The sequence below is a fragment of the Lathamus discolor genome, chromosome Z (genome assembly GCF_037157495.1).
Source record: "Lathamus discolor isolate bLatDis1 chromosome Z, bLatDis1.hap1, whole genome shotgun sequence".
NCBI lineage: Eukaryota > Metazoa > Chordata > Aves > Psittaciformes > Psittacidae > Lathamus > Lathamus discolor.
In genome coordinates this window covers 8,542,452-8,830,809 of record NC_088909.1, presented here as the reverse complement: position 1 = coordinate 8,830,809, position 288,358 = coordinate 8,542,452, and positions in this window count along the sequence as shown.

Below are 288,358 nucleotides of genomic sequence, written 5' to 3'. Positions count from 1 at the left end.
CCATGCTGTCCAGCTCTCACAGCAAGAGTCACAGGAGCAAGACTCAGTGCCTTGAAGGATGAGAAACTGATGCCAGAATTACATTTTTTTTTTTTCCTTACCCAGTCCTTTGACTCAGTGGGTGGATTGGGTGATTATGCACCACTGGACAAAATGCAGAGTACAGGTAGACTGGACTTTCTGTTGGAAAAGTTATAGCTTTATTTAGGTTTGATATATATGTCCCTAGTATTACATAGGCAGACTCAGTGAGCAGTAGTTACGATGTGCACAGTAAGTTAAGATACACACTATCAGACTGAAGCTTCTGGGAAGAAGCTTATTGCCCAAGCAAAAACTCATTGCCTTTGCATAGCACAGCCAGATTGTTTGTGCAAGTGAAATTTTTGAGATGCATGAGATTTAGTGTGTGCACATGAATAGACTCTTACAGCCTGGGTGCACAATTGCAGTTTCTAGATAAAAATGAGAGTTTCTGCAGCCATACTGTATATTTCAATTATGCACAATCGCACTAAATCGGTCTGATGCACTTCTGAAGTATATGACCTACTTTACAAGTGCATACCACTATATAGCAAATGCATGGCAGTCCAACACACTTTGGACTAAGTGAATCAGACCATAGATCTGATTTATGAATGAGCTGGAGAAATGCTGAACCAAATGCTTGTTATGAATACAGGGTTATGAGTAGATCTGTTTAAAAACAATTCTCTTTGGTTCTGAAGGGCTAAATCCTTCCTTCATATACAGAATTCATATTCCCCATAGGAATAAAACAAGTAAGCAAATTCAGGTTTTCACTTCCTGGGTACAGAGATATTAATTAAAATAGATTAATTTAATTAACAAGAGACGGACCTTCCTTGGGAGAATTTGCGAATCACTGAAACATGTTTGGCAAGTAAAAAGAATGAATTGCAGTGATAGATATTAAAAAGTGAAAAAAGAGCTTGTAATAAAAAAGAGAATTATTTGCACTTAAGCCCATCTGTTTCTTGTGCTCATGTAGTTTAGATTAAAGTACTTTATTTCTGTCTGCTAATTAGGACTATTTATTACTGACAGATATTTATACAAGAGCTGGAATTACAATTCTTGCAATACTTATTTTAACACGTTATCAACACAACTAAAGGATGACTCTTGAGAATTTCTGGAAAACACTGAATAATATCAAACCGTAATGAAACTGGTGGCAGTTATCATGCTTGGGAGAGATTCTCAGCAAGTTGTAGAGTCAGTCTGTGTAAGCTGAATTCTTGTTTCTCAGAAAACTCCTAAGCACAGTGCACTGGGGATAGCCAATGTAGCTAATCACGAAATCATAAGTGGGAGATCAGCTGAAAAGGAAATCTGAAAATTCTCGTAAAGTTTGTTCCAAAAGTATTAACAACAATTGTAGAAATATCTGTCCCTGAAATCTAATTAGAAATTAACAATTCAGCTAAAGACTATGTAGAAGTGAAAAAGATGATAAAATATTCACCAAATTGCTACACTGAGGTTTGGGACACAGCAATAACTGAAAAGTGTTTTCTTACGGTTGTTTTCAAAACCACAACAATTTACGGGTAGAAAGAAGAGAGGAAGGCAAATATTTAACTGGCATAAATCTTTTGGCAGCATTACTGGTATTTCAGCTATGTCTGCATTGTGTTGCTGCTTGTAATTGTGGCACACTAATTGACGTATAAGTATTGTAATCTTAAATTACGCTTTTATTAGGAGACTTGATACAGCCAGATAGATGGAATTGGCAACACCAGATGTAAGTCTACAAACAGAAGAGTAATCAGGTAATTCCAGGTCTTTTAAGTAATTGTTCACAACTCTTTATGATTCCTGATGCACAACAAAAAGTATCTAGGCTCATCTAAGGAGGCAGACAAGGGTAGACATAAGACGCAGTTTTCAAACCAGAGCACGACCCCTAGCCTAAGAAGAGGTGCTGAGAGGTGTTGAGATGCAAGAAATCATGCACAACAAAGTACCTCAGAAGAAAGATATTTGTGAAGTGCTATTTATAATACAATGTATTATGTCCTGTGACTAGTACTAATTGCTCAGCCTCTAAATGAGGACCACAGTGTCTAATACTTGTTAGGTTTTAGGTGAAGAAAAACCTTTAAGCTTTTAGAAATAAGCAAAGGAGCAGTAAATAATGCCGATTAGGAGATGCTGACTGTTAACATTTTTGTCAATATGTATGTGTTTGGTAAAAATTCTAGTTCTGTCCTTTTGGCCCATTTCCATATGGGACTTTAATGAGCCATTTACTATTTTGTATTAAGTTATTAGCATCATCCTAATCATTCTCATCTAATTCTCTAAGGATTATTTTTTTTTCCTCCAGAGCCATTGCAAGTCTTATTTCACCAAGTGGAAATACTTTAAAAAGAATCAGGATAGACTGTTACCCTACAACCCTCCAAATAACTCTTGCATCATTTCTTCCTTAATTAGGCTTAACTTGAACAAATATCCTTGTTATCAAAATAGATGCCCACAACCTAACACAACCCACTACAAATTACTAAAGAAGATCTTATTAGAGGCACAGTTCCAGTCATTAAAATAAACAGCTATTTTCTGTGGTGTCCTTCAAGGAGAGAGCTTGGGGCATTTGCCATAAAACCTGTACAGCTTCAAAAGTATGTGTTAATCTTTGGTTTTCATCTTAAATAGAACCAGTAATTTTTATGTATTAATCCCAATGTTGTAAAGCATGTGTCTGCAATGTAAACAATACACAGATTGACAGGAAAACGCATTTGGCCAGATGGCAAGTATGTGAAAGCACTGGAGTTGTTGTGTTACTCAGTTTTCGTTACCACTTGTTTAATAAGAAATCATAACTGGCCATGCAGGGTGGACATCAGCATTTACACATGTGGGAAAATCCCACAGAAGTCTGGGGAGTGAAGAAACCTTGGAAGCACAGTTGATTAGATCAGAACTGAAAGGAATCTCAGAGCTAAGGAAAATTTAGATCTGAAAGTTAACTTTTAAAGGGTCCCTTTAGAAACTGTGACATCAGTCATGGGAGACATTCACACATAAGGACTTCATATAATTCCATCTTACTTACCTTGCCTCGAGAGTGGTTTTAAGATCCCTGAAGAAACCAAGGCATTTCAGATGTAGACTGTAGCAATCCTTTGCAAAGGTGTCATGAAACACCAAAATGAGCTTCCTAATACAAAACTTCTGCACCTATTGTTTCAAGCAGTAATACCAGATGTGCCTTCACTGAGCAAGGCAGGCACCAGGAGAGCTGGCAGTGCAGGGTTTCATATATAACTGATATCTTCAGCTGAAAAGCATTAGCCAGTTGCTCCCTGTTAGCAAAGTAGTAGGGAGAAAGTGCGTGAGCTTTTATGGTAAAAAACCTATTCATAACCATACCCAAGTTTTATTCAGGGACAGACTAACATGAAAAACATTCTTCTACAATTTCCACACTGTGCTAGCTAGTTTAACTAAAAGCTATTAGAATGACTTCAGTGTAAGTTAAGTCAACCAAAATTAACTTTATGAACACCAAAGCATTCACTCTAGCGTACCTTCAGAATACTTTTTCTGGTTTAAGCTGTGAGCCATGTTACTTTGAAGATGAGGCACAATAAGAAGTTAAAATGAAAAAGAATTGACCAGCTTTAGTAAGAGCCCTATATGCCTTCAAAAAGCTTCTCAACATAGTGACCAGTTTCTCTCTCTTGAAAGCTGCTGAAGCTCTCATGAGAAGGCAGCCTTTTCCGATTGTGACCCTGAAAATTCATTTAAACCTAGTGTGTGTAAATCATGGAAGTGAGGATGTGAGTTTTCTGACTGCAGCTTGGCATGGTCTCCATATTGAATTTCTCCAAAATACTTCCTAACTATGAAAATAGCAATCCCTTCTCTCCTGACATCCTACCAAACATCTATTTTCAAGTCTAGACAGAGATGATCAAATTCCATTTCATTGTTTCCTTTGAGGCTGTTCTTGTCCGGACTCTCCACACGAGATGAATAACCTTCATTCAACCACTTCAGCTATGAAACACATGGCAGAGACCACTTTGATTTCACAGTATATCTGAAAATTTCTATGGTATGGATAAGAGGCCTTGAATTTATAGTGTAATCTTCTTGCCTCAGGAAGATCTTGTTCTGCCATGGTTTTGACTATGAGACAAGTCCTGTTACTAGACAAGACAGATTTCCCAGGCAGTTGCTGCGTAAGGACCACAGGCAGCACCCTCATGGTTAACTTGAGTGATTTGGTACTTGTCCCATGCTCACACTGCAAAAAAGGGTTAGTATGCACAATCCTCTGCAAGTCTGCACCTGACAGCACTTTTGTCCAATGCTTTAGATAGTCTGTGCCCATGAGCTGATGTGGCAAAGTGCAGGAAGTGTTTTAAAACAGATGTGTGTAAGCACAAACAGGGGCTTAGACTCCTCTCCCAGACAGCAACAAAACTTTCAGTTCATTCATGAATTAACTTGCCAAAGATGATACAATGATTCAGCTGCAGAACCTGCTAGAACAGCAAAGCCAATCTTTATCCTCTGCTAGAATTGTAATGAGTACGTAACTGTCTTGAAAGCAAAGAACCAGCCCATCTGCATGCTAAATACAAAAATTGATATACCCAGAGAAGACATAGAGGGAGGCTCCTTATAATTAAAATCCAAGATACATATTAATCACTCATTAGTCTTTAAATCTATCACCTCATACTTCTTCAATGATTTTTTTTTTCCCCTCGAATATGACATTCAAGAAAACAGTACAAATATACTGTCAATGTTTGCATAAAGACAAGTCTGAATCAAACTGCTGCTGTAAATACTATAACAGAAGAATGAAAAGACATACAAATCTTTGGGACAAAGCGATACATTTTCTCATATGCAGGCAGGTGTACTGCATGTCCCACTTTTTTGTGGCCAGGAGTAGTTTTAACACCAGCCTTGTCTCTGCTGCAAAATGCAAAGTCATTTCAGATAGGTTGCAAGCAGCACTTCAAGATCATTTGTTTCCTAGGAATATAGCAGTAGCTATACTGGGCCAAAAGTATATCTAACTCAGGATTCCAGCTTTGACGGGTATGCAGGAAAAGCAAATAGTTATATTCATCCAGCTATCAGGAAATTATAACTTGTATTAATAGTCCTAAACAGATCTTTCACGAAGGATTTTGTCTTGATGCTCTTTTAACCTACTTACAGTTCTGATCTCTACACTATCTTACAGCAATGAGTTCCAGAGTTTAATTAGCCTGCTTTTGTGCCTTTTGTTTGTTTGTTTGTTTTTATTATTCCTAACGCTGGATAATTCCATTTGATGTTGCCTTATTAATGAGAAAACAAATACCAGCTTCCTGTTCGCTCTTGACGTCACTCACAGTTTTATCACAGTCTTTTTTTACATTCTTGTGTCAAGCGTGTTTTTTCTGTGCTGAAAATACTAACTTATTCCATCTCTCCTTGGACACAAGACATTCTGTGCTTTGTCACCCATCTCTGTACCTGTAGTTCTATTTCAGCCTTTCTGAGATGGGTAAACAGTCCTACAAAGCGCACTGAAGGTGGAAACACAATTTTCCTTTTTTTTCTTAACTGAAAACTTGTAAAGCTAGAATGGAAGTAAATCTGGTCGTTTCATTTAAATACCTTGAAAGGGATGGATTTGATCAACGCTTTGAAAACATGTTTCCTAAGCTTTGAGGAAACTGCTATGAACTCCTGAACTACATTACCTAGAGGAAAATCCAGCATCTCACAGGATCAGGCTGTAAAATGTTATCTACATCCAGTTCCAGTGACCCTTTTATTACACTGCCATTATATTTAGTGGAAAACAAAACAGAACCCTGGAGAGTTTATATTTTCAAAATCAGCCCTAGTTGAAGACAATCAGTGCAGCTTTTGATAAAACTGATCAAAAGGCAATTCTTGACAGCTTGGAAACATGAAATGCTGTTACTTGCCCTCTTTTAGTTTTGCTCTTTCTTCTCAGAAGACCAGTGTTTGTTTTGCATAGTAGTGAACATTCCTGTATTGTTTAACTTTCGCACATGAGACCTCATTTCATTACACCAGAGTAAAAGTAGTGTGAGATTAGCAGTAGGCTCTTTGTCTTCTGCTACATTAAAACCTTTTTTCCAATTTATCTCTACTTTCTTTTTTCGTATTTTACCTCTTGGCCACAATTTACACATCAGCACCTTCTGCTGTTGTCTCTGTATTGGATGAGAGTCCACTTGAAACACCCCCATAGAGTTGCTATTTCTCCTCTTTTCATTACTTCAAATTGAAAGTCCTTAAGACAATGTGTTTGGCATCAGACTTACAGGAAAATTAAAAAAAAAAAGGCATGGGGTGCCTTGCTATGATTGCCTCTTGGGGCACCAAGGCCAGGGGAAGAGGGCAAATTCATGATCCCTTTTAAACTGTGCTACTAATTAAGGGATATATAGATCCCCCACTTACAAGTAACTAGGAGCACCTTAACACTGCTTTCCTTTAGGCTTAGTACAAAAGCCGCAGGCCACATAACTCCATGCCCTCTAACACGAGAGCATATGTCATTTGGTCATTTAACCCTTTGGAAAGGCCCACAGGATTTTAATCTCTCTTTCATAATCTTTAATTAGTCACCTCTCTCAGCACCTTCACAGTTTTCTTTCATGCCATTTGAAACCAGGACACTCCGCAGATACTGGAGTACAGATTAAACCAAGCATTTAGTCAGTAGCAGTCCACAGCCAGTATAAAAAGCTTTTAGGGCACAGTTTCTGCTCGCTTACACTGGTGGAAAACTACAGGAAGTCTAAAGATCTCAGTGTCAAATCTTCCTCTGTATTCAAGAATGCTGAGGCTGTAAAGCACAATTCAGTCCTTGTAATTCCTTTGAACCAGACATTGACATAACCAATACAGAAATGCTTAACCGAGGGACCAGCTAACAGAGATAATTTCTGCGCTATCAGATCCTTGTATTAGTTATCACCCTCAGTTAAGTTTAGAATTGCTTTTTAAGCTTCTCTATTTAAGCTAGTGGCTTTAAAAAGGAAGTCTGCATTCTCAATTCATTGCTGCTTATTGAGCATTTTGGGCATAAAGAACAAGTGTTTCCTCCTTATTTTAGTTTAGGATAGGGAGCAAAAAAGCCTTGTAGATTCAGCATAGATATTCACAATGAGAACCTGAAAAATCCACAAAGACTGTTTTGCTGCTGAGTTTCCCCTTTCTTTGTTGTTTCCCCCATTTCATTGTTGAAAGTTTTACCTTACTTACCTCGGATACTGTGTATAAACCAACTGGTGTTTGGGAGGGGGGTTGAAGAGGAAAAATATTTTCCAAATGGCAAACATAATCATTCACAAATATTAATTCCCTGGTCAGCACATCTATGAAAGTTCTTTAAGTAACACCCTGTCTCTGAACACAGTAACAGGGGACCCGGGTGAACACATTCACTATACTAATGCTGTTTATTTAGTTTTGTCACGTAGATGTTTCAGCTTACACTCCAAATAGATATAAGTCACAGTTCTGACTGACTGGGGCAAAACCAACCAGTGTCAGTGGCATACCTGAGAAAGAAGTCCTCCCTTTCATAGGAAAAGGGCAAGTCTACCGAGGAGACAGTGTGTTCTCCACAGTGCCAAGGATCTGGATAACTGTGCAAGACTTCCTTTTAATTTTTCATTTTAACTTTTCTTAAAAACTGAAACAAAAGAAGAAACTCTTCCAATGTTTTTAAATGATTGATTTTTTTCTAATGGAACAGGTATTTTTTATTAAAAATGCTTTTTGGCAGCACTGTATCTTTCAGTTGGAAATCTTTCCACATGAAAAATGTCAGACAACATAACAAATGGTGTAACGGTATCTTTCACGTAATACACAGGCAATGTCATGAGTAACAGTGGAGGGAGCTCAGTTTTCTAATGACAGTGTATTCAAGTTGCTGTAGACCCTAAAAGTACTTGAATTGAAATATATGACAGTACGTCCTGGTTCTGCGCCCTCGTGCTGGACATTTCCACAAATTCCTTCACATAAAGCCTGTAAAGTCACTGAAGAACTTCCCGCTGAAGTTGGTAGTACCTGGATGTGACTCTGAGCATCATTCATTTTTGAGGAGGTTGTAATTTTTAAAGTAATTAATTTCCAAAATGAATGGACTTAGATGTAATTTCCCTCTTTTCCGCCTCCCTCTTAAAACCTATGCACCTATATGTTTTTATTTCCTACCAGAACCACCGCAAAGGATTAAACTCTATTTACCTTCTACTGTAGATGGCATTTGAACAAATCCCATCTAAATTCCTTTCTTACTTTAATAGTGGCTTTGGCAATTAGATTTATAGGCCATCTTTGTTCTGGCATTTAAAGTCCCTTAATATGAAAAAAACAGAACTCCTTAGGAACAAATCTCTCTTCCTACTTCTCCTTTATCATTCAATAACCTTAACGACATAATGCAGAAATGCTTATCTGAAAAGTAACATTTCTTTCTGCAGAAACTGAGTAAAACAGAGGTAGTGAGAAAGCAATTTAATTACAAAGAACTCAACATACTTCTAGTGCTGTGCTTAAAAACTCGTCGTATCTTAATTTTTCATGCACATATTTATACATACTGTAGGCTATACATTATTATAATTATTCTGTTTACTACAAACACTGCCTATACATCACATTGGATTCTCCAGTGTCTAAGCTTAGGAAGCAAGAACTTAAATTTACTTGTTAGAATTTTCAGAGAGGCTAAAGATATTTTCAATTTATCTTTATGAACAAATAGTTCTTCCATTTCTCTCTCCCCTCCCCTCAACATCCTTTTAACAGTATCTCTGTCTTACCATCTGTCATCCTCATTCCAAACTCTTCATATGTAGCAGTTTGTCTTTCTGGTGTAAACCCTCCAAGCCTCCTCCCCAGCTTTCCTAGCGTTGCTGCCCTTTAGCACCAGTCCTCTTCATGCTTGGTCCTTTCTGCCCTTCCTTCAACCTCCATGATTTAAAAGTCTATTTCTAAATGGAAGTGCCATGTTAGTGTAATCACTGGTTTAATCCTTTTAAGAGCCTGTGATTTCTTCACTGGATAGGTATTGAACTTCTCCTTGAAAAAGTGGGATTTTTAGATCCACTTTCACTCTCTAATCTATAGCTGTTAAAGACATTTGCTCTTTGCTTTTTAGCCTCATGCTTTTCTCGGCCCAGAAATTGACAGAGTTGGCCTATTCTATTTTTACTTCTTTTGAGCATTGACTTTTTCTGATAATGTCAACTCTTCTCACTATAGCAGGAGGTTGCATATTCCTGTTTCCCAGGTAAAGCCTAATCCTTCCCTTTTTGTTCAGCCCAGACAACTAGATTTTTTAGCGAAAGTAAACCCACGTAGTTCCATTGAAGGTGAGTCTATGCACTGCGGAGGTGTCTGCTTCACTATTGTCAAGAGGAATTTGGGCAAAACTGGAGAAAGAGGATCATACAGAACGTCTTTTAGGTGTTTTAGTACTCAAGCAAAACGTTCACTTGCTGAAATGTTTGTGATAGGAAGTGGGAGGTGCTGAGACTGACTTTCAGAGGTCATTTTTGTCTCAACTATGTTTATTGGGTTTTTGGACTCACCTTCAATGAACACCCCACGTGCATGATCTTTATGTAATACCAGTACTAAGAGAATGTGATATTAAGTTAAAATATTCACATTCCCCCCCAGCAAAACCTAGGCTGCATGTCTGATCACAGTATATACAATACTAGATGATTTGTCAAATCACTGGTTTAGAAGCAGAACTTGCACCCTATGCTTAATGTAATCCAACCACATTGTGTGGTTGTACTGACATTAAATTCTGTTCTAAACTGCCAGAACTATTTATTTCAGTGGAACATTTGCATAACATGATATTACGCCCAGTAAATAACAGCAGTACCTCATGAGGTAGAGCTATTCAGCTTTGCCAGAAAAATTTCCTTGTTGAGAGGAGCCAGTGCCATTTTCTGCCGGGGTCGTGGGCTGTGATGGCTCACTAAAGTATTAGAAAAACCCCAAAGTCAGAGCAAGACTAATCAATTTAGTAACAGCCACCTGGTAAATTGGTATATTGACTTTGATGAAGTTGTTTTAGCTGTCTTGCCTCTCAATTTCCTTCTCTGTTTAATATTAGTGACCACCTAGTGAATCACATGAGTCATCTAAAGCCCTATAAAAACTTGCTTGCCAATGTAACCCAATGATGTCTTTGTTCACTGTTATGAATTCAAAGACTTTAACATTAAGTTAGTTCCAATACGGGTCCTTGAGACTAAAATCAGATTAGAAGTATATAATTAATCAATCTTTTATAGATCTGGTTTCAGATACTCACAACAAGCTATTTATAGATAGAGAAGAACAAAATATGCTGAAAATAACATTGGCATGTCTATGGGTGCTCATAGATATGTCAAACAAAATAGAGGCATAAATGATTATGCTCAGTGACTTATCTGATAGCTAATTTTTGTTCAATTCCTCTAATAAATCATAAAGACTTTGCTGGACAATTTTGGTAAGGAGAATGATTTACTCGCATGACATAGTCCTTCCATGACATTTGCTAATACACTTCTCTGTCAAACTGTGAAGTTAAGTGTTTTCATTGTTGACATAAAGAGGCTTAACATTAAAAACTTATGGAAATGGCTTTAATACTGAGATTTACTTCTAGAATACTTTTGAAATGCAATATCCTCAGGTATTATATAAAAAAGCTAGACTCCCTTTTCAATAGCTTTGCTGAGTTTTTATCTGTATTCATAGTCCAGAATGTGCCGTTATAAATAATTAATCAATCAGTATCTGCTATGCTCACAAAACAGTTATATCTCAAAACTGACTGTTCTCAAAATTCTGCAGTTCTGAGTGGCTGAGAACTTTGCTTCTAGCTTCTATCAGAAGAGGATAAAGCACATAGCATCAATCCCCGTCAAAGCCTTCAGGTGTACATGTACAGTTACATACATAAATAGTGGAATCACTATGTTAGCCAGTACCTAAATGAAAATGTCAGTTTAAAAGGTATACTTTTAAGCTGTGTATGCCACTTGCAGAAGTACAAATATAAATACTGGGGAAATGGGTTGAGTATTCAACCATGCGAAGTGCAAGGGCCTACACCTGGGTTGGAGCAATCCCAGGCACAGCTACAGACCGGGCAAAGAAGAGATTCAGAGCAGCCCTGCAGAGAAGGACTTGGGGGTGCTGGTCTATGAGAAAATGAACATGAGCCGGCAGTGTGCGCTTGCAGCCCAGAAAGCCAACTGTATCCGGGGCTGCATCAAAAGGAGCGTGACCAACAGGTCGAAGGAGGTGATCCTGCCCCTCTACTCTGCTCTTGTGAGACCTCACCTGGAGTATTGTGTGCAGTTCTGGTGTCCTCAACATAAAAAGGACATGGAACTGCTGGAACAAGTCCAGAGGAGGGCCACGAGGATGATCAGGGGACTGGAGCACCTCCCATATGAAGACAGGCTGAGGAAGTTGGGGTTGTTCAGCCTGGAGAAGAGAAGGCTGCGTGGGGACCTCATAGCAGCCTTCCAGTACCTGAAGGGGGCCTATAGGGATGCTGGGGAGGGACTCTTCATCAGGGACTGTAGTGACAGGACAAGGGGTAACGTGTTAAAACTTAAACAGGGGAAGTTTAAATTGGATCTAAGGAGGAAATTCTTTCCTGTTAGGGTGGTGAGGCACTGGAATTGGTTGCCCAGGGAGGTTGTGAGTGCTCCATCCCTGGCGGTGTTCAAGGCCAGGTTGGATGAAGCCTTGTGTGGGATGGTTTAGTGTGAGGTGTCCCTGCCCATGGCAGGGGGGTTGGAACTGGATGATCTTGAGGTCCTTTCCAACCCTAACTATTCTATGATTCTATGATTCTATTTCAGATTAATCTCAGTTTGAGGGACCTTATGTTATGATTTCAAGCTGTTCTTCCCCAGTCTTTGGCACACGGGGGGCAACACAATATTATCCATGTGGTACTGTTAACATTCAGCTTGACAGGGATGGTATCCATATACTCAACCCTTTATTGAGGACCATCATGCCCAGGGTGAACACTCATCACACATCTGCTTTGCCCTGACCCATTCACCATTGATGTAATGCAGCTGAAGATAGCAAAGCACATCTATCTAAATTACCATGAGCCAATAAACACTAATAAAATGTCCTTTATCAAACCTCACTGCTTTCAAATCCATCTTTGATGCCTTTTCAGCCTCATACATTCATTTAGACATTCTGTCTTTACATTCCAAGTGAAGTTAAACATCCTCTAAAACACAGATGGTTATTACAGTCTGTTGTGAAAAAAAAAAAAAAAAAAAGAAAAGAAAAGAAAAGAACCACAAAAGAAAGGAAAATCTACTGGAAATCCTGAATGCATTTGATTAGCTGATACACTATAAAGTAGCACTGCTTTTGGATAAGCCAGCTACCCTGAATATGTAAAATACAGAAGAAAGCAATGTTTGCACTAGTTTACCTTCAAAACTGCTGCACATGTTTGTGTAACAGTGTATACAGTAAGCAGGCACCAAAGATGGCACAAGGCCCTTAGCTCTTCACTCTGCAGTGAGCTCTCTGTTATCAGGCCTCTGTGCCTAAACCAATCTTGAAAAGGTTTTCTGTGGAGGTTACAAAAGCTGAAAAAACAAAGCAGCCAGCAGCTAGTTTATTGCCATTTAACCCACAGTTATGCAGTTTTCTTAAACAAGGTTTTGCCACCTTTCAATGGTCTTCCAACCCATCCCTACCATATCTTCATCACTCTGATTCAAACTTTTTTACCTGTTTTTGCAAAATTCATGCTGTTTCTTTTCAAGCCAACAGTAGCATGGCATTGACTTGGTTATAAGATGCATTATGTCCTGGTGATCCATAAAAGATCATCTGTCAGGAGTCTTTAATACGGAATATTTAAAAGGAAGCCTAAGATTTTTGATAGAAGATGTTTGGTAGGCTGAAGACACTGTGGCCAGTTTTCCATACATAAGTAAAAAAAAAAAAAAAATTCCTTTTTTAACTGCTTATATAATACAGATAAGATTAAGAAAGCAAAGCTAGCCAGCATGCAAGTCTCTTTCTCTTTCTTTTTGTCACCTGCCAAAGTCTTTTTCTCAGCTACATTAGGAACTAATACTTAGATTTGATTCACATTTACTTTATCACTATATAACCTTTCCACTTCTCTACTGTTCATTATTGTCCAAAAATCTTAGACAGTGAACACAAGGAATCCTATTTTTTAAATGGTCTCACATTCAAAAAAACCTGCTACTTTGATCACTTAGTCGGCAACAGCTGATACACAAATATGGAATTTATATAGGCAAGTGCACTGAAACTAAAACTACTGCATAGGCATTACACATTTCTTATAGTTATGCCCCTCATTTTGCTAGTTAGTCACATATTTAATGGCAGCAGGGATCTCTTCAGAATTGGCTTTGCTTATTTTGCTTTGTGCTAGATACTGCATGATCATTATTCAGGGTTGTAAATAATTCCTAATTACATCTCAAGGGGTCCATTTTGCCTACCTAATTCTTGAAGAAACTACTCTCTTCTGTTTATACAAGCTCTGGCCATATATTTAAGCTGTGATGGTAAAAACATTTACCTGCACAGGAATACTTCATAGCAGGACTGCTCTTATTTTGCATGACTCACCTGCACAAGAATACAGGTAATGATGGTATGGGCATGAGGGCTTCTATCCTTTACAAAAAGAAACGAGTCAAAATGGTTTTGCCTTCAGCATGTAATAGTCACAACCAAGAACATGTGGTTAATGAACAAAAGCCTTTTACTTTTTCCCTTTAACTCAGGCTGTCACTGTTTTCATGTTTATTTGCCAGATGCATCCCAGCTGCTAATTAAGCTTGAACAAATTAAGGTGAATTGAATTTTGCCTGAGCATCTGCTGTTCTATTATCATGGCAGGCAATGAAAGGAAGATGATGCTACATCTTTAAAAGGCAATTTATACTTAGAATTACTTCTTGCAGTACACTAATACAGATTTTTTTTTTTCTCATAACAAATACCGTGTAAGTAACAATAAAATGTATTGTTGAATATGTCATTGAGTCAACCTGTGTTATAATTCTAGTAGTTTTCTTGGTAGATTCTCATGATGTGGAGTATTAGGACTAAAGTTTCAAATGATATTCAGAGATGAAGAGCAAGCCAGGTATCTGTATCTATAGGGATGCTGGGGAGGGACTCTTCATTAGGAACTGTAGTGACAGGACAAGGGGTAATGGGTTAAAACTTAAACAGGGGAAGTTTAGATTGGATATGAGGAGGAAGTTCTTTCCTGTTAGGGTGGTAAGGCATTGGAATAGGCTGCCCAGGGAGGTTGTGAATGCTCCATCCCTGACAGTGTTCAAGGCCAGGTTGGACGAAGCCTTGTGTGAGATGGTTTAGTGTGAGGTGTCCCTGCCCATGGCAGGGGGGTTGGAACTAGATGATCTTAAAGTCGTTCCCAACCCTAACTATTCTATGATTCTATGATCTAACAATCTGGAAGTTGAATGACTTGATCAGGAATGACAAAGGTGTAGATACAATTCATCTGGTTTTGGCAAATTTCCTAGCAAATAAAAAATACAAGGTAGTGCCTGGCTTATCACAGTTCTTTGGGCCTTCTTTCCTACAGAAAAGAAATGGCTTTTGTGGTGTGTATGTCATAACAGTCCCTAGTTAAAACTGTGTGAACCTTAAAATGAGATATAGAACGAGATGTTTGACTAGGTCTACCCTTGCCAAATACACAGTTACTCTTTAAGGAGCTTGAGAGTCTTGGTTCCTGTAAAACTGCAGTTAATATAGTATTAAAAAAGACATAATATTAAAAATAGTTATGAAAGGGAAGCAAAAAGTAAGTCATTTTGATTCTGAAGACACTTTTAAGTTATTTTAGATGCAAAGAAAATCTCTTCATAAAAGAAATATAAAAATGATTAAAACTCTGTGCCTTGAGAAGGTGCAGAGTTTGCTTTTACACAATTTTCAGTAAGTCTTTAAAGTGATAAAATCTTGAATATTAGATGTGCATTCCTTAGGGCTTTCATTTCATTTTTATACTGAAAAAAAGGCTAATACAAGTTCATAGTAATCAGAAATGATGATAATTGCCACTACTAAAATTCTCTGTAAAAAGTTTGCTCTGTCTTACAGAAAAGTAAGTGAAAATTAACCAAAGTTAATAAATCTACTTATTGCACAAGACATAGCTAGAAAGCAAAGTTTATAAATGTAAACGTCTTCTTTCGTAAAGAGGTTAGCAATGCAGTTCCTTAGCTGTAACCATGACACATTTAAGTTCTGAAAGTAGTGTATTGTGGCAATTAAAACTAAAGATGCACAATGGTAAAACTGCTGAAATAATGTTTCTAGCTATATGACTTCCCATAGAGATATGCTGTTGAAGGAAAATCTTAGAGACTTTGCATCCAGTAATGAATGTTCTTTTGCTTAATGACAAATGAGAATCATAGTACCATTTCCTGACTAAAGATGATTAAGTATTAATGCCCATTGAGCTAAAGAACAAAACAAGAGCTATTGATCCAAAATTGGACAAATGTATTTGCTTTATTAAACTTAACAGAATTTTGCCAGCACCATGAGAGGAGTAGTTAATGATAAGACTCTGGAGGTCTTAATGATGCTTGGCTTGTAGTATTACCTGAAACACATTTAAATTAGTCTTCATCACTAAATTCTGTCTGTGCAAATAGACCAGGGAAATAGCTGTAATGCACAGTGAGGGGATTTTAAATATAGACTGCAGGACTTAAATATTTCACTTGGAAATCACTGGAAGAAAATCTGAAGATTTCATCAAATCTGAATCTTCCATTTTTTTTACAGATAAAATACATTAAATAGCCAATTGTTTTTCCTCTTCTATGAACATATCCTGAATCTAAATAAGCATGAAAAAAGAATAGCAAGTGGAAAATTATTCTCATTTTTTGTCAAGTCAGCGTTCATAAACTCCTTTTCATAATTTATTTTAAAAGTGTATCCAGAACGAATCTGACCCTCTTCAACTAAGCCATGCAGCATTCCTGAAGAAGCCTTCAGGGTCCTTTCTTGGGATTATTTGTGTTGAACCACACAAATGACAAAGCCAAGAGCAGCAAGATATTAGTGTGACAATCAGGAGACAAACAATAGTACAGAATCAAGAGAACTGCTCGCAAATGAGCAACACAGAATGCATTTTGGATGTTAAATTTCAATTTTTAAGCTATTCATTAATTTATGAATAATTCATAATTCACACTTCATAACTATGATGAATAATAATTACACATAAAATGGAAAGTGCAGGAAAAGATATAACAATTGATATTGAAGAGATAACAATTGATATTGAGTTGATGAGACATGAGAAATATTCAACATCTTCCTTATTGAGCAGCTAATCTTTAAATTATAACTTTTTAATGGCTTTCTCAAAAACAAAGCACATTTTCTTCTTACACTTCAACGTTTTGATAAGAAGACATGGACTTTTCATACCCGCCTTCTTCACAGGCCAGTCCTGGTTAAAAGAAAGTGTCATTTGTATGTGAAATCAAAGCCGGAAAAGAAAGAATTTAAATTCACAACAGAATAAGAGACGTTACTGAGGAAGCTTTATTGTCAGATGAAAGAAAGAAGACAGGACAGTGTAGGAAAGGAAAAAACTTGTGCAGCTAAAGATATATATAGATATATACATACATATATATATATATTTATGTATGTATGGAATGGTATCAGGGCAAAGATACCTGGAAGATTTGTACAATGGAGTTCTACAGAGAAATCTTAATGAGACTTCAGTAAGTGAAGAATAATTTGCCGTACACTTTTTAAGAGTGATAGAATATAAAAGGGAATGTCTTAGTCCCTTACAAAGGTAAAGCTAGACTGAAGCTGTGCCTAATTTGTCTAACTTGCTTTAACAGTCAGCAGGAATGCACGTTTCACCACCTCAGCCAGTTCCAGTGCTTAACCACCCTTATCATATACCTAACTAAAGTTTTACTCTTTACTGAAATTTATAGTAGTATTTTCTTATTTTTCTACTCTAAACACAGAGAATAGTTTAGAATGATCTTTTGCGAGCATTTAGAAAGGAAACATCAGAGGAAGCCCACCTGAAATCAAATGTTTGGAGAAAAAAATTTGCTAGAAAATTATACCAAAAGTAAAAACTGGTGACTCCAGGGAATTAATTTAGTAACAGAGAACTCAGCCAGGCTCAAACATTTGTGTGTGTGCCTTTCTGACTGCAGGTAAAGATGGGGTCTTCAGAGCTATGAAAATATCTTGGAGGCCTTCAGGCAGAGTTCTGAGCCTCAGAGAAGAGATCTGGGCATGACAGCAGACCATATGAATGACATAGTGGCAATTATTTCCTACCACTTTCTATACGTATCATGACAAGCTCAAGAAAGGACACAACATAGAATTAAAGAATTAAAGATTTAAAGATGCTATTTTAAGCAGAATAAACTTCAGAATAATTTGTGAAGTGTTGAGAGAAATTTAACAGGATACAGAGAGAGATGGAGATGAGAAATTCAGAAACTAAAGGCAAGCGTTCACAGTCAATTTACCCCCAAGAGTTATATATATCACCTCAGAAAAAATATATAAGGGGTTAACTATGACATCCAAAAAAGACTATCTATGGAGTTATAAAGGGCAGCCAATATGGATGACTAAGGACATGCAGAAAGTAATCCTGGGAAAGAAGTACACAAGATCCCTTGACATATGCTATCCTTCATACCAATTACAACAGGCTTGTGGCCTCTCTGGCTTTCCCTGTAGCAATTAATTTGAAAATAAAGATACAGCTCTTTATTGTTATTTCTCCATGGCCTTATTTGTATCTTACTCTTAAATTCTCTGTCAGTTTTGATCAAGTGTATTTAGCAGTTCAAGCCTTGTATCCAACTGTTTTATTCTTTTTGCCTAGGTTTTAATGTTCTACAAAATGAGCAAACAAATACAATAAGTAATGTGAAGTGAGGTAGTGTTAAGACCAGCACTAACTTCAAGGAACAAAAACCTGTTTATTCTGCCATGATTTTTTTTTATTCCAATACTGTGAAAATGTATATTTCTATAATCAGAGATGAATAAGATTTTGGCCTTACACACTCAGTGTCTGAGTCTGTCACTGATTAATTCATGACTGTGGAGCAACTACTTACAGTCATCTATGAAACAGGAAAATAATGTTCCTTAGCATCTTTTGAGGCCTAATATAATTTTGTAAAGCATTTTGATACCCTTCAATGAAGGATGACATATTAAGGTGATGAATGACTGTTAAATACCATCAGTGATTCCAAGACTCTAATCAGCTCTTTATTCCCATCAGTCATATGCACAGCAATGGGATTTTATTATGTCCACTTCTTGGTTAACTCCAGAGAAAGTCTACTTGGCACTACTGTTGCCACTATGTTGGAGAACTTGGTCAGAGCCCCTTCATCACTTGTGACAGCTGGACTGGCAAGGTTCTGACTCCTTTGGCAAACCCTGATTATGCTACTAAACGAAGGACTAACATGAACCTCCCAGACTTTCTCCCAGTGGCATCACAGACAGCCCAGTTGTCAAATATTGTAATTTCTGGAACTATCAATCTTTGTTTGACAAAAGACACAGAAGGCAACTAAAGAGGGAAAAGAATAATTTGATTGGCTCTCCTTCCAATTTATGGCCTGTCAGATTGTGCTTGAGGGTAAGTAAAGACAGTAAGAAGCAGGCATGTCTTTCCTTCCATTTTTACATTGCATTCCACAACTGCTATTTAATTTAGTTTACCTGAGAATTCTTTTCTCCTTACTTTCCCTAAAGGCTGAGCCCTAAGTAGTCTTGTGTTTGTTTTTCCTTGAAACTGACCTTAAGTGTAGTCAAAGCTGCAGTTTAGTCTGAGATATATGTGTGTGGCTTTTATTCTTCACTACCATTGTCAAGGACTTCTTTGTAGTGGTTTAATTAGGCCTAAAGGCATTCTTTTCAATACCATCTGTGTTGCTCAGGTCTAAAGAGTTAATACCAATATGCTCCATCTCAGGAGTTTCCTAACCTGACGCTAGCTACTGGCCATAATTGAATATCTAGCAGATTGTAAAATGGCTGCTGTGATAGAAGTGTCAGTGAGGAGGAGGTATTAGTTATAAACATGATTTCCCATAGGCATCATACAATGATAGATATTCTATTGTTAGCTTGTATTCTGCTCTAAAATGTGAATTTTGCAGATGAGTGAAAAAACAAAGGAAGCATAGCATTCACAGAGCAATTTGCTCAGTAGTTTTGTAGGAAAAATTTTTAATTGAGAGCTTTACAAATAGGTTAATGTAAAAAATTAAGGTGCATGAATTTTGCTACTTAACTAATAATAACATCTTGGAAAACAATTAAGCAGTCATGTCCAAGTCATACAATCAACTACATTTTATTCTGCCATTCAGTAAATGAAATGTTATTGATTTCTATATTAGTAAACAACTGAAAGACAATAACAACCAAAAATATATATGAGCATGAATAGGAATTTTACTTAGACATGAGTTTTTATTTCATTTTTTCTAGTTAAATTTTAACGTATCTGTGAATATGTCAAGATGACAGAATCTCATTTAAAAGCTGTGAAGACAGCTGACAGAAAGTGCATTAAAAATTAGATTTTGAATTCAAAGAATGAAAGCTTTAAATCACTACAGGCATGTCTGTAGGACAAGATTGATACCAGATGCTATTTAGTACATGTTATTAACAAACCATTCAAGCCTTGAAGGGACCTTGTCACTACATAACTTCTGTCTATGTAAATAAGATTGAAGCAAGGATTTATATTGCTAGCGATATTGAGCATCCTGTACATTAAAGAAACAGGACAGAAAGTACTGCTCACGCTAAGGAAAGTACAAGAGAATACTAAAATCTATGACTTTCTCCTGACTTTGCTTACACACATAAATCACTCTACAATGCCACACAAAATCTATCTGATGAAAGCACTGGCTTGCAGAACAAGAACAAACACAATTGTCTCTGCTCCAAGAACAAAGTATTGAGTAAACCAGATATTGTTGTATTATTATAAAGCAGCATATTAATGCAGATTAAGTTTTAAACGGAAAATATATATACACTGCAGAACCAGTAAAAATCCCTCTTTTCTCACTCTGTTTCAAAGGTCTTCCTGTTCTTGTTGTGTTATTCACTAATAAGCAGCAACATTGTGGTTTCGAATACTTAAGTGTTTTGGGGAATTGCTGTGATAGCAGTCTAAGCAGTTAAATTCTAGTCTTCCCTGAACTTATGATCCATAACCTCCACTGACATATTCATTCAGTGTTAATTGGACACTCCTGCCTTTTCCTGTGATCTCCTTAATTTGCCAAAACCAGTTCTCCCTGTCTACTTTAGTCATTGTATACATACTTATACACAAGTCACTTCAAAGGGATTGCATATCTTACCAAAAGGCAATAATATTTTATACCAATTCTACAAATATTTTCTCAGATTTCACAATTTTTGAGACTGAAGAAACAAACAGGAGATCCGTCTGACCTTCTGTCTCAACAGTTCTGGTTGAACTAAGAACATTTTCAGAAACACGTAGTCTGGATTTTAACTTAGTGAAAGAGAACATACCATATCTCTACAGAATTTTCTGAACACTATTATCCATCTTATGGCTGTTTTTTTCCTTGTTTTCTTGGCTTGATTTGTCTGACATAAAATTTAAACACTAAATAAATAACTATATAGAATCATAAAATCATCAAATAGTTAGGGTTGGAAAGGACCTTAAGATCATTTAGTTCCAGCCCCCCTGCCATGGGCAGGGACACCTCACACTAAACCATGCCACACAAGGCTCTGTCCAACCTGGCCTTGAACACCACTAGGTATGGAGCATTCACAACTTCTTTGGGCAACCCATTCCAGTGCCTCACCACCCTCACAGTAAAGAACTTCTTCCTTATCTCTAATCTGAACTTCCCGCGTTTTAGTTTAAACCAGTTACCCCTTGTCCTATCACTACAGTCCCCAATGAAGAGTCCCTCCCCAGCATCCCTATAGGCCCCCTTCAGATACTGGAAGGCTGCTATGAGGTCTCCACGCAGCCTTCTCTTCTCCGGGCTGAACAGCCCCAACTTTCTCAGCCTGTCTTCATAATGGAAGTGCTCTAGCCCCCTGATCATCTTTGTGGCCCTCCTCTGGACTTATCCAACAGTTCCATGTCCTTTTTGTATACATTAAAACTTGAGGAATCCTGGTCATCATAACATTTGAAAGTAGAGTTTTAATAGGTTGGGATTTGATCTTTAAGGCCCTATGAGATTTCTGTTTTTGGTCTCAGATATTGCTTTCCTCATGGTGTCCTACAGCCATGGTAACTGCAGTAAAATACGTGAGCTGCAATCCCATTTCTACAAGATGAAATGACAGCTGGCAGCTCATTCTCTGTATAAGAAAATTCTGTAATTTACTTGTTCAGAAAAATCCTGATGTTCATCTTCATTCATTATCAGGATACCTTAGTGGGGTTGTCTGTATTCTCTAAGTAGAATTGCGACAGGAAAATTATACATTTTGGAGCCCATGAAACTGATGGAAATCTATGAAAACAGATATGTCTCCAGGCTACACTGCCTTTTCCAGATGACTTTTCACATGGCGATTCTCTATCAGTAATCAAGATGAGAAAATGAACATGAGCCGGCAGTGTGCGCTCGCAGCCCAGAAAGCCAACCGTATCCTGGGCTGCATCAAAAGGAGCGTGACCAGCAGGTCGAAGGAGGTGACCCTGCCCCTCTACTCTGCTCTTGTGAGACCTCACCTGGAGCATTGTGTGCAGTTCTGGTGTCCTCAACATAAAAAGGACATGGAACTGTTGGAACAAGTCCAGAGAAGGGCCACGAGGATGATCAGGGGACTGGAGCACCTCCCGTATGAAGACAGGCTGAGGAAGTTGGGGCTGTTCAGCCTGGAGAAGAGAAGGCTGCATGGAGACCTCATAGCAGCCTTCCAGTATCTGAAGGGGCCTATAGGGATGCTGGGGAGGGACTCTTTGTCAGGGACTGTAGTGACAGGACAAGGGGTAATGGGTTAAAACTTAAACAGGGGAAGTTTAGATTGGATATAAGAGGAAATTCTTTCCTGTTAGGGTGGTGAGGCACTGGAATCGGTTGCCCAGGGAAGTTGTGAGTGCTCCATCCCTGGCGGTGTTTAAGGCCAGGTTGGATGAAGCCTTGTGTGGGATGGTTTAGTGTTAGGTGTCCCTGCCCATGGCAGGGGGGGTTGGAACTAGATGATCTTGAGGTCCTTTCCAACCCTAACTATTCTATGATTCTATGATTCTATGAGATACACTGAAGTCGTCCTGACTGAACAAGTGGGAGCCTGTTTTGGCAAGAGCTGCAACAGAAAGACATGGATCATCTGCAGGATTTTTTTATTTCATGGCCAGGCTCAAGAGTCCAATCTTGATTTCTGGTGGAAGGATTAGAAGGAAGTCTGCAAAGAGATCCTCACTGACACTTACTCCTCCAAGCTCCACATGATTTTTTAATGAGGTTATCTGGCCTATGTTAATTATTGCTGGAAATAGTCAACATTTATCTGCCTCTCCACATGACAAATAAGGATAGTGTTCTTTCATTGAAACTCAAAACTGCCAGAAACTCTGCATGCTATCTCTTTGATGAATCCAGGCCTGAGACTTTACCTTAACATAATGCCTACAACCTGGATTTGGTGCAGTTCCACAATGTCTCCCTTTCAAAATTATTATTACTATTATTTTATTTCATCCTCCTACTGATCTGTCAATTTGGAATTACAATGTTACTGGATTTACACATATTATTAAAATACAGGGATTTATTCAGTGCTGTGTTAGTAAAGGTGTCAAAACACATGAAACTAACTTTATGCTGTAGATGTGCATATATATACATGATGTGTCGTTTTCTGGTTGCTTTTTAAACTGATCATCTTCTCTTCGTAAGTCTATTTATTGTAACATCATCCCCTAATGTGAATATTACAGTCTCATCCCAGGCTTTGCTGAAATCTGTATAAATGCCCTTGATTTGAACAACATACCGCAGATTTAAATTCTGCAATAAATTTCAAATGGCAGAATTAGCACTTCAAGTTCTTGTGAATTACTGAGACTGCAAAGCACAACTGTATTTGATTAGTCAGCCCACAGGCCATATTCTTAGAGACTGTTGATAACTGCATTGAGGGGTGTTGTGGTTCAAGCCCCCCCGGTAACTCAGAACCAGTCCCCTCCTTCTTCCTCCCCCGGGGCTCCCAGAGGGATGGGAAGGAGAATCGAAAGAATGTAACTCCCATGGGTTGGGATAAGAACAGTCAAGTAACTAAGGTATAACACAAATCACTGCTGCTACCACCAATGATAATAATGATGAAGGAAATAACAAGGGAAGAGAATACAACCGCTCACCACCCACCAACCGATACCCAGCCTGACTCGAGCAACGATTTGTGCCTTTCGGGTAACTGCCCCCAGTTTTACATTCTGGGCATGATGTGCTGTGGTATGGAATACCTCTTTGGTCAGTTTGGGTCAGGTGCCCTGCATCTGCTTCCTCCTGGCTTCCTCTCCTTCCTTGCAGAGCATCAGACTCACAAAGTCCTCAGTCAGAGTAAGTATTACCTAGCAACAACTAAAAACATGGGTGTTATCAGCGCTGTTCTCAGGCTAAAGTTGAAAACACAGCACTGCACCATCTACTAAGAACGAGAAAAATGACTGCTACAGCTGAATTTAGGACAAGGGGTTTTCTAAGTTTTCCTGTTCTATTCATTTTCCAAGTACTGAAAATAATTAACTTTACTTTAATACAGAAAGAGAGCTTTGGTTTGATTTTTAGGACTGTTACAAGACTAAGATGATCTTTCTAGGATCATTGTGTTCTGTAAAACATTAACCTCTGAGTGCTTATGCAGAAGTGCTTACTCCTCCCTGCCCTAGTTATAAAATGGTTATACGGTTGTATGTCTGTTTTAAAAAACACTAAGAGTGCTCTCTAGCATTTTCCAGTTGCTAGCAGGACCATGCTAGCATAAAGTGCCTTCTGGACACACTGGCTTAATAAGAACCTGGCAATTTGTATAATTTTGTGGATTTCTGATCAGTACACAGATGAATTAGTGTTGCAGCCAACACTGAATTTAAAGCATCAACTTAAAGCTCAGGAGCTTAAGTTATCTCTTATGATTCAGGCAAATATTTGAAACAACAGTGAAATGAAAATATATAAACCCAGACCTCCACCCTTCATTGACTATTGTTAAGCAGAGATTTGTAACCAAAGCCCAATCATGTTAAGATTGGATGAACTTTTCAAACAACAAATACTTCAGCCATTAAATGGTATGTTTTACAACATATTGAAAGATTGCTCTAACATGATGGTAATATATATTTCACCGAAAAATAATAATTTTCTTTTTCACAGGAAAAGTAAATTCCAACCTGCTGCAACGGAAGTATGATCTCTGAATATTGTGATTGTGTTTATTGATGGGAGGTTCTTTGATAAGATATTATGGTCATTATTATTTTCTATAAAATACTTTAAAAACTTTAAAAACAAAGTTGAATTTAAATTATGTGACATCACCTTGAAATTGGCACCCAGCTTTTTCTATATGAGAGGGGACAATTAAATCAGGGATAATGGAAGGAATAAAGTAATCCAAGCACAAATCACTAGAGAAATTACTGAAGAAATGTAGCATACCAAAACAGGTGAGAATGAGCAAATAAATATTATAACGTCAATTAAAAAATAGAGTATTTAATGGACTGGAAAGGGATGTGGGAATTAACATTGGCTGATATATTCCAAACCACTGAAATAAATCCATAATATCTGTTTATGTTGTTATATTTTAATGTCTGTGGTTGTCTGGAAGTCATCTAGGAAACAACAAAAAAAGAGATATGTGTCAGTATGACTAAAATAGTGCTATTTTCTGCCACAAAAATCTAATTGGAACCATTCTGTGCAGCCACACGTCAGGAAGAGCACTTATGCTTTTAGAACAATAATACTGGTTAAAAATCATGCTGATCTTGGGAACAAAGCTGTTACACTATGGACTTTTCACATGGGGAGGAATAAAGAGGCTCCGAAAAATTCACAGGTTCCTCCAGCAGAGGTTGCAGCTCAAAATGGAGGTGCTGGAAAGAGCTGCTAAAGAACCCAGATGAATTTGTGAGGTGTCTTCACTAACACAAAGGACCCTGTGCGTGGACCTGCTGTTTGTAGAAGATGGCTGCAGTGTGCATTAGAGTGATCTGGCTTTCTGAGCTAGCAGTTCTTTTCTTGAAATTATTTCAACAACGAAATCTCTTTTTATCTAAACAAAAACATCCACAGAAACATTTGACTAGCAAAGAGATTTGATTTTGTATCAAATTGATAGAAAATATTCACTGTTGAATATCAGGCACTGGCATGCTGCCTCACAGGTGGAGAAGCAACACAGTATTTATTTTATATCATTTACTGAGATTGCTAAAATATTCCCCAGGTGCACATCTTATGCACTGGGTGCCTTTTCCACTGTTTAAAGTAAAAACACACAGCAATACAGCAGATATGACTGTACCTCCTGTCTTTAGGGTATCATTGAACAATGTTAATTTCCTCTCCCCCCGAGAATATATTACTGAGCCCAGTGGAGAGAAATAACAAACACTGAGTTGTTGAATTACATCATGTGAACCTAAATTTCATATTTCAAATGCATTTTGTAGCTTTCTAGTCTGCTGGTATTTGATGGTTACAAATACTGCTTTTGTTTAAAATAGATTTACAGTATTCTTTCTGAGGGTTTCATACACTGGTAGAATGGCCACAAATCTATTTTCAGTGCCTCCATGTATTGTGCATTGCTGATAATTTGAAGCTTTCTTTTTCTCATTTTTGAGGATCTCACTGACCTTGCTGATTGGTCGTGAATGTTCAGGGTACAGAAGCATTCAGCATGTGTTTAACATGATGGAATGCACTCTGTGGATAATGAGGAATTTTGATATTATTTGAATACCACTTCCTCCTCCTTAAGGCACCTAGTAAATATAGAACAAACCTACTCAAAAAGAAAACAAACCCATTCAAGAAAAGATCATTTAGAACCACATTTGCTCTGGTTGTCTACTTTAGTAAAAAGGAAAAAAACCCAAATTGTCACCTCTCACCAAGGCAAGACTTTGTAGCACACCAGGTTTCCTTAGATTAATGTTATACTTATACTGATTAGCAAGCCTGGAAAATATATATTGCCTTGCATGTTCAGCACACTTCATATTTTCACTGATAAGTACCCTTTTTTCCTCCCTTATTCTTTTAAGACTTGCTTGCTGAAGTCAAACAATGTCTTCTTGTGCTGCCTTTTGGTATTTTAACTGATCTTGAAAAAAACACCAGTTGAGTAAAACTTAAATATTCGCTTTCCAAAGCTTGACCAAATTATATTGCACTTTCAATTTCTTCTACCTTCCAAAATAAGCAAATTGAATGTGATGTTCTGTGAGAGCAATAAGCTCAGCACTTTTATAAACTTCAATATTTTTCTGTTCCCAACCACCAACTTGTTAATTAGAGAATGATTGAATCTTATGGACTAGAGCAGTGCAGAGAAGCTCAGCTATTTGTACAGGACCTGGTCTGGAATTAAAATTGCAGCAGGGGAAAATGAACTAAAGGGAAAGGACATATTTTACACTTTTATATACGCATACATATATATATATATATACAAACACATGCATACATATATTCTTGGAAAAGCCACAGCACAAGATTTTGTTTCAATTTTGTAGGAAGGAGATTCATAGAATCAGAGAATACCTTGAGGAAAGGATCTCAAGGATCATCTGGTCCACCTCTCCTTTGACAAAGCATCACTTAGGCTAAATGACCTAGCACCCTGTCCAGCCACATCTGAGAAGTGTCCAACAATAGGAAATCCACCCCTTCCCTGAGGAGGTTATTCCAATGGCTTTTCTTATTGTGAAAACATTTCCTTTTTGTCAAACTGGAATCTCCCCAGCAGTAACTTGTGCCATTAGCTCTCATCTTTTCCATGTAACTCCTTGTAAAAAGTCAGTCTCCATCTTTTTTGTAGCCAGTCTTTAAATACCGGGACATGGTGATAAGTTCTTACCTGATCTTTGTTTTCTCCAGGCTGAAAAAGCCCAGTTTCTCTGCCCTTCCTCATACGGCTTCCCAGTCCTTCGATCATCATTGTGGCTCTTCTCTGGACCCTCTCCTGCCTGCGCATATCTTTTTTTTGTATAACAGGGATGAAAACTGATCACAGTATTCCAGGTGTGGCCTGACAAGTCCTGAGTAGAGTTGGAGCTCATGAGAGTGTTTCATTTTTTAGTTTATTGTTGACAGCAAAGTTGCAGAATGCTTTTTGTGGCATTGTGCTTGAGAGTCCTTACACCTTTGAACAAACAGCATGACATCGGTGTTCAAATTGAATTTCAGCTTGTGTGACTGGAATACGACTGCTCAACCAACCACCTGAAATCTCAGCACCTATCCATAAATGTGACATATTTGAAAAGATATATTTAAGGGGTATTCTGCTGTAGATGTACCTACCTACCTTAGGCGCTTATTTGACCCCTATTACTGTACTATCAAAGCACCTCACAATCTTACTGGCTTTATCCTGACAAACCCCCTGTGAGGGTTTGCTATTATCTCTGCACTCATGCTGACACTTTATGTTTCAAGAAAGTACAAAATCAAACTGATTCAAATGTAATACTTTCCCTTTGGCCTTGGAGGCCCAAGGCAGCTCTTTCTAAACATGGTTTCAATCATGCTTCACAGATTATATGAATTATTCAGGTCTGTAAATCTACATTTTGCAGAAGATTTTTCTCAGCTATAAGATCGAGTTATAAAAAGTCATCATTTCTTTAAACTGCCTCTTAATAGTACAGTTTTGATAGAAAATCAGGTAGGAAGTATACGTATTTTTAAATACATGGCAGTTTTACAATAATGGGTAAAACTGGTTTTCTTGTGTTCTTTAGGGAAAAAAAAAAATCACTTCCAAGAAGGACAATCTGTTATTATAATTGAAAGGGAAGGCCTAATTCAAACATCTGATGGCAATAATGAGGTTACAGGTAGGATTTCTTATTCTCAGTTTTTCATACTTCTTTTATGGATTAATCTTATCCAGAGTCTGAGTGGACACCACATACAGTCCTTGGTAAACTTGAAAAGAATCTAATATTCTAGAACAAGAAAGAGAAAAGCAGAGCAGAGGAGAGACTTGATTAAAGGGTTAAATTGCAGTAAATTATTCTTTCTGTTGCTTTGTTTTCCAAATAAACTGTCGTTTACAGTTTTCCCTTTTATTGTGCTAGATGAAAAAGCAGGAAAGTATGAAGAAGTGATTTTGGTATCAGAGATAGGAATGCGGGGAGACATCAATTCTTTCAAAAGGCACTGGAATGAGTGAAGGAGATGTCATGTGGTTTTTTTCATTGGATAGGTGCATTTTCAATGATGAAAAGGGTAAACCAATACTCAATGTGCAAAACGACAGAGAAGTTGAATAACAAATCAAGTAGAGAAGGCTCTAAATTTAAACTCAACAATGGCTGCTGTATTACCCTTTCCAGGATGAAGATTGATGAACATTTTTCTCAAGGGAAGGGCTGGCTTCGCCTGTCCCTGGCCTTCCCTCTTCTCTTTCTACATTGCTTCCTGGCCCCGTGCTGTGCCCTCAGCTCAGCTAGAACAACTGTTTTGGGACTAAATGTATAATTGGATCAGGGATATGACAAGGCCAATAATAGCAATAATAATTGTCATTGTTATAGTTCCCCATTTCACTTTACTACTCAGTCTCAAACTCTTTATGTGCACTCAAAAAAAAGGCTTAGTTAGCCAAGGGAGAAAAGACACCAAAACGGGTGGCTGTATTTGCTTGTAGAGGGTCCTCAGGGCAGCTGTAAAGGAAGGAAGTATACCTTTCAACCATGTGAGCCTGCTCGGAGACCAAGTCATGTACCAACAAGACAATGGGGGTGCGAGACACCAGCAGCCCTGGAGGAAGGTTCGGCATCTTCAGCTGGAAGTGGCATGATGTTACTGACAGCAGCACCACAGAGAATCTGTCACTAGGAAGATTATTTGACAGGGGAACATTCTTCAGGGGGAAACTGAAAGTATTTCCTATTCTGACCTGTCATCACCTGTGAGGGCTGCTGCTTGGATCTCAAGAATTGTATCAAATCATGACCTTGGTTCTGATAAACAGCTTCTTGATGAGTGGCTTAGTCCCCAGTTTACAGCAATCGGCTAGCTAATGGTTTCAGCAGTCATTTTAAATAGCTTGATTTGGAAACATCTTTTAACTGACAACTGAGCAACACAACCTGTCAGCTAACAGTTCTACTTGCTGTTTGGTGTTCAGCTACTGGTAGAAAAGAAAGAAGAAAATAAACATTTCCTGGCCATTTTTAGTTGTAAAAACTGCTTTTAAGGATACTTCTTATTTACTGTCTTACTAAATAGATACTGATGGGATAATTCTTTACCTGTAAGACTTGTAACAGGGCATATGTTAAGCAGGAGCAGGCAAACACTGCTTCCTGTTATTTCTTACTACATAGGAGGAATAAGAATTGCTTATTGTCTGAAGTGTCTGCTCTCGCCACTCAGTTTGTCACTTCCTATTTCACTGCGCTTTAGCTACAAAATGCCTCAAGTTACAATTTTTCCATGGGTGAATTTAATTTAAATATATTGGAAGAAAAATACTGTAGGTACAATCCTGAGTAAATTATTTAATAGTATGCCTGTTACTTTTAGCTCTGTTAATGTGCAATATTGTTACCACTTATCCTAAAAGGCAATTAAAGTATTTGTTTTAAATTACAGTCACAAATGTGACTTATTTTTAGGTAGTAACTTCATTACTGACCTGTCAATCCTGATTAATATTAAGCAAACTGTTCATTTCATCTGCTCATTATTTCTCATGTACTCCAGCACTGGTCACCAAAGGAACTGGGATATTGCTGCTGCTCCCTGAGTGGAGATCTGAAAGTTTTCAAATGTGATACCATCCAATAATTGACACTAATTGCCAAATTAATTATAACGGATGTCACACAAATATTAGGATTTGGGAACATTTTCATAAACATGCAGTATTTATCTAGGCACTCCTGAGTAGCACAGGCATGTTAATTACAGTAGGCCAAACACTGCCTTGTACTCATTCAGCAATTCATGTCAATTGTCTAGCATTTTGTTAATTCTGCTTCTTCAAAAATCCAAACAGTTCTGCTCTGTTCTTTGTATTGAAACCCTTGTATTGTAGTCTGATGGACACTCTATTTGGGATCCTTTTCATTATTGCACTGCAAAGTAGTCACACAGTACATTTGAGTGACCTTCTTTTCAATATTTTTTATGCTTCATTTTTAGAAGTTATTTTTTGCTCTACAAATAACAACTTTTTTTTTTTTTAATTAATAAAACATGAAAAATGTATTTACCTGAATAAAACTGAAAACTTGAAATATTCCCTTTGGAGATCCTGATTTTTAAAGAAGTTTGCTATACACATGCGCATGGTATTGTGTTCCACACATGGCTGTAACACAAGTCTATTAACAACCTCTTGCTCAGAGGAGGTATTTTGGACCCAAATGCCCACAATCAGTTGACTATGAAACTGCCCAATTTCTATGTGTAATCAAAGTAACTGCGTACACATTTGGCATATAATTAAGTTTCTAAATTGATTAAAATCCAGCCCTGAAATGATTGCAAGCTAAGGCTTGGCTCCAATGATTAGTTCTTAAAACTTCTTTCACAAGCTTAAGCAAATAACACATTTGCCAAAAAAATGCTGCCAACTGTGAAAGTTAATTATGATAAATGTAACACAGTTCTCTCATCACCAATGTACAGAGAAAGGCTTTTGCCTCTTCTAACTTTATTGTCCATCAAGACTAAGATGGCGCTTCAAGATTTTTTTTCTTTAACAAGGACAGATATGCCCATGAGTGACAGTTAAATTTGTTGGAGGTATTAAATTGCAAATGCTAATGCATTTTACAATCTTCTGAACTGATTTAATATATTAGACTGTCACTCAAAGTCTTAATAAACAATTCCACACTCCTAGTTTAAAATCATCCTGTCAGATCTGGAGGTTTTCTCAATTGGCCTTCATTGTTAGTGTGATTGCAGTTTACAAACAAATGGGTTTTTTTTTTCTTCAGGTTGTATCTTACAAGACTTTAATGGGTATTTCTCTTGTTTCTCTATTTTATTTATCATAAAACAGCTGTGCCAGAGCTTAATGGTGTGGATTTGTGCTGTAAAGCACCTGTTCTTATAGCTAGACTTTCCTCTTGCAAATAATCTCTCACTTACTCATATTTGAATAGATCTTTCTTCTCATTTTTGGGATATTGCAAACTCAGCCTTGTGCAACTTAATACACTTTTGAAGAATGATTTCATTATGTTTATTCTAATATAGTGTAATTCCTCCATGGTGCGCCACTTTTGCTTCAGAGACCCATCAGAAGCTCAACAAGTAGCAAAGTTTTGTGTTTGCAGATGTGAAAAACAGAGGTGCTCATTATGGCTAATAGACTTTGACAGGAAAGTCATTAAAAATAAAATATTTTTCCTAATTTTGTAAGGGAAAAAAAAAAAGAAATGAGGAATTAATTTTTCCGAGGTGCATTTATGGGGAAAACAACCTGGATATTTTAATTCTGAGGCTCTTAAATATAACAGCAGCACTAGCATCAAAGGGTTTAGATTATTGTTTGGATAAGCATTCAGATTATGGCACTTCATCTGTCTCAGCATTAAATCAGTGTATCAGATTGCTGTCAATGAAAAACATGAAGCGAATTCTACCTGAAACTGGTATTAATAAAGCCTCCTTATGTTTTGTTTAGTTTCCCTTATCTGTGTGATGGTGGTAGACTCCTTCTGTGAACAGCTGCATAACTTATTAGTAGTAGGATCTAAAATCACTGCAACAGACAAATACAAATTGGTCTGACAGCTCATTCCATAATGTGTTGCTACTCATTTAAGAAAGCTTCATCTCTGACTCTCCCAATTTTCATTATAGACTTTCTTTACTTAGTTATCCTGAGAATTAGATAAGTATTCCCTAAGGCAGAAATCTCTTTCTTCATAGATAGCTTTCAGGATTAAGACAAAGGCTGTGAATGAATCATAGAAGAAATAAGAGTAGTCAAGACTACTAAGGTTAAGACTAATGAAGTATCAGTACGCTAGCTACCTGAGGTTGTGCGTTTTCATTTTACAGACATGAAGAGACCTCCATTTTTGTTATACGTATAATTAATCCAAATGTCCAAATGTGAAAAATTATCAGGTCATTTAATCAAGGGAGTGAAACTGTAATATTTAAACTGAGTTTCTTCCTGACCTAGAATCATTCAAGTTGCCAGGGCTTTCCTACATCCTGCCTTACAAGGTTTTTGTTGATATCAGAAAACAGCTTAACGCAATTTGGTGATTTACAGTTCAGTATCAAAAGTAATCTCCATTTGTATTATTATTTATTTGTTTACAAACCCAGTAAAATCAATATTAGAAACATTAAACAGAAGAAAAAGTGAAGATATTGAGCTGGTTTAGTCTTTTGTTGTGATAATTCTCCATGACTTTATGTGCAGTACAATGTTTTTTCTTGTCTAATAAAAAATATTGTATCAAAAAATTGCCATCCCTTCCTGAAACCTTGTTTTTCTTCCATCTTAAGACCATCATGGCTATAAAAATGTGTAGAAATATTTGGACCCCTAGATCAATGGACATTGAAAATTGAGAACTGACTCTTTAGTTGTGTTAGAGAGACAGCATCACTGGTGCTACATCTGAGTTTGCAAACTGAAGATCTGTTTGCTGTTATGTCTGTCTGTCTATATCTATCTATCTATCTATCTATCAATCATCTATCTTTCTACTTTTCTACCTTTCTATTTGTATATTGAGTATGCTTCTCCAAAAAAATGAGCTGGAAACTTATATTTGGGTGTTGTAGTTTAAACAAAGTCAGCCATAAACCACACAGCCCTTCCACTCACTCCCCCCATTCTTGCCCTCCCCCTACTCCAGGAGGGACGGAGAGGAGAATCGAAAAGAACGCAGCTCCCATGGGTTAAGATAAGAACACTTAGTAACTAAGGTATAACACAAATCACTACTGCTACCACCAATAATAATAATGATAAAAGAAATAACAAGAGGAAAGAATACAACACCTCACCGCCAGCTGACCAATAACTCCTCCACCCCACCCTGACCGAACACTGACCGATACCTCATCCAACCCTGCAGTCCTCTAGCCCTTCCGGGTAAAGCTCCGTTACATCCTGGGCATGACGTGCTGTGGTATGGAATACCTCTTTGGCTAGCTTAGGTCAGGTGTCCTGTCTCTGCTTCCTCCCAGCCTCCCCTCCTCCCTGGCAGAGCATGAGGTTCAGAAAGTCCTTGGCCAGACCAAACATTTGAGCAGCAACTAAAAACATCGGCGTTATCAGCACTGTTCCCAGTTCAAAAAAGCAAAACACCGCACTGCACTAGCTACTAAGAAGGAGAAAAATAACTGCTACTGCTGAACTCAGGACATTGGGGTATAGAGATTCTGAGAAAATATTAACGTAACATAGCCGGCCCTTTTTGTAACAGTGCAAGAACCAATTACGAAAAATATTTTCTAAGGGTTCTAAGTTGCTTTTTCGTTCCTATGTTAACATATCTCAGCATAGAATCATAGAATCATAGAATAGTTAGGGTTGGAAAGGACCTTAAGATCATCTTGTTCCAACCCCCCTGCCATGGCCAGGGACACCTAACACTAAACCATGGCACCCAATGCTCTGTCCAACCTGGCCTTGAACACCACCAGGGATGGAGCATTCACAACCCGCTTGGGCAGCCCATTCCTGTGTCTCACCACCCTAACAGGAAAGAACTTCCTCCTTATATCCAATCTAGTCTTCCCCTGTTTAAGTTTTAACTCATTACCCTTTGTCGTACCACTACAGTCCCTGACGAAGAGTCCCTCCCCAGCATCCCTATAGGCTCCCTTCAAATAATGGAAGGCTGCTATGAGGTCTCCACGCAGCCTTCTCTTCTCCAGGCTGAACAGCCCCAACTTTCTCAGCCTGTCTTCATACAGGAGGTGCTTCAGTCACCTGATTGTCCCTGTGGCCCTCCTCTGGACTTATTCCAACAGTTCCATGTCCTTTTTATGTTGAGAACATCAGAATTGCACACAATACTCTAAGTGAGCTCTCACAAGAGCAGAGTACAGAGGCAGGATTCACCTCCTTCGACCTGCTGGTCATGCTCCTTTTAATGCAGCCCAGGATACGGTTGGCTTTCTGGGCTGTGAGCGCACACTGAAGCCGGCTCATGCTGAGTTTCTCATTGACCAACACCCCAAAGTCCTTCTCTGCAGGGCTGCTCTGAATCTCTTCTTTGCCCAACCTATAGCTGTGCCTGGGATTGCTCCGACCCAGGTGTAGGACCTTGCACTTGGCATGGTTGAACTTCATAAGGTTGGCATCAGCCCACCTCACAAGCATGTCAAGGTCCCTCTGGATGGCATTCTTTCCCTCTAGCGTATCAACCGAACCACATAGCTTGGTGTCATCGGCAAACTTGCTGAGTGTGCACTCAATCTCACTGTCCATGTCACCGACAAAAATGTTGAACAAGATCTGTCCCAACACTGATCCCTGAGGGACACCACTCATTGCTGGTCTCCAGCCAGACACTGAGCCATTGACCACAACTCTTTGTGCGCGGCCATCCAGCCAGTTCTTTATCCACTGAGTGGTCCATCCATCAAATTGATATCTCTTTAATTTAGAGAGAAGGATGTTGTGTGGGACAGTGTCAAACGCTTTGCACAAGTCCAGATAGATGACGTCAACTGCTTTACCTTTGTCCACCAGTTCCGTAACCCTGTCATAGAAGGCCACCAAATTGGTCAGGCAGGATTTCCCCTTAGTGAAGCCATGCTGGCTGTCACCAAGCACCTTGTTGTTTTTCATGTGCCTTAGCATGCCTTCCAGGAGAATGTGCTCCAAGGTTTTGCCAGGCACAGAGGTGAGACTGACTGGTCTGTAATTCCCCGGGTCTTCCATTTTCCCCTTCTTGAAAATGGGGGTTATATTTCCCTTTTTCCAGTCACCGGGAACTTCACCTGACTGCCATGATTTTTCAAATATGATGGCCAGTGGCTTAGCACCTTCATTTGCCAGCTCCTTCAGGACCTGCTGGATGGATTTCATCAGGTCCCATGGACTTGTGCATGTTCAGGTTCTTAAGATGGTCTCAAACCAGATCTTCTCCTACAGTGGGCCTAGGGTCTTCATTCTCACAGTCCCTGCATCTGCCTTCCAGGACATGGGTAGTAAGGTCAGAGCATTTGCCAGTGAATACTGAGGCAAAGAAGTCATTCAGAACCTCAGCCTTCTCCAAATCCAGGGTGGCCAGTTCTGATAGCTTCCAGAGAGGGCCCACATTGTCCTTCGTCTTTTATTTACAATGTACCTATAGAATCCCTTTGTGTTATCTTTCGCATCCCTAGCCAAGTTTAATTCTAACATGTCGTTCCAAATTTTGAGTTTTCACATCTGGTTTAATTAGTCACATCATTTTATATTACCTGATAAAGTGAAACATAGCATTACTGATTTTACTAGACAAGATACTTCTGGAGGTGATGTGTTTCTGGAATTTTGTGGGATTTTAAGGAAAGGTACTGGTCCATGGGTATCTGACCTCTTCTAATTGTACACTTTTGGATGAAGGAATATGTGGTTTGGACAAGCAGACCAGTTTTTGACATTTGTTGATTACCTAACATGTAGAGGAATCTTTTATATATTTTGATAGTTATATTCCAGCCTATTTGCTCCAGATGAATATTTAAGCGCTTAATTTCTTCTTGAAAAGGCATACTTAAGATTCCTGCCTTTCCAAGGGTCAGTAAGGTTTTCTTTGAGAGACTGACAAGATTTAGTTAGGACTGATTTTTGACTTTACCATCATATACTCTGTTTCAGACATCTGAGCAGCTGTGAGTGATTTCTAACCACTGTCTGTCATCAGTGTGATTATATCCAGTGCACCTGCTGTGGCCAAAGATCAATTCTTACACTAGCCTGCTCCATGACAAGCTGACAATTCTTAAGTCTAGGTAGAAAACGTGAGAGATCTTACATGCTATGGAGATCAAGATAATGATGTGTTGAAAGATGCAATACTATAATAGTACTTTAGAAAACTCAGGAACCTAATACTAAGAATCTATTTTTGATGAAATGGGTATTGGTCTAATGAATATATTTCAAAGAGCAGTTACAGAAAAGATAGCACTGTGACAGGCACAAATGTGAGAAATAGGCAAAAGCAAGCTGAGACAGAATGGAAAAATTCAATCAAGATACTACCTCTCCATTTCTTTAGTGCTGGTCTCCATTCTCTCGGTTCCCATTTTCTTCATTTCAGCATTACAAATAGATTGAATTTTTATTTTTTAAAGAGGATGCCAAGTACTTCTTTTGTTAGATTTGCAATTCTATGAACTCTGCACAGCGTCTGTAGTAATAAAAGATAATAATTATGAACTGGTATAATTTTCATTACACGGTTGATCTTGCATAAATTTCAATCTGTAACAGCACTGGTCTCCCATTAGTGTGGGGTGTGGGAGGAGCTGCTGAAAATGAACTCCCAAAACAATAGGTTTGATGGGATACTAGCTATAACAGCTTTCTTAGTTGCCTCATTCCTTGTGGGAACCATTCTGCAGCCACACTACTTGCAGAACTCCCACAGAAGTCCTTGAACAAGTGCATAATTGGGCCCTAGTGCACACTTTTAACACATTTGTTTTCATTACTATGTTTACTATCTATGTTGTGGAGGTGTCAGTTACACCGTGCTCCATGGCTCTAAAACTGCAATGCGATGGCAATAATTTATATTTCTTTTTGAAACAATAATTTAGCAATTATTTTTTCCCTTATGTGTATGTTTTTAGAAAGTACCTCTGTGTGTTCCAGAACAGTATGTGAAGTCAGCACTTTCCTGCAGCATTTTGAGCCTCTCATACCTGTAAACCTGATGAAGTGGTAAAAATTGAATTCTTCTTTCAGTCTTTGCAGGCAGTTGAAAATAACAAACACAGCTTTTCACAAAGAAGTCTCTTTCTTACACAAAATCTATTTTGCTAAATTGACTAGAATTCATGGTTAGCATTTGAGTAGACTTTTATGTTTTTAAACATGACAACTTCTATCTTGTTTTTTCCTTTAAAGAAAGTGGATACTAAAAATTACATATTGCAGTTCTTCATATGCATTCCGTGTGAACTCTTAAAATAGAGTCCTTGAAAATCTCACCACTGAGTGTTAAAGGGAAAGGATTTATCCCATATCTTTCCTTCACTGAAGAATAACTAATGTATTATTATTTTGAATGAATCAGTGGTTAATGAGAAATATTTGCAGACTGCACACAGCAAATCAATATCTTTGTTTCTTCTGCTAATCTTCACTCAACAGATAATCATCTTTTTGAGGACTGAGAATTTGGGACTATTAGAAGATAAGGATGAAGTTTTGACAGCTTACTCATTTCCTCATGCAAAAATATGTTAGGTCATTTTTTGCATGTGAAATATGATACGGTTATATCATTGGCATCTGATAAATAGAGAGGTTTTAAAAAATTGCATCTGAAATACTTGACATTCAGCACAGTTTTTGAAAATGATAAAATCATAATTGTAAAAAAGACCTGCAGTATTGCCAATCAGATTCTTGCTGTTATGTGCACTCTGGCACATATATCTTACTGTCCCCCTGCAGAAGAAGGAATGAGCATAAAGAAAAGAGCAATTTTCCTGCCGTAAATTGGAAAGTCTGCCAACCAGCTAACTGATTTACCATCAATCAGTGTTAAATTCTCCTTAGCTGCAGAAAACTAACTATTACTGAGAGATTTCACACAGTGACTAATGGTATATGACAAACACATTTAAAATCTGCATAGACCAGCATCAGTTTAAAATATAACACAAATAATAAACAGTTCTAAAAGATATCCTGGTGTGCAAAATAAGATATAATCTCCTCAGACATGTATTGTACATAGCAGATTACCTATTCTAGAAATACATTCAATATCAATACAGAACAAAATCAAGTATACAGTATGACTTTATTTGAAATAGCATCTTTCATACAATACATGCCACAATGTTGCATGTATTCCAGCAAGACTTTACAGCAAGATGGCTAAGTTATAGTATAAAGATGATAGCTGAATAAAACACTGGGCAGAATATACAATTACTTTACTCACATGAGGAACCCCATTAAGTAATATTGAAATCTTGAGGTGAGGAAGGTCTTCTCCTCCACCATGTCATTACTGAAGCCACAACTAATGCATCTGTTCCAGATGGCAAGCATACAAATGAATGTGAGACAGTGTTGTTGCTTGCATACTAAACTGGCCATTTCTCAGTGCAAAGATTCCACTCATGTCTGTTTAGTTTTCCCTTAAAAACATATTCATGCATAATATGGAAAAAACATTGTAAGAAATGAATATATTAGCTATTAAAAGCTGTCTGCACTTCTAGCTGAAGAACACTGCATAAAGCTGGAGACATTTGTCCTAGATTTGCATTTTCAAGCATACAGAGCTTTTAATTTATTTCCATTCATTTCTCAGGTTTATATTTTTTATTTTGATTATAAAGTCCATCATTTTGACAATCCTCTTTCTAGCCACAATGGGCTTTTTTTTTTTTTTTTTTTTACATTGTCTCTGACAGAAGCGTGTTGCCACAAAAGTCAGAAGGAGAATAATTTTTTATTTTATTGGGAGTACAATCTCTTACTTTGGACTTTGTCAAGCTATGAAGAACCATAACAATTTAGGGCAAAGGTATCTTCATTTTGGATAGACACATGCTCTGAAAGAAATTTGTAAATCAAAACACCCAGGGCAAGGAATGCTATAATGAGAATACGAGCAGTTGTATCGTCAAATCGCCAAAGAGATGAAAAAACCTGAATAAACGTAACTACACCAAACAGCTTCAGGCTGAAGTACAGATTCCTCCATTCCCTGCAGAAATAAGAGAACCAAAAGGGAAGCATAACCAAATAATTTAAATGTATTTAGGCACAATGTTTGTAAGTCATGGTGTGATCTCTCAAATATTTGTCTGACAGTTTGTCTCCTCATCCATCTTTCTGCTTCATCAAATAGAAGTATTCACAGCTAGCTTGCTTAAAGTCTTGAAATGCTGAGGCTATCCACTTCTGAACTGTGACTTTCTGAACCAGTCAGGGATCAGTTTATCTAATTTTGTCTCCTCTGAGCTCAGATATCTCATATTTAAGTGTGATAAAGTGCTAAATATGTTAAATGCAGAGCCATGAAAACACAAGTTGAGATGTCTATTCCAATGAAAACCACAGGTAACAGAATAAACAGAGCTATATCTTGAACTTGAGGTGTTGCTATATTAACAAAAGCATAATGTTCCTTGACTTTAATTCTGCAAGAGAAAATATTTTCTACATAGTTCTCGGAAAGCAGAGTCTAGGTCAGTCAGAACACGAATACTTAAATAATCATCCCATTAACTGAATTATAGTAATGACTCAGCGATTTGACTTTACTATGTAGCATCAATCCCGTTTACAGAATTGCTAATGAGAAATTAGAAATAGGGTAAAAAGGAATATGCATGTTACGCATGATATTTGGTGCCATTCTGACTAACTCCATGCATGTGTATACCTATTTGGGATGGATGGAAGATACAAGGAAAAGGTAGTTTGGAAATGTTATTAGTAGAAAAGATTACAGGTCTGCTGAATGCTATCAAAGACCTGCCCATGTTACGCCAGCACCTTCAGTAACTGATCTGAAAGCCATGGAACTTCTTTTAGTGAAAGTGGGGACAAGTTTATAAAAGATATAGCCAAAATCCATGTATGATAGCACACAAGCTCCATGAAAGAGCCCATGAAGTTTATCAGATAAATTGTATTTCCAATTATTGACTTCTCCCAAAGAAAAAAACCCTGCATTTTTAAAAAGTCAAAACTAAAGTGGGAGTATAGTAGGCCAGATAACTAGGGAGAAGGATATTTGCCATCTCTCCTTAGTGCTCTCCTCTACTGTTAGCAAAAGTCTCTGATGTATTATCATCGTATTATCTTCCATTGTTTCTAATGGGTTTTTTTATGAGTAAGGAATTTATGGCTGTATGCAAATATTCTGTGAAGCTAGCAGTAAAAGAAAGTGCTATTTACACAGAAATTCATGTACTAACTAAAAAACACTAACAACAGCAATTAACAACAATGGAGATTGTGCTGTTTCCATCTGTATTTTGCAATATACAGCAAATGATAGTCACTCAGCAATACATTAATTTGTTAATGTTCTTCAGTTAAAATATAGAAGTTGTTCTATTTATTTTAAAGCACTTTTATCAAAGTATTCCAAATCCCCAAATCTTGTCTGCTAAATAATTAGAAATCGTTAAGGATATGAGAATTCACTCCCAGCCCCAAGCAAAGTATTATTTCCCTAGGAGGAGTTTCAAAAGGACTCAAGATTTCTGTTATTCCAGATGGGATGGAAAGGAGCAGTCTTCTGCATCAAGGCCATCAGGAGATTTGAGTAGTGTTCTCACATGCTGTCCAGATGTATGAATGGTATCCACTGCCTGCATGGTGCTTTTTCTGTAGAACAATGGGAAAGAAAAATACAGAGATAAGGAGAAAGAAGCGAGAAGGTTTTAAAGTTGGGGGGAGGAAGAGAGATACAGAGTCAGAGAGAGAAGTTTCACCTCCCATCCTCTTTTTTACCTAACCACAAGAAAGAAGTGTGTGGAGGAAAGTCTTACGTGTCTTTTCTCTCCAGCTGAAATAACCATACTCATCAGCTGAACACACAGTTCAGAAATAGTGAAAATCTGCATTCTCAAATTTCTAGAAAATATTACAATATATAAACATATTTTACTCATTTTTAAATCCTGAATTTTAAGGAAAATTTCTCTGGTTCTATAGAACAGACTTAGCTATAAATCTTTGAGAATCATGACAGGTCTCTCTTCAACAGTTTATGTATCTGCTTCTTTACCTATAGAGCAGCATCCAGGTGGATAATAGTGTCTTCATATCCTTCCCAAGTGACCTTGCAGATACCATTAACCTAAATGAGATAAGTCACTGGAGCTGTGCACACTTGTTTTTAGCAGATGCAGCCATAGCAGCAGCACTTATCAATAAAAGAAGCTTGTTGAAGAGAAAGAGCCTGGATTCGGAAGTCTTGAAAATGATCATAAGGACATATGGCATCTGAATTTCTGAATACGCCAGATACAGCCTGGCATAAGGACGCATATCAAGAAACTGAAAAGCCTCTGTGAAGAATGCACATTTTCATGTTCATTTTTATAATACACTGCAAGAGTTTACACAGAAGACTCTCATTCATGAAAGTGAAGTTTATTACTATCAATCACAGAAACAGCAAACAAAAATGCTGAGATTTTATGTACAGTGCTTCATTCTGAGGGTTTTAACACTTCTATAGGCAGCAGTAGTTATTTCACTGGCAAATGGTGTCTGAGGGAATACGTTGATCATCTGGCTAACACGTAACATTCATAAAATATCAGCAGCCCAGCTGAAAAACAGCTATACCAACACAATGGGGCAGGTCTCCCTTTGTACATATTTAAATATTTATGATGAGGTACTCGTTACTGCTGTACAGTATCTTGCAGAACAGGAAAATCATCCATGAATGAAGTTCCAAGGTTAATGTTTATGTATAATCAAACTGAAGAAGGTATTGTGGACACAACTGTAATCTGTGCACTTGGAATGAATTTGAGAAAATCTGAATGCAAGCTTATACTCATATCATATTAAAATATATTGCAAAAGACAACAGTTACCCAAATCTCTCATACAGGCCGTGAAGACATACTTTCAGAAAGCAGTGGAACTGTCTGCGACCTGAATCATGCTTTGACGATGTCTGTCTTGTTCCACTGTGTACAAGAAGAGTTTCTGTAAATTGTTACTTAAACAACTGCAGCAGTTATAGAAGGTTTAGACTAATCTAGAACTTTGTTCTTGAAATAACTTCAAGAGCAAGATCTTCTCAGGGTGCGAATTAATCTGGTAGCTAGCAGTCTAGGGTTTAAAGCATCACCTGCAAGTGAAAATTCTGGATCAAAGGCCTTTCTATAAACAGAACAGTAGGCACAAGTAGCTGTGGTAACAGCATATATCAGAAGGCACTAATTGCTGGGCTGCAGGGTAATATGCACTCTTGTTCTTTTTTTTCTATGGTTTACAGAGTATTTAATTATTCTGCATGGAGTGAAATAGCTTCAACAGAGTGGAGAGTAGGATGAAAATCAATCCTGTAAGTCCTTAATGGTAGCGTAAGTTCAAATGTTGTCAGGCAGAGGGTCAAAATGAAAATAGAACTGCTAGAAACAGATTGGTTATCTGATAAGTTATGTAGAGTGAAGCCCTTTTCTGAAAATACCTATAAGATCACTTCAAAGAAGGGGAGATCATTTTTCTTTGTTTACCCAAATACATTTTGGGTTTCCTTTTAACTATGGAAAATCATGTTAGAAATATCCTTTAAGATCCCTACAAGTTTGCAAACACACAAAAAAGAAGTGCCACACAGTGTCATACTCCAAATAACTGATGTCTAAAATAGATTCATTTATCTCTGATGTCAGTGCTTGTTCTGCCAAATGTTTAGTAAGTACCAATGATTTTCCAGTTTGTGCTGTTGAGCTATGCATGTTAGTATTCAACACCACAGGTATCCAAGAGGAAGTTACATTGTGTGCTTGCCCAAGCAGGTAACGGCTGTTTGGGGCTGTATCTACCAAACCCCATAACAGCATATTCAGTCCTTTCTTAATTTGTGGATATTTCCACGTAGGTATAACTAGACAAAAGAAGAGCAGACATCTCTCAGCTGCCAGCATGATAGCTGTCTGTGCTGTCTGTACTCTTGGTCCTTTCTCGCAGTTCTGAAAGGTGTCTGCTGGCATTGCTGTGGAGGTATCTACTTCCCCATTTATCTGACAGGTGGTTAGCTATTAACATAAATAAAAGTTGTGACCTGTCTGCCACTTTCAATAACTCAAGGGCTGTATTTCCAATCTGTCATGTCCTTGGCAGTCCTTTAGTTTATTAGTAAATGCATTATTCATTAGGAAAATTTGTTAGGAAAATGTGCATTAATTTTCATCATTTTAACTGTACTCCACTATTATCCCTTTAATAACATTTTTCCCTGCTGTACTTCATCTGTTTCAAGAACTAGATGGTGACTTGGCTGATACACTACTATGTGGGAATATGAGGGAAGATGGCACTTTGTTGCTGTCTTGTGGAAGTTCTTCAAGATGTCTACAGATAAAAAAGCTTGTACAGCTAACTGCTTTCACAACACTGAAGTGGGTGTGTGGAAAAAGCTGGGAAAAGGATACAGAAAACTGCACTTGCCATCCACTACAGCCAAATTAATCCGGCATGTTTAAATCTGAAGTGAAAATAATACCTCTGGGAGCTTAGAGAGGCGCTGTAACTCACACATGGTTATCTTCACGGGGCTGCTTACTCATTGTTCCTTATTCAGAATGGAGCCTTCTCCCTTCTTCCTCTCTCTATTGCAAAAATTGATTTATCTCTAACAAGGAATAAGGACTTTTAGTGTTTCACAGAACCAAACAAAACCTGTGTTCATACTGTAGTCATTGTATAGAATTTAGTCTTAGACTCAGTAAAGACAAACTAAAGGCACTGGTCCTTTCAGCAACAGTACCAGATGCTAACCCTTCATCCCTTCTGGAAGAAATAAAAGGTCCTAAAGAATTATATTGAGCATAGATTGAGTTTCCAATTTGGTTAACATTGGGGTAGCCATTCTGGCCTCATGTTAGCTTGGAAATTTCTTATGTAAATTGTATTGTAATGCTTATAACACCTGTTATTATGACAGGATTTATTCATGTCAATGAAAGGTAGGGTCACTAACAAGATATCATGCTATAATGTCAAAAAAGGAAATTACCATTATGAAATTTCATCAAATGGATGTGACAGAAATTAGGAATGAGAAGAAATGGATGAGAATAAATTAGGTGGGAAGATAAACAAGGATATGCATGCATCAGACCGATCCTGATGTGCATGAGATCAGATGAGGCATAACAGATTGCCAGTTGAAGTTATTGTAACCAAAGTTTCCTTCCCAACCAGCTATCTGTTTTCCATGGAGTTTAGATCGCATTATTATAACTGCAAAGTCCACCCTTTAGATTGATAAGTCTGGCTACCTGAGGATTTTGGAAGGTGAGTAATTTGTTTTAACCATGTCCCAGACAGCTTGTGAAATAGCATTTGCTACTGCTGAACTCTGTACGCTGTGCATTTTTCACTCCTGTGTTGTCCATTTGTTTGCTCCCTTTCTGATAGCTAGCTTGGCTTTGCAAGGAGAATGTCAGAGACTAATGGCAAAACTGCTTGCTAATTATTATTAAAACTCCCATGTCTGAAGTCAATTAAGGCACACAAAACTTGTGGGACATGAATCAAATTACCAGGCAAATATGCCAGATCTTAATCAAGGGGATTTTTTTTTTTCTTTCCTTGTAGGCTTTTCTGTAGGCTGTGTCTTTAGATGAATTTCTAGTTGCTGTGCAAACTGTCACACTGAGAAAGATCATCTGTTGCGCTCCAGTCTGCTGCTCCACAGAATAGCAGCTTATTTTTTGTGATTGCAGCTTTGTGTTAGATGCACCAGTGAGATGCCTTCCTGACACATTAGTCAGGGAGATGCTGCTGGACAGGTGCTTAAGGAATTTTGAGGTTAAATTCAGAGTTAAAAGAAGAAAGAGAGTCAGAAACTTTCTCCTACCAATTGTATAAAGAAACTAAAATCTCATCTGGCATTAGATGAATGGGAAAAAATGGAAATTAAAAGGATGTAGGATAGAAATGAGGTTCTCAAGTATTGTTCCTGCTCAGTTTAAGCATTTTATAAATGCATGTCAATTGTCAATTAACCTTGCCTGTTTAAATACACAGATGGGCAGATGACTATTCTTTAATTTTTGCTTTTTTCTTGTTCCATTTCAGAAGCTGATTTTCAGTGTATGAACATAATAGGAACTGCATTGGCACAAGCCAAAGCTCCTTCTGAGGCAGTGTCCCATCTCTAAGAGCAGCTGACACAGAGCAAGAAGACAGCAATACCTTCCCAGATATTCTTCAGTCTCAAATCGTTTTAGCTCACAAGTGTTCTGAGATAGGGATCAACTGCATTTCATAAACTTCCATAAATTTTTCTTCCATGTTTTTTTCTCTATTGTCTTAAACATCCATGCAAATGATAAGCTTTCCTCTCTGAATGTTGCCATTTCCCACCCAGTACTATTGACTGGGACAGTTTTCTGGCAAGGTGAAAGCAAGGGCACTGCTTCAACTTCACCTTTTTGATGGGAGCAGGGAATTTCTGCAGACGTAAACTGTTCTCTGGGGATGTGAAAGAAGGTTCAGAAAGATGTTTCTCTATGGGGGAGCCAGTTGCATCTTTTCTGTGAATCAGACTACACTACATTTCAATAAACTAGCATGTAACAGAATGACAAAAGAAGAGAGACAGTGAAAAGGTGACTATTTGCTGTTAGACTGAAGATTAAGTTACCTGTACAGAGTAAACAAAGAATTATTAAGCAACAGAAATGCGTGAGGGAAATTGCCTCAAAAGTTACCAGATGGCAACTGCTGTAACTTACTTTTCAGCAGTCCTGCCAAGAACTGAACTGAATACAACATAGTACAATATCATTTGTAGAAAAACACAAAACCAGAGAATTCCTACCGTAATTGTTCCATGATTCAGCAATTCAGCAGCTAACTGTTCCCAGTCACACATAAACTCAAATAAATTTGAGAAGACTCACATACATGCCATATGTTAGGATGAATGTAAAACCCCAAGGATATCATTGGGAAGCTCATAATGCCTATGCAGAACTGAAGAAGGAAAAGAGTGAGTACAAATTTGCAGTATCTGTTTTTAAGAGGAAGGGCATGGGGAGTAGGTTTTTTAAGTTCACAATTAACTTGCAGCAGGCAAATGCATAGCTGTTCTTTCCCAGGACTACAATAAAGTCAGTGGAGCAGCTGCCTAATCCATGGGCAGAGACAAAATAGCAAACTTTGAAAACAAGACACGTTAATACTTCAAATTTGCATAACGAAATACCTGGGGGTTCCCTCTGCTACAGTCATTCAGGGGGAACACTTTCTTCCTCACCACATACTACTTCTACAGTTGGTTGTGATGTAACTTGTAGAACCTAAGGCCAGATTCAAGTCTGAGTTACGCTTTGTGAAATTAGGATTCACCAATTTCAGTTCCTTTGAATCACTCTTAATTTACAGTGGCATAACAGTTTAGGGTCTGGCCCCTCGAGTTTTGATACCTACTTAGATTTAGACAGTAAGAGACCTTTAGCTTAAGACAAGAGCTATTAATTTGCTCATCTTTATTCATACATAGAGGCTGATGCGTGTCTTTATGCATTTATGTGCAAGATAATGCAGCTAAAAAGAACTCAGAATGTGCATAAAAGTGCGGGAATGGATAGCAGATGATTTTAAATTCCTTTTTAAAAATTGTAATTAAGCATAAAACTGTATTATGATATATAGTGTATTATTTCTCTGTTTTTCTCTTTCTTCAGTTATTTAAAAAAGCTTAAGGGGATAACTTTCTTCTGGTGATGTACTAAACATTACCAGCAGTTTGGGTTTGGACTATTTGTTCCCTGCAGAGTATTCAACACCAGATTTAAAAAAAAAAAAAAATAAAATAATTATAAATTACCCATGTAATTAAGTTCATTATTCTCTGTTTTAGTCCACTGTTAGCCATCTTGCTTCTTGTATTTCAGGTTCTGAATTTTAGTTACATTCTTAGATTTTTCTCTCAGAGGACAGCATAGAATAAAAGATGAAGAAAATACTCATAGTTATCTACTAGTTTTGGAGGAAACCCTTTTAACTGCAAACTTCTGATGGAAATTCACACTTTCGTATAGTGGGTGCAAGTCCTCCTAAGAATACAATTTGGGCTTTTTTATTCTCCTTTTCTCATCCCTTTATAAGTGGCCCTCAGACTCACAGAGAAGATGGACCAACATCATGAAAATCACTGTTAATTCAAAGCTCTGTTCTTGGGTTTTTTTGGAGGGCTCGCTATTTTTACTATTTTTTTCATGACCCGAGATCTTGTTGCATCCTTAATTTCACTAACAAATAAAAAGGGAATATTCATTATTGTGTTTGAAGTAATAACATTTTTAAAGCTCTCTTGGACATATAATAACTGTTTCTTATTAATAACTAAATTCAGCTGTGAAATAAGTATAAGGAAGAATGTTCTGACTTAAAAATTGCTAACCATGAACCTCTCTCAGCAGGAATTTTAGCAAAGATACACACAATGAAGCTGAGAAAAGTAACAGGTGCTATATAATGAGAGCACTTTCATTGGCCTTCAGATGGCAAGGTAAGACACTGTACTTTTAGCCATTTAGGAGCGATTAACCTTTCATGAATATTGCAGTTGGTAAGACCCTATTCTTCTCATGTTGCATACAGCTCCTAGAAGCAGAGAAGACTGGGCAATGACCAGTCTTAAACAGTTCCTGGTCTATAATTAAACCTCTTCAAGTATTATTCCTCACCCTTTGCCTAGGTTTTCTTTTGCCAGAAATGGTGATGTACAAAGATGTGGGACAGGGTTTCCAACCATCACAAGAGGGCCTCATTTGTGAGAAACAGCAAGAGGTCAGAAAAGAGACTCAGCCTGCTAGGGCCAGATCTCTGATTCATTTAAATTAATCCCTTGTGCTATTATGACCTAATGCTACTCAGCATCTGCCAGGAAAAAAAAAAAAAAAAAAAAAAAAGAAAAGAAAAAAAACCCCAGGAAATAAGCCAAACTGGAAAAGGAAATAATCAAAAAGACCAAAAGACTATGCACAATTTGATACCACTATCGTTATTTTTACCAGAACTTAACTTTTACACCATGCTCTGCACCTATCTAACTGCCACTCACCAATTTACTGGTGTTTTTTTTTTGTGTTTTGAATTCCCTACGTATAGGAAATCATGTAAGCTGGAAAAAGACTGGACCATGGAGAAACAAAATAAGAAAGATTTGGGCTTTCATTCAGAGAGCTACAGCTAGGCAAATAACCAGCCAAAGGTGTGATCCAATTCTGACATTGTCATCCTGCCAAAAAGTAAGAGAAGCTAGAGGGCAAAATATGGAGCCAGAGATTACTGCTAAACTGATATTTTCCCAAACTAAAATGGTTTAATTTTTTTAATCAAAAGAAATATTATTGCAGTACTACTGACAGAAAATATAACTCAAATTAGGCAGAGATTCTGGAATTCCAAAATTTCAGGACTGCTTGACCCAAATTTCAAGAGGAAGTTTGAAACCATATTTGTGGAAATGTAGGCCATTTATTAAACCACAAAGTGATATTCTGATATGAGTAATATATCACTAGTTATATCTAGCAGCCACTATCTTGTCAGCCTCTCCACTTTCAGTCATAGTTTGAGTATTTGTCAGGTATCGAAATATTATCTGTATCTGAAAACAAAAGAAAATGAGGGACTATTTATACTTCTAAAGACCCTAAGAGACAAGGAAAAAATCTTTCACTGACATTTATGGGCATCATTAAGCACAAGCATTTTACCATCAATACTGAACAGGCCATCACTGACTAGACAAAATCAGTCTGTCTTTCTACCTGTTGAAGAACATTGTCATAATGATCAGGGCACAAATGAATTCCCTTTATCTGTATGCTTGGAAAGTTGCCTGGGGGCAGGTTTTATGATAAATGCAGCCTATATTGTTCCACGCACACAGAGCTATATCATGTTATGTGACAGGTTGAATGACTATTAATCCGAGTGCTGCGCGGTATCTTACACCCTTCAAAAGAAAAGCTCTTCTTGACAACATATATCCATCCCATAGGCTTACTTTTAAGATGGAAAGAACAGTTAGATGGAAAATATGAAAGAAAGACATAGAAATAATTTCATGCATGCTTCTCATGGATATTCTATTCCTTGGCTGATTGGTAACATGAGTTCTCAGAAACCATGAGAGCAACTGGATGATGTTTCAAGCAATAATTTATTTTGGTTTTTATTTACTTCCCTCTTGGAATGTTTGGGTCCACTAAAGGCTGGAATCTCAGGGTCAGATATATTGGATGTGGGCAGAACCAATGTATCTAAATGTAAAATTTGAAGACAGGAATTTTTTGTTACCTAATCCTGGAAATGCCTGATTTCTCCAGGTGCAACTCTTTCTAAACTTTCCTTTCTTTTGAATGACTAGAAATTCTGTGATTTGATTCTACAACTAAATCCAATATATTACTCCCATTAAAATAAGAAACCAGGATTTTTACTTTTTGGCAAAATCCCACAGAGGATTCAAAATTCAGAAGCACCTCTAGAACTCACTCAAAGAAGCCAACAGAGACTATTTTCTTCCAAAACGTGGCCATAAGTATGGCATGTCCATGTTTTATGTTGGTAAGGGTACCACCAGTCTGGAGTTCCTAGGAAGCAGCTTTTGTAAAAAAACTGCACTGTGGAGAGTTTTACAGCATCCTGAGGGGACATCCTGTTCTCCCAGGGTATTAACTAGAAAGACAAAGTGTAGGTCTGTGGTTTTGCTTGCAGTCAGGGACTTAAATTCTTACCTAGTTCTAGCCTTCTCATTTGCCCTTTTTTATTTAAGAAAACTTAATCAGAAAGAATAGCCTCAAAGTTTACAGTAGAGTTGAAACTGACATTTTGTAAAGTTATATCCTATTAATCTATCACATATATGAATATACCAAAAATTGAATAAAGTACTTGCAGGAACTCTTCAGATTTATAGATCTCTTGTTGTAACTGCCTTGTACATTCTCCCTTATGTTCTTTTTCTGATTGAAAAGCAGGGGAATGATGCCACCTGCACGGTGGAGGAATGCACCTCTATCAGTAAATGCCAGTTATCAAAAAAAAATTTTCAAGGAACTGAGATGACAGTGACATTCCAAAAGAAAATAATTGAAATGGCTTCTTACAATCAGAACAAAATATTTATGTTTTAAATTTTTAGAATAAAGTTAATTGTTGAAACATTTGTATTCAGCATAACTGAAACAAATGGATTGCCCTTGCAAAATACAGTATCTCGATGACCTGGAATAAAATGCTTCCACATGTTTCTTTTGCAAACAATATTATTTATGTTTTGATGTCATTCAAAATAAAACTAGATTTTCAGTATCAGTCATTCTTATTAGCTGGTCCTAAAAGAAATGTAAAAATGTTCTAATTTTTAGAAATGCCTTTAATATGTATTGGTGGAAAGATTTTATTACAGCAAATATGATTTGAATGTCTTAGACACTTCTAATGATGAGCTCTTTAGATCAAAAGATTGACTGTGGCTGCTGTAGATTACTCCTGCACAACATTAATACCTCCTCCCTCTCCTCCTTTCCTGAATTCTCCACACACCCATCCATCTTTCGCTAGCAAGGGAACATTATACTAATTACACTTCTCAGAGCATTAAGAAGACAGAGATAGATTTATCGAGTGAACAAACCAAAGGAAAAAAACTGTTGGGAATGCCTCACATTCGTCAATTTTTTTCCCAATTATCAAGACAGCCTGATCAATTTGTTTCTCAGAATGTGCATGTTAGCATCCTCCAAAGTATTTTATAGGACACTGCAATGTTGTTGTCATAATACAAAAGTGATGTAAACAAAAAACTAAATTAAAATGCCTTTTAAAATGTAAATACAACCCAGTGTCACAACCTAAATAAAAAAAAAAATGTGACAATAAAAAAGCAATGTCATAATAAAAAAATTTATAGCACATGTGACTGCCTTCAGACAAGCACAAATGCAGATAAAATGGAATTTCCTATCTCAGTTATAGTGATATATAATTTGATTTATTACGTATGCCCACTGAACAGAAAAACTTCATTAATTTATTCATCACTATGTTGGTGTTTGTAATACTTGGACCAAAACATACAAGTCCTATAAGCTTCCTAAAAAATCCTTATAAGGATACATCTTTCCAGAGATTAAGTCATTATTCTCTCAGAAAAAAAAAAACAAAACCTTTTTGTGATAATAAGATGACTTATTATATCATGAGTATGTGAATTAGGTGATTATTTTATGCATTGCAGGAAAATTATCTTCAGAAGTAGAAAAATACTTTAAAAACTATGTCAGTACCAGAGACTTCTTTAATTCTACTTAAGGTACCCAAGGTTGCACTGTTTGTTCTGTAAGCCTGAACACCCAGGATGAGGAGCTGAGGTGACTAGAAAAGAAAAATCTGCTAAATTTAGGAGTAAAATGTGATGTTAAATAAAAAAAAACATTTTAAATTAAAAGACTTCATCCTTCTCCAAAAGCAAATCAAATCAAGCTACAATCACAAATGTAATTAAATATCCATATGTTTACAAATAGTAATATCTAGGTATCTGAATAAGGTTCATTCACTTTAGCATTAATGAGTTCACCTGAGTTTTATGTAAAAAACAAAATAGAAAAAGGCTTCTGTATCTATTAGTGCTATTTGCAATCATACCAACACATCAGAAATATAATCTTAATTCAGGGTTATTTGAAATCTGCATCCAGTTTGATCACTTTATATTAATTTTCATTATTTGCTGTTTTATTGCCTAAAGTTGAACATGTCACTTGCCTACTAAAGTCACCAGAAACAAGTAATACTTAGGAATATTAAAGTATCCCAGTGCACATCTCTAATTGAATATTTTTTCTTATGTTCATGAATGATTAATGGTTGGCCCCTAGCCACTTATTGCTGAATCATAGATTTCTAAAAGAAGAAGAGGTTATGTTATCACTATTTACATGATCAAGTTGCATGGTAATCAAAATTTTATCTAAGAAAGGGTCATTCTCTAGAGACATGCTGTTTAACATCAATAATAGGCTGATTAATGGTCTGACTGGGCAGCAAAATCACTCAAAAAAACCCAAACCAACAACCAAAGCAAAACATGGCATTCCTGACACAAGAAAGCAAATCTGAATGCTGTTAAGAGGGGTGTTTTACACTGTCAGTATAAAAACACTTCAATCTACTAAGATTAGGATAAATGATGAAAATTCAAGGGAATCTTCAATACAAAGGCATCAGCTTGAGCCTAACAAAAGACATCACAAATAAAATACTGTGTAGCCTTCATGTATTTTGACACCTCATTTCGTCTCTGTCTAATCCTCCCTTTGGGAGGGACAGCTGATGTGACCTTAAGGTTTCTTCATCACTTTGACTGTACTAATTTCCTGACTTCCGATGACAAAATATGGACTTACTCAATGGAGATTTTCAGTATGACACAGAAAAGACTCACAGTTAAATGTCACTCACAGTTAAAAGACACTTTCTAGTACAACACAAACATGGAAATACTGTGGCTGGCATAAATCTCTTTGGGCCTTAATATATATTCTTCTTTTCCTTGCACATTTATAGCCTCATTTATAAGCTACTGAATAGGATGGTAAAGAAGGCATCAGAGCTAGATATTATGTATTCTGGACTCAGCAATTTACAACGTTAATTGTGTTCTTCAAAGAATAAGCCTTTAGTACTCCTACTCTGGAATGTCAGGTAGGACATTTTTATCCTTCCTGTCATCCCTTCCTACAAAACAGATTAAAAGAAAGACTGTCCTGCAAAAAGCAATGAATAGAAAAGGACATGTAGAATGGGAATACTTAGATGTGCATAAAGGGTGATACTAATATCTCATAAATTCACTTTAGAAATCAGTGAAAATGAAAGTTGTCGTTCATTTTAAGGCAAGAGTTCATGGAGGCACTTTAGAAATATTCACAAATGATATCATTATAGAAATCTTTGATTAAACTGAAAGTCAAGACAGCAAGAAACTTTCAAAATGGCCAGACTTTACAAATAGTTTGGTACTGATGATTTTTTTTTCTTGTTTTGTTTTGTTTTGTTTTGTTTTGTTTTATTTTGTTTCTTTTTGGTTTTGTGGGGGGTTTTTTGCTAGGCTCTGGTGCTTTCCATTCTCTACAAGTCCAAGTCCATTTTGCTGACAGAGTTTAAGTGAAAGGAGTTTACTTTTCATTTATGTAATTTTGAAATTCCCCAGGAAAATGCTGAGCAAACAAATCACAATAAATGAAGCTGGGGAACCCTCTAGGGCTGACAGGAAATTCCCAGAAATGTTGTGGAAGAAGTTTAGTCCTTGTAAGATGAACCCAAACGCTGTTTCTACATTCCCATCATTTTTCATACCCATCCTCTTGAAAAGGTACAACAGGTATGTTTGGAATTATAATTCTACAAGCAATCCTGTTATTTTTAAGCCTGAAAAGCACTTTAAACAAACCTAGTTTGAACAATATTAGATGTGTGTGGTATCAAATTCTAAACACAAATCTCTTCTAAAGATCCATCCTGCTGTGGCAGTGACTTAAAGGCGTCAGATTGGAAAAAAAAAAAAAAAAGGCTTTGTTAAAGTATTTTAAATTCTTATTTTAAACTAGATGCCTGTTTGTTCCATTTCCTTAATTTTGATCTAGGCTAGAATTGTCACATAAATACAATAAAATCTGCATTTCATCTTGTTATGATCAGGGAACATCTGTGTGTAAGGGAGACACAGAAAGAATGGCCTTGATCCCCTTAAGCTAAAGTACATACCGCGGCCCTAACATTTATTAGGCCTTTATAATATACTTTGCTGGATTTATTATCTCCACCTCCATCTACTTCTGCTTGAAGAGAACAGTCCTAAAATTGCCCTTAAAAGAAGACAATCATGATTCTTAAAATAGAGCATCCTTTCACAACGAATCAAAAGTGGAGAACAATGGTGAAGGGGCTGTCTTTCCAACCTTACTGTGTGAAGTTTTCCTGCTGGAAACTTTAAATGAAATAAAAATCAGCTTTTACAATGAGCCTTTGCAGATAATAGCATTGGACAAGGACTTTGTTGGGTTGCTTCCTTTTAACTTGTCTCTTACCAGATTAAATGAAGAGATAGCCTGATTGGGGAAGAACTAGCTTTATCCAGGTTACAAGACAGAGATCCACATCTAACAGTCTTAGCAGAAGAAGACAGTGACATGTAACCTGAATTATTTTCTTAGCTCTCCATGTGGTCTTCTCTGCCTAAAGTGAATGCATTCCTTTCTTGCATCCTTGTTTAACTGAGACAACTAGCCAGGGAAAGAAGCATGGGTCACTTTGTAAGTTGCTCATTCTCATTACTGTTTTTCTGTCCTCCAAAATTTCTAAAGGTTTAGCTGAATATTCTAGAATTCAGTAATGAAGTGGTGAACACGTGATGACAATCTTCTGTTTGCGCTGGTTCAGCTGCAGTCAATGAGCATAGTTTGCATGACCAGATGCTTATGTTCACTTGCTTATTGTCCCACTCTCCATGAATGGTTTAGAGTTCAGACATACAAAGAATTTCAGACCTAATTGGCGGTTTATTGCTCCCACAGACAAATTGTCAGCAAGTGCCATCTTCAAATTAATTTGTCTACCTCCACTTATAAACTACCTCTGCCCCTACCTCTTCTAACAGAGAGCTGTCTTTTAAATTACATCTCATTCTTACTCATGGCCAGTGTATAACATACTGCAATGTCTTTGGATTTAGGCAGCTATTTTTACTCTGATCATCCTTCCCTCAAATGATGAACTTATATATGATACATCGTTTGCTTAAAAAATAAACAAACACAGGTCTTTAAGTATCAGGGGAGTGGAGGGGCCCTGACTAACTCAGCATCTTCGTCAAAGCTCAACAGAATAATCATACGCTGAACTGTTATTAAAACTGGCTTGTAACATTTTTAGCAAAAGATTCAAGAAATAAAATGACCTTTTGAAGTTAAGGCCTGATCCTCTCTGCCTAAACTGAGCAACTAAAGAGTCCACAGTAAGAATAAGAAGCAAGTCACGATGAAGTCAGGGAATGAGCATGTGTGTCTAATACACAGTGGTAGCCACATGAAATAAGTTACTGATCCATTCTACATGGCACAGTGTCGTGGTTTAAGCCCAGCTGGCAACTCAGCCAAGCAGCCCTCACTGACTTCCCCACCTTCCTCCCCCCACTCCTGGAGGGATGAGGAGGAGAATCAAAAGAATGTAACCCCACAGGTTGGGATAAGAACAGTCCAGTAACTAAGGTATAACACAAGCCACTGCTGCTGCCACCAATAATAATCATGATAAGGGAAATAACAAGGGAAAAGAATACAACCGCTCACCACCCACAGACTGATATCCAGCCCGATCCAAGCAGTGATCCAGCCCTTCCAGGCAACTGCCCCCCAGTTCTACATCCTGGGCATGAAGTACTGTGGTATGGAATACCTCTTTGTTCACTTTGGGTCAAGTGCCCTGTCTCTGCTTGTCTATGGCTTCCACTCCTCCCTGGCAGAGCATGAGACTCACAAAGTCCTTGGTCAGAGTAAACATTACTGAGCAACAACTGAAAGCATCGGTGTTATCAGCGCTGTTCCCAGGCTGAAAGTCAAAACCACAGCACTGCACCAGCTACTAAGAAGGAGAAAAATGACTGCTACTGCTGAACCCAGGACACACAGTTACCTACGTCCAGCAGCACAGTAATAGACAGACTGCAAACCAACATCCTAGCAGTTACACAGTATTATTCAGGAAACCTGTTTCATTTTTAGGCACAAATGTGTTTGGAATGGGTAACTGCCATTGAGCCTTGACTAGCATATTGAAAACATACTAGGGTACTCTTGGGAGTTTTGCGAGTTATGCACAGTTAGGTTAAATGATGTCTAGAGTCCCAACAAGCTGGTTCATAGTGATTCAAATGTCGGCAAACTGTTCCCCCTAGAATTAGTTGCAGAAGCTCCAGAATTTACAGTCACTACAGATAAACAGAAAAACTGAAAACTGTTTTCTTCTCTCATGATTCATCCCCAGAAATTCAGATTCTTAGGAGAAGGTGAGACTAGCAGCAGTATGGGAAGTTTACTTGTGTGTCACATTCCTGGTGACAAATTCAAAGATGGGAAAGTAGAAGTTAACAATGGAGACAAAGATTCATACATTTAGGGAATCAGTACAAGGACAGAAATCCTGGCTGTTACAGGAGCCAATGTAAATTTAATAATTGATTCCAAATTACGTGGCTTTATCCAAAATCTGTACCCCACCTTATTCTCAGATAAACGCTCAAAGGGAATTAAATGCTTCATAAACCTCATAGTCTGTCTCAGAACAGGAAATTCCTTTAGAAAGGAACATGTCTTGGTGCCTGGTGGCAGACGTGGCAGAGGACTGTTTTGTTTCTAGAGCTTTACTACTTTCCTTCTCTACAGCACATAACTTTCAATTCCATATGATGACCAAATTTGCATCCAAACAAGTTTGAATATTCTTGAGTTTTCTACTCTGTCTTCAGTGTTACTGTATTCAACTGAGGTCTCATCTTGCACTATGACACATTTATTACCAGATGATAATTGAAAAATAGAAGAAATGGCTTGGAGAGTAAATGGAAGAGAGGCAGATAATTTTAGGATTCAATTTTCTCTGCATTTTTTACTGGTAGGCATAGCATAATACTGCAGTAGAATCCAATCAGAAGTTCTCTTCTGTACTTGTCACATTTCAGTGAGCTAACAGTGGCATGTCAAAACAGCTACAAATCTGGAAGACTTGTTTTTGCTGGAATTAACAATAGGACAACTAAAACTATGAAGAACAATATAAAGGGAATGCAAAAAGTAATTGTTAAACAAGTAAAGGTTTTCAATTATGTTTATTGCCACCTTAATTGGCTTTTCTTCCTGTGTAGCACGATCTTTAATATCATATTATATACAATTAATTCAACTTCTGTAATGAAATTAAATACATTTATATAATTTGTATGTTGGCAGAAAACAGTAGCACTAATACGGCCTATCATTTTGCAAACTGATAATAAAGCCCAAATCTAGTTAAGGAAACTCAATAAAGTCTTTATATGAGAACACTGACATATACGAGTAAAACGCTATTTGCCTGGACCACAGTGAACTTAGTGGAGCATGGTACAAACAAACAGATCCCCAACAAAGTATATGTGAGGTTATCTTACAATTCCCCAAAGAGAACACATTAAGAAATCCATCAAGATTTCCTTAATTCTATCACAGTGAATTTCATAGCAAGCTTCATTTCACTTTTGTTCAGATTTAAAAATAAATTTGCCTTAGCTTTGCATGCTAGGCTAGAAGAATCTGTGCTTAGAGTGCAACTTGCAACCCTGGAGGAAAGGAGACTTTAAGTTAGAATTTATCTTCAGAAGCCTGGGCTGCTCTGGGAGCTGAAGAGCATTCTGAATAAATCAGACCGTATACAACAATTCTCTGTAAAACCCTTTGCACCATATGGCTGCCCAAAATCATAACTGTGGGATGGGATGCTAACCATGTCCTTCCCATTCTCTGCTCTGTGCTCAGCATATCCTTACTCTGTTCTAGTACTCTATGTGTCATGCCTCTATCATAGCAAGAGTCTAGACTTTTAGGATTTCTTTATATAGCTGCAATTTTATGAATCACAGTGGAGGCACCGAAAAATTACATCCACTTTCATTTTTGATGTTATGTATTTCACTATGCATTTCCTCTTTTTATACAGAAACAAGATACAGGCACTTTGATCATGCGATCATGTGGCCTAGAAATGCAAAAGTATTATGATTTCAAGAAAGAAAAGGTCATAATCTAGAAATCCAGCTGGGATGCTTGCCAGCCATGTCTTACACCAGCATTCCCTAGGCTCATCTATTGTTCATTTTCCTTGCTTATAATTCTACCTATGATCTCTCTTGTAAACATTTATGAGCAGACATTTCAGATGCTTCATATTTTCTTTAACAAACGGTTTATATCATCTTTGTGAAGAGTACTACATAACGATGCAACATCATACATTAATATTTAAAACTGAATGAAATAACACCTCAACAAGGATAATTTTTTCTCAGTTTGCTAGCTGTCTTAAATTCATTTGTGGAATGAGTTAGAGCAAGGAAATCACAGAGGTAGATTTTCCTAGCATTTTCATGAATAGACAGCAAATTCATTTTTAGAAGAAATATTTACATAAATGTAACTGGTTTTCCTTCAGAATGGGCACCAGTTTTAACAAATTATAAATTTGAAGTGCATTAGATGATTGAATGTTTGGAAATATGATTTATAGAACACATCTCCCTATCAAGAAAGAAAAACATCACTATATGAAATATTTTTTTTTAATAGAACTAAGCAGAACTGTAAAACACAGAAACTGAATATTCTATAATTGCTGTTATGAGCAAACACCACTTTCAAAGGCAGCATTACAGAATCACACTATAAGAAGCAGTGAATAAAAATAGATTTCATAAATGGTACAAAATGCAGATTGAGGACTAAAAGAGATGCAGAGTCCAAATCCTGTAACAAGCAATGGTAAGGCATGTATCACACAGGCTCTGTTAGCATGTTGCTGGAAATGCCTTACTTTGGATTCCCTTCTGAAGCCAGAAGGATTGTTCATTCAAGAGTTCTAGGAGACCTTCTCTTGGCCAGCCAAGCCAGAACAATATGTTGCATCATAGTGCTACCTGCATTTTTGCATTCCTCCTGCTGAGTTAATAGAAACTTGCAACTTTTGAAAGTGGTTGTATCTGTATTTGCTTTTGTTCCATATCCAGAAAAAGGGGCATGCTTGTGGTTTGCGTTCTGCTGCCTTTTAATTCCACTGCATCCAGTTTTCTTGTTTTCCTGTCACAGCTCCCACTGTTACAGGACCTTTTCCAGGAAAGGTCCGATACTGTTTTGCAGAGGCATTGGGAATGCTTATAGTGATGGACATTTATTTTGAGAATGCTGACCTTCCAGAAATTTCTCATCACCTTGTTATCACTAACCCATTCCCTTAAACTATTTGTATTTTTTTCCCCTCTGATTACTTTTACACCAGTTTTTCTTTTCATTTCCCTTAGGTTCCAGCAGGATCACTAAACCACAATTTACAGTTTCTGCAAACCCTAGGCACTTTCTTCCACTCTCACTTAGCTGCTTTGGGACTTGCAACTTATTGCCTCTTTTTTTTTATTTTCTTACAAAAAGCAATGTGTCCCTTAGATGACGGCCTACATAAAACATTTTTTATAGACCTGGGGTCAGCATACAGCTCTTTAGAAGGCATTAAAATTTGGCTTGGAAACTGAAATACTTGTATGCTTGGGTTTTAAAGAAGGAAAAAACATCAGTCCTTATTTTGAGAAGAAAATCAGCTCAAATCAACAGAGTACAGCCTTGGAAGTTCAGACAGCTTTGTGCCAGAAAAATAAAATCTCACCTAACTTTTTACTTTTGAAGAACTGAGCAAATATCCTGCATAGAAGTTGACAAGATATGTATGGATTGGAGAGTATCAAAGTCTATATATATACTTTTATAGTGTTCCTTGTTCGTACCCATACAATAGTATATTCTAGAAGTCTCAGCTACAGTTCTTGCCATTATAAAAACCCAAGGGAAAGTCCCTGTCCCTTTTCAGCTACAATCTAACTGGATGAGACAAGTAAATTACAGAAAGGAATATACAACATAAAAGTGATGAAATGGCTTCTATAATATCATGCAGTAAGACAATGGTAGAATCAAAAACAAAACTGAAATTACCTGAATCCCACATGAGTCAGTGGTCTGTTTAGTGGACAATCCTTTCTTTAGAATTTGCCCAGCCCCACTGGGTTTACCACTACTCTATACACAGTTGTAATACACAACTACCATGCTCACTCCTCAATGATAAAGCTAAAAAAAAGGAGGTATTTTTATCTCAACATCATTTTTATTAAGAGTTACACTTTAATAGGTCTGATATTAAGTGCCAAATGACAGCAATATGATATGACAAGTATATTTTGAGTCCAAACTGCAAGACTGTTCCATATGTCATCTGCATTATTGTTATGCATAAGGATGCAAATCGCTGCTGACACTAGGTAACACATGGGTGATACTTAGTAAAATCATGTCAAGGTACACTTGATTAAGTGAGAATGACATAACCTGATTTACGGATTCCATTGACACAGTATTTCTTTCCTGGCAGTGGAAATAACATTATTTATTTCTGTTGAATATAACTTTCCACATTTATCATATTCTGACTCTTGTATTAAGTGGTCTTGATTATAGTATTATTTATATGACATTAGAGCCTAGAAGGTCCAACTGTGTCTTCTCTGTGACATACATAGTAAAATACTTCTGCTGAGAAGTGTTTGATGCTGAAATACTCATGTGAGGCAATAGGGGTTAAAACAAATGGATTTTCATGTTTTACAGTCAAAGACACATTGACATCTTCATGCATGATTTCTTCATCTGCTCAAATAACTCTAGAAGACTTTTTCATCATGAGTGATATGCAAGGTTCAATCTGTAACTGGTCTTGGGTTCTTTATTTTCCCACCCTTTGTATCAGCACTGATTTATCTGTCTTTCAGCCTCATCATGTTTCCTCTACAGAGTGCAGCACAGCAAGACACTAATGCATGCCTTAGATTTGCAAAACCACAACTGGGCATGTTTCCTTGTTACCAAATGAACTTCCTTCTGGATTCTATTCCACTATATTTTTTTTTATTAGACCAAGGCATGATGCAATGTATCTTATGTTTAAAACTAAAAGTATGGGAATAAATACTTAGTATTGAAAAGAAATATTGGACAGAGAAATGGAAGAATTTCATTTGAAAGGGAATTTGGAGGTCTCTAATACAGCCTCCCTCTCAAAGCAGGGCCAAATAAGTCATGTTGCTCAGGTCATTGCACAGTCAAGTTTTGAATATCTCCAACAATAAGTATTCCTCACTTGCTCTGACAGTTTGAACCTATGGGTTTGACCCATGTCTCATTACCCTCATGACAATAAAATTTTATCATCTATAACTGGGGTGTTCTGTACTGCATCTTGTGTCCACTGCTTGTGTATCAATGAAAGGAGAAAAAACCCTGAAATGACAGCTTCATCTGATTAGAAGCCTATATCATAAAGCACAACTTGGAAAACACAGAGAAATGGGGATAAAAAGCGTTGTAACAGTGAAGAGATGAAACAGATTTCAAAGTTCTAGAATAAAAAAACCTTTAATTAAAGAAGAGGAAAATGAAGAGGACTGAGTGACTCACTTTGCTGTGTCAGCATTCAGATAGTTAAAAATAAGAAATTCCATCATTTGCAAAAAAATTCTTACAGCAAGATTTATTCCATACAGCAATAACAAAAAATTAATCAAAACAAGTTTTACCCTTTTTAATATGGCATGGGGTGAACTAGTAATTTGTGTAGATAGAATCATAGAATCATTAAGGTTGGAAAAGACCTATAAGATCATTGAGTCCAATCATGTACCTGGCACTGTCAAGTCCATCCCTAGGTGCCACATTTCACAGAATCACAGAATCACAGAATCCCAAGGGTTGGAAGGGACCTCAAAAGATCATCTAGTCCAACCCCCCTGCAAGAGCAGGGTAACCTACAGTACATCACACAGGAACTTGTCCAGGCGGGCCTTGAATATCTCCAGTGTAGGAGACTCCACAACCCCCCTGGGCAACCTGTTCCAGTGCTCTGTCACTCTTACAGTAAAGAAGTTCTTCCTGATGTTAACGTGGAACTTCCTATGCTCTAGTTTACACCCATTGCCCCTTGTCCTATCACTGGATATCACTGAAAAAAGCCTAGCTCCATCATCCTGACACCTACCCTTTACATATTTGTAAACATTGATGAGGTCACCCCTCAGTCTCCTCTTCTCCAAGCTAAAGAGACCCAGCTCCCTCAGCCTCTCCTCATAAGGGAGATGTTCCACTCCCTTAATCATCTTTGTGGCTCTGCGCTGGCCTCCTTCAAGCAATTCCCTGTCCTTCTTGAACAGAGGGGCCCAGAACTGGACGCAATATTCTAGATGCGGCCTCACCAAGGCTGAGTAGAGGGGGAGGAGAACCTCTCTTGACCTACTAACCACTCCCTTTCTAATGCACCCTAAGATGCCATTTGCCTTCTTGGCCACAAGAGCACATTGCTGGCTCATGGTCATCCTCCTATCCACAAGGACCCCCAGGTCCCTTTCCCCTTCACTACTTTCCAGCAGGTCAACCCCCAACCTGTACTGGTACATGGGGTTGTTCTTCCCCAGATGCAAGACTCTACACTTGCCCTTGTTAAATTTCATCAAGTTTCTCCCCGCCCAACTCTCCAGCCTGTCCAGGTCTCGCTGAATGGCAGCACAGTCCTCTGGTGTGTCAGCCACTCCTCCCAGTTTTGTGTCATCAGCAAACGTGCTGATGGTGCACTCAGTTCCCTCATCCAGGTCATTGATGAAAATATTAAACAGCACCGGTCCCAGCACCGACCCCTGAGGAACTCCACTAGTCACAGACCTCCAGCTAGATTCTGCACCAGTGACCACAACTCTCTGCCTTCTTCCTTTCAACCAGTTCTCGATCCACCTCACTACTTGATCGTCAAGCCCACACTTCTTTAGCTTATCTATGAGGATGCTGTGGGAGACAGTATCAAATGCCTTACTGAAATCAAGAAAAACTACATCTACCGCTCTACCATCATCCCTCCACCTAGTCACTTCCTCATAGAAGGCTATAAGGTTGGTCATACATGACTTCCCCCTCATAAAACCATGTTGGCTGTTCTTAATGACCCCCTCATCCTTGATATGCCTAGTGATGGAGTCAAGAATAAGTTGTTCCATCACCTTTCCAGGGATGGAGGTAAGGCTGACCGGTCTATAATTACCTGGGTCCTCCTTCTTGCCCTTCTTATAGATTGGTGTGACCTTTGCCATCCGCCAATCCTCAGGCACCTCGCCCGTTTCCCACGACTTACCAAAGACGATGGAAAGTGGCCTAGCAATGACCTCCGCCAGCTCCCTCAGCACCCGTGGGTGCATTCCATCCGGACCCATCGATTTACAGATGTCCAGTTTGCATAGCTGATCCCTAACCCAATCCTCATCTACCAAAGCAAACTCCTCCTTTGTCCTGACTCCTTCTGGGGCTATAGAAATCCGGGGCCCTCGGGGAGAGTCTGCAGGAGTAAAGACAGAGGCAAAGAAGGCATTCAGCACCTCTGCCTTCTCTATATCCTCTGTCTCCAGGGTACCCACTTCGTTCAGCAGTGGGCCTATATTGCCTCTTGTGTTAGCTTTATTTGCTATGTATTTGAAGAAGCCCTTTCTATTGTCTTTAACCCGACTAGCAAGATTGAGTTCCAAGGAGGCCTTAGCTGTCCTAATTGCCTCCCTACATCCTCTAACAACTGTCCTATATTCCTCCCAAGCGGCCAGCCCCTCCTTCCATAATCCATAGATTCTCCTTTTCCACTTGAGTTTGCCCAGCAGCTCCTTGTTTAACCACGCCGGTCTCCTAGATCCCTTACTTGACTTCCTACTCATTGGGACGCTCCGATCCTGAGCTTGGAAGAAGCGGTCCTTGAATGCTAACCAACTATCTTGAGCCCCTTTACCGCCTAGTACACTTTCCCATGAGACTTCCCTTAGCAGTTGACTGAAGAGGCCAAAGTTGGCCCTTCTGAAATCCAGAACTGTGGCTTTGCTAGGTATTCTATTCCTCCCACACAGGATCCTAAACTCCACCATCTCATGGTCACTGCAGCCAAGGCTGCCATTGACCATCACCACTTCGACCAAACCCTCCTTGTTGGCGAGTACTAAATCTAGCAGCGCTGCTCTCCTAGTTGGTACGTCCACCATTTGCATTAAGAAATTATCATCAATGCACTCAAGGAACCTCCTAGACTGTGAATGACTGGCTGTGTGAGTCTTCCAGCAAATATCGGGGTAGTTAAAGTCCCCCACGACGACTAAGGCATGTAAGTCGCGAGGCTACTTCCAGTTGCCTGTAGAAAGCCTCATCAACTCCTTCGTCCTGATCAGGAGGTCTGTAATAGACCCCCACAACTGTATCACCCGTGCCAGTCAGCCCCTTGATTCGTACCCACAGGCATTCCACTTGCTCCTCATCCGACCCCGGACAGAACTCAATACATTCTAGTTGCTCTCTCACGTAAAGAGCAACTCCACCACCTCGCTTTGCCGACCTATCTTTCCTAAAAAGGACATAGCCATCCATGACCACATTCCAGTCATGTGAACTGTCCCACCATGTCTCTGTAATTGCCACTAGATCATAACCTTTAGCCCGCACACAGACTTCTAACTCCTCCTGTTTATTCCCCATGCTGCGTGCATTGGTGTACAGGCATTTCAGGGAGCCAGTCCTAGTACCCTTTTTGCCCTGCGGGACAGGGTCTAAAAAGCTATCCTTTCCCACAAGTGAAACAAGAGATTGATAGTCCTCCTTAGCCCGCCATCCTTCAATCCCTAGCATGTTCCTCTTGGGCTTGTCCCCAACAGGCTTGTCCCCAACAGGCCCAGTTAAATCCCCTCCCCCCTTCATAACTAGTTTAAAGCCCTTTTAAATATCCAAGCCTGTTCCAGTGTTTGACAGCCCTTTCAGTGAAGGAGTCTTTCTTAAAATCTAATCTAAACATCTCCTGGTGCAACTTGAGCCCATTTCCTCTTTTCAGATAGTTCACAGAGGTCCCCCTTGAGCTTTGTCGAACATCATGCAATTCCCCTGGGTCCATTGATAATCCTAGCCAGATTCCTCTGTTGAGCCTGTAGAGATGGTGCAGTCTGTAAGTAGGTTAGTTCTTTTCAGGAGGCTGAAATAATGCTTGGCATCTTGAGATGGTGCACACCCTAAAATAAGGAAGAGTGCCCTGCCTTGGGTGGAAGTTGACAGCAGAGAATAGGCCAGAATAGGATGTTGTCTCCATCCAGGCCATGTTCCAAAGAACGACATGCCTAAGAGAAGTAACTTAGCACACTCTAGCAACTGCTTCCGCTTCCTTTCAAAAAGTGCGGTAGGGTTCAGGTAATGATCACTACCAAGAACCTCCATGAAAAAGTTACAGATGCCTTATGTTCTTGTGACATCCTGTGAGTGACACACAGGGAGCAAAGAGGAACAGCAAATCTGTCCCATCACATTCACTGTAGACCTCTGACCTTTTAAAAATAATACATTTGGCAGGAAAAGCTGGCCACTGCTGGTGTGCTAGCTGTCAATATATTCTTAATAGAAATGACTAAACCAGCAGCTGAGCCCAACCCTACTACCACAGAGAACTATGCAACACACCAGCAACAAAAAGCTACTGTAAAAAATAAGTGTATTTGGCAATACATATTGTAAATACAAGGTTTAGTGGCAGCTGCCAGATTATCTCTGTTTTAGAGTTGCTCCTTTAAATTTACATCACCGCAATCACAAAAACTGTAATTAAAAGCCATGTAAATCACTGTTTCCATTTCCAATGTAACAACAATTTTAAAACAACGTATCAATATGGAGAACAAAGAAATTGGCTGTTTTCAAAACCATGGAGAAGAGATTTTATTCTATGATACATATGTGTTTCCCAGCATGATTTTTCTTTTAATGATGCCTCATAGCAAAATAGTCCACTCTACTTACTGATCATGTTAAGCTGTTGCCATGGAAATATGAAGACCCTACTATACTCAGATGTTAACTCTTAAAGCACAGCTTTATACTTCTTTAACACGAATTTTTGTTTAAAAGGAGAGCTCTTGGCAGAGCAGAACACAGTTACTCTTTCAGCTGTCTAGCATAATAATTTCATAAGGAAGACAATGATTATGGCTTGTTTCAGGGGTGTTGCAAAGAGAGTAACAGCCACCCATATGAAAATACGACACACATACTCCATATCCCTGTGAAAGAGAGGATTATGAGAAAATTGACAAACAGCTCCACAGACAATATAAGCAGTACTTAATTAGTCAAGTTCATTAAGAAAGAGCAGAAATGGAGAGATCACTAAATACTGCTACAGCTTTGCCTAGCACCTAATTCCTAGGGCAAAGAAGATGATTATAGTTCTTCCTTTCCCCTCTACCTCTGTAGTTTCTTTGAGAAACAAAAATCAAAGATGTCAGGAAAAAAACATGTTAAAACCACTGCTTTTATTTTATTTTTATTTTTATATTTTTATTTTTCCTTTTTTTTTTTTTTTTTTTTCCAGGAAGTTTATGGTCATCAAGGTATTGAAACAAGAGCAGTGAATTCAAGAAACATGTACAGATCAGCTTCAAATGTCTGTCTTCAAGTTAGGGCAATCAAAGACAACCAAGCTGTGATTCTAATCACTCCATTTGTTCACTACAGATATGGGTATCTCTGGCCCAGCTGACCACTACAATCAAGATGGATATTTGGTCTTGAGTTAGCACTGCAAAGGATTCTGTATGGTAGCTAAAGAAATGCCCCAATTCAGACAACTTTTTTATTTAAATGACCAAGACAGTCTATTTTATCTATTTCTGTACCTCTGCTTATACCCAGGAGAATATTTCTGAAGAAATAATTCTTGCACACGCAAATGCAACTAAAATGGGTTGTGAGGAAATTCATTCAAGATGCCCAATTGCAGTCAGCCAGAGAACCATGTGATTCTCAAATACAGCCTTATAAAGGTAGAGCAAATGTATTCAGTTCTTGGTAAGGTATCCTGATCTATACAGGTAATATTATTATGAACAATACTTCAGCAGGCAGGGGCTTACTTTCTAAACATTGGCAACATAAGAAAAATGGCATTGTAATCCTGGTATCTTTAATCATTTTTAATGCTTTTTTTTTGCCTGTGGTTCTTTCTTGCCTTTCAAAAAGTAAACACATGCTCATATCATTTAATTTAAACTTGCACTAACCAAATACCCAGATAATTCTGAAAATATGCATCAGCCATGTGATTTATAAGTGAATTACATACATACTGTATGTAGCAGGTATAAATCAACATAGTAGGTCTCCTGATGCTCAGGAAATTTGTTTTACAATCTCTATCTTACTAAAGCTAAAGAAGTTGATTTAGATGGCTCTAAAAGCTTAAATGAAATACAGCCTAGGCAAGTAGTTTCTAATAACATACATCAACTCTTTATACATGGGAAGAAGCCTAAATCTTAAGTCTGTGCTTTTTTTCCTGTGATAAATGCATTGCATTTTTCTTCAGCAGTGACAGGAGGCAGGCTAGACCTCTTTCTTCCTGCAAAGAAGCTCAAGTACTTGTGACTTGGCATTGGCTATCTTTAAAGAACAACAATACATAGGGGAGTTGACAACTGTGCCTTCACTATGATTGATGTCATCAATAGTCTAAACACAGTACTGGGGGACAGGAATCCTCCAATGGGCTGTAAACCTGGATTTGCCACTAATGCTCATTGAGGCCAGAGGGAAGTGATGTGTATGACTTTACAGCCTCCTGAGTAAGGCAAGAGTCAATTATCTTGCACAAGTACATAGATGTTTGAGGAATAAATAGTTATCCCAATAAAGGTCAAATTTCCTTATACAATATCCCTACTTAGTGTATATCGGATGAAGGTGACAAGCTCTAAAGTCACTCCCTGAAAAGATGCCTAAATACATCAAAGATTGTTGGCCCTATTCAAGCCCAGTTCAAAATCTGGTGATTGCTTTTCTGTATTTATATTACCTGGTTTATTCCTTTACTACTACTATCTTTCAGATGTATACTCCTTCCCCTCCTCAAGACAGAAAAATGCTATTGCATCCATTAAAGGTGAGTGACAGAAGCTCAGAAGGCCAAATTACTTGTGCAAAGTCATTATGAAGTCAGCCAAATCAGAGGCAGGAACTCAAATATTTTGAAATTTAGCCCCACTTATCAACTAATTGTTAGATGTCACTCCTGTCATATGCTGTCATCTCCTGAAATCACTGCTGGAGTACTCGATAAACATAGGAAGGCTACTATAGGAAGGATCAGACTGCAGCTTTAACAGTCATGTTTACATACAACTGATACCCACTGGAGCTATGTATCAGAGCAATATTAAGAACTGGAAGATGCAGATAACTTTCTCAGCTGCTTTGCAGCATTGTCAAGACTCACAGATTTAGCTTCTTAAACATGCCTCTGAAAAACAGTCTGACTTCTGTGCTGTGAGCTTTTATGGTCACTTAAAATAAATCCAAATCACCTGACAGACCACTAAATAGGAACATAAATTTATCTGAAAATCCCATCCTACATAATTAGATTTTATTTTAGCATTTAGCCCAGGGATGTCCAGCTCTGTGGTGAATGACTGGATATTTGGCTACATGTCTGCTACTACTGCTTCACCCAGGAGAGCTCTGTCCCTTCCCTTTCACTAGGACAAACGCCAAAGGCAGGATGTAGCTGGGCAAAGATATACTCCATCAGCTGCAGCCTTTCTAAAACTCTGGGGCCCACATGGTAGATACAGACAGCCATATGAATCAACTGCATCAGACACATGCAGCTGCAGTGTTGGGAGGTTAGCCATAGCTCCCCACCTGCACAGCAGAAAAGCCCAGAAGTGGCAGGAGATAGTGACCAAGCAATGATAAGGTGGGGCGATGATATTAAGGCTGATCCTTAATGAAATAAGGTTTTAATAGAAGTAAAAATCAATTACGTAAGAGAGAACCTTGACTAGAAAACTGCAAACCATGTTCAGCTTTGTCCTTAAATATTATTAAAGCATTAGGATCCCAAATGATAACCATATGACTTGATTTTCTTGGGGGGGGGGGACACACAAAAGTAATGCAAAACTAAGGATTTATCAGATTCCTATATAATCTTACAAGAACAGTTATTTGTGGCAGAGAATCCATATTTAGTAGAACATTTTAGTAGTAGCACATTTTAGTAGAAGCCATTGAAAATTTTGTTTATATGAACAAAAAGATAACATAAATCCTTTTAAATATATTTCATTAGCAAAAAATAACCTAACCCCAAATCTCATTTTGAAAAGACATCCTGCAGCAACTCTAGCATACAAATCAATTACAACATATATTCCTTAAGCGTTAGTTTAGATGCCAACTGAAAATCAATGTGATTATTTGACTTTATTATAAGACAACAACAGCTTTATGAAAGTGCGTAATAAAATGTGTTCAAGTGAAATTCTGACATTACTTTCAAACTCAAAATAGCAAAACCAATTTATTTCAATAGGATCCCATTATCAAAGAGTTAAAGAAAACTCAATGCAAGTAAGTGAAATTAAGGATACATAGTGTCACATAATCATAGAATAATATACCTTGGAAAGGACCTCAGGTAGTGTAAATGAAAGCTCACTGCATTATTTTCTAACTGCATAACTGAAACATGAACAAAATCTTTATGGAAAAGTATAAAAATTTACCAGAATGACTAGATAGTGCACTTCTTAACACATGAGGACAAGACTTTGCATAATCTTGAGGTCTAGAGGTGTTTTCATTGAGAAGAAAAAACGTTGCATTTTCAGTTGCGTTTTCAGAATAAACACAGGTCTCTGGAGGTGGAGGCCTGGAGAAATATTTAGGGTACTTTTTTAAGGAAGAAGTAATAGAATACACTGCCAAGGAATATTAAAACTGAGGATTTTGTGGAAAGAATATAATTAAGCACAGTAGCAATAAGGTAATGTGGACTGAAAAGCAGAAAGGTTCATGTATCTGTAGGATTTTCCAACAAAGTAAAATGTATTCAAGATGTAATGCAAGTGAATGATGCAGACATGCCTTTATCTTCACCTGCACTTATCAGCTGCCAACATTTCAAATTGCATTGCTCTTGCTGGAGTGAAACTTCCCCTGTTCTTATACTGACTGTAGCTTATCTACAACATGGAGACACAATGGGTCTATTTTAAAGATGCAGATCCTCCTTTAACGTTTCTTAATTCTGTTGGATTTAAGTCAAACCCTTAGGGTATCTTAAACTCCTGGGGTGAGCACCTGTTTTTAACAGGCTCATTAAGGATAAAATGCACCCCTTCAGCATCAGCAGCCTGATATATGAACTGTGCAAAAGGCTGATATTGCTGCAGTATGTTTAAGCAAAGAAGCTGAATTTCCAAATGGCTTTTAGGAAGAATTGACCATGGCAGCTGTCTTCTGAATGTAGGGTGAATGTGCTCGGCACATTAACAGAACTCCATGCAATCCTGAGGCTACCAGCATCTCAGTCAAAAGTGAAGGGGAAATTAACTGGAGAAGTGCATGAGTGGCCTTGTCTTCAGCAGGAGATCCACTCCAAAGCCCTCTCCCATTAAACATCCTTCTGGGCCAGAAGAGCAAGGAGGAGGTTAAGAACCAGCCCCCTGTTGCCTGAACTGTACTTTACCAGGATGCTGCTTTTACAGTTTTTCATGCTGTGATTATTGAGAGGCAGTCTGACATGGCAATGCCTGTGCTTAAAAATCTAGCTATTTTTTGTGATGTCCAGGCTGCATCCTGCAGGCAAGTCCACAGGGGACATAAACTGCAGAAGCACTCATCCTATCGCAAAGAGGTGAGTAGCAATCTGGATAACCCCAGGAAAGGAATCAGATACTCTCTGTCATTTGTATGTGGAACTACTGAAAGCAATTTGAATATGTAGCTTGGGCTACATATTCTTATGCATTTCTTACTCGGCTTACACACAGCTTACAAAGTGCCGCAGGGCTTAGTTAGCTCAGCATTGCCTCATCTCATTGGCATCTGGAAAATGCAAACACAGGCATGTACCTCTTTGGCAATGACCCCTAAGCTGTCATCTTAAATGTACTTGAAGTAAACTTCGAAGACCTGATATCATATTACAGCAAGTAATATCTCTGCCATGTAGTTGCCTCACAGAGAGGTAAAAGCTGGGCTAACTGTTTTCAAAGCACTTTGACACGCTGGATAAAAGAACCTCCATAATTACAAATTGGAATTATTTAAAGATATGAAATACAATAGATTTTACTGGCTGCTGCTTTAATTTAGGCATACAGCCTTTACTCTGCTTGCTCACTACAGCATGTCAGCTAGAGCTGCATACCACCAGAATTGAGCACAGCAGTTCAGCATAGGAAAACAGCTAAACTGTCTCAAATAACAAAAGTATAAGTAATTGCCTGTTTTATATGGCAAATCGATAATGGGTATTATGGCCCACCTTATTCCCTCCTTTCAACTTGGGCAAGAACTGTATCTGCAGAATAAACTGACATTTATCATGTACTTGCCTTTTTGCCCTGTTAATTTGATTGATGTAACGAATCCTTTTCTTTCCTTCTGTTGCAGAAAAATACCACAAGACTACATCAAGGCTGATGCACTCTCAGTCAATCAGAGCAGATTTCTGCATATAACCTTCCTGACAATACTGTGTTTGCAGTCTCTGCAAACTTGTAGTGTTGGCACTGACAAATTAAAGTTTAATTATTCACTCAATCTATTAGGATGAAATTCAGCTTAGTGCAGAGGATGTGCACAAGAATGGCTGTGCCCATTTCAGTACCACAAAAATGTGGCTTTACATATAAGAGGTAAATTTGACCAGACAAAACTACCCTGTACAGAGCTTTTCTTCACAACAAGAGCTACAACTGTTTTACCTGCATCTCTAATGGCTAAAGAGTATGCCATTACGGTACAGATAATCTAGTACACAAAATGGAGCATCAGTGATCAGAAGGTCTAGGCCTGAACACTCCACGTAAGTCTAAGTTCAAAAGCTCATCACACTGTTGGGAACTCAGGCTGCTCATATGAAATATCTGTCCCCGCATATTCCTCCTCCTTCCCTCAAACATACTCTGCTTTCTTCCACATTCCCTTAAAGGCAATTTCCATAACCTCTTTCTCAAGCACTGAGTTCTGTCAGACTTGATTTCACAACTAATATCATGATTCCAACAAAACCAGCAAAAAACCTCAGAGGTTTAGATAAAGACAGACATGTTTCTTCTGCTTAAGTTTCTACTAATCTCTAGCTGGTCTTTTGGAAACCTACTCTTTCCTCATATCTGATTTTTAATAGCATATTCTGTTATAGCTGTCAGCTACAGGATGGTGCTGCAGAAGGCGTGGATGGCTGCTACCAGCCTGCTAAGAACAGCAACATTTCCCAAGTGACGTTGATGTCCAAAACAGTTAGCAGATAACATAACAGTGGATTGAGCACTGTCTGTATGACTTCAGGCCTGATGGCCATTTTATTTCATGGGTCTTAAACTGTTGTATTTCTCTGCTAGTCAATGGAATTACACTGGCATCAAACTAGTGTAATGGAGTGGTGAATTGGTCCCTTAGAGTTCAATTCAATATGGAAAAACTAAGTGAAGCTTCATAAGAGATGCAGAGTGACTATGACAACTCCTAACACTCTTGTAAGACTGCCTGAACACTAACATTTATTATTTCTCAGACTTTGTCATCTCCCCTCAGATACATTTGCCATGATATTCCCTAAAGCTATTGACCAAATGTTACAGTATTAGATTCTACAAAAACAATGTGGTAAGAATAGAGGTAGTATTTGTGCGATAAGATAGATAAGCTGTTACAGTTTACTGGATGGAGCAAGCAGATGTTTCTAACATGATGCACAGAGGTTTAATCTTAGTATTTTATGAATCTACACTCATCCACACTAATTAATAAGTTTTACACTTGAGTAGCAAAGCACCTTTGTTACAGCAAAGCCAAATATGCATCAATAAAATATATAAGAAATGTTTTAATTAGAAATTATGAACACTAGCCCTCAGTAATCTATTTCTATCTTTACGCAATGCAATGACTGCAGTACAAGGGCAATGGGAAAGACAGTAAAAATGGTACTGCGGATTTCAAATAACATGCTGTAGCTACTATTTCAGAGCACTACAGTTGAAAAAATATTTTGAAATGAAATATAGTTCATGATTGACCTTTTATTCTTTTAATTGGCTTTGTTTTGACATATTTTGTACGTCATTGGTCTTTCTCATATAGTATTTCCAGATTTTTGTTTTATTATGGAATTTTTATGTGTGGTTGTATATACAACATCAATTATTTTGTGGCAAATGGTAATATTAAAGCACAGAACTAAGAATCACTTTAGTCCTATCCCCATCTGCAGCAATTCTTAGAGAATTCTTAGAGACATAAAATAGCAGGCATGTTTTGCCCAAGTACTGAACACTAAGTTGGGCTTAACAGAAATTGTTTCTGGCCTTGATGTTTGACCACATCAGAGTGACTTTTAAGTTAACATGCAAAACAGGAAAGATGCAATATGTTCAGCACAGAAATATATGAATTCTTTACCAAGGAAATGCGTTTCTTGGGTGTCCAGTAGCTGGTTGGCCTGCCCTTACCTTTGTGAAATTGTAAAAATCGTTAAGGGCTAAATCTGAAAAGTACCCACTAAACCTTGTTCACTATCTTGGAGGTCTGAATCATCCAACACACTGATAGGCTGACTCATGTGTTCCTGAAGATTAAAAAAGTTAAGGGTCTCGAGTTGAGCATCCAGAAATAACAATCCTCAACCTGACACAGGCGCTGGAAACTGTTTGCCTCCTGGATTCATAAGACCTCTGCATGATAAATATGAAAATTGCATCAAGGCTTCATACACAAGTCTTCAGAAAACGCTAGGGCATTTCTATCAGTAAGCAATAAACTTGTACAATGTAATTTCAGAGGCACAGCAGGATGCCTTGTATCGTTTCCTGCTAATAGTACTCCTTTCCTTTCAAAATAAGCAGCAAACAAATATAAAAGTGTTGAATAAACATTAAAACAAAGATTAATTTTAACATTCTTTGACTTTCTGTCAAAACTATATTCATATATATTCAAATATCATCTGATAAATAACTTAACTGGAAATTAACAAAAACAAAAAACAAAAGAAACAGGCAAAATAAAGATACCTGGAAAGTTTTCAACAAAGATCTAACTCTTGGAGTCTTTCCAAGCAGAAGCCTTGATTTTTATTAATATTATAATACAGCCTGCTAAAACAGCACCTCATAAATATCCATGAAGCGGTTTATTAGAGATGGTTGTAAATACTTAAAATCTTGTCTTGCAACCCATCAGATTTCAGAAAAAAAGCAGCTGAGAACATCAAAAGGTGAAAATAAGAAGAATTGTTAGAAGACATTTTCTTCTTCTTAAATGTTACAATATATCGGTCCAAAAAAATTATTCTAGGGAGTGGGAATACTATAGGAAAATGTGTGGGTTGCTTTAAGCACAACTAGCAGAGATTTTGAGAGGGAGAAAGATTGCTGGAGGAAAAACAAAAACAAAAACAAAAACAAAAAAAGCAAAAAAACCAGAAACAACACCCAAACCACAAAAACTGAGATGAGGGATGGGGAATACATGAAAATTACTCTTACTACAACTTTCTATTTTCTTATTTAAAAATCAAAGCAAAATAACTACTTGTAAGAAAATGAAGTGGGTACGCATGTCTGTATGTTTGTCTAACTTCGGGTTAGTCATGGAAAAAAGAGAGTGGAAACTTGCTGAGAAAGGAAACAATGAAATATTGGGGCGTAAATAATTTACTTCCACAGTCTCTCCATCTTGTGAGTCTCTTTTTACTCATCAACAACTTATGATTGTAGAACTTGTGATTATAACTTTTTGAGACTGTTGAAATAAATGTTTACCTTGTGCTCCACCATTTTTCATACTACACTTTTTCATCCAGATTAATTTAAGCTTTGTTATATTTGAAGTTTTAGTCATTCATGCTCCATGTTCTTGTCTTACATCAAGTATTTATGTGTTCACAGACAAGGGTAGCACTTTTACTGTTTTTCTACATTTTCTGTCACTTACAATGTATTTTAGCTCATCATGTCTGTAAGACAGAAAGCTGAAATCACACATTTACCAAGAGATGGTGAGCAAAAGGCAGGAGAACAACATTCTAAAATGTGGTACTAATGATAAGACATAGCCCTTTGGAGGCACCGTTGGCTTGCTCCATTCTTCATCTGCTCTGGGAAGGATGACAGTGGGGACACTCATGATAGAGCTATCCTACAGGAAATGAGTTATGAACACAGACTGAAACACGTGTCTTGAGGGAATTGTTATAAATGGGAAACGGTACAAGTCATGACTGACCACAGACAAGCTACCTATAGGGAGGCCAAGCTGTGATTGCTCTTCAAGGTCAGCTCCTGCCTGAGTTGTTCCCTGTGGATGGAATGGGTTGAAGTCACAGAGCACATTCAGTAGTCAGCCCAACAGTATACCCTCAATTCCCACTCTCTTTGCTGTGATAAGAATTTCACATGTAACCAGCCCAGTGCTACAAGTCCTCTGTTTCCCTGACTATGTGTGGCAGATACAGGCCCCCAGACAGTGCATGGCTCTCCTGCCTGCAGCCATGAGATATAAAAACATGATGTGACACGATGGGGTATGTTCATCCCCCTGAATCAAAACTGGGGCTGCATATGCCCCAGGGAAGGAGTGAAATAAAATAATGCTAAAGGAAAATGATAGTGTGCTTACTCTGCCTTCCTGTTCACTTTCTAGCTTAGCAAGTCCCTAAGAAACCATTCGTCATATGTTACTAACTCTGTGCTGCCAAGGTAGAGCTGTTGTTATGCAGTAAAGCTTGCACAAAGAAGGATACTTTCTCCTCACACAGAAAGTTTTGACTTGGAAACAATGCCAATTTTGATGATGGTATTGCAGCTCAGAAGCCAGATGCTATCATTCTTCACTGTCATTCTTCACTCTTTGCGCTATGCATTGCACAACACACTTCCATCTCCCATCCATGTAGGAGCCCGTAGCATTTTGGAGGACATTTTTCTGCTTGGTTATCATTTGAAATATGTTAGTTTCCAACATTCAGCTTTAAAGGCAAAATGGACAAATTTATAAGATATCATTCTGAAAAATGAGAATTTTGGTGAGCTCTAGGAGGCAGGCCAGTCATGGAAAGCAAAAAGGTAAACACAAACAACTGACAGGAAGATTAAACAAAGACACAGAGGTGATAGGAAAAGGAATAGCACACACTACCATAAAACCAGTTTATTCTTTAGAAATATTATAAACTGTAGTAACATTCTCATTTCTGGGTTAACACTGGAACCACCGATGCTCCTGAAGGTGACTTTCTGCTTACTAAATTTCTGAAATCAATGTTAGACATAGCTTTTGTGTGAAAGCACTAATAAGTCATAGTGTACTTGTGCCTCAACTTCATAGACATATTAGCTCCAACTATAAGCTTTATCTTTGACTTCCAAGACATATAGTCTTCAGACCCAAAGATGCCTAGAAATCCAGATCTAGCTCCTTGGAAATCCAGATCTCTTAGTTTCTAGTTGCTGTGCATCACCTTGACCATGCTCCGTCTCATAGCATAGATGATCATGAACTGAAAGAACATTATTTACTTGCTTTCAGATTCCATGGTTACAAATATATTAATAGGCTACTTACAGTATGATTCCCAGTGCGAGAGTAATAAATATATTTGTACTTAACTAATTAATTATGTGTCATAATTACATTGGTTTCCATTTATGTCATGGTAACCTTTTGAGACTATTGAAATAAATGTTTACATTCTGCTCCACCCTTTTCTTTAATACTATACTTTTTCATCTAGACAAAAATCTAAGTATTTTTTCCAACTTATCAAATTTCAGGCTACTCCATTTTCAGGTGAAGTCTCCTTCATTACAAATAAAAATCCCTTGGGGAGATAAGCAGTAGCTGAACACACCAGCTAAAGAGAAATGATGAACTACAAAAATATACTTGCTCAGTGTGGATGTGGAAGGAAATCATATGTTACTTTTCTGTTTCCATACAAACATTACTTTCTATTGAATTGTATGTTGCAGCTCTCCCCCACCCTACATTCTTCTCCCAAGAGTAGTCATTCATTTTCAGCAGCATGGCTATTTCGATTGAGGAGTTTTTTCCTGCTCCTCACTGAATGTGCTTCATATAGTTTGATATGCTCTCTTAAAAAATCAAAACAGGGAAGAGGCAATTTCTTACCTTGATAGCTGACGTACTTCTAACAGAATATTTAATACAGGAACACAACATGAACAGTCATTTATAATAGAAAGAGAACCCAAAAGAATAAATTCTAAGCAACCACAGTAACTATCTGAAATTAAAGGACCAAAGCTGTGGAAATGATTCTATAAACTCATCTTGATGGGCCCAATCCTACACATGTTACAAAGACCTAGTAAGTGCCATTTCACTGAACTCAAGACATTAAAATTTTCAAAGATGTAACTAGGGCTGGTATGAACTGTATTTTGGCAGTCTCAGAAGCCCTGTGATATTCTGAGCATTTCACTGATGAATTACTTTGAAGATACTGGGGTTGTGAGACGTCAGCACCTGTAAAACCCTGGCCACTTACTTGATTTTTGAATAAGAACATTGTTAACTGAATTCTTGAGGCACTAAAGCTTGACAGTTCTGTCCTGGAAAACAGAAGTCAATTAAAGCTTATCCTTAAGGTCAAGAAATTCAGACACTAAGGCAGCAGGCTGGGAAACGGCTTCTAAAGCTATGAGTCCCCTTGGGAAAGTGTTCAGCTACTTCCTGTTTAACTTGGAGATTGCAAATTCAAGCCCTTTCATTCATAAACCTGCAGTACAGTTACAAAGAAAAAGGATTTTTCTCCAGTAGCCCATATGAGTCAGAAATACATTGCTATGGTTTAGATCTTGGTATCTGGCTTGGAAAGCATTTGTGGCTCTGTAGTGGGAAAACCTGAATAATGTGGAGATGTTTTTCTCACCTCTATCTCTTAAAATAGGGACTGGAAAGGTAAGAAGGTCCTATTTCAATGTACATAGCCATGTTTATACTTACCCGAAGCATGCAGCATTCCTTCAGCATAGGTAAGAATCTCTCAGAATTTCTATGGTAAAATACACGGTACTGTATGTGATTAATGAAAATAAAACCTAGCTAAAAGCCAGTCTAGCATTCCACCTCAAAAAAGTTGTCACCACCCACAAACATGTCTTATTCATGGGTTGACAAGTTTGTGGAAGAATTATTTAGATATTACTTAATATAAAACCCAGTAATAGTCTGTTGTGATGGAAATCAGCTCCTACATCCATTGTGCTTCAGTAGTTGCACAGAAGTCAAGAGCAGGATTTCCACTTGCTGTTATGGTTTGTGTACCTAAATAAAGCTTTGTGAGAATGTCTAAGTATCCGGTATTTACACACGGTTTATACATCATTCTGCGTTTTAGTGATCAACAGCTTCTGTGTTTTACTTTGTTTAATTGAGAAATTTGTACCTTTTAGAACCATAGAAGAGTAGATGTTTGCAAGCTGACACAAATGCATGTATTTAAAATAAATCTACTTACAAGAGATTCTGGAGTTTGTGCCAAGTATATGAATATAAGGACTGCAACCATGTAAGGCTTATTACATAAAACAGAAGTCTTAATATTGTGCAGAAACATTTTAATCTCTCTATGCAGTAATATAGCCTGGCCTTCATAACATACAACTCCATCTGCTCTGGCAGTTTTGCAGTAAGTACATATGAAACACAACAGCCTTTCCCTTACTCAATCAAGGCAAACTAAAACTGCTCACAACTGCAGAACTATGCTTTTGAGAAGAGAGAAGGGCAAGGGCACGTCCTCCTTTCCATGTAGGACTATCCTGTTTACTAGAAACAGGATTAAAAGTTTTTTATCATGTTTAGATTGGTCCCAAGCTGGTAAGGCCTATTCCGCCTATAATGATGATATTTTCAGTGGAAGACCATTTGAGGAGCATGGTTAAATTTTCAGCACCATTGCTATGTGTCCTGGAGGTACGGCAAGAACCGCTGTTTTACATGTGGTTATTTGTTATTCATTTCAAGGAATTAAAATTAGAACTGGCATCATAGTTGAAAATATGTCTGCTTTTGTTGAGGAATAATATTCAAGGAAAGAATTTTGTACATGGCAGCTTGTTTCTCAGGACATGAGGGAACACTTCAGAAAAGCATCTTCATTGGAGAACAGAAATTCCTCAGCAAAACATGGTATGGGAAGAGTTAACTCATGATTTTAGGGCATTGTAATCTAAAAGACTGTTAAACAGTGAGAGAGAATTAAGTGACCTGAAAATGGCATAACTAATTGCAGAGTCTTGAAAAAATAACGGTAACGTGGAGGTTCATGAAATGTGTATGAACTGTATCACATATTCATGCCCTATTACTGTGAATTCTGAAGTGTCTTACTGTTCAAGATAATAGACCTTGATTCAATTCAGTGTGATGTAGGATGAATTTCATGTGCTAATTAGTAAAGCATTTCTTAATGATTAAGAAAAAGTAGATAAGATCTGATTGAAAACCTAACTGTCAGAGATAAAACAACGGTACAACTCAGGGTGGAAGGAATGCCAGTCAGGCTGAATTCAGGTGTCTTAATTATGATAATTAATGATTGTATTCCCTATATAAATGAACTCAACCAACATGAAAAGCATATTGTAATTAAAGTGCTTTTGAAAAGCAACATTTAAACAAATGCAATTGGCAATATTAATTACTTTTCGCATTTTCCATTTCACATTTGATTGCATTGGTTCACTAAAGAGCTAATACGGAAAGACTTTGAACTACTACAGTTTCTAATGAAATAAGAACTTGGTATTACACAGAAAGAGAGCTTAAGAGACCCCGCAGACCCTGCATCTTTACCACTGCACATAATCAGTGATTTTTCTTTCACACAATGAACTCTCCATTAACAAACTGCTGCATCATGTTTTCCACCTTCACTGTACTGTATTAATGGATTTTCTCCTGGCCAAAAGCCAAACTACAAGTGAATGTGACTTTGGAGAGACCAGAAGAAATAGCAGCTGAAATAAAATGCTTTTGAGGCATGAACTTCTTCAGGAAATGGATTTCATATCCTAAAAGGGTCAAGCATTTTGTTTCTTTTCTTTTTTAGCTATTAAGTTGCTTGCACTAAAATGAAACAAGAGTTAATGATTTGATTTGGTTTGGTTTGGCTGTTTTTTATTGAAGAACCAACATCTTGCCCGAGAAAGCTTGGTTTTATTCAGAATAATGCAAGAGGTCTTTTAAAAACAAACTCAGCCATTTATGGTTTGGGTGCCCTAGGCTAATTTGCAGTCAGCTCTATGAAAATAGCTACCTGTCCACAGGATTCTTGCTGCTCTAAAACACATGGTGCATTTAGACATCCCTGTTTAATGCCTATACTGATCTTATCATGCAGAGACTCTGTCAAATCTGCAGATGACAACATATATGCACATATCAAAGTCATTTTTTAAGATACGTAAGAGGTATATCAATATTATCTTGTCATCTACATTCGTTATACTGGGAAAAATGCTTAGTGACAGAGTTTCTCAAAGTAGTGTAAAGTCAGCGTATTAAGGGTAATTTAGCCTGATAATAATATGGTGAGTGCAGAACAGCTCCCCTGGAAGCCAATCCTGTACTGATTACAATTCTACATAGGAGATAAAACGTAAGTTAGCAAAAGTTTCACAGCTGCAGACCAAAGTGACAAAATAGAAGAACAAAGAGATCAGTGATAATGGGTAAAATTCTGGCCTCAGTATGGTCAAGAGCAAACTCCCATTGATTTTAATGATGCTTGATACTTCTAATTCTTTACCTTTGAAGTGACAAATATACAAACACCAGTCAGTACAGAGAAGTGGCCTGCTAAATCACACCTCCACAAATGTGGGGGGCTTTGCTGTGTGTAGTCAGCCACCTGGAAAATTTGTCAGCAGGCTTTGAATGTATACTTTGAAGTGATTCAATTCCATTAAAGTGTAGCTTGCTCATTTCATATTTCTGAGCTTCTTAGAAAAGCCATCTGTAGTTATTCTTCCAGTCAGAATAACCATTTCCAGTAATGGAAAAATGAATTATCTAGGGAAAACTGGAAATGTCCGCGTTACGGATAAATAGTATGTGTTACTTTCCCCTTCCACTTCTCTCTAGTGCTCTTCACCATTCTCTTTTTTAAAGCCTGCTTCAGTAGCTAGACCTCTCCTTATTTTCACTTTAACACTGAGCCATGAGAAGCCCATAAGCTGCTATCACCAGAAAGGGTAGCATGACAGGCAGCTTTTACTCTCTTTGAGGTAATGGCTCTCCATTAACCCATATGTTTTCAGAAAAGGAGTAATCAAAAGGAGCAGTGTGTTCTACAACATGAGACAACAGCTTAAAATGTCCCATTCTTGTCTATCAGGGTCTCTGTCCTATATTACTCAAAATTCTGTGCAGCTTCTCCTAAGCTTACTTGCACTGTTTGCATTACTGCTGTTATCCAGAGCACTGCTTCTAACTCGTCTTCCACTGTTTTTCTGGAATAACGAATGAAAATTCAATTCCATTAACAGCAAGGCTAGCATTTCTGTCAACTTCCACAAGGCTGAAATTTTGCTTAACAGGCACACCCAGAGAATGAGTCTTTCCTGGCACTAATTATGCTGCAATTTCAGGTAAAGAACCCACACAGCTTTGAGATGTGAGAATCTCCAAGGACTCATTTGCCTTCTGGCCACAAGCTGAAACTCTGACAAACTGGAGTAACACACTATCACGTGTGATAAGATGACCACTACAATGCATACTCCCTTCGTGCTCAGAGACATCTGAGACACCACATAATCATGTTGTCACAAATCAGATCCTCTGTGCTGTGCTTCTTGCTCTCACAAATCGTATCACTGGAGTGGTCAAAAAACCCCAAAGCAGACCACAAAATCTCCCATCTGGTTTACAAGTGGGTTTGAACCCATTTCAAAGAAATTGCTTTCTATGTAGGAATTTTGATTTTTTTGCTTCTTTGATTCAATCTTGGGTTTTTTTTTCCTCCTACACTCATTTGTGCAAAGAGTTACACAAAGATTTAAATGAAGGCAACTGAGGGCAAACTAAACAGATACTCACAGCAGCATGAAACAGGTTGTGAACTCTTAAATCAGATCTGCTACCAATGGTATAGAAACTTTTAACCACGACCTGAGGCCTCAGTGTTGTCCTAGTTGCTTCCACTGCAGCGAATACCTTTCCTCACCTCAGTTTTGAGGAGACTCATGCGACTCTTTTTATATTTAGCTCAAACGTACCCTAAGTTTTACATGAGAACATTACACAGCTTGCAACAGCAGCGCAGGCAAGAAATCCCACTTCTAACAGAGAAAGATTAATTTTTAATTTCTAGCTTTGTACCAATGAAGTAATTTTCTCCTTTTCCTTTGAACAGGCTGCTGCTGCCCACATATCGAGTGCTCATTGAGCTTATTAGCATTCATTGTTTACAGCCTGTATCCCATTTGTATTGTACAAACTATTGTTAAGTCTATTTCCTAATCCAATGGTTACCAATTAAATGCCACCCAAGAATCAACATGTAATCAACCTTTGCTTTTTTTTTCATTTATATCCTATAAAATAATTCAAGTTCATTGATTATTTGCATTTTATAAGTGTTTCAGTGCCTACAAAGGCACATACTTTTCTTATTGCTCCCACTAACTTCCAGGATTCAAAAACAACTGAACAGACAATTAACCATGTTGGATGCATTAAAAAGAAAAAGAAAAAAATAGAAAGAAAGAAAGAGACAAAGGAAGGAAGAAAGTGAGGGAGGGGGGAAAGAAGGAATGAAGGAAAAAAGGAAGGAAAGAAGGAAGGGAGTGAGTGAGTGAGTGAGGGAGGGATGAGCTGGAGGAGCTTTTGCAGTTTATTATCTTTATTTATAGATTTAGTATGCTCTGTCTTTGAAAGTTGAACGTCGTCTACCTTCTTCTTGTACCCTTTCCCTAGGTGAATCATTTTGAGAAAGGAGCAGATTCCAGAATTGGAAAGGTCAGAAAAGAATCTGAATTCTTGTCTGCAATTCAGACTACCTCTGTATACACCTTCTTTCCTGCTTTATACAAAATTTGAAATAAATCACTTGATTTTTCTTTTTTATTTGTAAACAGAAGAAGGTGCTCGTAATATATATGAGTTATACACACAGACTAATACCAGTACGGAGGTAGTTTCTGAAAGGCAGTCTTCACCACCAAAGGCATGATGTTGTGAAGAGCTTATCTCTCACAATGGCTATTGCACTTTTTGAAAGTGTGCAGTTTGTAAGATAACTCCATCATATTTTAATACTTCAAAGTGATCAGTTCCGCTTCCATTTAAGCGTCCATTTTATATGACGGACTCCATGCACTCTGTCCTTAGTGCACCTGGAACCCCATACCGCATCTTTGTGACCCCGTGAATAGCTCCCTGACCCAGAGTGGTACATCCTTGTTTCTGCCAACAGTCAGTTTTTAACTCAGCTGCCGGTGTCTACACTGTTCAAAGCAGCATTGATACCCTTTGTCTGCATTCCCATCTGTTGTGGCAGCTGAAGCCTGGGCTTTTTCAGAGAGAGCCACAGTGGTGGCTTGTCACCTATAGGAGGGTGCCATGACAACAGACTGAATATGGAGTATCTTTTCCAGCACCCACATGATCAGACATAAATTTGGGTCCATGCAGACAGTCACGATGGACAGAAGCTCTTTCCTGCCCTTCAGACACATATTTAGGTTTTGCTGAAGGGCATATTTCAGTACAATCTTTTTCATCTATGTAACAGAGATACACAGTGAGGATGAGTCCACAGATTTGACACTGAAGAGTAACAGCTTGCCTTTACTACTGAATACACTGTTCCAGCTGAGTACTCTTTCTGAATATGAGCTTATTGAGGGATTACTTCATGTGCTTCAGTAAACTGCCTATAGAAAGATGGGCTTTTATACACTACTGTGTTAAAAGATGATTTGTGTATTTAGGAAATATATGCATTCATTAAAAGACAGGCAGAGTGGAGAACTGATTGAAATGAACTAAGATACCTAACATTCCTTTTAAAAAAAGCCCTTATTTGTGAGAGTATGAAATACTCCTTTTTTTTTCATATTTCACTCTAATAAGAAAAAATGCAACAAGCCTTTAAATCGAAATCAAAGATACATAGGCACACAACTTCAAAAATAGTTAAGCCTGAAAGGACTATAGTATACATGGTCTTAAGCAGATGTTCTCTATTTTTAATATCTCTTTTCTAAGGCCAACATAAGATTAGTTACTGATTGGTACACAAAGAAAGCAGAGGATGAAATTACAGTGATAAACTTTAATTTCTGAGATAATATCTTCATTGTAACGAAGAGCTTGCTTTAAAGCAATTATGACAGACTGACTAGTATGTGTTAGAAGACCTCTCTGAGCAGCCTTTGGGATCCCACGTAAAAAAAAATAAAAAAAATATTAAAGCTAAAATATTTCAAGTGAAATCATGGTCATTTCTAAATTACTGCTGTGAATGCCTTGAATACACAGAATTCAATTGCCCAAGGTAATCTTCAGAATGTCAAAGATATACTCAGAAAGATAACTTGGATTTAACAAGCACTATCAATCAGCTCCTAACAGGTGAAAACCCTGTTGATATTAGAAAGTTGTCAAGGAGATGTTAACAAAGATATGGATTTTATTTGGCTTGCAAGGCTATTTTCTTTTATTAATTTAACACAAGTCTTTTTGTTCAAAAACATTTTTGCAAAAAATGTAACTATGATCCTAGACTACACGATACTTGTTATATGAAATTGCGCAGGAATTTAATGACCACGACTTCTATGATCCTCACAGACTCCTATTCATCTCAGGGAAATGGTTTTCTTTCTTTCTTTGTTATTTAAATTTTTATTTGTTTGGGGATTTATTTTTTGTTCTTTTTTTGTTTTTTTAACACTATGACTTTACTTGCTATAGAAATGTTTTCAGCTACTATGTTTTATAATTAAAAAATGTGTGTATGTGTGTTATAATCCCACTACAGCCTTTGATAATAGGACACAGGAGTTGAAAATGGCCCATCCACTACTTCAATTGCGCTGAATAGGAGAGCAGGGCCAAACTGCACAGCAAGAGGGAAATTACTTTGTTGTTTATGTTTGCAATCTAAGGCCCTGATCCTGCAGACACTTAGGCAGTTGAGCAATTTTACACAAGTGAATAATCTGATTTAGTTCAAAGGGACTACTCAGATATGTTAAATGTCTTACCTGCCTACATGTTTATAAGCTGGAGGCCTACATTACAACCAAGCTGTCACTTCTGGTATAGGCAACTTTACTGGATGAAAACACTTTTTTTTTTCATTTTCTCTTAATTGTTGCCAAAGGAACAGTATTGCATTCCCTGATCTACTTTTATGAAATACAAAACAAGAGTTTGCATTGCTAGAGTGCACATGAAGCTAAATTGAAAATGGTAGTTGGGCTTAAACTTCAGGAGAAGGCAACAGGGCTATAAAACAAGTTAGGATAGTTAGGACACAACAAAGTATTTTCTGTTACACAGTGCACACATTCTGCTTATATTGGCTTTGCTAGTATCTGAAGATACTATAGCAGTGGGAGGTAGTTTATATTTCCTACAGAAATGACACTGAAAAGGAAGGTTTCAACAGCAAAACCTCTCCCTGGTATTTACTATATTTGTTATTTATTAATATAATACATATATATGCTGTTATAGAAAAAAGTACCACAATCAGCTATGATAACAGACAAAACTCTTTGTCATAATCAGGAAATATTAAGGGAAGGCACGAGATATCTGTCTGCATTCAAAAGGCAGACAAAAGTCTGCCTTCTAGAGCTCACTTCTGAATTCTTGATATTAATATTTTGTTCAGGCATTTAACACTTCAGTGAGAATGCTCCATAAATATAGATACAAATCCACTGTCTTCTAATATTAATAAAAAAACCCTACAGCAATACTTTTTTCAAATTTTAATATGCCACTGTTACAGTACTTCAATAACAAACATGTTTTCATCTTCAGACAGTATCATGATAAGGTCCTCTGATATGACCAAAACCAAACCATCATCATCTTGATGTTACCCTTTTAAAACACAGCAAGGGGTATTATTTTTCCCTTCTGTTACAATTAACATTCTCTGCACTATGGGAACAACCTTATTTGTTAGCTGCGATCTCCCAGACTCAATGAACCCTCTTCAAAGACAGACAACATTTTGTCAAAAGAGCGTCAGACTTTATACTCTAGCCAGACATCACTGAAAAACTGCTGGTCAAATAGAATGGCACCAATAAAGCCCATGTCTCCTTATGTTCCAGTGACATAAAATAGGAGTGAGCCTGAGATGAGCTTAAGCAAAGAAAACCCATATACTAATCATAGGGAATAATTAAATATGGTTAAGGAAATATTGAACAGAATACAGTCTGAAATAAAGGCCAGTATTCTTAAAGTCTTAATGCTTATTAAAATAATAAGTATTTTGTAAAAATTTTAAAATATTTTCATTTGCATTAATGCTAATTGATATGTAAAAGAGTTATTCAGGATGAAAGCTGTTTCCCCCAAAAAAAACCGTGATGCCTTTTGTTGAGACATGTTGGCTAAAGGGTTGATATTCTGTTCTGACATTCAGCCTATAAAGCAATTTTGTCCACTTCTATAACCATTTATCTCTGTGCCAACTAGATATAGAATTACAGAATCATAGAATCATTTAGGTGGGAAAAGACCTTTAAAGTCCAACTGTTAACCTGACACTGCCGAGGTCACTGCTTAACCATGTTCCTAAGCACCACCACATCTACACATCTTTTTAAATACCTCCAGGGACAGTGACTCAGCCACTTCCCTGGGAAGCCTGTTCCGGTGCTTGACAACCCTTTCAGTGGTAGATCCCATCTGGCCTCATATACTTGCGTATGTCTAAACAGTAAGGCAGGTTACTAGCCATTTCCCCTTGGATTATGAGTGCTCCATTCTGCCCCATGACCCTGTCTTCCAGCTCAGGGGCACCCACCTGAGGAAGAATGCTGACAGACAAAGCACCGCCATACTAATTTCATAATGATTTAAACTCAGATTGCATGAGCATAAATGACTGCACAAAGACAGCAAGCGGGGAGATTTAGGCCATGGCTGAGAAGATTATGGCCAAATGAGGTGGTAACATCTCCTGCTGCCCTTTATTAGGAACAGATACTTCCACACATGGAACCTTCTGGATAATTTACTGAAAAGAAACAGATCAACTGAGTAAAGGTCTAATTTTATAATATAGAGAGGAAACTAATAATCTACCTTTCAATATTGTACAAGCAGCTTATTTTACAACATATTTGTGCAGGTTACTCTCATTCAAATAGAGTTCTTATATGTGTGGAATGTTGAGAATGAATGCTTTCTCATCACTCCTGCTGTCATCAGTATGTCAGCTCTAATTATTGAGTGGGGCTGTTGCTTAAGAACTCTCTACCTTCACAATGGGTTAGTTTTCATTCAGGCTATGGGAAACATGGGAGAAGGGGGAGGCTGAGTGGCCAGAACAGGACTGCTCTTTTCAGTAACAGCTCTCCAGCCAGACGAGAGTAAGCAGATCATGAAACTGAGCCTTGGGGTAGACAGCATCAAATTCTGCCAAAAGAAACTATATATTTTCTCCCAATAGAGCCATCCTGCATTTTATAATGTGTCTATCAAGATTTCCCAAAGTTAATACTTGAACCATGCAGGCTTTTCAAGAAGCAGTCTCCTCAGATCATTAGGTTTTCAACAAAATCTGAATCTTAATTGCAAGGCTAAGTAAAAAATTAAAATAAATGCATTAAATTAATATTAAGGTCATAGTCTTCTTGCCCTTAGAAATACCATTCATTTTCATATATCTCTCATGATTTTTTTCCTTATAACACAATTATTTCTTAAGGAGATATACATTTGTTTGGGGTTGCTGTTTTACAGCATTTTTTGTTAAGCCAATGTAGCACCTTTAAAAGTAATACACATATGTGTAGCATAATATATTTAAAAAAAATGTTACTGATCAATAATTTTGGACTTGAATAAGTAACAAATACTTCCTTCCCAGAAAAGACAAAATCCTTTTCTTTACCTCCCTTCTTCTTTACTTCGGTATTTGCAGACATTATTCACAAAATGAAATTTTAGTTCGAACAGTTCTCGCTATACTTTGAAAAATTCAGATTAGGATCCAAATCCAAATGTTAGGTGTCCAGCTCAGGCCATACCCGTTTGTTTTGTATTATCTGGGACATATCTTCAAATGGAAGTCTGAAATGTACGAAAGAATGTTCTTGACATTTTTTTTTTCCTTTTATCTTAATAAAAAGGAATTTTCTACCTAGCAGTAGGTTTCTCAATGCTAGAGCTATACCCAGGACACATTCCCTTATTCCTTTCATATACAAGCAATAAAATACTTTTTCTAATTATATATCCAATGTATGGTTTGGAATACTGATGATCTTCTCAAACCCAGATCTTTCTTTTCTTTTAAATGAAAGCCTTCCATAGGTGGTTTTCTTCTGTACTTAAAATTTCTCCAAGATTTTGAAATCCAGATACTACATTTTCAATTTCCAGGATGAGGTGTTTATAAGAGGCATATGAAGCCTATAAAGAGGCCTACATTCACACCCAGTTGTCCAGCTGCTGCATGTAGCTAACCTCTTCTTTCCAGATGATTTGTAAGTCAGAGTTCTAATGTGAATGCTTGACCCTCTAATATCATACACTATTTCAGTTTAAGCAGTAAGCCCCTTTTTCATCAAAATTTCAAACATTATTAAGAACTAAACCAATAAACAAAATCCTCTTCCAGGCTATATGAAGAGGAATTGTCAACACTGTTTTCTCCTATACTACTATTAAGAAATCAAGGAATGTGAGCAGGTGCATACTAAAGTTATTTTTAAAGGGGATTATGAAGCTTAAGGGACTGATTTAATATGCTTGGTTACTGAGTTTAATCTAAACAAAAACAACATCAACAAGTGATTTTCTGTATCAAACTTACTTCTGGAATTCAATCTGCAGGAAAACGTGGTAAAAAAAAATACAGGATCTTCAACTATTTTGCTAATTACACATGCAAAGTATATGATTTTTAGTGGTAGGACGGACTACACTTCAAATAGGAGTTTTCTTGTTCCCACATTTTTTATCAGTAACCCATAAATATGCACATTCCTGAAAATTCAAAGGCTGATTCACTATTCAGTCTCAGAAGCATCTGTGATTACAAACAAATGATGTTTGTTCTTAAACTCAGCCAAAGCTGAGCACAGAATGAAATTATGCTTTATAGTGAAAACACAAAAGTAAATTTCACCTACAGGGAGATGTGTGAAAGAACAGAAACACAGAATATAGAATCAAGATCATAGAATGGCTTGGGTTGGAAAGGACCTTAAGATAACCCTGTTCCAATCCCCCTGCCATGGGTAGGAGCACCTCATACTAAACCATGCCACCGAAGGCTCTATCCAACCTGGCCTTGAACACCACCAGGGATGGAGCACTCACAGATTCCCTGGGCAGCCCATTCCAGTGCCTCACCACCCTAACAGGAAAGAATTTCCTCTTATATCCAATCTAAACTTCCCCTGTTTTAGTTTAAGCCCATCATCTCTCATCCTATTGCTACAGTTCCTGCTGAAAAGTCCCTCCCCAGCATCCCTATAGGCCCCCTTCAGATACTGGAAGGCTGCTATGAGGTCTCCACACAGCCTTCTCTTCTCCAGGCTGAACAGCCCCAACTTTCTCAGCCTATCTTCATACGGGAGGTGCTCCAGTCCCCTGATCATCCTCATTGCCCTCCTCTGCACTTGTTCCCGCAGTTCCATGTCCTCTTTATATTGAGGACACCAGAACTGCACACAATACTCCAAGTGAGGTCTCACAAGAGCAGAGTACAGAGGCAGGATCACCTCCTTTGACTGGCTAGCCATGCCGCTTTTGATACAGCCCAGGATACAGTTGGCTTTTTGGGCTGCGAGCTCATGCTGAAGTCGGCTGATGTTCAGTTTCTTGTCAACCAACACCCCCAAGTCCTTCTCTGCAGGGCCGCTCTGAATCTCTTCTCTGCCTAACCTGTAGCTGTGCCTGGGATTGCTCTGACCCAGGTGTAGGACCTTGCACTTGGCATGGTTGAACTTCATGAGGTTGGCATCAGCCCACCTCACAAGCATGTCAAGGTCCCTCTGGGTGGCATCCCTTCCCTCCAGCGTATCAACCGAACCACACAGCTTGGTGTCATCGGCAAACTTGCTGAGTGTGCACTCAATCTCACTCTCCATGTCACCGACAAAAATGTTGAACAAGATCTGTCCCAACACTGATCCCTGAGGGACACCACTCATTGCTGGTCTCCAGCCAGACACTGAGCCATTGATCACAACTCTTTGCATACAGCCATCCAGCCAGTTCTTTATCCACCAACTGGTCCACCTATCAAATTGATGTCTCTCCAATTTAGAGACAAGGTTGTCTTGTGGGACTGTGTCGAATGCTTTGCACAAGTCCAGGTAGATGACATCAACTGCTCTACCCTTGTCCATCAGTTCCGTAGCCCCATCATAGAAGGCCACCAAATTGGTCAGGCAGGATTTCCCCTTAGTGAAGCCATGCTGGCTGTCACCAACCACCTTGTTGTTTTTCATGTGCCTTAGCATGTGTTCCAGGAGAATGTGCTCCAAGATTTTGCCACGCACAGAGGTAAGACTGACTGGTCTGTAATTCCCCGGGTCTTCCATTTTCCCCTTCTTGAAAATGGGGGTTATATTTCCCTTTTTCCAGTTGTCAGGAACTTCACCTGACTGCCATGATTTTTCAAATATGATGGCCAGCGGCTTAGCAACTTCATTTGCCAGCTCCTTCAGGACCCGCGGATGGATTTCATCAGGTCCCATGGACTTGTGTACTTGTACTTGTGTATATTCAGGTTGAAGGATCACCTCCTTCAACCTGCTGGACACACTCCTTTTGATGCAGCCTAGGATGTGGGTGGTTTCTGGGCTGTGAGCACACACTGAAGCTGGCTCCTGTTCATTTTCTTATCAACCAAAACCCCGAAGCCCTTTTCTGCAGGGCTGCTCTGAATCTCCTCTCTGCCCAACTTGTAGCTGTGCCTCGGAAATATATTCCTGGTTTAATACATACGTCTTCAGTTTAAAAAAAGTAGTATTTTAAAAAGTCACATTTAGAAAGATACAATTACTATGCTACATTTACAAGTTTCGGTAAGCAGCTGCTGTACTACCTCTGTACACAAATAGGCTTAAAAGAATAAACAGTAATAAAAAGCCCACACAAGTAAGTTTTTTGTTGGCTGTTGTTTTGTGAGTCTGTTTTGCCTCTGAAAAGACTATGCTGTATATGTCAGAAGAATTTCCATTTCTATCACACCCATTATAATCAGGTCTGATCTAACTGAGAATTCTCACCCTTGACCTCTTCTGTCTGATAGAAAGCCTCACTGCTCTCAGGCTAACAGAAAACTCAAACTCACTTCCTAAAACCTTATACCAGCTTTAGGCTTCTCCCTTTTCTGGAGTTCATTAGCTCTCCGTTTTTTGCCTCCAGGTCCATCACTTCGCATTACACTGAAAACTGAAAACCAGGAAACTCATAACCCATCTCCTTCTGCCACAAAGACAGTCAAACAAGTAGTCTAGCATGGCATAGCATATTTCCCCTGTCTGTCATTCACTGCTTCCTTAAATTCTTTTCTAATGTCTCCTTTGCAAAGCTACAACCTATAGTGACCCACTAATGCTGTTCTGACTAGGCCAGAATCTTTTATAACTTATAGTTTTTAACAGATTCTTGATTAGAGCTGGGAGGGGAAAGGAAGAACTTCATTAATACTGTTCTGATTTCTATCTTTATTGTTATTTCTGTTTCTATTTCTATTTCCATTTCCATTTCCGCGTTCTTTTTACTAAATAGGGTGCACAGCTGGAGAGTGTTTAAAAAGACTTGTGACCTGTGTTAAGATATTCCAAGTTTGTAATATTAAGGGGTACCTTTAAAGTTACTACTTGACTGTCATGGCAGAGTCAGCTGGGAATATCCTCAGATAAAGCTGGGGGGTATCTGTCTTGCTTTGTCCCCTATATCTTGACTTACATAAGCCAAAAGATGCCGTCAGAGATTGAAATGTTAGCAAAGAAACCCCCTTTCTAATCTGTCTAATCTGTCGCCGTTTAAACCGATCCACACAGTTCGTCCACTCACCACCCCCCCGACCCTCCCCGCTCCCAGAGGGATGGGGAGGAGAGTCAGGAGAATGTAACTCCCACGGGTTGAGATAAGAACAGCCCAGTAACTAAGGTATAACACAAATCACTGCTGCTACCACCAATAATAATAATGATAAGAGAAAATAACAAGAGAATACAATACCACCGCCAAACGAGTTCAACCCCCCCGAAGAGAGAAAGTGCCCTTCCAGGTAACTCCCAGCTACCTCCCTGGGTATGACGTGCCGTGGTATGGAATACCTCCTTGGCCAGCCTGGGTCAGGTGTCCTGTCTCTGCTTCCTCCCGGCCTCCCCTCGTCCCCAGCAGAGCATGAGACTCACAAAGTCCTTGGCCAGAACAAACATTACTTAGCAACAATTAAAAACAGTCGATGTTATCAGCTCTCTGCCCAGGCTGTAAGTCGAAACACAGAGCTTGCACCAGCTACTAAGAAGGGGCAAAACGGCTCCTGATAAACCCAGGACATAGTCTGTGAATTGGGACAGTGAATAAAGATATGGACAAAGATACAAGTTGTGGCTCACAACAAGGAATAGCAATGTCTTGAATATGGGTCTTCTGTGTTGCCTGAGAGTATCCTTAACTCTAGACTATCTGAATGCTTTTTATTGTATTTTTAATTAACTCTTGAAATACACCTCAGTTTTCTCTTTAAGCAGAATATAAGCATGCTTGAATTTTCAGATACATCTTACAGGGTGTAAAATCTACTTCATACCAACACTATGTTTATTATTGCTGAGCTATGTATACTGTAAAGGTATGAACATCAGGTCACCATTAGGAGCTGTCTCTTTACCTTTGTCATGCTAGCAAGTGCATTGTATGGCAATTACTGATTTCAAATACAGATATAACTTCTACATGTATTACATGCCCCTGTCTACTCAGGCTGCTTTTCTTAGCTATCAAATGAATTCAAGTTAAACTGATTTCAGTTTCTCAAATTATGAATTCAAGACTGAATGCATTCAAGATCAGCTAGAGCTGCAATAATAGGTGACTATATATCTGAAACCTTTGTACATGTTCCCATGACTTGCCTTGAAGCTTACTCTGTGATAGGAAGAGGTTTCTGGTCAGTTCTCATAACTCATGACCTGCTCTCAAACACACACTTATCTTCTTTCTTTTACAAAGGATGGTAAAGATATTAAATACCCCTATGCTCTATTTACAAAACATTCTATTTCCAGAAAGTTATTTATATTGTTTTACTGTTTGATTCCCTCCCAGTCCCACCCTCCCCCCGCCCCGCGCCAAAGAATGTCATACCTGTGTTCACAGAGAATAATGAATTGAGGTTCTTAGTTTTTGGTGGTAGTTTTACACTTATACAAACACATACACACATATATATTTATATTTAATATTAACACTTCTGTTGCTTCTTAGCTACATAAATTAACTTGAAGTAATAGTTCAATGTGGAAAACAGCAAAATGAACTAACCTTTCATTGTTTCTGTTTCTGCTTTCTCATTTCTCTGGGTCCCAGACTAAATCGTAAAACTTCTGAATGTCCCAATTCCATAGTGCCATTTCATCTAGAGAAAATGCTCTGAGAACAGGGGTCAGTGGAAACACAGGAATCTACTTTTTCCTTGGAAAGCCTTGAGGTGTAACGATCTTCTTGCTGACCCAGTACCTTGCTTCCACATTTGGCTGAAACTCCACTCAGCACTGTGAGACGAATCCTGAAACCACAGGTGTCAACCTCAACTCTTTACAATATTTTTTTCTTTAACTGCGATGAAAGACTCCCTTTTCGCACCTAAATTTATATTTACAACTCTTAGTATGAGAACAGTGTCACACAAAGAACATTTTTTGGAAGCTTGGTCATTGACAAAACTGATTTCTTTTTAGACAGTTTATCTGTCTACTGGAGATGATTTTTAAGTGGAAAACTGATTAAAAAAAACAAAAAAACAAAACAAGCCAGAGAATGGCTGACAATAAAAAATAATCAGCTGCAGATGAAAACAGTGATTTTATTCCCTCTGATACATTGCTTCTTGTATGAAAACATTCCAATTTTACAAGGGAAAAAAACCAACCAAACAAACCCCCAAAAAAAACCAGCCACAAAAAACCACCAAAACCTTGGGGAAAAACTACCCACATGTTATTTCTGATTAAAAAGACTGTGCACATAACATGTTTCAGAAATCCTGAAGGTTAAAGGAGTCCAGGAGGGCTGGACTTTCTTCAAGAAGGAAATCTTAAAGACTCAGGAGCAGGCCATCCCATGTGCCAAAAGGTGAGATGGTGGGGAAAAAGGCTGGCCTGGCTGAACAGAGTGCTTCATCTGGAACTCAGGATAAAATCAGAGAGTTTATGACCTTTGCAAGATGGGGCAGACAATTCAGGAGGACTACAAGGATGTCATGAGGTTATGCTGACAGAAAATTATGGCCAAAGCCCAAGTAAAACTTAATCTAGTTATAGCCATAAAAGACAATAAGAAATGTTTTTACAAATACACTAGCAACAAAAGTGGGGCTAAGAAGAATCGCATCCTTTACCGAAAAAATAAAGGGGGATACATAGTGACAAAGGATGAGGAAAAGGCTGATGTACTTAATGCCTTCATTGCCTCAGTCTTTAACAGCAATAGCAGTTGTCCGAGTAACCAGACCCCTGAGCTAGAAAACAGGGATGGGGAGCAGAATGAAGCTCCCATAATCCAAGGGGAAATAGCCAGCAACCTGCTACACCTGCTACACCACTTAGACACACACAAGTCTGTGGGGCTGGATAGGATCTGCCAAGGGTCTGACTTGTATCAGAAATTTTGTGGTTAGCAGGAATGAGGCAGTGATTAATTTTCCCCTTGTACTCGGCACTGGTGAGGCCACACCTTGAATACTGTGTTCAGATTTGGGCTCCTCAGAAGGACAATGAACCTGGTGAAGGGTCTGGAGCATAAGTCTTATGGGGAGAAGCTGAGGGAACTGGGGTGGTTTAGCCTGGAGAAAAAGGAGGCTCAGGGAGACCTTATCACTCTCTGCAACTACCTGAAAGAAGGTTGTAGTGAGCTGGGGTCCATCTCTTCTCCCAAGAACCAAGCAATAGGACAAGAGGAAAAGGCTTTAAGTTGCAGAAGCGGAGACTTAGACTGGATATTTGGAAAAATTTCTCTGTGAAAAAGGTTGTCAAGCACTGGAACAGGCTGCCCAGGGAAGTGGCGGAGTCACCATAGCTGGAGGTACTTAAAAGATGTGTAGGTGTGCTGCTTAGGGACGTGGTGGACTTGCCAGTGTTCAATGATTGGATATTATAATCTTAAGGGTCTTTTCCAACCTAAATGATGCTACAATTGTGTGATTCTCTGTTTCACGTCTGTTAGCATGCCTTGCTTCCAGAATTATTGGTATTAATATTCACAGCCCAGGATTGAGGTTTTTCAGTATCCAGTGGAAATTTAGGTTTTCACTGTTTTCAACATTGCTCTCCACTTGGATTAACACTTCTGAGTAGGTTCCTTTCCCTGCAGCTACATGCAATGAGAACTACTTCTTAGTTTATGTCACATTTTCAATTCAAAATGAAATTCCTCTTTATCAAATATAAGCCCTAGCAGAGGATGACTGACAATAATTTACTACAGGAAAAATGCAAAGAAAATTCAAAAGAAAGGCCTTTTGGCATAAAGAAATTGCTGCATGTATAGTAAGACAATGATAAAAAAAATTTATCTATCTGGAGTAAGACAATGATAAAAAAAATGTATCTGGAATATAGAGTCTGTTTTCAGTATATAATGTCGACATACTGGAAACACTGGGGGTATGTGTAAACAACTTAGCAGGCTGGCATAGGAGAAGAGAAATGCTGTTGAGATTCTTACTTTCACTTGTCTTTACACGTACAAGAAAGAATCATGGCATAGCACAGCTGGCACTGGTGCTAGCATAAGCAATGTAACACAAGACCACTAGAGCTGAGGCTGCCTTTCCTATTCTTCAGAATCTGTCTCCTGGGCCTTAGTAAGCTGTGGACCCTGGTGCAATTACACTTGATAAGTTTGCCCTGCTTATGTATATCTTTGATCTTTATATAAACAGTCCCTGGACACTTGTTGAGTAGTACTTTGATCCATGAATAAAATCACTCAAAAGGTTCTAGTGCAGCAAGGTAGGGCTCAAAATTTATAAAAGTAAAATCTTGACATAAACTCTTTTCACAAACATATGTTCCTTTGGGACAACAGTCAAGCCTTGATTGTTGTTTTTCTGGAAATCTGTTTTGAGTTAGAATAGAATTGAAATAGCAACTGTAATGGAACAAAAGGAGAGGAAGAACAATACAGTTCATTTTCCAAGTAAAAATATTACAGACAAACAATGAACTAATTTTGCACAGAATCCTTGCCCTTTCATTTCTTTACCTAATTATTTGCTTTAAAGACACCTGGCTTTGAACTAATCTAATATCAAAAGGACCATCATCTTGCAAATAATTTCTAATATGTTGTATGCTTTTGAGAACAGGGGGAGGTTAAGTGGAAGATGCCTCAATCTGAATTCTGCATATGCTATAAAATATGGTCTAAATTAATGTAATGCAATTCAGAATAGTAGAGATCTTCCCAGTATCTTCTGTTGATGCTATACTTTCCTTTTTAACTCCTTTAAGAATATTCACACAATGAAAATGAGATGTTTTTAAACTTCCAAATGCAAGCAGTTTCTTATGGGCTTTCTCATTTTACAGGCTAGGTGACATAGCTGTGTTAAACAAAGGCTGTAAATGCATATCTAATTCTAGATTAAGTGTAGCAGAGTCCAGAAGGAACGTGGATTTTGTACAATAATATGATTTTAATCTCATGCTTCACCTATAAGAACAGATAACTTTGGATAAAAGTAATGTAAATGTTATAGAAAAAGTGTGAAAGTTAGTGGGAAAGTACTGGTAAAAGATTATACCTTTTTTGTTTGTTTTGTTTCATAGTGGTGCCTTATTTTTTCACAAGTTTTTTGTTAATGGTGAGCTAGCCACAAGAGTCATGAGTTCTGAATGCTTGTTTCCCTTTATATTAGGATACAGTATATATATTTTCCTATATTTGCTCAAAAATTGCTCTCATAAAACAAGGCTCAAAGAAGACCAGAAGTGATTGTCATTAACATTCTATACTCAGAAAAGTTTTTCAAAGTTACCAGATTAATTAGTTATTTCTTCGTTTCTCCGGCATTTGATTATGCTTCTACTTATCATTTCACAAATGCATTTTAAATGAATCTAATGTAAATGGAGGTGCTGCTTAAGAACCTCTCTGTCTCTTTCACTACTTAAAAGCCTTTCACTACTTAAACCAGACTTTTAGCAATATGTTGGGTATTTAAGTTTAGTTTGTAGCGAATGCATTATGGAAAAAGAAATACCATCCATTTTCAGGATACAAAATATATTTGGGTATTGTTAAAAGAAGGCTGAGAAAGTTGGGTGGGGTTGCTTAGACTGGAGAAAAGGAAGCTGTGTGACCTCATAGCAGCCTTCCGGTATCAAGGGAGACTTACAAGGATGCCAGAGAGGGACTCTTCATCAAGGACTGAGGTGATTGGACAAGAGTTAATGGGTTTAAACTAAACAGGAGAAGTTCAGGTTAGATATAAGGAAGAAGTTCTTCATTGTGAGAGCGGTGAGGCACTGAGACAGGCTGCCCAAGGTAGCTGTGGCTGCCCCATCCGTGGCAATGTTCAAAGCTGGGCTGGGTAGGGCTTGGTGCAACCTGCTCTACTGGGAGGTGTCCCTGCCCATGGCAGTAGGGTTGGAACTAGGTGACCTTAAGGTCCTTTCCAACCCAAAACCAGTCTATGATTCTATGATTTTAAAGTTCTCTTTGGTCTCCCACATTCAATATTTTTCTCATCTTGTGCTATGAACAAATTTTCCTTCATTCAAAATTATATTAATTCTTTGGTTTTAGTTTTAAAAGTTAGTCTTGTTTCTACCTAGTCAGTCGTTTCTGACAGAGAGCTAACCTCCCACCTCATGTGAAATGTCATGTTATTTCACCAAACAAGTAAATTGCATGCAGGTATTACAAGAATTCCTACAATGCAGAAAAATATTAGCAGACCTTATTAAACTTAAAGAAGTAGCAAAGAGTTCAAGCCTTCTGAATTCTGTCAGATTTTCAAAATGTCTTGTGCAATGTTTAAGATATATAGAAATTTATTTGTAGTCAAATACACTTAAATCGTATCAGTCAAATGACAATTTGATGAAATTACTACGTGTCACAAAGAAATGTTTTCTACTAATGTCATAAAAATGGTTTGCTGAATGAGTATATTAAAGAGCTGCCACTTGAACCACAGCAGAACTAGAAGTTTGAGAATCAAATAGCTAAGAATAACACTGCTCCATTTTCAACATACTAAAAGCTTTTTACTCAGTGGGAAACTAAGTTATTAGAAAGGGCAGTCTAAAAATGTACTGCTAGGAGATTTGGGAGTAGTAGTCCTTGAAGTGAAGATTTAGTATTGTAGATTTTACAATTTATCCATTTTTGGTGGTTGTGATGTATGAGTCACAGGGGTAATAAACTTCAAATAGGTTGAAGTAAAGTTAAGTACTTCCCAGTATCTTCTATTAATTATCTCTGGAATAGAAAAGAAATTAATGCAGAGACATAAGCTCATCTTGGAACAAAAGGGGAATACATTCTTATTGTGATTGTTCTACTGAGCCTTTTTCAGAGAAGGCTGAGTGATCAAGAAATATTTAATGTCTATAGATTACTTAAAATACTTCAAATTTTTGTCATTTTTTAATTTAAATGAGGAATGTAATAAAAAATGAAGGATGGCAGACCAAGAATACCGTAAACAGAACTATTGAAAGCCCTGTGCTCTTCTCTAGGCAAAACCTGCAGGTCAGTCCTAGCTAGCAGACTTACCCACAGGAGTTGTTTCAAGACTGTTTTGTGCTTTTTGTTCTTTTAAACACAGAGTTCTTTTGAGAAGACCGTAAAGTGAAAGAAAATTTGTCATGTATATGATGGCTCTATGATTTAGCAGGCAGTTGATATGCCATTGCTCAAGGATATGTCTAAACCTTTCTCTTGGCTGTTCCAAAGCTAGCTGACCAAGATGATCTGTGTTTACAGTTTGATATGGAAAAGAAAAAACAAACTCTCCACTCCCCACACATCCAAACATACTTCTTAACTCTTCAAGTCAAAGACTGATTTCTTCATTTCCCAATGATTTGGTACTCTGAAGATTGCCAGCACAAGCAGAGGATTCTTTCCCTAAAGAAAGAAAGAGTTTTCTATGTGGACAGCACAAGGAACAGATTAAAAATTCAAGGGAGTAACTGCTGACATCAGGTGACTTGATAGATGGAAACAAAGCCATATTCAATTTTACAGGCCTCAAATACCTCCAAGTGCAACATTCACATTTAGGTGAACCGAAAACAACCACCGAAAATTTAATTCTCATGAAAAAAAAAAAAAAAAAAAGGTGATTGTTTACACAAGTGTTGCCCGTGAGTACTTAAGGTCAGCTCAAAGTCTGGCTTTGTAGCTTCTTATTCTTTAACTCATCAGCTTAGCTAAACATCCATACCTGCACCCCTTTGATCATTTCATACTTGGACACTCTCTTACACGTTAACTTTCATCTAAAGCTTACAGCTTCTTGGCAATAATAGCACTGTTTACTTGAACCTTGCACAGGCTTCAAGAACAGATGATAAGACAGCATGTTTTTATATTTTCTTTCCTTGGAAACAGTAAAATCCTTTTCTTTTTGCACACTGTATGAGGATCCTGTATTAGGATTCTCATGTTAATATCCTTCATATAGTAGCAAGAATCAATGCATTTAGTAAGCAAACATACAAAGGAAAACTGACACCACTGTTCTTTTCTCACCTCTGGAGAAAACACCAAGCATGACACTGGTTTTGCAGCTAGAAAATGTCTTTGATGAGTATTAATTATAGACAAAAATAATCAATCCACTATTTCAGGTTCTGTGTGTGTACTACATATTTTAAATATTATCCAAGCTTGCCATAAAATGAATACAATAAGTTTTAATCTATTTCAGTGAAAGCAGAGATATTTCTTAAACTAGTTCCTTGAATGAATCCTAGATTGAGCAGTTAAAGTAGAAATGTCCATTTCTAAGGTTTGCAAAACTATTTTTGCTCATGCTTTTTTCCCCAACAACTCCAATCTGAATGTCAGTCTGAAACCTTATATGAATACCATCAACACAACATACTCTGTAATTTCATACAGAGTTAAGGTTCAACTAAGTATGCAGTCTAGTTTGCACTCCTGTTGCATTTTCTAGATCAGTCTTCCACATCCATAGGTGATTATCAGCATCATCTCTATAGATAATCTTGTCACATGATGACTGTGTCAGAAGATAATCTTTTTAGGGGATAATCTTACCACAGGATCATCTTGTTTCAAGATAATTACATTACAAGACTCTAAGCATCTATTCCTCCCAAGAGTGTGGCACATTTTCAGAAGCAGTAATATATACTCTTAAGTTCAAAAGACATACTAAGCTACATATATGATACTATTCATCACAGCAGTGGAAACCAATGTAGGGTGTTTCTATGTCTCTGCAAAACATCTTATGCAAAAGTGCTTATGAAAGAGAGCTCTCAACGAATATGTTTGATAGTATACTATATTACAGAGAAATAGTTTTCTCTCATTATAGATTTTAGTACTTAGCATTAAAAGGTTTTAGATGAGAGTCCACTGCATTAGCAGTTTCTACCACTTAATATTGCACAAGACTGTAACAAATCATAAGCCTCACAGCATTGTTCTTAAGCAAGAATAGAGAATCCTGCATTTTTAGGGCTGGATTAAGACTCAAATAATGCACCACTAATCGCTCACAGTGAATCCTACAAAAGCTTCTTCAGATGTAATAAAGATCTAGTAATTTTCAATGTCTTTATCAGTCTGTCAGACTGTCACAGCTAATGAAACAGCAGTAGTGATGGAATTAGAATTTAGGAATTTTGATCCTAAGGCCCTGTCCATTTTGATACACTCCAAAGCACAGAGCCAACAAGATCATACTAGAAACATTCCTTTTTCTAGACAAAGCCTTATTAATTTAGCATTCTTTCCTGACTCTGGACATGTCACTGCTGTTCTTACTATACATTCCATATGCTCACTGTCCATTCATTTATCAAGAGTTATCATAGGACCATAGAATGGTTTGGGTCGGAAGGGACCTTAAAGATTACCTAGTTAGAAACCCCTAGCTACTTGGAAAAAAACACTGAGAATAGCTTTTTTTCCTTCTACTTTGACAATGAGACTTTACATGAGTTAACAGCTAATTTGTGGAACAAGTACAACAGAGTTAGAAATGGCAGTATTCATTTGTATTAAAACAAAATGATCCTACTCAAAAGCTACATGTTCAGATTACACAGCATTACTTTGCAAGTATCTACCAAAATCAATTGGAATTATGACACCACTCTGTTAATCCCATCTGTATTTGCTGAGATGTTGTTATTCTGGCAAGTTGTTCAGTATTAGTTCCCTCTTACTAGGCAAAAATGTCAGATATCAAATGTGCACCTTCACATCGGCCCTGAGCCTAGCTTTTAACTTTTTTTTTTCTGTTTTTCTAGTTTCATTTAGCAACACTGTATTGACTGCACTTACATTTATGTTCATGTGTGCTTTGAAAATCAGTCTTATCCTTCTTTTTTTTGTAAACAGCTTTCTGTTTCCTAACTTTTACTTCCACTAGCCAGAAGCATGCATGTTGTGGTGTGCTTTTACTAATGGATACTCTCAGTTTCTACCACAACTTTCACCTGTTCTATGCCAGCTACCTACTTTCAATTTATTGAAGTATTCTTTATTCTTTTTCCTCCTGACACTCATGACCCTATTTGAGCTACCACAAAAAGGAGCAAGATTGTCTAATACCCGTGAATCACCTCAAGCTGATATTTTCAGGGAGTACAATGTTTAAAATCTCAACTGGCAATACTCAGCCTTCACAATTCACAATATGTTTCTTCTGTCTCTCTCCTGACATAGAGAAAACACCATTTTACTATACCACCAGTTTTCATAACTGATATAATGAAGTGTCATGTATTACACAGTACACTTCTGTACAATATCATAACATTTTATCAAAACTTCCAACTTTTATTCTGTCACCCCAAACAGGTTTTAAAATTAATCTGGGAAAAACCAAAAACCAGTACCACCTGTATCTTATACTATTGTAATCAGAAATCTTAAAGGTACTAATGACTCTGCTGGACAGTCTCCTTTTTTGTCATGCTCCCTTTCAGACAGATAGGTTTCCACAGGTATCTGTTCCCTGTTTTCATGCTACGATACTTTTTTCTCATTAGTCAAAATTCCCTTTCATGCATCTGTGAGTGCTATATTAGATTACAGGTAATTCCTAGGGGTATTCCTACTAGTAACAAGAGACAGTATTGGCTAATTTTCCGTAGGCCAATAGTAATGCATAACTTATATTTACATGAAATGAAACACACTTATATTTCAGTTCACACTTTTGTATGTTGTTCCTGTATGTACACAGCTGAAAATGCTTCTGATGAGAACATATTTTCTCTAAGGAAAAAAAAAAAGATTTTTCTGATGTTGTCAGGTATGGCCTGAGTGCTTTCAAATTATACCCCTTCAATATGAAAGCAGGAGCTCTGCAATCGCATTTCTTTAGTAGAAAAATATAATATTAATGAATTTCCTACGGCTTTACTGTCTTTTCCAAACTTAACCCAGAGTTCATTCTGCATGCTTTGCCAGTTTCTATGTATGTTAACCAATTTAAATAAGAGGTCATGAAAGGCAGGAAATATTAATAGTGGGAAATATTAGAAGTTTGTTATGACAACTCGTGACACACTGAACACCTGAAGAATTAAAGTGTTAAAACTCATGGTACTTGGAGCTATTTAGCAACTTTCAAGATCTACAACTCTTCTTTACAGAATCTTGAAGGGTTTATTAATTAAGTAGATTCATAGAATTTCTTTGATCACATCTTTTACAATAAAGCTTTTGCAAAGCATGCATCCTAATTGTTTATTTACACAATATTAATATTCAGGCAGAAGGATCATGGAAGCACAGTTAATTAAATATAAATTAATGTGGTGGAATATTTAATTATCTATTCTACACCTCACAACTAATGATTATGTAAATGCCTTGCATTTAATCTTGTTCCCAGGAAATTAACTTAATGGCCTTCAACAAATGAACATTTTGTATGCATTGCAGGACATTTTATCTAAATTTTAACAGTGTGGAATTAGTTTCAGATAATAACATGATTACACAATTTAAAATGTAAATACATACAATACTTTTGTTTTCTTGATTTTACTTTGGAATTTAAAGTGGAATGTGAAACTATTTATATGACTGTAGCTCTAAAGTTCTGTGGCCTATGTGTTTACCAACATCTATTTTTTCAATTTTGCTTTCAGCATATTTGCAAAGCTCTCTTTTACACAGACACACAGACTGCTCCTAGACTGGAATATTGGCATGCTGGCTTTACCAGCTACATAACAAGAGAGATACAAAAGCTACATGAAAATAACTTAATCCTGCTAAACTAGGCAAACCCAGGTCCAGTAATGATTACTGGAAGTTATTCATTGCAGAGGTTTTGCTCTGCTGACTGTAGAAAAATTTGTACCTTCCTGTAAATAAGGAGAGTATTTAAGTATGTTTCCAGTAGGTAGTTAAAGCAGTATTAGCGTAGAAAATCATCCATAAAAGAAACCACTTTAATAGTTACACATAGAAAATGTGAGCAGTGCAAGGCAGTCTTTTCATCCTCCAATTTTTTAACTTTTAAATATTAGGCACTGCTGCATGCTTTAGCCTTGGAATCCAGAATAATTTTGACTGATCTAGAATGAGATTTTGTAATTACAACAACTGATCATAACCATCGCTGAAGTACATACTGCATATACATTTAATGCGCTTGAGAAAAAAAAATTTCTTGTGACTTAACCAATATAACTAATATGCACTCACTCCAATTTAAGATTAATTTGCAAGAGCTAAGCTTATAAAATGGACAAGAGAGTTATTTGGGTCTTATGCGCAATCAGAAATGTACTGATGATTAATACTTATTTGTCTCTAGGCCTAGAGGTACCTGTGCAGACTGTCAAACACTGCTTATTCCTATTATTCACTCTTTTTCTTTTGCAGAGCAATTACAGCCAGCAAAAGCTGAAGTCACATTCAAAGTCAGTGGAAGGCAATGGGAAATGATCTGAAATCAAAACAAATGAATAACAATGAGACCTCATGTTACATTTTATAGCTTCAGAACATTTTACATATTTTACAAAAGCAATACAACATTAAGTTATACAGCTGGGTAAATTTACAAAATAGTGGTACAAGGATTTTAGGAAAAAAAAAAAAATATCCAAAGAAGAGTTTCAGCCAAAAATATAAAATCAAAGATTTCAAAGCTTATGTCGTTTTGATATTATTTAAGAAGCACTTCATTTGTGAAATAAGGAAGAGCAAGAAGGCTTAAGAAGATAGAATCTCTGTTTCATTTATAAAGAATGAGAGAAAAAGAAATCCCTAGCTCTGACCAGGTACGTTCGTATGAATTATACATTTGCTTATCCATAGTTCTACATTTGTTAATTATCAATGTAATTTCACTCACAAAAAAGTGCAGGGAAATTTTACAGGAAAAAAAAATCTTTACCCATCCTGAGTTCAAGGAGAATAGATTCCAATTTTAAGAGATTCATCTTAAAAAAACAGTAATAGGATGCTCCATTTTAAAAAAGAAATTCTACCCAAAGTCTTTTGTTCTGGATTTCTAACTTGGGATTTATATGTTCAGTAAGTCTTTGGGATTGCCTTCATGGTATGTCTGAGAAGACTAATTTGGCAGCCCATACTTTACTTCAGAATGAAGTCTCACAAGGTCAGGAGTAGCAGAACTGACATATGATAAATAAAAATGTACTTCTAAATGGAACCTGGTAGCAGTTGCCTTCATTACATTGCAACATAGAGGCAAAGAGCAGCCATTATAGTACCACAAAATACACCTGAAAATGTAGAATGAGTGAAATTTAGCAGTATTTGGAGGGACATACACCACAGAGTTTCACCTAGCCAGCCCATTCACATACTGAAGATAGCTAAAGGTATCTTGTCCTGGGTTCAGCAGTAGCAGTCATTTTGTCTCCTTCTTAGTAGCTAGTGCAGTGCTATGTTTTCATTTTTTGGCCTGGGAAAAAAAATGACTGCTACTGCCGCACAGCCTCCCTGCACCCAGCACTCAGACCGGTATCAACCCTTCGGAGGGCTGGAGCCCTCCTGGTGTGCCCAACCACAAAAAATGACTGCTACTGCTGCAGTGCCAGCCCTGACCCATCACAGCTTGGGGTGCCCGAGTGCCATGGAAGGGGCAGGTGCCAGCTCTGGGGAGCTGTGGGGCACAGAGCCTGGAGGAGGCCACGTGTGGCTTCAGGCATCACTTGGGAAAAGCCGCCAGCGATAATGAAGGGAATAGTTTGTGCTTGGGCACGTGAGAGATGAGAATGCGTGCGAATGGGTCAGGGAGGCCTTGGCGCCCAACGTGGGGCCCAAGGGTTGATACCGGTGTGAGTGCTGGGTGCAGGGAGGATGTGCAGCAGTAGCAGTCATTTTTTCTCCTTCTTAGTAGCTAGTGCAGGCACTGAAATAATTATGCAGGTGATCCTGAAAAAGTGCCAATAAAACCTTTATCTCAAAAAGAAAAAAAAAAATGGTACTAAAATTCTTTTACAGAATTCTATATAACCTGGGTAAAATATTTCTTTTGTAAAATAAGATAAAGGTTTTATTGGCACTTTTTCAGGATCACCTGCATAATTATTTCAGTGCCTGCACTAGCTACTAAGAAGGAGAAAAAAATGACTGCTACTGCTGAACCCAGGACATATCTTCATGGTCCTTCTATATTTTCTTCATGATTCTGGAACCTGCTGCTTTATTTCTCACTTTCATGTGTATAACTTTAAGGTCCCTTGAGAGCACAAGGAAAGGAAGCAAAAGAAGAAAAGGAAACAAAAAAAAAATAAAATTAAAAGGAAAGAACTATAATTACCTACAAGTATACAGCTATGTAACATGTAAGAAACTTGATAACTCTGCACAAATATCTGCACAAGTTCTTTGAACTCTAAGACACATTGTATACACATTCTTGGATGTTCAAGGTATCTTTCCAATTATTAAAGAACACTACCTGCTAAAACCTTTTGTGCTTTAGATTCCTAAGTACATATTCATTATCATTCACTCATCAGAACTGTCATCCAAAAATTTGTTGAATAATTACAGTGAATACACCAATAAAAGTGAGTTTATAAAATTATAATTAATTATTTGACATTGCACTCTTTGTTTAGTGTGATCTTTTACAGTCATCTTCTGCAGGGCTATCTTCATATCTCTCAAATGTCTTTTTTGCCAGCCAAAGGAAATGAGTGTTGTTACACTTGGTATGTAAAGTTCAGAATATGACATGGGGGGTTTGTATCTCTCATTTATCTTGCTGGTTACTACCTAATTCATCTACCTTTCACTGCATAAACTCCTGTGGTTAATGTTTCTTTTCCTGTTTCTTTTTGTTTTAATTGTCTGTTATTAACATTTAGCTTATTCTTTTTGAGAGTGAGATGCAGGCAAACCAGGGATTTAAGGCTCCAAAGAGAAGGAAAATTCTTGAAGGAGCTTAGCATATTGAGCAGCAGCTGATTACACTCAATAATTACACAGAATACTCAATACCTTCTAGGATCAATTAGTTGAGAAAGAAGGTGTATGACAGAGAGTGGAAATAGTCATTGTTGCATATTATTTCAAAAAGCCTAATTCAACTCTCATTTAAGTCGATGTGAGATTTTCCACTAAGTTTAATGGAAGACAGAGAAAACTCTTAACATTTCACACCCTTAAAAATTATGCCAGTTAAACATCAGCTTATCCAAAACTACAAGAAACAAAGCCAAATGAGGTTTCCAAAAACTACCCTGTAGTCTAACACTTGTCTCTGACAGCAGTGTGTTAACAGCAGACTATACTGAGTGAGGAGTTCAGAGCTGGAAATAAAGGAGTTGATCTAAAACTTGAAGCAGTATATTTTAACACAGCTCTGTATACAGCAATAGGATTTTACATTGATATATCGGCACCTTTACCATGTGCAGAAACCAAAAGCACAACCAAAGAATATAAGCCTCTATGTTCCATAGAATACACATTAAACTGTAGCTGAATCATAATTCCGAAATTGAAACAGGCTTTATAAACTTTCCGTGTCTCTAGCTATTAGACTAACACATTCTTCAGACCACCCATTTAAGTTTAACATTCCTTTCCTCTTCCTTCTTCCTTCATCTCTGCTGTCTTCCGCTAAAAAATCTTCTTGATCTCTTTTCCCAGACCTTCACTCTGCCCTTCTTTTTATACTTATTCAGTGGGAAAAAACTGAGAACTAAGAAAGTAGCAGCAGCTATAAAGTTTTTTGGGAAGGTATGTGGAGATGGAGTTCTCAGGGTAGAGTGCTGGGAGTTAATTAAGGCTCTGAGGCCCCTTTCCTGCTGCCAAGCTCCCTCTGAATTGAGATGACTCTTTGCATTAATACATTTAGGAGAAATTAATTTCGTCTAACTAAGAGGACATAAGAGAATGATCCAGTTACCATCATATGTGGTTATCTTTGACATCAGACCAAATTGATCTGGCTATTTTCAGTTAAATCATCTAAGGACAGACTTCAGCATCAAATCAGAACTCACACTGTGACATCCACACTGAGACACATTAATAGCTCTACCTTTAGGTAGAGTGGGCACTTTTCTTCCTTTGAACTAACATAGGTTTATATTCTGTCATCTCTCCAGGTTACCATACTTATAGCCGGGGCTCTCCCTTCTTGGCATCAAATATCTACAGAAACCAGATTAAATAGGATTTAGCCCAGAATCACCAGCATCACCTCTTCAGATAGGTAGGCTTCACAGTCATAAAATAGCAACTACTCCTTGGATTAGGGCAGCACATTCTTGAGCCCATGTAAAATTAAACCATACATTGCACGGCTCTAATTTTCAGTGACTGTCAGACAACTGTTTACATTTATAGGTGTGATGACATTTAAGATGTCCTGTAAAGACTTTTACACTGATTTGGACAGAACAGCTCCCAATTTAAATAAAAACCCTAAGCATATGAAAAATCATTAGAACATGTCCCCACGTAATATTCAGATAGGATACAAACGTAATTCTGTATTACCTATAGCCTTTTGCATTTTTGGACATAAGATGAAACCCAGACTTTTCAAAAGTGTTCAGCTTTTGTGTGACTCTAGTCCTGTTGAAGACATTGGTAAATACCAAGAGATTTTCAAAGCAGCAGAATTAGGTCAGTGCTGAGCACTTTTGAAAATCTCTATTATATCAGTAGCTCAGCCTCTACATAGAATCTCAGGAACTCAGTATCAGCTTTCAAAGCTGAAGTCCTTTCTATCCCTGGTGGCTTTTTTTTTACTGTTTAGGAAAGGGTTGTATAAAGAAACGACTGCTGAAGTGGAAAAAAATTAGTTCAGTACTTGTGCACTTTTTCTGTCACTGGGTTTCCCTTTTCATTTCTTTATTAGTTGGGAAATAATTGTAATACTTCAGCAGTCAGAGAGTTCACTTTATTAACAGTTCAAACATAATGTGAAGCCAATGCATTTAATGTTAGTCATTAACCTCCTGTAAATTTAAGTTGCATTTTGCTCATTTAATTAGGTAAACTACATTGTTTTTCTCTTACTGGTGTCTCTTTAATATGAAAGCAATAAAAGCACCATAGGGTACACTGTACTTTAAAAAATGCATTAGAGTATATATTTTCCTATGAATTCAAAATTGTTTAGAAACATTTTTCACCTTCACCATTCTTACTCAAGATTTCTTCACTATAAAGTATGTGATCCCTAATGCAACCTTTTCAAAAAGTGACTATACCCAATCTGTAACTAATTAATTATCAACATAACCTGTTCTAGTGACAGTTATTATTTAACAAAGCTTTATAATGCAAATCATGGCATTTACATTTCTATTCAAGTGATGTCTACATTTAAAATCTCACATAGGTTATTGCCTTAGAATCAATTCATGACATTCTCTTTTTTTTTTTTTTCACCTTCTACTCTCTCCTTTACAGTTCCCATTTTCTTTTGAAATAGAACAAAACACTGTTAATTTGGCTAAAGAAATTCTCGTCTTCATGGCATTTTCCTCCGTTTAGTCTCAGTACAGACTGACTAGATCAAGCTATTGAATGTAAAGCTAGAGAGCATTTCACTATACATGAAATGAAGTAAGATCATGCTGGGACAGTCACCTTCAACATCATGCATTCAGTCTAAATTTACAGTAATAGACTCATACTCAGAGAATGCTTGCTGTGTTTGTTTGCAAACTAGTATGCAGTACTTACAAGTCTGTGGTTTTATTGACATATTCCTTTCCTTTCCTGTGGTTTTTAATTGAAACCCCCACTGCTCAGCGTAGCTCCTGGAAGTCAGAGAACAGAAGTTTTGTGTTTAGTTTAGCATTTAGACAAGATGAACACATGCAGTAGAGTTCTGCTGGTTGATTATGAAATACATAGTTCAAGGTTGATGGGGGTTTTGTTTTGATTAATAAGACTCATGTATGGAATTGGCACTATGAAATTAAATGAATGATGAAGAAAATGTCTTAATGTGAAGATTAGCATGTGAATAAAACAGCTATTTTAATATTACTGAGTTAGTTAGAAAAATATCTGCAAGAAGGTATTTGCTTCCTGCTGCTGCATACACACTGCTGACTGCAGGTCTGTCCTGAGTATTCACAGCCCTTTGAGCTATGATGTATTAGCATGCTTGGTCAGCCAAGGCTAAGTTGTCATTCTGGTGGCTATCTGGTTGAGCTAAGAGTGAGCCAGGAGTAGTCCTGTGTATCATAAGTATGATTCGTTTAAAATCATACAGTGTTATTCACCAACATTGACATAATACTGCTTATTAAGAGAGTAATAAAATGCAGACACAAAACTAACGTGAACTGATAAATAAAAGAAATGTGAAATGAAAATTGCATTTCTAGGGCTAGACATATCCACCTGAGCTGGAATTCTGATTACTTGTGTCTTTGTCTTATGACAGGAGTCAAAAAACATTGAAAGCATTGTTTACCAGTACAGCTTTTATTAAAAAAAAAAAAAAAAAAAAAAGTGTAAAGCATATATTATTATTGTCTTGCTGTAGAAGCAATTAACTCCTTCTGTTGCTATTATATATACAGCTTCACTTATGATTCTAACAACGTCAACCTTGATAAGCTTTAGTGAGTTTCTTAGTGCTCTGAATAATTAAACCAATGACTCTGTGACTTATATGGTGATCAAGACTACCTCTTTCTATCCATTCAGTAGACTACCTGGTCCTGAGCTAAAATATGTCTCATTTCTTCTTATGATTAAATGAAAGGATTTGCTTCATTGTATTCAAATATGGATTCAACCCACTTGCTTTGGATGCAGATGGGAAACAGACACTTTCAAGTGCTCCTCCTGTTGCATTAGCACCCTTCAACCAAGTAGCCAACAGAGTCTTTGCAGCACAGAAGTTTTACATGAAAAAAAAACAACAGCCAACAGCATTTGTCAAATAAATGTCTGTTAGCGAATAGCATAAAAAAGCCCATGTTCCTCAGTTGTAAATAAGAGAACACAGAAGTGTGAAAAGAACTCTGCTAAAGAAACAATGAAATATTAATAAACTTGTATAGGGAGCTTTGCTGGATGAGGAATTAAACAAATAGTCACTTCCTTTCTTTATCCTCCCACAGGACCATGCCTATGTAATGTGATATTCACCTGAGGTAAGAAATACACACCAGAAAAGATGTATGACAAACAATTCATTTCAGAGTCCAGTTCATGCCAAAGACCACTCCACAATAAAGTGATAGTGAAATACCTCCTATTTGATGTGTAAGTAGACTGCAAATCATGTCTAATCATGTCTTCCCTGTGCTGATAGACCTTAACATTTCTTTCTTTTCTGCTCATAGTTTAAATCATAACTGAAAGACTGACATGAGCAGACATGTCCAGAAATAAGTGATTATATTAAAATTGTCAAAAGATTAGCCAAATATCTGGACTTCTTAACAAGCATATTGGTAAATTACTGATTTTTAATATATTTATTGCATATGTGCTGTAGTGTGCATAGGTACACTGAATCCTTTTCCTGAGCCAAGTATTGAAATATCTGAAAAGTCATTATGATTCTTTGGTAAAATACATCTTTCTTAAGAGAACTGGTCACTGAAGCCTGAAGGGTTAGGCCCGCTGTTCACTTCTTACTGGTAAATAGTAACTTCTCAAAAGAGATCACAAAGATAAGAAGGTTACTTTTGGTTTTCTACATATCAAGGCTGGAATATGTAAAATTACTATCTTGTTTGAAGCTCTTTCAAACTGGTGATAATCTACAAGTTTTACCAGTGAGATGCCAGAATATGTAAGAATTTCAAATATCCCTGTCAATGTTGTTCATTATGCAAGAAACAACTATTATTAAATGACACTGTAAGACAGTGTGCCACTCCTTTGAGGGATAAGTAGGAAACAGTTGCCAGGAGTCCATTGAAATTCCAGTGTGCGAGGAACTGCCAGCTGGCTGCCCACAACAAAATAAGTCAAAAAAGTTGTATTTTCTGACTATCACTATAAGAGCAGCCATTTGGCTTAAGCCCATTCAAAACCAAATGTCCAGTTTAGATCCATTTCCCATATGCCCGTTGAAGGGTTAACTCATGCAAAAGCTAAAACAACTATTAGGTTATTGTGGCAGCAACAAACTTCTTCAACTGCAGAGTAGCAGGAGTAAAATCTCTTATTGAAAAGCAAATAGGCACCTAGTAGGCAGGTATGTACTGGCCAATAGGATCTGAAAGAGGGTAAATGGAATAAAGAACCATTTTTCAGACTCCAGTGCTGGCGTTCTGGTGCATTTCCTGTACTGTTGCTCAATTACACAGACAAAAGCTTATTGTTAGCTACATACTGTCCCAATTAACCCATATCTGTTTTAAAGGCATAATTTTTCCACTTTGTTTTCCATTACATCCGCAATCAGTTTGTAACAGGGGAGTTAAGATCATCCTCCTTCAAATGAGCTTTCAGTAGGGAGCAATGGGTAAAATATCTGAACCCAGAGACTCTTGGCTGACAAGGCACCATAAGTTAGCATGGCAGATGTGCTCTATGCCACATATTCAGGAATGTCAAGAGTTACCTCACCACCTGCAGTTACGGGGCATCGATTTCTTAGCCTTTGAAACACTAAAGGCTTTCTGTCTTCAATTCTGGTAGTGTAACTTGCAGCTCCGTAATCTTTCAAGTGTGTGGCAGTGTTTTCCCAGAGACTCCTTGGGAGTATTTTTGTCTTCTGATTCTTGTACTTGCACTATTATTCTCATGGCCTTGCACCTGCAAACCCCAGTACTGATATTACTGCAAGTTCTCACAGGAAGTTGTCGCTGACATGAAAGTCACATTTTCTCTCCCCTCCATTGTAGCTTTTGGTTTATTTTAAGTGACCCAATAATGCATATGCATGACTCGTAACAACCTATCACCACACAACATATACCCCTGGCCACAGTGTTCTCCAGCCAGACTAACAGCATCATGAACAGGAACGACCAGTAAGGAGTTTACATGGCTCCTGGCAAAAAAACATATAGTCACTATAGGAAAACTGTCACAGTGGGACTGTCACTACACAGGGAGATGTCCAGGGAAGCATGTTTGTTTGGCAAGTCCATTGCTTCTTCTTTGTACCAGATAGAGAGGGTTTTTAATTTTCTTTTCCACTTTCTCTCATCCTGTTTTTATTTTTTTCCCAAATTTAACTTTCATTTTTGGAGTCCATGTACACCATTAGCTACAGCCCACACCAGTAAATCTTTGTGCATCTTATCCTGTATCAACATCCTTTCTACAACAAGACTTTGAGGTGGTACTGCTAGCTTTAAATGGGATGAGAGAAATTTGGATTTGAGACATTATACAGAAAAGGAGGCCAGCGTCAAGGCAGGAAAAAAGAAGGATCTTCCGTGAACTTTCACTACAGAGAGCATCAACTTTTACTTATGGATTTGAAAATACTTTACTGTCAGGAAAATATACCACCTTGACTTTGAGCTTTATTTAAACATCAGTTGTAGAGTGCTTCTGAGCTGCAGGAAATGAGAGGAAATCTCATCTATAAATGTCTTCATATTAAATTGTTATTGATACAGCAATGGAGGTTGATACTTCAATGAGGAAAAGGGGATAATGCAAGCCGAGTTCTGGCCATACCTAGAACATGCTGGCTTCACAGCTGGCAGAAAACTACAGCGAGAAAGAATTTCATAAACACAGAGAGGTAGCTGTGTGTTCGAAAAGGTAGAAATATAGCCCTGGATTAAGATGTTTTCCATCTTTTAATTGAAGTTTGAGTGAAGAAATTTAACCCATGATTCATGACTCATACTTTGGCATTAGCTCAAATCAGCTTTTTGAAAATAAATGACAGCTTAATAAATAACTGATGAAAAACTTTAGGCTTGTGTTTACTCTTATTGTTCTGTAATGATGGTTTCACCCTTCCTGTTTATTTATGATAATTTAAATGTTCTACCTGCCTGCTCTATAGTGCACTTATTATGTTGTCTCATTATTGTGAAAAAGATCCCTACAAGAAAAAACAAAACAAAAAACAAAAAAAAAAAAACAAAACAAAACAAAACAAAAAACCACAAACCAAACCCAAAAAACTTCCAAAAAAAAAACCCCAACAGTATTTAAGTCAAAATACAAACTAGGATAAAAATATCTATGCTGATGACCTACATTGAAGGGGATATTATGTTTCCTTCTCCTATATGTTAACAGGATTGGAATATCTGGTTTATTCTTTATTTAGAATTCCAAATAGATAGTCTTATTTACAAAGTAAAGACAAAACTTTCTTTTCTCAAGAACCGGGAGGTGCCTTATCTGTGGCTACACTAGCAACAGAAGCATATTCAAACCCAGCAGAGGCCATGCCGTGAGCAAAAGCTCTGAATTTGTCTGAATTTGTCAGCACTCCTTCAAGGTATTTGTGCTGCAGTACAGCCTCTGTACAGCTCTTTTAGCAATTAGGACAGATCTTATCCTAAAAGTAAGGGCACCCTCTTCAATCTTTATGGAAGCTGTTGCACAATGATATAAACATCACCAAGTCTTGATTTTAAAATGTTAATTTATCTTCCCAAATTACCACACTCACATATGGCTCATAATTGCAGTATCATGGAATGTCAATTGAGCAAAACAGATGTATTTTTCAAAAAAATGTGGCACTGTTTGCAAAAGCACTATTCTCCATGGGTGCACATGCTGCTTCTACCTTCTGCTTCAGTACCTACATACCGATACTGCTGAACTAAATGCAGATTTTCTGCTTCAAGTATATACAACATTAACATTCAGGCCAACAAATCACTTAATTCTGAGAGTGTTTAGATGTGAAGAATGCTGAATAAACTGGTTAAACCAAATGCCTGGGCATGAACAGACCAGCATTTCCTACAGAACCCACAAGAAACCTACAAAAGGATATTCTGATATGCTAGATTAATCATAAATTAGGATAAAAAACCACCAATGAAGTATAAAATAGCTCCAGGTATAGTAGTTAGGAATGACAGCTTTAGTAAATTAGTAACTTGTCCTATTAGTCTTTAAAATTGTGACTTCAAAGGGATCTGAACATCTCTGGTAGCAAGTATGAAGTCAATCTGAAACTACTTCATTGACCTTAATGAGCTTTAAATTTGCTCACAGTAAGGTCCCTGCCTACAGTATATTCTCATGCATAGCCATATGTGAAAGGTGCTGTTTGTCACTTCTTAATTAAATCATACTGGATACCTAATCCTACCTCTCCCTTTGGAAAAGACTCTTCCATACATTATCTGTTGGACATCATTTTGGTACTGCTGCTTCAACTAAGATTTGCTTGGCTAAAATCTTATTACTGTGTGAATACCATTTTACCATAGGAAAGCTAGAAGGAATTCAGTTATTTGGTGCATTTAAACTCACAGAACAGGAATTCTATTTTGTTTTTTTTTGTTTTTTTTTTTTTTTTTTGTGGAATATGTTTCATTAATTCTTAAATTTTGCAGAGCTCTTGCCTTCCAGATTCACACTGGTCTTAGCTGAATATGTCATTGGTTTCCAAACCGCTTTCTCATTGTCTTCTTGCTTTTTTTGAAGAAAGAATCAGGGCTTATCCATCTTTCAAGAAGTGTAAACACATTTACTTATCCTTTTTCGTTTTTGTTTTTTTTTTTCCTAAACAGTAATGGCATCCTCCTGAACTGTTTTTAATATTACCTTTAAAAAAAAGCGTGTTTGTAATTTGTATTTTTAAAGAAATCGAATCCTGGATAGTTTTAACTATGTGGTGTGGAAAAAAAAAAATACTTTCAAAAATTTCAGGAAAAAAAACCCAAACCAAAATCCATTGTAAATACTGTTATCTTAAACTAATTTCTCTCAGATATCATTCTTAATTGCTTGCTGTAAAACTAGTCATAGTGTTCAGTTAATCAAAAGCAGTCTCACGCAGTTAGCTTTTGATCTTTATAAAGTTTAGCTCTCCAGTAGTTAGAAAGAGTTTTCCATTGCATTTCTGTCTATCTTCATGTATTTTCTTGCAGCAGAATTTACAGCTGTGTCTTCTTCATATAAAGAAGAAATCTCGAGGTGATAGATGCAGAAGTACTTCTGAAACAGTGTGATATAGTGCCGTTATCTTTTAGCTCTTTTGTATATAGTGCTTTGATGGGACTTAGATGAAGTGAGAATGGGGACTGAACCCTGATGTACAAGTTAGAAACTCCTCGCAGATACAGGCAGAAACAATGAAAAATAATAATCATACATAGAAAAACAACCATAATAATTTTATTTTTATTATATTACTCATAAACACTAATATTTAAAATATACAGCAGTAGTTTTCCTATTTAACATATTTTTACCTTTTGGCTTTTTCGACACATTTTTAATTGGGCTTCCTCTTAGTCAAAGGAACTTAAATTTAATTCCAAGAGAATAGGACAAAAGCATAGTTCAGTTCCCTCCCAAAGTCACATAGCACTTTATAGAATTGGGTTTATTGTCTCTGCACCAACCCAGAAAACTTCTGCCTTGCTATGAAAGCTGACAGAGCAATATATTGAGACACTGGAGACTGCTGTTGTGCTGCTGGATCTGTTTAGGTATGTTTATACTCTTCTTGGGGCCTGTTTTTCTGTAATGTTGGGATGATAATACCAGCTTGCTTTCTAAAACATTTGCAAAAATACAATATAGTGTAGGTAATATTATTCTAACCTCATTATTTCACTTGAAACAGCTGTAACATATATTTAACTCCTTTCAACTTAAAAAAGAGTACCAAATCATACATGGAGCCAATAATTCATAGTTTATAAAGATACCATAGTGGACACCCCACCACTGACAAAAACAAGGTTCTGCTTCACTTCAGAACAGAACATCACTGTGACCGACAGTCTGATTTTCCATGTTGAAATATGAGCATTGCAGATAAGAATCTATACTGTCTTCTTTTATAGTTTATATCACTAAAGAGATCTAGGACAAAATTACAGATTTTTGTCTTCCCTGTCCTACCAAATATGAAATTGTAAACCTTCTCAAAATGCCACCATTGGAAACAAAAGGCAAAAAGGATTTTTTTACTGTGTAATGTGCTACTATCCACTGTGTGGCTCAATTCAATTTTTACAAGGCTTCTTTATGAGGCGCAGGAATCTGATTTATGAGCCCACATTAAAGCCTCCTTCACTTTCAAGTTTTTAGTTAAATATTATATGATATGACACAAGTATATTGAAAAATAGAGTTTCAGTTTCTTATTATGGGCTTTTGCTTGCTACCCTTGCAGCACGTTCATTTCAGATTGTGCAGGATGTGCTACATTTCTATTTTTTATGTATCTCTGGTAAATGTGAAAGTTCAGTTTGATATACTGCAATATATTCTCTCTCAAACAAAAGTTACCAGATCAGATACTGAGAAAAGTCTTCATCTTCTGGAAATGCCTATTGTATTACTGTGGGCAAGTAGAAATTAATATTTTATCACATGCTATTACTATAGATAAAACTTTGATTCTGGATGTCTTTCTATGGAAGGGAAATATGTGATACCATATTCCAGACAGATTCGGTATTACATAGCTACAGTGAGATTTACACATGATTACTTGGATCAGTATGCCAAAATCTGTCTGTATAGCAGAAAACCTTGTTTTATTTTTGCTTCACAGTGTTTCTAAACAGCACAGACTCTTCCAGCCCTTCCACGGCCACAAAAATATATCATAACATCTGTTCAAATTGGGTTTCTGACTCTAGAAAGGTTTTGAGAGAAAGCACACATCATTTAGCCACTACTATTTGGAAGTAAATCAACTGGTGCTGAACCTGAAGAAAAGGTGTAGAGAGGACATGGAATGTGACAAACCTAAGTTCTACCATTCCTTAACATCAATCAGACTAAGTAAGTGTGAGAGCAGTGATGTGGTCAAGAAAGTGGGCTACATGAGGAAAATAAGTGACGCAAGTTTGAGAATGGTCTGTACCTAGAGCTCATCCACACATGACATAGCAATGTATTGGATCAAACTTTAATTAAAAAAAGCACGAAGTTCACATTCCAGAGTGATCTCCCAAAGAATACGTAAAGATACACCTACAAGGAAGCCACCTTCTGCAATGTATGCCAATTTTAGAATGGTCTAAATCTCTCCTACAAGTAGATTAAACAGCAACTCTGCATACAACAGCCATCAAAAAGACATCTAGGCTTTTGGAAATTATTAGTAAAGGATCCAGTGCCTGGGCACTGAACAGTATTATACCACTGTTCATATGGTGTGTTCACATCTTCTTTATTACATGAAATTTTCATATCTCAGAATAAGATAAAATAGACCTAGGAAAGATAGGTAGTGTTTTCAGAGATACAGAACAGCTATTCTGTTAGAGAAACTGAGCAAACCAGGATTCAGAACCATGGAAAAGTTGATGAATTGCAAAAAAGAAGGGAAGTAAGGACTATTAACTATTTCTTACAACAAAAAGTGATGAGACATGAGGCTTAAAAGAAAGAAATATCTTTTTTGACACATAAAATCCACATTGTGCGACAAAGGTACTTTTCATGCAAATACTTAAATGGCTTTAAAGAGCAGATGTCCAAGTGGCATGTAATAATATGTTTAAATGTAGCTACTGGTATTATGATCATGATTCAATTTTTGTCTCAGAATGTCTCTAAATGTATTTGTCCAGAAGCTGGGAGCTTGTGTGCAGGAAAATAGTAATATAAACTTGTTTACTCCTTCACTATGCCACAGTGTTGGAAGACATGTCCTTTCTCTCTGAGTCAGGCTTGCCATTCTTCTCTTCACCACTACTGCATGAATGTTCACAGTATTAGTGACTGGTTTCTTATATTTCTCATTTTTTTAGCTCTCATAATCTTTTTGTCATAGTCAATTGCAAACCCATTCATTGCATGTTAGAGTTAAATCACAAGTGTTCTTAATTTGAAAATTATTAGCATACTACATAATTAATTAGACTGTTACACTTCAGTGAGTTTTCGTTCCCCAAAGAAAATTGAGCATAGAGAATACAATTTGATTTAACTTTTTGCCAAGGTTTAATCTACCTGAAACGTTGTTATATTTCAGGGGAAGTATAAACTACTTTGATCTTGTCAGAATTTCCTTAGCGGCAATAACAATTTTTTATATAAATGTTAAAATAAAACAAAGTAATTTTAAAAGAATGCTTTATCCCTTGTCAATTTATATATATATATATATGTGTGTGTGTGTATGCGCAAGCATCGAATACATTCAGACTATCCAAGGAATATACAGTTGTTAGTATACGGAAACTTGTGACAGAAGTGATAATTTTAAACACTTAAAACATTAAAAAGAATAGGTGAAAGGAATGAAGAATATAAATGCTAAGTAGGTTAAGAGGACTTAGACCTGTTAAGAATATTTAACACTGGTCTTTAAGGAGTCTGTGCAGCTGACAATGCTTCCTATTTAAATGGTCAGTGAGAAGAGCTAATAGCAAAATTCTCCTCCAGTCTTTGATATTACAAAAGCTAAGTAGCTATAGTGAGCTTTCCGTTAATCAGGATAACCAGAGACTGAGAAACCCAGATGACTCAAAAATTCTCATCCTATTCTGCTTCTCGATTTGACATGCCTCTAAAACGCTTCTCTGAATTGCTCTCCCAACTATTCTCACTTTCAAATGCAATTATGTAGACAACATCACAGACATGCACAGGAATATTCCAGAACATAAAGAAATTTACCCATGTTCATGTTATGCTGAGACTGAACTGATTAAGTTCTCTCTAACGTAGATACACTAGGTAGAGTAGTGCAGAAACACTTGAAAGGTTCCCTGATGAGCAATCTCTGGCTGTAAGAGTGAGTGCTGGCCCTAAGCTAATGAGCCCTATGAGACACACTCCCAGTCTGTGCAGAATTGTTTTGGGTGTCCTTGCTCTGCTCTTTTAGTATCAGCGACACTATCCTGATCCGGCCTTCTGCACGATGTGGTTAGGCCATTAACTGTTACTGCTCTTCAACATGACTGAACATCCTTGTTTATAAAACTGGGACTTAACACTTCCTTTTCTCTAAAGAGTTTAAAGGCAAAGAGCATCAGGTAAGTGAAAGCCTGATTTTCTAATATCCCACGATCTCCAATACCAAATAGGCTGTCCAACTTGATAAAATGAATGGATAGATGGATTCAAAATTCTCATATTGTGAACACTGAATACCAGGTAAGATACGGCGAAACACTGGAAGCTGGTAGATGCTCTGTCCCTGAAAACATTCAAGGTCAGGCTGGAGAGGGCTCTGAGCAACCTGGTCTAGGTGAAGATTGCCCTGCTCACTGCAGGGAGGGCTGAACTAGATGACTTTTAAAAGTCTCTTCCAACCCAAACTATTCTACGATGAAAAGTATTACACAAGAACAGAGGTATACGGATCACAGCCATCCAGTAAGCACATACATTATAACTCACGAAGAAAGCAGAGATCATGCTCCCTGCCCCAACTAGCACAAGTGTTGACTATTCATCTTTGGCAGAAGCACAGCTTTTGTGCCTTTTCTGATTTTGTTCCCTTCTTATTTCTTTGCTACTACCACTTTTTTCCCCACTGCAATGAGACTCAGAGCACTTTAAGAGTGTGTGCATTTGACATAGACTGCTTCTAATATAAATAGAGATAAAGGCTAAAAATAATACTAAAAAATTTCCAGTGTTTGATGCTGCAAAGACTGAGGAGCAGAACATTAGCCCAAAATATGCTGGATGGCATAAACTATTCATTTTGAGAATGTGAAGGCAATTCACAGGCCTCATCTAGGGCTATTAAATCTGAGAAAAAAAATCTATAATTATTAGTTCAATGAAAGGTATTTTTTTAAATGACTGTCGAGTAAATTTTTTTTTTTCACAACTGCAACAAATGAATAAAAATATTCCTGTGTTATAATATAATTTATAACCATTATGCTTCTGGAAGACCACTCATTCCAAATTAACTGTTTGTTGTTAATTCTCAGTTTTATATCCTGCCATAAGGAAGCTTAAGAAGAGAGAAATATTTTATATTCTTAAATGTGTGGACAAAGTATTGTCTTCTGCCATGTCCGTAACTACCTGCAGTCCAGTTTGTATTAACTAGACTGGAAAAGGAAATCCTAGAGGAGGAACCAAATATATAATTTGAATAGACATTACTGAACAGCAAAAAAATGAAAAAATCTTTTTTTCTGTCTTTGAAATAATAATATTTTTGAAATGTTGTTCAACAACCTTTCCACACAAAACATGCAGAACTGGCTTCTGTAACAGTGACCAGGAAAACAGCATTTATTTTAGCGGATAAAAACTAACCCACAGAGCCAAAGTTAATTCTCTGCTTCTTCCATTCCCAACCTCCATTTCTTTTTTTATTTATTGGTGCGCTTTTTTACACAATAGAACATCTTCAATAAAGTGGGTGATGAGTGCCCCCTTCTCCTGCTTCGTCTTTCCCCATACAGTAGTTTGAGAACTCCTGGACTATGAGAGGTGTTGTATAAAACTATTGGTGTAGAAAAGGAGCAAAATACCACTGATACCTCTTCAAAATACTTAAAAAGCCTGTCACACAAAGCATGCTCCAAGACTTTAAAAGGCGGCAACAGAACAAGAAAATCTGCTTTGAGCAAGATACACAAGCTCTAAGCTCAGCTTAGATATCTCATATTCTAGGTTGGCATCCAATTCTCAGCATATATACTTTCTTTAATAAAATCAATGCAGACTGTCTATTGCCATTGCCCTATTCTTGGCCAAGCCAGCCAAAATGTTGTTAAAGAACAATTACACATTTAAGCAGAAAGCTAGATAGGACTTAATTTGGCCTATTTTCAGTGACAGGCTGCAGCAGATATTGTAGTAGTAGTAGTAGTATAATGTTGTTTCAGGTCATGATGGCTTTGAAATCATTTATTGATCATAAAAACACTACGAAAAGTTGCCAGTCTGTGTTCTTGGCAGGCATTTTAGAACATTAACATCTTTGCTCTGCCAAAGCCCTTGTATAAAATACTGAAGATGATACTGTCTACATGACTGACTAAATCCTACAAAATTTACTCATTTTACATTAGATGAAGCTGGTATAAAATCAGCAAGATAGTGTTTCTCCTTTTTTTTATCACACTCAATAGTTTGGCTATTTAGCTCCATTTTAAAATGAGTTTTCAGTCAGCATGTCAAGCAGCATACTGAAGGTCAGCAATAGTTATTATCAAAGAATTGTGGAACACAAAACATGTAGGTTTATCTTGGTAAACCTGATGCGTGAGGGATGACATTTGCCAACATCAGGATGCCATTACATCCAGAATGCCAGGCCTGAACAAAATGGATAGAAAAGAAATGAATTGTTTTAAAAGGTTTTAATCTTTATACGTGCGACATACTCCCTTGGACATCTCATGAAGCTGTAAAGTTTACTAAAGAGAGAGAAATTCTTTTATGACTTGGCTCTTCTTTTGTGTGTTTAAAAAATCATCTCCAGCCTAAGAAAGGCTAGCTTACTATAGCTTATTTTATCACAAAGCACTTTAAGGATCAGCAGCTTAATTAGAGATCTACCAGAAGAATCACAAAAGCTAGAAGTGGGAAAGGCTTGGTATACCATTTAGATTCGTTAATGCAGGCATTTCTCTAGAGCATTTTTACTCTTCATCAACTTCTTTGGTCACCTATGTGCATAGATTGGTTTCACTAAAGTAGAAGTTCCTCTGGAGCACATTTATTCCCCATCTGTTTCTCAGGTCCATCTTAGAATGGGTATAGACGGTTATATAAATGCATTAACTTTGATGGTGCAGAAACATGCGTATCAGGGGACTTTCTCTGCTTCTTCTGAAATATATTTTCAGTTTTAGGTTATTTTGCTACACATATCTATACACCCTCGATGTACTTCCTTTTAATTTATATCTTTAGAGTGTAAAGGCTTTATACACTACTGTAAGTTATGTTTTTCCTCTATATTTTTAGTAGCTTTCATGTGTTTGAAGATGGTTATAACATTTTTCTTAGTGAACTAATTTTTGTTAATTAATAAACAGATTAAAATAATTATTCAAAACTGTTCAAAAAAACCTTATAAGCAGAGATGCACAAAACTCAACAGTATGAGCAGGTATGGGATAAGCTACTATTGAAAACAAGTAAGAGTTCTGAATTCTGCCCTAAGTGTGTTTATGTGTTTATTGATCACTTCAGTCTATTGGTTTTTCAGAGAAACATTAGTATGTCAAATGATTTTATAATGACAAATGAGATTAAAGATGGTCTAATCAAGAAGTAAGTTTTTAAACGAGCATGGAATAGGCAAGCAGTGTGTGAACTAATTTTAATAGACACTAGGTGTCTGGATTGGGTTATTTCTTTTCTTTTGGTTGCAAGGTTGTTCTACCAAAATGATTTTCCAGGGGGCTGGTGACAGTCTCATTTTTCACTATCAAGTAAGTCTACATTATCAATTACATTCTATCTTACTACAAAATTGTCTGTTCCAACACTCTGCTATGATCTTATTAGGGGGAAAATAACATCATAGGATATTTTCAGCAATGAAAGATTCACTTCTTTAATAATATTCCTATAAATATATTTTCAGAACGCAGTATGTCAAAGGCAAATAATATTGAATAATAAAAGCTGATATACCTAACAGTGTGGGGGACAGATAAAAACATAGATGTAATAAGCCAGTCTTCAGCTCCTTGCTAGCCACTCTGACTCCAGTATCCAGAAAAACTGGAGTAAATGATTCTTAGGGAACATAGAACCTGTCATTTTTTGGCAGTCTCTGAATAACAAAATGGACCTTGAGGTTGCTCCCGTTTATACCTGCTCTTAGCCATACTCTGACCTTGATTTACTTCAATCTTGAGGTCTAATGTCAGAGTCTGAGAGACCAAATATGACACAGATAAAGCAAGTCTAATGCTAATGATCTTCGTGATTCTTAATTTAAATGTACAATTCGTGTGCACAGTACTTCCTGGGCTACGTCCAATCATCTTCCTATGCTATGGCTTTCATGTTTCTTCAATAAAAAAAAAAAAAAGAAAAAAGAAAAAAAAAAAAGAAATTAACTCTTTAACGAGAGAGCTGTTACTGCTTTCTCATTTATCTGTGTCTAGAAGTCGATTCCATTCCACGAATACTGATTTTCAGCTCACTTCAAAGATTGTATTTTCATCTGCACTTGTTTGGCAGCAGTTTTAGCTGGCAAACAGCCAGAAGCATAACCTGAACCACAGTTTATTCAGTAGGCCCAGAGTATGAGGAGTTAAGAAAGGAAAATTGGTTGATGTTGTGCGGTTGTTGACAAATAAATCTGCATGATTTTTTAAAGTACTGGCACCAAATATCAATTCAGACAATCTCTTTTTCATCAAAATCTTTTATATCAAAGAACATTGCTAACATTTTTAGACCTACTACATTCTAGAAGTGCAGCCCATCTAGCCAGTACAATCTAGCTCATGGAATGCTTCCACGTGATTCTTTAGTGCTGTATCAAATCAGATCTTGTTCTTTGAAATACATGGTTTCATTTTTTTATGAGGTATTGACATTTTCTGAAGAAACAACCAATTTTTTGTGACTAATTTCATTTCTCCAGAAACATAAACCCACGAAACTGTCTAAAACCAGTTTAAAACAAAAGCTTTCAACTAGACACATTATAGCATTGATGTTACGTATTTGGAACATTTTTCATCTTTAAACGATTTGTTAGCGTGCTGTTTTCAGAAAGACTTTTGTTTCTCTAACCATTACTGCACTGTGCTAAGGGACTATGTTTAGCGTATTGTGGCCAGCTTTAGTAGAAATTAGAGAGATTTCCTTATAAACACTGATAGCATTGATGAAAGAATATGAATTTTACAAGTCAATGAATGTTTTCATCTGTGTGACTCCCATTAATGTTAGTGAGAACTCCTCAGAATTGTAGCCCTGAGACTTAAATTAGATTCTCACACATTTCAGTATTCCTGATTATGTATCCTATACAACATATGCTATGACATTAACAAGTCCCGTAATTGCAAACATCCAAAGTGGACGGAAAAAACATGATTTGCATCAAACAAATATAAGGCACATTGCTATATATACAGTGCAGGACCTACAATACTCCTTACACATGAAAAAACTTGTGCCCCTGAGAAGATGAAAGGGGTCAAAACAACCTCTTGCTGAAAGACTGTAGCTCCTACATTTATCATTGTAAAATGCACATATGTGTTAACTTGGCAGATCAAGTTATCTTTCAACTTAAAACTCAACTAACAAGAATGCAAAGGGAAAAATTGTATTTACTAAAATGCTGTTTTTAAATTATACTGTCTGTCAAAATGCATAAAACAACACAGTGTGATAGAAAAAATCCCTTACACATAGTGGATAGAGGTTGAGCAAGCTGGTTGCAGTATTGTATCAAGTAGGCAATATCCAGCTTCTTAGAGTATCTGTATATGTGCAGTTATCTGATAATAAGCTGAAAACCTCAAAATTTTCTAAATACATTTCTGCAACAAAGAAAGTCAATGTGGGTCTCACTAGTACTTATTTTATACACCCATTTTCATACAGCATCCATTAAGGTAACCTGTGTACCTGGAGACATATTTACTGATGAGAAGACTAGTGGAATGAAATCAATGGAAACAACAGGTACTGGATCTCTTGGTAAACATGCAAGATTAAATACTTCAAATGGAAAGCTGCGGGTCTGTGACAAAGAATGTAGGCCATGCTTACAGAAGAGGACATTTTCTCCTAGGAAACAATGATCCTTTAAGATCATGGCAATCCTGATGATTAGATGAATGTGAGTTTGTAGTGCAGTAGTAAGCACCAAATGGATTTATATGATCCTGAGATTCAATGAGCAAGAATGCATCAAATAGGAAGAAACAAGACACATTTTCTCAGTACTAGCAACTCAATAAACCAATCTGGAACACTGTGCCTGCTTCTTGTATCTGCAGAAGTAAATCAAAGTACTGGACACACTTAAAACCACAGCATTATTCTAATATTATAACATTATAATAACATTATAATATTATAATTATTATTATTATATTAGCTAAGATAAAAACTCTAATTACACAACAGCTATTGAACTCAAAGCAATAGTTCAAGGGAATCCTACGGCCCGTGCTACCCCCGACCCAAGAAGGAAAGATTGAAAGACTATCTCCTACTTTTGGAATTTTCTAAAAGCTGCTTTTATTACTACATAGCAGTAGAAAAACATCTAGTTAGACTGAGGCAAAGTGTTGAAAATACATAACCATCAAAAAATTACTCTGTGATCTGCAAGAAATAAGGCTGTTTTCCTATTCAGTTTTTAAAAGGAAAACACACACAGAGTACAAAAACTGGATTATTGCTTCCTTTTCAGTATCCCTCATTGTGATGATTATCAGTTCTTTCTGATGCAGGTGCACAGAATGATGGCGAACTTTATTGTCCAAATGAAGATACATCTAACAGATTAAGGACATTCTAAAAAAGATCTCTTCTAGTGACTAATCTTGCCTATGCTAAAGTCAGTTTTTCTAATAACATTAGTCTGAGAAGAATCCTCAGACAAACTAAATTTTACAGAATAAATGGTTTCATCTCCTCCAAGGAGCTTCTGTGAAGAAAGCTGGAGGTCTTCTTTTTCCTGAAAAAAACTTCAGTTGTTTTAGTAAGAATGTTACTGCCTAAAAAATATCCAATTAAAAAAAAAAGGGGGGTGGGGGGGGAGGGATGCAAAGTAAAATTCTCCTCAGTATGAGCTTCAAAACCAGAAAAGAATCTATTTCCAAAGTTCTCAGGGATGCTCTTTGATACACAGACTTTAACAAGATTAACATTTTCTTTTTGTAGAAAGAAAATCAGCTTGCCAATTTGTAAAGTTTGGGATTCTCTGGATATCTTTCCTTTAATCCTCAACAATTCTTCTCCCACATCACTGATACTAGCTGCAGTCTTGCAAAGTCCCTGAAGCACCACACCTGGAACTTAGTTCTATTCTTCTTCACCCAATCTCCCATCTTATGAACTATAATGATTCCCAGTGTCATTGATGTAAGACCTGAAAAGTTTTTTCTAAATAAAAATTTTTGGGTTTGATCATTCAAATATATATTTTAAGCCCTATATTGTGTTCAATACCTTTTCATTATTGTAGTTAAAATATGAGTATAGGAAATAACTAAAGATTTTCTTATTCTTAAATCTAAATATTTTCTGCTGGCTGGTACAATGCAGTTTGAGGTAGGTATATATATATATAACCTGTAAAAAAAGCAGCACGATTTGGAAAATGTAAAGTATTAAAAGTAAATTAAACATTAACTCAAAATCAAGTATGTTATTCCTGATAAAAATGTTTCTCTCGCTGAAGAATATGTAAGGAGTTCTACATATTACTTACAATGCACAACATGTTTGCTCTGCAGGTTTTTACTGAGAGAAATTGTGAAGATCGTGGAGATAAAAGAAATATAAAAAAATCATAGAAATGAAAGCCTGATATCACTGAGGTTAATAGCAAAACTTTTTTGTGTCAAATTAGATTAACTTGCATGTTTATTATACAATGATATTCTTTCTTTCTTGTTTCCTCTGCTACCTAAAGATTTGAGAACAGCACATTTTTCTTCAACAATTGTTCTGAGATAGTTCCACTGGAAAGTTATGCATAAAACCAGCCTTTTTATTTTCAACTCAGTATACAAAAGGACTTTGTATATAGCCACCAAAATACTTTCTAAGTCACTGGTCACCACTGATTTTGTAGTTCAACTTGTCTAAGAATTAACTTCCCTTCTTTGTAGTGATAGGTTGATAGCAATATAGAAAATTCAACACTTTCCTCTTGGACTGCCACTATCTTTAGCTACAAGAACTGTTGGATATTCATTTTTTGATTCAAATGGTGGAATTCTCAACCTCATCTTTATTCAGGTCCCAGAAGTGAAAGACCCTTTATATCTTTAAAGTGAATACGAGAGAAGTGAATTACTGATATAGGAAGAAGTTGAAGGCTTTGAAGAAAGAAAGAAAGAAAAAAAAACTTAAATGAAATTCACATAGAACTTACATTTTCTTTATATGAAATAACATTTCTATATTAAATTTCCCTGAGATTTACCGTATGTGAGTAGTCCCTGAAGCTCTGAAAATATCTGAAGGAGATTAGTCTCAAACACAATTATACCCAAACAACAATAATTAAAAACAAAACAAAACAAAAAAAAGTAACAGACTGGACACTGTTAAAATTATCAGAGATAACTTTAAATTATTAATTCCATAATGAACCATTAATAATGAATGCAGGAAGTATTACAAAAGCTATCACAGCATGATACCGTCCAAATTTTACTTACCAGTTGTGTTTTATTGATTTCCAGAATTGATAACTCAGATGTTCTAAGGGAGGTATATTGGGGAAACCATGCATACATAAATAAATAATTGCATGTGGAATGAGCAATGCTGCTGAAAAAATCTTTGTGCACCATAAGAATTCTAATTCCTCTTCTGAAGCATGTAGACTTAGGGAGGAGGCATGAAGAAATATGATAGAGATTTTATTGGGCTTGTGATTTTGTAGACACTCGGTTCTATTTCAGGCACCCATCTCAGGAGGAATAGTTTATATAGACATTCCAAGTGGCTCAATTTACACTTCAGTAATTTTATTAACTATTAAGGCTACTGTACTCACCTAAATCCATCGAGGGATTTATCTAAGTGACCTAATTTTCAAATTACTAGTTTGTTTTATAGATCTTGTTACAATCAAAGTTAGCTTAGTTACACAAGATTTCTATGGACATAACACTGCAGCTAGAAATATGGTCCAGTTTTTACTACAGTTAAGCTCAAATGTACTTATTATACTTTTGCATGAGGGAATCACACATAGCTCAACCCTGTAAAGCTTTTTTGGCTTGAAGACACAGCAACTGCATCAGTTGAGGATCTAATGTTGATAGTTTCTTAGACAGAGGATATCTCATCCAGTATTTTACAAAAATCATTTAGATATCAAAAAATAAGAAAACTTAGACAGGCAAAAGTCTAAAAACCTGATCCTGTCAGGTGTTCACTGTTACTAATTTCCTTTTACCTTCTCCCCGCATATCCCCAGATACCAGCAGAACATAATCCATCAGCCTAAACTGCATGAAACAGCATCCAATATATTGTAGGTCAGATAGTGAGGGTTCCCAAAAATTACTAAGAAATTTGCTGCCTGGAACTGAACTATGTTTTGTCTCATCAGTATTCAATAACACTGTTTTGTCATAAAGAAGATTAAAAATGGAACAAAACCACAAGAACAAGTGAGTAGAGACAAATATTCAGAAGACATTAAGATTTTTTTAGCCCAGACAGCTTGGATTTTCTCTGTGATTACTGAATTTCCTTCTTAGTCAAGAAACTGTTATATAATTCATTTTGCAAATTTAAGTATGACTGTTATATGTGGCATACAAGAAAAGCTTGTGCTTGAAAGCCAGCTAACTAGCAACCACACCATGTGCACACACATTTTAGAAAAGAAGGTCAGTCATTACACAGAAGTGAGATATGTGTAAATACCCCCCGACACTAGCAACAGTTACACCCCTTCATACAACCTGATTCACTCAGAGTACTCTTGTTTGTCCCTCTAACTGTCAGATTCCGCTTTTGTATTTTTCTTCATTAATGAAAACTAGATTGTTTGGAACTGAGTAATGCTGGGAAGAGTAGCAATACCTGCTGTGATGCTTACTATTCTCATTATTCTTTACACAAATGCTACAGGAGCCATTATATTTGCCTTCTGTAGTTGGTTTATTAAATCATGCAGGAATAAAGGGCTACAGATCCTCATCCTATTCATAAGAGTCTAGGAAGTAGAAAAGTAAAAAAGAAATACAGGGGTACTGAAACAAAGTATTTCGCAGGAGGTTCACGTTCATACCTCAAGCTCACACTCATAGCTCTTGAGAGCAGGGAGGCTGTATGATCCTGAGGGAAAATTGCAACATGTTTCCTCTGAATTTCATTTTCACAGACTGCCTGGGAAATATGAGCCATCTTATTTCAAATTATGATGTCTTTAGATGGGCATTCAAAGAGCTATGATGGATTCCTAGACCTCTCCTAACACTACTCCTCCCTTAAGAAAACATCAAAGAAGGTGGGGAAATGAAATATTTGTGTTTAAAATGCATCTTTCATATTTCCTCTCTCTTTCTTTTAGCTGATGACCCCCCTGAAAATCAACTGGCAAGAGCCTGGAAGGCACTGACTTATCCGCCTTGTGCAAAATCTATCAGTTATTTTTTTATTTTTCTTTTTTTTTTTTAAAAACCTATATTTTATCTAAAGAGGAAGAAATTTTGTGGTAGAGTTACACTATCTCATCCCAGAAGTCTTTACAAGGGTGTTGGTGATGGTATGTGTTTAGTGGAGCAGTGTAGAGAACAGTTCAATAATGTGACCTTTTTTCACTTATCTGTTTGGCAGCCTTGTTCTCTTTCCTGTCATGTGTCTGCCATTGTAGAGGTGGTGTTCAGGGACAGTGGTTTAGTGGTGGAGCTGGCAGCATTAGGTTTACAGTTGGTATGATTGTATGACTCTAAGCTAAGTAGATATAAATCCCTTTTTTTTCTCTTGACAATAATTTAATAACTGCATGTCAAGGATATCCAAATATTTCTAATCTATATTTTTAAGTGTATATTTCTATAAGATGGCTTACTTCACCTAGTTATTAGCTCATTAGCAGAGTGAGCATTTGCCGTGGGTTGTGAAAGAAGTAATATACCAGTACTCTTCCTTTTTCACAACAGAATACGAGGAGGAAAAAGGTAGGTACTTCTTTCTGTTGCACTGATATGTAAAGAAGGAAAGGTATGACTAGGAATCAATATCCCTCTTTAAACACAGAAATGAGGTGGAAAAACCAGTTATGGAAGGAATTCAACTGCAGTAACCCAAAAAGTGGTGGAGGAATGGAGATCCCTACAAACTAGCTACAGAACATATGTGTCAGTATCAGTAATATTTACAGTTGAAGCTTTATGTAGAGCAAGAAGGGGCACAGACATTCACATTCTTACAGATTGTGTTGAAATGGCTTAAAGAGATGCTTTCAGTTTAGGCTAACATGTTTTAATTTGTATTGAAAGAGACTGTAAGTGTCAACAAGGTCATTTACCACATCCTAGCAATTGAGAAGGGAAGCTCCACTTTATCATCATAAATTCTTGAACCTTTCTTACACAGTTTGCAAAAGCCTGTCTTTGTCCAGACTGCACAATACTAACACCTGGCATGATTAGCACAATTACACAATATATACCAACACTAAGGATTCCCTACTCCTACCTTCATTTGCAATCCAAGTTAGTTAGGACAACAGGCTTCCAAGGAACTTTCTGCTTACGGATATATCTGAAGCTTGGCAATGGGGGAAAAAGGCTATGTGGATGGGACACTTAAAGCTGATTCTTCGTACTTTCTTTTAGATGGTGACCAGGACAGGGAGCCCAGATGAGTATAGCAATTACTCTGTAAGCTCAGCAGCAGTCTCCAAACCTGCACTGTTTCTGCTAAGGAGAAGTAGCTTGGGTGGCCCTTCGCATTGTGTCAGTCCCTAACACAACTGGAGTGACACAAGTTAACCTTGTATTCAAAGAACAAAGCCATTTTGGACCCAGACTGCAAACCTTTCAAATCTCTCGCAAATGCCCAAAAGCCGAGGAGGCAGCCCTGCAGTGACCCATTTGCATGGGCTGTGATGCTTTTTGGACTGTTTTTCCCATGCTAATGCAGAGACCTTTGGAAAACAACCATGGAAGTATCTCCCCATTTCTGTGGAATGTCAGAAATTGTAACACGTGGACTTTAAGAACTGCAGACACTTTCAGTCCTATTTATATACACGTCAGATCTTGTCATGTGCTTGCTGTGTAGAAATAAAAAGTACACACAAAGGACTGGAACAGTTTGAAAAACAGACAGAATATAGCTTTTTCTGTCTGCCTTTTATTAGTCAGCACTGTTTCACTCTTTTGGGAAGGACACTGTCTTTGTTAACCTGGCTTCTTAGGCACACTCAAACTCTGTTATTTATTTTAAAGAATCACTTTTAAGGCAAAGGAAGATGGCTAATCCTGAGAGTAGAATAATCTGGACTGTAAACCCACTAAACTATTATTGAAGAAATATCTTCACACCCATTCCAATGCTTGGTCATGATTAAGAAGTCTTTTGGCTTTGGTATTTGAAATTTGGTTATTATTATTTGAAGCTGACAAAACACTGGAATTCATCTATACTGCCACAGGAAAACAGATTACAGGACAAGAAAAAAAGAACGTGACTGGTAGATAAATACAGACAAATGCATCACTATGAAATTTTTGCCATTATCACCTCAGCCATAAAAGGTTGGCATGGATAAAGATGCACGATGAGCTTTAAAAATATACTTCAGTTACAGATTGTTCAATTGTATTTTATCATAAATATCTTAACAATTATTTCAATATACATTATTCTTTTTCCGTTTAAGTACATGCTATGTGTGAATGCTGTTGTCTGTAAGAGCAATAAATTCAGTCTTAGCAGTAAAGTGTAATAAGAGCATTTTTCTGTGACAGAATTGATTTGGGGTAGGTACATTAAAGTAATTTGTAAAAAATAGACTCTGAAGATGAGCAACTAAAATTTTTACAAGATCAAGTTTTCAAATAGAGATTTCTCCTCATTTATGGGAGATTAACTTTTGAAGATGTACTGAAACATTAAGGAGTCAATGAATAGTAAGCTAAAGTGATGGAAATGCAGTTGGTTTTTTCATGAGTGGAGAAAGGGGAAGGAGACAAAGATTTTTAGACTGTCATCAGTCAGCATTAATTTCCCATCATGGCTATGAATCTATTTCAGTCAAGGGTGGCAGAACAACAGTAGAGATAGGTGAGTCAGGAACCATACTTGCAATTTTAGTGTCCTACTTTGCAACTTCATTTGAGGTACAAGGCCACACGTGGATCATCATTTATTTTACTTCATAACATGTAACTAATGGCCATGTTTCAGTGTTGTTGTTGACAGTGTAACATAACTCTAGAGCTGTGTTAAGGTCTGCTTCCAAGGTAGCACAGGCACTTTTTGTCACACAAGCTATCAACACATTTTCAAATGAGTTCCACAAGAAAAGGTCTTCAATTGCGCTGCATCCATAACCACAGTGGGTTGTCTGAAAGGATCTGCTTCTACTTTGTTGTGTATATAAGGAATTGATATAAAAAAATACACTTGAAGTCCAAACCTTTATTTAAAATATTTCAATATATTTTTGTTGTGTTTATGCAAAACTAAAACATTTCACAGTATAGGAATACCCTTTTTAAAAACTTATTTCTCTTTCTTTGAAAAGTAATGGTTTAATATGAAGAAAAAAATTATTTAAAAGAAGCTCAAAGAAAAGCTTAATTAATTAAATGTTAAAAAAATAATTAATTAATTAAATGTTAAAAAAGCAGTGTTTTCAGTATCTACTGTAAAGTGATCTAGTTTACCCCATGCAATTTTTTTCTATAAAAAGTAGAAACTACAGCATTACCATATTTGAAAAGAAAACGTGAACCATTTTCTCTTAATTTCTCCTTTAACATTGTAATCTCTTATAATTTTGCCTACACAGGATTATTGTGTCAGATTAAAAGAGGTTCCTTTAGTGTCATTTCCCCAAATCCATCTATTATATTCTGCTCTATATGCATTTTCAAACTCTGTCAATTCCTGTTGTATGCCTCATCCAGCAGCACATTCAGCAATGTGACTAATACCTGCTGAGGCATTGTTTATTGTTTCATCCCTTCTCTAGGAAGATGTGTGTGTGCAGTGTTGTTTTTTTTAACAGTGTTTTTCTTTGGTTTGCTTTAGTAGTTTCATTGGCTTTGCTTCCTTTGTCGCCTTTTTTTAAAGAAATGTGGTATTTTCAACTTAGAGAAGACAAGGTCAAAAAAATGTTCCCAGTGTATGGAGCATTAGAGGGAGAAATGGTGATGACCTGCTGTTAAACTGAGGGCAATTATTCCATACTGTCTCCTGTACAAGTAAAATTTTGCCCTGTAGAGATTTCCATGGGAATGAAAGGTGAAGTCTTCTTCCACAGGCTTTATCTTTAAACATCTAGGGTGAATGAAGAGATGCATTTCAGGATTTTTTGTACTACCTAATTTCCTAAGCAGACCAAGATTCACATCCTGATATATCCTACTGCATAATCTACACAAGAAGTGATAAATGTATGGGTAATCATATCATACTATAATTTTTATTCTGGTATATAGACTTCCAAACACAGCAGAGCATGATTGAACTAAACACTGTTGATACTGCTACAGCAACGCTTAGCAACAGTGAAAAGTGAAGATGGACTAATTGTCCAAAAGCGATTTCTATTCTTCTAGATATTTTCATTGTTGACCATCCTCATCTGTTCTTTAGGTTCATTTTAAGTTAATCTCTGCTTATTTAACTTACATCAACAACTGCACCAAAGTGCTGTAGGTAGTGGCATTTTATAGCTGAGTGAGAGTTACTACATTACTATGTGACATACCAAAGGTTACTCTAAATCTTTTTTTTAAGTGCATCCATCTAAATTCTTGCGTGCTATTTCTAACCATCAAAACAAACATATTTTTAACATTAACACTGGAAAGAAAGCCAAAAAAGGATTCAGTCACAAAGGAGTTGGCATCAATGGGACATTCATGCCATTAATTTCAGCATAAATTCAGGCCTGATTATTGCATATTGACCCAAGTACTCCAAAGGTACAATTGATAAAAGCTGGAAATTTTTAAACTATGAGTACAGTAGCCAAGAAACAATTCCAGACTTGGACGCTGCCCACGTTTGTAACTGACAGACTGAAACAGGAAAGTTTACCAGAACTACTGAAGGTTAGTAGTAACATAAATTACTGAACATAAAGTTTAACTTTTTAAAGAGTCACACAAAATTTGTCTGGTATTGTAACAACAGAAAACTCTTAAATCTTTTGCCAGTGAGTAGTACTTACAACCTGAATAACCAGCACAACTGAAAGATCTAATCCCCCCACTGCAAATAGCTGCTCTATAAAAGACAGGAGACCAGTCAGACCAAAAGGTCATTTTAAACTGAAATGCCTGGACATGCCACCCAGTGCAAGCTGTGGTGTAATTAAGTAGCAGAGGATGGTATTTCAAACTGTTTCCTGGACCAGACAAATAATTCACCCCTTTAGAAATAGAAACTAGGTAACTACTATAAATAATGAAAAAGTCATTAGACTATAGCTCAGTAGTCATTATGATGGATACTGATTCTGCCATCCTGTACAAAAATTGAGATAGCTAAAAGATACCTCCTGATATTTGCATTCTTCGTCTACTATGACTGTTATGTTTGGATGGGCAAAAACTCTGCTGTATTTGCTATTTTTAAGTCCGTTTCTTCCACTTGCAAAAGTATGAAGAATAATTACACATTCCTCAGTTACATTTGTTTACAAAACATATTTACTTTCTTTTTTTTTTTTTTTTTTGTGGTACCGTTCATGCTTTCATTCACTAACATACACACATATTTAGCTGTTTTAACCCCAGCTCCAGTCTGTAAGGAGCTTGGTGTCTACAAAACCTCAAAGAATAATACCTATTCACCAAGCACAGTAAATGAAACTTGTTTAGGTGAAAACTCTATTCACTGCTGTCTCTGAATCAATAAAGGAAATTGCACATGTAACAGACAGCTAACTTGGCACCACAAAAATATAAATGGATTGGCAAAGGTATTTAAAAATTTGGGGGGTTTTAGCACGGGCAGAAAATGTGGTAGTGGTGGGGAATAGGAAGACAATCATGACACAGGAAAAGCATAAGAGAGGCAGAGTATTGAATAAGCATCTCAGCTGTATAAAAGATGAAAAGAGACTTCAAGTATGTATGTGTAGGTAGACTAGATTAAGGATCTGTAGAGAGCTTTTGGCATCTGTTGAATTAGCTCTGTGAAATATAACTAACATATCAGCCTATCAAAAGGAAAAGTATTCATCCACATGCATTGTGATTTCAGGACAGGATTTGTTATTCCATTCTTAATACTCTGTTTAATAATGACACCACAACCTCTATTCATGTTACATATTATACAACTATTGGTCTTAGTTCATGTTCAGAAGCCTGAGAAAATAATACTTTGCATTTGTTACAGTGAAGTTCTTTTTCTTCTCAGTTCCAGGACCTTCATAACCTGCACTGTACTATTTCAGTTACCATTTCAGCACTGGTGTTACTGTTGCTCACGGAAATTGTTTCCTGAAAGTTTTCATGAATGATATTGAACAAAGACTGGTACAGATCGATCACAGAAAATCATAAACATAAGTCACATCTGGCAAAATAGAACAAAGCCTGCAGTTACAGAGATCACTACTCTACTGTGGATAAGTGGCCAGTCCCACCTCACAGCATCAAATCTTTTATTGGTTCTCTGTGCAACAGAATCACTGACACTGTTAAATATGACATGAGAATCTAAGCTACTCTATGTCTGAATATCCTTCTTTTACTTTTACTTACTGCTATGGTTCTTGCAGTAAAAGACACATTTTGGGGAATTCCAAATACACTTAATCTTCAAATCACAGGAAAGCAAGATTTCTAACAGAAGGGGAGCATACTAGTATGATATCCCTGCGAAGGTGCTGGCTCTTTGAATTAGAGATTTCCAAGTCAGTTAAAGTGTTAGTATTTCAGGATGAGCCCACTACTTCAGCTGCTGTCGAGTGAAGGAATTATGCTTCCCAATTACTTCAGCGTGTGATTAAGGCAGAACTCCTGAGGAAAAATGGGTAGCTAGAAGGGATTGATTCTGATGCAGATTATTACTTTGGAAAACTTGAAGATACCTTGGCAGATGCATGCTTCAGTTTAGGAAGTTTGTGAGATTTAAATCCCTAAGTCGGGGGAGAATACTAAAGGTGTTCAACCGCAAAAATAGATTTTGGAAAACAGGAATTATTTGTTTGGTCTAAAGAGAAACAAAAGGCAAACTAAGGTAAGATGGACAATGCCTGAAACATGACATGATAAACCTCAATATTAGCATTCTTAATTCATAAACTGAAATGCTGTCCCACATACCATTGGTAGTCAAAACTCGGTAACGCTACTTCTGTGCTTCTGCACCTTACCTTATCAAAATTAAGAGTGGGTACTTTGATTAGTAAATAACACCATACAGCAAAAGCCAGTGTGTGAAGGGCATTGAGGCTAAACTCATAACAGGCGGGTGGAGAGGCAAAGTATATTAAAGCAAAGGAAGGAAGCTCCAGAGATTAAGCATAGGCTTGCTAAATGAATGCAAAGAGGAAAAAAATGTGACCTTTTTCATCAAGAAAAGGGCCAGATGTGGCACATGGGAGGGAAAGAGTGAAGCAATTTGTTAGTGGAACACTTGTGCAGTCAGCCAACGTTATTGCAAAAGCTATAGAGATGCCTACTGAAGCCTCTGGATAGTATATGCTTTCCCTTGACTCGCATCCTCCCAGGTGCCTCTGAAAGAAACCTTGATGGAAAGGAATGGACTAATGCAGATTAGTCACATTGTTCAATACTCCATGCTGAGACACTCGAAGGGAGTAACAAAAGAGCTGACACACATCCTTGCATAAGGTATCTGTACAGGTCTGCATCAATTTGCTTCTCTTGTTGTTTTTTCCTTGTCCATATGCACTCTTTGACATATAAGGAAAAGCAGTATGAAAGAAGAGGCACAGGTCTGAGAAGCAGTTTGGTATCACTGAACAGCAAACCTGGGTTTGATTCAGAAAAACAGAAAGATTTTAGAGACCCTGCTTAATGGAGTTTGAATATTTCTTAACAGAGCTAAACGCAAACCCCAGGATACAGGAGATCATTTTATTAGAAGACCTGAGTAAAAACAATAGCTCAGATATTCAGTACTGCTTGAGATTCTTAAAACCAATATATCCAATTCCTTAAGGATTCTTATCTTCAAAAGGCTCTGCATTACCCTCTTCTCTCCCTGAATTGAGGGCTTGACCAGAGCTGACCTCTCAGTCACAGGGTTAAACATTAGACTAGCCTTGACTGGCATATTGTGCTAGTAAAGATTTTAATCAAGAGTATTTAAAGTGTCTGGAAGCTGATCAGCAAAACCAGCTAATCTGGATGAGGATAACTGGGGTCATAATTAAAGCAATTTTGAAAAACACCGTGGTTATGCTACGAATGAGTCTGCCATACAAAAAAAATATGCTTTCCGTAAAGCTATTAAAAGATGGGATTTTGCTGGCTAGTTCACCCTGACAACAGTTTCATTTTAAACTAATCGAACCATTAACCTTCAGAATTCTAGGGAGCTAAGAATCTGAACATTGGCTCAAATTGATATTGTGACATACAGTAAACTTTGGTATTTTGTATGACTTAGTGTAAAATTGTTTTAAATGTTCAGTTCTTCCTTTTTTTTTTTTTTTTTTTTGAGAGAGACTTTCAGATATACTGGATGTGCAGCTACTATGATTATACAGATAGTTGTGTGACAAGTTATCATAAGCTGTCATTTCAATGTACACTTACCCAGCTGGTACACATAAGGGAAGTAATTGTAGTCACAAATTAGTCCCATAATCACATGCTTAAAGAGTTCTAAAATCTGGTTCTGACTGTCCAAGTGTATGTAACCACTTGTTTCCAAGAGAAAAAAAGTATGATTCTACCTGTGTCAGTCTTGTGCCTCTATTTTCAAACGACCAAAAGCAATAAAAACCTTCACTTGAACTTGCAGGTAGGCTCTGACCACTTTGCAGCAGTCCAGTAACGGAAAGAGGCCTTAAAGCTAAGAGCAGTTGACGGTTCCTCTGGTGACAAGAGCAATACAGAAATACTGCAGCTTTGTATCTGACCTGTTATGCTTATGGCTGCTGCTGTGATTCACAGTGTTGATATATTATTCACATGAAACATTAGGGCCTGATTCTTCACTCAGAGACATTCAGGTTGGAACTTAATCTACTGAAATTGCTGTGGTTTAAAAAATCAGTACAAGTCTGTGAAAAGAGAATTCAGCTCTAAAGGCACCATCCAGCACAGTGGAGTGATGAATTATATAACATTAACAAATCTTATAACTCTTTGGTAAATGAGAATTTGATGAGAAAGCCTCAGTAGGCTTGGCAACTCAGCAAAGTGCCACAAAGTCAGCTTGTTTATCTGCAGATTATCTGAATTATTCAGACCTCTTGGGTTTTCAAAATTGAGCTAGAAGCCTTGCACAGACAGACAATGCCAATTGTGTGTACATTAACAAGGAAAAAAATATTCCCAGGGAAATTTCCTGTGACTAAATATCCCTGGTAACAACAACATTTTTTTTTTTTTTCACCACATGAAGTGATCTTGTCAATCAACTAGGACTATGGTGAAAATGCTCCTGAAATAGCTATTTATAATCCAGAAGGCAGCCAATGGTCTTTGTTCATAAGTGAAAAATACACGCTTACAATCGAAGATGCCGTCCACTTTTCACTATACAGATTCACAACAAACCACCCTGATCTGGAGAGGGCTAGCACAAGAACTGCAAAGATACTGAAGAGCTGCACTCCTCCTCTCTACCTGCACGTTTACAGCCTGACCCAAAGCCCACTGACGATGTTGACAGCACACTTTATATAGGACCTCATTGGATTTTGAGCTTTGTGTTATGACACTACATGGTTGATCCCTAAATAATCTACTGAATCCTGCTCAGAGCAGAACAAATTATGACAGCTAACACATATGGATGACTAAAATGAACACTTTTGAGTCTAAGATTTCAAGAATATGAAGATGATTCCTGCCAGCAAAGGACATTTTATGATGCCTATGAGAGAAAATGCCCATCAAAATACCCCAAAAGCCTATTCCCATATTTTCTATCACTTTGAATCTTGATTGCCTTTAATAGGAAGAATAAGGTGCAAAATCTTGCTCAAAAATACTCCTTTGTCCCTTTTGTCAAGCTGATATTGGGGCAACTGCTTTTCCTTGCACCTGTTTAGTACTTGAGTCACTTACTTAAAACTTGGTTTTCTCCTCACCTTCAATCTACAGCCCCTTTTTGATGAGATATTGGCAAAAAAGGAAATCTTCCTTTTTTTCTAGTCCTTTAAAAGCATTTGTATTGGCAGAGGAAGAGGGAAGCAGGGGAGGAAGAGAAAGAGAAATCAACCTGCATTAGTATTATAGACCTTTCTCTTGGAGGTGGGAGGGCGGGATGGTATATTAACAACATAAAAGTAACAGTTCTAAATTTCAAATCCTTGCAACAACAAAAATAAATCTATGCAAAAGTAATGTGGGATTCACAGTGCAAAGCTCTCAGAAGAGTTTTTCTATGTACACAGAGCAGCTTGCTCCCTTCTCCCACTTCTGAAAAAATAATTATTTCTACTTCAAAACTGTAAAATGGAATTGCACATTCTTTAACCTATAGCCATTGTGCTGAAGAGTGACAAAGAATATTCAGTTATAACTTCTGTTTCTTATGATATTCTTTAGAATTAGCATAGGAGAGCCTGCTGTAGGGAGCAGGAAGCAGCCAGCCACACTGCTGAGGCTGGAGGAACTACTTGGGGATTAGATGACTTAATTTAATTTGAAACTCAAAGTAGGGGACTGTGTGCAAGAATAGGGATGAAAAGGTCTGAATAAAACACCTTTAGTTTCTGCTCTGTCTTGTTTAGTACCTTTTCTCTGTGCAAAATACGAATTATGCTGTCCTAATTCTGTGGTAAGCTCATGGTAAGAGAAAGCCTGGGCACAGTCACCTCAAAGACCTGGGGAACTGTCATCCTGTAGTCCTTCACCTAGACTAGCTCTTAGAATCATAGCATCATAGAATAGTTAGGGTTGCAAATGACCTTAAGATCATCAAGTTCCAACCCCCCTGCCATGGGCAGGGACACCTCACACTAAACCATGCCACCCAAGGCTCTGTCTGACCTGGCCTTGAACACCACTAGGGATGGAGTATTCACAGCTTCCCTGGGCAGCCTATTCCAGTGCCTCACCACCCTCACAGTAAAGAACTTCTTCCTTATATCCGATATAAACTTCTGCTGTTTAAGTTTTAACCCGCTAAACTCGTCCTATCGCTACCGTCCCTAATGAAGAGTTCCTCCCCAGCTTCCTTATAGCCCCCCCCCCTTCCTCCTTCCCGTTCAAATTCTCTTTAACAATGAGTCTGAAAAAGCAAGGCTTCAAAGGCCAGAGTAAAGAACAGGTGGAGTGTATGCATAAATGGAAATTAGCAGTTGTTCAATTTGCTTCAAATAGAATCAATAAACTAACTCCACTTAGAACATTTCCTTCAGATTCCTAATGAGAACTCTAGAAATTACAATGAAATGGACTATGAGAAAGAAAAGGAAAAGAAAAAAAAACACAAAAAAACCAAAAAAAAACCCAACAAATAGCGAAGTGTCACTGACAGAAAATTTTTTAACAACATGAGATGTGCTCTTTTTGTTTTTCCCCAACACACATTTTGCAGTCTACAAGCGCTAGGTGTTTTGTTTGTTTGTTGGTTTTTGTTTTGTTTTGTTTTTTTGTTGTTGTTGCTAGTTGGTTGGTTTTGTTAAAAGAGTAGGATTGGAGGTGATGGAATTGCTGAGGTGAGCAGCTCGAGAGAGAACGCCTTCAACACCGGAGCGGGGGAGAGATCAGCGTCCAGAAGCCTCAACTCAGAGCGGCCAGAGCCACCGAGGGAGCCTCCACTCCCTCGACAGGCCCTGCCCAGGAGCCGGCAGAACCGCGGACGCGAGCCGGGACTCACAGGGGGCGGAGCCAGGAAGGGCGGCACCAGCCCTGAGTGGGTAAAAACCTGCCCCAGGGAGCGCGGCGGACAGAGGCAGTTCGCGCGGGCAGGCGAGCCCCCGCTGTATGGGCAGGGCCCGGGCTGCGAGCTCTGCTCTGGCTGCCCCGGCGGTGCCCAGCGTAGGCACCCAGACAGAGCCGGTGAGAGGGGAGGCTGCAGGGCAGAGCTCGGAGGGTAGAGAGTGCCTGCACTGGGCTTGTGAGGGAAAGGAGCACGATGGGCAGGGCTGCACCCGGTGCTCCCTGGGGGAGGCCCTCCTGCAGCAGGGGCTGAGCTGCGTAATGCTATTAGCGGGCTTCAAGATGTCAGGGTAGCTGAGAGGAAGCGGGGCTGCTTGCTCCAGCCCCATACTGTGCAGGGGCCACAAGCTTCCCCTCCAACTCATGAAGGAAAGAAGGAGGCCGCCAACCTGGGAAGCTGGGAATTAGTGACAAAGAAAAATAACAAAAGAAGGAGGAAAAGGACAATTGAAAGCAAGGAGCTTCCTCCTAAATCTGTTGTCCCCAAGCAGAACCGCTTTGCTGTCCTGCAGGAGGCTAACGAGGAAACGCACTTGCACCACAAACAACTGGATGATGCACAGGTAAAGATCTCTACTGGAGCTACCAAGAAAAAGTGGCAGGTCGTAGTAATAGGGGACTCTACTTTGAAAGAGACAGAAGCACTCGTCTGTCGGCCTGACTCTGTCTCGAGGGAGGTGTGCTGCCTACCAGGGGCACAGATCACGGATGTTACAGCTCAGGAGTGCTGTATCCCAACTAGAAGGAAGTGCGGCAGGAGGGCCAGGAGACCTCCTTGGATTCATAAGGAGCTGCTGAGGAAAATTCAAAGAAAAAAAGAGGCTTGTAAAAAGTGGAAGCAAGGACAGGCGGCCTGCGTAGAGTACAGGGATGTTGTTTGGGAAGCTAGGGACCAGGTTAGGAAGGCTGAGGCCCAGTTAGAATTAAACTTGGCCAGGGATATTAAGGATAACAGGAAGGGATTCTACAGGTACGTAGCACACAAAAAACAGACTAGGGACAACATAGGCCCCCTGAGGAATCTCTCGGGTGATCTGGCTACACAGGATTTGGAGAAGGCTGAGGTTCTGAATGACTTCTTTGCCTTGGTCTTCACTGGCAAAGGCTCTGACTGCACCACCTAGTGCTTAGAAGGTAGACGCAGGGACTGTGAGAATGAAGACCTTGGGCCCACTGTAGGAGAGGATCTGGTTCGAGACCATCTTCAAAATCTGAACATGCACAAGTCAATGCGACCTGCTGAAATCCATCCACGGGTCCTGAAGGAGCTGGCGACTGAAGTTGCTAAGCCACTGGCCATCGTATTTGAAAAATCATGGCAGTCAGGTGAAGTTCCCGATGACTGGAAAAAGGGAAATATAACCCCCATTTTCAAGAAGGGGAAAATGGAAGACCTGGGGAATTACAGACCAGTCAGTCTCACCTCTGTGCCTGGCAAAATCTTGGAGCACATTCTCCTGGACAGCATGCTAAGGCACATGAATAACAACAAGGTGGTTGGTGACAGCCAGCATGGCTTCACTAAGGGGAAATCCTGCCTGACCAATTTGGTGGCCTTCTATGATGGGGCTACGGAACTGATGGACAAGGGTAGAGCAGTTGATGTCATCTACCTGGACTTGTGCAAAGCGTTTGACACTGTCCCACAAGACATCCTTGTCTCTAAATTGAAGAGATATCAATTTGATGGATGGACCACTCGGTGGATAAAGAACTGGCTGGATGGCTGCACACAAAGAGTTGTGGTCAATGGCTCAATGTTCACCTGGAGACCGGTAACGAGTGGTATCCCTCAGGGATCGGTGTTGGGACTGATCTTGTTTAACGTCTTCGTCACTGACATGGACAGTGGGATTGAGTGCGCCCTCAGCAAGTTTGCCGATGACACCAAGCTGTGTGGTCTGGTTGATACGCTGGAGGGAAGGGATGCCATCCAGAGGGACCTTGACACGCTTGTGAGGTGGGCTGATGCCAACCTTATGAAGTTCAGCCGCGCTAAGTGCAAGGTCCTACACCTGGGTCTGAGCAATCCCAGGCATGGCTACAGGTTGGGCAAAGAAGAGATACAGAGTGGCCCTGCAGAGAAGGACTTGGGGGTGCTGGTCGATGAGAAAATGAACATGAGCCGGCAGTGTGCGTTCGCAGCCCAGAAAGCCAACCGTATCCGGGGCTGCATCAAAAGGAACGTGACCAACAGGTCGAAGGAGGTGATCCTGCCCCTCTACTCTGCTCTTGTGAGACCTCACCTGGAGTATTGTGTGCAGTTCTGGTGTCCTCAACATAAAGAGGACATGGAACTGTTGGAACAGGTCCAGAGGAGGGCCACGAGGATGATCAGGGACTGGAGCACTTCCTGTATGAAGACAGGCTGAGGAAGTTGGGGCTTTTCAGCCTGGAGAAGAGAAGGCTGCGTGAAGACCTCATAGCAGCCTTCCAGTACCTGAAGGGGGCTTATAGGGATGCTGGGGAGGGTCTCTTCGTCAGGGACTGTAGTGACAGGACAAGGGGTAACGGGTTTAAACTTAAACAGGGGAAGTTTAGATTGGATATAAGGAGGAAATTGTTTCCTGTTAGGGTGGTGAGGCACTGGAATGGGTTGCCCAGGGGGGTTGTGAGTCTTCCATCCCTGACAGTGTTCAAGGCCAGGTTGGATGAAGCCTTGTGTGGGATGGTTTAGTGTTAGGTGTCCCTGCCCATGGCAGGGGGGGTTGGAACTAGATGATCTTGAGGTCCTTCCAACCCTAACTATTCTATGATTCTATTCTATAATTCTAATTGTTGATCTGAATAAAAGCTTACCTGGATAGCTGAGGGCTGATAGTAACAGGTATCTATAATACACTTCTTACTATAGACAAACCGCCAAAAATAATTTGCTAATAAAGGAAAATTGTTGCTGTTTGTTAGGAGCTAAAAGAGATTAACAGTCCTGCTTTAGGTCATAAATCATAACTTTTACTGACACTCAGCTATAATCTAGGTTTTAGGTTACAAGACCAAGGGGTCTGACCTTCAATAGTCGTTTCTTTGATTTCAGGAGTTCCTGAATTTGAGCGACCATTGTGCTGCACTCTAAGTTGGAACACAGAGAAAGGAATGGAGGCTGAATGCAGAAAACACAGTGAAAGGAATAATAACTGTCATTCTTTGTTCAAGAAGGTAAATATTAGTTGTAATAAACTATTCTAGGAAGGTCTCATTTTTTTCCAGCAAACTAAAATTATATTTTCCATACCGCTTAAAGAGGTAACTTTATTTAATTTTGAAACACTTGTTTGAGTGGAAACAAAACTATGAATCTAATTCTTAATGTTGTGTGGAGGTCTTACCACTGACCTCCATGTATACAGAACCAAGACTGAGTACCTGATGGATCATGGTGCATTTCAATTTTCAATAAAATCATAGAAATAGGTCACTAAAGTACATGGACAAAATAATTTTTAGACATACTAAAGACAAGAATGATTGTTTTCATAAAAGAAGAGTTTCTCAAGCAATAAGACTTGTGATAAAAAAATAGTACTAATCAATGTGTTGTATCCAAAGGGGTCCAAAAATGAATTTCAGTTACATTTAAACTACAGCATTCCTCGCTTATTGTTCAGCATGAACTGCAGCTTATGAACCTACTAATCCAATAGAAATAATCAAGTGTCTTCAATAAAATAAGATGAATAGGATCCTGGGGCTTTATGAAACTTCATTGATGCAACATGCATGCTTATTTTCTGACAGTAGTTCACATTACTGCAGACTTTCAAATACCTTCTTATAGTATAGAGGCCAGTTATAACAGAATTAATAAGCTTTCCATCATTTAAAAACTCTACAGTGAGGAATTAATCACAAATACTTCTCCATTCCCAAAGGTTCTGTGAATAGTACTTGGATCCGAACCCCTTACATTTCTAGCGCACTATGTTTACCTTGTTTGCAACTGGTTGCTGAATTCACGTATCTTTAGACTTAGTCTTATAAAAAGCACCTTATATTAGGCATTAATCAGGTATTTTATATGCTGATTCATATTAATTTTATTTCTAGATGAATAAAAAATTTACTTGATAATTCTTGCTACTTACACTGTAAGATATTCCTCTAGCAGTTTTTTTTTTTAATTAAAAAGTCTCAAACCTGCTGAAGTACATAGCAAAATTTCCACTGTCACTAGCATCATGGAATTAATTCAATCACTGATGACATCAGCGTAGAGATCTTCCTCTTAATTAGAATCATAGCATCGTAGACTCATAGAATCATAGAACAGTTAGGGTTGGAAAGGACCTTAAGATCATCAAGTTCCAACCCCCCTGCCGTGGGCAGGGACACCTCACACTAAACCATGTCACCCAAGGATCTGTCCAGCCTGGGCTTGAACACTGCCAGGGATGGAGCGTTCACAGATTCCCTGGGCAACCGATTCCAGTGCCTCACCACCCTTACAGTAAAGAACTTCCTCCTTATATCCAATCTACACTTCCCCTGTGTAGTTTTTAACCCGTTACCCCTTTTCCTATCACTTCAATCCCTGGTGAAGAATCCCTTCAGATACTGGAAGGCTGCTTTGAGTTCTGATTCAAGTAGTAGGTGGGTTAGCTACTTGTAAGAAACATGTCACTCACTAGTGTCCCACTCGTCTCCTCATGCTTCTCATAATATATGAAGAATGTCTTACTTGAGAAACCTTCATGTGAACTTCAAATCATGTTGTAGCTATGTAGCAAGGAGCAGTCTTAACCTGATAATATGTTACTTAAAAGTCAATAGAGCTTTCAAGAATATCATGAAAGGTGAGTCACAAAACTAATGAGCTGTGCTATTAAACTTCAGCATTTGTGAAAATAAGATTTAGCTAATGCTTTTTACTTCATTCGTTTGGGAAAGAACCTTTCTCCTCAGCACTGGAATGTTGATATAAAGAATTTATACTGAAATGAATAATCTCCTAAAATATTTGTATGTCATCTCAAGTTTCAAAAAAAAAAAAAAATTGTAAGCCGTAAAACATGTTGGATGTTGGATGTCAGACATGTTGGATGTTAATCTTTGTACTAATGGGATCAACAATATATTAAGTTCATCACAAAACTGCTATGGAAAAAGGATGTGATTATTTGTAGTCAGCACTAATATTTTCAGTAATGAAGGAGAAGTATTCCATAAAATTCATTATTCGTTTTTTTTTTTTCCCACATGCACCTGAAAATTAAATGGTTCACTTTGCCTTAGGAATTTTTGAAGTAGTGTGTTATCTTGTTCTTAACCTTCTTGCTAATTGTACAGTCAATTGTATAGCACCTTCTCTTGGTGGATAACATATTTTCTTTAAACATGTCATTTTCCCCCTTCTTTTTCAGATTTCCATTATTCCTACCAAACAAACTTTTTCTCTGCAGATTAATTTTTCAGATGGAGTCTAAATTTCTGTTAATCATACCTCTTTATCGGTAGTTTTGTGACTGAAGGAAATTTGGTATTCAACAAATGGATACATACGTTTCTGATAAAATAATCAGCATGGGTTGTGAAACAGCATCAGGAGGCAATGTCCAGGTATGGAATGCACACTTACAGTAATAGCATTAAATACCTATCCTTATACTCAGAATTGAGCTTTATTATTAATTGAAATTCCGCAGTCATCTACTCTGCTCTCTTGAGACCTCACTTGGGAGTATTGTGTACAGTTCTGTTGTCCTCAACATAAAAAGAACATTGAACTGTTGGAACAAATCCAGAGAAGGGACACAAGGCTATCAGGGGACTGGAGCACCTCCCGTTTGAAAATAGGCTGAGAAAGTTGGGGCTGTTCAGCCTGGAGAAGAGATGGCTGCATGGAGACCTCATAGCAGCCTTCCAGTATCTGAAGGGGGCCTATAGGGATGCTGGGGATGGAGTCTTCATCAGGGACTGTAGTGACAGGACAAAGGGTAACTTCCCCTTTTTCAAAACTTGAAAAGGGGAAGTTTAGATTGAATTTAAGGAAGAAGTTCTTTACTGTAAGGGTGGTGAGGCACTGGAATGGGTTGCCCAGGGAAGCTATGAATGCTCCATCTCTGGCAGTGTTCAAGGCCAGGTTGGACAGAGCCTTGGGCAACGTGGTTTAGTCTGAGGTGTCCCTGCTCATGGCAGGGGGGTTGGAACTTGATCTTAAGGTCCTTTCCAACCCTAACTATTCTATGATTCTATTACATGGTGTGCTTTCTATGAATGACTAAAAATGGGGCAGTGAATTAGTCTTCTGCATCAAACAATGATTACATAAATAAAATTCTAGTGCATTCTTATTTGTTAATAAATGCGATTGCAGAAATTTTAAGGATGGAGCTGCATGAACTTACACTTACTCAGGAGTGTCAACTTATGCAGCCCCATCCTTAAAATTTATATTTACACTTATGTGTAAGTATACACTTATACAAAAGGACTCTTTTAATAATTGCCATCCTCAGCAGTAACTTCTTATAAGCAGAGCCTGAATTTTGTAAATACTTTTAAGCTGATTAGATTTTTTTTTTTTCCCCAAATATTTAAAAACTGGTACTTGGGGCTAGCTAATTTTTTATTTTTTTTTTTTTTAACTTCAGACAAAGAGCAATCAGTCCTGGAGGAAGCTCATTGTCCCAGGCAAAATATACACAGGATTTTGTATTTATATATACTTTATATAGATACTATATACATGATGCAGCATGCAGGACATGGTTACAGAAGCACTAGCAGGGCTTTCACATACATACTCCACCTGGGAAAAGAATAAATTGCGGTGAGGGGATCAGGTCAACATTGTTGTCAGTATGTTTTGACATATCTCTTGATGAATCCCATAATCTCAACTGCTTATCCTTTTAAATCAACAGCTTCCAGATGCTTTTTATTGTACTATTGCAACTGAAAGCTTTCAGTTTAATGTTCAGTGGAAGTAAGGACAAATGTTTCTGAGGAGTACCAGAAGAGAGGCTTATAGAAACATACATACCTGTTTAACTACTTTACCATGCTGAAAACAGTCTGAAATAAGCTGATTACAGCTTTTCCAGATCACTGTTTTTAGCTATCCTAATAAAATTACAGAGCTAGAAAAGGCTTCAGCCCAAAACAAATAAATAAATTAAACACCAAAAGACTTGTGGGGGTTTTTCTCTTTGAGTCATTACTCGACAGCCAACACTATAGCACTGTAATCCCGACCCTTGCAAGAATTTGCTCTTAAAAGACAGGATAGTAGCCACAGATCTCACGTACTTTAATTTAAAAGAGCAACTTCAACAAAATGCTGTACTTGAGCAACTGTCAAGATACAGAGAATGGGAGTGAATCAGAAGACCCTGGTGTCAGATGTTTCAGGCTGATGTGGGAACAGAGCTTTTAAATGCAACAGGCCTGCCTTCCTGCTGTCCTTGTGAGGTCGTTTCGTATAGTGTGCAAGTAAGTGAAATCAGAACTGGAAAATAGCGGGTTTCACTGTAGGGACACAAGTTGCTATATAGACTATAAGGCAAAAAAGAGACTGTTGCAAGCAGCCATATGGAACAGGAAACAAAGAACTACTAGCAGCTTCCGTATAGAGGATTTGCTTCAGACTTGCAAATCAAGAGGTGATTTGACACCACATTTTGTGGGTTAGACCCCCTGCACCATTCTTGAGAAAAAGAAAATGTTTTCATTAAATCATATGGTATCACCTAGGATTTTCTCATCTTTTAATAACTGTTAGCCTCACCAAAGCATAAACGCCTCCCATTACCCACTTCTCATTCACTGTGAAACAACTTTTATAGCAACAACAATAAGGAACATCAGGATACGATAAAGATATGCAGCTCATCACTAGTTCTTGAATGAGACCACACAGTATGGTAATCAGTTTGCATGATTGATTCTTCATCAATCTTTTACCTAAAGATGCTGTAAGGCAAGAACAAAGATGATAGGCAGGAACTGTTCTATCCTAATGACAGGTACAAACAAATACGAAATTGCTCATTAAACATGTGCTGATCATGGCTCTTCTTGACTCTTGACTTTACATGGATCTTCTAACCATAGCTGCTAGTCACATTATAGTAATACCAATTTTGGGGGGTGAGGGGGAAACAAAAAACAAACATAAAAAACAACACAACAAAACCCCAAACCTGCTGTGGTGGAGGAACATGAGAAGAAAAATGGCAGCTTAGGTATGCTATTAGTAGTTGACAGAAGAAGAAAATGTCAGCTACCAAGTTCTGATGAGAAAAGGCTTACATGATTGAGACTTTAATGTCAAATAGCATGCATACATTATCTCACACATACACAAGATTAATTATTAACTATATAGTTAACAAGTTCTGATAGCAATTTTAAAAGTCTCTGGAACAAATCTAAATTCTATCCTATAAACACCATCTATTCCACTCATGGCTCTGTCTACAACCCACAATTGCAGGTTAGCTCTGTTTTCTGCAGAACCTTGCTGAGCATTGGTGCTAAACTTGAGCTGTGGCACCCACTAGTTCAGGTCTTGCTTTTTGGAAAATGCCTGAACTTAAGAAAGTTTTGTCAGAACAAATAAAACCACATCTTTGTCAGAAAAGCTGGTGAAAATGTCAAGGCAAATAATGTTGAAAAGGGATGAAATTTCAGTCACATTACACAAAGCCTAAAAAACCCCACCCCAAAACACAAAAAAGGAACTGAAGAAAGAAAAAAAAACCACTTTCTATACCAGTCAAGTTACTGATCAACTAGTTTTCATAGCCCCTATGAAAATTATGAGTTCTAAACAAACAAAATAAAAAATCTGCTTAATAACCTGAGTCACTTTCTTACTTAGGTAACAGTCCCAGTGTATGACCTTGTAGCCTTACCAAGTGAGACAGACAATCTGTTTTATCTGAGTGGCTTTTTCTTTCTGCTAACTTCCCCTGTTTCCACCCACATAATTTATTTTTTTAACACAAGAAAATAATTTCCATATAAAAATTATCATACTTGTTTTTCACACGACCCATTTTTCACACGTTAGCATTTCTAAATCAGAACCACAGCTCTCTGCATCTCAGAAAATAACTGACTGCTTTCTCTCAGGTAAGATTCTGATTCCTTTTTTCCTTTTCTTACAGATTATTTAACCATTTTGCTGGCCCGATGCTGGTTTCTTCAGTAATTCAACATCATTACTCTAGCTCCTTCCAGTGGTAAATCATAATGTGCAACAAGAAAAGAATAGGGCTTTCAATATACCTCTTATTTTGCTCTGCAGAAGCCAAATCACTATCTATGAAAGCAAGTCTTTATGCTTTTCATAGTTGCATCAAAGGTAAAGGTTAATTAAGCTGCAAGTCATAGCTCAGCCTCATTCACAGTTCTAGCACATTTTGGTTAAGTGCATATAATATATATATAAGTATATACGATATATAATAACATTGCCATTTCATCTGCATTGTGGTTTGTCTGCTGTAACACTGTGAGGGTAAGAGCACAAACAGGATAACAGGAAATCTGTTTCAGTCTATAGTTTGTCTAACTCAAAAGGGATGGAGCAATTTGAAATAAATTAATGGTTCTAAGAATAAGGTGCTTTTTGAAATATTGCTACCAAACAAATTAATAGAAAGGCAATCAAGATTTAAGTTAGAATTAAAAATATATATTAATAGTACCTAATTTTAGATTAATACATATTTGAGAAACACTGCATGAATTGAAAGATGAACTCTGAACTCCTCTGTGACAACGTAGAAGCGAAACCACACAAAATTCCCAAATGCAGCATACATACTACAAATGCTGAAAACAGTCTTATCAAGTGAACTCTGTGACATCATGGGAGAAATTTAGAGTACTGTTGATTACAGCTCTGAAAAATATTAACGTAAAGTTGTTAAAGATGTAAGTAAGAAACTGAAGAAACAATTTGTTACAGAACTCTAGGTGCCCTAACAATATTCAGCAATTCTGCAATCACATCCATAAACTGTCAGCAGAGAATATATGTGATCATTTATTTGATTATAAAGTACGTAAGAGTGTTCAGCAGGTCAGATTTTTCAGCTGGCTGAGTTTTGTAATAGCTCTTCTCAATCAGGGGATTGTGCTGCACAGTGGAACACTGAGCACAGATATGAGGATGATGGAGGTCACTGACCCATCTATTTAAATGAAAAGGGACTGTCCACAGCAGCTCTACAAATGCTGTTTCCTAAAGGTTCCTGTTCAAAATCTTTGCTTTTGCTGTTAATATATAAATTCAGGCCCTTGTCATTAGATGCCGTGGAGCAATACACAGGAGTTGAACAAATACATAGGGAATCATAAGTCTGAACAGTAATTTGACCTCTGCATGATTCAGACCGCCATTTTTCATAAGACTACGCAAGTGCTTAAATCTACCTATGTGTAAAATGCTATTACAATTAATCACCAGGTGGAGTTGTTTGAGGGAATCAGTGAAAGAACATTTACTCCATGTCTCATAATTGGTTGAATCTGTTTCTTACTAATCAAACCCTATTTAGCACTTCAGTATTAGTTATGCTTAAATTAAAAAGCTGTCTGCTTGTTTTGTTTCACAATTCACATTACTCTTCCACAAGGAAAATTGTTCTCCTTTAACTCCCTGGTCTCTCTAAGGAGACGTTATGATCAAAATAAACAATATAACCAAGGGAATTATGAATCTCTTTTTGTACCATAGTGCCTTAGTCAAAGGCTTAGAGTCAAAGAAAGAAAGATGCAGACTTGTAAATGTGACACAAGCACCTGAATGTCCCATGAGTCCAAAATCATGGTCTCGAAAACTTGCTCTCCTGGTCCTAAAGAGCAATGAAATCCAAAATTCCTACAGCTTCATTTTAAATTTAAAGTTGCACCTTAACATGGAGCAAGTCTGGGTAGGACTGAGTAAAACAGCATTTACCATTAAACCATGTCTGAACATAGACTGGAAAGATCATAAGCCCCCAATTAACAGATAATGTTGTAGGCAGTGTTATATTATGGAGTTTGCTCAAATCTACAATGGCCATCACTGAGGACAGGAGCCTAGTTAGGATGCATTTTTCTACTTTCCTCAATAAATCTAAATAATTCTTCCTAAACTAACGTGGTGAGGAAGAAAGATGGGCCCAGCCCCTACACCCTAGTAGGGCAGACACTTCAAAAAATACTCTGGCTGCTCATTTACAGACTCATAGAATCATAAAATAGTTAGGGTTGGAAAGGACCTTCAGATGGCTTAGTTCCTATTAGGTTAATTGCAAAAAATTGTACAGATATTATTCTCTAACCCTCTACACGTCTCTCTCGTTAGTATTTCCACTTTCTGATGCTGTTAATACTGCATGACACAGCTTCGACAGACAACACCTGTGGGTAATGGCACTATAGGCCGCCTCAGGGAAGGGACGGAAGTGGGTGCGTGCATGAGGGAGACGTCATTTTGTGAGCGAGTGGAAACTGTCGCTGTTACTTTAAGGAAATGCCTCACACCAGCAGATTTCTGCTTTTCTTTCGTAGAATCATAGAATCCCAGACTGGTTTGGGTTGAAGCGATCTTAAAGCTCATCAGGTTCCAAATCCCTGACATGAACAGGGACACCTTCCACTGAGCAGGATGCTCCAAGCCCCGTCCAGGCTGGCTTTGAACACTGCCAGGGATGGGGCAGCCACAGCTTTTCTGGGCAGCCTATGCCAGCTCCTCAGCACCCTCACAGGGGTGAACTTCTTCCTAATGTCTAATTTAAATCTACCCTCTGTCAGTTTAAAGCCATTCCTCCTTGTCCCATCCCTTCAGGTCCTTGTAAAAAATCCCTCTCGGATTTCTTGTAGGCAAGATATTTGCACATTTCTCCCTAAAGACAGAGTGAGGCATTGCCTTCAGAGTAGGAAGAGACGTTGAGCAAGGTGAGACTCGCTGGATTGTTTAGATGAATGGCTTTGGTTGAATGTTTGTGTTCTCATGGTTTGCTGAGGTGGGTGAGGCTGAGGGAAGATTAGGTGGTTCTGGCTTGTCCTGTTCTGAAGTGGTGGGAAGAGTGTGGCTGCCTCCTTGGATGCAGTTGACAAGCAGGATGCCTGCTGTGGCTAGTGGTGACAGGAGCAGCCTCTGAGGAGGGAGGAATGGTGGCATTTTCAGAGCTTTTTATTTAATGGAGTTCTGGGGTTTGGTTTTCCTGAGTTTATTCCTCAGGTTTTAACAAAATGTAACTGCAGAGATAGGCAGTCTGATATACCAATTTCGGGAAAGGTGTCGCTTTGGCTGACGTGGGTTTCCACTTCCCACTGATCAGCTCAAAGCAGCTCCCCCACTCATCATAATAGCAATGTTTTATAGAACAGCAAACTGTCAAAGTCTCTTTATGCCAAACAGAGACCACAACTGTAGAGGCTGCCCCATATGAGGTTCTCAATTTAACTCTCAAGGTAAAGAGCTTAATGTTCAATGGATCTAGGTCTAATAAACTGAACCTTCCAAGAGCTTTCTGTATACACAATTCTGGAGATGTACGATTGCCATCTTTGAAAGCTTAAAAACTGTTGAGGAGGTAAAATCATTTTGTGAAAAAACAGAAGCCACCAGTTTCCATCTGGTTCCTTACCCTTCTCTCATCTGAAAAATCTGGTAATAATGTGTGAGGAGAGGGTGCTGAACAGCTTGAAAGGTTACAGTGTGATTAATGGGTTGATGTGTGGATACCACGTGGTAATCCCCCTACACACTATCCAATTCAATTTGGCCAGTATCGTTGTTGTAGAAAAGACTTAAACAGTCTTTCAAGGCCAGAAGAATAACATTATCACAGTCCTCTATTCCTCCTCAATATGATTCTCTCAGAACTAAGTTTAGCATAACGAAATAGCTTCAATAACAAATAGAAATCAGTTAAAAGGCTCCACCACCCCAATGAACAACTCACCAGGAGAATTGTTTATTTGTGAGTTATGCTATTACTTGCAGTCAGAAAGTTCTAGTAAGGCAAGTTGAAATTTAGGAATTTTGTAATGCTAAAATACAAGCTGTTAACAATTGGTTTCCTTAATAAATGAACTCACAGAGGAAACTGCAAAGAGAACTCTACCTCTATAATATTGTGAAAAACCATAACTAATCAGTGTTTTTTAGAATAAGTTGGTCATGCAAAAAAAAGGATTTGAAGAGCTTAATGAGGAACAAGTTAACATTTCCAAGTGTGTGCATGTGTGTGTGTGTGTGTGCGCGTGTGTGTGAAAGTTTGCATCTAGGTACTATTTTTTTTTTGTTTTTAAGCCACAAACTGTTTTTCTTCTGATCTTGTTCTATTTATGAACTTTCTTGTTGATCAGAATGTCAGTAGTGGCTGGACCCTTGCGTACGCATTTTGAAGAAAATAGCAAGACTGTGTTTGGCCACTTAGTAATCACATAACAGACCAGAAGTAATTTACCTGAAGAAACATCCTGTTCATCTGTGGCTGTGTATATCAGACCTTTTTTCTTTTTTATATAATAGTGTTATACATTATGATTATTTTTTTTTTTCTGAAATCATTCATAGAAAATAAAACATGTTTTCATGGATGTATCTTGTCATAGAATCATAGAATAGTTTGGTTGGAAAGGACCCTAAGGTCGTCTAGTTCCAACACCCTTGCCATGGGTAGGGACACCTCACACTAAACCAGGTCACCCAAGGCTCTGTCTAACCTGGCCTTGAACACCGTCAGGGATGGAGCATTCACAGCTTCCTTGGGCAACCGATTCCAGTACCTCACCACCCTCAGAGTAAAGAACTTCTTTATGTCTAACCTAAACTTCCCCTAAGTTTGAACCCATTACCCCTTGTCTTATCACTACAATCCCTGGTGAAGTGTCCCTCTCTGGCACCCTTGTAGTCCCCCTTCAGACAGTGGAAGACTGCTGTGAGATTTCCATGCAGCCTTCTCCAGGCTGAACAGCCCCTGCTCCAAGGAGATGTTGAATACTGGTGAATTCATTGCAGTAAGTAGTCCAGCAATACATGAAAGAAAAAGAAGACTAGGTGGAAAAAGAGCTAAAGAATCTCTTCACAGGCTTAGTAAAGTTTTCTTTGTTAAAAAGTCCCAATGAAATCGTGAGGCTTACTTAGCCTTGAACTCACAGATGTGGTTAAGTGATTTTTTGATCCAGATTTCAGATAAGATGTATTTCTTCATTATGAACAAAACTAATTGCTGCTGTACATTAAATAGACATTTTGAAGTATAATGAAAAAAGTGGCAATTTCTCAGTTCCTCTGAAGTCAAATTTTCCTTATTTCTTTTAACTCTGTTTTGCATCTTCCCTCATTATCCAATCACCTTTCAATTCATGACCTACAGAGAATGTGAGAAGAACTTTCCAACATTCAACTGTCTGGCTAATGAGACTCCCTGAGATGTGGAGATTCACTTATTTTAGTGTTTGTTCACTTTCGTTAGTTGTACTTCATTATTTTGTATTCTGTATGTATGCTTTACGTGCATACTTCTTTTAAAGCCTTATCTCTCCCATGTAAAATGCACAGATAGCAGCATAAACCAGTCATCCTCACCTTTCTCATTCTGTTTTGTAGAGTTAGATCTGGCAGTGGCAAATGGCAGACAATGTATTCTAAGAACTACTGAACCAGTCTGACCCCTTTCTACCTTTACAAAATATAAATCTGCTTACTGTCTTCATGTGGATTTTGGCTTGTAAAATGGGCACAACTGCTCCAGAGAGTGTTCTGGTGAATATGCCACCAGTACAACCTTTTAAATAGTTTAACTATAGATTTGTTTTCATTATTTTTTCTATGCAGTTAGTTTTAAAGATCCTCAATGTTATTTAATGCGTAACTGCAAACTCTTAATTCTTTGCCCAAAGTATAAATAAGATTTACATATTTGCATTACGTATCAATATGGATCAATTCTTTATTTGGATTTGTTAGTGATTCTTAAAAAAGCCTACGTATGTAATTTTTAACAAAAATATAAAATGCATATATACACACAGAAATACTCTGCAGATTATATATCCAGAGCTAGTTGTTGCAATGGTGAATTTCCATATGTCACAACTTTGTGTTAGAGTACTGTTATACACTTGCCAATTTGTGTGTGCACTGTCTGTTTGTAGCGAGGATTGAATTTGAAGGCAATATTCTCCCATTTTCAGCTCTGCAAGAAAAGCAGTGGGAACAAAGAAGGGAAAAGGTCCTTGGGAAACGACATGGGGAAACAGGAAGGTAGATGGTATTTTTTAAAAGATCACAGTGTTGTTGCTGTATGTGTGCCTCAGAGACATCACCGAATAAATAGATGTGCACCAGCAAGAAGGACAGGATTTCCTAAATATTTATGAACCAGAATCAGTAATCTAATTTGTGTGTATGACATACAAGGAGGCATTATAAGCTTTTACATATTCTGATCATTGAGACTCTTTACCTGAATGCTGCAAAAACTGGTTCTGCATCTGAATGTCTTTTAATTGTTACCAAATTAACTGTTACCTGCTCTCTGATTAGCAGGCTGCCAGTTCTTGTTTCCAGAATAGATAGCATGAACTGGCATGTAGTCCTTCAGCATTCACAAAATATGCTAATCTGACCTAGTCAGAATGCCATGTTATGATTATGGCAAAGCTTCAGTTAAAATAGGGAGAAACTGCATGTCCCCTTCATAACAAGACTGCGTGCTGAGAGTACTCAAATTCATGTCTGGGTTATGTGTGCATTAGTGAGGGTTAAGCTTCTACAAAAAATTCACCTCACTGAAAGGAACAATTAGCAAGCCAGCATCTATTTCGCTAGTAGTTCTGCACTGAAATAGGGAGGCAACATTATCTGGGTTTATATGTCTCTTTGATATGTGTCATGCTTCTTTTAATGATTTGTTTGTTTCTGCTGTAATGCTGCTACAGTCATGTTCTTTAGACTTATAGATTCCTGATCTTTGCTATGAACCATTTATATAAATCTCATTCTTAAAGCTCATAGAACAAAAATGTTGTATCCACATGAAAAAAATACTAGGCTAGAATTTTCTGTTCTAAAAAAAACCATTTTTTCAGTATTTCCTACCAAATAACATAAAATGTTGGGTTCAGTGAAATCGTGAATATGATAAAAATATTAAAACTTAATCATTTTAATTGTAAAATATTTCAGGCATAAATAAGCATGCCTTTAAGTAGTATCAGTGAAATAAAAACCGTAAATTAGCTAAGAGCTCAGGGAATAAATACACTAAGAGAATAAGAAATAAGTACAGCTAATTTGCATTTTTAAAGGCAGTTTCTGAATCAGCCTTCTAAAATACATGCACTTACGTGTAACTCAGTGTTTTGTGTTTTGTGTTGTTTTGTTGGGAGTTTTTTGTCATGGTAATGGCTAAAAAAAGCTCTGTGGTATAACACTTTTTCTTCAGTTTGTTGGAGTCATTATTTGGAGTCAGTAAATAAGTAAATAACATTACTAATTTCTTCCCACTAGGTATAGTAGAAACCTGGTGTGGAACTAACCTGTGCTTAATATCATGTCTGATTTTTATAATACAGACAGGTGAATTACTGAGCAAGAGATTTTAATTCCATTTACAATTAATTGATTCTATTTAGGAACTGATAGGATTGTGTGTTTGTAACAGAACACCTCATTCATTTTGTATGAATATTGCAAAGAAGTTAGTGATGACGAATTGGCTCTACTGAACTGTTTGCTTTTTGACATAAAGTTTTATAAACTGACTGGTATCAACCTGCAGATGGCAACTAATGGAGGAAGTAAAAATATTTATGCAATAAACAGATGGTGAAAAATAATTTGCATTGCAGTATACTTCCCTTGACATATTAGGTTTTTGTCACATGGTTAGAAGTGATCAGTTGCATAGCTTTATCTAACACCAGCTTCCTAACTAACATGCAGTGTCTTAAGTAGTAGCTGTTATTGATATTATATCTGGTGACTATGGCCTTGTTTGCAGCCTGGTATTTGCCATTTGTAGGTAGTTCTCCTTCTCAGTTGCATAGGTGAGTTGCTCTACATCCTTCAGGTTCTCTACCAGAATGACTCCTCCTGAAGCAATTCTGGGAAATGGTCACAGTGTTAATTAAAAGCTCAGTCCCAGAAGTATATCTATCAAAACCAATGCAATGTTAATGTGAAAGGCAGTTACCAGCCTAATAGTTTAGGTAGATAGCAACAATATATGCAGACTTATGAACATCTTGTATTCAGGGGATCATTCTTTGCTACGTTTAGCCATCTTGGGAAAGAACTTGGTTTGCAAAAGAAAACATAGCATTATTTTGGGGGTTTTGTTTCATTGCAGAGCTGGATGTTGGTTAAACAATTCTACGTATCACTAATCACATTTCCATGAAAATCTACACAAAGCATTTCATTTTAAATTGAGTATCAGAATAATACTAAATCCTTTCATACTTTCCAGTAAGCTCCACTGTGATCAGCACCAGGAGTAACAAAGTGGCACCAGGAGCTTCTCAGACTCTTCCTGGGAAACATGAGGCTTTGATTCAGCTCACTGCTTTAAACTGGTCATTTTTCCCATCCCCTCTCTGCTCATGAAGATATTTTATGAAAGCCAGCCAGTTTATCTTTAGTCTTACAGAGATTAGGTGAAGAATACAGAGGCATTGGCCCTAAAAGGCAATTAGAGTTAAAGACTGCAAATGCCGTTAGTCCATCTTTTTGGCAGCCTTTAAAAAGAAGAATGAAATGCAGGTTAATAGAGTCATACATTTCTTGATGATGATGTTTTGATTTCAACAGAGTAATTTTCATGCTATAAACAGGTTACTAAATAATATTTCTGAAAATAATACATTGAGATTTTTAAAAATAAATTTTTTTGCTTGCAAGTTTCTCATTGCCATAAACTAACTCTAAACATACATAAAAACTATCAATGTAATGCTAAGGTCTTTTTTTTTTTTTTTTTTTTTTTTTGTCATAGGTGTCGTTTAGTGAGTTTTGATAGGTATAATTTTCTGATTAAAATAAAGCTGATTAAAAAGTAAATTAAAAGTAAACTCTCAATGATTGTTTTATATTGTAATGTTTTTAATAACAGAAGTCGTATCAGCTAGGTATATGTTTGCATTACACTATCGTGCCTGCTATGATGCTGGTGTGTTTCTGATTGCATACCCCACTGAGGCCCTCAGCTGGCCTGCAGAACTGCTGAAGTTGGATTATGATAATTAAATTCACACATGAGCATTATTAAAAACACAGTCTGCTTCAAATTATAGTTTTTAATTTTTGTTCTGGGAAATCAGTATTCCTTATCAGCAGGGTTCCAGGTACTTTCATTGTTCTTTGATTTCAGAGAATGATATCAAAGTTGTTGTTGTTTAATATATTTTAAAACCTTAGATTTGAAGAAGGTAAATTACCTTTAATCTCTATAGACTGTCACTTAAGGCATATAATTTGTTTGTCTTTTTTTAACTGTAAAGAAGGCAACTGAAACAGCTGCACTCCTATTCATGGTTCTGTATTCTCCAAATCACAATCAATAATTTAAAAGAGCCCACACACTGTGAGAAAACCTTGCATGTCAGAATTAATTGTTCCTGTGCCAGTCACTGTGAGTTAGAGAGCTGCTTCTTGTACAGCAGGATGCATTTGCCTATAACGTATGACTGTGAACACTGGAATCATGTTAAGCATTGTTCTGACCAAGCTAAACTTGTGTCAGAAAGTGTGCAAATGCATGCATGCAGTCATGAGGAGCTGGTAGGAATCCATATACTTCTGACAGCTAGTCACTGTTTGTCTTCCTGTAATTCGATGATACCTCCATGGATGCAGCTAGCTTCCCAGCTGGGGTCTTAAGTCATTTTAGTTCTTCTTATCTTCACTGAAGCAATGTCTCACCCCCAAAACATCTGCTTATTCAGCAGTTAAGATTTGTTGGAAGACAGAGCTGAACTAGATTGTGTATTTTAAAGCAACTTTTCTCTAAATAAGCACTTGAACTTACCTTAGGTTTACCAGAGCAAGCAAACAAAAAATATCACACTATCTAGTGTGGAATAAAAATCAAACTCCTTTTAGGTCTACTAGACAATAGTTCAATGTAACATCAGAGTGGCTGGTACAATCACCTTGTTCTGCTTGTCTAGATCTCAGTTTGATTTCTGTAGCACAACAGGTTCCTCCGTATCTTTATCTCCTGTGGCAATGTGTCTGTCAGTGCTGGGACAGACAATGAGGCCACACAGATCTTGAAAGAGCATTGAGGAAATACGAAAAAGCTGCTTTTGAATTCTTGTTATGCAGTTACCAAAAGGTAGACCCTGCTTCCTCTCTTCTAGAAAAACCTTTGTCTGAAAGGATAAAAATATTTTCCTTCCCTTATCTGCTGCCTGCCCTAGGCAGGCTATGGTGGGACTGCAAGGAATACTCTGTGCACCTGACTGCTAAAGCTGGCTTAGCAGACCAGATCTTTCTTTTCAGAGTTCTTAGAATTTTCCTTTACCATCAAAGCAAATATTACAGTGTGTATCAAATTGTGTATTTGTGGTGTAACATAGCAAGTCCTAAAGACACTCTCTCCTTCCCTGGCTTATAATCAATGTAATCCCTAAATTAAAAAAGGAATACATTCCTGGATCAATCATGCAGACATTTTCTAACATACTGGCACATTCTGTAAAACTCTTGTTTTTCACAGAAGACTTTAGCAAGTGTGTTTTATGGTGGAGGTTAAGAATAATGGACATTTTTCAAAATGTAGCTAGATATATATGTATTTACAGCTGCTATGTTATGTTTTGGTTAAAGAAGCAGGAGAAAAAGAAGGGGAGCACTGGGTGGATGCTTTTTTTCTCTATGAACTTCACTCTACTAACACAGCAGAGAAAATCAACAGCAGTGTGTCTGGTAGTGGTAATCTTGCATGTTGAGCTCAGCCAGTGACCCAGGAGCCAGAGTGAGTGAGGCTCAGCTTACTTTATGGCAATTTCTGTTTTTCATTGTGTTTGACATTTCTGAGGCTGAGGTTTGTTAGAGTCTAGAAGTTTACAGCAGAGGGCTGGAGAGATGAAATCTTACAGCAATAAGAAAAAGAGGTTCTGAAGGAAATGAGTGAGGAATTGAAACAGTCAGGTTTTGGGAGCTTTTTGTTAGGTAGTTGCAATAAATTATTCTTTTGTGATACAGTCAAATGAAATATGTAAACAGAATTCTTAGAACTTCCAAATATAAACAAATAATTATACTTTACTGTAACTTAATATGAAAAAGCTGTCAGAATAGCTTTTGATGAGTACTATTTCACTGTGCAACTACTGAAGACACTACTGAAGTTTCATACACATTTTTACCTTATTTTACTAATCTGGAGTTTTGACTTCTCTATCACTTCATGATAAATGAAAGTATTAAAAATAGGCTATGGCTTTCTTACAGCTTTTGGTTTTATTTTTTTGTAAAGGAACTGTATTATCTTTGTGAATAACCTTTTTAGTACAGGAAATATTCTCAGTGTTCAAAAGTAACAAAGAGAGTGTCATTCCAGTAATTATGTGCTGTTTGCTACAATTATAGCCTTCAACCTGTAATTCAATCTGTGGGCAGACCATACGTCCATGTGAAACTCCATTGACTTAATGGGTTTTATGTTGGTATAAAAATCAATTTGCATGTCTTAGATTATAAAGTCAGACTAATGTGCATATTCCATAAGCATTTAAGGACAGATTCCTAAACTATGACAAACATAGGAATTGCAATAAATGAGAATAAATCTGTGTTTATCAGCTGCACATTTGCTCAACAATATTGACCTTGTAGAACTCATTGCCACAGGTTGCTGTGGAGGCAGAGAGTACAGAATCATAGAATCATAGAACGGTTTGAGTTGGAAAGGATTTTAAGATCATCTCATGTTCTGTTTCTCACTGACCAACACCCACAAGTCCTTCTTCGCAGGGCTTTTCTGAATTTCTTCTCCACTCAACTTGCAGCTGTACCTGGGATTGCCCTGAGCCAAGTGTAAGACCTTGCACTTGGCATGGTTGAACTTGGCATTGGCCACCTCTCAGGCATGTCAAAGTCCCTCTGGATGGCATCCCTTCCCTCCAGCGTATCAACCAAACCACACAGCTTGGTGTCATTGGCAAACTTGCTGAGGGTGCATTCAATCCCACTGTCCATGTCACCAACAAAGATGTTGAGCAAGACCGGTCCCAACACCGGGACACCACTTGTTACTGGTCTCCAGCTGGACATTGAGCCATTGACCACAACTCTGTGTGTGGCCATGCAGCCAGTTCTTTATCCACTGAGTGGTCCATCCATCAAATTGATGTCTCTCCAGTTTAGAGACAAGGATGTTGTGTGGGACAGTGTCAAACACTTTGCACAAGTCCAGGTAGATGACATCAACTACTTTGGCCTTATCCATCTGTGTTACACAATTTCATAGAGAAGTCCATCAGGGCTACACAGGCTCTGAATGAGGCTTTATAGGAAGCCCACTAACTGCTGATATTTGCAGGCTGGGAAGATATATCTATATTATATATAATCTATGATTATTTTGGGTTTGTCCTCTTTCTGAAGTCCACTGTGGGTCTCACGGGATACTATGAAGTTTCAACTGTTGTGAAAGGAAAATTAGCAGCCTTTCGGAAGAACATAGGGGTATAGAAACCGAAAACATCTTGTCTAAGGAAGAGGAACAAGACATGAAAAAAGAAGCTGGGTAAAGTTCAAAGGATCTAAAATTTTAAATGAAGAACCAGAAGGGAGTGCAGTAGAACTACAGGATTGGACATAGTGTTGATCTTGTCTCCTATGATGTTTCATTGAAAGAGTGCAAGCAGAGAAATGTGAGAAGGACTCACTATATTAAGCTAACTCTACATCTGATTTGCAAAATTACTGTTTTCAGAGGTCTTAAATTCCTCACATTTTCTTGAAGTACAGTTAAGAGCTTATCACCTGAGAAGAAAATAAGAGTCTATAACTTAGTGAGTACTTCAGTCATATTTTTGAGCAGCACTTTGAATCAAAAGAGATGCTATGTATTATTTGTAGTAGTATTTGTACTTTACTAGCTGCTTGGAAGCTTTAATCACAGATATGTGGTAGGTAAACAGAGTTTGTGTACTTACATTTTATATCCCCAAAAGCTAAGGTACATCTATAATAATGGAAAAAAGTCTTTAAAATGCAAAGAAGGAGTTGCTAAAATATTTAGCCTTTATTTGAATAATAACGTGTTATAAAGTAAAATTTGAATGCCATCAGCCAAAACAGTCATTACAAAGCATAGAGTCTCGGTTCTGAACAGTTGAGGGATTGCGCACACCCATCAACAGCTTCCTAGAAACTGACTGCAGAGTCTATAATTATCTGAGGCTGAAATTCTAAATCTATCATGCCTTATCATTTAGCATTTGCTATCACACGAAACAGGTGACTTGTATATTACTTGTTAAAGTAACTGAGTCACTTGATTGCTGCAGCAGTCGTGTATCTATAGGTCTGTCCAACAAATAAATAATGGCAGTGTATTGCAGTGTGTAACTGCATCCTGATACCACAAGTACCATAGCTCACTGCTCACATTTTTGCGTTCTAAGATGCTTTGTGAGTTGCCTGAGTTTGCCTTATTGGTGAAGCAGGAAGGAAAATGGAAAAATTGTATTTGAAAATGAGTAGAAGATTAGTAGCTGGAAATAGAACCTTAGAACTCTGAATCAAAGTCAGGTACTCTAAGGACTTGAATGTACTTTCATCCAAACCAAAGCCTAAGACAAAGTTGGAATTGAAAAAGCTTTCCATTGGTTTCAGAACTTAGAGTTTAAATATTTTTTTAATTCTTGGGTTTTTTTAATCTTTTTTTCTGTTCCTTTTTTCTTTATCTATTCATACTTTTCTGAAAAATGTAACAATTTCTCAGAGAAATCTACAAGTTTTTTTAATCATATTCTGTTTTTAACAAAAGTAAAAAATGACCCAATTTTCTATTTTCCAGGATTAATAACTACCTTCTTTTGATTATATTTAAAGTATTATCTCTGGCACTTAATGGAGTACTAGACATAGGTATGGAATGACTTAGATTAGATTCTTCCACTTCCTGCCCCCCCACTGTTGATACTGATATTAATGATTTTGGAAACAACAAAACAGGAAATACTCAATGCTAGCATGAAAAACAATATACTTTCAAAACCTAAGAATAATTTTTTAAGCAGAAGATTTTTGAAGTCTCATTGTAATTAATTTTGTTAAACATGTCAGAAATACTTCCTCTGCATGGTATCATGAAACGGCTTGATTTCCTTTTACTAATTTTTTATGTCACTTTGGGAAAATAGGTTAGCTGTGGGATGCCTACACTGAAGTGCATAAGTGATCTTTAGTCACATGATTATGTTTTTATGTTCAAATTGGTAGCAAGTAACTTAAACTGTGCCATGAAGAAAATATAATAGATTGGTTTTGTGTGTCTGCTTTTTTTTTTTTTTCTTAATATAGTCTGCTTTTCAGAATCATTTTTTGATGTAGAAGGTTCTATTATGTACAGCTCATTAAAACATTTACACCTTCCCTAAACTCTTTCATATTCAAAATAATCACCTTGATGAAATGTAAGCACTTTTCATGGCAATCTTTGGCAAAAACAAAAAAATGCACATCCATGAATATATGAAAGTAACATTATGGTTGCAGTAATAATGCATCATTTCAGCCATTGTAAAGACACAGCACATACAGCTAAGGACTATACTTTCAGGTTCTTAATCCAGCAGGTCAATGACCAGCTTGAGGCTGAAGCAGAGCAGTGGTAATGGTGATCTTGCAGAACACTTGTGTAGCAAAAAACTCGTATCTTGCCCATCCAGGATGAGGCAGAATATGGCACAAGTAAAACAGGAAGTCTCTAAGGGGTAATGGAAAAAAAAGACAAGTTGAAGTCTGAATGCACCTAGAAGTCATGATCTTAATGTGTGGTTTACGGTCTAAGCTGCACCCCCCAATTAGCATAACATAGTGTTTGGGAACCAAAATGTAAGGATTAGTTTTTTATTCTGTTGTTATATTTATACCCTATAATAACAGTACCTGATGTTAGACCCACTCATTTTTACACAGATGTACCTAAAACGGGCAAAACTGTAAATCAACTCAGTCTCTTCCCGAAGGAGATGATGGTCTAAAACACAACCAGGCACAGAAGTGCAGGAGAATGGAGTGGTTTCCTAAACCACTCGACAAAGAGAGCACACGTAGAACCCAGGCTCCCTGGCTCCCACATTAGTTAACACACCTATAGCTGGTCCTTCTGTAGGAAGCCCTAGCAAGACTGATGAAACAGCATGCAAATGGGAAATGATATTTCATTGTCATTTATTTTAAAGCAAAAAAAAAAAAAAAAAAAAAAACAAAAGGAAAAAGGAGGGTGGTACACTTGTATCTCTCTATCAGCAGCTGATTTCAAGCTCCATTGAGGCCAAAGAAAGAACAAAGCTGTTTCAAACAGCTGCTTTTCAAACAACTAAATTCATTTCATGATCACAGCTGAATTTTAAAGTTCTTAAAACATCAAATTCCATCTGAAAATGAGGTTAGGAGCAGCCAAGAAATTAAAAGATTTACTACCAGACCATTTTATTAGCAATATGCCTCCCCACTAGCAATGCTAGCAATGCAACTTACGAGCCTGAAGCAATTCACTTTTATTCTGTAATAGGTTCTTTCCATGACCTTAGCTCAGAACAGCCAAAAGCAACAGAGGGAGCTTGTGCCTGACCTTTACTCCTAATAGGAAAGAGACAAAGCTATAGCAGTAGTTTCTTGCAGCAGTTTTACAACATACTGCAACAGCTTATTACATATGGCAGGCTGACCTATATATCGAATAGGTCAGTGTTTCAGGCAACTTGTCTTCAGCCTTCCAAAATGTCCCATCAACCTCTCCTTGTCATCTCTTGTTCTGCTTTGATTCTTATGTTGCTGTGTGTTTTGCATACCGTGGCATTCTCATGTGAACAAATTTCTGTGTCTTTTAGGCCTGCTATGCTGTGTTGTCACCCCAGATTCTCTCCCTTTTCTGGTTTCACTGTAACACCAGTTAGTAAAGATGTTCTTCCCATTCTCAGAGGGGCAGAACCACTTCTACAACAGTACTGCTACTGCAATGGCTGCAGTTCCATTCTAGAGAGAAAGGAAAGGATCTGCCTATGAAGCAAAGATCATACATTCATTCGGCTCATTCATTTGTGGTAATGTGCAATAGGGGACGAAAAGGGAAAGAGGTGAGAGGAAGCATTTTTCAATATCAGATTGAAACCAATTTTTTATCTGAAAATTTTCACATGACTTGGTGACAGTCTTACTTCACAAGCAGAGATTTGGTGAAATTACTACTGCATGTTTTTCACAAAAGCAGAGTATCTGCTGGAAAAGCATGACGGAATGAAGGTAGTACTGGGAAATTTGCAATAGTATCTCTAGACTTGTCTGCTGATGGACTGAGTAAGGAAGCTTACTTTTTTTCCTCAGCTACATTGCTTAAATCTCAGGACTAAGATTTGGGGTTGACTCTTGAAAGCTGAGGCTTTGTCTATAGATTAAAACACCTCCTCAGGTTCTTGTCAAGTGCACAAGGGGTCTTTCTTCTGGAATAGTGTCTCTTAGTACAGTAAGAACTGGCATCAGAATAGTAAAGTAAGGATTTTCACAATCTTTTAATGAAATATTTGCTATTCCTTCAGAAAGAGAAAGGACGACTTAAAGAACACAAGTCATCAGTCCTTGATGTATGTGGGAGTGAAGCAGGAAAGGGGAGAAGAAAGTATGATCAGTTTCATGAGAAACTCCTCTTTTTTGTCTCTTCTAGGGCACCTCAGAGCTGCATTCTTTGGAATGTTTTGGGATTTATTTAGAAAATTATTGCAGTGCAGCTTGTGCATCCTGACTTTTACCATTAAGGATTTGCTTCTTGTCTGAAGCCAAAATTAGACTATGAGATATATTACATCAGTGTGTCTGAAACTTCTGTGATATCATAGTTACTAATCTTTAGACACATGCTAGCAGAGAGTTATCATGCTACACTGCTTTCTTTTTAAACAGGCCTAGTAGAAAATTGTCTCCAGCCAGCAAGTACAAGTTAAGCACAGATGGGAACTTGTCCTGCAGCCATTTTATTGACCTGAAAGGAAGGTGCTTTTCAAAGCTTAACTGTAATAGTTTAAAGAGCAAAGCTGTATACAAGAAGCAACCTTCTTTCCCCTGCCCTCCTTCTTTCCCCCACTAAAAAATCAAGGCAGTCCAATGCCCGAAGCTGTTAATGCTAAAGTAAGAGGTAAAATAGAAATATCGGGAGCTTTGAGATTGTATGACCAAACTTATATTCACATTTACAGCATTCCCTGTCTTTGTTTTCTGATCAAATATATAAATATAAACACAGAGCTGACAAAAGAAAGATCTCTAGCAAGTCTGTCACATAAGCATTTCACTCACTGCATCAAAGCTATAAGCAGTTATGCAGCTGCTTGGCAGGTCTTTTCTGTACTTCTCTGCTATGGAGATGAGTATATAAGCAGCGGCTGAAGTGGTCAGGAGCTAGAAGTGAAGGAGACCATCAGGGCAGGTGGCTCCAAGGCAGAAATCTCCAATATCTCCTATAGCTGTCTTCATTCCAAGTCACTTTTGACCAAATCCTGAGGTAACTCTCATTTATTCTCTATCTCTTAATAACTCCACCTCAAGGCAGATTACTTCCAAAATACTCATATTCGTCCATGCTTTAGACAGATTTGCATTGCAGAAGATATACTTACAATACAGAATCTTGATACTGAGGTGACACCAAGAGCTGTCATAAAATGTGTTACAACATACCTCTGAAACTTTTACATTGTCAGTGTTATATTTCCTGCTTCCAGACTTTTGGCTATGTGTTGTATGCAATCTTTAAGCTTTTACAATCTGAGAGAGGTGCCCAGGGATGCTTAGTGTTTTCCCAATGACAAAAATACCAGCATATTCTCCCAGTATTTTTCCAAGACACCTTGGATTATTTTTTCTTAACTCTCTCAGGCTGTAGGAGATCATACAGCTTCATAGCCAGTCCTGGACACACAGCATTGGGCATAGCAAGTGATATTTGTTTATTGATAAAGCCTTTGTGCTGCCATAAACAATGACTTTTTGTAGAAATGGAAAATGTTTTCTGTATTTATAATGCAGAAAGTCTAAAAATATGAAATAGTAGGAAGAGTAGAAATGCAGTGACTCAGTGACTCACTTGACGCTGAATGTGAACTGGAAAATAAAATGTTTAAGTGTTCCTGCAGTAAGATAATGTATGACAAATACAAAGACAGTATTTCTGCTTAGTTACTTCCCTAAATATAACATAGCATGTATGAAGTGCAAGCTGATTTGCTAGTTTAGTTTTCATCTGGTCTGTGTTAACCCATTTAAGAAGCTGCACAGATCCAGAAAGAAAACCAGCAGTTAACACCTGAAGCACCATACATTGTGTATAGTCAGACTACAGGGCCATTTTTTTTCCCCAACTATTTAAATATAAACATGTGTTTCTAATAATTACAGGGATTATGGTCAAAAAAGTGGCTGATTAGTATAAACAAAGAAAGGTAGTTTGTCTTCATAACTCAGTGTTAAAGCCAGCACATGAAAACAGCTGTTTTGACTAGGAGATTGTGAGCTGGGGGCCTACATATCCATCTCCTGAAATTTCATGGAGGCCTATTACTACTGACAGTTGGGAAGAGGCAGGACTTAGGCTATGGCAGACTTTTGACTGGCTGAGTTGGAAAAAAGGCAGGTTTGCACATTCATATGGAGTTGAGGGATTGATATACTGAATATAGATTTAGTAGTCTGAATCTCATCATCTGAAAAACTTGTGATTGTTTGAAGTACTCATTGCAGGACACATAGAGGAAGTGTGTATTCTCACAAAGCAAGGGCCATCAGAGAGATTTAAGGAGATCTCTGTTTAGATGCTCAGAAACCTCATGGGTCTCTGCAAGTCTTTAGCATTCTTTTCAATTGTGCAAAACCGCTTTTTGTAAGCATGACGTAATTCTGTGTAATCTTAAAGCTTTTACATCATCTATCTTTAAATAAAAATGTGCCTTATGACAAAAATAATGTTACAATGTAATTAGACTCTATAGTCTGGAAATAAACCCTCATTTTAAACGCAGTATTACTGGAAAGCTATTTAAACAGCAGATGTTGTGAAGATATCTGCTGCTTTTCCATTTTGTCAGCTAACCTTACTCTGACAGCACTAGTTTGCAGACATACAGACATAAATTCTCCCTAAGTGATCCGCAATGCTAACAGCAAAACTATAAAATGCAGCTAATGCAAGATATATCTGAAATGTTAAAGCATTTTCTGATAATATTGCCTTTTTCTTTGCATTTAAACAGATCCTTACTGATCTCACCTCCTCCAGTCTCCAGTCAGAAATATTTGTTGTGCTTGACTCTATTGGTTTATTCAGCTCAGGAGTAGTAATCAAGTGTTTCAGTTATACTTAGTGAATAGGGTAAATAGTCCCTGTAGTTGTTCATTAAAACCTCCATGATGTATGCATCAATTACCAAACAGCTTGAACAAAACAGAGGTAAATTAACTTTCTGAAACTCACTGTCATAGCCAAAAGGAGTGTAAAGCATTAAAAGTGATTTCATGGCTTAAAGTTCATCCGAAGTACTATTAGCTTTAAGTCCAATTTTCAACTGTCAAGGGGAATATTTACAATAGTAATTTCAGATCATTATCTTAACATTTCAATGCAAATAGCCACAATTTAATTCATTATTACACACATTACATCTTTATTTTGCCACCAACTGGTGGCTGACATTTCCCAAGCTACTAGGAAGAAATGCTAATTAGACTGGTGTGCACTCTTACCCTTTCTTAATTTCATCATGTTTGTTCTTCAGTGACAAGAAGCATTTCCCTCCTTCTGGTCAACCATTGCCTTTTATCCTCTTCATCTCCTCAGTGCTCCAGTTGGCAAATTGAAATAGAGATAGGGCAAGTAAAATAATTGCCTTCTTTGTCTTTTTGGTAAAGTGTCTAAGAATATTTGTGCTAGTATGACAAAAATGACCCCTTTCCCTCAGCCCACCCACCCAACTTAATTTAGAAAATCTGAAGTGATCTCTGGAGTGGAATACTATATGCATTAATATGCAAATGAACTGCCAAGAAAGTTCAGATTTGCATTTAGACTGGACAAAGGGGAAGGAAATGGCTTTCTCATGCTGTTCCCTTGCATCACCACAATTTCACAAATTACTAATCCCAGAAATGATGCCAGAAGGAACTTTCTCACTACATTTCATTCATGCTCAGATGATTTTGATTCATCTCAATGTGCCTGGCATTTTACAGTAAACCTACAGATTTAAAGAGCAAGCAGAACCTCAGTGGCTTTGCTAAGGATCGAATGTGTTTGAAATAAACACAATTAGTAAGCATAAAATAAAAGACCCACTCCTGCTAGGGATTAGAATACTGATAGGCAGGGGGTATGGTAATTTTAAGAAAGTTTTCCTAAGAATTAACAATTATGCCAGTGAGATCATCATCTGTCCATTAAGAGTAACATTATTCCAGTCTTCATATATACCATAAATTATAGATTTAGCCTGTGATTGCCAAAATTATTGAGGAGAAAGAAGAAGGAAACCTATAAGGCAAAACAATAATCTAGTCTGCTGATGGATGGAGTTTAATCCTCCTCCTGATTTACAATCTGCAGTTTAGACAGCTTACAAAATGAGGAATCATTCCTGGGTGAATTCAGGTCCTTTAAAATACATTGTTTCCCATGTTTTTGGACGAAGGCCCTCCAAATTAAGCAGTATTTTTCAACAGATGTTTTCCAAAAGACTTTTTTGTATGTCTAATACTTTTTTTAATCATGGGAATGTTGGTTAACTTATTTTTTTTATCAAGAGAGTATTTCTGTATCTGAAAACAAACTAGGTTTCAGTAGCACAGGTGCCCCAATAGGCAGGTACTTCTCAAAAATAGGTATAATGTTGAAAAAGTACCTGCCCTGGGGCATCAACAAATAGGAATTTCAAGATCAGTTTTATGTCTGCTTCTTAATCTTTCTGGGGGATTTTTTCTCCTCCAAGCTACTGTAGCAAAGAAAATACTGTAAGTCATCACATTTCTGTTTGCCAACATTTATTTGCCCTTTGGTTTAAACGTGTACAGTGGGAGGGGAATAGGGCAGTGTCTTTTACTGCTGGGGATACATTTTGCTGTGTCTGTTTTTTGATGGCTAGAAATGAAATCTGTTCATTGGAGAAATGCAGCAAAATTTTTCTACGTCAAAGAGATTTTCCCCTCCTCCCACCTCATCCTGCCATCCTCCTCTGAACTTTCCTTTGTAGCTGTCTTCTAAGTGAATAAGGGGGCATTTTATTCCAAGCATAATTTGCTCATTCTAAACCCTCCTCCTGCCTCCACATGAGAAGGCAGACCATTGCAGCCTTCATTACCGTTTTTTTACATACTGTGCAGCAGAGCCAGCTAAACTTTTCCTGCCATGCCTTAACATAAGACTTCTTGTGCACACAAGTCCCCATTTCAACATCCTGCTTATATCCAGCAGAAACTGAAATACAGGCTTATTTTTAGGACCCTGATTAAGTCCCATTGTTGTCTGATGCCCAAACTGAGGAATTTTCCTAAGTGTTTTCTAAAATGCAAATGGACAAAGGAATCTGCTTCAATACTTAGTTGAAATGAGAACAGAGCAGTTAGGGGAGGAAGGTGCTGGGATTTGGTGTCACTACTTAACAAAAGCCAGTCTGACACATGTACTCATGCTCATTTAGATGGTGGAAAAAGCTGTGTGTGTGTGAGACTCTGACCATTGAGTCAGGCTCTCAGTCCAGCAACATTAACTTTTCTAAACCTTCTTTATTCCAGGTTTACCATGACAGATACTCAGAGGTAGCAGATCAAGCACCCTGAGCCCAACTTGCCATCTGCTTGCATTTGGTGTCATTAAGCTAAATCCATAGTCATGTGGTGCCTGGGAAACCTGTAGTTTTCACTACTACAGTTTTTTGCTTCTGTTTTCTGTAGTATACAGTGCACAGGAGGATGACAAGTCCAGCTGCCTTACCCAGTTTGAGGCTTTTTCGAGAGGTTTAGAGTGCCATGTTGTTTTCCCCTTGCTAATATTTTATTTCTTGATATCCTTCTGATTTCTTTTGTGTTTGATTGGTACTCCTCCATAAATTGCCCACTATGGCTCTCTGTCTTTGTGTGATATTCTCAATGTTGTCAAGCATCCTTTTCTCTTGCTTTTAGATGAAGCAATATTTTTATTCAGGGGACTGTTTCTTACACTGTTTTTGTTAGTTTTCTTTTGCTTTCCAATGAAGAGTGTAGTTTTCTAGTGTCTCCAGTGCTGAACATGGAAGATAGCTGAACCGCAATACAGCCAATATTTTCTTTGTAGGTGTTTAGTTTGCTTTAAAACTCTTCAAGCTCACTGAGGTGATGATGAAGACGCCATTGAGAGTACACATTTTCAACAGTTTAAGGAAGAGCAAAGGACACAAGAAATGTCACCTGAGCACTTTCATGTGTGTATCCTGTTAGCAACCCACCAGTATTAGCCTGTTTAATGAACTTCATTGATGACCCTTTGCTGTTCTCATTTGAATGAGGCTTTGACAGTTTCTGGGTTATAATCTTGTTCACGCTGTTAATAAAGGGGAGTTAAGTAAAAGTGGAAAAGTTAGACATGTTATCAAAATACCCTTAAGAATATATTCTTGATCTCTTTAGTTATGGTAGGGAAGCTTGTGGGCTTTGGTTAGAGATCTAGAATTCTTAAGATGTCGCAACAGACTGTAGCAGATTTATGGCTTGTGAGACAATCTGCTATATGACTTCTGTTCACATAGGGATTTAATGCATCTTAACTTCACTCTTCTCAGAAATTTACCTTGATTTTCCATTTAGACACCAATATGGAGGTAATAATTGATGGTAGTTTTCATGCAAACCAAAGGAACAAAGCCACTTCTCAGCTCATGATATTTCCTATCTAAATTGTTTGTTTGCTCTTGTGTTTTGTTTGTCTTTTGTTTTGTTTTGTTTTGTTTTGTTTTGTTTTTTTTGTAATAGGTCACAAATCACTATGATCTTCAAAGTCACTATGGGCCATGCTGTGTCATAGTAACAACAGAGTCAAGTCCATTACAGAGAACTGGACCTAGTGGCACTTTCAGAGTTACCACTTTTGGCTGTGTCTAATAGTAAGTCAATAACTGTATTTTATTAAAAGAATGCCTTATTATCTGTTTGCAAAGTGGATTGAGTAAAGGATATTCTACTTATGGAATAAGAACATCTGTCTAAGTGTTAAACAAGAGCATCCAGAAGCAAAGATCACAGAAGAGCATTATAGGATGCAAATTATTTTTAGCTTAAAATATGCAAAATACCAGAGAGAAAAAGAGAGAGTAAAATGCCCATATCAAACGAGAAAAAGAAACCAGCTGGAAATAGCTCTTCCTAATGACTAGATCAAGTTTGCCATAGTAATCAGGTGGCCTTTCAGACAGGACAGCTTCTGTATATAATGTATTAGTCATTACTCTAGAAGGGCAGGGATCGCAAAAATAAGAAGAGAGGGTTTTTCATCCAAAAAGGTGGGGGCTTTTTAACTTCAGGCTCCCTGCCTTCAGTCCTGGGACTTGAAAGAGACAAAGCATTTTCTCACATTCACTTTCATTTTCTTTTTCTCCTTTTATTAATAATAAGCAGTTTCAGAAACGTGATCACACTTTATCCACTTTATCTTCACCTTTACACACTTTCACAGAACCTTCTATCAGAACATGGCAATTCATTTAGCACCATCATTAATTGTTTACTAGATCTTTCATTTTTGACAAAGAAGTTTTCTGAGCTTAAGAGACTACTGCAGTTTCTCAGCTGCACCAGAACTGAAGAGCACATCTACATTACAAATACAGCTGACAATCCTGAGGACCATATGTCAGATGGCATCTCACAGAAGTAGAACACTGTGTTGGGGCTGAATTCAAAACAGCATGTGTTTGCAGTTGGGGGAACAGAAAAAGGGCAAAGGAAGATACACAACATTGTAGGAGAGAAATTACAAGGGATGATATGGATGGTGAACAACAAATGAAAACATGAAGTATTCTCTCCCTTGGAAATTCAGAGGGAGTTAGGGAGAAAGGCAAGCAAACTGAACTAACCTTGACCTAAAGAGACATTTTCCTGACACAGACAGTTGCCAGGTATCTGGGTCATGTATAAAGATTTATGATTTGCATTCCAGCTGCAAGGTGTCAAAAAGGTTCTTCTAAAGTGCTTTTGACCTTTTACTGGGGCATAGTCAACATGGTCCAGCACTAATGTATACAACACAGTCAGCAATAACATAAACTACCATTGGGTTAGGGCTGAAGATTCCCATTAGGAGTCTCATCTCTGGTGTTTCTAAACACATGAAAGAGATTTAATGGAAGCTTCCAGACTATGACTCAGGTGTCTTTTTTCTTGCTGGTTCCTGAAATTTTAAAAGTTAGATAAAACAATCAGAAAGTCGGAAAACTGCAGTGAAATCCTAGTTTTCAGTGACGCAGGTTGGTTAGTCAGTAGAACCAGGGTTATACAAGTTTTGGAATATTTACCTAAAAGTTCACTCGGAATATTGTGACCTGTCCTAACAGATATGTCAGTAACATGCCAGTCTGCAGCCAGTAGGAGGTTGTTGTGTAGGCTCTTAAACTTCAGTGGTTTTGACAAGCCCTTTGAAGGTGGCTGTAACAAACCAAAAGAGAGGATAACTTTGTCAGCACTCCTAACTTATTACATGGACTGTGTTAAGGCAAACCCCTTAGTATTCCTACTTAGTAAATTAGTGAGGAATTGCTAGTGGATGTTATGTTCATGTCGTAATTTTTTGCTCAGTAATTTCCCTGTGTAGTCAAGCTCTTAAGGTTAGAATATCTCTGTATGCATTCTTGAAAAGCTTTATCTTAAGCTTTCTGGTTTGCTGCATAATCAGGCTGATTTTTAAGCGTATTTATGGCTTTCCTTTTGGCCTAAGCCTTTTTTAGGCTTTCAGTTTTAAAGAAAACAATCCTGATGAGCAGCAGATTAGCATTAAAAAGCTTTCCTAAAAGAATGGCTGTTAAATCATCACAATTTTGTTGTGATTAGTTCCTGCAAATAGTGAATGTCTCTGGGCTAAGCAATTCTCTTTCCCAGTATGAGGAGTCATTGTCATCCTCTTTTTGATTATGGCAGCCTGAATGATCTTGGTGTGTCCTTAGGTCATGCTGTAATTCTTTCTTCCAAGTGCATTTTTTTCTTCTCTTTGCACAGCAGCATACCGCACAGTGAAGTGCTAAAGTCTCTATTATAAGTTCAGAATGGAGGAGAGTCACGTTCAAGGTTATAACATGTTGCTTTGTTTTGAGCTCTTGGGTAGGGTTAGTACTTTCCAGAATGCTAGACTTGCTCTGGCATCCCTCCAGTTTAGGGGTTATAGTATCAATGTCGGTACCATCTGAAAGGTTGTGTCAAGTCTAGCCTGTGGAAAAAACTGTAGAGATTACTCATGTACCTGCTCTGTCCATACTTTTACTCTGCCTTTTACCTGTAGTGGTAAATAGGAAAAGTTGCTTTTTAACTGGATAGTTCTGAGTCTTTGTATCTCTATTTTATCATTTATGATTCTAACTATCAGAATTCTTTATCTACAGAAACAGTACAATGTCTTAGAAAACCAGAGAACTTTAGAGATTTTGATAGTGTTCAGTACCTGCCCTGTTGTAGCAATGTCCTGTTGGAAAGGTTTTGTTAATTTTTTGTTTGGGGTTGTTTTGTGGGGCTTGAGGGGGGTGGGTTTGTTGTTTGGTTTTGTTGTTTTGTTGTTTTTTTTCTGTTTGGTTTGGGTTTTTTGTGTGTCTTTTTAGAAAATTTATGTATTTTGCTGAAGCTAAAGGCTCTCTGAAAAAACATCAGTTCTGCAGAAATTACTCGATTGGTTTTAACAAGTTGGACTTCCAACCAACTACTCCATCAGGGTCTGTGCTCACCTTTGCTTTAGTCGTGATATGTGAATACTCTTCTCTATACACTACTTTTGACTGTGATAAAATGTGATTTAATGACTTTGCATTATGTAAGAAAAATCATCAGATCTAAGAGAGTCACTGAGGAAACTGGTGAAGCTCTTTGTAGTCTTCTTGAGTTCCTTTAACTGGCACAATAGGGAGTGGAGGCTTTCTGGACATCATGAGAAACAAAATTTATTTATTCCTGCTTAGGACAGGAGGTGTATTTTAAAACCTTGAATTCTAAAGTAATATTCTGTGAAGAGAGAACTCCTCTGCAGGACATCAAAGTGCCCCTCTGTTATCACTGGATTACTCAATTTTCCTTAAACCTAGTGAAAGGGAGTACCATTCAGCATGGAATGTCAGTGACAGGAGAAGTCGTTTCATCTCTCTATTAGAAAAAAGACCACTTGGCAAGTACATTGTAAGGTATCCTTGCAATAGTCATTTTAATATTAATAAAGGTAGCATACAAGTGCACTTTCCATCTCAGTACTGCCAATTAAAGAATGGTACTCCTACACATTCTTTCTGCACTCTGCTTTTTTGTAGTGCTTTCACCTATGCCATCTGTGAGGTTTGTATTTCTTGATGACCTTTTCAATAGTTTGTTGTTCTCATTCTTCTGTCCATGTGAGAGAGAGAGAATTCTCCTAGGAAAGCTACTTGAACATATGGCAAGGTACAATATTATAGCATGTAAACTGGCATTCATTACTGCCTTTCTGTACTGTTGACTCAATTTTTTTCTCTAGTTTTTTTGTTTGGCAAAAGGTTTTGTTATTAATAACAGTTCTAACTTGGGGAAAGAGCCTCAGTGAGTATTGGATTGAAGTGCGAAGTGAGTTCACACCAGCTGAGGAGGCAGGCCAGGCTGTGGATGGAATCTTCAGACATGCAGAAAAATGACTGTGAGCAAAAGCTAATTTTAAACAAGGTCAGGTAGACAAAATTAAGAGTTTAACTTTTTTTTTCCCCTACCAAACCTTACCAAACATGGGCATAAGAAACATATTTGAGTACTAGGGGAAAAGCATTACAAGTTAGGGATTTTACATTTGGGGCTATTAAGGCCAAGACTGAATGGAAGAAGCAAAGTCACAAGGTAGAAAGACTGCCATTAGTTAAGAGTATAAATGTCAGGCAGCTTCTCACACGAAAGGAGTGTTACAGTGTAGGCAGGGAAAAGCTATGCATATTGTGAAGGTAATAAAAAATTTGGCTCGATGAGATGTGCCACAGGTGTAGTGAGGGGGCTGAAAGATAGACCTACTATGGGTTAAATAATGGGGCTATTTTTGCAGCTTGGATTTCTTGATGACCTTTTCAACAGCTGCCTGCTTTTGTTCTTCTGGCCATATGAGAGAGTCAGAATTCTCCCAGGGAGGCTGCTTGAATGCCTGCCATATCTGTCCATTTATGTGAATTAAAAGGGTATTGTGTGGACATCATAAAAATCAGAGAAGAGATGGAGGATACTGAATTAAGGTGGAAAACATGATGCATTATCAAATAGTTTTGTTGTCAGAATGAAAAAGAAGCGTGGCAGAATTTCTAAATCTGTGGGTGAACAAATGACAAAACTTCATAAGATTTTACATATGTTAGAAGAGAGATGAATGGACACTGATCTGATTGAAGAGAAGAATAGTGAGAAATCCCCAGGGCAGTGGAGAAATAAAGACAAAGAATGTTTTTTGCTTTGATGGAATGGAAGTAATCTGCAGTTTGACTAAAGATGTGAAGGTAAAGGCAATGTTTGTTGATCATAAGCAGAGATGTAGAGTGAGGTGTGGGAAGATTAACCAGAAGTGAACCAGCAGCATAGATGGCTGACAGGTGAAGTCAGTTTTGAGAAAGCAGCAAGAGAAAAGTACATGAGACAGGATGAGGAAGAGATTAAAAGAAAAAAAAAAAAAAAGGAGGGGTGGGTGTGTAGGAACTAATATTGCTGCTGAAAATAGCTAGAGAGGATGTTACTATTTACAGCTTCCAGTTTCTGCAAGGTCAAGAAAAATCCACAGATGCAGTTACTGAGGGTTTCATCAGGAAAGTACATATTAGCAGGGATATTTATGTTAACACATAAAGTGTAATTGATACATTCAAATTTAGAGCCCGAATTCTGGTTATTGGAAATCTGTGTAAGAGGAAAACAACCTCTCTATTTTTTGCGTAGACTTCCTTTGTAGTACAGCTATTTCATATGCCCTACCATTCAAAGAAATTATCAGGCCGACAGTTACAGACTGAGGTTTGCTGTTTAGCCCACACAAGTTCTTACACAAACCAGTGGTGGTAAAACAGGATATGTCACACTGCCTAGTCACAGAAGCTGTAGATTGCTGTGAAGCATCCACTAGTGTGTGGAACTGTATTTGGTGGTGTTACAGCCAGCCTTAGTAAGGCTGCAACCAATAAGAATTTGGGGCAGGAGAAATGGATTCCTGATGATCTAGAACTGAAGAGAGCTCCATCAATTCTTTCAGGTAAGATGCTGCATCAATTCTTTCAGGTAAGATGCTGCACTGTTAGACTATACTCACAACAATAGAGGATCGCCACTCACAACAATAGATGATCGCCACTCATAAGCCCATGGTAAAAAGCTCAGTTGAGTGTTGCAGTTTCAAATAATTCACTTTGCATAAAAATACTTGGGTTTCTGTCTGTGTTTACTGTTCAGGAAGCCATCTTAAAACTTTAATCTTTGCAAGGAAGTCTTTTCTCCTTATTACATTCAAAAACAGTACATTTTTAATCAAGTATTGTGAATAGCATATCAAATGAAGTGGCTGACCCTCAGATCAATGTAGCAGATAACCTAATCCATTTATTATGTTTGAGAGAATAAGTGCTTCTGTCAACTTTGATAAAGAACAAAACCAGTAATCTTTGGAATGATCTTCAGCACATGTCAAATATTTCACTCCTGTTTATTTCAGCATAGCTGCTAGCAGTTCTGTAATACCAAATTCCAGATATTACAGTGAGTGGGGAGCATGTGCCCTAGGAAAGCACGCTCGAAACCAATTCTCTTATTCTGTGTTTACTTACTCTGCGGAGTTTTCTCAAAGCACCAACTACAATCTGCAAAAACAAGATTGCTTTCCTGTGGACCCAACTTGCATAAATATTTCAGTGAATAGATGCATAAATTTAAAAAAAAAATAGTCGTAAATAGAAAGGAGGAAAAAACAAATCTGAGATGGACTCATTTGTAAGCCAATAAATATTACATCGTCTTTACATAATAAAGTTCTATAAAGGACATCAGATTATCAAAGTTATGAGAAATCCTTACTAGATACGGAAAATGATGGCTCTCAGGATCCTAAACAACAACTTGTAATTCAACTATTGATTTTATTTGGTGGTAGCCTTTTAATCTGGCATTAGCAGTTTGACACTTTATTATTTCTTTATTTTCTTTTATATCCTGTTATCTTTGTCATAATCATGCCTAAGTAATTATTCAACTTATGAGCATTCTGCAGTGAGCATTGCTAATGTCCTGTGGTTTCTTTGCCCATCTGAGCTGTCATATGGTGCTCTTTCCAAAACCACATTTGTAGAGCACAGCTTTGGAACTGTTTAATTTTCTGCAGAAGAGTTTATTATTAAACACTAGACTGTCATCAAAACAATTCAATATGCAAGACCTAAATCTATTTGTGGTTAAATAGTAAGGTCTGGAGGTTAATATAAAGAACTGCAGCAAGCTGCTCACAAGATAATTCAAGAAACTTATAAAAGATCACAGAAGTCCAGCCAGTTTCCCATTAGGCTTAGGATAAAAAGTAAATTTAAAAAGAAGATGATACTTCTATATTACTATGTCATTAGAAATATTGAGAGAGATCCCGTTGTTTCAAAGGTTAGGTAAGAGAAAGAGGAACTATACAGTTGCCAAAAGCTACCGTTTTTCCTAAATTCAGCAGAATGATTTTTCCTTCCCCCTTCTGGTAACATTTTTTTTCAAAATTTTTTTTTTTTTTTTTCTGCCCTTAGCCTTTTGCATGAGTATTGCTGGAGTGGGAAGAAGAGACCTAAATCAACTTCCAGTTCAGCATTTAAGCAAGCACAGTCACTTCTCAAGTGCTGCTGAGTGTCACAGCAAGACAGGGAAGGGAAGTGGCACTAAACGACTCCTGAAAAGTCAGTAGGCTTATTAAGTCTTACTTAAAAAGTTGATTGGGGAGCTAATTCAGAGCTCCCCTGTCCTGCCTTTTAAGTATGATGAAAACCCTTAAAAGACTCTTGCTGGTGCTAACAGATTCAGAGTGGCATTGAGTGTAGATGTGAAGTGGGAGCAGGGAAACACAAAGTTAGAAGAATTGGTTACCTTTAGAGTCCATGGCTGGGCATTTTTCCAAAAGGAAAAGTATGAAGGAGATCTGTCTGCTGCTGACACTAGTATTTTTTACTGTATAGTGGGCCAGAATCCCTCAGAAGCCTCTTTTTCATCCACTTTGTCAGTGTATAGCAGCCTAAAGTGGGTCTAAATGACACGCATGCACATTCTCACTTCCTAAGCAATATAAAGGGACTGTGGGGTAAATAACAAGCCACGATGCATATAAAGGGTTTTGTTGGTGATAATGGCAATCCCTTATTGTTCATGTGGCAACCGTGATATCACATAATGAGCCAACCAAGCCATGAAAAGATAGCATTGGAAAATGTTGTTCATGCCCTAAAAAGCCTTTAAAACTGAATGTCATTTCATAGTAAACTGCCTGCCCTTTTAATGGAAATGTCATTCTTTTAGAAAGTTCTTGTTTAGAGAAACCATGTGGTAGACAATAGTTTTAATGAAGATCTTCTTCCTTTGTCTCTGTGTTTGCCCTCTCTTTTATTTCGTTGCACAGAGATACCAGTGAGGACTCTCTAATTATGGGAAAACCTTTTCATTTTAACAACTGTTTTGTAGACATTCTTGCTAATGCATTTTGTCCGCCTTTGTTTTCCAGCCTCCCATTTCTATTGGCATCTTTTAAAATGACAGGAGACAGAGCTTTTTCATTAGGAAAAGAGCTAAGACGAGACAATACAGTTCAGGTTGTGCTTAGAAGAAAGAAAAAAGGCTTGACTATTTAATTTTAGACTCACTGTAGGTGCTTATTCAACAAGATATTATTTCTTGTGGCCATTAAAAGTGTACCATCTGGAAATATTTTGAGAGAATCAGTTTTTAATCTATGACATCAATAACATGACCCACAACAGCATCTGAGAGTATTTCATTATCTGTGGAGTGTGTACATGCTTGCTTTTATCATCTCCCACTCAAGAGTTAAATACTTTATTAGTTTAAACTTGAGGGAAAGAAGATTAAGATTAAATAAAAGTTTCTGGGTTTTTTTCCACATTCCAATGGGAGCCAGCTGAAAAGGACATGTATAGGTAGTTATGGTACCCCTTGACTTCCTGAAGAGATGCAAGTGTTATGCATCCTATGGTGTTTCCCTACACCATGTCAAAAGGAGTGTTGATGTTGGAGCAACCTCCACTGTCAGAGTTAGGTACCTAATATTCCGGTTATGATAAACATTTGCTTTTGGACCCTGGAAAGAGGGCAGCATCTCTACCTGCTCACAGTCACAGAGTTTCTTCTGTGATTTCAGATTTATTAGCTAAAATGCATCTTGTGTGATAATTTGTAGGCATTCTTGTAAACTTTCTTACTGCACCCTAATGCACTTCTTTTTTGCATCAGAAAGTTCTGTGGTCTCTCTTAGCCTACTGAAAGAAGTCACATGGCTGCTACTATAAATGGATAAGATAATCCTCTTTGGGCTCTCCATCACAAATTTAAATCCATACCTACTAGCTATCAGAGAACATGGAGCATTTAAATATATGCCTCAGCTTTTTGTAACATCTGTGATTACTACTGAAACAGAAAATCCATCCATAAAAGGATATTTCTCTGTATTATCAGAGTCACTGTTCCCTGTTATTAAATAATGTTAACTGACCAAATCTTATTTTAAAATATTTCCATCTCTGTCTTGTTTTCCCTGAGGGGGGAAAAAAAGAAACAGTAAATTGTCTGTCCATGAGAGTCAGTGAAATGTAACACTGCATATTTATATATATTTATAAATACATATAGATGGAGATCTACATGGATAGAAATTTAAGAAGCCCATTACTCACTAACTTCTTTGTTAATTAATAAGGCACAATCCAGGTGGTGTTTTATGTGATATTTTTCTCCACTGAGGAACACCTTAGTCTTTAATTCTAAATGCAGGTCATTGTAAATATGTATAGGTAGTAAATATGTTATTTAATCTCTGGGGTACCAATAAGGCGAATAACAGGCTGATACCTCAGATCTCAAGACGCATACCTTCACAAATAAGGATGCTATTAACATTGCTGCTACGTTACCAGTCTTTCATTGTACCAAGTTTATTGTTGAATTCACTTTCTGCTTGTCATATCTGTAGTATTGTTCTAGTGATCAGGAATTTGAACTGATTTAATTGCTTCAGTTAGAGCTTACTCTAAATTTGCAACATTATTGAACCTGCCTTAAAAGAGAGATTTTATTATTAATGATAGGATGAAACAGATAAAAGAAGAGTCATTCTTTCTGTGTTTCTAGTTAAATGCTCAGCAAACTATGCTGGATATACAAGACAATCCTCTAACATTGAAAGAGTGGCTTCCAGCTGAGACAAGTTTAGCATACACTTGACACCTGCTGGCTTACCAGGAGAGAAGCTCCCTTTTGGCTCTTCAGGCAGCGCTGCTGCCAGGGCACTACATGAATCCCATTTTGAATGTAAGATGCAGTAGTGTGTAGGACAAACACGCAGCAGGACACCCAGTCAGATGAGGACTCCACTAATTGGCCAGTCACCCCTAGTTTCTGACCACCCAGTGACAGACACAATAACAACATCCGGAAAGGAGGAGTGGGTGTGCCAGGATGAAACAAACTCTGATGGCTTACCTCAGTGATTTTGCTGGCATTGTGTTTCATGTTTGTGCAAAGTAATAGTGGTTTGTAGGCCTGGACCTGTAGAGAGGTGTTTAAAAACTCCATGTTACTGCTAAGTCTGCCTTGAATCCAGATTCTGCCATCAATCTGGAATAAATTGATGCTTGCATGTTACTTCCTTTCTGCTAGGAATCTGATACAGTCTAGGGATGGTTACTTTGTTATCGGTGCCTGGCAGACCATAATAGCATATCATAGAAGGGTAGCATATGATAGAAGATGAGCCTAGGATGTTTCTTCCTACAAGGCCCATGAATTCTTTTACTGTCCACCTCTTAGTGCACTTCAGTTTCTTCAGCAGCAGTGATTAAACTTCAGTTACTGTGCACTGTAGCTGACTGACAGTTAAATATGCTGTACTGTCCTCATCATGGGTTTAAACAGATATGTCTCTGTAGGAAGAAAAACAAACAAAAGGAAAAAAAAAAAGGGGAAACCCACACACAGAAGAGAAAGAACAAGAGGCAGAAATGAGCTTAAGAGTACTTATGTGAGAGTGTGAGCGTGGGGGGATGGCCATGCCAATCAAAAAAACACAGATGTATGCGACTAATGGATCCTGAATGTGAGGGAACTTGGAGGCGGGCAGGAGGAGAAACAGGGACTGAAAATGAAAGGGAGCAAAGAGTATCTGGAGAAATTAAATCTGGACCCTAAACTACCACAAGGGATGGATCTGGCTGCAAGGATAATTCTCCTTTGTGAATATTTTCATCTGGGTGATTCCTGATATTCTTGGGCCAGGGTTTAGCCTGTATCCATGGTAAAGGATAAGGTCTAGAGGCAGCCAAAGCCTAGCACTGCAGTTGGAGTTGTGTTGCAAAAGGATGCCAAGGGAAAGTGTGGATTGCATAAAGAACTCTCCTCTGAGACTGTTTTCATCCTTTTCCACATCCTGATTTCCTGCTGTTGCCTTCTGCACTGGAAGGCAGCTGTGGGAATTATCTGACAAAGTCAGATCATCTAAAGCTAAAAATAAGTGAGACAAAGGAATTGAAAATGCCAATACGAAACCAAAACCCTTCCCAAATAAAATGCTTTATTATATTTCTTGATCTATACAGTGGTGACAGTGACGCTTTACTGCAGAGGTAGAGACTGGTAGATCCAAGCAGATTCTGTCCACTGCTCACCTGAATATATAAAACACATATTCAATTGCGTTTGTGTAAGGATCAAGAGACTTGCAAAACAATGGATATTTCTTATTCATTTAAACTTGAGGGCAGACAGCAGTGAGGAAGGACAATTGTCTTTCTGAAGGAACAATTTTCAAAATTTGTAGGTGTGGGTGCAAATGTTGTATTAAACCTTTTTTAGCCTTTGCTGCAGATCCTGTGAGCATTACCTGAATATTAGCCTGATTGCCACAGGGGAGGATGATAATGTTGAAATTTAATACCCATTCATAAAGAGGAATGAAACAGTAAAAGTGAGAGATGTTGAATATTCACCGTGTTCACTAGAACTGTTCTGTCACTGAACATCTCTTGCACAAGTAACTGTGTGCAGGCACTTAATGTCAGGGTGCAATTAGTTGTTTCTGAGGCGGATTAGAATCATGTGGGTAACAGATTCTCAGTTCAGTGCTGGGTTGTTTGAATGTCCTCTGGTAGGTAGCCAAAGGAAATGTTCTTGTTGAAATGACAGGAATTCTTTGACAAAACATGTTCTGTTAGAGCATATGTTGAAATTCTATATCATTTCAATGATGAGCTTCCTTTCTGGCACTTATCAATGTATGTTCATGGTAATAACAAGCAATATCTTGTCAACAGCTATCTACTATAAGTGATTCTAATACACTTTGCAATCATTTTCAAAGCCGCTTCATTTTCACTGAAAGGATTGTTTTGTGTAGAAGAATTCTTACTAATGTGCAAAATTGCCCTTAGTTAAATCCATTGTAGGAGCTGAAAAGGAATACAAGTATAAACCTTCACAGCTGGAGTACAGATAACTACTGTGGATGTAGCTTACACTTCTCATTTTTCACATGCAGCATATGCTTGGAGAGTGATGAACAGATGCAACTAGTTTAATGGGGTAAATCACATGCATTTCATCTTCATGACTCCACATTTGGAGAGAGCACTCACTCTTTACCTATGCTTAATACAGCTCCAGATATGTGTGAATACCTGTGGCAGAATGATGCCATGGTTTAGTTTAATCTTCAAAATAAAGGTTACATGGACTTCCTGCTTGAAGTTCATTAAAATATGCAATTTGTCATGTACAGGTGGCAGTAAAAATGCAGCCTTAAGTGTTTTGACTGGAGTAAGACTGCTGATGCAGAGGGAGGGCTTGGCATCTGAAGGTGCTCCCTGTTATTACTGACCAGAGCTGGAGGCCATGGCTGGCCTGGTCCCCTGCCAAACACTACCTGGCACCAGTAAAAGTACTCTGTGTTTCTTCCTCCACTGGCCCTCTGGCTGCATTGCTGGGGGAAAGTAAAGACAATCCTGTCACACTAAGTGCAGAATTTTACCAGTCTGGCAATAAAATAAGCAGCTGTACTGGACATGACTTCTATTTTCATCATTCTGCATACAAAATATTCTCCAGATATCCTGATGTGTGCCTACTTTCACTGAAGTGATGCCCCTTCTTTGTTTTGCTCCTCTGGAGTGCTGAAGAATAAGCAGATTTATTCTTTTAACATTGCTGCCCTTCTTCCTGCAGCCTAGACATCAGATAGTATTTCTATTGTGCAAAGATAGAATATCAGCCTTTTCCTAACCCTGTTTTAGATGTAGAGGAGCCAGTAAGTCAGTATTTTCAAATCACACACTAATTGGCATTCACAGCAAAAAAAATTATTTATGCAAGATAGCGTGGGGCAAATTCAGGGTCCTCTCCTTGTGGGGCTAAGGAGTGATTATTCTGATGCTTCTCAAGATTCTTTTTAACAATAGCTGACAATTGAATCTGATCCCCTCTATCTCCTCCTCCTAAATCAAGATCTATACTTTCGTAAGGGGAGAAGGTAATGGATATGGATGTTTTCTAAAGCCATGCATGAGTGATGCTAAGTCCTAAAGAATTTGAGAAAAATAGACAATTAGAATATTTTTAGCCAACTATTGGTTGAGACAATCACGTTTTTTTCAGGGGTATTTTGGTTTTAGGTTTTGTTTTGGTTTTCTGCTTGATGAAAAGCTGGTAACAGTGGAATACTTGAATGCAGAAAAAGATTTTCTTGGCAGAAGTCCAAACATGCATCTCTAAAAAGTTATATTTTCTCTCTCTCATTTTATCTTCTTTGCCTTCGCTGTTATTGATGCACGTAATAAAACACTAGGAAAAAAAGACAAATCCACCCAAAAGGTCAAAATCAATGATCCTTTTACAGATGGCACCTTTGGGAATCCTGGGTACTTTACCATCAGCTTGTGTTTGAGACTGTTACTTGAATACTTGCTTTTTGATGACAAAAATCAATGACTTCTTTAAAGAAGACACCCTTGGGGCTAGAGGGATGCAGACTTTGAAATGTTTACTAGTCTGTGCCTGTCTCTGAAAGACTTATACACATATTTATAAGTTTATGAGCTCCTATTTAATTTTATGGATTGGAAATGGTGTATGGTTTTGACAAAAATATTTAAGCTTATGTGCCCCGGTGAGACTCATTGTGTATCGCTTTGCTAATTTTCATAGAAGTTCTGATCCAAAATCAAATCAAATCAACATATATGTTTACATTAGGTTTACATTTATCCCTTTGAAAAAGCCACTGAAGTTGTTGGAGTTACCTTATTAATGATTTTGATCCAAGGACCAAATCCTCAATCAGTTCTTAAAAGCACAGAAACCCACTCACATAGAGATATCTACATTTCTCAGCAAAGTTTATTTCCTTATTTTTATATGTAATTATGTGTTTATTATTACTTTGAGCTGCAGATAGCATTTGCTTTTTTGAAAAAAAAAAAAAAGCCATACTTTTTAACTTCTTTCTTCATTGCTAATTTAACATTTTATTTATTTATGGCACCATAATTTACTTTGACACTTGGGCAGATATTGTTTTATTTCCTTTGTGAATAAGCAGGGTTGTTACAGGCTTTTGTAACTTAATGGGACACTTGATCTGGAGACTGGTATGGTGTTGGGGCTTTGGGGTTGGAAACTGGATAATCAGTTTCCTCACCAGCTGTGCACATACAGACTTTGCTAGGATTTTCTCATCCCCACACTCCTCCACCATTCCTCAGTCAAAGGCTTAGAGTATTTTTAGTCTTGTCTTCTGCAAGTTGATTTCTGGGGAATCAGCTACAGAAATCACTTTTGAAATAGAGTAGCAGTGTATAGTAGCCTTGCAGTAATTAGAAAAACTAATTTGTATTCATTTTTCCTTTGACTCTAGATCTAATCAGTAAATACAGTGATATAAAACGTCAACCCTAACCAAACAAGTGCATTGAAAGGATAATAGTAGACAATGTCACTTATGAATTAAAAAGAGGGAACATGCATGACATTAAAAGACTTGCTGATTCCTTCCTATCACTTAGGCATCCTGATTTAAGTTTACTGATTTCAGCCTCATGAGTCAGTGTTATTCTGGTATGTAGGATGTCATCCCATTGTTAAGGCAGCAAAAATGCTTTGCTCTTGAGGACTGCAGGAAGAATTGCTGGATAATCACTTCTGTACCACAGCATTGTGCAGAGAGAGACAGATTAAAGCTGGGAATGCCTTTGGAATAACTCAGCTGCAGCAGAGGTGGTTGGTGCTTGGGGTCATGTCACCTCTGTGCAGAGCTGTGCAACATCAAGCATAGAAACAAAGCTCATGGCCACTCTTAAGGGAACATGTTTGTGCATCCATGTAGAGCAAGGACTACTCTTGTGCTGTCTCTCACATTGTACTGACCCACAGTAGGTTGACTTGTGAATGTGCTCTTGCTTTTCCACCTGAGCTAAATGGAACCTGTGCTTTCCTAACCAAAGTCCTGCTGACATCATTCACAACTGTGTCCATGGCCCTTTATTTTTCATTGTCTGTTGTCTTTTACATGTCAAGTTCCTGATTCTCATTTTGTTTCATTTTCCCAGTTACACATTGAAAACTTTGTTCTGTCAGATTTTGGCAATTTAAAGGGTATCTTCTTTCATTTACAGGCTTTCAGTGGTTAGAGATCATGTATGTAATTGTAGCGAGACTGATCATGGAAGAGGTGAAAAAACACCCTATCACTAGAACTGATTGTAGTCAGTAAGAGGTTGCTGGGCTTAAAGGAATTTCAGATCCTTCCTGTTCTTATGATGCTAAATTATGACTCTGGCTTTGTGTCATTCCTCAGCTTCATAGCCCAGACTTAACCAGCTGCTTTGTGCTGTCTGAATCCTGCTGTAGGTCACAGGATTTTAATATGCAGATGAAAGAGGGAGAAAAGTACCTCTAATTTTTAGCTCTTGAACTTCTCTGGGGATTTTACCATTGACTAAAAGGGTTATTTTCAAAAGTGTGGAGTTGCCTCTGCGAATTAACACTTGCTTTCCCAGGAAAGTGAGTAGAGGTGTATAACTGGAAGCAGGTTGCCTCATGATGTTGGGACTTTTTTAGCTCTCTTCTATCCAAATTAGGACTAGATAGTCTGATTGGGTGGACAACTAGATGGGTAGAAATACGGTTGGATGATCTTGCTCAGAGCACAGTTGTTAATGGCTTATACATTAACTTTGATGCTCATGACAAAGAAATACTGCAAGGGGAAATCAGTGACATTGTAGTCTTGTCAGATCTGCAGATAAAGCCAAGATGGAAGGGGAGATATTTGGTGCATTAGAGGATAGAAGTCCCTTTGATCTTCAAAGGAACCTATTCAGGCTGGAAGAATGGTGTGACAGGACCTGAAAAAATTCAAAAAGTAGAAATGAAAAAGCCTGTATTTGGGATGGAGTAAACCCTGAAGACAATAGAGGCTGAGGACTGAGTGACTGAAGAGTGGCTCTGGTGGAAAAGATCCGGAGTGTGGCAGACAGGAAGGTAAGCAAGATCTAACTGAGATTCCTGGCAGCAAAGACGGCCAGCAGCATGCTGGGCTGTATTAACAGGACCACAGACATTAGGCTGAGTAGAGCAATTATCTTCCTCTGCTCAGCACTTCTGAGACTGCATCTAGAATAATGTGTCTAGTTTTCGGTCCCCTAAGCAAGAAAGAAATCACTAAGTTATAGTGAATTTGGCAGAGAGCCACCAAGATGTTCAGGTACTGGAGCACTTGCCTGAAGATGCTGGGCCTGGAGAAGCAAAGGATTCTAAGGGAGTTGATAGCAGTCTTCTAATACCCATGAGAAGATTGTCCAGTAGACAAAACTATGCTGTTCACAGTGGTGCATGCTGACAGGGCAATAGAACATGGCCGTAACTTGAAAAAATAATTTGGAATTGATATAAATAGGATTTTATTTCACCAGGATGACAATTAAACATCAGAACAAAATACCTTGTCTCTGTCTTTGGGAGCTTTCAGAACCTGAATGAATAAATCCCAAAACAAATTGACTAGATCACACCTGACCTTGTTTTAAGCAGGAGGTTGGGCTACAGACCTCCTTAGGTTCGTTCTAAACCTAAATTTTCCCGTGATTCCTAAGATTCTTCACATTACAATGTAAATCTGTTGTAACTACATTGTGTAGGCATAATCACAATGCAAGTTTTCTTTAGTTATTTTCTGCTATTTTTCATGACAAGACTTTGATTTCGGCTGCTACAGTTTTTAACTCGACAAGGGTTTATTAATTACCTGTATAGCTTCAGTCATCTGAAAACAAGACTAAGACGAGTACATTTTGGTATTTCTAATATAATGTTCCATGTCCTTTGTGTGACCTGGGGGGTCAGTAACTCTGAGAACCATGGTGATGTCAGGTTACTGTTTGATGCAAGGAAGAAGGTAAGAGCTTGTCTTCTGACTCTTTGATTGTCTTAAAAACTATTAATATGGAGTTTTATTTTCACACTTGTATTAAGATGTAAATGTATGATTTTCTTGACAGACCTTGATAAAAATCTTACTTTAAGGATTTTGCAACTGAGGCAGTATTTTGTTGGATTTTTTTTTTTTAATTAAACTGAAGAAAGTAATATACTGATACTACTTGAATAGTTGACAACTCTGATGCTATTTCACTTTAAGAAGAACAATTGGTTGAACTTGTTTAATGTTGGCAAGAGAGTCATGAATCCCAATAAGGCCATGAATACATTTATTATTAATTTTCTTCTCATTCATTTTTAATTTTCTGTCAGACACAATCAAAGGCTGAATTGGTGACTTCAGTGTTTTCTACCTTGCTCTATTGGCTTCAAAAGTCCTTTAATAAGGCAATTATTAATTCTGGACATCACTGGGAAATCAAAGGTGAAGAAATCAGGGATATCTAAACCCTGTAGTGCATTAATTCAAACAGCACTCACATTGTTGGATAGAGTTCATGCCTCTAGTTCTTTAATGTCGCTTGGTTTGGTATTTGTTTCATTTTAAAATTAGCTGGAATGTGTAGAATGGAGAGTGAAGGGAAACCACAAAAGGATTTACCTTATAGAAGAAAGAATTACTGGAATCAGTGGGGTTTCTGGCTTCTGGATTGAGAGAAGGCTTGCTCATTGTACTGAGAGTAGGAAAGCAGGGGATCTTTGAGAGGCATTAAATGCATGGCCACAAAGCTTTCATTAGGAAGTTGTGGTGTAGTGGTGGCTATATATACCTGTTATTTCCTGAAACAAGGAGGCCAGTCTTCAATGCAATTCTCTTGTCTAAAGCATGGTACTTCATTGAAGTCAATGAAAAAGCTTGCATGCATTTTACTGCATCGTTTTCAAATAGACTATGAAATGTTTAATTCTAGTACATAGTTCATACTTTTTTGTTGTTTTGTTTTGTTGTTGTTTCAAGTGAACAGATGTTAGGGAAAACAAGGCACTGGTAAAGAGATGAATGTGTATTTGAGATGAATGTGTGGTTAAGAACAAGTTTCCTGTGCAGAGACAGGCATGAAATGGAAAGGCTGAATTTTTTACATTTAACACACCTCAGGTTTACCCATACAGGCTCCCTGGTATAGTACATATGTGAAACAGTTTCTCAGCTCCATGTATTTAGCTTTTGTACAATATTGATAGGATTCCACCACAAAAGGAAGTAGTGTTTATTCCTTTGTCAGAAGTATTATAAAAGCTTCTGTTACTCACACTGCCTTGCTATCAAGACATTTCTGTAATCTCCTGCCATTTTGGTTTTGCTCATTTTTCTGAATTTTGGCCTTCTGTGAGGTTGACGGAACAAGAACTGAAAAGGAGACAACATATCAAACCTGACATTTAAAGGTTCAAACCTTCAATATACAGAGCACATACTCGAAAGAAAACATTTATGGAATTGTCTTGTCTTGTATCCTGAATTCTTCCGCAGACCTCCTTGACACTAAGCTGCCTTACTCCAGCGTGACGTAGTCTCAATGTGATTTAATGTTCCACACAGAGCAGGTAACACTTTACTCTAATGCTCTATGTTGAGCAAAGCAACAAAAGGCTACTTCAAAACATTTAGCCACTGGCTCCTGAGGAAGAAAAAGTCTCTCTTCTTCTTTGTCTAATCATTCTGCTGATCAGAATACTATCTTACAGAAAAAGAATTTTGTACAAGTTGCTATAAATTTTTATGAGCCAATTATTACAGATATAATTGTCCAAGGTTATAGAGGTCTGTAGATGTCTTATTTTCCATAGGCCAGTGCCCTTTTATGCTTCTCTTTTATAGTTAATACAATGCCTCATTTAATAATTTAAAAATAATTTATTGGAGATAAATTGCTTTTTTTAGAAGGCATTATCTTATCATTCTCATTTTTATAAGAAACTCATTTTAATTTGTTTGCTGTGACGTTCTCACAAGATTTTAAGAATTTAATGGAGTGAAAATTGAAGACTGACGGCATCAATGAAATTATTAATTTGGTAACCAGAAGATTTATTTTGTTGGTTTAGATGGAATTTTCAATAGCCAATTATCTTTGGACTCTGTTAAAGAATGAAGCCTCACCAAATAGCAGTTCTCACTTAAAGTACCCCAGGATGAATTGAAAAAGACATCTTCGTTGTTGCTATTGATATTAATGTGGAAATCTCTTGCTCTTAATAATCCTGAAGGACAGATAAAGGCTTATTTTTACCCTCAGGAACCTAGGTTCAGAACCCTAAAAATGTTGTCTTAGTGATTGAATATTACCTGCAGATAGCAGGCTTAGCCATGCAGAATATTTTAGGTTTACTTTTATCTTCACCAGGTCCCATTAAAATAATTTAGTAGAAGAAAAATATCTTTGTCATGCAAATAAGTTTGTCTGATTTTTTTTTAATAAAGGTGGCAATATGTTTAAGTATATAAAGAGACTATCTGCAAACCTAGATATGAGCATGCAAAAGAAATATTTTTTTTTTTATTATTTTGCATAAGCCTTTACTTTAAGGGATTTGAAGAACCTTTCATAAAAATCACCATTTCACAGACTCAGATTTTTAAAAGAATTTTTTAATAATGCTTTTCCAATATAAACGTTTATATATTCAGCATGTGTTGTTTCCTGAAGTGAAGCAAACACCAATATAGCAGCATACCCCAGCAAAAGGGTGATAGTCTTTTTTTCTGTTTGAAACTGTGGTATCTGACACAGCTATAATCTAGAGAAGTGTATTTCTTATTAGTTCTACAGTTTATAAATATAAATGCAGAAGAAGAAAGTGCAAATGAAACATTGATTGCCTTAAATGTGGTCTCAGATGTTAAGGAGAATCTTAGTGATTTTAGAAATCAAAAAGGAATGTATTCTCACACATGCTAAAAAATATGGAGTACGAAACTAGTTGCACAACAGGTAGAGATAGTCAAATACTAATACCAAAACACAGCCTGGATTTAAGTGACCACTGCTAATTCATAGACATATTACATTATTGTACGATCTGGAAGATTAAAGTTGGCTATTAAATAGTTCCTTAGTAGCATAAGAATTGAAGCTTACTTTGCTCTCAGGTTCTTTTGAAAGAAAGACAGTTTGAGGAAGAAAGTCAAATCTGTATAAGGGTTGGGTTCTTGGAGTGCAAGGGATTAATTGCTTGAGACTTCTCCTTGTGATCCTCACAGCATGTGCTTTTCTAGTCAGGTAATATCAATCACATATGTCATTTATGAGATTTTTTTCTGTTTTCAGATTTGGTTTTGAAATTGGGAAATAAGAGATTTAGTAATTTTAATTAGCCTTGAAAGTAGTTAAATAACTCTTGCAAAAGGGTATAAATATTTAAAGACAAACACAATAAATCAAGGTCTCTGCATTAGCATTGACTTTCTTCATATTTGGGACCGTTCAAGTGTAGCAAACTCACAGCAAGCAATGCAGTATATGGATTACCCACAGAGCCAGTCCAGAGCCTTCAAGCCAGGCAGCTATTTACTTCTTAGTCACTAACCAAAAATGTTACCCTGTGTTTCTGCTTCTCCCTCCAGTGCTCTTATTTCCACAAGCCTCCCTTCATTCAGTAGAGGCCCTTTTCTGTTGCATACTCAGCAAATTACGCCTATGCTCAGAAATTGCTTTGGCAACTTATTCCTGGGTTAGTCCACCTACCATTGGTATCAATATGCATTTTCCCATCAGTATCAATAGATTGATTCAAGCCTTATAGATAGACAATAAATTATACAGATGTGATGAAGTCTACATTAAAATTAATTTCCCTCTGTCCACAACATTAGTAATACCAACAAGGGAGGCTGAAGTAAAAGTGTGCTATGCTGAAGTGGCCTAAGAGAGAATGAATGATATATATGCGTTTAATTAAACTTCCAACATTTTGCTGTTGGGTCGCAGCTCAGAGGGTAGCTCTGTGTGAAAGCTGCATGTCTTGTTGCAGCTCTCGGCTCTTAACTGAATGTAGAGGTTATAGCTTAATCCCTGATGTAGAGCCCTCTACCTTCCTGTGCTATATATAACTTGTACAACTGGATGCAGGTGATATTCTCTGGTCAGGAGGCAGCTGAAGCAGATCTAGCATGAAGACTGAAACATTTTTTTATGCCAGCAGAAAATATCTCTCAGATCAAAGAGAACATTCTTTTTAGGGTAAGGAGAAGAATAGGTGCTGTCTGCAGTATCTCTGACCTTTGTATAAAAGCCTTCAGCTTCTTGAAGTCCCACTTTATCAAATGCCATAGGGAAAAATAAGCACATGACTTGATGAGTGAAATTAAAGAAAAAAAAACCTACATTTTAGACTTACGATAGTTGTGAAAGGAATTCACATAATATTCTCTTTCCGAAATGTCATGTGATACTTTTATGGATTCTCTAATTCTTGTAAGATTATTAAAGCTGTTCAGGGATGAGTAGAAGGGGTACAACTCCCCTTCCTTTTTTTTTTACTCACCATTAGTAATTTAAATTAATTTACAAAAACTTCTACACCACAGTTGAAAATCTGCCTCTATTCTGTCATCAACAAACATCACTTGTAATTATTTTTACCACGTTATACTATGTACAATAAAGAAAAATGCTTAGAACTGTATCCCAAACCAAAAATCTAGCTCAATTCATTTAATTATCAACAACAGAAAGCGATTCCTGCTTCTCAAAGAGCTCTGGTACAGACATAATTAGCTCATTTAACCTCAAAGAAATAATTAGCCAACATGAGAGGACAAGAAAAAGAAGTTAAAATGCCACAGCAGTATATTATCCCCTTTTTTCTAACAAAACTATTATCACATGGAAAGGAGGGCTGTATGATACTGACTTGCCAAGTTTTTTAACATAATGAAGTACTAAGGTACAAATAAAAGCAGAAAAGCTTCTCAGTTCCATCAGGCACCTGAAGAGGCTCATTTAGACACTATTCAATTCTGAGATGTTCCTCAGTCTTCAGGGGCTGATACACATTGTAAATCTGACCACCAATTAACTGTCTACTAGCAATGTAAAAAACATGTCACACTGCAAGAGACAACCATGCAAACCAACAAAAATCCAAGTGATGTAAAATTAATTTTCTAACCGCACTTATGACTAATATTTTTAGCAGAAACAATGACCCAGGTCTTAGAAGGTAGTCAAAGGAACTGTGAGAATGAAGACCTTGGCCCCACTGTAGGAGACGATCTGGTTCGAGACCATCTTCAAAATCTGAACATGCACAAGTTCATGGGACCTGATGAAGTCCATCTGCAGGTCCTGAAGGAGCTGGCAAATGAAGTTGCTAAGCCACTGGCCATCATAGTTGAAAAATCATGGCAGCCAGGTGAAATTCTTGATGACTGGAAAAAGGGAAATATAACCCCCATTTTCAAGAAGGGGAAAATGGATGATCCAGGGAAATACAGACCAGTCAGTTTCACCCCTGTGGCTGGCAAAATCTTGGAACATATTCTCCTGGAAGGCATGCTAAGGCACATGAAAAACAACAGGGTGCTTGGTGACAGCCAGCATGGCTTCACTAAGGGGAAATCCTGCCTGACCAATTTGGTGGCCTTCTATGATGGGGCTACGGACCTGATGGACAGGGGTAGAGCAGTTGATGTCATCTTCCTGGTCTTGTGCAAAGCGTTCAACATTGTCCCACCTGACACCCTTCTCTCTAAATTGGAGAGACATCAATTTGATGGATGGACCACTCACTGGATAAAGAACTGACTGGATGGGCACGCACAAAGAGTTGTGATCAGTGGCTCAATGTCCGGCTGGAGACCAGTGACGAGTCGTGTCCCTCAGGGATCGGTGTTGGGACCAGTCTTGTTTAACATCTTCATCGCTGACATGGACAGTGGGATTGAGTGCGCCCTCAGCAAGTTTGCTGATGACACCAAACTGTGTGGTTAGGTTGGTATGCTGGAGAGAAGGGATGCCATCCAGAGGGACTTCGACACCCTTGTAGGGCGGGCTGATGCCAACCTTAAGAAGTTCAACCATGCCAAGTGCAAGGTCCTACACCTGGGTCAGAGCAATCCCAGGCATGGCTACAGGTTGGGCAAAGGAGAGATACAGAGTGGCCCTGCAGAGAAGGACTTGGGGGTGCTGGTCGATGAGAAAATGAACATGAGCTGGCAGTGTGCGTTCGCAGCCCAAAAAGCCAACCGTATCCTGGGCTGTGTCAAAAGCAGCGTGACCAGGAGGTCGAAGGAGGTGATCCTGCCCCTCTACTCTGCTCTCGTGAGACCTCACCTGGAGCATTGTGTGCAGTTCTGGTGTCCTCAACATAAAGAGGACATGGAACTGCTGGAACAAGTCCAGAGGAGGGCCACGAGGATGATCAGGGGACTGGAGCACCTCCCGTATGAAGATAGGCAGAGAAAGTTGGGGCTGTTCAGCCTGGAGAAGAGAAGGCTGTGTGGAGACCTCATAGCAGCCTTCCAGTACCTGAAGGGAGCCTATAGGGATGCTGGGGAGGGACTCTTCATCAGGGACTGTGGTGACAAGGGGTAATGGGTTAAAACTTAAACAGTTTAGATTGGATATAAGGAGGAAATTCTTTCCTGTTAGGGTGGTGAGGCACTGGAATTGGTTGCCCAGGAAGGTTGTGAATGCTCCATCCCTGACAGTGTTCAAGGCCAGGTTGGATGAAGCCTTGTGTGGGATGGGTTATTGTGAGGTGTCCCTGCCCGTGGCAGGGGGGTTGGAACTAGATGATCTTGAGGTCCTTTCCAACCCTAACTATTCTATGATTCCATGATTCTATAAAGATTTTAACTGGCATTAGTTCCCATTATTTCAAGAAGTTTCAGGCAAATAGCAAATACCTTGTTCATCCAGAACCTGTCTCATCATGAAGCTAGAAGGCCACTGTCACTTCATAGAGAAGTCTTCAGGAGTTCTTTCTTTCCCCACTTTTCTTCTTACTCTTCAGAGTGCCTGGATTGCTGTGATACTGTTGCTCATGTAAGATGCCAAAGATTCTTTCTGAGATTTGGAAACCTATTGAAAGCTGCAGTGAAGAGAGCATTTTAACATACAGTGGGAGCAGATTGACCCTTAAAACTCTTAATGTTTCATCAACATGGCTACCAATAAATTGCAGTTGACTTAAACCTATACAGTAACTAATGTGATCAGCTAGGGGAAATTCTGAATCCTTACAGTCTTTCTAGGAATTATATATTCTTAAAATCATATTTTGTAAACACACAACAGAAGCATGTGGTTAAAAGCAGGGAAAATGCAGAAAAATTAGGGGCAAAATTTGTTCAGATGTTGTCAATGACAACATTGTCTCTAGTACTAAAGTGAGAATTTTTCTTAAATGTCTACAGAAATAAGACCACTGGCTAGTTATTTTCCCTATAATGAACTGAAAAAAAGATTTTACTGTTTATTTTTGACAAGTTGAAAAGGATGCTCTTTGTCTCAAACATCAGGTTTTAGAGGGTTTCAAAATGGTTGTCAGGTCTTAAGCCTGCTCCTCACAGAGCTGGGAGTTCACAAGATGCAGACAGAGCGTTTACTTGAGCAACTGTTAAAAGAGAGTGAGGCCTTTGTGTCAAATTTCAGACAAGCAAGCTGCTTTGTAGTCACAGTAAAAATCAGTTAATAATGAAAACGTTGACAAATTTTTAGCTGCAGTATGGTGAACTTTGCCATTGCAAAAACACCAGGATTAAGTAGAGGTTTGTGGGTAACAAAATCACTCAAGAACAAATCATCTATGAATGTATAATTACAGCTTTCTCAAGGATTCTAAACTGTGCATATTTCTGGTTTATATTTCACTCAAACAGCTAAAGGACCATTGGCAGGATATTGTCAATGTTTAAAAGCTACAAAATCTTTCAAACAACAGCCTGAGGCTTTTTGTGTAGTACATACTACTTTTACTATTCAGCGAATCCCCTTTTTACATGATGCAAACAATGTCAAAAATCAAAAGGAACAAATACTGAACAGAGAGGAGCAACAGTCTGGAAAAGAGCTGCCATCCTATGGACTTGCTAGAAGCCCACTGATACTTGAAGGAGTAGGTTTGTTCTCGAGAAGTATCTTAAAACAGGTCAGATGTTATGTTTGCCTCATCTTCTATATAGCACAATGTAAAGGGCATAAAGTGTATGAGGTTTGAAGTTTTTTTCAAATCTAAAAACATGAACATTTGGCATCAGCCTTGCAGAACATAATTGGTGCTGAGTGCACCCATTTGCCCATACAAAACCATACACTTACTTACAAATGCAAATTGACCGAGCGTGACATTCGCACAAGCAGCAGAAGTGTGAAGTAGAGCTTGCAAGTGTTAAATAGATGCTGCAAGCAGTTGCAGGGCTTCATGTGTGCAATTAAAGGGAGTCTGATAATGTATGTCACAATCCAGCAACGTTCGTTACATTGTATGTACTGGACAATCAGGTTCACACAGGATGCCATCTGCGTATCAGGGACCAGATTTTTCACGTATTTAGGAATGTAACACTATGAATGCTTAGTGAGTTTTACAGAAGCACGCAAATACTTTTGATATCCAACATAACATCTACATTTAGGTACTTTAATACCATGGCAGCTTTGACACTAGGTAAGTTCATATATAAAGGAACTTCTGCAGCTAAGCTTACCTTAAGGCCTTTGTCATTTTTTATATTTTTTAAGTTCTGACTATCAGAAGTAACACTTCTATTAGCTAGTAGACAAAGGGACTATTCTTGTAACAAAAGCATGGGCAAATGTTGCTTCTACTTGAGAAGGGCATGTATTTCACAAGTCGCCATTTTTGTGGTCTTTTTGTTGCTATTGATCTTTCTTTAGGACAAAGAGTGTTAGTGTTGTGTTTATTCTGATCTTCTCTACAGAGGGGAAAGAACAGACTATGAAGTATCTCAATGAACCAACAGGAAAGCCATCTCTGATGGAACAGCACAGTTCTCAAGGGAAAGTGCTGCCCTTCAGGAAGAGTGAAACGAGTATGAAAAAGGTTGTTAACATTAATATTTCAGTGATTGTAAATTATACATTGAGGCATAGGGCTCATATTCAAGAGATTGTCAAAGAACCATAAGGCAGCAGAACATCCTCACAGTGTAACTTTGATGTTCTACATGATTGGCCAAAAACAGTCAACATACTATTATTGTACTGCTACAAGAAATGTGAGTCTCTTTTTGTTAATTCAAACAGATAGCACCAATGTATGGACACACATTGAATGTTATTGGAAAAGAAGGTCCTTTTACCACTGGGTACAAAGATGAGCTCTGATGGTGGAGCATTGAGCTGTACCCCATACTGTTACTGTGTTAATTGTAATAGCTTAAGAACAGGTCAGTTAGTACAATTCTGTGTGAAGACAAAATCTGAGGATATTAATCAAGGTTTGCAGACCTTGCCAGTACTTGTACATGGCAATTTTGGAAGCCAGAAAGTCAAAAGAAATGTCCACTTAGCCACATCAGCATAAATACAGCACATTTGTCATGACAAATCCATAGTCATCTTACTAGTTCCAAACTAAATAGTTACATTCAACAAAATAGCTGGATAGGAAAATGTTACATATTTCTAAACTAAGTCTTATCATAAATTAAGACTAATGTTAACTATTTGGTAACTTTGATTCAAACATTTAGCATTGTTTTACTCCTCCTATATCCCTTTTCCCAGTTACTCAAATCTCTTTAGTACCACCACTACTTCTATAACTTATACTTACTGGGAGATTGTGTTTCTGGGGATAGTATCTCAACACCCATAAATCAGCATTTCAATCAGTGTAACTTACATGCTCTTTATATTGAATAATCTTCAGGAGTGAACCCTGGAAGGCAGTAAGTGAATACCAACACTAATAACAGTTATTGCCACTCTGTATTTCCTGCTATTTCAGTTTTGTATTGTTAGAAGACAAGGAGAACCCGTGCATCAAGCTACACTTGTCCACTGCAGGATCCTTGCAGTTTCTGTGGTTTTGGATACTGACATTCTTCAGAGATAGGATATTGAAATTGAATAGATCCAGCCTGGCAATTCCCCTGATCCAAAAGTTCAGGACACTGCAAATACCATTTGGGGTTTTTCATATCTGTTTTGCACATGGCTGGACAGATTGAGTGGCTAATGCCAGAGGAATCTTCCATAGTGTTTCTTGTCTAACATACATCTGAGCAAAACCCTCCTATAACTCAATATGCCCAGATAAAATGCATATTGGCTATGTCCTTGAAGAGAGAAGTGTTGTGTTCCCTCAAAATCTAAACAATGGATTTAATACCAACCCTAAAATATTGTTTCTTATTGCTATAATTTAAAACATCAACTTATTTAAGAGAATAACAATATTTTCTGCCTTTCTTTTGTTGTGTTTCTCTTCTTGTCTCTGAAGGTAATTTTTAGTTCAGACAAGGCCAAAGACAAAGCAAAATAGATGTACTGAAACATATGAGTACCAGGAATGTGATTTCCTTGGCAATGATAATCCTGTCACAGCTGTCAAAATTTACTCCTTTATCCATATGACATTTTAACAGGATGGAAATGCCATGTTAGAATAAGAAGCTATAAAGGACTCAGTCCAAAATTGCTAACAACAGCAGGCTCTCCCAGGCAATATATTGTTTACAAATTTCAGAGAAATTGCTTTACCAATATTACATTTGATTTTGATGCTCCAAAGCTTAGCCATAACTCTTCCATTTTATTATGGCAGAGTTAAAACAGGCAGTTAAAAATGTTAATTTAATTTCCGCAGGGATCCAGAGGAAAAGATAAATGTAAAATTATGATGCCAAAAGATAAACAGTACAGGAAATTTAATTCCTTAAGCATCGTCAGTGGTTTTGGTTTCTATCAGTTTGTTATTGAGAGACAAATCAGAAACGAATTATAATATTTGGCCCAGTTTGCCTTAGCTCAAAGAAAAGTAAATTCTGAGACTTTCACATATATAGGTGAGAATATTGATGCCTGTAATTGTTCACTCCTTTGCAAAGTAAGTTTGGAGTTCAGCAGTGTTGTTGTTATATTGCAGTAACGTTGCAACTGGCCCTACATGTTAGACATACAAAGCATGGTAAAACTTCTCTTTAAATGGTACTGCAAATGGCAGATAAGACACGGTAATGACAGAGGAAGTCACCTCCTCGGCCTCTGTATCACTTTGTAACATACATTTTTCCTTCCTGAAGTTTCTAGATGTGCTAATTTAGTAACCTAGATTGGACAGGACTTGCTTGGTAAGTCCATTCCCTGCCGGCTCTGTAAACTTAATGCTTGTCTTCTGTGTTCTATACAGAGTTGTTGGTAACATCCAGATATAGGTGTCCCCTATGATCTAGTTTATACTTGAACAGAGTTTTAAATATATAGCAACCAAGCAGCTTTCTGACATGTACAGAGGAAACCAATTACTGTCTCTTCACCACCTCTGCCTGCTTTCCTTCTTGGCTACTCTCTGAATGATATGTTATTTGTTATGTTGCCCAAGAAGGTCTTTGTTCAGTATTTCATGTAGAACCTTTTTAATGAATGGATTAAAAAAAAAATAAAGTTACAATAATGTCATTAGAGCAGCTTCTTCAGGCTCTGAATGACCGTGCTCTCTTGGAGGTAAACCAAAAGTCCTACTCATGTACTTGTCGCTTCCAGCATGCTTTATCAGAAAGTTTCACTAGGGTCATTGCCAAGCTACCAGAAGGACTTTATATTTAGATGTCTTTGTAATTTAACCACTTTAAACTCTGTTCACCTTAAAAAGACACCTCTCTACACAGCTCTCAAAACAAAACAAATTGCGAGTCTGTAGGTCAAAATGGAAGAAAAGAAAAAAAGAAATACATATTTCTAGTATCATACTAGAGGATATATTTAAAGTAATAGACCAGATTCTCATGTTTTAAATTCTTGCATAACTACATAACTGGTTTATTCCTCTAACTGTAAAATACAGCTCAAACTGAGGAATGTCTCAGGTGAACTTTTTTGTCCTAGTGAGTCTTACTGCCAATTTCAATGTGGCAAAAGTATTTTTAAAAGCTTACCGCAGATAATTCAGAAAGTCCACCTGCCAGGGATAGAATATAGCTACATCTATCCCAGTCTTGCTGCTCTTTCCAGGAGTGTCTAATAATTGGAAACATCCAAGGCTTACATGTGGTCTCCAAAGCTGTGGTATAAGTATGGTGTGACAATGACATAATGATTAAAAGATAAAACAAGGTTTTCTTATTTTACCAGTATCTTAATTAATTTAGTTAGTCCACATCTGTATAAAATGAAGAGAATAACTCTTAAATTGTGAAGGACTTTCAGATCTGTCTATAAAGAAGAAGGATTTTTAGAGTCATTGTCACAGCTATTTCACATTCGCTTTTAAATAAAGGAGGATTTTGGTGTTGCTCTGAGCAAGTGTTCATACTTGAACTGATTGTGTATTTACTGGATATGCTAGATAGAATGTGTTTTATTCATTTGTTCTTCGTGTTATGTTCCTTAGTGACAGTGACTGTGACTGGGTCAAGTGGACCCTCTGGAAGGACAAGGAGAGCTTTTATATGCTGTTGGAAATGGAGAGTATTCAAGGCAGAAAGACTGCAATAGGAAGCAGGAAGGAGGATATATGGGGAGGGTCACAACAAGGATTTGTGAGCTTATAGATCAAGCAGAGAGACTGAGAGGAGCAGACAGCAGGCATCCAGGTCAGAAAAGACAGAAAGAAAAATGCGAAAGGTGTTAAAGAGGATGGGTTTGAAGTCCCACAGTTCACAATTCGCAAGTTATTGATTCATCTAAAAGTCAGGAGGCAAGGATGCATCTGTAGAGACAGTTAATGAAAGAAGGGTTACTTACCTTTTAATGTCTGCTCTTTCCTGATGCTTATATTTTAATAAACATGACTTTATTTTGGTTTGGTTTGTTTTTTTGTTTTTTTTTTTTGTTTGCTTGTTTGTTTTGTTTGTTGTTTTTTTTTTTTTTCCTTGGGATTTCTGGGGATTCTTCTGAATGAAATAGTTATCTATGCTTTTTTGAAAGCTCAGTACAGGAGTAGTTCTAAGCAGATCTTTCTAGAAGCTGAGTCCTAAAAGAAGAGCTTTATAAAAAAAAGCAAACCCAAGCTCTTCAGAATACTTATTTGTTTTATAAGATTTTTGTTAAAACTATGATGGTTTAATGTCTCAATGATCTGTCTGTACCTGGTATGTGTTTCACAGTGCACATCTGTTTCATTTTTGTCACTGTGTCCAATGTCACTTCCACACTGGAGGTTGGTGAAGTGTAAGGCTCTCCAGTTGAGAAGTGAAGCATGTCCATGTCTAAACTGATCAGTAAAGCATGGTCACTAGGCAGAGTAATGGGTTCTGCGAAGGGTCAAGCCCCTGGAAGTTCAGCAGTGATGGAAGGTGTGGCAACCCACAGACCTATTATAAGTGGCTCTGAACTAGTCTGGTATAGTGATTCCTGTGATTAATGATTATCTGTTGGGCTGGAACATAAAGCTTTCAATTAAGGAAGCTCTAAGTCACCATTAAAATAATGTAAAGAACTAGCTAGTGGTGGATGAGAACTACTCATTTTAAATAACATGCTATTGATTTTTAAATAATTGATGCCATCAGTCTGGTAGGAGTAAGTCAGCACCATTATAAATTCAGCAAATATTCCTGATGTAAAGAAGCCCACAATGGACAGAGAAAATTCAATGTGTTAATTTGCAGTGGGAGGATCCATTATAGCTACCACCAGGTTTAAGGGTGATCATGGATGATTTTTGGAGATGCCATGCTAATGGGTGTAGCCACCTTTAAAATAAGTTTTACGCTACTTAAGAGTGATTACTGCTAGTGTTATTATTCACACAAAATTGCTTGGAAAATGGCGTAAACTGTTTCATATTGAAATTGATAACTCTGGAGCCTTGCAGTTGGCTAACCACATTTCCAGTACATGCAGTTCATAATCTGAATATTCAAGTGCTTTAAATATTTCCTTATTGATCCAAATTTCTTTGTGAGTTATGTACAGGCTGAAAACTCCGTTATTATGCTTTATATTTTTATAAATTACTACTAATAATAGGACAGCAGCTTCGCAGAAGTATGTACATAATACATCATAAAACTGCAAAAGTATACTTGCATTGAACAATACCTTTTCCTAGTAGCAGGTGTTATTTATAATTATACAAACAAGCATAAGAGCCTTATGAAGCACGCTTTTGTAACTAGAGTATGATTCTAAATCTTTCTTTGTGGCTAATCTTTCCTAATATGGAATTCAGTAGTTGCTTATTTTGCTATGGGTGGAAACATCCCCGTAGGGCAGAATGTATTGGAAAACTGAGGTCTGTTTTTATGGCTAAGCACAAAAGTTGTTTGGTTTTTCTACTGTGTGATGAGCTGGATTTCAGGAAAGGAAATACTCCCAAATGGAAGGATTCAGGGTGAATTACTAGTGTGAATCTATTTTTTATCATTGAACTTAATTTGTCTTTGCTCTCCCATATGTAAGTATGAAAGGTCAAAGGGATTTTGAAGCAGTTTCAAGCAACAATTTTACCTTGGCAAGCCCTAGAAATAAGATGGACAGGCAAAATAGAGAGTGTTCCAAGCTTTCATATCTGCTTTTGTTAACCTCACTAAAGTAAAGACACATCCTTGCTCCTCCGTGCAGAAGAGTGGAGAAGAGGTACACTATCCACCTCTAAATGGAATCCCAGTGTCTTAATACTGTATCCTTGCTCTAGAAATGGGTGAATGCTGCTGGGCTGCGAAATTTCTGTGAGCAGCGACTAAAGGAATACATGTTTCCTGCTTCAGTCTCATTTTGAAGCTAAAAATCAAGCCTCAAATGTACTTTTAGGAAGAGGAAGCTGATTGGTGATTTTCTTTCTAACTTTCAAAGGGAATACCAAAGGCTGATTTGTGACTGCTCGTGACTCTATGAGTAATACATCTTTCCATAGCATAATTTTCTTAATGAAAATATCTTACATCACTGTAATTGCCAATCACAGTGAAATGAGAGACAGTAAATTACTTGCATAGTCTGCTGAAACAGTAAATTTCAGGAGCCAAGGACCCCTTACAGAAATATTTTAATCTTCCCTTTTAGGAATTACAGACTGACTTAAACTAGTTCTATGACCTGTCTGAATGTTTTATCTGATTATGATAGAATTACTACATTAGATGTCAGCATGTGAAAAATTATTTTTCTTCTAATATGTATTTTTACCACCCAAAGAGCAGCAAATTAGCTTTTTCGTACTGTTATATATAGTAGCACAAAATCTATAGGGTAGCTTATGAGCAATGGACACAATAATAAGAAGCACTTCTGACTATAAAGAGCTGCAGATCTGAAATTCTTTTCTATATAATGGTTACCCATTATGACAGATGCTCAGAAGAATAAGGTCATACTTAGCTAAGGTTTATGAGTCCAATTTCCTATCTAAATGAGAAAGCATTTCCATTTGAAGGCAAGGGAATATTATTATGGACTCTCTTACTGTTTTTCCTACTTGTTATGGTAGGCACTCTTCTCTTCGGCTAATGCTTTCAGTGCATTCACTTACAAATGCAGTTCAGGTCTTCAAAACATCAAAGCCATAATGACATTACCTTTTTGAAGACTTTTATCAAAATACCAAGGTTGACCTATTTAATTGGGCAGCCTAAGATGGTTCTGGATTGACCAGAAGAACATATCTATGCTTTCAGGGATTTTATTTGTGCATTGTAAACTTGCATAAGGTCGCATTTTTGCAGGTGTAAACTACTATTGCTCAGTTAAATTAGAGACAGTTGTCACAGTTCCAGTAGCTCAGGATCTATTAATCCTAGAGCGAGAGCCAACATACTAATTGCATATGGTTTTCCTTGCTGCTTTATTTTGTAATGCTCCAGTACTTAATGCAGAAGGCTATAGTATCGTTCGCAAATGGTATCTATGCCACGATCATGGCTGAGAGTATTAAAGGTTACTTCCTGTGATGATCTCTGGCATAAAAGTGCTATTCTTTATTATTTTATAAATGAAAGTTTTATATGATTTTTTTTTCTCTGATGCAGTTTATTTACTCATATGCTGCAGTTTTCTGGGTAATTAAATTATGAAAAGGATTTGTATCTGAAACACATTCAACATCCCAAAGGGCTGTAGTCACAGTCAAGTCTTATGGTCTACAGTTTGTCATTTCAAATCAAACTGATTTGAATTTCTGCCAGAGCTTTGATCTCAGTCAAATTGTGATTCTCTGAAATACTTCAAGGACATTTTGTGTAGATAAAGCATATCAGAATTCACAAAATTAGAACAGATTTTATCAGAATTAACAAACTTAGTGTTGACTTCTGTGAATGGAACTGAATGCATGAGAATCATCTACTTGAGCTACTTATAGAAGGTTGATATCAGTCTATCTTCACAGTTGAGAGCAGAGTCAGTCTGTGATAGATAGGGTACATTGGCAATATACATCATTCCTCAACTGATTATTTTAAGTTTTTAAAAATTAATATAATGATCAAGGAAAGTGCAGGGATTTATAGCTCTTATTCATCATTTCAAATTTCAACGAAGTTCAGCACAGAATAGAGAATAATCAGAACTATCTGATGGCTATTGAAGCAGTGTAAAATGAATTGGCGGTCCTAGCATTCCCACAGCCCTAAAAACTCATTAAAAGAATTTGGACAGATATTCACAAGATGATACAGTGGAGCTGTTCAGGAGTCCAGAAGCACAAAAATATTTTGCTGATTTATCAGATGTGATTGTGGTGAATTCGTACGCATTTTTTTAAAAGACAGTGAATAATTTAGTTAACTCGGAAAGGAATAATAAAAGCTAGGTGAGAATGAGGGCTGCATTGGAGGCATAGAACAAACTGGATAATAGAAGATTTACCCTTAGCAGCTCTTTGTACTTTCTACTGGTGTGAGTAGTAAGAAAGAAAGTTTCTACACGGTAAAGGATGATATAGCTTGGAGTAATGGTCTGACTTTATAACTCCAAAGCTATTGCTTCAGTTTTGGAAATGCTTTTTTTGATCTATAACTTCGCCAATTTAAACAATTCACTGAGCTTTTAGGGAGTACTTTTGCAAATGAGGTTCAATACATGCATGATTATGCATTGACCATTTTCCTTATTTGTATTTTACCTGTGTGTATCGATTTTTAGTTGAAATACATCCAGCATGGTCTCTCACTACTTTATTTCAGAGCATATTCTTCAGACATTTATATTTTAAGGTCTGGACATGAATAGAAGGATACAGGATGTCGCCTCTCTGTGTTGGTCTGACCCGTGTTTGCCAAAAGCATGTTCTCTTATAAAGGAAATCACAGGAAAACAGTTCCATGACTTCTACCAGCAGAAGCCACACGTCCAGGACCTAAATGAGGTTTACATTGATCTGGCAGAACATGAAATCAAATGCAGGGACAAGAAAATGAAGTGAGGGGGGTAGTAGCTATGAACTTTGTAGACTATGATTGAATTGTTATTGAGCACCTGAGCAAGTTACCCAGACAGGTTGTGATATCTCCGCCTTTGGAGACATTCAGAATGTGAGTGGACATGGTCTTGTGCAACTTAGAATCATAGAATCGTAGAATAGTTAGGGTTGGAAAGGACCTTAAGATCAGCCTGGTTTGGCTGATGCTGTTCTGAGCAGGAGAATGTAACTGCTAGAGACCTCTTCTAACTTCTCATCTTTTATGATAGTATGGATTACAATAACTATGCTTGAACTAAAATTTCCATGTGTGAAACATTAGCATTCTTGGCAATTCAGACAGCGATCAGCTACAACTTTTGTTACTGAGCCTGAGAAGGTCCCATGTTACACTTAACTATGTTCAGTATGCATCCATATTTTATACAGAAATCTTTCCTAGAGCTTACATTTTTCTCTGTGATGTTCGATAAATGATGTGCTCAGAGGCAGATCTCAGCACCGTTCAATATTGTATCCCAGAGATGAGAAACTTTGTGTCCTACGTAGGGACTACTACCCTGTGGGGAAGCTGAAACTCCTGCAGAAACAGATAATATTTACCTGGTTGTATCTATTTGTGAGTATATTCAAATAACACATGTTAATAAGTATGTGCAGTCTGTTTTCTTGTCCCACATCCCACCTCAGAGTAATATTTCTTAGCATGGAAGTGGCAAAAGCCCATAAATCCAGTAACACCAGCTGCACCACTCTCCAAATGAATGCTCATACTCTTCACCATGATGTACAGGCGTGGCGTGACCTCCACCCTGTGTCTGATCTAGCAGTCTGTGATCTGAGATCAGAGTATCTCAGACTATAAACTACATGTCTCTGTGCAGTGATGTGTCATGATGGCCATGCTCTTCAGCCAAGAGAGCACTTGACAGAAAGAGTTACTCTTCAGAGAATGGGCAGTGTCCTTTTCGCTGCTGCTTTCCTGGAGCTGCATCTCCCCTGGGGCATTATAGCTTCCAAGCACAGTGGAGTTTAGAACAGTAAGGAACATGTTTACATTGCAATACTTTACCTTAATCTTCTGTACTTCCCAGTGATCTGTCCATAATAATCTAATCAGTGAACAGTGCATTACTGATGCTTGGAACAGAGAAGGTCAATGATCTGGGTATTTGCATTTTTTGTCTAGTTAGGAAGGGTTATGTGTAATAAGGTAAGGACAACGAGAGCCAACAGAGATAAATGCTATAGTTAAAATTAGTAACAAGTTCACAAAAGCCACATTTTGCTGTTTCAGTTCTTTGTTGTTTAAAAGAAAACCAGAAACGGCAAAAGTCAAGACTCCCCTGAAGTTCTTAGGAAACCAGTGGAAAAAAATGGAACCTGAGTTAAGGGGGCAGAGGTGTCCCTACACAATTTAGAAGCAGCTGCACTTAGTAATACTGTAAGAGAATAATTCCTGCCTTTTGTCATTTCATTCAGACCCTCGAGGCACTTATTTCTATCTTCTCCATCTATATGCAAGCAATTTCAGTTAAGATGAATTGTGAAGGCCAAGGACATAATGCAGCTCTTAATTCTGCAATTTTCAGCGTAGTACATAGCTTGATGGTCTTCTTATTTCCACTGTGAAAATTCTGAAGCTGCAAGATTCTGGCCTCGTGCATTGTCTCTCACAGGGATCTCATTTTGACTGCTGCCTTGATGTTTCAGACAATTCAAGATTTCTGTTTGAATCAGATAGAGTTTTGAGGTTTTTGTTGAGAAAGCACAGTTTTCATCAGGGCCCAAAGGACAGATAGAATTTCTTGACTTATTCTTTCTTCCAGATCCAGTGAGTGAACAGAAATGCATTTCTTGTGAGACTGTTGATTTCTAAATGTTAAGTATCAGTGTTGAGAAACTGTTTGCAGCTTTCTACTTTGACAGCTGGCTTCTGAGGACCCCCATTTGTGCAAGGGAAAAAGCTTCATATTCTTACTGTAGTGGACGAATGTGTCTTGTGATATCTCCTGTCCAGTTGGATCCATCACATAGTACTCTGTCATTGCTTAAGACCTGTCAGCTCAATAGAACATGAGGAATTCTGTTTAGTCCTGTTTCAGTAGTATATCTCAGTGATGAGCTTTCTATTTTATGACTCTGGAGAGCAAAAAGTACGTTATTCTTTGGTTGCTTGGTAAATAATTTTATCCAAGATACCATGAATAATAGCTAAAGTTAAACTTGATTGAGTGTATTCCCAGTTGAATGTTTGTTAAAGATAAAAGATTAAAGGTATAGAGGACACTTTCATTTTGTAAGTAAGAGAATTAAGCAGGTTGTCTATAGTCCCTCTTCCTTTCTTTCTCCATCTTTAGATGTTAAAGTGCATGAGTCAAGCTTTGTTCACAGTGTAGGAGGTCAGAGATAGTTTTCATTTTCTGCACGGTTTATTCTATTTAGAAGTTTTTGTGAAGAGTTTTTGTTTAATTCTTGCCAGCCGTAGGAGACTGAGCCGATGAGGTAGCTCATTAAATTACTCTGAAAGAGTGAAGTTTTGTGGTCAGTTCCCAGATGGCTGCAAATCTCCCCTATGACTAGCATTCAAGATGTTTCTTTCTGCTAATATGTTTGTATTCTTGGTGTGACATTTTTTCTGAGCTAGCAGAGTAGCCACTCCTCAGTGAATTTTACTTTTTTTTTTTTTCTGTAATATCCAAATAAAGCACAGATGTGCTTTAATCCCATTTAAAGGATAGAGACTGAAATGTTTAATCAATATGCAGAAGATCACAAGGGAAATGAATACCAGAATCTGAAGGGTAACCTGGACTTCAGTCTAACGGCTGCAAGCCCAGGATCTATTCACTTCAGTCTCTCTTTTCTATAATTATGAAGCTGGGGGGGTGCGGAATCTCAGGAGGACACCGAATCTTCTTGAAGGATTATAAAAAGTAAACCACATTCTGAATAAGACCAGTTAAGCATGTATGAGAATTCTGGGGCTTTGCTAAGTCATCATCCCTTTGCATATCACTTTGCATATCCCAATATCTCTACAATAAATTGCTCAGCAGAGAGCTTTCCTGAAATATTTGTGTGAAATTCCAGGCTGTGCAGAAGCCAGTAAAAGTTTTCACCCTGTCCCTAGCAGAAAGAAGTCAAAGTACCATCATATATAAAACAAATGGTAAAGGTTTTTATCCTCTTCACCTGCTTAAGTCTGACTGTAATGTTAGCTACAGGAGTGAGAGAATATGGCTGGTGGCTCCAGACAGTGATGATACATTTATTTCAAGTTGCAAGAGCCAAGAAACTGTAAGTCCAAAACCCCAGTGGGATATTCTTTCATCCTAACTACTTGTGCAGTGTCTCTCTTCAGCTACTAGTAACCTTGGGTGTCCCACTGTGGCCTTTCTAGCAGACAGTAGCAAGCCACATAGTTTATATGAAAAATTGTAGCAAAAAAAAAAAAAAGGAAAAAAAAAAGTGGGGTGGCGGAGAAGAAATCTCTTTCCTTGTTTAAAACTCAGGGGCCTTAAAATTTCTGAGAAACAAATCACAGTTAAAAAGTTTTTTTAAGAAATGCAATTGTTTTGCAGATTAAGATGCACAAGATGGTACACTAGTGATACATTTCAATAGAGAACAAACTTCAGGATGAGAAAAGACAAGAGCAAATTAGTGCTGATGACATTAACACTTCAACTGAACGCAGTGCTTCATGAGTCATGTAATTGCTTTGCCACATTTTAGCCCTGGCAGTTTAAAAGACTAAAGTTTTGCTTTAAGCAAGATTTTAAACCTAAGGGGAATCTATAGGAAGGACGTTCAGTGATTCAGATCCACTGTATCTAATGCCGGCTGCGTGCTGTTTTTTGAAGGTTCTCTGGTAGCTACAAAGTTAGCAAAAATCCTATCAAAAACTTTTCTCCTTATGGAAATAAAAAGGCAGCTTGTTTCCTAGCCGAGCATAAATGAGGGATTGCTGTGTTTTCTAGTAGAGCTACCAAAACAGTTTGCAGAGGACAGTATATTTTGTTCATGCTGCACAGATATTTTGAACCAGATGATGAGCCCAACAGCTTGGATTCTCTGGAAGATGAAGTTTCAGCAGCTCCAAATGAAAATGAAAAAACAAGATTGAGGGACACCAAAACATATCTACTTGGATGAGTGACAAATGCAAATCAATCAGTTTTATTATGCCCTGTTTCTCCTCTAGAGTTCTTGGGCCAGAAAGTCAGGGTGTATGACAGGTATATCCAAAAATGTCAACAAACACTGCCTTCAGCTCTTCTGTGTGGTACCACCCAACACAAACATTGCCAACAAAAGAATGGCATATTCTGGGAAAGCAGTCTTGCTTAATCTGGCACATCTTGCTTGATTTTGATCTGATTGTGCCATATGGTGGCTTTTTAATTTTGTATTCAAATTCAACACTTCTTGTATCTGCCCCATCATCCAGACTTCTTTGTGAAATTTATGGTTGGTGAAGAGGAGATTGGCAATGGAAAAGGTCTGAGTGAACAGCAGTGGTCTCAGTTGCGCAGTGGATGAAGTGCCTTGGCAATCATATGGAATGAACTGGAGTATGGAGGCTCAGGTGGAGAGTGCAAGGAAAGCAGCAAGTGGTAGAATTTTTGCTACAGAAACAGGTGGAGATAAGCAGAGTATAAGGCTTGGTTAGGGGAACATCAAAGGAGACTGAAGAGGGTGAAGTGGGAGGACACATTGGTGTCAATAGCTGGCAGTGTAGAGGTAGTGAAAATAGAAGGTGTCAGAGGAAAAGGAAAGAACAGATAATACAGCCAACCATCATCTGAAGGTTAGTATAGCCATGGATACTTTCATATAGAATTTCACAAAACGTGATTTAGAGGAAGAAATGATGGGAGAAGAGAGTATCATTACAGTGGCTGTTCGAAGTTGGCTGATTGTTTGCAGAACCGTACATGGTGAAATTATTCTTAAGTAGAGATTTTATAGCAAAGTGGGGAATATAATACTAGCATCTGATACCATGTATCCATTCTCTGTAAGACTACCAGAAACATGAACAGAAAACGAATCACGGCACAAGGAATCATGCAGGGTACTGGTTCCTCACCTATTTTCATGGGTCTTTGCTCAGTGAATAACTTACTGAGCACTCAGTGAGCTATTCTTTAAATATATTGTCCTTCATCCTTCAACACCTTTTTCATTACAGAGCCCCATAAAACCAGAGAGATTAATAGCTACTGCTTAAGGAAGAAGAAGAGATTTCCATTGTTGTTTTTTTTTTTCCCCCAAAAAAAAATCCAACTTCCCTACTCACTGGACTTTGCATCTAGAGTCAGAATATTATTCAAACCAACATGAGTCAGCATCAAAATTAGCAGGGAAAAAAGTCCACAGGAGATCCTTATCATTTAAGGCAGAAGGAGTCTCATGAACAACATTAGGTTTCATAAGCTGTTTATTAATTTGTATAAAAGTCTTGCATGTATGTCTGAAAATATTCTTGACTATTTGTGGGAAGCTCTTGACTATATGTGGGAAGAAGATCTAGACTCTAAATCAGATTTTTTTAAGCAGTGAATAATCTGGATCTTGATCAAATTGTTTCTGCCATTTTTGTTGAAGCACAGATATTTCTTTAGAGGGACACGTGTTTGGTTATGTATTTTTTTGTAAGAATTTTTCTGCTGTTGCAAATATGTGTCCTTTGCACACCTCCTTAGCCTTTCATTTCAGACATTCATACAAAGGAACCAGTAACTGCTGAGCTTCAGCCAGTGTGATGGATTTAATTTTTGTAATACTGGACTGTCATTGAGAGGTTGCAACTATGTAGCAATTCATAAATATCAAGCATTCTATTATCTACTAGAAATGAAAGAGCTTTTCTTTTCTCTTTTTTTTTCCCCGCTTTCTACTAGGTGATAATATAAATCACATTTTGTACTTATTTCAGGAATGTATGTTTTTTCTTCTGTGATGCTGAATGAATATCTACATTTAAGCTGTTCCTAAAATATTTTGGGTTTATGCTTCTGCTTAGCATATAGACTTAGACAGCCCTATGGTGTGCAAATAATCTTTTTGTTATGTGATGTATCTGCAGGCCCTTCACAACAAAAGATCTCCTAAAGCAGCAGGGCCAATCCTTTAAGTTGAGAAACAGTATATCAATAAAGGTCAGCGTGACAATGTGATTTATTGAAATACTGTGCTGCTCCTAGCAGTTAGTATTTCATATTATATGATACACGGCAGGTATTTTTATTCGTATTTGGGTTCCCCACTGAAACCTTGTTCAGCCTATTTTATTATTTATTGTTGCCTTTTAGAGATGAAAGAAACCAATTTATTCAGCTTTCATAACCATTCCTAACAGGTACAAAGAGGTTAAGGACTAACAGGAAAAATCAATTGGCTAATAAAATAGTTAATTGACTAAATGCTTCTTCTAAGAGGACATGAATGCAGACTGTGCAGAACCAAAAGAGGTTGGTTTAATTATAATGGGATCTCACTGCATAAAAGCCTTCTCTGCAGATAAGGTTTTAAAACTTCAGTGTGCTTGTTCCTGTTTTTAATAGTTTACACATGAAGCAAAGCCAGGTACCATAATAAAATCTTTTCACTGTCCTGGGTTCAGCTATAACAGTTATTTCCACTAAATCTGAACCCAAGACATTCACAAACTTTAGTACCTACTTGTGGTCACGACAGATGGCAAAATTACAATGAAAGCATATCTAAACATGAAAAGATCAGTCAACATGTTCATTATAGATCTGGAAGTGTATTTTTAGACAAATGTATAAAACACTGAGGAGCAAATACTGGAAGTGTATTTTTAGACAAATGTATAAAACACTGAGGAACAAATACCTCCCAATTCTGTCTTTCTCTTCTGGCACATTTTTTTAATTGGCTTTATGGTGTTGTCACTGATGAAATCCAGGACTTTTAAAAGGCACAGAGAGGTGGAGAGTGACTCCCTTTAAACACTGCTGAAATCTTAGCAGAAAAACATCCAAAATGGGTTTCAGGCACAGTAATGTTCACTACTGAATTCCTTCAGAAAAATATTGAATATCTTCAGCTCACTTTTTTGTAGTATAGTAGTGACTCTGTGGGAGCTCTTAAGCGTCTGAGCTCCCTGTGTTTTACTGGTAGTTACGTAGTAGTGTAGTTATAAGCACATTTTAAACAGTGATGTGTAAGGGACACTATTAAAAGCTTTAAACATACTTGACAGTTGGTAAATTCAGGTTTTGCATAAACATCATGCCACAGCTCTCAGTGTTGTAATATAAATAATAATAATAAAAAAAATTATGGTTGCTTGTGACCCTCTGTCATATTGCACCAAAGAGGCCATACAATATAAGATCTGTGTAGGATCCTTTCCTTAGTTAGCCCTCCTTAGTCCTCATCTCTGGAATCAGGAATCTACTAACTCACAAAATATTCTAGTGGTGGGTGATGAGTTTGCTTGACTGAATAGTGATAGTGAGTGAAGAAATATTCAAATAGTGTGTACACAGGTTGTAGAACAAGAGGATTACCGATTAACAAGATACTTGTGGCAGAAGAGAGATTTTGAAATACATTTGTATAAGGGCATGCACAACCTATGTACAACATTTTTCATCCTTATGTACTAACACTGATTTCCTACACACACATACACACACACACACACACGCACACACACACACACATGGTATCTTAGCCCATTCTTTCGTGCAGGTTTTTCTGTACCCTTTCAGATTCCCTAGGATGAGGATTGCTTCCATCATCTGAAAACCAAAAAAAACAGCATTTGGGGTATTCCAGCAGTTTAACTCGCAGTATTGTTAGCACCTCTTCTGTCCTCACATACCATGGCCAAAATAGTGAAGAAACAGCTGAGCCATCTCTTGGTCTCTCCTTTGTAACTAGCATCATGGCTGGCATTCAGAATTGGGGCCGATACTACCAACTGCTGAGCATCATCAAGTGGAAATGCAATACTTGGCCCTGGTAATACTAGCAACAAATGCTTCTGTGCCCCTGCTTATTTGACATTTAATTTCCAAACATCAACATGATTGTCCCTCTGTCAATAAAATGCTTCTTGAGTGCAAATATGCTTTATTGCATCCCAAAAACAATGAGTCTGCTATTACCTGTGTTACGGTTATCCAGATCAGTTACACTGGCATTTTACAGCTCCCCACCTCCCCACAGTGCTTACCAAGGTGTCTCTGGTTCATGGAGTCTGTCAACAATCTCCACATTTAATTGAAATATATATAAAAAATAATCTTGCGATTTCAAGAATGTAAGTTCTGCTGATGTCACTCAATGTCTCATTTGCCTGACTCCCACCAAGTACAACATGCTGATAAAGGACATGGTGTGAAAAGCAAAGCACTCTCATTGACCTTCACTGTTGCCTCATATTGACATTCAGGCAGGAGAGACATTCAAACAGTTAAGGTTAAAAGAAAGGGGACTTTGATTAACAGCAAAGTAATGCATCGAAATTCCAAATTATATAGCAGCCTGTTCAGGCTACAATTTCTCTTGTTTGTTTTTAATTTTAGATTCAATGTCAATCAAGATTTTAACTCTCTGGTTACAGTTCTTTATCCATATAATTCTCTAATATAATTGTGATATAATCCTCAATTTTACTAAGAGCCAAGTTAAAAAACACCAATGTGTTCTTCAGAATATTGCGTTTACTGGCAGTTCAAGCTAGTATAATGGCCTGGGAACTACTTTTCTGAGGAGAAAGTATGTATTTGTTCTGCTACAGGGGGCACCTTCAGTACTGAAAGGTGAAGTAAATGTTAGAGTTGAACGAAAGCTCCAGAGTCAGAACACTTCATTTGTACAGCCCCAAAGATGTATTTATGCTAAAATGACAGGCTCTGATTTGTAATGGCTGAAGGCTGGGTACACATTTCCTGCTGCTGGGGGAGTAGTAAACTGGCAGAGGAACTGTGAGGGCAGCTGGGGAAGTAACTTCTAAACCCATCATAACAGGATTTGTTAGAGCTTGAATGTCTCGCCTTTCAGCTCCGTGATGTCCACCATTGTAGCACCTAATGCTTTTTGTGGGTTTTGGTTCCATAACAATGACAAGAAATCGATACTTATTTTCATTTTGCTGCTGTAAAAAGCACAGCAAAAAAATGTCTGGTAAAAGATTTTCTAAAAAAGAACTGTTCACATCTTTCATTATGAAAATGGAAATCATGACAGGCTCTGTTGGACATGATGCTTTGTTGCAGTTAAACTACCCTGACCCAAAAGCTGAAAACAGTGCTAGCTTGAGATGTTAAATGCTAAAATCTTTCTCTTTTCCTGGTGGCTGCCTTGCCCACAATATACATACACCAACATTCCAGCACATGTTACTCGGAAGGCTGCTTCTCCCACGTTCAATTTTGATCCCAAACAAACAGCTTGATATTTCATGTCGGATAAATGTACTTTACCTGCATTTTAAACAAAAATTCTTGTCCTTTTATAAACTGCTTGAGTTGGGAGACATGCAGAGCTTTTGCTGAAAGAAATGCATTAATCCTTTTATGTTTGATAAAAGGTTTTTATACTATACTATATAGTTTCCTGCTGTGGGACCACATTTGTGTAGAATCTCCATTTGTGGGGAAAGAAAGAAACAGACTCCTAATGGCTTGAAGGAAAGACTAGTAAGGGAAAATAATATACACCTGGACTTAACATTGAATGAAACTCAGGGGAGGTTTATTACATTAATTGGGGTTAATGGACATGGTCTGTCCCTTTTTATTGTACTCCCCCAGTGCGCACTCAGGAACTGTAGGTGATCACCCTTTCTTTGAGCCTGGCATAGTAAGTCCAAAATCAGTCTCTCAAGAAGGATATGCTTGTCCCTGCCATATTTTCTTTTCCTTGTCCTACAGCTGCATCCACTACAGATGCAAGTCCTGGGTCTGACAATAATATTGTGTAAAGCATTTCAGTGATCTACTGCCAGGCAAGCAGAGCAAATACCTCTTTTCTTCTGTTTGAAACCCCAACTGGCCTGGATTTATTTTGGCATCTCTGGTATTTTCTTATTACCACAAGAGTAGTGCTGGTCATTGCTGGGCGACATGACATTCAATATTCTTGACTTACTGTATCCCAGACATCAACAGTGGCTAGTGTCAAGCCATTTAGGCTACTACTGCTCATTGATTGGGTATTATTAGTTTTTTATTTCCCTGTCTCTTTTTATTTAAAACATTTCACTTTTACCAACCAGTGGAAAGAATATTTTGACCTTCCCTTTGGACAAGGCATATGTGCAGAGCGGCTACAGTAGAACACAGTACAGATCTTCTAGGAATAGCTCTCCCTGGAAAACTTTGTGTTGTGTGTTGAGATTGTATCTGAGTCCAACCTCAGTCCAATTGAGACTAGTTCCAAAAAACAAGGTAAACAAAACTTTTACACTTAAGATCACATTTTGTGATACAAATTTGTCTAGCAGAAACAACAAACACATCATTGTAGAACACCCAGGAAATGAGATCCCTCTTCTACTATTCCCATGCTTATGTGTTGTAAAACATTAAGGAGTGCATACAAATGCTCAGAAAAAGGTCAAATGATGAAATGTTGGGAAAAAGTCCTGGCCACAAGGCAGACTCTATCAAACAGAAGCTAAATTGAAGCAGATGTCTGCTGTACCTTGTAAAGAGACAGTGCAGGCTGTTCCCCAGCTTCTTTTTGGTAAATGAGAGTCTTGAAAGAAAGGTGCCTGTGTGTCCAGCTGCTTTTATGATGTTGATTCTGGGCTGACATAGTTTTGTGCAACATCGTAAACCAAGCAGTGTATAATTTTGTTAATTTTTCTGTTCATTATGGCTAATACAAGGTATCAAAATGCAGCTGCATTCTGGGACAGGGGATCATTCTGAAGGCCTGGATTTAAAACACATGTTTTCCAGGTGTTTTCCTGTGCCATCTGCACTATAAAATCTCAGACTAGCACACAGAGAGATGTTCAGTCACATCACACAGTATTACCACCTATAATTCAATACTGCCAACACGAGACCAGATTTGACTGCAGCTTGGTTCAGAGCTGAAGGTAATGAAGTCAGTGTTTTAGTATCTTACAAGTCTGTTATTTTTGACAACAGCAAACCTATAAGGATATAAATGCATCAGGGCATTCTTTTAGGACATCCAGCTGAAGCATTAATGACAAAAAAATGTTCTTTTGAGAAGATGAGGAGATGTCAGTTTGGATGCTGTTACATACAAGAGGACTAAAGTTTCCTGACCCAGAAAGCTATGGCATATGTAACAGTCCTGTTGATGTTAATTGTCTTCTCTTATGTCTTGGATAGGACACTATGACCACAATTTTTTGCTTTATAATGATGTTCAATTTCTTATATCAGAGATAACTATGGTATAATTTAAACATTTGCTTTAGCCATTTAAATGGCTTCATAGCACTATTTCTACAAAAAGGAGAGCTGTGACTCTGAAAGAATAACAAGACACCCTTCTTTATACACTGATTTGTGGCTGACACAGTAATTAAACCAAAAAGACCTGAGGATCAAAAACCATATGTGATCTCCATTCAGGGAATGGTTGGTTTCTTATAATAACTGAGGAAGCTCAACTTCCTACCAGCTATCACAGGTCCTTTGGAATCTGTTCCTTCTGGTGAAGTCTATGAAAATGTTCCCAAGCAATACAGAAAAATGCAGGTTTTCTATTTTCACATTAATTTAAATGAATTCATGTGAGCTTCTTCATGTTGGGAAATAGGTAGTAGTAATATGTAAAAAAAAATGTTTAAGTGTTTGATGAAGGCATTAGAAACACCAATGACAGCATTAATGGCTATAGCAACATCATAGTCTAGATGACAGCATCCAAGAATTTGCAGTTTTTGAGAACTCTGCAAGCAGATCTTGCAAAATCTGCATTTCAGACGGCTTCAGATATTCTCAGATGATCTGTCAGTATATAAAAGGTGTCCATTTAGAAAGTGAAATTGTGTGGAAATATTTCTGAGGTGTCTCATCATACACTAAAACCAAATGAAGCAGGAATATTCATAGAGACTATTTTATAAATACCTCCAGCTCATCAGAACTCCATGGGAACCACCTAACACAGGCATGGCCTTTTGCCTTTATGAGATAAGTCCTTTCTCCATAGATACTAATCATGCTGACTTACATTTTTGAGTGTTAAATTCATTCCACCTTAACATTGCAAATAAATTTAGTCCTTGAAGGTGATACTAACAGACTGCTGGCCTCATCATTTAGAGTGCAATGTTCGAGCTGGAGCTAGTTTGAGCATTTTTCCTTTAGATGTTTTCAGCTGAAAATGTGACTTTGGCAAAATAAAATTAAAAAATATGCATGAAAAAGTCCCACTTTGTCAAAATGTGATCCATGAGGGAACTTGAATGAATTTCAAAAGCAGTAAGCTAGCTTGGTATTTAAAGGGGGTTTTAATTATTAAAACCTTAAGGGATATACATTTTTGCACCATTCATTGAAATGTGGGTGCAATTTATTTAATAGGCACACATTTTACCGGGCAACTTACACCACGAGGAAAGGATTTCAAGCCTCAGCCAACTGGAAAATATATCCCAAGGTATCTGTGTTGCCTAGTAAAAGTAGGAGATTTAAACAGTCAAGATACAAGCTGACTGTGAAAGCACCTACCACTAATATAAAACTGTGCAGTTCTAAAATGATGCTGACAGCCCTCACAAACCTTTAAATAGCCATTTCCAAGCTGGCAGATCTAAATTGCAGAAAAACAAAGTAATCACTCAAGGAATTCTTGCAAATTAAAACAGTTCCTTGTTGTTTCTTTGTTTTGAGAAGCTTCACAAATAATGCAATAATGCAGACTCAGAAGCCATTTTCGTATTTCTTTTTGTATCGAGTATGTTTTCTGTAGAAGTAAATGTTCTGTCAATAATGAAAGTAAATTGTTAGTAGATAATGCTGGGCACAAACAAGAACTGTTTATTTTAAAGCTGATTCAAAAATACATAATATATTTGTGTGTTTCTTATTATTATGCAAAATAAGAAGAGAAGTTACTTGTTCTTATATCACCTCTGGCACTGTAACTGCCTGAATGACACATTTGCAGGGTTTGTATTTGTGTAAAAGCCTAGTTCAAGGTTAGTGCAACCATGTGAGAAATAAAATATACTTACAAAGGACCCGAAGTTTTTCTGCCTCTCCTCAAAGAATGACATACAGAAAGCCACTTCAGAACGGAAAACGGACAGTCCCCTGATTGCAAATATCTCTGAAGATGGTTATTCAGCCTGGAATTTGTGGTAATCATGAAAATAAAACCAAGCTCTGATACTTGTCCACAAGAACAGAATTGCTTACAAACATTTTAATTCATGGTATGAAGCAGAAGTTTCTGGAATATTGTAATACAAGATTTGATTAGATTGCAGAGTGAGTGCAAAATTACAAACCCAAGAGCTCTTCAGATGTTTGTCTGGCAAAGAGGCTGAGCCCCGGCTCAAAGTACATCATGTCAACTGCCCGTGTCTGAAAGTAGAAGCCAGGTATCAGTGCTTCTTGGTGAAATATCACCAGTGATATTTCCTTGGTGAAGCCATGGATTGTGTCATTAGACTTATTGCTGGAATGTTACTGCTGCACCCACACAACTGGAGACCTTCTGGTGTTTTTTGGCAGGCCAGGATATAAAGGAGTAAAAGTATTATGCAAATATTACACAAACGTTTGAGTATTTGAATATTTTTGTAATACCCTTGTGAAGAACAGGCATTTTCAGTTTACCTACAGACTGCAACTGAGGTTAAAGAGTAAATTTGTCTTCAGGGATAGAAAAACAGGAGTTTTGAAGTGCTGATGTTAGATCCTTCCTGCATGGGTATAATTCACTGCAGATAAAGCTGTGTCCTGGGTTCAGCAGTAGCAGTTATTTTTCTCCTTCTTAGTAGCTAGTGCAGTGCTGTGTTTCGTTTTTTTTTTGGCCTGGGAACAGTGCTGATAACGCCGATGTTTTCAGTTGCTGCTCAAATGTTTGGTCTGACCAAGGACTTTCTGAGCCTCATGCTCTGCCAGGGAGGAGGGGAAGCTGGGAAGAAGCAGAGACAGGACACCTGACCCAAAGTAGCCAAAGAGGTATTCCATACCACAACACATCATGCCCAGGATGTAATGGGAGTGACCCGGAAGTGCTGGGGGACTGCAGGGTTGGACGAGGTATTGGTCGGTGCTCGGCTAGGGGGAGTGGAGTGAGTTATTGGTCGGCTGGTGCTGAGGTGTTGTATTCTTTCTTCTTGTTATTTCCTTTATCATTATTATCATTGGTGGTAGCAGCAGTGATTTGTGTTATACCTTAGTTACTAAACTGTTCTCATCTCAACCCGTGGGAGTTGCATTCTTTTCGATTCTCCTCTCCGTCCCTCCTGGAGTAGGGGGAGGGCAAGAAGTGGGGGAGCAAGAGAGCGACTGTGTGATTTATGGATGACTTTTGTTCAAACCATGACAAGCTGGCAATACAGCCTTAGTGTTGTATAGCAGGGCTGATTGAACCTGTAGCAGTGTTACTTTTCAGAGGCTCAAGATAATTCCTTCAGGTACTACCAGAGCCAGCATCCACTTGTAGCTGTGAAACAGAGACACTCCAGAAAGGAATTACATCTATGGTACTGGAATAGCACCTGTGGCCTTTGAGCCCTGCTTCCTGAAGCCAAAAGGCAAATGGGTAAGTACTGCCTGTAATGAAAGTTCTTTCTGGTCTTGAACCTGTCTTGAACCACCTATTTCCACTTCTTCTTTTCCAGAGCTGCTCACTGGTGAGAAGGCTACAGCACACTAGATTAGCAGAAAACTTGTCCTCAACATTTAACTTTAAAAGGAAGTGACTTTCTGTGACTAACTGGTTAAATCCCTGGTTATGAATATTAATAGTCACCATTAAAATTACAAAGTTAAAACCCAAGTGTATCCTCAGCAACATTTTCTAGGGTTCCATTAAAAGAATCCACACTCCTTTCTGCTTAAATCCTCAAATGTCTCTATTTGTAACAGTTGGCAATTTTCGAATAATCCAAAACTAAAGTCAAAGGTAAAGGGCATAGGCAAGACCTTCACTGAACAAGAAAGTGTTCTGGGCATTTGGGCAAATGGAAAAATACCATATACGCAGCTAGTAACTGTCTGGTCCAGTTCTATGAATAGCTGAAATAAAACTATTTGTGTGAAATATTAAACTGGGATCAGCTGTGCTGAAACACTGTCAGCCAGGGTTAAAATTACTGGAATAAGAAGCAGGAAATGAAGAGAAAGTATTGGATGAGCTAATGTATCCTGAGAATATTTAAGGGTCTCTGAAACCAGTACCTTTCAGGAGCCACTTCTGCTGCCTTCTAATAGTTGAAAGCCAATGATCCGGGCTAGAACTTTGATGTGCAAATAATTAGTGAATAAAGTAACGTACGTGTTATCTGTTCTTAGCAAACTACAGAAGCTGTATGTTACTCACAAGTAAATTTTCCAACACTGTAATTCACTGATACCTGACTGAACCTGATCTTCAAAGTACCGGATAAGAACCCAGGCATATGGCATAATTTGGTAACTTTCTCTGAGGTAAAGTTTCAGAACATCAGGTATTCAATTCCTGTACTAACAAAAGGACGAAGTATTCTCAGGGCTAGATTATTCTTAGACATAGTGTGTGGCCAGGCATCTACCCAGTGTAACTACATCAGCTAATAACACCAATGTCATGATGACTCTCCGTTCTACCTCTCTCTTTTGCACTCCTGGCTGCATTCAAAAGATGTTTTGTCAGAAAGCTCATCTTTCCAGGAAGATGAAAACCAGAGAAGAGGAAGTTGGGGAGGTATTTTATGACATGGCCTTCAGCCCTCTGTTTTTGAAAGGATTCTGCCTGCAATTTATGTCGGTTTCAGTTAGGAGTATGTCCTAATTCTGCCCTTGAGATGTGGTACAAGTACTGATGGTAGCAAATATTCATCTCTGGTGAACATTTCACTGAAATGAGGGACGACAATTTATTAAAGTTAATTTCCAAAGTCACATCCAAATCTCTTCCCATTCATTCAACAAAATATGTAGTAGTTTAAGATAAGTACCAGTACAAAAGCCCTTTTAGCATTATTGCTCTTTTCACTAGGGGGACACCATAATGAAGAAAATGGATTTTTAAAGATGTACATTAAAAAGAGTACAGTAGTATTGGTGGGATAGCCTAAAAATAAATGTTTCATTGGTTGGCAAAACACAGTTCTGCCAAAGATTAACAGTTGAGGGACAGTTTATTAAACTAATGATACCAACTAATTGCATCAGCTGCTCTCTCTTGAATAACTTCCTAATGTGATACAAGATTTAGTAATGGGACTCAAGGCACTGTTCTCTGCTTGCCTTGAGTTAGAGTATCTCTACTGCAGATGTTGCTGTAGATATATAGCATGTTTATCTTGGAGCTAGGATCCCTGAAGCTGACCTAAGTAGCAACACAGAGCTCAGGGCAGGAAAAGTGCTCAAGAATGTTCCAAAATCCTCACAGAGGTTTCACAATACACAGCAAATTCTCTGCTGCCACTGCTTAAGCTGTGATTGACCCCCAGACTCTAGTGTTTAAAACTATCATTCAGCTATGTATATATTATGATACAGTACATTTCACTCTACATTATGATGTAGGAATGGCTGTGAAGCATTAGAGAAACTATATGCTTGGAAGGTTTTTTCAGTGGAGATCATGTGCTGGAAATAGACGTTTCGTTGCTAACAGTAGTTAAAAATCTGTCATCAGTTTGGAAGGGAGAGAAGCATGCTTTTGAGATAATATAGTTCTCCAGATGATGCCAAAAGAACCATTTTAAACCTTTTTGATAAAGACACTTGCAGAAACCCCTGAAGATGATAGTAACAGTGATGATAAACTGGAATGAGAATTGTTTTTCTTATATGGTGACATATTGCATTTTTATATATATGGGGATACGGTTTGATATGATCCATTTGGCCATCTTCATTAACAACCTAGTGTGGCAGTGGAAAAATGAAACACTGGAAATGTGTAATGAAAGATAAAACAGTAGGTAACTTCTGATAAGCTTATTATAGCTCATCCATCGCAGACAAACCTGAGTTTATGAACTTTTCTCTAGCGACAGGGGCATAAGTGCTCTGACTAATAATAACAGAAGTTGAGTCCAATTGCTGCCTCCACAGAAGATACATAATTCAGAATTATCTGAACCAATGGACCTGTTCACATTGCATTCATTTTCAAAACTACTTTATGAAAAGCCGCATCCCGAACCTGAACATTATCATCCTCAGCCACTAATCTCCATTTCAAAAACTCCCAGCTGAACAGCACAGGACCATCAATATAATTATTGCATATATATTTCTATTGACACTTTGCAAGGTTTTTTTTTTTTTTTTTTTTTCCATCAAGTGGATTCAACCTAAGTGTATATTGTCAAGGTTGTTGTCTTTTTTGCTTACTAAGAGGTGTGTAATGGTTCTTCTCAAATAAGAACAAAAGAACAATCTCTTTAGTGTTCTGTCCTTCAAAGGGTATACATATACCTACATACAGGTTTGGGGTTTTTTAAAGTGGATGTTCTTGCTGGAGGTATAATTAACATGTCACTGAACTGTCCTTGGTGTGCCCCTTGAACTTAGAATGCATCGCATAAGAAAACTTCAGAGTGTCACCTGAATGATTGTGAGACTGTATTGTGTGACATTTTAAATTGAGAAGGCTGGATATGCATGGCTGATAATTCTTTTTTTTTTTTCTTTTCCTTTGGAAGAAGAAACAGAAATCAATTTACAAGCAGCAAATATTTTCCTTCAGAGTGAGGACACCTCTGGCCTTAATTTGGGCAGCTGGCCAGACAGCAGCTACTAGCTGAGATTTATAACTGCACTTTAATTTCCTTGAGTAGCATGCACACAGATTATGCTGTATAAGCACAGATACTTTTCCTGTGGGAAACTATGGTTTCATTAATTGGGCTTGGCATTTGGAGGTGGGAAAGTTGGTCTTAGTTTTGATTCTGAGACTGTCACTTTGGGAAAGGTGCTTTGTGTTTCAGTGTCTGAATCAGAGACGGTAGTATCAATGTGCTTTACCTATAAATGAGCAATTAAAAAATATTAACATCAAATAACTGTGGCCAGCAATTTCAATGTAGATGTATCATTCCATGAATATAGCTAGTTATTATCCCAGTGTCAGACTCTGACTCTTCTCCTTTTTACATTCATTGGCTTTGTCATTTTCTAGCTGGTTTTGGACATTCTGTCTCAGTTTCTATTAAACTCAGCTTTCGAGTAAATCTGTACAATACAACCTGGTAACACTCTGAAGACATTCTGGTCTTGGCTGTGATATGAACAGACAGGTATATGAATTTTCTGCTAGGGCAGATCACAGTATATGACTAAGTCCATACTTTATACTGCACAGGCAGTGCATTGGAAAAAGATGCTACCTCAAACAAGGAAACAGTTGTGGCATCAAGGAGGCTCTGTAGGGGTTTTATTGTCTGCTTAACTACTGAGATTAATGTGTTCAAATACTGCCAACCTTTTTATGGCTAGATGCAAAAAAAAAAAAAAAAAAAAAAAAAAAAAAAAACCCAACCCACTATTAGAATAGAAATAAATATTCACTTAGGGGGAATTTCACTTAGAAGAAAGAATTTAATTAATTAACAATTTTGATCCCATAATAAAGGACAAAATATAAACTAAAGATAAAAGAAAATTCCATCCCCCTAGTGGCTTATGTTTTTAGAAGATTTTGTTTGTTTAAATCTTATTTCATTTTCCTTTGTCTTGCAAGCAGGATTTTGCTATAGGTTTGTGGTGGTTTAAACAAAAGTCATCCATAAATCACATGGTCGCTCTCTCACTACCCCCCTTCTTTCCCTCCTTTTACTCCAGGAGGGACGGAGAGGAGAATCGAAAAGAATGCAACTTCCACGGGTTGAGATAAGAACAGTTTAGTAACTAAGGTATAACACAAATCACTGCTGCTACCACCAATGATAATAATGATAAAGGAAATAACAAGAGGAAAGAATACAACACCTCAACACCAGCCAACCGATAACTCGCTCCACTCCCTCCAGCCAAGCACCGACCGATACCTCATCCAACCCTGCAGTCCTCTAGCCCTTCCGAGTAACTCCCCATTACATCCTGGGCATGACGTGCTGTGGTACGGAATACCTCTTTGGCTAGCTTGGGTCAGGTGTCCTGTCCCTGCTTCCTCCCAGCTTCCCCTCCTCCCTGGCAGAGCATGAGGCTCAGAAAGTCCTTGGCCAGACCAAACATTTGGGCAGCAACTGAAAACATCGGCGTTATCAGCACTGTTCCCAGGCCAAAAAATGAAAACACAGCACTGCACTAGCTACTAAGAAGGAGAAAAATAACTGCTACTGCTGAACCCAGGACAAGGTCAAACCCAGTGAATAGTGTTTATAGCTTGAGAAACAAGAAAATCAAAGATGTAATCATTTATTAGAAACTTTTAGTGCCATTTCTCATTTAGATGTTAGCTCTGCTTGTATTTGCCATTGTTGTGAGTTTAGTCTTGTTTTGGGAAAGTCTCATTTACTTCCTCAGGATTTCTTTGTGCCCTTTTAATACACTGGATTTCTTTACAATGAAGAAAAAATATATATATACTCTGTTGACAGCACTATGTACACTGTCTTTTAAAGAAATCACAATTTTAAAAGGTTCTGAATATGTTCGTTTTATCCTTTGCACTGCCATAAACCAAGAGCATTTCAAATACCGTCTTTTCAAAGCTATTCCAAATCTGAAATGACAATATTTGGCTAAACTGACAATGTTTCACCACTTGTTGTGTATCAGTCACCTTCTGGATACTGCTAGAAGAATCCAATAAAAAGCAGTTTTGCAAGATGGTTCTCAGAATCTCTGCTGGTGTTTGCCTACAGACAATCAAAACTGGCTGATTTAATTCTCCTGCCTTGATGTTATTCCAAAACATGGTCTTTCCTAATGAGGGCTGGTTAAACATCTTCCTCAAAACTCTTTGTAACAAGTTTGATTTCCTGATAACAGTTTGAAAGTCTGAAAGCTGCCAGCCTTCCCTATAAGATAAATTATTTTCCATGGCTAAGCAAGGCTAAGATGTCATCAGGATTTGGGGGTGGGGGTTGGGGGTTTTTTGGTTGGTTTTTTTTTTTTTTTTTTTTGTCTGGGCTTTTGTTTGCTTGTTTGTTTGTTTGTTGTTTGGGGTTTTTTTTCTTCTTTTTAATTGAGTTGTGATATTTAGTTTTTTAAAAATTTTATTGGGAGGAATAAAAGAAAATAATTTCCACTGAAATTCAATACTAATAAAGTCTTTTAACCATAATGGATCTGGATCTGAATCTGTGCCAGTGGTTTACATGCAAGGAGAACTGGGCTATCAGTTATCTTTTTGGTAGGATAAATACTGTACTTTAAGAGCTCTGATGAATAACCAATAGTATTGGAATAATAATAGCGAAATTTCAGGTTAGGAAAAAAAAAATGGTTTTATGAGAATCTCAAAGGAGAACTTCAGAAGTGTTCTTAACTGTCGATGCTCATGCAGTTCCTTGTTGCTATGTTTACAAAGTTTTAAGCTATATGATGAAATCTGATGAACTCTCTTTAACTGAATAAAGATTTCACACACAGTTTACTGGGGAAAGTGAGAGAAGAGAGTGAACAGCACTGGTGTGGGAGAGCTGTCACATAAGTTGCTTTTTTTCCCCCTATGCTCTGAGCACTAAGCCACAAAGAAGTGATCCAATGCCAAAATTAATACAGTGTTACAAAGGCTAGCTCCCTAGGTCCCTAAATGTTCTTTGCAGAGATTTAGCGTGTCCTGACATCATTCAAAACTTCCCTGAACTGTGGACCAGAAAAAGCTTATATACACACTACATGTCTTTTTATTATTTTTTTTTTAGTTTAAAATCTAACTTGCCAGGACTGGCAATCCAGTATTTTAACTGTAATTGTCATATGTTTCTAAACTCATATGCCTCATTGAAAATCAAGTGAAACTGGAATAAATCGCTTTGTCAACTCCACAGTCCTTAAGTAAGTTTAATGCTTACTACTACCATTGGCATTCAATATCACTAGATATTTTACCTTGAATAATCACTGATGGACATTGATTTTGTCTTTGCTCTTCACAGCACAGCAAAATGAATGTGAAAGTCAGAGTTAAATGAGTCCCAGTGGTGTCCTCCACTCTGCTGAGAGTACCTTTCAGATACTGAAGAACTGGCAACTAGCTCAAACCTACAGTATCTTGTATTGCAACAATTAATGGATATGAATAGTTCTCACAGGGGGGATTTGGGTTACCTTTGTATCAACTTTAGAGGTTAGACTCTTGAAGCAGACAATGAGGTTAATGTATAGTACTTTATGAACTGATAAATCCGTTTCTTTAAATACAGTTAAAAGCTTTAGTTCTTTTCCTTTCTGAAAATTATTCTTAGTCACTTGCAAAGTCTTAACAATTGGGATTTAAATTGTTAAAGAGTTTTGGGTCAGAAAAATTTTATGTACTAAATAGTCTTTTTCTATTATTAACAAAGTGGTTGGCAAAGCAATAGTAGTTCCGCTATTTTTATCTCTTAAGCCTAGAATGTGTTTGCAGGCTTCATTTAGGTCATAATCACATCATACAGCACAAAATCCATGCTGGCTGTGAGGCCAAGGTTAGGCATTCATATATGACAGCAAAACGCATTACGAAAAATAAAACATAAGTGAGGAAAGCATCTGGTTAACAACTTTGAAGTCAAAGTTGTGGTGTGTATATATGTACCTGTGTGTGTGCTATGGGACAGACTTCTGCTTTGCTTCTCTACTCCAGTGGTGGACAGATTGGCCTTGTAGCAACTGTAGGAGGTTTCCTGAGAACACATAAAAATGGCTCAGGGGAGCCAGAGAGCAACAATCCTTGTGGCTCTCTTCACAGCTGCTTTATGAAGAGCATGTGTTGACAGATGCTAAGGGTAAGTGCAGAGTGGTGCATGTGTGCAAAGCAGCCTCATGGCTACTAGATACTCCAGGGAGTGGGGAAGAAAGTAGGCAGACTGCTCGGGACTGATTCTCAGTATCGCCAGCTACAATAGGCCAAAACTTAGAGATATGCTCTGAAAAGATTGTGAGATTTAAGAAGACGAAAGACAGAATGATTTTAGATCCTCAGAACTCTCTCCTTGTCAGCATGTCAAAATATGTGGCCATTTCAACCGAAAAAATTGATTTTTAGGACACACAAAAGTGTGTACAAAAGCACATTTCAGAGGGAACCAAGCTTTCTGTCTTCACAGTGCACACAGCAAAACCTGCACCGGGAAGACAAGTTACCTGGGCCTGGGAAATAAACAGTAGAAATGAAGAAAAATAGAACTAGTGAAAAAAGATTTCAGAGTTTGGTATTGCCGCTCTTGCAGTGCGAAGTCTCTAATTCTGCTTTTCCTGGCTTAATGGTGCTCAGGGATTTTCTTTGCCACTATCAAAGCACTGGTCCTTATACAAAAGCAATGGCTCACGATGGAGAGAGGATTCTTCCAAGGACTTTTATCCAGCACAGGAGGCAGCCTTAGTTCTGAGAGGGAAACCTCTTTTGCAGGAAAAACTCAGTGAAAGCATCCAGAGATATTTTCAGGTTCAAACACATTTTTTTGCAGCTTTGATTAAAAGGTTTATTGAAATCCTGGTCTAAGAGTTTAGTGCATTTCAGTGTGAGATCATCAAGACATGCCACTGCAGAAAACATCCTGCCGCAGTAAACACAGTGAGCATTAAAGAGAGTGCATGGGGTATGAACTCTGGTTTCAAACTTCAGCTGTTGTTCTTGACAACCTCCTACTTCAGCAGTAACTAAGATGAGGCAAGAGGTTATTTCTGTCACTGATTTCTGCCTGCTGCCTGCACAGAGAGGGAGAACGCAGCATAGCATCATGCCAGCTCTTTTTTACTATTTTTTTTTTTTTTTTGTTTAGTTTTCAAACTTCTCTACAAGTAAATGATTGGAAAGTTAGTGATATGTGCAGAGAACATTTTTTCAATTAGTGATGCCCATTAGCTGAATGAGTATGAAGAGCTGGTATTTTTCCCCCTGAATTAGCAGGTACACATATGGAATTTAGGCTATAAATCATTACTTAATAATTCGCTAGAAAATAAATATGACATAAAAGATAATTAGAGATTTGTACCACTTGCCTTCACCTTAATTATGAATGAAGGATATTTGGCATTGTCTGCAGGACTGTTAAATTTTGTTATATTGAGATGGGTCTGGGAAAGGAAGATACAGCAAAATCATTTTATGAAAGAATATCGCTTCTGGCAGAGTGGGTCCTGTTCATCATTGCAGGAGAGGTATCCAGCAGTTATGATCTTAAAATCTAAATGCAATGTGCTGGAACAAGACTGGTGAACAGGTTTGTTTTGCTATTTCAGTAATGACCTGTTGCCTGGCTCACAGAAACACATATGCCAGCCAATTTCATCAGAACAAAATTAATATTATATCTCCATGCTGTAATAATAGTTAACTTTGGCAGAGCAGAAACAGTTGGATATACTTTCTTGTTGCAGGATTTGGTGGAGATACCTGGAGATGCAGGGTTTACTAATAATTTAAATTCACAATTGATTTGAATACTCTGCTGTAATAGAAACAGCCACAATATGAAACACAGCTTTTCTCCTTGCCTAGGCTTTGCTGACTTTACAACTGGAGACAGATAGCCAGTCCTGCTTTGATCCCTTTGTTGCTATTAAGAAGCAAGGTAAGAATTCCCCTTGCATAGCTGGGGCTGTATATAAAGGCATTAGATATGCCTGTGTCCTGCAATTTCTGTTTCTGATCACATCCTCTCCCAGCTTAGGAGATAGACAAGCCCAACAAGCATGCTGTACCTCAACATGCACTCATGATAGAATGACATCACTGATGAATTACTGCCTGAAGAAATTGGGCCAACCTTCAAAGTGCCTTCTCTTGAAAAACCCAAAGCAGCCCTATCTATTCCAACAATCGGGGACTGTGTCCTGGCTTCAGCACTGTTGTGGTCGCACTGTTGTGGTCGCTGTTGGCACTTGTTGTTCTTCAACCTTCAGCAGCCCCACAACAGAAGGATCCTCTGAGAGACCAGGCAAGGTGGACAGCTGCTCAATTTCCTCTGTCTCCAAAGCAGCAATACCAAAAGCCCATCTGTACCCTTTTGGGTCTTTGAATTGGGCCTACCTCTCCTGAGGTAGCCTATGCCAAGTATGCATGGAACCTCTGGACCAGTCACAATAGGGTGCTTTTGCCATTTCCTCCCAGTTAGGCTGATTTCAGCCTCCAGTACAGTCCACTCTTGGGATCCTCCTGTCACTCCAGAAATATAGATGGGTTCCACCCCTTGACAGCTTGGTGGCATCAGGGTACACTGTACACCAGTATCTACTAGAGCCTTAATGTGATGATGACTCCTGATCAGATGCTGGCCCTGGTGGTGAATACCTTGTTTCTTCATCTTGCTTCACCCTTCTTGCCTCTTTTTTACTTTTCCTCTTGTGTACAGGGGCAATCAATATTGACACGAATTGGTCCTCTGGTTTAGCTGCAGTGATTATCACTGTGGTTTGAGTAGCAGCTGTACTTGTTGCTGGTTGTGGTGTAGCTGCTGTGCTTGGAGCTGGAGTAGCTGTGCTGACTGTTGCTTTGCCCTCAGATCCAGGGACATTTTTTTTCTTTTTGAAGGTTCTGGATAGTGTTGAACAAGGCCCTGTAAGCATAAGCCAAGCCCCAGCACGTTGTCATGATTTGTCTGTCTGTGGTATGGCCAGAGTGACCACACACCTCATTTAAGTATTTTACTATTTTTTTCTGGATTTTGAACTTGTTTGGTGGTGAAATTCCAAAGCACTGAAGGGGCCCACTGGCCTACATACTTGCCCATACTATCCCACACACCCTGCCACTCATGGCTGTCCAGCCTCGGGGAAAATCTCTTGGTCCTCCTATATCATTTTCTAACACCAAACAAGACCCAAAACCGATTCTGCTTAACTCTTGAAATCAGACTAAATGGTCATGGGCAAAACACACTCTTTATGAGTGCCAACATGGTGATCCCCATCACAATGAGCAAACAGGTCTCAAGGGTACTTAAAGGCCATTCAAAAACTTCAAAACTCTCAAATGATGCTGTAAATGGTCTGTGGAGGTGCTGGGAAGGTAAGAGAATGTCTCCTTCACAGGTTGATCACCCGAGAAGGATAAAAAAGATGTGTAATTGCTAAGCACTTTTATTATATACCTCCCAAAGTATAAAGATAGTGACCACACTGGGAACATAAGCCAGATCAGTTTCATGATCACTGGAATCGGTTGCCCAGGGGGGTTGTGAGTGCTCCATCCCTGGCAGCGTTCAAGGCCAGACTGGATGAAGCCTTGGGTGGGATGGTTTGGTGTGAGCTGTCCCTGCCCATGGCAGGGGGGTTGGAACTAGATGATCCTGAGGTCCTTTCCAACCCTAACTATTCTATGATTCTATGATTCTATGATTCTATTGTATTACAAGTCATTACCATAAAGTACAATGAGACAAGAACCTTAGCCCAAGCGCCCCACTTGATAAAGACTAACACAGCAAACACTGGCTGTAAGTAAGACACGATATGTTGAAACTGTGAGATCAAGAGAAACAACTCTGAGAGCCAATAAATCAGCATTGTGACGAGTGACGATTAATCCAAAACAATAAATGCTTATCACAAATACGATTAGACACACTCCAGTCAGATCTGTCATTATCTCAACCCTTCTTGCCCCACACTGGGCACCAAAAAGAGCTGTTGTGGTTTAAGCCCAGGATGCAAATCAGAACCAAGCAGCCCTCACGTTCACTCCTCACCCCCACTTTCTTCCCACACCACCCCTACTCCTAGAGGGTTGGGGAGGAGAATCGAAAGAATGTAACTCCCATGGGTTGAGATAAGAACAGCCCAGTAACTAAGGTATAACACAAACCACTGCTGCTACCACCAATAATAATAATTATAAGGGAAATAGCAAGGGAAGAGAATGCAACCGCTCACCACCAGTCAATACCAAGCCCGACTAAGCAGTGAGCCAGCCCTTCCGGGTAGCTCCCAATTACATCCTGGGCATGATGTGCTATGGTATGGAATACCTCTTTTGCTAGTTTGGGTCAGGCGTCCTGTTTCTGCTTCCTCCCAGCTTCCCCTGCTCCCTGGCAAAGCATGAGACTCACAAAGTACTTGGTCAGAGTAAACATTACTGAGCAACAACTAAAAGCATTGGTGTTATCAGCGCTGTTCCCAGGCTGAAAACCAAAAAACACAGAGCTGCACCAGCTACTAAGAAGGAGAAAAAAAATGACTGCTACTGCTAAACCCAGGACAGACTGCAGAGGAATATAGGTGCCAGGAAGCTGGCTGGAGCATAGTAAGTGTGCTGGTCTAGTTCATACATACTACTGTGAACGCACACTTTCAGTCCAGAATGGAAGACTGTGTTATCCAGCGTGGACAGAAAAAAGACTTAGATTCACCTGCAGTCATCTCCACACTTCCTGTAAATAGTAGCTGTGAGGTGCAGGAAAAAAAAAATATTGTCTTTGTGCTCTAGGTCTGTGTTCAAGAATACGTTTCCTGCTTTCCTTTAGTTTGAGAGACTTGGAGGGCTGTTCCTTTAGCTCTGTATGTTTATCGCCATGCTCTTCCAATCTCACAGCTCCTGACAAACATGGCAATCTTCTAAAAAGTACCAGTCTTTTCAGCCACTGCCTGCTTCAGTAAAGGGACAGAACTTTGGAGTGAGCTTAGAGAACAGGGAGACATTGGCAGATGGGAAGATCTGGAACGTTATACTGTCTTTCACTCTTGCTGTATCAGAAATAGCCCACTGAACAGTTTTTATCTGCAGTTTTCCTAAGAACTTTGGACTAGACCCAAATAGACTGAATTAGAGTGCATCAGCCTGGAACAAAGACAAGCCAGGCCATCATCGGAAAGGATTAAGAAGAGCCTTTCTGCTGCCTGGAGATGAAGAATTTACTTCTGATGTTTTTCAACACTACAAAGGCAGTATGATGCCAAGAATGAGCTAGTACCAATTGCTGCTTTACCTGCAGCATCCAGGGTGGATGAATGGTGGTATTATGCAGAGGTTCTTTAACACACATTATTTCTGTTAGGTTTTGATTCATTTAGTTTTTCCTGGTGTCTTCAATTTTACTTATTTATTAGTTAGATTCTGATGTCTAGTCTTCATTGAAATAGCACAGTCAGAGTTGGATAAAAAAACAAATGCTGTGAGAAGCCTGTCAACGACACATTGACAGTCACTTTCAGAGTATCCCTTGATGGTTCTATAGAGATGACAAGTAAGAGTAGTGGCGTGACTGACCCATGGCAGTTCTGCTTGTCAGGGCAGATAGTGTGCTTAAAGGTAGTAGAAATGATAGACACTTTGCTTATCACATGGCCAGATATCATAATTGAAGCAGTGAACAACACCTAGGATTTGCCATTAATTGAAGAAACAGCTTCCTATATTTAGTAAATTATAAGCACTACTTTCATTATAGGAGGTGGAAATACTAAAAAATTGTCTGCTAAAGCAGACAATAATCCTATTGACAAGTAACAGACTTTAAAACTACAGCTTAGTTTTCATTGCAGTTACAAACATAAGACTAATGTATTTTTGAATCTGTGAACTTGCAAGTATATATTATAACAGTTGGGAAGCAGGAATAGCAGAATACCACAAGAAACTCATCTCCTGATGGGTTCCCAATATGTATTGAGAATAATAGGTCTCAATTTATGCAAGGTGCTTAAGCATTTGTACTAATTGTAACCATGATAGTAGTCCCACCGATTTCAGCTGGTGATTACCATTAGGCATGTGTTTAAGTATCTTGCAAAATTAAGGTTGAGAGAGAGTTCTGTGAGTTATAAAAGCTCAGTTATGATCTCAGACTTTAATGTTCTTTCCTAAATCCAACTAGATTTATAATAATTTTGAAGTTTTTCCCCTCATTGCAAGTGAAATATCAAAGTGATAAAAATACATCTATTTGAAAGAGATCTGGGCATACACGAGCTTTTTGAGATGTAGATTGAATGTATGATCACGATTCTTCTACTTGCTACCCCAGGCTCCCACAAGATACTGCTACTGTACCAGTTCTTCAGAATCTGCTCTTGGGTTTTCCTGTGTCACTTGTTTTTCACTTAGGCAGAAAGTCTTTGTCCTTTCTTCTTCTGAGATCAGATGAATGCTATGCTTACAATGGCTGTTTTGTTTTAGCACCTTTGTAGTTCTGACCTTTTGGCACTGATCTGCACAAACTAAAGGCTGAAAGGCCCTGAACATTTGCACATCTGCAGTTAGCATGTGTCGCGGTTTAACCATTGGATTGAGATAAGAATAATTTAATGATGTAAATAAAGATAAAAAAGATAATAAGAAAGATAATAATAATAATAATAATAATGAAAAATAGAGGGGAGTAAAATATAGGAAAGACAAGTGATGAGCAGTGCAACTGCTCACCACGTGCTGACCAATGCCCAGCTTATCCTTGAGCAGCAATCCTCCCCTCAAACCAGCTCCCTCCAGTTTATATACTGGCCATGACGTGCTGTGGTATGGAACATCCCTTCGACTAATTAGGGTTATGTGTCCTGGCTGTGCTCCCTTCTGGCTTCTTATGCCCTTGTTCACTGGCAGAGTATGAGAGACTGAAAAGTCCTTAATCAGGGTAAGCATTACTTAGCAATAACTAAAATATCGGCGTGTTATTGATCAGCATTGCTTTCAGACTAAAGCCAAAACACAGAACTGAACCAGCTACTAGGAAGAAAAATAACTCTACCCCAGCCAAAACCAGGAGAGTGTGTATTTACTGCATTCGTGTGTGAGAGAACATCTACGCTTGCCAATATGTAATAAGTCCAAAAGTTATTGTAAAGGTATACACGGATTTAGTAAGTCAGACTGAAAACCTTGCCAGCTAAATCAAACACTTAGAATTAGTGGTCTTAACTTTTCTATTTTTGTGACTTTTTGTTGTAATAACTTGAGGAAACAACAGAACTCCTGAAAGTCACCCACCTATGATTTCTCTTGCTTTAATTTGTCTCATGAGAAAAACTTACCAGGAGATTCTAACAGAGTCAGCAGCTTTCAGGAAGTAACGTCTTGATTTCTGTGAAGCACAGCATTGAAAAGCAATCAATTCACATGTGTCTCAGCTGCCTGTACATATGCTGGTCATGTATTCGCTCTGGAACAACTTTTTTCATGGCTTCAGCTAAAGAAGATAACTCCAGGCAGAACCAGCTCTTCCAGCTAAGTCCTCACATCTGTGATCCGCAGTGCTCCTGCCAGGCATTAGAGCAGATCATTTACCATGTGGATTTGTTACTCTGCCCTTGATTCAGTCCTTTCTTTTTCTTTCCTTTTGCAGGTGCCCTGCAGTTTGCCGACAAGGCTTCTGAACAAAACACAGGGTAAAAAGTAAGAGAAAAGAAGGCAGCAGAGCACAGACAAGGACATGGGATAAAATTGTATTGGAGAAAATAAGCCTTATTAGGAGTTCATGTGTCTAAATCCTTATTTCATAGAATAAAGAAGATAAATGAAGTGTCCCTCAGGGATCGGTGTTGGGACCAGTCTTGTTTAACATCTTCGTCGCTGAAAAGGACAGTGGGATTGAGTGTGCCCTCAGCAAGTTTGCCAATGACATCAAGCTGTGTGGTCCGGTTGAGATGCTGGAGGGAAGGGATGCCATCCAGAGGGACCTTGACACGCTTGTGAGGTGGGCTGATGCCAACCTTATGAAGTTCAACCACGCTAAGTGCAAGGTCCTACACCTGGGTCTGAGCAATCCCAGGCACAGCTACAGGTTGGGCAAAGAAGAGGTTCAGAGCGGCCCTGCAGAGAAGGACTTGGGGGTGCTGGTCGATGAGAAAATGAACATGAGCCGGCTTCAGTGTGCGCTCACGGCCCAGAAAGCCAACCGTATCCTGGGATGCATCAAAAGAAGCATGACCAACAGGTCGAAGGAGGTGATCCTGCCCCTCTACTCTGCTCTTGTGAGACCTCACCTGGAGTATTGTGTGCAGTTCTGGTGTCCTCAACATAAAAAGGACATGGAACTGCTGGAACAAGTCCAGAGGAGGCCACGAGGATGATCAGGGACTGGAGCACCTCCTGTATGAAGACAGGCTGAGGAAGTTGGGGCTGTTCAGCCTGGAGAAGAGAAGGCTGTGTGGGGACCTAATAGCAGCCTTCCAGTACCTGAAGGGAGCCTGTAGGGATGCTGGGGAGGGACTCTTCGTCAGGGACTGTAGTGACAGGACAAGGGGTAATGGGTTAAAAATTAAACAGGGGAAGTTTAGATTGGATATAAGGAGGAAATTCTTTCCTGTTAGGGTGGTGAGGCACTGGAACAGGTTGCCCAGGGAGGTTGTGAGTGCCCCATCCCTGGCGGTGTTCAAGGCCAGGCTGGATGAAGCCTTGTGTGGGATGGTTTAGTGTGAGGTGTCCCTGTCCATGGCAGGGGGGTTGGAACTAGATGATCTTGAGGTCCTTTCCAACCCTAACTGTTCTAAACTATTCTAAATATTGAAAGTTTTCTTTTTGACCGCTGGTGTCAATTTTGGCTACAGATAACATGGGAATTCGAGTGCATCCCACTAGCAAGGCATTGTGCAATTGAATTCCCTTGTACTTCAGTGTATAGGGTTTCCCTTGGAGGAGGTCACTAGTAGGGCAAGAGGCACTCAAATGTGCCACCTGTGCTTCACAGTAATGGGCCAGATTGCAATTTCCTCACTGGTACTCATGAGCAATAATTTATGTGAGTAATTCTATTGTAGAAGGGTCCTAATTATACCAACACTGCATCTCTAAGTCTGGCAACCACCACCTGTAGGCTTCCTCTGTGTCCTTTCTGTGTTCTCACCCTGCCCAGACTTCCTCAGTATTCTTATTTATTTTCATTAACATCACTTTCACATAGAAGATCTCTGGCTGACTTATGATCAAGGACTCTTTCCAGTGTGCGTGCTTCTCTAGGGAAAATGCAATCGCAGTTTCAGCTACAGGCACCCAGACCTACAAATTCCATTTTTCCTCACTTTCCCTTTCTTCAATTTATCTCCTTCACTTGCATGACAGTCATATTTCCTCTTTACCTGTGCTACCCTTTGGTTCTCAGTGTATCAGTGTACCAAATAATAAAGGTAAAAATATCATCCGTAAAATCAACATGGTGTTCTGTAAGGAGCTAGGTGTGGTATTGCTCAGCATTCTCTGTAAATTATTTCTTCACAGTTTTCCTTTCTTTTATTTTGCTTTGCTATGGGTTTGTTTTCATTTCTCCTTTTTCTCTTCTCTGCTGTTCATTTCTGCCCTTTTGTCCTTGTCCTCTGTCCTTTGATATTATATTTCATATCATGTGATCCTCACAGTTTCTGACATAAAATAATAAAGTGGGACATTAGTCAGCATGCAGACAGCCTTCAATTTCTCTTTCAGTAAGCTAATTCCCTGTGTTACTGACAGTGGCTTGCAGAAGCAGCTGGAGTATATGTTCTTAACAGGCAGAGCATATGCTCAAATATGTAATGAGAAGCCTTCCTTTTATATTTCCTCTAGCATTGTGCTGTGCCTTTGCAACAAGTAGTAGAAGGAGGATGGGAAAACACATTCTATATGATTTGAAGTGCTGAAACACAAAAGAAGTAACTATCAGGTTTACCATCAGCAAGAAAAGACTGCCAAAAAGACTGGGACAGAAAACGATCTCCAGAATGATTTTTCAATTTCTGCTTTGCTAAAAAGGATGCACAGTTACTGCTTAGTCTTAGCTTATGATCTCTTGCCAGTACCAGCTGATTTTCTGAAATGGAGGATAAGAGATGCTGACAGCTGTGCCCTGTACAGAAACTGCCAAACTGCAGCACAGTCTTGTCAGGCTGCCATGTGGCTTTAGGCCAAACAAGATATCGATGACACATATAATGAGATACTAAAAGAAATAGCATGTATCATAGATTCTGAGGAGAACTGGCAGAGCATAGGGACGGCCTTATGTTCCTAAACACAGTATAGTGCAATACTAGACAGTTAGATCTTTATTATAACTAAGTTTCTGAACCTGAAAGGGAAGAAAACATGAAAAGTAATACCCAGGTCAAATGAAAAGAACAATGAGTTACACCAGAGTGATCTTGCTGCAGTGACACCTGACTGTGGTTTGCAAGTAGGGAAAACACAGTGGAAAAGAAAAGGTATGGACAGAAGCAAGCTAAAGGTACAGAGGAGTGACAAGGCAGCAGAAACATAAACTCAGACTTTGAGATTAAAAGAAAGAAGGGGAAAATAGAAACTGTTATAGTACAATAGATAAAGTCATTTAATTTAAACCACTAAAGCCACAAGAAACAATGGAACAGAATGAGTTAGCCCAATTAGGAAGAATTAAAATCCTTCAAATGCTAACATGTCCTGAAAGATGTTATTCTTTATCTAAGCTAGATAAAGAATGTACTGAATTCCTGACAGATGATCAGAAAGGGAATCTGAGAAAGTCCTTGGAAAGTGAAAATACAGCTGAAAAGCTCAATTTTCTCTGTTTATATTCAATCTATATTGGGTGAAGAGCATTTCAGTTAGCTTAACTTGGAATTCTGTCCTGTGGCCAAAGGTAAATACAGATCTTCCTAGAGGCTGCTGCCTTTGCCTTATAAATAGTCACAGCCTCTCTGTCTCATAGAATCACAGAATAGTTTGGACTGGATGGGACTTTCAAAGGTCACCCAGTCCAACCCCCTTCAATGAGCATGGACATCTTCAACTAGATCAGGTTGCCCAGAGCCACATCCAGCCTAGCCTGGAATGTCTCCAGAGATGGTGCATTAAGCACCTCTCTGGGCAACCTGTGCTGGGATTTTACCACCTTCATTGTAAAAGAAGTGCCTTTTGATGGCATATGTCAGTACATCAGGATTCTGAGACAACACGCTGGATTTAATACCTTTGTCTGTGGATCTTTACTGTTAGGACTCTCCAGCAGTCTGCTTCCCTGGAGTGTTTTAATTCCTTGCTGTCTCCTTAAAGTCTGAATTTCTGCCTGGTTCCAGAGATTTATCTCTGAAACTTTACCATCTCCTGAGAGATCTACAAGAATTGTACATGTACTACCAGTGTTGTAACCCCTGTGGTATAACACACTGAATTGGCTGTATTACAGATCCTTCTAGCAGAGAAGAAAAAAAAAAAAAAAGAAACCCTGGCTATATCCTCATTGGCACTGGACCAGAAGCCTTGGCAATGCTACTCAATCCAATGGGAATTTCTCGTGAAAGGAGCACTCATCCATTATTGTTGAGTTTGTTTGAAGTGGGAAGAGGCTTGTAAATGCCATGGATTTCTTTCTGCTTTCAGTAGGCCATCAGGATATACTTCTCTTAGCTGCCTTGCACATATGCCTGAAAATCCCCAAATAATCTAGTCTAGTTTCTTCTGTAATGCTTGTTTTTATGATCTCTGTGTTTTGAAAAATCTGTACTGCATCTGGTAGGAGAAAATGGGTTCAGAAAGCTTCCTAGGTTTTCTGTTCTGTACAGAACTCAGCCATAAGCAGATCTAGAATTTTACTCCCAAGCATTTTATTGCCAAAACAGACATCTCTGTCTAGTGACCCACAGATGCCAAGGCCTTCTTTCTCCATAATGCTGCCTTGCTGGTCACAGATCAATTCGGATTATACTTTTTATTATGAATAACCCTTCCCGTCACAAGTGGCATGTTCCTAGTCCTGTGTTTTGGGGTAGGTATCTTTGGCAAGCTTTGATGCAGTTAATGGCAAGATTCTGTATCTTACATGTAAGCAAATACCTCTCCCCTTCCTGCATAGTTTACTTTTCATCCCAGACAAGATACACATTTTTATTATTCTGTTTCTTGAAAAACTAGGAAAACATGGTGACTTCATCAGTACATGAGGCTACCTACATCAGTGGGTGTATTACCTTGACATTTGTACTGTGCTGATGCTACAGACTTTTCTGTACAAATAGAAACAAGGATCCTGAGATGGCCCCTACTGCACATGAGTAATAAAATCTTCCAGGCAAATCTTCCTCTTGGACTAGTGTCTTGCTTCAGTAGGTTGCTTTTGAGGCAGCAGTTCTGTCAGCAGAGCTGACAACAGGCATAAAATTTAAGACTCAACAGAGAACTCCTATAATGCTCATGGCTCCTGATCTGCATAGAAAGTAGATGTCTGAACAGGACCAATAGTCCAGGCTTTTGGAACAGTGATCCCAATTCCTTCTTTATAACCTCTTCTTTGTTTTAGATTCCCTTCTTACCTTTCTTCCTAATGGTCATGAATTTCCCTCCTCAAACATACAAATACCCACGCACTATTTAATCTGGAAATGAGCAGAAATAATTTGCATGTCTTATGAATTATACATATTACCTCTTCTGTTCCTTTTGTACCTTGTGCATTTGAAATTCTCAATATATAAAAGGGGTTATGGAAAGTACAGAAAGCTGTTTGTGCTGCTTCACATGGTAAAATGGCTTGACAATCACCCCATGTTTTTTAAAATAAACCTCATGTCCTGCTGATTGACTCTTTGGTAGGTATCTGTGCATGCAGTCGGAGATGGTGCTCTCACTGCAGTTTAGTGTGGTTAAGCAGTTACTGCATCCAACTGCTTACTACTGCTTTCCTGTTTCCTATAGAGGTTATATTCCCTTTGACACTGGTAGTGTAACTCTATGTGCAGTTGCTTCCTTGCCCAGTCTATGAAAATTACCTAGGCTAATTAACTACATTTAACAGCAAGGTTTTTAATCTGGTTTATTTCTGCACAAGTGTGTTAGGCAAACTATGCATTTAAATTATCCAGTATGAAGGGTGACATTTTCCAGTGTAGAGAGTGAAGAATATAGGTGGTAGATGAAGATGATGAGCAGCAGGAGATGATGATGACTGGGGTAAGCTCTAGCTGAAACAGACACATCTGGCCACTGCCTCGGCTGTCACAGCAGTCCAGGTTTCTGTGGCAGAATTCTTTTGTTGTGATTTTAATCTTTCTCTTGTATAAAGCCATGAAAGGAAACATTAAAGGAGCTTCCCAATAAGTCTGACATAGAGTGAGCAAAACAGTCTCTGAATCAGAAAAAATGTGCCCTGGAAGAGATTTCTGGAGGTTATCTGTTCCAACCTCCCGCCTGGCACAGGGCTACTGCTAACGTGGGTCAGGACAGCTGCAGGTTTTTCTGGCCAAGCCTTGAAAGCCTCCACAGATGATAACTCCCCTTTATCTCTGGATAACTTATTCCAGTGCTGCAGTACCCTCAAAGTGAAGAAATTTCTCCTAATCTCCATCTGAAGCCTTCCAGGCTGCAGTCTGTGGCTCTTGCCCCTTGTTTTAACATCTGACTGTACTGAGGTTGGCTCTGTTGTCTTTGTAATTTCCTTCAAAATAGTTGTAGGCTGCTGTTAGATTGCCCTTTAGCTGCCTCTTCACCAGACTAAACAAGCCCAGCTGCCTGAGTCTCTGCTTATGGGTCATATGTCAGAGGTAATTTTGGTAATTCTTTTTGTGTTTCTCCCCAGTTTCTCAACATCCTCTTTGAACTGGGCAGCCATCCAAAATCCATCCTTCCACAACTGGTCTCAGTGTTCCAGGTGTGGTTTTACCAGTGCCAAGTAGAAGCGAATAATAACTTCCCCTGTTCTGCTGGCCATGCTCCTGCTTGTACACCCTTGTGTGCAGCTTGTCTGATCTGCAGTGAGAGCACACTGCTGGTTTGCATTTGGTCTGGCTCTGTGACCCTGGTCCTTTTAACAGGGCTGTTCCTCAGCCAGTTGGTTAGCAGTCTCTAATGAGGCAGGTGCAAAATTGCAGGTTCAAAATCTTGAACTTCATAAGGTTTCTGTTGGCTTCATTCTCAGTTTTCTTAAGGTTGGTCTAAATTGGAGTCTGATGTTTCGCATCCCAGCCAGCTCCTCCAATTTAGCATCATCTACAAGTGCTTATAATCCTTTGAGCCCAGCAGTCCAGCCACTTTTCAATAAATTAGTCCAGCTCATACCAAAATATATGAGACTACAAATAAATTCCTAAATAAATAACTTCTTTCAAATAACACAACATGGCATCACAGTCCTATATACTGTTTTCAGTGAATTCCAGCCTAGCTAAATTCAAGTCTACCTTCCTTCTACCTAATCTAACGCTTAATAATTAGTATGTATAAGGCTTCTATTGCTAGTGTACTTACTCTTAAAAAACAAAGACGAATGAGCTTCATTTCCCCTCCCCATCACTCCTAAAAATACCTATTAAAGCTTTGCTTTGCTGTTCAGGATTTCTTCTTTTCATAAAAATCTGCCCTTACTCAGGAGAGTGGTTTTTCACTTTGTGACAGTGATCTGGAGAATGAATAACTTCCTAAAGCAAAAGATCTTCTTGGGAGAATAAATTTTGTCTGGATTGACAGGTTCTATATTAAAGACAGCAAATAGGAATTTTAAATTGGAACAGATTTCAAGAACATTTCATCAACTTCTGTAATGTTGGGATCCAGTTCTGGGAGTGTAGACACCCAAGTCCAGTTTTATGAGATACAGTGTGTGTCCAGTTGAAGCAAAACAGTTTGTGGTGACAGACCCTTTATCCATAGCACCAGTAAAATCTTGCCTTTAGAATAGCAGCCTTAATTCCTGCTTCCTACTGCTAGGAGGATGCGAATGAATTTGAGAGGTTTTGAAGATGAGTAACAGAAGCTGTAAGGGGATTAACAAGGGAAGATTATGGGTACTAAATATGCATTGTTTGGTCACAGAGTGACTAAGGAGGTTATACTAATTATCTTCTAGTATTACATAACTGAACTTCAAAAAAGGAAAGCAATTGTTTTTCACTGTCGCCAGGTATATAACTAGGATTAATGAGGTGGGATTTAACAAAGGAAAATGTAAGCTCTTCCAAGTAAGATATTAGTCAGAGAAATAGTTTGCCAAGGAACTAAAACAGTGGAATCTTACCTCCAGCACCAGAAGAGGGTAAGGTTAGAAGCAACAGAATGAGTTACTTTTCTCCAAACTGAAACTTTTCTCTAAATTCAGGAGCCATATATGCATTCATCTTAGAATTTAGGGAGTAATGTGAAAGTTTCATTTATTTTAAAGATTTTCAATTTATTTTGCTGGTAAGAAGCTGTGATAATGAAGAGCTTAATCCTAAGAGACTCCTTCTATCACTAAAGCATGTAAAGTATATATGAGATGCATATATGATATATACATTAATTTCATCCCAAGTCTTAGTAAAATGCCACTGACATAATAGATTTAAATTAAGGTTATATTTGGCCTGTTGTGTGTGTAAAATACGTATGTAAAATTACAAAGACAAAAAGAAATTAAAAAAACATAAAAATAAATTGGCCTGTACTGCAGTGTCACAGGTTCAATTATTTCACAATATTCCAGTCTCATGTAACTCATATTTCTGGACTATGTAGTGAATCAAACAGGAGATAGCAGTAAATCTCTGTAAAAAGCAGGTGTAGAAGGATGTGACATAGCAAGCTTTGCTCCTTAGGAAAGAGAAAAGCGAATTGCACTGCTCAAGTCTGGACGTAATGACAGCATGAACAAGAATCTTGGCATCTGCATGTGAGAGCACCCATTTTAATCTGGTCACATCCCTAAAGTGGTAATAAGATAGCTTGATAATGTGTCAAATGTCAGGCTGAAAGCTCCACTCCTCATTGAATAGTATATCTAGGTGTTCGACCAAGCAGACAAGTGCCACCAATTGAGATGGCAATGTGAGAAGCATTTCTGAGCAGGTGGTGAGAGATAAGCAACAGAACATCAGACTTACCAAAATTAAATCTAAGAAAGTTAAAGAACCTCCCTAATTGAAGCTCCTACAGTCATTTACTTTCTTAAAAAATGCTAACATGAAAGCTGCTGGCATGGGCAGCTACATTGCTTATCCTTCTCCTAGCAATGACTGTTCAGAGCAGAATGCTTCAAACTGTGACAAAGCAGCAGATACCTGTATAGGTCCCAAAGCAGCATGCTGAGGCCACTGCAGTGTATACAGCAAGAAACAAGATAATGCTTGTGGTTATCAGGCTAATTGATGCAAAATTTGACCCACTTTCTCAAGCTGCAGTTATCCCCTCTGCAGTGATGACTGTGCGTTATGTATCTGCTACAGAAGGAGTATGTATTCTGAAGTTGACCCTGAGACCCTTTGTGTGAACGAGCAGTAACTACTTTAAAATGATGCAAGTAAAAGCTGTATTATACCATGAAAAGGCCTGAACTAAGGTTGAAAGAACAATTGAAAAAAAAACAGAGTAACAACTTTCAAATGTTTGATTTTATAGCCTCAGCTTTCCTTAAATATATTTTGTTTATATGCTATATGAGTATGTATATAAAATAGTAAGATATTTATTATAATGCACTGATGGTATATATATCAGTGATACAATTTTACAACAGTGCTAAGAAGTTATTCTTGTGGATATTGAGTGTTTATGCATACATACATCACTTCTGATGTGCAAACACGAGGCAGACCTGATTTTAAGAGGGGTAATGAAAAAACCATAACTTAGGTAGTTGCAACTACAGGGAGAAGGAGTATGGAATGATTTACCAGGATGCTGGAAAGTAACCTGCTGCTTGCAAAAATATTCAGCTTATATTTAGTACATTGGAGCTGTTGGGACTTGGTCCATAGAAACTCTGAGCTGGTCAGAGAGAAATTTCTCCATATTGAACAGTAGTCTCAGTTCTCAAGTGGATGCCCAGCCTTCTTAGATGGAGAGGGAAATTGGAGAGGTGACACTAATCACCCATTCAAGAGGACTTCAAGCGAAATGGCTGACACAAAAGGAAATGGGGATATGAATGTGATGGTTAAATGTGACTGGATCATACTATGGCAGGAGAAGGTGAGCTCTTGTACTGCTCACACTGGGCAGTTTTCCTCGTTTGTAGTAGTTTGCTTCCTTTTCATCAGAGAAGGCATAGACTGTGGATAGAGTAGTCAAAGTGACAGCCTGAGGGCACAAGTACTATCCTAGAAGAGACCTAAAGATTGATTTGTTGGCTGAGTATTGATTGGGAACTTCAGGTTTTAGATGCCAACATATCAATAGGTCCCACACTTTCTTCATTTTGAAGACAATGTTTCATGTGTGATTTCAAAACAGACTTTCTGCCCTGTAAAATACTTCAGTGAAAAGGACCTTTATGCAGTCAGAATTACACTGTGATCTGTCAGAATCCAGACACTGTGTGGCCAGTAACATGTGTCAAAGTGGAACTGCCTGGATGAAACATTTTCATACAGCTGAAGTAAAACAATAAGCTGCTTATGGTCAGAGCAGCTGAGCAATTCACCTGAATACGAGCAAAATCTCATTAGATGGAGTTAGCTATGAATAGAGAGAGCACAGAGCACGTCCCCTGAGCTTAGAGGGCTGAAATGCCGGGTTTGATCTGCCGTCTCACTCTTGCTTTGTACTAAGATACCTGACTTCAGACAGAGTAGCAGGCTACAAATGGCTGCAAATGTAGGGTAGATACGCTAACACTGACTCTGATAAAATTCCCTGCTAAGAAGGAGGAAAAGCGCTATACCCTGCCATGTAAATATACCCTGGAAAAACAGAGAAGTCTAATTTTTCTCCAAGATAAAGCATAATTACCTCTCTCTCTTACATGATCTGTGGATTATATGTTCTGGATTCGGTCCTGAACAGCAGTTTATTATAACCATTTTCATCAGAAACTTCAGGGGAAAAAAACACAACAAAAACTCAAAACCACTTGTTTGTTATTTACTTGAGAGATGCTATACCAAAATGTAAAACTGTAGCTGTTTGCTCAATGTCTAATATTTGATTTGCATCCACACTGCTTTGGTGTTTTGCAGTATGCCATGGGCCAGCTAGAAACTGCGGAACTAGCTGCATTTCAGAGGTTGTATTCGTGCAAAGCTTAGGAAATACTTTGGGACCTTCTGAAAGAAAAGGCTGTGTCTGAAGTGAGAATTGATATGTGAAACATCAAAATGAATTCTATTTTTACAGCTAAGCCCTAAACCCTGACAAATAAGAGCTTATAGCTGAACCAGTGACAGTTCCTTCGCTATTGCAACAGGTGATGAAATAGCAAAATGAAATGTGAATTTTATCATAAAACATAAACCAGGTAAGGATAAGATAACCTGCAGATCTATTTTAAAAAACTCAGTACACTACTAAACGGTTTGGGGTTTTGTTCGGTGTTCCCCTAACAGCCCTTTCCACCCCCACTCTCAGCACTATCTTTCTAATAGGAGTCTCAATAGAGAAAAGGAAAATTCTCATCACTGGTGTGCTTGAAGCACAAACGGAAGATCACTCTGAATAAATGCCATCCTATCTTTCGATTTTAAGTGCAATGAATAGAATAGATAAACATCAAATAAGGGTCTCTTTTTTTTTTCAGTGTGGGAGCTGAAGCCGGGGAGCAGATTTTGGATGAAGTAAAAGGCTGTAGCTTCTCAAAGATTTCTGGCTTCCCAGAATTCCTCTCCCATTTCCCAAGGTTAAACGCATTGCCTCAAGGCAGCTGCTTAGAATGATAAAAGGGGCACTACAGGACAGCAGTGCTCTTTGTAATGTTAATAAACCTTGATTTTGATATCAGATGCAACCCTGGGAAAACCTGCCAGTTTTAGACTTAAAAATCTAACACTATTTAACAGAAGTTCATGTAAAGAAGTGTTAGTTTGGGAATGGTGATGGGCTAGTTTGAATGACATATGAAAGCAACAAATAAACTCTCTTCTCTGCCTTGTCAAATCTTACTGTTGTTTACCGAGAACAAAAGGAATCACCCAAGTGCTAATTAAACTGAATGCTGGATTAAAATGCACGGTGAAATTTCTACTATACATTCAGCTTTGAGGCTAACTGGCAGCTGAGCAAGCACTCCCTCGAAAAGTGAATGGGGTGCGGTTTTCCTGAGCTCCCTACCTGCCTGGGAACTTGACTGAGCTAAATCAAGGCATGCTTCCTGGTTTGTCTAGATCACTGATAAACCTCTGACAAGGGTATGGAAATAATTGATTGCAACAAAGACAATCAAAGCAGTAGGACTGTTGATTAGATAGCATGGAGATCTATCCAGAAAGAATGTGAACATTATTAAATGCTTTTCTTCTGAAAGTTCTGCTTAAAAATGACAAATGTCTAAATTGTATTTGCCATTAAGTCAGACTGTCACTGTTAGCTACATATTTCTGAATCAACAATAAATATGTAAGTTGAAACTTCAGGGGAGTGACTCTGAATAAAGTAAAATAAGACATATTTATGATCAAGGCAGCTATAAACGAACAATGCATTTTGGTCGTGTGGAGTTTGGCAAAATGGAGCTCCAGCTTACCCTTACAAAGAAGGTCTGCCTTTTTGAATCCATGACAAAACTCCCACTGACTTGAAAGGGGGTTGGATTTCACCCACTAAGTTGTGCTGAAATCCGAACAAAAGCAAAAACGACTCTCACAGTTGATGGGATGTGAAGCTGTGTTTTCTCCTTTAAATTCACCAGCAAGACCCTTTCTTATAATCGGTACTGAAGAACAGTGCCCAAAAAATTGAGAAAATAATATATTAAAAGAAATCTGAAGCTGTTCGTAGTGCATATTGTTAGCTAAAGTAGTCATACTGCCTTACAGCTGCCATCCTGTTACCCTTTTCTTCCTAAAGGTTATTCCCAGTGTCTCTCTGAGCTATCTGGGACACCACTACACTCCCCATGTAACAGTTCAGTGACAATCTGGAGCCCAGACACTGGCAACATGAACCTGCCAGGAGAGCAGGGCACTTATTCAAAACTGATTTCAAACTAACTCTTCATAATTGTTCATTGTTTCTTTAGGAAAGTATATGTTAAAAGACATATCACATAAAAATATGCATAGTTTTAAAATGTTTTTGATTTAGGAAATTCTTACTATACCATGAGTTTTCACCCCACCATTCCAAAGGAATAGGTAGCCTTAGGAAGAGAACCAGGAAAAACATTTTACTTAATCATATGCTTTATGAATCATCTCTTGATAATGATGAATTATTTCTCTCAATTTTTCCCATGAAACTTCACAATGGAAAGAAAAAATGGGGAAGGTACAGATACTCCAGAAATTCTTCAAACATATTGTTAAAACAATACTCCAAATTTATCTGATTTTTTTTCTTTTGATAACAGTAGCAAAAATTTAATAAGGGATAGCTATTACCTAGTGATATAAGATTAGATTTATAAATCAGGTTACTCGCCTTTTAACCACAGAAGTCAGTAAGACTTCATTTAATTGATAAATTTCATTGGGTACATGTGGCAGTCAATTAAGACACTGCTCATTGACTCCAGGTATATATTAAGTATGCGTCCAAAAATTACTTTGTCATAATTAGTAGCATGTCATCTTAAATAAATACTAGGTTAAAATTTTATGTCTGGTTCCTAGCACAAATGGCAAACGAGAGTGACTTAGCTTTGGAGAGTACACTGTCTTGCATGATGTATTGGGTTGTTTTCCTTTATTAAACTCGTCAGGTAGAGCTCAGCATTCTCAGAACTTCAGCGGATGTTCGCAGTCCTAAAAACACTCAGACATTACTTTGGAATTGCTCTTTTGCTGTGGAAAATTCTGACTACTCTCTGCTAAACACACATCTCTACTGCTACTTTTATTTTTTAGTTATTGTTTTCTTTCAAAATCTTGTTTTGTTTTGTTTTTCATTAAAACATAGCTCCAAGTGCCTTTTGGAGGCTTCCCCCTCAACCAATGATCTGCTGTTAGCCTTCCCTCCTTCAGGCAGCATCCTCTGTCAGCAGCACAGCAAGTTGACATCCAGGGACCAGTGTGTGATCCTCCAAAGAAGTGATGGACTAACATTAAATGCAAAGAAGTATGTTAGAATAAAAGCTCTTTTATTCTGGAAAAGCTGGAACTTTGCTCCAAATGAAGCTTACGCTCTTATCTCAAGCTATTTTCTACTGTTGAAACAGCAGGACACTCTGGTTAAAGCTGCTGTGCTGTTTATACTTAACACGGAGCACCACTTTAAAACATGATCAGTACAGCAGTGCTAGCTCTCCTTGGCAATATCCACAGGTGAACTGCTCTTTAACAACTCCTTTAATGTCTCAAAAGCATCAAAGCCCTTTTCTCAGCACGCGGCACTTTTCTCTGAGCACCTCATTTCTCTATTACTGCAGAATGCTTTTGTAAGTATACCCATGCATGTTTTGGCATATATTCTTATTTATCTGAGTTTTTCCTTTCTGCTGGGTTTACAAAAATTTATCACTGTAAGAGAGCTTTTTCCCCAAGCAGTCTAAGAATGGTGACCATCCAGAGTTTTGGTACTCCAACTGGAAGAATAAACCCCCCACCCTTTCTCTAACAACACAACAATCCAACATAATGCAATGCAATTCTCCCCATACAGAAAAGGAGAAAGGGAGAGAGGCTTGTGACACTGTGAGTGCTTGTGCCGTTATCTAAAGCGAAACCAGACATGATTCAGATATTACAACTGCAGGACAGCCTGCAGGCCTCAGAATAGAGGGAATTCCAAATTCCAGGTTACCAGGAATAGCCCCATTTTGTTACAAGAGCATGTGAGAAATCTCCACTTGTGGAAATAGAAAGCTACCTTTTCCCATGTGGTGTGGCTATTTATGATCCTACTCTGTCTTGTTTTGTTTCACTGTTGCTATGTCTGTCTGCAGCTGTCCAGCATTGAGCTCATTCTCACCCGCAAGAGCTGCAGCTTTTGGAGTGAGAATTCAGGTCAACGAATAAGATATAGGAACGATCTGAATACCTGAAAGGGATTCTTCACTGGACACTGTAGTGATAGGACAAGGGGTAATGGGTTTAAACTAAAACAGGGGAAGTTCTGGTTAGATATAAAGAAGAAGTTCTTTATGGTGATGAGGCACTGGAAAAGGTTGCCCACAGAAGTGGTAAGTGCTCCATCCCTGGCAGTGTTCAAGACCAGGTTGGACAGAGCCTTGTGTGACATGGTCTAGTGTGAGACAACCTTGCCCATTGCAGTGGGGTTGGAACTAGATGATCTTAATGTCCTTTCCAACCCTAAACATTTTATGATTCTATGAGCAAGTCTGAGCTTGAGCCTCAGCATAATGTCCTATTTTTCCAAGCAAAATCTCTTTTCTTATGAATTAATGGCTTGTCTGGTCACCATCGATCTTTCTTCAGCTGATGTTTTCTTCACTGATTTTTTCTCAGCAAGAGAAATGCCAGTCAGCTAATACGCTGATCTCAGAGCTGAGTATAAATACAGAATCACAGAATCACAGAATCCCAAGGGTTGGAAGGGACCTCAAAAGATCATCTAGTCCAACCCCGCTGCAAGAGCAGGGTAACCTACAGTACATCACACAGGAACTTGTCCAGGCGGGCCTTGAATATCTCCAGTGTAGGAGACTCCACAACCCCCCTGGGCAACCTGTTCCAGTGCTCTGTCACTCTTACAGTAAAGAAGTTCTTCCTGATGTTAAAATACGGTCAGTGACTTGTACTCTTTCTGAGAGGGTATTTGGTAATCTGTTCCCTCAGCACTTGTTCATCTGCCTTTTTCATGCAGAATAGTACTGGAGGAATGTATTGTACAAAAGTCTCTGATATTTGGTTAAAAACTCACATTGCTCTGGTATTTGAAAAAGAAAAGAAAAGAGAAGGAAAGAGTGATTACCCAGTGTTATCTCGAGTATCTACACTGTGCTCTTACTTCAGCTTGGGTTTGAGTTTCCTAGCTGTATCAGACTGCTTACATGATGCTGCGGTGGGAAACCCCAAGATGTTGCAAGTCAAAGGTAATAAACCTATGAACTATGGCATACCTTAATACCCATTTGAGTATTTAAATAGGAATGAAACACAACATTAAATATTTATTCATATATACATTTATTCATCTTCAACTAAAGTAACTGAACCAATTGGAATATGTTTTACTTTCTTTACTTTCTAAAGAGACAATAATAAATTAGGAGACATTTTAAAAAACATCTCCACATGCTATTTATTGGAATAAAGTTCTCTAGTAGATGTATGGAGGGCTACCATATGTATCTCGTACACAGTAACAATCATTCTGTAAACTGAACTCTACTTGACCATCAAAGAAAGGAGAAAAGGTATAAAGAAACATTATAACAGATCTCATTTTTTTTTTCTTCTATTTCAACCATAGTACTTTAGTGCAGAGATAGCTCCATCAATCATTTAAAACCACTGACCATACCCTGCACCAGCTATCAGTCGTAGTTCATACTGAGCTTTCTGTGTACTCCAAATGGCTTTACATTTTATGTGGAAAGCTGGGTTGAAAATTTATAGTTACTTTCCTTCTGACACCTGGATTTCCCACCTGGAAAATAAACTCCTTTAACTACTTTAAATCTTCATGAATTTCTTGCTGCCTTGATCTCAAAGGGCTAGACTGTGACTGCTGCTGCCTGCCTCTGCCATGAAGTAATAATCCTATTCCACTGTGTGTGAGTCTATCTGATTCATAGGCTCCAGACACAAAGCAATAAGCAGACACTGTATCCCCATTTAAACCCAGATTCTCAAAACCAGTTAGGTATCTAACAACTCAGTTTCAAAGGGAATTTGATGCCCAAATGAATCTGAGCCTAAGCCCTACTCTCTGCCCCAGGGTAGATAAATGGGGACAAGAGAAAAGCACAGGTGAGTTTGTTAACATCTGTTCTAGCCAGCAGAGTACTGGGATTTGTCATTAGTATAGGCTAGGAAGAAATTTGTTTCCTAGTATTCCACAATGAAACCATTTGGTTTCTAGATTTGTTTGCAAAATCTTTCATTGGGTTACTTCATTTCAGGCTCAGAAGATAACATTTTTGCATTTCAGCACCTGTCTGTCTATAGCATTGTTAATGCTACTAGATCATTTCTAAACCTCACTTACGCAGCTCTATATACCTGTTTGGCTCTCTTGAAAATAATTCCCTTTAGAGGCACCAGTGTTTTTAGAGAGGGTTGTCTCAGTCACCAAACCTGTCTCAAAACTCTAGCTACAGTAGTAGAAAATCCTCTCAGACATCCCCACGAGGCAGGATGTGCACACATAAAATAACAAGTCAATCAGACTTAGTGAAAAGTCCTCATCCTTAATAATAAACTGCGCAGATCTCTGAAGTGAGATTCTTTCTTCCGTTCAATGCTTGCATTGTCCCATTCTCAGCACAACCAGAGGAAGGCATAAGGATGAAATTTTATATGATGAGGGTGGTGAGGTAATGGCACAGGTCACCCAGAGAGGTTGTAGGTGCCTCATCCCTAGAAACATTCAAGGTCAGGCTGGATGGGGCTCTGGGCAACCTATCTAGGAGAAGATGTCCCAGCTCATTGCAGTGGGTTGGATAACCTGTAAAGATCCTTTCCTACTCCAAACCATTCCATGAAGTAGAGGAGCTTGGTTCCTGAATAGAACAATCTTTTCCACTATTCAAGGCCAGCACTTTCCAATTTCTGTATCTGGAAACTCCTCTCATATTGGCAGAAGTACCATGTAACAGTGAAGAAAGGCTTGAAAGATGTTATTGTAGTTTCTGTGACACACTCCCACAAAAAGTACTGGAACTCACCTTTACTGCAGGACTTTGGACTTAGGATGTGTACTGATCATCTCCCTTGAAGTAGGCAGGCATTACAGAGAATGAAGCAAAGTCATTACTAAGATATTGGGTGATTGTGTATCATGTACTTTGAGGATTTAAAATGGTGCTTCCAGGAATATCTCCTCCAAATTGCAAGTATTATTTTGTGTTGGTGTTAGTCAGAAGGCTACTTCATTATATTCAGCTGGAAGTCAACACAGATCTAATTCACTGGGCCACCCTCCACTGCAGACTTTATGTACAGCTTCATGCCACAAGTTAAAAATAAACTACAGCTTATTCCACTTGCCGAAATGTCAGTTCAACATGTCATGGGGCTTGTTAGTGCACTGAGAATGTTCTTCATGCCTTAATACTAGGGCATGACTCTGATGCAAAAATGAAATTAAACTATTTAAATTGACTTGGATACTTATTAAGGAGTGTGTTTCATTTAATTCCCTTTTCTGTTTTTCTGTCCTTTGTAGAAGCAGCCATCTGGGCTTGATAGGAGGTAGGGCAATGACAAGTCTATTCTGTGAAAAACACTATAATTTTTAAAGCACTATTACCAAATGAGACTCAATAGACAGAGTGTGTAAGTGAAAAGTGATTTGCCTTGTGGAAAAAATACACTCTGGCTGTATGCTGTAGGGATCTTACGATGCTAATTGGAAAACTCAAATTTGTAGACATTTGCAAGTTGAACAGGTGACAATAACTGGTGATAACCAAGGACTAATTATCTCAACTGGGAATTAACCATAAGGTGTTCTGAGCCAAATAAAAGGGGACGGGAAGCCTGGAATAGTAATGTGCCCTATTTATGTTGAAAGAATTAGCAGGATTTTATGTGGGATTTAAAAAAAAAGTTGAACAAATACTCTCTAGGCTATACTGTGTGTGACTGCTGTGATTCCATTTCTTAAGGAATTTCAGAATTTCAGCTGGGGGGAATGGAAGGAAATAATAATGCGGAGCTGTATGATTTGCTTGTTGAAGAAAAAAATCTTTTTATTCTCTTGTGAATTCTGCTAAAGTGAAAAAAGAGGTAGTTTAGCAGTTCTTAGAATTAAAACTATTTTCTTGAATTTTTTAGGTATTATTCTAGTTAGAAATGTACACTCTAGTATAGGTCTATGGCTAGGAAAGATCAAGCTATTACAGATTCCTAGGAAAACCACAAGCAGTGAGGTATGAGAACCAGGCAATGTAAAATAAATAGCAGCCACAGCTGTATGTGTACCTACTACAGGTGTCAAAATTCATAGTTGGATGCAATATACATAAAGTGCACACTGTTAATTCCACCTTGCCTCTAACTTTCTTTACCTTAATGCTCATTGTAAAACTTAAATTCTAATGAGTATGGCTAAAACAAAATAGGGCCCTGGAGGGTAACAGGAAAATGATAAAACAGCAAATGAGCTATAGCAAAACTGATTCCTGAGTACATCACCTTTCTTCCTCTTACCCTCAAGACAGGTTTTTATTCTTACATTTTCTTTTTCTAACACACTATGTGAACAAAAGTGACAACACTTTAAAAATAATATCAAATTCTGAAAGCAGTCAGAACCTTAAATTGGAATTTCAGTCTTTGACATTGGAAACAAACACACAAGACAATTGTTAGTATTCTGCATTGTGCAGATAAAGACTTAGAGTAGTAGAAAATTCTTCTGAGAGACATGCCTGATAAGATTATAAATTAGGTTCCACAGAGAAAGTGCACTTAAAGATTTAATTGTTTGCCAATAAAAATCTCATGTTGCATGGAGATTTCAGAGCTCATTTTAACAGTTGTTACTATTCAAATGCGTTGTTTTAACACTTTAGGGTTTTGTTTGTTTGTTCTGGTTTAATGAGTTTATTGTTCTAACTCAAAACTTCACTGTTCTGACTTTTGTGTCTGTTTTTTGCAGTACTTCCTTTTTCAAAGTCTGTATTGCAGTACAATACATGGAATATGTGAGATGTAACTATAAAACTTTTTGACTTGTTAGACTTAAAAAAGAGTAAGAGTAAAGGCCTAAAAGTTGATAAATTGAGTTAAGCATCCAATGATTTTTGTCTTGGCTCTACCATTCAGATTTAAGAAAATATTTTTGAGAGCTTAGGACAAGATATTTGCTAAATTCTCCTAGCCTGAAGTAACAGGTAGTAAAGTGTACAACCTGCTCCAGAAGTATGGTGTAGGTAACATAAGTGCCTCTCAATTGGAAGTTATCGCCTGAGGGTCTCACCTGAATTCCATTATAATAATGAGAAAACCACTGACAGGTCTTTGGATCAGGCCCATTATGAATATCAGTTCTTTAGCATACACATTGCAGAAACTTCTGGCAGTTCAGCTTGTAAATATAATTTCCATATACATTGTTAATCGACATTGGTCATCTATTGAAATCTCCTTGTCTGTAAAATCACAGTGAATGACAGGGTGGATTTCTGCTAAGAAGTTAGCGAGATTCTCTTCACATCATCACTTCAGCCTTATGGTTTCTACATATTTAACCTTTTGTTTCTATCAAACGTTATCCTTTGCATCAAAGGGCTTTGGGACATCCATTTTTTGCTGACACACTCATGCTGTGCTTTATTTATGCATCATCAAAGTATGGCACTGCCCAAAAGGTAAATGACCTCTCTCCCCTTTAACTCATTTCCTGAGCAGACCAATATCATCTAACTTCAAACACTGACAAATGTAAATTGAGGTCCATGAAATTAGAAAAGTGCTGAACTACAGTAAACAAAAAAAGTGTGACATTCTCCTGTTGTGAATAACAATTCAATATGATATCTCCCATAATGAAAAACTTGAATGCTGGATGTGCTTTACCTATTTGTAATTTACATACTAAAACCCTTCAATGCTCTTAATGCACATCTGTAACTCTATTAATGTTACTTTTGTATATCCAATGGTAGTGAGAGCAGACTCTGCAAGGTTAAACAGGGAGTCAGAACTTCCTTGAAGGAGTTGCTCATAATATAGCTGCTTATGTGGTGGCCAGGTGCTTGCTGAGATACTGAATTCCTGACTAGATGTTTAGAATTGGAAAACAAAAGCGCAAGCTTCTTAAACATCTTTCATAGACTTCAATATAAATTATTAAAGGAAGAGGCTTCCAGAATCTGGCAAGACACTGATTTTTTTTTTTTTTCTGAGTTTGTAGTTTCATAGAAAATAATGAGAAGGAAGCTGTGCTTTATATCCATTTCAGAGAACTGATAAATTTTCAAATAGCTTTTCCTGTTGATTGTTTACATGAGCATCACGGTCTGCAAGTAGGTGTTTTTTAATTTTTTTCTTTTTGAATATATTATTATGTAGTTTTCAAGCATGTTCTGCAATGTTTGCGGTCAGCTCAAGATGAGTAGAAATGAAAAACTAGTGTTAAAGAAGCCACTCTTCTCCTAGTGAAATTTTTTTCTGCTGTGCTTTTGACTGAGGATGGACTGTTTTATTGGTAGTTTAGAACAGAAAAAGAGAAAAAAAATGTAAATTAGTCCTTAAAAAGTCTTTTTTCCTGTGCCTTTAGACACTTTTTGTCCAGAGCTAATTAGCATTATGTTCACATAAGCTAAACCTGCTGATAAAACAGTCTTTCGTTCACTGTGAGAAAGACAATTGTCCATAATACATAGACTAAATAATTAAACATCAAATATACAGTCCTGATTCTGGGAATACTTAAGCACATCTATAATTTGGCATGCATGTGAAGTCATACTAACTCTAAAAATGCTACTTTTAAAAGTGAAGTTACTGTTTTGTGGAGCAGTCTTGAAAAGCATTCATTTAAAAGGCAGATTTGCAAGTAAGTTGAGTTGCTTGTATGCAGTATATCTACAGGACCACGGACTGTTTGCTACTGTCAACCACTCGTCTATACACAGTTACACCTTGTTTTTTCTTGTACACAGGTGGCTTCCATTTGGCATTTCGTAGCATTCCACCAGAGGTTTATGCTAGCCAGGGTAGCAGGTGACTCAACACAATAGTGTTGTAACGTGTGCTGTATCATCTTTTGATGCCCTGGATTTTGGTGTTCAATGGGAAACAACAATAAATTCATGGAGCTTTACTGCCTCTGCCAAATGTGACATCTTTCAGAGTATAACATGCTGAAAAGCTTGCACAATCTGTGCCAGCTGCATGATTTAGCTGCTATAAAATCCCTCTGAATCAAAACCATTTTGAAATAAAGAAGAACCAGCCTGAGAATTTCATTGCACTGTTGGATATCCTCTCAAAGATCAATCACCTGTCCTCATTCTGTATTCCTGCTGTATTTTTTAGCTTAATCTTTTTTTCAGCTTACCTATTTCATTAAGGCTAAAATTTTAAAAGACTAGCAATTGCATGCAGAGGCAGAGAGAGTCAAGAGTGAGAAGTGTCAATTCTGGACAGCACCGTTCTGTACAAATTGTTCAGTGGCATCAGAAAAGTCTATTTCTTCATTCTTTGTTTCTGTGGGGCTCTGTAATGCCCAGATATGCTCAGTAAAAGCATTCCAAAGTTTGGCATCTTAATGTTCATGAATTCTCTCCCACTCTGAGACTGGCTTGGAGCAGAAAAATAGGGCTGGCTGTGAGAGAACAGGTTAGCTCACCTTATTCTCTGCAGTTTTCCTATCCAAGTAAAGTTTTATGAGGTACTCCTTACAGTTTGAAAAAGCCTGTGGATATCTAACCCTGGAATCTCAACCAAAAAAATTACTTTTTCAGAAATTATATAAAATCTGCCATTTTTTTAGAAGATTCTTTTAAACCTAAATCTGACCTCCTCTATTAAAAAAAAAAAATGTTACAAATTAAAATATTAAATATTACCTTTGGGGATGAGACATGAACTAATTGATGCGGCTTCAGCAAATGACATCTTGTATGTAGAAAAGATTCTTCTCCATTGCACTGTTGCACTCAAAAGGTGTTTAAACCCTGATGCATAATATTTGGATCATCTAAAAGGATTATAATTATTATATTAATTTGTTGGTTCACTCTGTGAAACATTTCTAAAAAATCCAGTCTAGAACAGACTATTAAAATGATAAATTACCATTGCAACATCTGAGCAAAAAAATCAGTAAGTTAATTAATGCTCTTTTTGTCCTAATAGCTTCTATAATGAGAGGGAAGTTTGCTAAATTAAGCATAGTAAAAAAATTTTGTCACCAGTTAGATGTAGGTTGGGTTCATGGACTCAAATGTTGTTAGAAGATTTAATAACATGGATGCATACCCGTGTGGACTGTGCATGTAAATGTGCATATGTGTGTGCAAAATTCTCCTGTCAGACCTGTGAGGTCCTATGGCTGTGGTTTTGGCCACTAGCAGTAGTTACCCAAACTATTTGTCATCACCTATTTAGAATATTTGATTATAAATTTACATAGGAAAGGCAACAACCTATAATGAGAGTATAAATCACCTTGGAATAGTGCATTGACTGGAATGAAAGTGAATACCCCTTGTATTCAACTTGAGAGCATGCTAATACTGGTGCCTATTTATTTCTGGGCCATGTAATTAAAAGCAATTTGAAGAACTAATGTTCCAGCAAGTAGAATAATGACTGGAGAGCAAAGTATGGATAAAAATACCTTCTTCCTTTCATGATGAAGTGTTTGATCTTGACATTCCATTTTTTCTAGCATTATTTTATGATCATCTGGTCCTGAGTCTGTCATCTTTTCAGAGTACATCTGAGAAGCTGAGGTTTGTCCCCTTCCTCTTTATTAAATGTGTGTTCTCTTGAAAGGACAAGTTATTCTCTTCCTTCTGGCCACAGCAGAGAGAAAACATAGGTGAGATCAGTTGATGGCAATACATGTCAATCAAGAAGTACTTATTAAAAAGGCCATAAATCAGAGATTGTAGAAGGAATTTAGTGGTGGCAAGTAATCCAAAAGGGAACATGATTTTCCACTGATATAGATGCAGCAATAAACACTGTTAGGAAGGCATTGTACTGTGTCAAAGGCAAGCTGGTCACTTGATCTCTTAATGCATGCCCACCATCTTAGCACGAGTTTGCTTCAGACTGAAGGGGGGAGAAAAGAAGGTAGCATGAAGCACCATGGAGTCTGAGTGCGAGCCTTTGCTCCTGTAACACACAGCTTTGATGGAGAGACTACAGTCAGAGTCACTGCCTGTAAAATGCTCTGATTCAGACCCCAATAGTGCCATGGATTTGTGGAGCTGTTATGAACGAGAGACAAATTAATTAGTAACTGATTTCAGTTGATGTTTCAGAAATTGCTTTCAGCTGCTTCCTGCAGAATCTACAAAGGTTCATTGTGGTGCAGTTCATCATGAGATGTCTGGCAGGCTTCTGTGTTTGTTAATTTGACTTGGATCATCACTACAGTTCAGCCTAGGGGCTAAAGTGGACCATGTAACTGGTTTAGGTATTGAGCTTCTATAAATCTAAGTACTGAAGCTGCAGTTTCAGAAAGATGAGTAAGTGTGCAGCTATGTCTAAATAACAATCTACTGACTAATTGAAATATATTATGGTCAAAACTTAGGCTGCATGTATAATTTACTCTCATTTGGAATGTCATTCTGCTTACACTGGTCTGTTGATTACAAGAAAGTTCTTCATCTAATCAAACCCATCAGATAAGTCCAAGAAACATTTAACAACAAAAGTCTCTATGAGGAGTCCTGGCGGAGTCTGCCTATGAATTTCCTCATCAGCAGCATGCTGAAGCCTGTGAGGCTCAAGTGAGAAGAGAAACCACCCAGTGTCTGTGAGGGCTGGGTTGTCACTGGTGCAGGTTCCCTTTGCTGATAAGGAAGATTGTGAGAAGCAAAGCCCTCTCTGGCTAGCCTCAGTGGTGAAAAGGGGATAAGCCCATGCACCTAAAAGGAGTGGAATTCTCCAGATGGCAGGACAGGGGTTCCCTCTCTCAGAGCTGGTGCTGGAGTGTCCTCAATGGCAGCAGGCTCTTCCTCATCTTGCTGGAGCCCAGTGTGCCAGGGGTTAAGGGAGAAGTAATGATGGGTGTTCTGTGAGACGTGCCTGGTGTGTCCAGCATTCCACATGGAATGAGCGGAGGGGATGAGAGCTGTTGCTTTAACATGGGTGTCAGTCTTGGTAATTCTCTCTGTCTGGTTTTGTTATTGAAACTAATTTTTCCTGTTAGATTTTTAATGGGGTTTATTGCAGATGCAGTAGTGCTTTTTTTTTTTTTCTAGCATGGCTCAGGATTTCATCTGTGGCAGTTCATCTCTATTGCTTGATTGCCTTTTTTTATTTGTGTGTGTGTGTGTGCCGCACTTCTGTATAGAATAATTTTAAGTTTCTCTTTAGAGATTTTTTCCTCCCTCATTTCCCCTCTCTAATCAAAAGAAATAGGTACATTTTGTTCTGTCTCTTAATGGCTGTTTTTAGTCTAAGTATTTATGGCCTTTGCAGGAGCAGAGTTAATACTATATGATGTCAATATTCTTCCAACATAGTTATGCAGCCATCTTACATTTATGACCTTTTCCCCCTATAATTAGTTCCAGCTGAAATTAGATTCACTGAGAGCCTCGCTCCAATTACAGGCAAATCTGAATAAAACTGATTCCACCGTGGTTGTCTGAAGGAAAAGAGAGAGAAAAAAAAATAGAAGAAAAAACCCTTTCCAGTTTCACTGTAGAAAACTAAGTATCACATCTCTGCAGTATGCCTGCACTTAATAAAAGTGAAAAGGGTTTAAGGGCCAGCCCTGTAGAGAGCAGAAAATTCTCAGCTCTGCCAACAACTTCAGCAGAAGTCCCCCTGGTTTTTCATGCCACCTCTTGCCTGTTTGCCCTCTCTCTCCTTGGGCAGGAACGGTCTCAGTATACATTAGTCTCAATGTCCCCCAGTGCTGAGGTGAGCAGCAACAGGCACAGTGCAGTGCCTGTATGTTTGCAAAAGGTCTTTGCTCTGACATACAAGGTAACTCAGGACCAGATTCACAGCCACAGTACCGGCACCATGGCACACGTATGTGTTGCAGTGCATACCCAGAGGTCCTTGTTCCTGGTGTAGATGTGTTTGGATGCACACAGCAGGGAAGCTGGGGATATGTCAGCTACCTCTGCATCTTCCCTTTCTTTGGGAAGAAAATGGATGCATGGGAATGAAGGCAAAAGCAAAAGCAAAAGCCAAAGCACCCCACAATGTAAGTATAGCCAGAGTGGTTTTGACTCCTAACAGCCTAGGTGAGTCTGGATATTAGTCCTTTAATGCAGACTTGCCAGTGTGTCCAGCACAGCTATGATACAAATAGTAGTGATGAGTCTGGAGTTCCCTACATAAGCTTCTCAGGTGCTGACTGCCACAAAGAATTATGTGAGAAATGCAAGGAGCTGCTTTGAATTCAGAGCTATATTTTGTATAAGCCAAATGCATCAAAAATAACACGAAGCTCTTTTACCATTATCTGAGATATTTAGCTGGGATTAAATGTTTGTTTACCTCAGATGGGTTTGCAGTCAGGTTTATACTTCTATCACCTCCAGATTGGATTACTATAATCCTTTATTTGCACGTTATCCTCAGCTCTTTCTTTTTTTTTTTATTTTTTCCCCTTTTTCTTTTTGGCAGATGGGTCAGTACAGAAAACCAAAAATTGATTTCTGGCACCCAAAGGAGTAAATTACCTCTTATCTGCTCTGAAATCATTGTCATATTGGGTTCTGATTCCAATCCAAATTGATCTTCAAATTAGATTTTGGATCGATAATAGCTTTATAATGGAATGACGCTGTTAAGGCTTCTAGCAGCTGCTATGACCTGTAGAAGCTGATGAAAAAGTCTCATCACAGTGTATAATCTCAGAAATATTAATGTACATCCAGTTGCATTAACTCGCTGCTATCTTTTCCATAGGGGCAATAATGTGAATTGGGTTAGTACTGTCTGCAGCTATGTTCAAGCAGCCAATTCTCCAGTTCAGCTGTGGCTCCCTGGCCCTACCCAGACAGCTTTGTAAGGTTTTGGCAAGGGATAAATGTTGTGTTTCTAACCCTGAGCCTTCAATTCCAATTAAGTGCCTTCTGAGACATAGTGAAATGACCCTGGAACACCAAGTGAAATGAATCTAAAGATTAATTAAAGTTTTATATTAAAAAAATGACAATTTAAGGGGTAGGAATAAATATTTAGTGAAGGGAAAGAAGATCCAGCATTCTCCAAAGCCCCTCCAAGAAGCAGGAATTGCAGCTAAGGTGCAGTTTCCCTTCAAGCTTTTCCAGGCACTTAGTATTTCAGAAGTGATTTATCTGGAAATATGTGTGAGTTATTTTGAGGCTGTTATGATTATATCATTTGATGAGATTTTTTTCTTCTCATTTCTGCACTGAGGACTTTAAAGCGAGAGAGACAGTCTGGAGATAGCTTGTGATTTGTTTAATTAACTGCCTTTCTTTTTATGGATGGTTGCTTGCAAGGCTGCTCTTTCATTTGGTGATTGTTTTTGTTATTAATGGTTTCAGACAGAGCTCTTCACGTATCAAGTGCAAGTTTTTGCAAAGCCAATGAAGGAATCACACAAGAGGGTGTTTTTTTTTTCCTCCTCTTCTTTCCTGACGCTCCTGTTTATTTTCTGTGGTGCTACTCTCCATGGTCTGCTGTGGTTGTTAGCACTTTGCATTAAAAAAAATGTTCAGGAGTTCAAAGCTTTTTATCTCAAATTTGCAAAGGGATGTTTGTTTTGCAAAGGTGTCAAGAAACATTTTAAGTTTTTAAATCCTACGTTAATGTAGTAAGTTAATAAAAATTAATGACATGCTTAGTCCTAAATAACAGGGAGGGGCAGCCCAGGAGAATAAATTTTGTTATCTTCTGTGTCCATGTAACTGAGGATGTATTAACTCTGAGGCTCTTCCTGTTACATCATTGTGGTAGGAGAGACCCTGTGGTGTCTGTAGGAGGGGAGGGTAGGAAGAGGTGAGAAGGAAGAAGGAAGGGTATATTGTATTTATATATGTGACTTGGGGAGGTCAAAAGGGCTAGGTACTTCAATAATGTGAGTGCTGATTAACAGCTGGGGTGCGTGTGAAACAAATGTTATGTGCCTCCTCACAGATATTATATTATTTTGTTTTACCAAAGGGAGCTGGAAGCAGTTATTCTTCAGTATAACAATATGTTATATTGTTACAGCCATCCTGTGAAGGTCCAAGTGTTCCCTCAAGGAGTCACTCATTCTAACAGCTGATTTTCACCTGCAGTGTAAGTATATGGTTAGCCACTTTGGCCTGGGCTAGATCCATGCCACTACTGAAAGAGGCAGTCCCACCACCTCTTCTTTCTCTGCCTGTTTATTCCCAGAGCTGTTGTGCCCCCAGAAGTAGTATGAATGGAGCCATATTGTGATTCAAATCAAATATATCTTTTATTTTCAGAAATATCAGCTCCTTAATCCGGGTCAGTCCAGATCTGCATGAGCACTTACATGGTAGAACTGAGAAGAAAGAACAGGAAGGAGCTGCATTTTGATGGTGAGTAATCTTCTGTAAAAACAGAGAGTTTCAGGTGGTTTCTACCCTATCAAGACAAACATAAAGGGACTAGTGTTTACCACAGTTATGTATGAAGACAGAAAGCAGCATTAGCTGGAGTAAGAGGAAAGGGTGGTTTAGGACCGGTACAGTTTGTTAGAACCATGGTAGGAACGTTTTGCATGTGTCTTTCTTTGGAAGGTACTGTTCTTTTAAGTATCTACTTCCCAATCAGCTCAACAAGTTTCAGTAAGGCTGTAGGATGTTTGTGTGCAATGCATACAGAGTCATATTTTCTTATAGCATTGTGCTTTTGAGTATTTTACCCATTGCATTTACCTCTTCTGCTGCTGAAAAACTTTCCCTATCTTGTTAACTCAGTATGTATGTATTGCAGGTTTCAGGCTGTGGAAGGAAAAGTAAAGACAAAAATGACAGGAATGGTTAGCTATTTCTGCCTTTCCTTTCTGAAAGGAATGAGGTGAACATTTTCTGACAAGAAACTATTTAATAGGTAAAGTTTAGTTTACCATGTATAATAATGTGACTCTCCTGAGAAGTGAAATCTCTTACCTCTTCTCATTCTATTGTGCCTCCAGATTCTGGCCTTAAACATTTCTTTATTGCATGAGCGCAAAAGAGCTGAATCTGCGTATGGTTTCTCATTGGAATGCATTATAAAATCTTTTGTAAATGTGTGAATGTTCCTTGCAGTTACAGGAATCCAGGGTCCCATTAAAATAAACAGAATGCCCCAATAACTGTTGTACAGACACTCAAAGCATCTGTTCCTTGATGCATTGTAGAGCTTGCACTGGGGAGTTACTTAATAAAGGTGACTTGGATATAGAGACAAGCACAGAAGATGAAGGTAATATAATTTTAGGGGCATATAGAAGCCTTACATTCATTGCTGCCATTGGTAAGAATTAAATTGCTGAAATAATAATAAAGAGGAAAAGTATAAAATGCGCCTAGAAAAAGCAGAATTTCTGCCTAGGCAGTAATTTGAGGCAAAAGGTTTCGGATACAAAACTTTACAGGAATACAATGATTTGGAAAAGAGTGAAGAAACTTTTCTTCATACATATAAGATGTATTTTAATGTGACAAATGGTGATGGCAAAGTACAGTTCCTTTGACTGGAACTGTAGTATTTCATAACATAGAAGAACTTCCTTTTTCGTCTATAGAGAAACCACTATTATTTGTTGTTCTTATACTTCAGCAACACTACATGTGCAAGTGGTAAATTTTCACTAGCTGTAGCAAAATGCATTTGAAGAAAGACTGTTAGCCCTGTGCTAACTCATGCTGGGAAAGCATCAACACAAAAGCCTTGTCCAGCCTATAATATTTACTGATTTATGAAGTATTTTAACAGTTGTTCTTACTAGTAAATAAATAAAAAATTTAAATGTCAAAGGTGACTTCTTGCTGTAATTCCCTCATTTACAAAGGAGACAGATGCCATAAGCTGTTGCATCAGTAGCCAAATTATGGCATACTTCAAAACACTGAGAAAATCAAGTTCCTAAAAAAGATTTCTGACTATTCAAATATCTCTTTGTCTTCCATAGATCTAGTTTGGCTGGGAATATGGATCTTCTCAAAATTAGACAATGACATTTTTATCTTTACGTCGGAGTTTGAAAGTTTCAAATAATATGTTCAACAGATTGGGAGAGAGGAGAGGGAAGGAGTTAGGCTATTGGGGCTCTGAGGGTGTAAAACTAAAAATGTGGTACTGAATGGTTGCTGATACGGTTTACTTAGTAAAGCCAAGAGCTGACAGTGTGCTGTATGTTTCAGGTGGATGCTCTGTGACTGTATAAATGAGTTTGCAGAATACCACTGAGGGAAACCGGGTGCTTAGAACCTAGCAACTCTTCAGAGTGGAAAAAGCAATATTTACCTCTTAAATTAACCTCCTCTCTGAACATAACTGCAACTTCCTCTTCTATCCTGCAAGTGACCTTTTTTTTTTTTTTTTTTTTTTCCCCCCTTATTTATCCATTCCTCTTTAAAAAATCCTACCTAAACCACTCTGGTAAAGTCTCAGGTAAAACATGTCTACAGCTTGTTGCAGTTTCTATTACTTTGGTTTGTACCAAGTCTTTCCAAAGTTTGGTTGGTCTTATCTCCTAAATAATTGGAAGTTTCGCCAGAGCACAAGGTCCAGGATAACAAGGATTAACATCGCTCACTAGTCCTTTTAAGGTCTACTTTTACAGCAGAGTGGTTTATTCCTAAATTCTAGGTCTGAAACAAAGTAGTGCTACTGGTTGTGATTGCCTAAGTGGAAATATTAGAGGCAAAGTTTCCTTTGGCAGGAGGAAACTGTGGCTTCTCGCATGCCAAAAGATGGAAAGACATAGTTTAATAATATTTCATTTACTTTGAGTAGCACTTTCCCACCAAATGGTCACTGCTTGTTGAATGCAGGAGTATAATTTCCTATTTTGAAATAACATTTGAATTCATATTTCCATTTTACAAAAAGTACATTCAAAATTGAATTAAACTTCTTTACAAATTAATGATTTTTTGTGTGTGTTTGGGTTTTGTTTTGCTTATTTTTATATTATCACCTTTTAAATTAGAAAGAAAAAAAAAATAGAAGTTGTATTTTGGAATGTCCTGTAAAGTTCACAGCAATTAAAAGCTGTAGTGGCTCACTTTTAAAGTACTCACTGTATTACACAACTCTGTTCCAGCATCCTTTTTCATTCCATCTTCACCAGTGCCACTGTGTTTAGGTATACTTAGGCACCATGTGAGCTAGCCTTGAAGCTGTAGAACGTTGATGCTTGTCCAGCATGTACATAAACTCATTCTGAGAACGTGTAAGAATGTAAGGAAAACAATAAATGTGGACCTCTTCTTTTGCCAGCAAGGTCAAATATAGTTTTTTTTTTTTACCTCCATATTTCTTAATTTGAATTTATTTTTTTTTCCTCCTCAATTATGGCATATTTTTAGTACATACTTTACAAAATGGGGAGAAACAAAATACACATGCATGGCCTTGGGCTTTCAAAACAAATTCAAGGTAAGCTCAAGAACATCAGGATATTTGTAAACAACCCATGGCAACATCCCTTAGTAACGAGACCGAGACTTTCACATGTCCCCTGTATTTTTTACGCCACTCGATTCCAAATGTATTACATAAATATCATTCTGAACACTATAATAAAGAAAGCTTGAACTGATGCCAAAAGTACATGAAGTTCTTCCATTTGTAATTTTCCTTACAAAACTTATTAGCAGCCTTTGTTTTCGTAAAAGCAATGCTGAAAGGTTACCTATAATACTGTGTTCTTGAGAGTTAGACTGGATAGAAAAGGTCTAATAATTGTAATTATATAACTGAAAAGGAGAGTCCTGGCATATTAAGGCACTTAAAAGAAGAGTAAGGAAATATTACATAGAGAAGGAATTTGTTCATCAGATTCAGAAATAGGTTTAAAAAGAGGCTGCAATAAAAATGGAGTGTAATCAGAAAGTAACTGAGTGGTTTATAATTACTTGCTTATTGATCCACTCTATATTTCTTTGTGATTCAGTGAATGCAATGAAAAGATAATATGGGAATGGAATAAATGTCCCCCATTAAACAAATTAAGGACACAGATAAGCAAAAACTTCATGCCAAAGTATGAAGAAACTATGAAATTCCTACGGAATTATTAGCTCTATCTCACCACTGTGTTGGTGCATGTTAGTAAAACAAAGCTTTAAAATCAAGATGACAGAATGTAAATTACCTTTTTGAATTACCCATTTGAATCAATTATTCTCATATCAAAAAAGGTCATAAATAACATAAAGGATTACCACGTGTGTTTGATACATATTTATGTGAATTTTGATGTGTTTGTTGCATTAAAGAATTGTGAATTAATAATTGTTTTGGATGGATCCATAGTTAATTCTGAGAGACAAAAATGATTTCCAGGACTGAAAACTGTGATGGATTTACTGCAAAGAGAATTCTAGTACAAAGTCAACTTAGAAACTGACCACTAACTAGCTACTGAATTTGGAACACTTTTTCCTCCAGCAGAAGATCAAATCTGAATATTTTTTTGGTGTTAATTCAGTGACAGAGTTTGACTGAGGACACCTTTGAGTGCACAGTTTGGAATGATACAAATTTGTGTTTAAATGAGATAGTGGTTTGTTCTTTTCTAAATGAAAGCGTGTCCTGGGTTCAGCAGTAGCAGTCATTTTTTTCTCCTTCATAGTAGCTGGTGCAGCGCTGTGTTTTTGACTTTTGGCCTGGGAGCAGTGCTGATAACACCGATTGTTTTTAGTTACTGCTCAAATGTTTAGACTGACCAAGGACTTTGTGAGTCTTATGCTCTTCCAGGGACGAGGGGAAGCTGGGAGGAAGCAGAGAGAGGACACCTGACCCAAACTGACCAAAGAGGTATTCCATACCACAGCACGTCATTCCCAGGATGTAACTGCAAGTTACCCGGAAGGGCTGGTTCACTGCGGAGTTGGACTAGGTATCGGTCAGTGCTCCGTCGGGCTGGGTGGGGCGAGTTATCAGTCAGCGGGTGGTGAGGTGTTGTATTCTCTTCCCTTGTTATTTCCTTCATCATTATTATTATTGGTGGTAGCAGTAGTGATTTGTGTTATACCTTAGTTACTGGACTGTTCTTACCTCAACCCGTGGGAGTTGCATTCTTTTGATTCTCCTCCCCATCCTTCCAGGACCAAGGGGAGGGCAAGAAGGGAGGGGGAGGGAGAGACTGTGTGGCTGACTGTGTTTAAACTATGAAACAGCATTCCAAACACCATCAGGTCACCATTTGCAAAACATTATAAACATAACAAATGAATGTTTTATTTTCCATTTCCATGCATGGAGGTGCAAAATGCCTCATGAGATAAATACTTCATGTGAAAGTACAAAGGTATCATATTTTACCCAATTATTATCTGTCTCAAAGCTGAACTGACTTCTGATGCCATTGTTATACTGCTGAAATAAGATTGTGAAACAAATACCAGAACTGCAAACCACATTTTGAATTATACAGATATTTCATTTGTAGGAATCTGTAGGTATGATATGAATTTGTGCTTGTATATGTTCACAGATAAACCTAGTTAAGGGAGACTGACAATTCTAGTGTATGAAATTGTCCTTTTTTTTTTCACAAAACAGGAGCTGTATTAATATCACATAGCTAACTTGTGTCTTAATACTGGGCAAGGTAGACCATAACTGAAGTGCCGGTGGAGGCAGAAGGTATTTCTTGAAGCACTCTGTCTTTATATGCCTTTCTTATTATATATAAGCCTTTCTATTAGCTTTCTGAGAACGATACTACTAGCGAAATTCTGCTTGCAATAAAAATAGCAGGAAATGGGGGGGGACAGACCTTTATTAACACAAACCTTTAACTAGTTTTGATGACCTTGGATTTTCTTCACACAGACCTTAAGAATTTAATCTGGTGTGGGACAGAACCCATTTTCGAATGTCAGAGCTCGGACCTACTGCTTGAACCCAGAGCCATATTGCTTAAAAAGGAAATGGATGCAAATCTGTGTTTCTGCCTTCCTGTGTTAGCAGAAATACACTTCTACCAGATTGGTATCCAGAAATTAGCAAACTAGAATTGGAAATTACTGTTTTAAATATTGCCAGTTTTGGTCACACCAGAGAGTGAATAAAAAGTCTGATCACTTTAAAAATGTCCCAAGTAGTCACTCATGAATAACCTCTAGGCAGGCATACATTGTAATAAACCTTTCACTAAAGGGTTCTGAATAATGAACATGTCTGTAAAAACTGAAACCTATCTATAGCTCATTCACTAACAGAAAGGGATGAGTTTGTCAAACATTTTTCAGTAAGGTAGCTCAGTATACTTTGACTAAGTGGTGGTTGGCTTCTTTAAGTTTGCGGGTTAAGGGGGTGTCCTATTTTCATACTAAACAGAACTTAAAAAAACCTTAAATGAAACCTCAAGCTTTATGTAGACTAGTTCAGATTTTAAGGTTTGTTTGGTGTTTGTTTTTTTTTCCCCCGAGCTAGATGAAACATTCTGTTTTCAATAAAGATGGCTTTCAGACCTACGTTTAGTGTACATACTTGCCGAAACCTAAGACTACTTCTGCAGTAACATCAGTACAGTGAAGTGCAAAATCGTGTTGTCTGAGGAAATTTTTACACAGCATTTTAGCACTTAAACATAATTATCAGCTACGTCCATAATTGTGACTGTAAGAAGTATGTATGCATGAGTGTATGAATGGAAGACTTTATCAAATAGCAATACTTCAGTTTATTACACATTTTACTGCTGTTAGTGTCATTAGTCTTCCCTGTTAGTCAGTCATTTTCTACCTGACTTCCTGCAGCTTTCCTACAAATGTGTACCATTAAGAGTTATATTTGCTTTTAGCTAGAAGTAAGGAAAAAGAAAAATACCATATGAATATGTTCAGTTAAACTGATTTTAATGTTTTTCCTTAATGAGTTGGATTGGGCATGCAGGTAAGTTGAGAGGTAATTCATTAGACTTTGTTAAATTATTGATAATGGTGCCAACCTGACTAAGTCTATATACCAAGTAATGTTGATAGAAAGACCACACTAGGTGGCAAAACAGAACAAGATCTTTAGTACCCACACTAATATTGCCAATACTGCCATTCTTTACGTAAAGATCTATGAAAGTTTGGGGTTTTTCACTGAAGTAACGTGTGGGAGAGGAGTGTCAGCTTCTCTCAGTGATCTAGTTTGACAAACACAACACATCCCAGCCTTGTTATTTGCACTTTCAAACCCTTCTTTGTTTGCTTTCAGTTAAGGTGTTTTTTTCACATCCCACTGGCAGGATGACAAAAAGAGCTTTACAGCTTGAGGCCTTTCTTCTAGCAAGTCCCAAAGTTAAAACACCATACCATGAGTGCCATCGAAGGCCAAGGCAGAAGACATGTTTTAGACTAAGTGCTCTTTCATTTCACTAGCAAAAGCGGTTTGTTCAATTTTTTCATAATTTGACACAAGATGATTTGTACTTGTGGAAAGATATCTACTTTTGGAAGCATGACTTCAGCCTAGGCAAAAGATAATTGATAAGTGAACAGCTTTTAATATATCACTACGTATTTGACAATATGAATAGCATTGATAAATAGCTGAGCTAAAGTCTTGCACAGGAGATAGGTAAAGGGTTAACTTCATTAAGTTTGGAAGTTGTTCTTCTATCTGGGACATTTTACATGGAAGTCAAATTGCAAACAGTGGATAGTGAGACATTGCCTTGTCTCCCTCTGTTTTTATGCCAGGACTACGTTTAGCACTCAGAGTTGTTGAGGAGCTGGTGGGCTGATTTTTACATATAGATCCACACTGACTGTACATACATATCAGATGAAGGATTCTACATCTTTCTGAGCATTAGATATCTCTTGCAAGACTAATATTCGTGCTTTGGACTAGAAGCCACATCTCCTGAAACCCTAACTCTGGCTCTGACAATGACATGGGTCACACCTGTTGACAAATCATTCTGAGATCTCCAGCGGGACTTTGGTGTTTTGTTTGTTTCTGGAATTCAGTGCACAACCCTGACAAATACAGAGTGAGGCAGCCCAGAATAGGCTTTGGCAGAGGCAGTGCACTGAATGTGTATGTGCTTTAACGTAGCAAAAAAGGCTAGAACAAGAGAAGTGAAAACCATCAGATGTGTGTTGTGCTTAGATTGTTATCTGTGAATCCTAAGATTGTTACCTGTGAAGTAAATCTACATCAGAAGGTCTCTGCTTTAGATGTGTACCTTTGAGAAAGCTGAAGGTGGGCAATATGACTCCCACTGTTAGATTCCTAACATTGATTTAGATTCACTTCCGGAGATCTATCTTGACTCTATACTTCATTTTATCAGTCAGAAAATAGAAGCACAAATTCCTTGCAGTGCTAGGAAAAATATCTGCACACATTTCTAACCCTGACTCTTACAATGTGAAGAGAAGTATGGGTATGAGATAATAGCAAGATTTTTCAACTCAACTTCAAGATTTATTTACAATTTAAGTCAAAAATCATAGAACTTGTTCATCAGCCATGGCTCACATACTAACATTAAATGGCCCTTTTTAATGTTGTCACTGAGACTAAAACCAGTGCTCCCTCTTTTCTCTTACCCAACTTTGCCCTTCGAAGTGTGAATGATGAGTATTAGTCTCAGTGGAGTCTAAACTAAAGACATTTTTCTAGTTTTGTTAGGCACTTTGCTCACATTAATTAGGAAAAATGTTTGAACCATTTCTAATAAATCAAGTCTCTAACTTTAGAAGAAACATTCCCATTATTTTGAGCACTGCTTCATTTCAGTGCTTTTTAGAGCCTACATGCTCCGTGCTTAGCATATACCTGCAGAATGAGTGGATAAAGAATGAAGTGGTATCAGTTTTAAATCGAAAGGAGATTAATACTTTGAAAATGTAATATACTGATGATGCAGTGCTTATTCTTTTCACTTTGGTTAGCTGAAATCCTCAAGTAGGTATTAGAAGGTAATGCTCATTTTTGGTGTTCCACGTGAGAGGTCTCTTATGGACAAAAGAAGTGATGGTATTTTGTTGCCTTAATGTTTGCTTTCTGTACTGGAGTCTTGCTTGCCTCCAACAAATCCCAGTATTATCTGTGAAAGTAAAAAATTGTCATAGAAAAACAGCCACTATGTATTTGAAGATAATCTTTTTTTTTCACTGAAGCATTTGAAGAAAGTGTGTACTTAATCCTAAAGATGCATACTGGAAAGTTTTGAAATTTAGATGCCAGTACCATGTGCAGTTGTCTCCTTCCTCTACAGTGATTATAGTGTAAAGAAAAAAAAGATCACACACTATAAGGGTCTGATTCCAGGTTCTGCCAGACATATGGCATCTGTATACTGCTAATTGATCATTTACACAAATTCTAGTCATCATTAGCAGCTAATTCCCTATGTACTAATGCAGCTGAGAATTCTTCAGTTTCTAAACTGCCATTTGCTGTAGTATACAACACTGGGGGAAAAAAAATCTCTTGATGGATGTCCTGCAAATGGAATAGCTTAGGAAAACAAGAATGGTTAAATGAAGCCTCACTTCTGTTTTATGCAAAGTGCACATACATGGTTTTCTTCTATCTTCTCCACTGACTTTGTAATTTCCCTGATTTCATTGTGCTTGGTAGAGAAGAGGTCTTGTATCTCCAGCTTTTCTTTTAGGCTTTCCCGGTGATCCAATGATTTTTCCTGTTACGTGTAAATTTCGAAATGGCAGCCAAAACAAGGTATTGTGTTGGAAAGTGCATGTAAGGTGACTTCCAAGACCTGTATTTGCTGCAGAGCTACATTCTTCTCTGCTGTATCACACAAAGACACAGATTTGTGAGGAGCAGGCTGCAAAGAGCATATACCCACTCAGAATGAGATCATCTCATATGTTGGTAACAGCTTTTTTTCAAAGTAGAATGGCAACTCTTTCATAGCAAAATACGTCATTTTCCTAGAGGTATATATGGGGTTTGGGGTTTTTTTGTACTACATATTAGGGCTTATGTTTGTGTCTGAAATGAGAATGTAAGGTCCAGCAGATGGTTAAAAACATTGCATGTATAACCTTGCTTGACAGCCTATTTATCAAAATCAAGAACTCCTTTGAATCCTTGTGGAATCTTTCAGAGAAGGTTTGATTAAGGGTGTTTGGACATACCATACACAGGAGCAAATCTACTAATCAGTAAGAGATGCCTCGTCATGCACTCTTGTCCCAGACAGCATTTATATGGATCAGTCATTCTCTTCCACTGAATTTGATGGTATCTAAACTAATGGAAATGTTTCATTTCCAAAATATTACTTGTGATGTCTGAATGCATATGTAGCAGGAGATTTCACATGGCACAGGCATTAAGGATTGATACTAGTCAAATAAATTACTGATATAAGAGAAACTCTAAAATCAGAGAATTATAATACTCATAAGCACTGTGAGCATTTTATCCTTTTCCCTTGTTTCTGGCTGAGTGTTTGTTGTTATTTTAGTATTAAAAGGGTACCATAAACAATTACATGCTATCAGTGAAAATGCAGAGGCCGTGACTGAAAGTCAGTGTTTACACTTCGAGCTATCAGAGTCTTTAGAGAGATGAGACATTCCTGTAAGGCTTTAAGCACTAAAGTAAATGAGCTGAAGTTTAAGCAGGGGACCTTGTAGTGAAAGGATGTTTGAGCATATTCTTTGGGGGTTGCCTATTGTATTGTACTATTGCTTCTAGAGTTACATATCTGCAGAAAGGTTTGCAGCCTTGGTCTGGCAACATGCTGGGGGGCAGCAGATTGATTTGGAGGAATCCATGAAAAATAAGTCAGAAAAGTGAGCCAGATGTCAATAAACTTCCATTTAATTTTCTCACTCAAAATGTTTTGGGGCTCTGCCAATTAACAAAGATTAGGCACAACTTCAAGCAGTTTTCTTAGGTCAGTTGTGCTTGTGGCAGGGTTTCTTTATGGCTGCAAGTTTTATAGCTCAATAAATACTCCCCCAAATGGTGACATTTTTTGGAACAACTTTTGAGGTCTTTAAGGACCTAGGAGAATTATGGTCTCATTTGCTGTTCTCAGTGAAGGGAACAGAAATCAACAACTGAGCAACAGCAGCTGAGGATGTTTGAGTGTTTCCCAGAGTGTAACCATTGGTGATCTGTGAGAGGACAAGCAGTAAGCTGAACCAGGTCATGCTGATAGTATTTTCAGTTTTAGGTTAGGTAAGAGGACAAGGTAATCCAACGGAAAATTTGAGAGGTTGACAGTGACCTAGAATGTGTGGGAATTACTTGTTCAATTTGTGGAAACAAACATTGATTGACTGATGAATGATATTCTATTCAGTGTGCCCTGCTAATTAGCTCATTCACTTTTTGCAAGTTAATTAGTAAGCTGTAGCCAATATCGACAGTGTTGGTGGATTGGATCATATGTGCTTTCTGTCATGCAGGATATCTGTACTTGTCACGTATCCCAAAAGAAGGATAAAAAGTGAGGTAGCTGCATAGAGAAACTGAACCAGATCTTTAGCTGGTATAGCAAGCTTAGTGCCTGGACATATTTAATTATACTGATGGAGATCTTGGGAAGCAGATTATGGAGAAGCCAGAGGCAGAGGATAAGGAGTATCTCGGTCACAATTCTTGTATTAATCCATACACATGTAAATGCGCCATTACTTGAAGGATAACCCAGATGTTATTCATGTTACAATGCAGTGACATTTTAAGAATTCACCCACCCTTATGGTAGATTATTTAAATACCAAAGATAATTAGATTGATAAATTTTTACATGACAGTTTATTGATGGAGAATTGAGGCTGCATACTGCTGGTAAGATCTTCCTTTGTCTGAGAGCTCTTTTTTTTTTTTTTTTTTAATAGTTTTGTTGGAATCCCTTTACAGTAGATACCTATGAAATAAACTGCTTTTTAGCATATGATCTGAATAAACAGATTACACAGTTCAATCATTTTAGTTCCTAGCTGTGTATTTAAGAATTGAAAGTCAAGAGGAAGAAGGAAATTTGCAGAACAGAGCAGCAAACTAGCATAGTCATAAAAATAAAGTTTTATTTGCTAACAAATAGCTACACCCCCAAAATGAGGGTAACTTAATCTGAGTAATTTCCAGGGAGGCTTATTTGCCCTTCCTGTAAGCCTTTTATTGCAGTCGTAGCATTTTTTTATTACTACTTCCCCTTCATTATTTCAATGAATGTAACAACTTCCCATAAATTCAGGCCTCAGAACACAAATAGATTCACCAGACATCCTCATTACTGCAGCATCCTCATCCACAGCTGATATGCACAGTGCGTTGTCTTTTGGTCTACACATTTCAATCAAATTCTATAGCAAAACTCCCAAAAAGTAGAAAATGCTGAAGTACAAGAAGGGGATCCCTTTTTGTGGCTGTTACTCCAGCCTTCTATCCCGATTTAATTGGGTCTGTTGTCTTACCTGTTGCTTTTTTTCATACTGAGAATCATGTCTCAGTTGTGCCTTTCTGCTTTAGCACTGTGTCTTAAGCTGCAGCTTCTTTTTTACTAATACCACAGTGTAGCTGTAAGACTATATTAAGACCCAGCATTAGCTTTCAGAACTCCTCCGTTCCCTATGTGTAGTTATGAACACACTGTTTTTTCTAATAAAGAATTATAAATATATCATTTTGTCTTACAACTGGGATATGTTTCTCTGCTATTTTGCTTTCGACTGTCCACTGGAAAAAAAAAACCATAGAATATCAGTAAATGTGGTGACTTTCAGTATTTCAAGTGGTTTTATAGTTAATATTTCTGAAACAATAATGTTCCAAAATCTTTTCACTCTATATTTTAATCCATAATTCATGGTTCTCACTATCTTTTAATTGTCTGTCTTGTTTAAATGTTGTCATATCCCTGGATATGATTTAATATATTAATCTTTCAAAGAAACTGATGCCAGGCTGCCCTCTAGACACAGAAACTGGCTCAGTGAATATATATGAAGTGAGTGCTAGGGTAGAAACAGCTGCAAGAGGGAACAGGTGGTATCTGTTCACCTCATCACTTCTTGCCAGGGGTTTAACCTGGCTAGAAACAAATCTGAAACTTTCATATCACTGCTCCACGAGTTTCTAGGTCTGGATATCCATGATGTAGCACCAGTGCCAAAAGTTTACATCATGATTCTGTTTTTGAATTTACAGCTTACTGAATACCTATTTATTCACTTCCAAGGAACCCATAAGTATAAGAATTCATATATAAGCCTGAAGCAATTAAATCAGGCCTATTCTTACTATGAAATTCTTTAAAGTCTGGGCGAAGAGGCTAACTTCTTGGAAGCATCCTAGAGAAGGTAATAGTAAGTTACAGATTTGCTTTAATATTGTGTAGAATGGTGTAAAGTACCCAGGAGCTACATGAGCCTTCATTAAAACTGTGAAAGGCTATTAACAGGAGATTTTGTGAGACTGTAATTTATCTTAGTTCAAATGTTTTCATTCCTGATGGTTGCTGTACAGCAAACTTCTTGTTACACATAAAACTTATCTATCCTTTTTAGCGAAGAATGAATGATCTATTAAGTGCCATGTCAGGCTTGTTTATGGGAAGATGTGCTCTAATCCTTACGCTCTCAGAGACACCTTCTGTGACCTTTCCTGGGCCATCTAAGCTTCGGCACTTTAGTTGTCTGCAAAATAATGAAAATAGTATTTCTTTATGCCACAGGAGCTGTTCTGAGTCCTGAGATATCTAATCAGGAGGATAAACAAGTTCTTAATATAAATTTTTAGTTTGCAACCTTCTCCTTCCTCTGGCCCCATCTCCCTGCCACTCCCCAGAGCGATTGCATCAGCATTTTAAAGCAAAAATGTCATTTCCCCCAGCACCTGCCATCTCCACAGGGAGTTTTGCAGATGTTCTATATTATATGAAGGGGTACCTACTATTCTGTATCCTGTAACTCTTTTTGTTGCTTTTGAATGGCAAGCAGAAGACATGGATGCCAAGTCACAGAGAAGATTGTCTAGCAGGAGCAGCTGGCTGCTTGGCAGCTGCATTATCATAGCAGCTTTGAAGCTGTCCATGGGTCTGTCACATGGTTTAGCTACCAAGAGACTGCCTTGGCTTCTGTGTCCTTTCTACATGCCATCTTCTGTTAAATATTCTTTCATTCTTTGGACTTTTTATGTTGTACATAAGCTCTTACTTTGTCTATAGGGATTCAGAAGTTTCATTTCCACGTGGAAAGGAATTTGGTTTTTAAAAAAGGCCCACAAGTGGTAGAAAAGTTGATGCAAGATTGTATGCATAAAGCAGAATATTGAGAGAAGTTCGATTTGAAAATAATTGCTAAGCTACTATATGACGTTATTTTTTAAATGTAGGAAACAAAAAAAATGTCTAGTATTCAGCATTTGCTGAAAAGCAGGTCTCTGAAGAGACCTCAAACTGGTTTCTGGAATATTTAAGTGTGTGCTTTATAAATGAGGCTACTTTGATTTTACACAGTGTGCTTCTACAAATGTTTTTATTGATCATAAATAATTGAACAAATAAGGTATTCAACTTTGCTTTCAAATAAAAAGAAAGCGTGAAAGCGATGTCAGTGTGTTTAAGCCAACTAAGATTTTCTACTTCAATACATATGCTGCTATTTTAAAGTTTATAGCTTCTGTCTGATTTGTCAAAAAATACTTAGAAATGTGTCATACACCTTTTACACTTTAGTCACTGTCCTTCGAACAGCTTGGGACAAAAACAAAAACCCCACAAATGCTTCTTTTTCATATAAGCTTTTTATCAAATACGTTGTCCCTTGTAAGTTTCAGGATTAAATTTATTTTCCGAATGGATATGAATGTGTTGTTTATAAACTTTAATTTCCCTTTCAGATTTTTTTCTGTCTGTTCATAGTTCTAAATACAAAAACAGGGTAAAAAATGTGGGTTTAGTTTTTTTATATACCCAATATGAAGAGAAATAGAAGTTGTCTGAGCGGGCTGAAAAGTTTAGTAGCTGTGAAGCAGCACAGGTTGAGAACACACATAATAATCTCATTGGGTGCCTGGCTTTTAATTTGTCTAAAAAGTTAATACCAAGTTTTCCATGTAGTGTTCCACCAGCTTAATTTCAAGGTATGTGCTAATCTAATAGAGGGCATTGCTGATGAAGCAAAGAAAAATTGCTCCTTCAGAGTTTGACCCCTGTTGTTTAACTGTGATTAATCCTGCCTGTCCATATATTAGACCAACAGCCCATTTTTGAACCAATTTAGCCTCTTCAGTAGATTCCCAGCATTGCCATCTGGATGTTCCAGAAACTCAGGTTAAGGTCTGTGTAATAGGGTTAATCTTCAAAAATGGGTAAAGGTTTCCACGCGGGGTTTCGCTGAATACCGTTTCTGGAACCAGCATAGGAACTGGGAGGTCATGTGGTAAAATGGCATTTCTTAGCAAGGAATTGCACTAATAATAGTAAGAGAACAGAAGGGTTCATGACCAGTAATATTGCTGGGAGCAAATGCATTATATATTGCCTCCAAATTAGGCCAAAGCAGAATTCACCTGTCTCTGGTATTGTATCACTGATCCTTCCTTTGCCAACTTACCTATCCCAATCTGTTTGTTATAAAAGAATAGACGAAGAATGTGTTGGGTAAAACTGAGGTATAGGGTGGGGGTGGATTCCTTAGGAAGGAAAAAAAGTGGATGAAATGCAGTCTTTTTCTTTGTATACCATTACTCTGTGGCCACCAAATACTGCATTAAGATAGGCTTTTCTTCTCTGTAATATAAATGACATTTGCAGTATGACTTTTCCTGGGCTTGGACGGTAACAGGCCTAGTATTGCCTGAGGCCAATAGACAGCAGAAGGGAAAATTCAGGAGTTTTGTAATTTTTTTTCTCACAGACAAAAACAGATGATGAGTGAAAGCACTGCTTCTGTCAGGCCAAGATAATAAGATAACTTCATTCCTCATTCCCCAGAAGAAGAAAAATCAGGGCATGTACATTTTTCCTCCCAAATTCCCACCATATGTATGTCCTGGGCTTTGTAAGTGGTTATTGTATTTGTTTTTCTTCTGGTCTTGTAAAAATGGATCTTAACAACAGAAGTTGGAAGATGGGATTTCCCAATTTTTGTCTCATTTCTATTCATCTTTTAACTGTTTCCTTGGAGATGTTCCAAAAAAGGAATATTAAACTGTCCTAGTGTAATTCAGTAATTCAGATAGAGCTCCTTCTTCAGCCAGGAGTCCCATTGGAGGGGCTCGCAGAGAGGCTTCTGTGGCACTGACAGGTGGAAATTAACATGTTTCAGCAGTACTCACAATGCACATGCTTAATGTTAGCGAGAAGATCCTGCATTAAGAGAAGAACAGGAAGAAAACCTTTTGTAGCTAGAAGACTGTCATGCAGTGTGTTTTCATTTCAGCTCATTTTTGCTACTCTGATTTTTTAATCTGCTGATCTTGAATCTTGATCTCTGCTAATCCTAAAAAAATGGCCATGGTTGCTATTTAAAATGATACGCAAGAAAGCCTGTTGACTGCTGTTTAATCTATCCCTCTCTACAGCCACTTTGCCCCTTCAGAATTCATCCTAAATCATACATTTTAAGTAGTATCAAAAGGAATTAGTCATACCAACACTGAAGCTGTGACCAACAGGCAATGATTCTTGTTACATTTCAGTTTACTTTACATCTCCCTTTTTAAGTGCATAGCAAAAGGGTATTAGCTTAATTACCTGTTACTGAGTAGAGGTGAAAGGTTTGAACTTACTGATAAAAACTAAACAGTCTCACTGTAAACTACTTTATTGTCTTTTTCCTTGTGGGTGACATTTATGAATTGCCTTCACAGGAGCCTGGTCTAGGTTTAATGTGTAGAGATAAGAGAATGACCTTATATATAAACTACAAGTATAAATACTGTCACTGACAGTACTCCTTATGGTTTTGTGCCAAGTGTATTTAGAAATATGGAAAACTACATGGCCTGCTAACAGAAAGATGGTTTAGTTGACATCTTGCTTTATATTCCTTTTGGGATCTGAAAGTGATTTTGAAATACCACAACTTGTGGGAGTCACAAGTGCTGTTGTTTGGCATTTGTGCTGCAGTTTTTGCCTTTGTTTTCACATCTGTCTGAGGTCAGTGAGGCTGCACCGATGTCAAGAAGGTATGGGAGGATCTGAGTTTTGCGTCTTTGTCCTATGTTTAATTTTTCAATAAATGTAGATCCCATTTCTAAGACACTGATAGTGAAGCAGGCAGCGTCCCTCACTAACAAAGGGTTCTGTGGGGATTCAGATGAGGTTGCAAAGAGCCCCAGTGGAAGAAAGTAGACCAGATAAGCAAGCAGTGAAAATACTCTCTGTTATATATCATTAAAACCTTTTCAGAACTCTGTATGCTTGCTATAATTGCATATTGACTCTCAAGAGGCTCTACTACAAAAGAATTCCGAATTTATGTTCAGAGTAATAAATTTATTGCTGAAATCTTTCTTATAGAAGTATGATTTCTGTTGCAGATAAACACCGGAACACTTTATATAGCACTCAGTTTGAAATGAACCTGGTTGCCTTGAAAACAAATAAGCACAGTTTTAAAAGCTTTCTCTCTAAATGTGTAAGACAGACTCTTCTCTGCTCGTGACTCTTCCTATTTAGGAGTTTTTTCCTTCATCAGGAAAAGATGAAGCAACTTCTTAGAGAGCTGTTAATGCGACTTTCTCTTCTCATTGCTTCTATTTCTTCTCTATATGTCCTGTTGATTCTTGTAATACAATGGGGTAATGATTCAATGTCATACGTTACCATAGAGGGGTAGAACCCAGGTATATTATAGTGGTGAAAATAGACACTTCAGTAACTACTGCTACAACCTGCACTTAGGAGGCTGTCTTAGCTTACCAGTACATTTCTTTGATGGCAGATAAGCTGAAAATATCAGGTCTGGAAAGCCACAGAAAATGAAGTTTGGGCTTTTTATTGAATTAAAAAAAAAAAAAAAAGATAATGTTGCCTCTTTTGTTGAAGTCGTTACTGATTTTTATTCTGTCTGGCCAACAATAGGAATGCTAGCATCATTGTACACTTGACTTCGACTGTGAATTATGAGATCTAAATTACATGAAGTGGTGGTAAACTGCTGATTTTTTCCTCCAATGAAAAGTGGTAGTTAAAGAAAACCACGGAATCAAGCCTCTTCTAACACTGTTGCACGAGAGAAAGCTTTCCAGGCATAGCACATTGTGTTTAGTATCACTTTAGAATTCTATAAATCTTTGATCAGCTTTTATTAAATCTTTGTCTAAATTGGAAGATAGCAAAGGTCCCTTAAGATTCTGTATAGAATTGAATAAAATTTAATAAGGCGCCTGACAGTTATTTGATTGTGATTCGTAGCACTTTCATTTTACAGGCTTAAGCAATACTGACCTCAAAAGGACTGTCAGTCAGACTAGGTGGAGGGTGGGGAAATAAAACATTTTATTCTTCTTTGCCCCTGTCCTTTTTACTTGATAAGCCCTTAATAAAAGTCGAAATGAAGTCCTTGCCAATTCTTAGACTGATTCTCTATTCAGAGATAGTGGATTCAATTCTGGAACATTTTAAAGTAGGAAATGCAAAATAAGACAACATCTAAATGGCTTTCACATGGACAACCTTGACAGACTGTATAAATTTGGAGTAGAAAAGAGCTAGGAGATGGGATGACATGGATTGCTTCTCAGGGGACCACCTGGTAAATTTTGAAGGTCCCCAGAACAGGCTGTGGGTTACCCTGAACTACAGGAGGTCCTCCTACCCAATCAAGCAGAAACTCTGTGTTTTGAAATGATGCGGCCAATTATATCGGCTTTATGCACAACATGAATAGCTAAAAGAATAAACCTTATCTCTTGAAAAGTTTTCATTTATGTCTTTTAGAGCTGCCTTTCTCACAGCCTCATGTACATGCCATCTCGATTATTAAAGCACAATTGCATTAGTGACGAGCTGCTTCCCTCAATTAGTTTTGACACAAGGTAATTTTATGGCTTTAAGTATACTTATCTTTGACTCCTGATGGATTTTCTGCTGTCCTTGTTTACTACCTAAATCACTTTTTCTTTTCTCTTTACATTTGTATAACACACTATTGGGTGTTTCAATTTTAATCACAGTTATGTATTATTGTTAATTATTTGCATTACACTGGTATCTAAATGTCAAGGTTCCATGGAATTACACACAGTGAAAAGTTTTAAGTAGTTTTTTAAATCATTCACAGATACTACTGCAATGTCACTGAGTTTGGTTCAATAAAAATGAACAGCTGATTTTCTGTTTGCATGTTCACTAATGAAAGAAAGACCAAGTAGAATGGAAAATGAGTGGCAAGAGTTGTTTTTAAGCAGAGATTTAATTGAAATCGGTGACTTGATATTGCACTGGCTTGAAATAGATGAACTTCTCTGAATATCATGAGGGCATGTAAGGATCACAAGGCAAAATACTGTAGCAACATAAAAACTGCTAGCTGGCCCAAATTTTAGCTACTTCAGGACCTAGTCTCTGACAGAGTGATAGACAGATAGATAACCTGCCCTGCAAAATTTTCATCCTAGTCTCTGAACAGTGGTTAACTTAAATTTATGAGGTATACTATCCTTTATAAAAGGCATGTCCAGGAGCTGATTCGAGCATACCACACAAAGAATGTGCTTTCAGAAAATAATATGCACAGGTTATTTACATCTGTTTGCCTGTATTTATCTGTATCTTGTGATGGCTTTTTTGAAAGCCTCAGAGAAACAAAACCTCATTATTGGTATTCAAGGCTGGATTTCCTTTTTTTCTGGGTACAGTTCTGGCAATAAGCTCCCCAGTTACTGAAGTGTTTCTGTTTCTGTTATTTTTAATAGCATGAATAGTTCTATTCAGCCCAGTTAGACTTTTTGTATAGTTAGAACAGTATCCAAGTACCATCATTAGATTCTTTTTGTGTACACTTAGCATAGTCATTATGAATAAGATTTCAGTGCTACTCAGCTGACTGGGAGCCTGCTTTTAAAGATGGTCTGGACACTTCTAGATGGTTTGAAAGCCTTTAAGTGCCAGTAAATAAACGTAAGTAAAAAGGAGGATTTCTAAAGTACCGGCTGACCTCCTTTCCCTTATTTTGCTCTACATGTGTCATTGTATCTTTGGAAATCTGGAGCTTGGGAACTAAGAGTTGGAAATAGTAACAAAACAGAAAATAGGTAGAAGGAACCCGAAGTGGTCAGTTAATGCATTGGCCTCATCCACAGGTGGATCAGTTTTGTCTAAACAGTTCCTGGTAATAGGTCATCTAATCTGTTCTTAAATTTCCAGTGCTAGAGGCTGCCCTACCTGTCCATGCAGTTCATTTTAGTAGTTTACTAGCCCTTTTGTGAGAATGATACTGTCCTCCTGCCTCTGTTGCAATTTAAGCCCAGTTTATTGTCCTATGCCAAGTGCATTTGGAGAATAACCGCTCCTTTTTTTTCCCTCATGAAATATTTCTTCATGAGTTTGAAGGCAATTATTAAATTTCTGTCTTTTGATGTCCTTTTCCTCCAGACTTACCCCATCTTTCAACGTTTCTTCTAGGCTATGGCTTCTAGATTTCTCACCACTGAGAAGCTTTTTGTGATGTTAAGTTGCTTTTGAAAGTAGTGTTTGAGTACTTTCACATTTGTCTTTTGACTTATCTTCTTCAGTTTAATGACATTAAAATATAAATTTTGGTATTAGTGGAACTGAAATGATAGCATAAATAGCTAGTTAAACTGGAAAACTCTAATTCAAAGATTATAACCTGGTGACAATACCTGCAAACTGCTTATGCCAAATTTTGCATAATTATTGTTGAGAATGCAAGCAAGTTATAAACTGAAAAATATAAATCCTGCCCTCCAGGAAACAGTGAAGAAAACTTTTACGGAGGCAAAGCTGTTGCACAGGGTAACCAATTGTCCATTCTCAACAACCAAAGTGATTGCAGTACCATACAGCTTAGATTATGGCATTGCTAAACAGATATTCAGGATGGGCATACAAATAACAGAGAAATAAATGGAAGAAAAGAGATTTACTAAAGTGTGTGACAACCAGCAACTTGCATGTTATGTTCTTGATGGGAACTGCTGTGAGCATATTGCTTTTGTGAACCTGGCCGAGAAAGGATGACAGTAGCACAATGTTACAGCATTGAAGGCCTGTCTGATTATGGTTCTTCCTAGGATCAGAGGAAATCCTGTCATTTTTATGTAGTTTTTTTGCAAATTAATTTGTGCTGGATTAGAAGCTGGAATTCTGTTGCTGGTGTTCTTTTGCCATAGATTTATTTTTTTCAGCACGTAGCCCAGAAATTCTGCAGTCTCTCAAGTAAACCTGGACATTGTTTTCTTTTGACTCTTCTTGAAGTGGAATGATATTGCTAGAGGAGGTACTTAGAGTAACAGTTTCTAATTCAAGGATTTTAGAAGGTCTGGTTAAAGAATATTTGAAAGGGTTTGTTTTTGAAAGGGTTGCCTGATTTCCCTTGCAACACTTTGAAAATGTACCCAACTTGTTAAAAGCTTGCCTTCACCTGTTTTTCTGACCCTTGCTGCATGTGCTTTTTTAAAAGGCTGTGCTTCTTCTCTGGGGGCTATGGTTTTTGTTTGAAAAAGTGGACTGCCTCGCTATAATTCCCCAGACTACTTCTGAACATTTCTATACCAAATCTGTCTGTAGGCTTCCAGATGGCCTGTATTTTGGGCAGTATTTCCAGCTGACTGTAAATGACTATAAGTTTTTTGAATGTCTGGCATGAGAAGCGACAATTTCTATCTCAGGAGGGAGGTAAGCTGAGACTATAATTCAGCAACACATGGAGGTTTATTGTACTTCATAAGAATATTCACCTAGAAGCAACTCAAAGAAAGGCAAATGTTCACTGATGTCATATCTTGCAAGGTGGTTCTCCTTTCTTAGGAAACTGTTCCTGACAAAACTTTATTCTACTTAGCTAGTATCTGGGTAGGTTTGGAACTAATATCATTACAGGCCATTATATTTTTAATTAAATTGATTCAGAATTCTCATGTTCTGGAAACTGAACTCAGTTTTTCTTTTCAGTGCTGTTCTTTCACAGTTGTGAGTATTCAGTTGTGCTCATTGTCCAGGGAAACTTTACATGAGATCTCTAAATATGCACACCTGATTGCCATTAACATTAATAAAGAATTGCACCTGTATTCACAGGAGAAAACAAATATTTGCACCTTCAGATTTACAATTTCTTAACAGTAATGATGCTTTGAAGGCAGTAT